Raw genomic sequence first — 240,336 nt, forward strand, 5'->3', positions numbered from 1 at the left:
CTGTTCTGATGGACCTTTGGCTTCTCCTGATCTTCTATATCCCACAGCCAGTATGGGATAAATATCTCTCAAGGATCAGAGACCAGGCTTGGCAGTGGGGCTGACACCTCTGCACCTTGAGCATTGAGCAAGGGGTGGATTGCTGCCCTGGCTGTGAGTCCTCTAGACACAGAGGTGGTCGCTTGAGTTGAGGAAGCCTTGTTGCCATTGCTTAGAGGTAAGAGTCTGGTGGTATTGGAGCATGGAACACACCTGTAGGAGATTGGATTCTTTTGTTCCCCTGGAGTAAATCACACTTCACAGGTGACTATAGCTGAGTCGCCATGTTTGGCTTCAGTCTCAAGACGAGCTGGATTTTCTCATGTAAGCTTTGGTTCATCCCCTAACCTCCCGTACCCACTTGCCTCACCCACCTGCACTCAGTGGGGGCTGCCCATGGCTGCCCCATCCACCGCTGTGTCCACAGGACTCACCATCAGTAGCTATCACCAAGCATTTGTTGAATGAATGACCAATGGCCCAAGTGACATTCCCACCTCAGCCCCCTGAGTAGCTGGGACTACAGGTACATGCCACCGCACCCAGCTTGAGGCACTCTAATATGGGGAATTTTCAGTTTTTGAAACTCTTAAAAATATGTTAATGGTTAAGAGCAATTGAGCCACGTTCATTAAGGACTAGTTGCTTTCCTTACTACTGGGCTGCATATTTAATCACTGAAATGTCTTCCAATCTGTATAATTATGCAAAGCAGTTCATTTTACACTGTCATCATATGTGAGCTGTTTGCTGAGATGAATTTTGTAACATTCTCGTCCTGCCATGTGACAGCTAAAGACAGTTTCCGTGGCTCATGAAGGGTAGTTTTGCTTTCTGCCATCCTGGCCCTTGCTTATGCTGGTTGTTCCCACTGGGTACTCGGGAATCACAGTGCCAGCTTCTGAATCATTGAGGCTTCTGTTGTTGTTTTTTTCCTTATAGAGACTTAAAGCCTGAGAATATTCTCCTTGATGATCGCGGTAAGTGGGCAAGCCTTTCCCATCTAACGGGTAGACTTTGTTAAGGGACTTGGATGCAGAAAGTGGACTTAATAATTAATAGAGAATGGAAACAACAACAAAGAAAAACTCTGTGGTATGTGTTCATTTTAAAAAGATAAAATACTGACAATTTGGTCATTTCCCAGTATTTAGGCAAGAAGCAAAGCTGGTCATAATTTTCAATTAATGATTGAGTTCAGAAGCTTTTTTTTTTTTTTTTTTGAGACAGAGTCTTGCTATGTCGCCCAGGCTGGAGTGTAGTGGTGTAATCATAGCTCACTGCAGCCTTGAACTGCTGGGAACAAGCAATCCTGCCACCTCAGCTTTCTGCAGAGCTGGGACTACAGGTGTGCGTCACCATGTTTTGTAGAGATAGGGGTCATGCTATGTTGTCCAGGCTGTTCTCCAACTACTGTCCTCAAGCAATCCTCCTGCCTTGCCTCCCAAAGCACTAGGATTATAGGCATGAGCCACTGTGCCCTGCCTAGAAGCATACTAAAGTAAACACAAAGTCAGAACATTTTCTCTCTCTTGTTTCTTGCTGTTGACCCACCTCTTGCTTTATTCCTTTTTTATTTCCATTCCCCTCCAAACTTTGTCATGCTGCCCCTGGTGCTGTCCTCTTGCCCCATAGCATGTGTCACAAAGCAGGGTGCAGATGGCTGCTTGGAGACCCTGTAGTAGTGGAGAGGAAGTGGCCCTTTTCAGCAGGCTCCTTGTCAGCAGCATGGGTGCGCACTCCATCTTGGTTCCTCTAAGAGACAGTCATACCAGAATGCAAGGATGGTTGGACTGCTGGGGTGCGTGCTTGTGCTCACACATAGCTCGCAAGCAGTGCTGGGAGAGAGCTTCTTTCAAGTGAGCTTTCTTGGCAAAGAAGGGTCTTACAGTCTAGTAGAGCGCATATGGCAGGGTCAAAGTGGCTCCTGCCAAGAAGAGGACAGGCGTCTAACACGGAGACTGAGGGCAGTCGCAGGGGACTTGGAATGCTAGTCTCCTTTTACACCTCTGCCAGATGCTTTCATGCTTATCTAATTCATGTATGACACTCCGCCCTGTGAGGAAGGAGGGTACTGGAATTCCAGCATCCCGGGGATGGCAGAGGTTTCAATGAGCCAAGATCGCGCCACTACACTCCAGCCTGGGTGATAGAATGAGACTCCATCTCAAAAAACAAACAAACAACAACAACAACAAAAACAAACAAAAAAACAGTAAAAGATTTCTTTGCAATTCTTTTAGTCATTAGCAAAAGTTCTTTGGTTCTTGGGTTGTTCACTCAAATTAATTTAAAGTCACTCAGAGGCTGGGCACAGACTCATGCCTGTAATCCCAGTATTTTGGGAGGCAAAGGAGGGTGGATCACCTGAGGTCAGGAGTTCAAGACCAGCCTGGCCAACATGGCGAAACCCTGTCTCTACTAAAAATACAAAAATTAGGCGGGCGTGGTAGTGCATGCCTGTGGTCCCAGCTACTTGAGGAGCTGAGGCAGGAGAAACGGTTGAACCTGAGAAGTAGAGGTTGCAGTGAGCTGAAATCATGCCATTGCATTCCAGCCTGGGTGACAGAGTGAGACTCTGTCTCAAAAAAAAAAAAAAAAAAGTAACTCAGTATCATTCCTTTCTATGTGGTTATACCACCAGCTGGATACACCATTAGGTTCGTTTTCTTAATTTTGCTTTCAGTTTTTAGCAATCTAATTTTTTAATGTTATAATTATGTAAAACATTTATGTGGTTCCAAAGATAAAACCACAAAATAGAATGTATTGAGAGATGTCTAGATTCCATCCCTCCATCCCTGACCACCCCCAAGTAATTATTTTAGCTCATATTTTATTCCTTCATTTACATATGGTATATGTATAGACATATACATATCCTATATAAACAAGTTCCCCACTTGTTTCTTAAATAAAGTAGTAGACCACACGCATTGTCCTCCACTTGGCTGTTTCACTGAATATGTGGCAAAGATGGCTCTGCAACACTCGTGAAGAACTTCCGCCGTCTGCTGTGCCTCCTGCAGGCGTACCTGCCCTGTTTGCACGGCCCTTGCTGGTGGGCGTGTCATCTCCACTCGTGCTGTTTCCGTTAGTGCCGCGATGGAGAGCACGTGTTACTTCCTAGTTTGTTGGATGTATCCTTGATGGTGGCCTAGAAGTGGGTGAATTCATATGCAATTTGCCAGATATTGCCAGATTCCCCTCCAGAGTGTTGTCCCATCTGCATTCCCACCAGCAGTGCCCAAGAGCACCTGTTTCCCCACAGCCTCGCCAGCAGACCGAGTTCTCGAACTCTGGAGCTTTTGTCAGTTTGTTAGCCGGGAATTGGTATTTCAATGTAGTTTTAAGTTGCATTTCTCAGTTTAAAAATCCATTTTTATAAGAAAAATAAGTCAATGATGCAAAAAAAAAAAATAAGTCACAACATGCTAGCACTCTACTTAAATGAAAAATACATGAAAGCTGGCCAGGCACAGTGTCACACACCTGTAATCCTAGCACTTTGGGAGGCCGGGGTGGGAGGATCGCTTGAGCCCAGGAGTTCAAGACCAGCCTGGGCAACATGACCAAACCCTGTCTCTACAAAATAAAAAAAAAAAGAAAAGAAAAGAAAATGAAATCTGGATTATTGAAAGAATGCATCTGTACGAGGGGAGGAAACTGAGACGTGATAGTAAATGGCAGAGCCAGGACTCAGACCCACTCCATCTGGCTACAGGATCTGTGCTCCTCACCCCTGTACTCTCCCACCTCCCAGGGTGGGCACGCAGCAAGGGCAGGGGGTGGTGTATTATGTGCATGCAGCCGAGTCAGAGGCCGGCTTTCCTCTCTAAAGCATCATGTAGACTGTTTTAAAATGACTACAGTGTCTTGTAGGGCATGTTGCATATTTTTAGTTTTTAGCAAACATTTATTGGTTGTTCATTCATTTTGCCAATAAATATTTATTGAGCACCTACTGTAGGCCTGGGTACTATATTAGAAGCTGAGGATAAGTGGTGGATAAGTTGAAGATAGTGTCCGCTTCCAGGGCTGGCTTATTTTTCTACACACTCAGCAGAATGTTTTCAATAATTTCTTACTTTCTTTATAGTTTTTTTGAGACAGGTTCTCACTCTTGCCCTGCAATAGTGTGATCATGACTCACCGCAGCCTCGCCCTTCCGGGCTCAAGCGATCCTCCTGCCTCAGCCTCCAGAGTAGATGGGACCATAGCCATGTGCCATCACACCCAGCCAATTTTTAAAAACATCTTTTTTTTTGTAGAGACAGGGTCTTGTCATGTTTCCCAGGCTGGTCTCAAACTCTGGGACCCAAGTAATCCTCCCACCTTGGCCTCCCAAAGTGCTGGAATTACAGATGTAAGCCACCATGTCTGGCCTAATTTGTTAGTTCCATAGGAATTCAACAAATATTTAAATCCTTCTATATACAAGGCATTAACACAATATAGTTTCCTAAGTACCTTAATTTTGTTTATTATTTCCCTGACTCTATTACCATTTGTTCTCAAGAGAAAAACTCCATGTCATTCATGCATAGCTGTCCCTGTATATAGTACTGGTACTCTGACAAAGTATTTATTTACTCTTCTGTAGTTGATATAATATTCATTATACTTTTATTGATGTATCTGGAAGTTGTATGACATAAAATAATAAATCCAGTGTTTCTGTCTTGTCAAGGGTTTGTCTATGATTAAAGAGCTTCCTAATGAATAGGCAAAAATCAAATTTTCCTGCTACTAGTGAAACTAAATGCACTGTATGGAATTTTACTAAACATGAAAAAGGTTAAATATCATTTTATATTTACTGTTCCAGAGTATGAAATACTATTTTTCCATCCATGGTTTCTGAGGGGCCTTTTTTCCCATTTTAATTGTTGTTGAAGTGTCACTACTGCCCCCATGACCTGTGTAATACCATATTTGAACACACAGGACACATCCGGATTTCAGACCTCGGTTTGGCCATGGAGATCCCAGAAGGGCAGATGGCTCAAGGAAGAGTTGGAACAGTCGGCTACATGGGTTCGTGAGAGGCTTTCAGCATCCTTATCCTTTCTCTCCGGGTGCCTGAGTGCCTCAGAACACAGAGAAAGCCACCCTGAGTGGACCAGGGCCTCAGTTTGGACACTAGTAGATGCCACAATGGTGTTTTGAATCTCTAACCTGTCAGAGTGTTGAGGCTGCTGGGGATCCTGTAGGCTGCCCTCACCTTCTTACAGATGAGGGGTGAGGCCCGAGAGGTTGTGAGTCCTGAGGTCACTCAGAAAAGTGAGGGCAGAATCGGGATGACACCGCAGGTCTCCTCACTCTGCCAATGTCCTCCCCGTGCACGATGGCCTCTCAGAGCCTCAGGAAATCGCCCCACTCTGGTTATTCCAAAGATCCAGGGGCAGTGCCAGCCAACCCCCAGGGGTGGCCTCTGAGGGTCTCGCAGAGTCCTGCAGGAAGACCCCCAAGGTCTTGTGGCTTTCTGCTCCTGCGTCTTCTGGGATTTTTCACTGACCTGGGATAGATGGCAAGACATGACACTTGGGGTGCTCTGGGCATGGCTCTGTGTGTCTGGAGACAGAACCCCTTCAGGAGGGGGAGCCTTCCCTAGACCGCCATGTCCCTTGTGAATGTGACTCTGTGGCAATTCAGCTCATCCTGGATGAATCATACAAATGTTTAAAAATATTAGTTTTATTGGGGTATAATTCATATGTCATAAAGTCCATCAGTTTGAAGTGTGTAATACAACAGATTTTAGTATTTTCACAGAGCCATGCAACCATGACCACCATCTAATTTCAGACCTTTTTTTTTTATTTTGAGACGGAGTCTCACTCTGTCGCCTAGGCTAGAGTGCAGTGGCACGATCTTGGCTCACTGCAACGTCCACCTCCCAGGCACGAGCGATTCTTCTGCCTCAGCTTCCTGAGTATCTGGGACTATAGGCGCCTGCCGCCACACCTGGCTAATTTTTGTATTTTTAGTAGAGACGGGTTTCACCATGTTGTCCAGGCTGGTCTCAAACTCTTGACCTCAGGTGACCTGCCTGCCTCGACCTCCCAAAATGCTGGGATTATAGGTGTGAGCCACTGGCGCAGCCTTAACATAATGTTTTTAAGGTTCGTCCATGTTGTCACACACGTTGAATGTATACTGTATTATTGGAAAATATAAGAAAATTTAAAATCAAAATTTAACTTAATTTCCATTTCCCGTATTTGTTATGTAGCACCTGAAGTTGTCAATAATGAAAAGTATACGTTTAGTCCCGATTGGTGGGGACTTGGCTGTGTAATCTATGAAATGATTCAGGGACATTCTCCATTCAAAAAATTCAAAGAAAAAGTCAAACGGGAGGAGATCGATCAAAGAATCAAGAATGATACTGAGGAGTATTCCGAGAAGTTTTCAGAGGATGCCAAATCTATCTGCAGGATGGTAGGTCAGGCTCTGTAGAGGCTGGGAAATGGCACTTCTCATTCTAGTTGTTTTCACTGGCAGATATAACAAGTGTTGGTCTGTCATCTTCAGCAAACCCTGGCCGCCCACCTCCCAGGCCCTGCCCCTGCCCCTGCCCCAGCGGCCCAGCAGGGAGGACATGCGTGCTCAGGAGGCTCACATCAACTGTCTCCTGGCCCAGCAGGTAGGACACGTGTGTTCAGGAGGCTCACGTCCACCTGTCTCCTGGCACAGCAGGTAGGACACGTGTGTTCAGGAGGCTCACGTCCACCTGTCTCCTGGCACAGCAGGTAGGACACGTGTGCTCAGGAGGCTCACGTCCACCTGTCTCCTGGCACAGCAGGGAAGACAGGCGTGCTCAGGAGGCTCACGTCCACCTGTCTCCTGGCCCAGCAGGGAGGACATGCGTGCTCAGGAGGCTCATGTCCACCTGTCTCCTGGCCCAGCAGGGAAGATATGCGTGCTCAGGAGGCTCACGTCCACCTGTCTCCTGGCCCAGCAGGCGGAACATGCGTGCTCAGGAGGCTCACGTCTGCCTGCCTCCTTCCCCATGCTCCTGCCACTGGGATTTCATCAGACAAAAAGGGCCAGCGAGAAAAGTTTCCAGACATGATCTGGAAATGACTTAATTGGGTTTCAATTAGAGCGACACAGAGTAAAATTCATGGTTTGATTTCTCAAACGATGCTATTGAAAGGGAAGAGTGATACCAAGGCTATTAATTCAGCTTTCAGAAAACAGCCGAGCCTTGTTTCATTGACCAGTTTTACATGAAGTTAGACATAAAACCAATCTTTCCTGTCATTTGAGATGGTAAGGGTTCAGCCACCTGCCAGTGATGGTAGTCCCAGAGACACTGACCTGAGGGCCTGCTGTGTACCTGGCTCTGGGCCTGCTGCTAGATGAACAATTCCCCTAATTGTGCCAAGGGCCTCTGAGGCTGACAGTGGCACCTGCGAGTCACAGCAAGGAGACAAGCCCTAAGCAGTGGAGACCTGGCCCCTGGTCCCAGAATGAGCAAGGGGCTGTCAGGGTCCATCTGCCTCTGGGACCGGTCTCCTCCTACCACCCCTCACTGCCCAGACGCTCTATCAGTGAGGGAAACTCTGTTACTTATTTCAAACCAGTATTTTTTGAGCACATTTTTTTTCATTTATTTTCATTCAACGAGGATTTATTGAGCATCTTGTACACTCCAGGCACTGTCCTAGGCATTGGGGGAAACAGCAGCAAGTAAAACAGAAGTCCCCGCCCCCCCCGCGAGAACTGACAGGAAACAGAACAAATGCATAGACATGTGAGCTGTGCGGAGGACCTGCACTCTGGAGGGCAGGGAACTGCCTGGAGCGGCGGCAGGCTCGGGGGAGAAAGGGAGGGAGCCTGCTGGGCAGAGCAGACCGCTGGCAAGAGCAGGAGGGGGTTACAGGGGGACAGGACAGAGAGCAGCAAGCCCAGGCCATGCAGAACCACCTGTCACCTGTCATTGTCATCATTGTCAAGCCTTAAGTGTTGCTTCCTCTGATGACCATGAAGCCATCGCAGGGCTCTGTGAAGAGTGATGTGATGGGACCAGGCTTGCCGGCCGCTGGGGGAAAATGAATGGACAGGAAGGAGGAAGGCCATTGGGGGCTTTGCAGCTGTTCAGGTGAGAGTAAAGGTGACGCAGACCTCGGTGGTGGCAGAGCAGGTGTGAGAAGTGATGGCAGATGACCACTGTCAGATTCAGGATGGATCCTGAAGGCAGGTGGTGGAGAAGACTTCAGGCTGACCCCAAGGTGGGCTGGAGGGAAGGGGGTACTCACTAGAGGCAAGTCCTTGCGGTGGGGAGGACAGCAGCCAGCGCACAGGAAGTGTGTGGACAGTTCCTCCAGCGACCGGAGAGGAGGCAGAGTCTGTGGCCAGCGCAGCACAGCTGGGGAGACGTGAGCGGGGCTGTGAACGGTCTCTTAACAGAGCTGCTTTTTCTCAGATGGTCAGCCCAGTGGGGAGCAAAGGTGGGAGGCAGGTGTGAGGAGAGGGGAGGCTTGAAGCCCTAGAAAGCAGGGTTTTCCTCAACAGCATCAAGAGCCATGTGGACCTGAAGGGAGGGGAGTGGCCGTGGTTGTGTGCTGGGCTCCTGCCACACCCGGATGGTGCAAGCTCAGAGCCAGCAGGGAGCTGCACTCGCCCAGCTCTGGTTTGGTCCAGCAGCTAGAGAAACGCTGGGGAGCTGGGCTACATGCAGAGGAGTGACTAGAGGACAGACCATGGGCTCGACGCTGGCTCCAGTGGACGAGGAAAGGGGCACAGGGAACAGCAGGTTCAACAGAGGATGGGCCCAGCACAGTCCAAGTTGGGAGTCCAGGCCCCTCCAGGCCAGAGTTAGAAAGACTAGAGGGATGCTCAGATAGGAAACTGCTTGGAGTGGAGCTGACGGAGGGAGCTCTTGCTGGCCAAGAGTCTGGAGTGTGACCGGGAGAGAGTGGCTGGGGGTCACTACGGGGATGGAGGATAAGGTCACTGGAGAAGAGAGGCCACAGGACCAAGCAGCCAGGCATAGGCCCCTGCCTGGGTGTCGGCATTCCTAGCAGCCGTGCCTGGGTAACTGATGTGGGCTGGCACTGGCTGGAGAGGAATTATTCTGATGTCCTTTTCATGTGGTTCCATATATGAAGCCATGGGCACTACAGGCTCGTCCCGGAGCCAAGGGTCACCCTGGAGTTCTCCCGGCTAGCTCACTCTGCTTAGAGGTGACTATTAGGTAATGGAGTCTTCTCACAACACTGACAGGGCTGCAAGAACGTATAAATATGTACTAGAAATGGAATCTGCCCCTAAGAGCTCACAGTTTAATGTTAGGCCTAAAACAAACAGAAATGACTGCAGTGAAAAAGCAGAACTGGCCGGGCGCGGTGGCTCACGCCTGGAATTCCAGCACTCTGGGAGGCCGAGGCAGGTGGATCACGAGGTCAGGAGATCGAGACCATCCTGGCTAACATGGTGAAACCCTGTCTCTACTAAAAATGAAAAAAAAAAAAAAAAAAAAAAAATTAGCCAGGCGTCATGGCAGGCCCCTGTAGTCCCAGCTACACGGGAGGCTGAGGCAGGAGAATGGCGTGAACCTGGGAGGTGGAGCTTGCAGTGAGCCGAGATTATGCCACTGCACTCCAGCCTGGGCGACAGAGCGAGACTCTGTCCAAAAAAAAAAAAAAAAATGTGTTCTATGGGTTAATGACATCACACAGCGATTGCTGGCAGCTGGACCTGAGCCCAGCTTTTGGACCAAGCCCCTCTCCTCTGCTCTGTGCTGCCTGGTCAGGCCATCTGTCTTAGTCCCTTCAGGCTGCTATGACAGAATCCCTTAGACTGAATAATGTATCAACAGCAGGAGTTTATTTTCTCAGTCAGGAGGCTGGAAGTCCTAGATCAAGATGCCTGCAGATTGGGTGTTGGTGAGGACTACTCTTTGCTTCAAAGATGGAGCCTTGGCTGGACATGCTGGCTCATACCTGTAATCTTAGCACTTTGGGAGGCTGAGGTGGGAGGATCAGTTGAGCCAAGGAGCTCGAGACCAGCCTGGTAACACAGTGAGACACTGTCTGTATTTAAAAAAAAAAAGAAAGAAAGAAAAAGAAAGATGGAGTCTTCTCACTGCACCTTCACAGGGCAGAGGACAAACCAGCTCCCTGGGGCCCCTTTTCTAATGGCACGAATCCCATTCAAGAGGGCAGAGCCTTCATGACCTCACCACCACCAAAAGGTCCCACCTGTCAATACTATTGCATTGGGCATGAAGTTTCAGCTTACAGATTTGCGGGGGACACACACATTCAGACCATCCTGGCCCTCAATGGGAGGGGAGTATGCTGGCAGCAAGCTCAACCATGGGGCTGTGGAGGCCCTGAGATGCAGAAATGGTGTTTGCATTACAGTTAATTTTCAGATATGTTTTATTTATGTATTTATTGTTGTTTCTTTGAGACGGAGTCTCAAGAAACAGATCTGGCCCAGGCTGGAGTGCAGTGGTGCGACCTCAGCTCACTGCAGCATCCGCCTCCCGGGTTCAAAGGATTCTCCTGCCTCAGCCTCTCGAGTTGCTGGGACTACAGGCACGTGCCACCACGCCTGGCTAATTTTTGTATTTTTAGTAGACTTGGGGTTTCACCATGTTGGTCAGGATGGTCTTGATCTCCTGACCTCATGATCCACCTGCCTCGGCCTCCCAAAGTGCTGGGATTACAGGCGTGAGCCACCGCACCCAGCCTTCAGATCTCTTTTAAATCAACAAAGCATGCAAAGAACAAATGCACTGAGCAACTGTTACTGAGTGCCTGCTCTGGCTAGACGCTGGGGTGTCACAGTGGGCAAGAGTCACACAGCCCCAGCTTCAGGAACCTTTGAGTCTAGCAGGACAGCCTGGCAATCACAGTACATTCAAATGCCTCATTCTCAGCATGAAATATTTGTCATCAAGGAGAGGTGGAGGATGCCCTCGGGCTGTAGCAAAAAAAGTTGGGGAGCCTAATTTAGTGCAGGGATGAGGGCTAGAAAGCTAAAACCTGAAGAATTGAGCAGGAGTCAGCGAGCCAAAGAGCTTTGTAGACACAGCCCTGGAGCAGGCACAGCCCAGCAAGGAGCTGAGAAGTGGGAGATAGAAGCACAGACCAGAATGCTTTCTGGTCTTTGGGACTTTGAGTTGGCCAGGGATCAGCATACTTTTCTGTAAGGCCAGATGGTAAATAGCGTTTAGACTTTGCAGGTCTCTATTACAGCTATTCAGCTCTGCCAATACAGTGCAAAATAAAGCCTTGTTTTGCTTGGTGCCGATAAAGCCTTGTTTACAAAACCAGGCAGCTGGTGCCTGTGGTGGCTGGACTGTGGTTTCCCAAGCCTGGGTCTAGGTCACATTTCAGGGGTTCAGGTCTTTCATGTGTTGCTTCTGAGCACAGCCCTGCTTTTTCTGATTGATAAGAATTGTGGAGGAAGGCTTATTTGACTTTGTGATGATTGTAAACATGCATGTAAGGAATACTTTCTAAAGAGATACTTTCTGGTCATTTTAAGAATACACTAGATGGGCGGATCACGAGGTCAGGAGATCGAGACCATCCTGGCGAACACGGTGAAACCCCGTCTCTACTAAAAATACAAAAACTAGCCGGGCGACGTGGCGGGCGCCTGTAGTCCCAGCTACTCGGGAGGCTGAGGCAGGAGAATGGCGTAAACCCGGGAGGCGGAGCTTGCAGTGAGCTGAGATCCGGCCACTGCACTCCAGCCTGGGCGATAGAGCGAGACTCCGCCTCAAAAAAAAAAAAAAAGAATACACTAGAATACCAAAGTATTAAGAATATATTTTTAGGCCAGGTGCGGTGGCTCAAGCCTGTAATCCCAGCACTTTGGGAGGCCAAGACGGGCGGATCACGAGGTCAGGAGATCGAGACCATCCTGGCTAACACGGTGAAACCCCGTCTCTACTAAAAAATACAAAAAAAACTAGCCGGGCGAGGTGGCGGGCGCCTGTAATCCCAGCTACCCGGGAGGCTGAGGCAGGAGAATGGCGTGAACCCGGGAGGCGGAGCTTGCAGTGAGCTGAGATCCGGCCACTGCACTCCAGCCCGGGCAACAGAGTGAGACTCCGTCTCAAAAAAAAAAAAAAAAAATATATATATATATATTTTTAGAACTCGGTTTGCTCAATGTTTGCCTCATCTGAGGTCTTTAGTATTTCTGAAATTCACAGCAGTTTCTGTTTCCTCTAAAAATCCCCGAATTTTTATGATTAATTTTTTAAATGTAAAGAATAACATAGCCAGCCCCTTATTTATTGATAGCTCAAAGGCAAAACCTCAGCCCCCTCCTCTGTGAAGCACCACATAATGTAATGAGTAAAGTCTGAGTTCCTGAGGTTTGGTGGATGCTTTGAAATGATTTGTTCGATGCACCTGCTTTCTGCCCTCCCGAGTCCTTTGGTTATTATTATGGAGGGAGTTCTGAGTTTTCATTTTTATCCAGAGGCTTAAGTGGATTCTATTTCCGCCTCTTGCAGTTACTCACCAAGAATCCAAGCAAGCGGCTGGGCTGCAGGGGCGAGGGAGCGGCTGGGGTGAAGCAGCACCCCGTGTTCAAGAACATCAACTTCAGGAGGCTGGAGGCAAACATGTTGGAGCCCCCTTTCTGTCCTGATGTAAGTGCATTGCCAGGACGAGCAGGGCCCCGGGAACAGTGATCCACACTGCACGGGTTTTCTCTTTCTTTTTTTAAAAATAGCGATGGGGGATCTCACTGTGTTGCCCAGCCTGGTCTTGCACCCCTGGCCTCAAGTGGTCCTTCACCTCGGCCTCCCAGAGTGCTGAGATTATAGGCGTGAGCCACTGTGTCCAGCTGCAACACAGTTTTTTGTTTTGTATTACAACAGATGCAGAATCACCAGGTACAGCCAGCATGTGGCTTTTGCTCATGGTGCCTATCCTACCTGGTTCTTCTTTTGTCACCCCAGTGTCCTCTGGCCACTCACTGGCCCCTCACAGACCTCAGCGGTGCTCTGGCTCCCTGCCTGGTGTCACTTTCAGCCTCAATGCTGGTGAAGCCCCCTAAGTAGCTGAGATCACAGGCACACGACACCCAGCTCATTTTTAATTTTTTCCTAGAGACGGGGGTCTCCCTATGTTGCCCAGGCTACTTTTGAACTCCTGGCCCCAACCGATCCCCCTGCCTTGACCTCCCAAAATGCTGGGATGACAGGCATGAGCCACCATGCCTGGCCACCCATGTCCCCTTTCTGGTCTCAGGGCTGGCTTTCTCTCTCGTTCCTGTGTTTCCCACGGCCGTGAGCCGCCCCTGCTTCCTTTGTCTGGAACGCGTATCCCCACCCTGCTTCTCATGAGGTCCTGGGACTGTGGCCTGGACCTATACTGAGGACCCTGAAGTGGTCACTGTACCTCCTTGTGAACGTGCTGTTGGGACACCTTCCTCTGGACTGTCCCCTAGGGGCAGGGCCTGCCAGTGGACTTCCAGCTCCCCACCCTGAGGGGATGAATGAGTGAAGAGCAGCTGCTCTTTTTTTTTTTTTTTTTTTTTTTGAGGCGGAGTCTCGCTCTGTTGCCCGGACAGGAGTGCAGTGGCCGGATCTCAGCTCACTGCAAGCTCCGCCTCCCGAGTTTACGCCATTCTCCTGCCTCAGCCTCCCGAGTAGCTGGGACTACAGGCGCCCGCCATCTCGCCCGGCTAGTTTTTGTATTTTTAGTAGAGACGGGGTTTCACCGTGTTAGCCAGGATGGTCTCGATCTCCTGACCTCGCGATCCGCCCGTCTCGGCCTCCCAAAGTGCTGGGATTACAGGCTTGAGCCACCGCACCCGGCCAAGAGCAGCTGCTCTAACAGCAGTGCTGACTGTGGCCTTTGGAGCGTCACTGCTTTACTGTAGTGCACAAGTCCTGGGTGAAAAGTGTTCTCAGAACTGTGGGTGCCTCTGGCATGAGCAGATGAGGGCCCCACAGCTGCCAACTTCCGTGCTGTTTGTTCCTTTGCCCTGAAAGTGCAAACAACGGTACTGGCGGCAGGTGGAGACCTGGGCCTTGGCACTCCCTCCTGCCTGCCTGACCCTTTGCCTCTGAGGACAGCAGTGCCAGGATAGGAGCTGCAGGCCTGGGCTCCTGTCCCAGAGGAGGGACCTGCCGACCCAGGGAGCTGAGCCTCTTGCAGCCTTGGAGACCACTCGATGGACCTGGAGGAGGGCGGGAAGTGGGAGCCGCTGCTGTTCCTCAGGTTTTCTCCAGGCGCTTTGCAGGGAGCGCACCTAGAGTTGGAGGCAGGTGCGAGAATTGTCACTAAGGGATCCCACTGCTGGTGGCCTCTATCCCTGCTCACACTTCCCCGGGTCTGTGCTGCATCTTCTAATATTTGCACTCCTTCCTGCCCTGCATCCCTGGCCTTTGTTTGCAATCCATTTTCCACTACAGAAAAGAGAAGGGCATGGCCCTCAGAAGGGGTGGGTGTGTGTATGTGTGTGTGAGAAAGAGAGAGAGAGGGAGAGAGCCAGAGCACCTGACACAGTACCCACAAGACTGGTGACACTAAAAGCTGGCGAACCACCTCCTGAGAGGACACTTTCTCTGATTTAGAAAATGCCTCAAGTGAGGGAGGGGCCTGGCAAAGAAATGGAGAGAGGAAGAATGGCGGTGTTTATGCGTCAGTTTGCTGGGCGTTTCGTTCCTGGGAACTGAGAGAGCTGAGAATTGCTGTAGTGACCTCAGAGGGTGCCTCTGTTCTTGCTGTACAGCCTCATGCCGTTTACTGTACGGATGTCCTGGATATCAAGCAGTTCTCGGCAGTGAAAGGGATCTACCTGGACACCGCAGATGAAGACTTCTACGCTCAGTTTGCTACAGGGTGTGTCTCCATCCCCTGGCAGAATGAGGTACTGCCCTTCCAGCACAGCAGCTTTACGTTAGTTCCAGCAATGACCCAGGAAAAGGGTGTGTGTGTGTGTGTGTGTGTGTATTTGGAAGATAAAATTATACAAGACGGCTGGGCGCAGTGGCTCACGCCTGTAATCCCAGCACTTTGGGAGGCTGAAGTGGGCGGATCACGAGGTCAGGAGATTGAGACCAGCCTGTCCAACAAAGTGAAACCCCGACTCTACTAAAAACACAAAAATTAGCCGGGCATAGTGGCAGGCACCTGTAGTCCCAGCTAGTCGGGATGCTGAGGCAGGAGAATTGCTTGAACCTGGGAGGCACAGGTTGCAGTAAACCAAGATTGCGCCACTGCACTCCAACTTGGGTGACAGAACGAGACTTTGTCTCAAAAAAAAAAAAAAGATTGTATAAGACTTTTGACCACAGGACTAGACCATGGGCAAGCTAAGAACCATATCAGCAGCTGTCCAGAAGCACAGTATGTCCCTGGTCCCAGTGATAGGAAGTGGACAGGAGGTAGCTATTTTGGGTCGATGGGCGCTTGCCTGCCACCCCTGAGCCCCCCTCCCTAAGCAGGGCTGACTGGCAGCCAGAGTTCCCATGGTAGTTCCCCACTTTGGGGGGTACACTGAGAGACAAGGGGAGAGGAGACCACGTTACTTATCCAAGAAGAGGTCAGGAGGCAGGGAAGGAGGAACCCAGGAAAGGGGCCCCACAGTGGGTGTGGGAGCTCTGAGGTGCCCCACACGGGACTGGGTAGGAGCTGCTCCGCACGGGGCTGGGCAGCAGTTGCTGGCGCTGGGAGACACCCACTGACCTGGAAGCTTCTCTGTGACTTCTCTGTCCTGCTCTTCTGTGCATGCAGATGATCGAATCTGGGTGTTTCAAAGACATCAACAAAAGTGAAAGGGAGAAAGCTTTGCCATTAGATCTAGACGAGAACATACATACCCCGGTTTCCAGACCAAACAGAGGCTGCTTCCATAGACTCTTCAGAAGAGGGGTAAAAACACCTAAAAACTAATAGATGTGTGTGTATGTGGAAAGAAAAGCATACTGACTACCAAGGTGAAAACATCATACTTTTTCTGTTTGCAATGGCTCCTACAAGCAGTTTTATACAGTTTGAGAGCCACGTGGTGCTAGGTAGAGGCCAGCCAGAACAATGAGAACATCCTCGCAATGAGGTTTGTTGCTGTTGTGTATTTGGGAGATAAAATTATATAAGACGGCTGGGCGCAGTGACTCACGCCTGTAATCCCAGCACTTTGGGAGGCTGAAGTGGGTGGATCATGAGGTCAGGAGTTCGAGACCAGCCTGGCCAACAAAGTGAAACCCCAACTCTACTAAAAATACAAAAATTAGCCAGGCATGGTGGCAGGCACCTGTAGTCCCAGCTAGTCAGGATGCTGAGGCAGAGAATCGCTTGAACCTGGGAGGCGGAGGTTGCAGTGAGCCGAGATTGCATTGTTCTGATCCAAAACAGGACTGCTTTCCAACGTTCACAAACAGGTTCCCATGTTGATAACAAAATATTTTACACTGGGCTCAGAAATTGGCATCCTGTGGAACCTTCGTCAGGTGGCACCCACGCATGCATCTCTCCCTGCTCTGGCTCTTAGACTCTCACCTCCTTTGCCTGCTGCATGGGGAAAGCGGATTCCTTTTTGAAAATGGCATCCTGGCCGGGCGCGGTGACTCACGCCTGTAATCCCAGCACTTTGGGAGGCTGAGGCAGGTGGATCACCTGAGGTCAGGAGTTTGAGACCAGCCTGGCCAACATGGCGAAACCCCATTTCTACTAAAAATACAAAAATTAGCCAGGCGTGGTGGGCGCCTGTGGTCCCAGCTACTTGGGAGGCTGAGGTAGGAGAATCGCGTGAACCTAGGAGGTGGAGGGTGCAGTGAGCCGAGGTCGTGCCACTGTTCTCCATCCTGGGGAACAGCGGAAGACTCCATCTCAAAAAAAGAGAAAAAGAAAGAAAAATGGAATCCTTTGGAGAGACCTTTTGTAGTAGCATTAAATGTAGACAAGCCTTTTTTCCATGCAGTGTCTCTCCTTGGATTTGTGGACCATCCTACTTTGCACCCTGTGTGTTCCCAGGGGGTTTATTCAGAGCTCTGCCACTAACATTCTAATCCATCTTTCTTTCAGTATGAAAAATAGGCTGGGCGCAGTGGCTCACACCTGTAATCCCAGCACTTTGGGAGGCAGAGGAGGGTGGATCACCTGAGGTCAGGAGTTCAAGACCAGCTTGGCCCACATGATGAAACCCCATCTCTACTAAAAATACAAAAATTAGCCGGGCATGGTGGCAGGTTCCTATAATCCCAGCTACTTGGGAGTCTGAGGCAGGAGAATTGCTTGAACCCGGGAGGTGGAGGTTGTAGTGATCTGAAATTGTGCCATTGCACTCCAGCCTGGGTGACAGAGCGAGACTGTGTCTCAAAAAAAAAAAAGAAAAAAATTAGCACCCCCCCCAAAAGTTTATAAATGGTTGTCTACACTTAAGGAAAGTGAAACCTTTGCATCAGCCGTGTGACTGAGGCCAGCGCTGTGTGTCGCAGGGCTGCTTGACCACGGTCCCCAGTGAGAAGGAAGTGGAACCCAAGCGATGCTGAGCATCCCCGTGCAGACCGCAGAGCAGACCCTGGCGCCAGGAAGGAGCAGGTGTTGGCGTCTCCTCCCAACTGGAATTGTAATAAATACATCGAAATAAAACGTGCCTCGGGAGCGTGCAGATCTTTTCACACTAACACCTGAGTTGTGTTTTCACTAAAGCTGGATGGAAGAAAAAGCCGCAAGTGTACCCCCTGAGGCCTCAGACACGCCCAGGTGTGGGCGCCTTGCGTGCTGGGGTGCGAGCTTTCCCTGCACCCAGGGAGAGGCCAGCCCGGGCTTGGGAATGGATGGCGAGTCCACCAGCCCTGCACTGCCCTGTGCCACCCCCAGACTTGGTCTCAATACTCAGCCAGGGATGTGGTGGTCCAGGAAGAGACTGGGCAGCCGGGCGTCCTTTCCCCAGGGCCTGGGTATCAGACAGCCGGAGCCCATTGGCATTTCCTGTATCTTTGGATGGCTATCCCGTTGCCTTGTGCCCCTCATTGAGATTCCTGAGGTTTGTGTGTTTGTGGCCAGTTTTTATTTTCTCCAAGCGTATCTATCTGCCCTTGAAAGGGGCTGCTGCCATGACCCTGCAGTCAGGGCCTGGCGGCCAGGGCCCCAGCGTGCGCCTGGCATGCGGTGACAGCCTCCACCGTGGGAGTCCGCATCAGAGGCTGGTGCTGTGTCAGGCATGAGCCCTCCTGGGCTTTAGTGGCGCTTAGGAATCTGGGAGCTTCCCGTGGAGGTTAAGGGTGCTGAAACTGCACAAGTGCTGAAACTGCGCAAGTTGGTAACTCACAGCAGTGCCTGGTGACTCTCCTCTTCAGCTGGAGTGCTAACCTGCCGGGGAGACGTGGCAGCCGAGCGCTAACCTCGGGGGGGAAGACGTGGCAACCGGAGCGCTAACCTGGGGGGGAGACGTGGCAGCCGAGCGCTAACGGGGGTGGGGGGAGACGTGGCAGCCAGAGCGCTAACCTGGGGGGGAGACGTGGCAGCCGAGCGCTAACCTGGGCGGGGGGAGACGTGGCAGCCGGAGCGCTAACGGGGGTGGGGGGAGACGTGGCAGCCGGAGCGCTAACCTGGGGGGGAGACGTGGCAACCGGAGCGCTAACCTGGGGGGGAGACGTGGCAGCCGCAGCGCTAACGGGGGGGGGAGACGTGGCAGCCGGAGCGCTAACGTGGCGGGGAGACGTGGCAGCCGCAGCGCTAACGGGGGTTGGGGGGGGAGACGTGGCAGCCGGAGCGCTAACCTGGGGGGGAGACGTGGCAGCCAGAGCGCTAACCTGGGGGGGAGACGTGGCAACCGAGCACTAACCTCGGGGGGGGGGAGACGTGGCAGCCGCAGCGCTAATGGCTGGGCGGGGGGGAGACGTGGCAGCCGGAGCGCTAACGAGGGGGGGGAGACGTGGCAGCCGGAGCGCTAACGGGGGGGGAGACGTGGCAGCCGGAGCGCTAACGGGGGGGGGGGGGAGACGTGGCAGTCGGAGCGCTACGGGGGGGAGACGTGGCAGCCGGAGCGCTAACGGGAGCGGGGGGAGAGACGTGGCAGCCGGAGCGCTAACCTGGGGGGGGAGACGTGGCTTTGTGTGCTTGGCGAACCCCCACGCCGGGGCGTAGCGGAAGCATGTGGACCAGCACCGAAGCCCCGCGGAGGCACCCGTGCGTGTGCGTGGGGAGGGCATAAAGATTTTCCGGGGGTGACGTTGGAGCCGGGCGGGGAGCGAGCAGGAGAGACAGGGAAGGCTGAGGCCCCAGAGCTGGCTCTGCTGAGGGCCCTGGCTGAGCGGGTGATGGTGACGGCCTGGAAGCTGCGCCCAGATCCTCGGAGAAGGTGCGGACCTCGGCCTTTCTCCTGGACCGTGCGTAGGGGGTTGGGCCGGCCGGGCTCTGGCTGGGGCTTCCGCAGAGCAGCGCAGCGTTTGACACAGTGAGGGCTGGTTCAGGGGAGCTGCCGGGGACCCCAGCCGGGAGCCTTCACCTTCGCCCCTGTCCTTTCTCCGCCGCCGTCATGGCTGCCTGGAGCCTGCAGCCGGGATCTTCGTGCTGCCTGCTGCGTGAGAAGCCAGGGGACAGGCCTTGGTGACTTTAAACCAAACAGTGACACCTCGGACAGCTGTGTGGCGGAGAGGAACCACGGTGCCTGAGGGACAGAGCGCTCCCTGGGCCGCCTTCACGCGAGCAGCAGGGGCGGCCACGCTTCCAGGGGTTTCACCTGCATCGGGGTGTCAGGAAAATCAGCTTCCGCACGTGCCCACCGCCGGCTCCAGCAGGGGCACTGAGGCCAGTCCTGGGAGGAAACACCAGCGAGGATGCCACCATGAGGTTGGGAGCCTTCTTGGTACCAGGGGAAGGGAAGGGGAAGTTATCTTGGGGACTTGGGGTCTTTATTCTTTGGGGGAATGGAAACAGCTTTGCTTTTCTTCTGATTGAGGCAAAACTCATTAAAGAGTAAGGCTTTTTGGAAGCGGTCACCGCGGCTGGGCTCTGGACCCCTCTCCTCTGTGCCTCACTGTCCTCAGCTGCAGAATGAAGACGGCAGGAGTTGATGCCCCCAGGATGCTGAGAGCAGGTTTCTGAGTCTGTAAAGCATGTGGCACAGTGTCAAATACATGGTCACCATTCAGTAACTATGCTAGTAATCATGGAAAAATAATACATGCTCATTGTAGAAAATACAGGAAAACCTGCAGAAAAAAAAATCACCGTTATTCCACCCCCACCCATTTCCACTCTGGGAGACGTCTTCCATCAGTGTAGACAAAGTCCACAGCAGATTGATAGTGTAGACGACTCTGCTGGGGCTGGGGACCTGGCTTCCTTGCCAGCCACAGGGCCTCTGTAAAGGCCTGCCTCGCGGGGTTGTCGAAGTTTAGGGACACCTGCCTGTCAGAGGCATTGGAACCAGAGCAACTCCATCTTGAATGGGGGCTGGGTAAAATGAGGCTGCGGCCTGCTGGGCCGCATTCCCAGGTTAGGCGTTCATAGTCACAGGATGAGATAGCAGGTCGGCACAAGATGCAGGTCCCAAAGAGCTTGCTGATAAAACAGACTGTTTGAAAGAAGCCAGGGCCCGGCGCTGTGGCTCATGCCTGTAATCCCTGCACTTTGGGAGGCTGAGGCGGGTGGATCACTTGAGGCCAGGAGTTCGAGACCACCCTGGCCAAAATAGTGAACCCCGTCTCTAAATACAAATATTAGCCAGGTGTGGTGACGGACACCTGTGGTCCCAGCTACTCGGGAGGCTGAGGCAGGAGAACCCGGGAGGCGGAGGCTGCAGTGAGCCGAGACCTGGGCAACAGAACAAGACATCGTCTCAAAAAAAATAATAAAATAAAGAAGTAAATAAAGAAGCCAGGAAACCCACCAAAACCAGGATGGCATGAGAGTGACCTCTGGTCATCCTCACAGCTCATTATATGCTAATTATAATGCATTAACATGCTAAAAGACACTCCCACCAGCACCATGACAGTTGACAGATGCAACTTTCAGATGTTGCCATCTGAAAGTTACCCTATATGTTCTAAAAAGGGGTGGAACCCTCAGTTCTGGGAATTGCCCACCCCTTGCCCAGAAATCTCATGAGTAATCCACCACTTGTTTAGCATATAATCAAGGAATAACCATAAAAATGGGCAGCCAGCAGCCCTCGGGGCTGCTCTGCCCATGGAGTAGCCATTCTTTATTCCTTTACTTTCCTAATAAACGTGCTTTCCCTTTATGGATTTGCCTCGAATTCTTTCTTGAGCGAGATCCAAGGACCCTTTTTTGGGTACTTGTCCGGTAGCATTCCCTCCATCTTGCCTGCACAGAGCACATGGCTGAGGAGGAAACCAGATGGGGAAGGACCAGCACTGCAGGGCCAGGGCCCGAGGGCATCCTTCATATCCTGGCTGGTGGCTAGGGAACTAATAAAGTCCTTTGTGTTTCTTGGTTTCTTTTTTTGGCTTACGTTAGTCTGAGTTAAATTTCCCCAGGCCCAAGTGAAAGCTTTGACTGAGAGAAATAGCAAAGCTAGGCCAGGATTTGTACACGGACGGACGGGTTGGTAACTTGTTCGATTAACATGTTGAACATCTCATTTTTCTCTTTCTGTTTATAAGGAAGCATATATGTATTGAAGAGAATTTTGAAATTAAGAAGAATAGTGCTCGCTTTGGCAGCATATATACTAAAACTGGAATGATACAGAGAAGATTAGTGTGGCCCCTGCACAAGGATGACGCACAAATCTGTGAAGTGTTCCATACAAAAATGTTTAAAAAAACAAAAAACACAAAAGTTCATCTTTAATATTAACTGCCGTGCAAAGGCAATCCCTATCAACATTTTGTTTGATATTTATATAACTAATACAGCAATTTATTTCTTTCCATGTCATTTGGCTGCTTGATTTTTAAATTTTTTTTGAGAGTCTTGCTCTGTTGCCTAGGCTGGAGTGCAGTGGCATGATCTCAGCTCACTACAACCTTCATTCAAGTGATTCTTGTGCCTCAGCCTCCTGAGTAGCTGGGATTGCAGGCACCACCACCACACCGCTAATTTTTTTTTTTTTTTTTTTTAGTAGAGATGGGGTTTCATCATGTTGACCAGGCTGGTCTCGAACTCCTGGCCTTAAGTAATCTGCCCATCTAAGCCTCCCAAAGGATTACAGGTGTGAGCCACTGTGCCTGGCCTGCTTAATCTTTCATTACTTATTTCAGTCATCCATGATACTGTGAAATTATATTGGGTTTTCATTCAGTCTTCTGGCATATATTTCCCCAAATCCTTGGAGTCTTCAAAGTGATGAATGTCTTTTCTGTATGGTAATGAGGTGGCTGGTGGCTCCTAGACAGTTTCAGGATAGGAGGGGTCACCAGAAAGAAGGCAGGATTAGAAGGTTGGGACTCAGCCCTACCCTTGACCTCGGGGAAGGGAGAGGGGCTGATGGTTAAGCTGATCACCAATGGTTAATGATTAAATCATGCCTATGTGATGAAGCCTCCATAAAAACCCAAGAGGACAGGGTTCAGAGAGCTTCTGAGTACCCTGGAGGTTCCTAGAGGGTAGCACACCTCCATTCTATGGGGGTAAAAGCTCCTGTGCTTGGGACCCTTCCAGAACTCTCCCTATGCATCTTCTCATCTGGCTGTTCATCTGTATCCTGTAAAATATGCCTTGTAAGAAACCAGTAAATGTGTTTCTCTGAGTTCTGTATGCTGATCTAGCAAATTAATTGAACCCAAGGAGGGGGCTGTGGGAGCCCCCAGTGTTTAGCAGGTCAGTCAGAATCACAGGCACAATAGCCAGGGGCTTGCAGTCGGCATTGGAAGTGGGGTTCAGTCTTGTGGGAACTGAGTCCTCGATTTGTGTGGTCAGACACTGTCTACAGGTAGATGCTGTCGGACTTGAATGGGAGGACACCCAGCTGGTGTCTGCTGCAGAACTGATTGCTTGCTTGTTGGTGGAGAGAAGTATTCTGTATTGATTCTTGAATGAGATTACAGGAAAAGGACACTGTGCTTTTCCCGTAGATCCTCAGGGCGGCTAAATATACATATTGAATAAGCTGTAGGAGGCGTTATGAATATTTTGAGAGGAGCAACACACCGGTGTGCAATTAGCTGCATGCCTCTTCATGGGTCACGTGTTCAAAAAATGTTGGGGTTAGCGTGATGGGAGGGTGGAGTTTCCCTCCCTCTGACGTCAAAAGGTTAAGCAGGGGACACAAGAACCCTCCCTGCATCTCCTCTGGAGACGGCCACAGTCACTCCAGGGTCTGTGGTATCTTAACAGGAAGGGAAGCATTGTCCAGCCGTGGCCTCAGACGATTGGCTAAAGGCGATAGAAGAATGACTTGTCTGTTTCTTGTTTTCTAGAGCTGGTTTCTGTTTATTCTTTAGGAAGGCATCCCGGTTAAAGGTTATTAAGAAAGGGGCATACTGAGGTGAGTCTGACCTCCTGTCCTGTCACGGCCAGGAGCTCAGTTTTTAAGGTTTCTCTGGGGTCTGCTAGACCAAGAAGGGGTCTGTTCAATTGGCAGGGGTTTTACGATTTTATTATGTATCTCAAGGTAAAAGTAAACATCACGTTATACATTTTTTTTTTATCAAATAAAGCACAATATGCACTCAAAACAGTGTTTGAACATTTTAAAGAATACATATTTTATACCTCTGTTAAATGAAAAACTTCAGCCAGATTACATTTAAATGAGTATAATTGAGCAATGAACGAGTCACGAATTGGGAAGCCCCCAGAATCACAGCAGATTCAGAGACTCCAGGGATGCCTCGTGGTCAGAACTAATTTATAGACAAAAAAAGGGAAGTGATGTACAGAAATCGGAGGTGAGGTACAGAAACAGCTGGTTGGTTACAACGTGGCATTTGCTTTATTTGGACACGGTTTGAACTCTCAGCAGTGAATGAATGACGTACGGCTGCTGGGATTGGCCAAGACTCAAGTACTGTTACAGGTGCAGACTCCTAAGTTAGGGTTTCAATGTTGTCTACCTATTAAGTTAGGTTGCAGTTCGTCCACATGGACTCAAATAGAGAAGTATGGAGTCCTTCTCAGGCCATATTTAATTTGCTTTAACAATTCCACCCTTTTGGTCATTTTCTCAATTTTGAGAGATTGACCAAGACTTTAGTCATTGATATCACTGTCACCATCGTAAAGGTACTTATTTGGTCTTGAAACCCTCTGAGAAACAGTAGAACAGTGAGTTTTGCAAAGGTAGGAACAAGGACTGAGGGTACCTCCTTATGCTGGAACGTCCTGTTTATAGGAGAATGTGTTAGGATCTACGTGTTTCCTTAAAGTCTTAGTTTGATTATGTCACATTTAGCATGAGTGACTCCATTTTTGTTTGGCTTAGTCTGTTGGGACCTAGTGCATAAGCTCAGTCCAAAACAATGGCCTCCCATAATTTTATTGTAATAAATTCACTCTTTTTGTCCAGGTTCTCACTTAGGTGAGTGTGGGCGGCAAGCCACCCAGGTGCCAAGGCAAGAGACCAACGACACAATCTGTTCCAGTGTAATTAAAAAATAGAGAGAGAATAAGAGTAGTTATACTAGAAATAGATTATAGATATGATTATATATGAATATTATTAATCATTACTTTGTAGCATTACTCTTTATTCCAATGTTATAATAATTTTTTTTTTTTTTTTTTTTTTTTTGAGGCGGAGTCTCGCTCTGTCGCCCGGACTGGAGTGCAGTGGCCGGATCTCAGCTCACTGCAAGCTCCGCCTCCTGGATTTACGCCATTCTCCTGCCTCAGCCTCCCGAGTAGCTGGGACTACAGGCGCCCGCCACGTCACCCGGCTAGTTTTTGTATTTTTAGTAGAGACGGGGTTTCACCGGGTTAGCCAGGATGGTCTCGATCTCCTGACCTCGTGATCCGCCCGTCTCGGCCTCCCAAAGTGCTGGGATTACAGGCTTGAGCCACCGCGCCCGGCCAATAATATTTTTTCTACAATTATAACCTAGGAAAAACCAGGCCATACAGAGGTAGGAGCTGGAGGGACACAGTGAGAAGGGATCAGAACACAAGTGTGAGCCCCCTGTCACACCCGGACAGGGCCACTAGAGGGCTCTCTGGTCTAGCGGTAACGCCAGTGCCTGGGAAGGCAACGGTTACTTAGCAGACCAGGAAAGGGAGTCTCCCTTTCCCCAGGGGAGTTAGAGAGACTCTGCTCCACCACCTCTTGTGTAGGGCCTGACATCAGTCAAGCCCGTCCGCAGCCATCCAGAGGCCTAAACGTCTCCCTGTGATGCTGTGCTTCAGCGGTCATGCTCCTGTTTCACTTTTATGTTCCGCTCTGCACACCCGGCTCCGCCTTCTAGCAGAAGTCTTGATCCATGATCTTAGCAAAAGCTGTTCACATCAAGGATGCCATGTTCTGGAGAGAGACTTCCTTGGTTAACTTTACCTTAAAGATTCCAATGGGCGTACAGTTCCAGGAGTATGAGTGGACCCTTCTCAGTTGTGAGATTATGAACCCAAATTTCAAGATCCCGAGGTTTTGTTGCAGTGTGGGTGGCAAGGACAGTCTTTCTCTGATGTTCTCAGAAGATCTAGTCTTCAAGTTCTAGATTGCAAAGGATTTGACTGTCCTCAGTGAACCATCCTGGTTAACACGGTGAAACCCCGTCTCTACTAAAAATACACACACACACAAAAATTAGCCAGGCATGGTGGTGGGCGCCTGTAGTCCCAGCTATTCGGGAGGCTGAGGCAGGAGAATGGTGTGAACCCGGAAGGTGAAGCTTGCAGTGAGCCAAGATCATGCCACTGCATTCCAACCTGGGTGACAGAACGAGATGCCATCTCAAAAAAAAAAAAAAAAAAAAAGAAAGCCAAGGAATAGAGAATGACCGACTACTCCATGGGCAGAGCAGCCCTGATGTGTGCTGGTTGGCTATTTTCATGGTTATTTCTTAATCATTCGCTAAACAAGAGAGTGGATTATTCATGAGTTTTCTGGCAAAGGGGTGGGCATTTCCCAGAACTGAGGGTTTCTCCCCTTTTTAGAACATATAGGGTAACTTCTAGGCAGGGCACAGAGGCTCACGCCTGTAATCCCAGCACTTTGGAAGGCTGAGGCGGGTGGATGACCTGCAGTCGGGAGTTTGAGACCAGCCTGACCAACATGAAGAAACCCCATCTCTACTACAAATAAATTAGCTGGGCCTGGTGGTGCATGTGCCTGTGGTCCCAGCTACTTGGGAGGCTGAGGCAGGAGAATTGCTTGAACCTGGGAGGCAGAGGTTGCGGTGAGCTGAGATCGCGCCACTGCACTCCAGCCTGGGCAACAAGAGTGAAACTCCATCTCAAAAAAAAAAGAACATATAGGATAACTTCTATACTTTGCCATGGCATCAGTAAACTGTCATGGGGCTTGTGGGAGTGCCTTTTAGCATGTTAATGCATTATAATTAGCTTATCATGAGCTGTGAGAACGACCAGAGTTCCCTATCATTGCCATCTAGGTTTTGGTGGGCTTTGGCTGGCTTCTTTACTGCGACCTGTTTTATCAGTAAGGTCTTTGTGACCTGTATCTTGTGCCAACCTCCTATCTCATCCTGTGACTAAGAATGCCTAGCCTCCTGGGAATGCGGCCCAGCATGCCTCAGCCTCATTTTTCCCCGCCCCCATTCAAGATGGAGTTGCTCTGGTTCCAATGCCTCTGACATATTAGCTGCATCATTTTACATTTCTTTTTCTTTTTTTATTTTCTGAGATGAGGTCTTGCTCTGTCACCCAGGCTGGAGTGCAGTGGTATGATCTTGGCTCACTGCAATCTCCACCTCCCAGGTTCCAGTGATTCTCTTGCCTCAGCCTCCCGAGTAGCTGGGACTACAGGCACCCACCCACACTGGGCTGATTTTTGTATTTTCAGTAGAGATGGGGTTGCCCCGTGTTGCCCAGGCTGGTCTCGAACTCCTGGACTTAAGCAATACACCCGCGTTGGCCTCCCAAAGTGTTGGGATTACAAGCATGAACCACCACACCCAGCTCATTTTACATTTCCACTTGTTAAATCCAACTGAAATCTGGCCTGAGAAAGCTTCTGTACTGCCATACTTCTGTCCTTGCAGATGAATCGTAACCTAGCATAGTAGGTAGGCAGACTGAAAATCTAACTTAGCAGTAGGCTTCTGTAACAACAGCTGTGTCTCAGCCAGTCCCTGCAGCCAGACCTCAACCACTCACAGGCAGCGAACTGTTCAAACCGTGTTCAGAGAAGGCGAATTCATCCGGCTGTTTCCGTACCTCACTTCTGCTTTCTGTGGCCACTTTCCCTTTTCTGTCCATACATTTGCTCTGACCACACAGCATCTCTGGAGTCTCCCTGAATCTACTGTGATTCTGGGACCTGCACGATTTGTGAATTGTTTTTTGTTTTGTTTTTTTGTTTTTCTTGATCAGCTAAACTCTGTTCAATTCAATTTGTCTGAAGTTTTTAACATACCAACAGTTCACCAAGGTTCCAATTTCTCCACTTCCTCATAAATAAGTTATTTTAATGGCTTTTCAGTATTGAAATATTTGGAAGCATTAATGTTTCTACCAGCTTTCTATTGTTGGACATTGAGGTTTTTTGTTTTTTTTTTTTTTGAGATAGAGTATTGCTCCATCGCCCAGGTTGGAGTGCAGTGGCCTGATCTCAGCTCACTGTAGCCTTCACCTCCCAGGTTCAGGCGATTCTCCTGCCTCAGCCTCCTGAGTAGCTGGGATTACAGGTGCATGCGCCACCACACCGGGCTAATTTTTTTTTTTAGTAGAGATGTTGGTCAGGCTGGTCTCAAACTCCTGACCTCAGGTGGTCCACCTGACTCGGCCTCCCAAAATGCTGGGATTACAGGCCTGAGCCACTGTGCCCGGCCTCATCTTCTTGATATTAATGTTGCTTTAACATCTTTGTCCCTGTGTCTTTTTTTTTTTTGAGACAGAGTCTCATTCATTCTGTCACCCAGGCTGGAGTTCAGTGGCACGATCTTGGCTCACTGCAACCTCTGCCTCCTGGATTCAAGTGATTCTCCTGCGTCAGCCTCCTGAGTAGCTGTGTTCCTGTGTCTTTCGAAGGTTATTTAATACTTCCTTAGAGTAATGCCCTGTGCGTACATGCTAAATGTGATGAAATGGTTAAATCTTTTGAAAGACATTGCCAAGTTACTCTTCAGAAAAGGAATATGAGGTCATAGCAATTTTAAGAAGTCCTCATTTCTGCATTTCCTTACTAATCTCAGTTGGTGTCTCTTCAGTCTTTCCTCTTTCCTTACACTTTTCTTAGGTTTTTACTGAATCATGAATCTACTGCATTTAAAAATTTTAAAGAATCTTTAGAAACAGGATCTCACTTTGTTGCCCAGGCTGGAGTGTGGTGGCATGATTATAGCTCCTCATACTCCTGGGCTCAAGTGATCCTCCCACCTGTGAACCCCCAAAATTTGAGAAAGGTCTCAGTTAATTTAGAAGTTTATTTTGCCAAGGTTGAGGGTGCACGCCCTCAACCCATGATGATATACGAGTTACAAAGAAATTATTTAGGCAGATACTGAGGGTAAGAAAGTCCTCGGTAAGGTTTTCTTTTCAATGAAAAGCAGCCCCTAAGCATTTTTTTTTTTTTTTCTAACAAAGAGCAGCCTGTAAAGTCAAGCTGCAGACACAGCCAGGCAAACTGGAAGCTTGCACAGGTGAATGCTGGCAGCTGTGCAAATAAGAAAAGGCTACCTGGGGCCAGGCAGGTCCAACACGGTGGCTGCATCCGGTGGCTCCATCTTCCCTTTCCTTGTCAACCATGTGCACAGTCAGGAGCAGGCAACATAGTTTCTGCTAAGTACAGACCAATTTGCATAATGAAAGACCAGGGTAGGGCGGCCAGCTTCTTTGCATGCTATGTAAACATCATGCGTGGTCCAACCAAACTTTGGGCCCTATGTAAATTAGACACTGCCTCCTCAAGCCTGTCTGTAAAATCCTGTCCACTCTGCCTCCGCTGGCTGAAAGACCCCTGGGGCACCCCTCTCTCTCTGTAGGAGAGAGCTATTCACTTTTCTCTTCCTTTTGCCTATTAAAACTCCACTCTTTTTTTTTTTTTTTTTTGAGACGGAGTCTCACTCTCGCCAGGCTGGAGTGCGGTAGCGCAATCTTGGCTCACTGCAAGCTCCGCCTCCTGGGTTCACGCCATTCTCCTGCCTCAGCCTCCTGGGTAGCTGGGATTACAGGCGCCCGCCACCACGCCCGGCTAATTTTTGGTATTTTTTTTAGTAGGGACGGAGTTTCACCATGTTAGCCAGGATGGTCTCGACTTCCTGACCTTGTGATCCGCCTGCCTTGGCCTCCCAAAGTGCTGGGATTACAGGTGTGAGCCACCGCGCCCAGCCTAAAGTGCCAGTCTTCACCTCGCTCCATGTGTATCTGTGTTCTTGATTTCCTTGGCATGAGGTGGCAATGAACCTTGGGTATTACCCCAGAACCTTGGGTATTATGCTGCTTCAGTGACACAGCCTCAGGAAATCCTGATGACATGTGCCCAAGGTGGTCGGGGCACAGCTTGGTTTTATACATTTTCGGGGGACATGAGACATCAATTCGTATATGTAAGAAGTACGTTGGTTCTGTCCAGAAAGGTAGGGACAACTTGAAGCAGGGAAGGGGCTTCCAGGTCAGGTAGACAAATGGTTGCATTATTTTGAATCTCTGATAAGCCTTTCCAAAGGAGGCAATCAGGATATGCAGCTATGGTGCATCATACTGGTGGCTCATGCCTGTAATCCTAGCACTTTGGGAGGCTGAGATAGGTGGATCACCTGAGGTCAGGAGTTCAAGAGCAGCCTGGCCAACATGGTGAAACCCTGTCTCTACTAAAAACACAAAAAATTAGCTGGGCGTGGTGGCGGGTGCCTGTAATCCCAGCTACTCAGGAGGCTGAGGCAGGAGAATTGCTTGAACCCGGGAGGAAGAGGTTGCAGTGAGTTGAGATGGTGCCATTGCACTCCAGCCTGGGCAACAAGAGTGAAATGCTGTCTCAGAAAAAAAAAAAAAAAAGCCAGGCATGGTGGCTCACACCTGTAATCCCAGCACTTTGGGAGGCCCAGGCAGGCGGATCACGAAGCCAGGAGATCAAGACCATCCTGGCTAACAGGGTGAAACCCCATCTCTACTAAAAAATACAAAAAATTAGCCCGGCGTGGTGGCGGGCGCCTGTAGTCCCAACTACTCGGGAGGCTGAGGCAGGAGAATGGCGTGAACCCGGGAGGCGGAGCTTGCAGTGAGCCAAGATCGCACCACTGTACTCCAGCCTAGGCGACAGAGCAAGACTCTGTCAAAAAAAAAAAAAAAAAAGAGAGAGAGAGAGAGAGAATATCCATGTATCTCCGTGAGCAGAGGGATGACTTTGAATGGAATGGGAGGCAGATTTGCCCTGCGCAGTTCCCAGCTTGAATTTTCCCCTTAGCGTCAGTGATTTGGGGAGCTCAAGGTATTTTCCTTTCACAAACGTCAGCCTCCCAAGTAGCTGGGGCCACACGTGTGTGCCACCACACATGGTTAATGTTTAATTTTTTATTTTTTTGTAGGAATAGGGTCTCCTATGTTGTCCAGGCTGGTCTAAAACTCCTGAGCTCAAATGGTCCTCCCACCTCAGCCTGCCGAAATGCTGGGATTACAGGCATGAGCCAGCATGCCCAGCCTAGTCTTCTACTTTCATAAATTGCCAATTCAAAGTTCCCTCTCCAAAACCTCATGGTTTTCCCTGTTCTCATCCCCTACACCCTCCCTTCCCCTGGAGCACTCACCTGGCCTTGGAGGCCTGGTGTGAACCTGGAGTTCGATTCTAGGCATAGCATGTGATGAGCGCCCCCAGGTCAAACACCTCCCCTCTGCGGCCTGTGCTTCACCATCAGGGAAGGGAGACAGTGAGAAAGGTCTCCCTTCGGCTCATTCTTTGAAGTCTCAAACTTCATTTCTCCTATGGGCTGATTCTGAATTCAGTCCCCGTCCAACATCCTGGCCCCTTTCTCTTCTGCTTGGCGTGTTGTTCATCATCACTGTGCCCTGCTGAGCATAAGCGCGGTTCTCTGGGCCTCTGCTTTATCATTAGAACAGACTCTTGCGGTTTCCCATGATGTTCCTTTCAGTTCTCACTTGGAAGATGAGCCGTGAGGAAATCCTGTGTTGTGTGGTATGTGGGCTGTGCTTCTGCTTGACTTGAGGGCCAAGCAGCATTGCAAGCCCTGATTTTAAATGAGAAAGAACATGTCTAACCTTCCTCTTCCAGTAAGGAAACAAGTGGGCTTTAGAGTTCTTGCTTAGGAAAGAACAGAGCTCTCCCACTGGGAGGAATGTCCCAGTCCAACCACTCCTTTTACTAAAGAGGTCTTCCTGACCCTCCGACCCAGGCCAGGGGCGGGGTCCTCCCTGGGGCTGGAGCCTTTAGTAGGGGATCCGAGACACGGCATAGCCTTCGTGACATTCATAGTCTCATTATACAATCCCTGTAAGGGTCAGTTGAAGTAAGTGCTACAAAGGAAGGGAGGTGCTCAGTGGGAGGACTCTCTTTTATGTATTATATTTCTTTCAGGGGGAAAGGTATGGATCAGGGATCAGCAGAGGTGTTTCTGTCCCAAGGGAAAGAAAGTCAGCATGGCTTGGGAGTTGGGAGCAGCAAGACTGTGGCTCGAGATATCTTAAGACTAGTGGAGTACACCTTGCATGTTAAAACCCTTCCTCAGGGCTGCCTGGTTCCTGTAGGATGACAGAGATGGCCTAGCTCTGCATACTGCACCCCTAGGGGCTCAGAACAGTGTACATGTCAGTCTATCTGTCGGTGGCAGAGCCAGCCTTGGAGCAGGGGTACAGGGAGATCTCTGCGCTGGCCAGGCATGCAGAACATTCTGTTCGGTCCCACCGGACAGAGGCCCCATCTAGATGAGACCAGGCTGGTGGGGCAGGACAAGGACTCCTGGGAGCTGAAATGGCCTGGCAGATGCTTAGTGAGAGAGGGCTTCTTGAGACAGCACCATTTCTGGGGAGAGAGTCACCTGGGAGGGGTGAGGCCATGCTCCGGCTTGGAGGTGAAGGGAGGGACCACTGCAAGAAAGAATTAGAGACATGCCAGCCCTTGCTGTGTTGCCCAGGCTGGTCATGAACTCTTGGCCTCAAGCAATCCTCCCACCTCAGCCTCCCAAAGCGCTGGGATTACAGACATGAGCCCCTATGCCGGCCAATAAAAGATGATTTTATGGAGGGGATGGTGGTGAAGGTAGGGTGGGTGGTATGAAATAATAAGAAATATATATTGGTGTGCACCCAGTTCCTGCCACAGAGCTCCTAAAATCCTGAGAATTTCCTGGGTGAGCATCTTTTGTTCTAATGAGGTGACTCTTGGTGGCTCCTGGATAGGAGCGCATCACCAGAAAGATCAAGCCAGAATTAGAAGCAGAAAGTGCTGGCTATAACACAGGAAAACTGTAACACAAATAATAAAGATGTTTGTTCTTTTTTTTTTGAGATGAAGTCTCACTCTGTTGTTCAGGCTGGAGTACAGTGATGCAATCTCAGCTCACTGCAACGTCTGCCTTCCAGGTTCAAGTGATTCTCCTGCCTCAGCCTCCCAAGTAGCTGGAACAACAGATGCACGCCATGACATCTGGCTAATTTTTGTATTTTTAGCAGAGATGGGGTTTCACCATATTAGCTAGGCTGGCCTTGAACTCCTGCCCTTGTGATCTGCCTGCCTCAAACCCCCAGAGTGCTGGGATTCAGGCATGAGCCACCACACCTGGCCAAAAGACATTGTTCTTAGCAGAATCAACTAACTAACCAAATAAAAAAAACTAACCTAATTAAGAAAATAAAAATACACAAAAATTAATTTCAAGGGGAGAAAAATCATGTAAAGAGAGAAAGATGATGAATACTTTGCAGAAATTTATGAAAATAAACATAAAACTTGGATGAAATGCATTTCTAGGAAAACATAATTTATCAAAACTAACCACAAGTAAAATAGAAGCCTAAATAGGCTATTTTCAAGAGAAGAAGTGGCCGGGTGCGGTGGCTCAAGCCTGTAATCCCAGCACTTTGGGAGGCCGAGACGAGTGGATCACAAGGTCAGCAGATCGAGACCATCCTGGCTAACACGGTGAAACCCCGTCTCTACTAAAAAATACAAAAAAAAAAAAAACTAGCCGGGCGAGATGGCGGGCGCCTGTAGTCCCAGCTACTCGGGAGGCTGAGGCAGGAGAATGGCGTGAACCCGGAAGGTGGAGCTTGCAGTGAGCTGAGATCCGGCCACTGCACTCCAGCCCGGGCGACAGAGTGAGACTCCGTCTCAAAAAAAAAAAAAAAAAAAAAGAGAAGAAGTAAAGTTGTCAAAGTGCTACCCTTCAAAAAAACACCAGGCTCAAACGATTTTACATGGGAATGTTAGCACACCTTAAAGAGCAAATAAAAGTTTGAATGAGCTTGAAATATTCCAGACTCTAGAAAAACAAAACTTCCCAATTCTTTTTATAAAGCAAGTATAAATTGATACCAAAATCTTACAAAGACCTTATACAAAACTTCATACCAATCTCTTTTATGAATATTAATTCATTAAAAAGCCTTAATAAAATATTACCAAACAGAACCCAACAACACATCAAAAATATCACATCGTAACATAGTGGGGTTTATTTCAGTAATGTATGGATGGTTCAATACAAGGAAATTCAGTAACACAATATAATAGATCATGTGAATAGACCCAAAGAAAAAGTAGATCATTTTCATAGATGCTGTAAAGGCATTTGACCAAATTCAACACCCACTTTTTATGCAGTCAATAAAATAAATTACTTACTCCTTCTTTAGCATGATAAAATATATTTGTCAGCCCAGAAGGCATCATTTTGCCCAATAAGGGCACACACTGGAGGGAATAATGTTAAAATTAGGAATAAGAGGATAACGTCTTTCTCTCTCTCCTCCCTCCCTCCCTCCCTTCCTTCTTTCCTTCTGAATTTCTTTTTTGAGACGGAGTCTTGCTCTGTTGCCAGGCTGGAGTGCAGTGGCACAATGTCGGCTCACTACCCCCTCTGCCTCCTAGGTTCAAGCGACTTTCCTGCCTCAGCCTCGTGAGTAGCTGGGACAACAGGCACGCACCACCATGCCTGGCTAATTGTTTTGTATTTTAGTAGAGATGAGGTTTCACCATGTTGGTCAGGCTGGTCTCGAACTCCCAACCTCAGGTGATCTGCCTGCCTCAGTCTCCCAAAGTGCTGGGATTACAGGCGTGAGCCACCGTGCCAGCCCAACTACTTTCAACATTATCCTTAGTAGTGATGCTTCTTGACTTACTATGGGGTTACCTCTAGATAAATCCATAGTAAGTTGAAAATATAAGTAAAAAATGCATTTAATACACCTAACCTACCAAACATCACAGCTGAGCCTAGCCTACCTTAGCTATGCTCAGACACTGACGTCAGCCTACAGTTGGCAAAATCATACAGCAGCACAGTCTACTGCAGAGCATCTGTTGTTTGCCCTTGTGACTGCGTGGCTGCCTGGGAGCTTCCCAGCTTCACAAGACAGTATTGTACAGCACGTCACTCGCCTGGGAAAAGATCAAAGTTGAAAATGTGAAGTATGGTTTCCATTGAATGTGTATTGCTTTTGCACCATCATCAAGTCAAAAAATTTTAGTTGTACCATCCTAAGTTGGGGATCATCTTTATTTTTAGGAGGAACTTCTATGTACATTGATGAGGGACTATAGAATCCGTTTCTATCGTCCTGATGAACATAATGAATAAAGCCAGACAAACATAAACATTAACAGAGTAAGCAGCTTTTGGGGCTGAAAGCCAGAAGAGGGTGAGAACGCAGAGAGAGGGGCCAAACACCAGGGTGGCTTCTGCTTTGGGGGTATTTGCTGATCTGGACAAGATACCTGGAAGGCTGAGCTAAGCCTTCTCTTTTTTTGAGATGGAGTCTCACTCTGTTGCCAGGCTGGAGTACAGTGGTGCGATCTTGGCTCTCTGCAACCTCTGCCTCCTTGGTTCAAGGGATTCTCCTGCCTCAGCCTCCCAAGTAGCTGGGATTACAGGCTCCCGCCACTATACCTGGCTAATTTTTGTAATTTTAGTAGGGACAGGGTCTCACCATGTTGCCCAGGATGGTCTCGATCTCTTGATGTCATGATCCGTCTGCCTCGGCGTCCCAAAATGCTAGGATTATAGGCACGAATCACTGTGCCCTATCTGAGCTAAGCCTCCAGAGCATAGGGGACTAAAAATGAAATCTAGCACATGCCAAGTTTGGGGTCGCAGGCAATTCACTTTCCACTTTGGGGTCCACTTTGGGGTCCACCCCACTCAAGAAGAAGGATGACTTGAAAGTAAACCAGCTCTGAAATATGGATGGTCCTCTGGTACCATACCAATCCCTTCATATCAACCACATCCAGTTCCTCAAAGCTGGAACTTGGATTAAGATGGCCTAGGACTTCTAGTGTCCCCAGGGGCCCGGCATTGCAAACACAAATCCTCTCTGGAAGAAGATATACCTTAAGCTTCATATTACTCTCTAATAAATTTCAAGTACAATGTCCAGTACACAAACGCAAATTACCAGGAACGTGATATGAGGCCCAATGGAGGGGAATTCGCAGAAACTTCAGGCACGAGAAGCATACTCTCAGAGGCCTAGAATCTATCTAGTGTCTAGATAACAGAGATATGAGATACAGACACTTAAACAGCGATGCTTCCCATGTTCAAAGAGGAAATTTGCAAAACTTGAAAGTGTTGGCAGGAAACCAGAAACTATAAAATGTGACAACAGCATACTTAAGAGTCAGTATAAATTACGGTCCTGAAAACTGGAGAATTCCAGAACTTAATGGTAAAGCAATGGTTTAACAGCAGAATAGAAACAGTCAGAGAGAACTAGGAAGTAAGTCAGATGACACTATCCAGAATAAAGCATTGAGAGGCAAAAGAATGGAAAATGCAGAAGAAAGGATATGAGATATATCCTTTTTAATATATGTGTATTAGAAGAGGATCTAATATACATTTATTTGGAGTACCAGGGAGAGAGAGAAGGAGAACAGAAGCCATGTTTCAAGGACAGTGACTGACAGGCTTCGAAACTGATGAAAGCCATCAGTGCGCAAATTCAAAGCCCAGTGAATTCCAAGGAGACAAAAAGAAATCCATACTGTTAAAGCAAGTCCAGATAATGACAAACACCATCAACAATACACAGGACTGGCATAAGATGCATTGAATGGGGACACTCAGAGGCAGAGGGTTTTCAGAAGGAGGCACCTCTCTCCCAAGTTCTCATCATTCCCAGGGCCAGGGACAGCCGGTCACACCATAGGGAGTTCACTAGCAGAGGGATCTGGCTTCTTGTCATTCTGGGTATTTGTAGGGAAATTGGAAGGAAACCGGGAGCGCCTAGCCAATCGCGTAGCAGTGGGAGATTCCGGGAGCGCCTAGCCAATCGCGTAGCAGTGGGAGATTTCAGGCTGTGGGGAATGTCTTTGCTGGTGAAAAGAACATCGTGACCTTAGGAATCTTTCACCAAGGGAGATCTGTGTTCCAGAACTTCAGGAACTGGTATCGGTAAGGCTTTGAGCCGTCCTACTGAGCCAGCCTGTTGCTAGGTTACCGAAGGGGACCTCCAGGGCCATCCGGCCAACAAGCAGATTTGTCTCTCCTTACACCCCCGGACATATCACTGCAAAACTACAGAAAACCAAAGACAGAGGAAATCTTAAAAGCAGCCAGATGAAAAAAAAGGCACATTAGTTTCAAAGCAGCAGCCATGAAATTGACAGCTGATGTCTCCACAACAAGAATGAAAAGTGGAAGACAGGCCTGGTGCGGTGGCTCACACCTGTAATCCCAGCACTTTGGGAGGCCAAGATGGGTGGATCACAAGGTCAGGAGATTGAGACCATCCTGGCTAACATGGTGAAACCCCGTGTCTACTAAAAATAAAAAAATTAGTCGGGCGTGGTGGCGGGCACCTATAGTCCCAGCTACTCGGGGAGGCTGAGGCGGGAGAATGGCGTGAACCTGGGAGGGGGAGGTTGCAGTGAGCCGAGATGGCACCACTGCACTCCAGCCTGGACAACAGAGTGAGACTCCATCTCAGGAAAAAAAAAAAAAAAGTGGTAGACAGCGACGAAGTTTCAAGCTCTTGAAAGAAAGCAACTGCCGCCTTTGATTCGATACCCACCAAAATCCATGAAGAAGGAAGGCAAAATAAAAACACTTTCTGATGGAATTGGAAAGATTTCTGCAATAGAAGACCCACTGTCAGAGGAATTCTAAAGGATGCTTTCCAGGCAGAAGATAATGACCCCAGAGTAAGGTCAGAGATTCAGGAAAGAAATGGAGAGTGATAAAAATGGAAAATACGGGGGCCAATTTAAACAAAAGCTGACTTCTCTACAACTGTTGTGTCTATATCTTTTGTGACATGTATGTGTGTGGTTTTCTTATTTTTATATTTTTTCGAGATGGACCCTCACTCTGTCGCCCACACTAGAGTGAAGTGGCACGATCTCGGTTCACTGCAACCTCTGCCCCTTGGGATCAAACAATTCTCCTGCCTCAGCCTTCTGAGTAGCTGAGATTACAGGTGCCTGCCACAATGCCTGGCTAATTCTTGTATTTTTAGTAGAGACGGGATTTCTCCATGTTGGCCAGGCTGGTCTTGAACACCTGACCTCAGGTGATCCACCTGCCTGGGCCTCCCAAAGTGCCAGGATTACAGGCGTGAGCCACTGTGCCTGGCGTGTGTGTGTCTTTACATGGAATTAAAACCCACGGCAATAATACCCTCCAAACTGGGAGAAACCAAAAATAGCATTTAAATGTTGTAAGCTCCCTGCATGATCAAGGAGAGAATAGATTTATATTAGATTTTGATACCTGGAGGATGAACGTTGTAATTTCTAGGGTGACCATGAAAAGAAGAGACAACAATGTATGACTTTTTTTTTTTTTTTGAGATGGAGTCTTACTCTGTCACCCAGGCTGGAGTGTTGTGGTGTGATCTTGGCTCACTGCAACCTCCGCCTCCTGGGTTCAGGCCATCCTCCCACCTAGGCCTTTGCTTTTGCTACTCCTGCCAACGCCAGGTGAGATTGGAAGTGGACCCTGGCTGAGCTCTCGTGGGAAGCAGCTGGTATTTGACTGAACCCTGGCGAGAAGCAGAGCTGGTTAAGCTGGGTCCAGATTCCTGACCCACAGAACTTTGTGACTATACGTATGGCTCTACGTGTAACTACATATAACTACATGACTAGAGTAGGTGGGATCACAGGCACCTGCCACCACACCTGGCTAAATGTTTTTTTAATGTTTAGTAGATATGGGGTTTCACCGTGTTGGCCAGGCTGGTCTTGAACTCCTGACCTCAGGTGATCTGCCTGCCTCTGCCTCTCAAAGAGCTGGGATTACAGGTGTGAGCCATCACGCCTGGTCAACAGTGATCACTTTCAAACTAACAGAGGTTCAAAAATAAAATCAAACTTAAATCAACCAAAACCCAGGTACAGAGTTGGTAGGATATCTAGAAAGACTGACCTCATGGATATCAATGATTACAGTTAATATTAATGAAGGAAATGTTCCAGTGAAAAAACAAGGGTTGTCAGACAAAGACCCCACATAAGAAGCTCCTTACTAGCGGTGCACCTAGAACCTAAGGAAACAGGAAAGATGAAGAAGGACGCGCCCCCTCCGCTGTCCTGCGCTTCAGCCATCGTATGAGACCAGAAAGGTTTCTGTCTGCAGCTGGGCCGGTGCGCTTTACCAGCTCCTGGCTTCCTTCTCTGGAAGGTTCTTGCCTGCTTTGCCCTCACACCCGCTCCTCTCTCAGCCCTCTCAGGGGTGGGGCTGGGGGCCACCAAGGAGCCCCCTCTGCTCTCCAGTTGCTCGGCTGCTCCTCCTTTACCCCCGGGGTCTGCGTCAGGGTTTCCTTCTTTTCCAGTCCCACCCCGCGTGCATCCCACCTGGTCTGGGGTTGGAGCTGCCCCCTCTTGCTGCCCCCTGCCCAGGCTGGTGTGCACCCCGTCTGGCTGCTTCAGCGCCTTCTCTCCTTGGCAGGACAGGCGCAGACATGTTACCAGGTGTTACCGAGTGTTATGCTTAGCTCCCCGCCCAGTGAGATTCTCTGTTGTCCAGGCTGGAGTGCAGTGGCCCGATCTCAGCTCACTGCAAGCTCTGCCTCCTGGGTTCACGCCATTCTCCTGCCTCAGCCTCCTAAGTAGCTGGGACTACAGGTGCCTGCCACCATGCCCAGTTAATTTTTTTTTTTTTTTTTTGTATTTTTAGTAGAGACGGGGGTTGCACCATGTTAGCCGGGATGGTCTCGATCTCCTGACCTCATGATCTGCCCGCCTCGGCCTCCCAAAGTGCTGGGATTACAGGCTTGAGTCACCGCGCCCAGCCCTGAGATTCTTTTATTTCACAATCTTCCCCCTGAGTAGTTCATGTTCATCGCTGAAAATTTGAAAAATATGGAAAAGCACAAAGATTAAGATATAAACTGCCCTCAATTCCACTGCCCAGAGAGAGTCACTGCTATGACTTGGTGACTAGGAACCTTATTTCTCTCTCTCTCTTTTTTTTTAAGATAGAGTCTCTCGATCTGTTGCCCAGGCTAGAGTGCAGTGGCTCAATCTCAGCTCACTGCAACCTCCACCTCCTGGGTTCAAGTGATTCTCCTGCCGCAGCCTCTTGAGTAGCTGGGATTACAGGCCCCTGCCACCATGCCTGGCTAATTTTTGTATTTTTAGTAGAGATGGGGTTTCACCTTGTTGGTCAGGTGGACTCGAACTCCTGACCTCAGGTGATCAGCCCACCTCGGCCTCCCAAAGTGCTTGGATTACAGGCGCGAGCCACTGCGCCTGGCCTTCATCTCTTTTCTATGTATGTGTATGCTGTTTTTTCTTTAGAAAGGGGAAGGTTATCAGGCTGTACATAGTGTGTAATTGGCTAACATGTTGTAAGCCTTTCCCTGTGTCCCAAGTGCTCATCTGGAACAGGATTCTAATGACTGCCTGTGGCTATGTCGGGATTCATTTAACTCAGCTCCTTCTGCCCAGCATCTACCTTTTTTCCATCTTTTGTCCTAAGTGTTGCTATAATAAATCATTGATCACACACGCCTGTTTGCATAGGATAAATTACGGGAAGCGTTTTCGCTGTTCAGGCACTGTGCCCATTTTTAGGCTTTGGAGACACCATGCCAGACTGCCCAGTGTTGATCTTTAATCACTCTTTTTAGATGATACCAAACTTTTCTGTGAACTTCAAAAACCTGTGTCTTGACAGTCCCTTTCAGTAAGTCTTTCACATTAGATTTCCTGTCAGGATGATAGTCAGTTCTAGGCAGATGATGATTTTTCAGCCGTGGCTGAAGGAGTTGTGATTTCCTGTGGCCATGTAAAGTCCTGATGACCCATCACCTCCCTGGACAGGTTGAAATAATTTGGTTTAGGAGCATAACAGAATGACCTGGAGTCACAGCAGCTCAGACAGAACAGAAGTGTATTTCTCTCAGATGAAAGAATTCCCGGCCAGGTTGGAATGACAGCTGCACACAGTCATCTGGGCCCCCTCCTTCCAGCTCTCATCACCCCAGGATGTGGTTTTATGCTTATGATCCAAAATGGCTGCTCGTGTCCCAGCCAACACATCCCATTCCAGGGAACAGGAAAAAGGTAGGTGCATCCCTTCATTTTGTGTACTTCCTTTCTAGAAATACTACTAATGACTTCTGCTTGCATCTCCTTGGCTAGCACTTATTTAGTTATATGGCCATAGCTAGCTGAAGGAAAGACAGGGACTGTCGTACACTAGCTAAGAGGCAAACTGCTCAGATAAAAAGGTCTTTAAAGAAGGCCGGAGTAACTGTTAGGGTGCAACTCTATTACTTATTGTTATGGGATGAACTGTGTCCGTCATTCAGGTTGAAGTCCTAACCCCCAGAACCTCAGAATGGGACTGTATTTGGAGACAGTTTCTTTAAGGAGGTAAGGAGGCTAAAATGAGATCATTAGGGTGGGCCATAATCCAATCTGACTGATGTCTTACAAGAAGAGATGAAGACACGGACATGCATGGAGGGACGGCCACGTGAGGACACCGGGAGAAGGCGGCTGTCTGCAAGTCAAGGACAGGGCTCAGGAGAGCTCAGGAGAAACCAACCTTGTCGACACCTTCATCTTGGACTTCTAGCCTCTAGACCATGAGAAGATATATTTCTGTTGTTTAAGCTGCCTGGTCCGTGGTACTTTGTTACGGCAGCCCAAGCAAATGAATACACTCATCTGCTGCTGGGACAAATGGCCTCAGCACGGTGGCTTGGCAGCACACGTCTAGTCATGTAGTTATATGTAGTTACACGTAGAGCCATATGTATAGTCACAAAGTTCTGTGGGTCAGGAATCTGGACCCAGCTTAACCAGCTCTGCTTCTCACCAGGGTTCAGTCAAATACCAGCTGCTTCCCACGAGAGCTCAGCCAGGGTCCACTTCCAATCTCACCTGGCGTTGGCAGGATCAAGTTCCTCGTGGCCTGCTCCACTGAGAGCCTCAGTTCTCACTGCCTGTTGGCCAGAAGCCGCCTTTCCGTCCTTGCCATGTGGGCCTCTCCAACATGGCAGCTGACTTCATCAGAGCGTCCATGCCAAGAAGGCAACAGCACCAGGGAGACTGAAGTCATACCTTTTTGTGATCTAGTCATGGAGTGACATTCCATCACCTTTGCCCTGTTACATTGGTTAGAAGCAGGCCACCAGGTACAGCCCGCACTCATGGGGAGGGGTCATACAAGGGTGTCAATACCACGAGGTGAGGGGTGCTTGGGCCATCTTACCCACTGAGGTAACTAACAGCCTTGAGGCCCAGTAGAGTGGACAAAGGCCCTTATTAACAGCAGAGAACTGGGAACTTTATTTATTTATTTATTTTTGAGACAGAGTCTCACTCTTGTTGCCCAGGCTGGAGTGCAATGGCATGATCTCTGCTCACTGCAACCTCCACCTCCCGGGTTCAAGCAATTCTCCTGCCTCAGCCTCCGGAGTAGCTGGGACTACAGGCACGCACCACTACACCGGGCTAATTTTTGTATTTTTAGTAGAGACAAGGTTTCGCCATGTTGGCCAGGCTGGTCTCGAACTCCTTACCTCTGGTGATCTGCCTGCCTTGGCCTCCCAAAGTGCTGGGATTACAGGCGTGAGCCACCACACCCAGCTGGAACTTAATTTTTTTAAAGACAGTGTTGCTCTATCGCCCAAGCTGGAGTGCAGTGGTGCAAACATAGCTCACTTGCAGCCACAAATTCCTGGCTTCAGGTGATCCTCCTACATCAGCCTCCCAAGAACTGGGAACTAAGGGCTATTTCTCTGCTGTCCTTCTCAAGAGAAGGGAGGGAGATAATGCTGGGTTTCACTTTGGGACAGGCTCTGAGACAAGGTGGAGGTGCTGCTTGTGGCCACAGAGCAGGGGACTCTGGGTTGCAGGTATGGCCTGGCTAGAGTAGGCTTTAGTGGGCTTCTCTCTGCCTGCACCACTCCTGGGCTGGGCGGTTGTCTCTGAGGTCAACCCTACTCCCTAATGGGCAGGCTGGACAGCTGCCCTCTCTGTTTGTCCCTCTACCACCCAAAAGGCGGGAGGCTCTGGAGACCAGGACCCTGCCTGCGCCGGCCTGTGTCCTAGGCGTAAGGGGGTGCCCCACAGACCTCTGCTGAGCTGCCGCTGAATGGCGCCCCTTGGGGGTCCTGCCGGAAGGTCAGAGTAGGGGTGCTTTCCCATACAGAAACGCCCCCAGGTCGGAACTCATTCCTGTGGGAGGCGTCTTGTGGCCATAGCTGCTTCTCGCTGTACTAATCACAGTGCCTCTGTGGGCAGCAGGCGCTGACCACCCGGGCCTGCCTCAGACCCTCACCTCCCTTCCGGGGCGCTGTGCTGGGACCGATGGGGGGTGCCAGGGCTGTGGGCCCCGCCCTGCAGGGGCCGCTCCAGCTGCCTGGGGGGTGGGGAGGGTCACACTTGGGGTCCTCAGGTCGCACCGACCACGCGCATTCTCTGCGCTCTGCGCAGGGGCTCACCCACCCGCTCCCCAGCAGGCTCCCCGCAGGGCTGTCCAGGTGAGCCCGGCTCTGGCCGCGGGCCAGTGTGGCCGGCGGGCAAGCCCCGAGGCCACCTCGGCTCAGAGCCCACGGCCGGCTCTAGCCCAGCTCCAGACGTCTGCGAGCGTTCCATTCCGCTAGGGCCCGCGCCCCGCGCCCCGCGCCCTGGCCCCGCTCCTCCCTCACCCCACCCCCTCTGCACCCCACCCCTCCCTGGCCCCGCCCTCCGCGCCCCATCTCTCACCTTCCCGCCCCGCCCCCTGCCGCCCCGCCCGTCATCGGTCAGCCCCCTCCCCTATCTGCCCCGCCTCTCATGGTCCCGCCTCGCTCCGCCCCTCAGCCGCCCCGCCCCTCAGCCTCCCTGCCTAATGTCCCCGCCCCCAGCCTCGCCCCGCTCCGCCCCAGCCTCGCCTCGCCGCTCAGGCGCTCTGCCTGCTCTGCCCCGCCCCCGCCTCGCCACGCCCCTCGTTACCATGTAGTCCCGCCCCGTCCCTTCCGCGTCCCGCCTCGCCCTGCCCCTTCACAGGTTCGCCCCACCCCATTACAGTCTCGCCACGCCCCGTCCCCTCTGCGTTGAGCCCCGCGCCTTCGCCCAGGAGGGGCGCTGCGCTGTCAGAGGCCTTGGTGGCTCTGTGAGGGAGAACACGCGGGCGCGGGGACGGGCTGGCTCCCTGGCCAGTCATTGGCAGAGTCCGCAGGCTAGGGCTGTCAATCATGCTGGCCGGCGTGGCCCCGCCTCCGCCGGCGCAGCGTTTTGAGACGCAAGGCGCCGCGGGGGCTGCCGGGACGGGTCCAAGATGGACGGCCGGTTCGGTTCCGCTTTTACCTGCGGCCCAGAGCCCCATTCATTGCCCCGGTGCTGAGCTGCGCTGCGAGTCGGCCCGAAGCCTCCGGGGACTGCCCAGCCGGGCGGGAGACCGCCATGGCGACCCTGGAAAAGCTGATGAAGGCCTTCGAGTCCCTCAAGTCCTTCCAGCAGCAGCAGCAGCAGCAGCAGCAGCAGCAACAGCCGCCGCCGCCGCCGCCGCCGCCGCCTCAGCTTCCTCAGCTTCCTCAGCCGCCGCAGGCACAGCCGATGCTGCCTCAGCCGCAGCCGCCCCCGCCGCCGCCCCCGCCGCCACCCGGCCCGGCTGTGGCTGAGGAGCCGCTGCACCGACCGTGAGTTTGGGCCCGCTGCAGCTCCCTGTCCCGGCGGGTCCCAGCCTACGGCGGGGATGGCGGAACCCTGCAGCCTGCGGGCCGGCGACACGAACCCCCGGCCTCGCAGCGACAGAGTGACCCAGCAACCCAGAGCCCATGAGGGACACCTGCCCCCTCCTGCGGCGAGACCTTCCCCCACTTCAGCCCCGGTCCTGCACTTGGGTCTTGTCCTCCCGCAAGGGGAGGCAGAGCCTCGTTGGGACCTGTCCTGAATTCACCGAGGGGAGTCACGGCCTCAGCCCTCTCGCCCTTCCCAGGATGCGAAGAGTTGGGGCGAAAACTTGTTTGTTTTTATTTGCGAGAAACTGGGGCGGGGGTTTAACCGTGTTGTGAAGAGAACTTGGAAGAGCCGAGATTTGTTCAGGGCCGCTTCCCTCATCTAGTCTGAGAGGGAGGAGGGCTGGGGGCGCGGGACACCTCGAGAGGAGGCGGGGTTTGGAGCTGGAGACATGTGGGGGCAGTGGATGACATAATGCTTTTAGGACGCCTCGGCGGGAGTGGCTGGGGTGGGGGGCGGGGAGTGAGGGCGCGCCCAATGGGAGATTTCTTTTCCAAGTGGCACTTAAAACAGCCTGAGATTTCAGGCTCTTCCTACATTCTCAGGGCGTCTCACGTAGTTCATGATCGCGGTGGTAGTAACACGATTTTAAGCACCACGTAAGAGACCTGCTCATCTAAGTGCAAGTTGGTGTGCAGGCATTTGAATGAGTTGTGGTTGCCAAATAAGTGGTGAACTTACGTGGTATTAATAAAATTATCTTAAATATTAGGAAGAGTTGATTGAAGTTTATTGCCTATTTGTGTTGGGAATAAAACTAACACGTTGCTGAGGGGGAGGTTAATTGCCGAGGGATGAATGAGGTATACATTTTACCAGTATTGCAGTCAGGCTTGCTAGAATATGGGGAGTCTGCAGACTCCGTGGACATCTCAGATATGCTAGTGAAAGGGTTTCTGTTTGCCTCATTGCTGACAGCTTGTTACTTTTTGGAAGCTAGAGGTCTCTGTTGCTTGTTCTTGGGGAGAATTTTTGAAACAGAAAAAGAGAGATCATTAAAACATATAGCGGAACCCCAGGACTTGGGAGTGTGTGCTGAGTGTTCAGCAGGAGTTAGGAAGTACTCTGCTGCAGTTCAGGCCTTCCTCTTACCTCTCAGTGTTCTATTTCCGATCTGGATGTGTATCAGATGGCATTTGATGAGAATCTCTCTATTAAGACTGATTAATTTTTAGTAATATTTCTTGTTCTTTGTTTCTGTTATGATCCTTGCCTTGTCTTGAAAGTTTAATTAGAAAAGGAGGATTTGGAGAGCAGTGTTAGCTTATTTGTTAGAATAAAATTTAGGAATAAATTCTTCTAAAGGATGCAAAAACTTTTTGGATATTTAGAGAAATTTTTAAACAATTTGGCTTATCTCTTCAGTAAGTAATTTCTCATCCTTCCAGAAATTTACTGTAGTGCCTTTCTAGGAGGTAGGTGTCATAGAAGTTCACACATTGCATGTATCTTGTGTAAACACTAAACTGGGCTCTTGATGGGAAGGAAGACCTTTCTGCTGGGCTGCTTCAGACACTTGATCATTCTGAAAATACGCCGTCTCTTTCCTATGCTGATTTGCTAGAACCTGCATTTGCTTATCTTCAAAATATGGGTATCAAGAAATTTCCTTTGCTGCCTTTACAAAGGAGATAGATTTTGTTTCATTACTTTATTTTAAGGTAATATATGATTACCTTATTTTAAAAATTTAATCAGGCCTGGCAAGGTGGCTCATGCCTTTAATCCAAGCACTTTAGAGGGGAGGCGTAGGCGGACGAATCACCTGAGGTCAGGAGTTCGAGACCGGTCTGGCTAACATGGTGAAACCCTATCTCTACTAAAAATACAAAAATTAGTTGGTCATGGTGGCACGTGCCTGTAATGCCAGCTACCTGGGAGGCTGAGGCAGGAAAATCGCTGGAACCCGGGAGGTAGAGGCTGCAGTGAGCTGAGACTGCGCCATTGCACTCCAGCCTGGGTGACAGAGCGAGACTCTGTCTCAAAAAAAAAATTATTATTTTTGCATAAGTAATACATTGACATGACACAAATTCCATAATTACAAAAGGGCAATAATTAAAATATCTTCCTTCCACCCCTTTCATCTGAGTAGCTAACTTTGTCCCCAAGAACAAGCACTATTACAGTTCCTCATGTATCCTGCCAGATATAATCTATGCATATTGTAAGATAGATTTAAAATGCTGTAAAAACAAAAGTAGTTTACAGTAATAATTTTTTTCTTTTCCTTTTTTTTTTTTGAGGCGGAGTTTCACTCTTGTTGCCCAGGCTGGAGTGCAATGGCACGATCTCGGCTCACCGCAACCTCCGCCTCCCAGATTCAAGCAATTCTCCTGCCTCAGCCTCCCTAGTAGCTGGGATTATAGGCATGTGCCACCAGGCCCAGCTAATTTTGTATTTTTAGTAGAGACGGAGTTTCTCCATGTTGGTCAGGCTGGTCTCGAACTCCCGACCTCAGGTGATCCACCTGCCTCGGCCTCCCAAAGTGCTGGGATTACAGGCGTGAGCCACTGCGCCCGGCCAATAATTTTTTTTTTCTTTTTCTTTTTTTTTTTTTTTGAGACGGAGTCTCGCTCTGTCACCCAGGCTGGAGTGCAGTGGCCGGATCTCAGCTCATTGCAAGCTCCGCCTCCTGGGTTTACGCCATTCTCCTGCCTCAGCCTCCCGAGTAGCTGGGACTGCAGGCGCCAGCCACCTTGCCCGGCTAGCTTTTTGTATTCTTTAGTAGAGACGGGGTTTCACCGTGTTAGCCAGGATGATCTCGAACTCCTGACCTCGTGATCCACCCGTCTCGGCCTCCCAAAGTGCTGGGATTACAGGCTTGAGCCACAGCGCCCGGCCATTTTTTTTTTCTTTATTTTTTTTGAGACGTAGTCTCACATTGTCACCCAGGCTGGAGTGTGGTGGTATGATCTTGGCTCACTGCAACCTCCACCTCCCAGGTTCAAACGATTCTCCTGCCTCAGCCTCCAAAGTAGCTGAGATTACAGGTGCCCACCACCATGTCCAGCTAATTTTTGTATTTTTAGTAGAGATGGAGTTTCACCATGTTGGCCAGGCTGGTCTTGAACTCCTGACCTCGTAATCTGTCCACCTCGGCCTCCCAAAGTGCTGGGATTACAGGTGTGAGCCACTGCCCCTGGCTAGAATAATAACTTTTAAAGGTTCTTAGCATTCTCTGAAATCAACTGCATTAGGTTTATTTATAGTTATTTTAAATAAAATGCATATTTGTCATATTTGTATGTATTTTGCTGTTGAGAAAGGAGGTATTCACTAATTTTGAGTAACAAACACTGCTCACAAAGTTTGGATTTTGGCATTTCTGTTCATGTGCTTCAGCCAAAAAATCCTCTTCTCAAAGTAAGATTGACTAAAGCAATTTAGAAAGTATCTGTTCTGTTTTTATGGCGCTTGCTCTTTTGTGTGGAACTATGGTGTCACGCCATGCAAGGGCCTCCGTCTAAGTATGAACTTATGTGCTCTGCTCAGCATACAGGATGTGGGAGTTCCGTGTGGGGCTGGCCGCAGTCTCAGCAAGTCTAGCATGCTTGGGAGGGTCCTCACAGTAATTAGGAGGCAATTGATACTTGCTTCTGGCACTTTCTTATTCTCCTTCAGATTCCTATCTAGTGTTTCCCTGACTTTATTCATTCATCAGTAAATATTTACTAAACATGTACTATGTACCTGGCACTGTTCTAGATGCAGGGCTCAGCAGTGAGCAGACAAAGCTGTGTCCTCATGAAGCTTTCATTCTAATGAAGGACATAGACAATAAGCAAGATAGATAAGTAAAATATACAGTATGTTAATAAGTGGAGGAACGTCAAAGCAGGGAAGGGGATAGGGAAATGTCAGGGTTAATCAAGTGTTAACTTATTTTTATTAAAAAAAATTTTTTTAAGGGCTTTCCAGCAAAACCCAGAAAGCCTGCTAGACAACTTCCAAAAAAGCTGTAGCACTAAGTGTTGACATTTTTATTTTATTTTATTTTATTTTATTTTGTTTTGTTTTGTTTTGTTTTGTTTTTTGAGGCAGGCTTGCTTTGTCAGCCAGGCTGCAGTGCACTGGTGTGATCTTGGCTCACTGCAACCTCTGCCTCTTGGGTTCAAGCGATTCTTATGCCTCAGCCTCCTGATTAGCTGGGATTATAGACATGCACCGTCACGCCTGGGTAATTTTTTTTTCCCCCCTGAGTCTTGCTCTGTCGCCCAGGCTGGGGTACAGTGGCACAATCTTGGCTCACTGCAAGCTCCGCCTCCCGGGTTCACGCCATTCTCCTGCCTCAGCCTCCCAAGTAGCTGGGACTACAGGTGCCCGCCACCACGCCCAGCTAATTTTTTGTATTTTTAGTAGAGATGGGGTTTCACTGTGTCAGCCAGGATGGTCTTGATCTCCTCACCTCGTGATCCACCCGCCTTGGCCTCCCAAAGTGCTGGGATTACAGGCATGAGCCACCACGCCCGGCCTGTAATTTTTGTGAGCCACCACGCCCGGCCTGTAATTTTTTTTTTTTGAGATGGAGCCTTGCTTTGTTGCTAGGCTGGACTGCGGTGGTGCGATCTCGGCACACTGCAACCTCTGCCTCCCGGGTTCAAGCGATTCTCCTGCCTCAGCTTCCCGAGTAGCTGGGACTACAGGCACGTGCCACCACGCTTGGCTAATTTTTGTATATTTAGTAGAAACGGGGTTTCACCATGTTGGCCAAGATGGTCTCGATCTCTTGACCTCGTGATCCACCTGCCTCGGCCTCCCAAAGTGCGGGGATTACAGGTGTGAGCCACTGCGCCTGGCCACGCCTGGGTAATTTTTGTGTTTTTAGTAGAGATGGGATTTCACCATGATGGCCAGACTGGTCTCGAACTCCCAGCCTCATGTGATCTGCCTGCCTAGGCCTCCCAAAGTGCTAGGATTACAGGCATGAGCCACCATGCCTGGCCAGTGTTGATATTTTAAATAGGGTGTTCAGGGAAGGTCCACTGAGGTGACAGCTGTTTTTTTGGGGGGAGTGGTGGGACAGGGTCTTGCTCTTTAACCCAGGCTGGAATGTAGCATCACAATCGTAGCTTACTGCAGCCTTGAACTCCTGGGCTCAAGTGATCCTCCCACCTTGACCTCACAACGTGTTGGGACTGTAGGTGTGAGTCACCATGCCTGGCCAGATGATAGCTTTGAGTAAAGACCTCAGGCGAGTTAAGAGTCTAGCGTAAAGGTGTATGGAGTAGGGGTATTCCAGATAGGGGGAACAGGTCCAAAGTCTTCCTGTTTGAGGAATAGCAAGGGTGCCGTTTTAGTTGGGTGAATTGAGTGAGGGGGACATTTGTAGTAAGAGGTAAAGTCCAAGAGGTCAAGGGAGTGCCATATCAGACCAATACTACTAGATGGAATAAAGATATTGGCATTTATGTGAGTGAGATGGGATGTCACTGGAGGATTAGAGCAGAGGAGTAGCATGATCTGAATTTCATTCTTAAGTGAACTCTGGCTGACAACAGAGTGAAGGGGAACATGGACAAAAGCAGAAACCAGTTAGGAAGCCACTGCAGAGCTCAGATAAGCATGGTGGGTTCTGTCAGGGTACCGGCTGTGGGCAGTGTGAGGAATGACTGGATTTTGAATGCAGAAGCAACTGTACTTGTTGAACTCTGCTAAGTATAACAATTTAGCAGTAGCTGGCGTTATCAGTTAGGTTTGTATTCAGCTGCAAGTAACAAAAAATCCTGCTGCAATAGCTTAAACTGGTAACAAGCAAGAGCTTATCAGAAGACAAAAATAAGTCTGTTTGGGGAAATTCAACAATAAGTTAAGGAATCCAGGCTTTTTCTTTTTTTTTTGAAACGGAGTTTCGCTCTTGTCACCTGGGCCGGAGTGCAATGATGCGATCTTGGCTCACTACAACCTCCGCCTCCTGGGTTCAAGTGATTCTTCTGCCTCAGCCTTCCGAGTATCTGGGATTACAGGCGCACACCACCATGCCCAGCTAATTTTTGTATTTTTAGTAGGGACGGGGTTTCATCATGTTGGCCAGGCTGGTCTCGAACTCCTGACCTTAGGTGATCAACCCGCCTCAGCCTGCCAAAGTGCTGGGATTACAGGTGTGAGCCACTGCACCCAGTCAGAACCCAGGCTCTTTCTTACACTTAGCTTGCAAACCCTTGTTCTCATTCTTTTCCCTTTGTATTTTTATTGTCGAATTGTAACAGTCCTTTGTATATTCTGGATACTGGATTCTTATCAGATAGATGATTTGTGAAAACATTCTCCCTTCCTTTGGATTGTCTTTTTACTTTCTTGATCGTGTCTTTTGAAGTGTGAAAGTTTTTAATTTTGATGAAATCTAGTTTATCTAGTTTGTCTTTGGTTGCTGTGCTTGAAGTGTCATATCTAAGAAATCATTGTCTAATCCAAAGTCAAAAAGGTTTACCCCTATGTTTTCTTCTAAGAATTTTAGAGTTTTACATTTAGATCTGATCCATTTTGAGTTAATTTTTTTTTTTTTTTTTTTTTTTTTTTTGAGACGGAGTCTCCCTCTGTCGCCCAGGCTGGAGTGCAGTGGCGCGATGTCGGCTCACGGCAAGCTCCGCCTCCAGGGTTCACGCCATTCTCCTGCCTCAGCCTCCCAAGTAGCTGGGACTACAGGCGCCCGCCACCTCGCCCGGCTAGTTTTTTTGTATTTTTTAGTAGAGACGGGGTTTCAACTTGTCTGCCAGGATGGTCTCGATCTCCTGATCTCGTGATCCGCCCGTCTCGGCCTCCCAAAGTGCTGGGATTACAGGCTTGAGGCCCCGCGCCCGGCCTGAGTTAATTTTTATATATGGTTCAGGTAGAAGTCCAACTTCATTCTTTTGCATGTGGTTATTCAGTTGTCCCAGCACTATTTGTTGAAGAGACTGTTCTTTCCCCATGGAATTGTCTTAGTATCCTTGTTGAAAATTCATTGTCCTTGATTGTATAGATTTATTTCTAGACTCTCAGTTCTACCTATTGGTCTTTATGTCGATCCTGTGCCAGTACCATACAGTCTTGATTACTGAAGTTTGTGTCAGAATTTACATTCATGAAATGTGAGTTCTCCAACTTTGTTCTTTTTCAAGATTGATTTGGCCATGCTGGGTCCCTTGCTTTTCCATACACATTGTAGGATCAGCTTGTCAGTTTCTACAAAGAAGCCAAGGAGGATTCTGAGAGGGATTGTGTTGAATCTGTAGATCAACTTGGGGAGTATTACCATCTTGACAGTATTGTCTTCCATCTATGAACATGGGCAAACTTTGTGTAAATGGTCAGATTTAGGTATTTCAGGCTGTGTGGGCACAACGTCTCTGTCACAGCTACTCAGCTCTGCCATTGTAGCATGAAATAGCCATAAGCAATATGTATGAGTGTCTGTGTTCCAATATAATTTTATTAATGACAAGGAAATTTGAATTTTGTATAATTTTCACCTGTCATGAAATATTATTTGATTTTTTTAGTCAGTCATTTAAAAATGTAAAAACATTTCTTAGCTTTTGAACTGGCCAAACATATGCAGTTATAATTTTCCCATTCCTGGGTTAAAATATGATAGGGACCACCTTTGGAAAGCATTTTTTTTTTAGATGGAGTTTCGCTCTTGTTGTCCAGGCTGGAGTGCAGTAGCGTGATCTCGGCTCACCACAACCTCTGCCTCCCAGGTTCAAGCGATTCTCCTGCCTCAGCCTCCCTCATAGCTGGGATTACAGGCATGTGCCACCATGCCCGGCTAATTTTGTATTTTTAGTAGAGATGGGATTTCACCAGGTTGGTCAGGCTGGTCTCGAACTCCTGACCTCAGGTGATCTGCCCGCCTCGACCTCCCAAAGTGCTGGGATTACAGGCGTGAGCCATTCTGCCCAGCCAGAAAGCATTTCTTTTTTGGCTGTTTTTTTGTTGTTTTTTTAAATTAACTAGTTTTGAAAATTATAGAAGTTACACATATACATTATAAAAACATCTCCAAGCAGCACAGAAGATGAAAAACAAAGCCCTTCTTGCAAGTCTGTCATCTTTGTCTAACTTTCTAAGAACAAAAGTATTTCTTGTGTCTTCTTCCCAGATTTTAATATGCATATACAAGCATTTAAATATGTCATTTTTTGTTTGCTTGACTGAGATCACATTACATACGTATTTTTTTACTTAACAATGTGTCAGGCCGGGCGCGGTGGCTCAAGCCTGTAATCCCAGCACTTTGGGAGGCCGAGACGGGCGGATCACGAGGTCAGGAGATCGAGACCATCCTGGCTAACACGGTGAAACCCCGTCTCTACTAAAAAATACAAAAAACTAGCCGGGCGAGGTGGCGGGCGCCTGTAGTCCCAGCTACTCGGGAGGTTGAGGCAGGAGAATGGCATGAACCTGGGAGGCGGAGCTTGCAGTGAGCTGAGATCCGGCCACTGCACTCCAGCCCCAGGCGACAGAGCAAGACTTTGTCTCAAAACAAAACAAAACAAAACAAAACAAACAAAAAAAACAACGTGTCATAGACATTGTTCCATAGCAGTGTCTGTAATTCTTATTAATTGCTATGTAATATAGTAGAATTTCTTTTTAACAGAGGACTTTTGGAGATGTAAAGGCAAAGGTCTCCCATTATTCTGGCTGTACAACGTTCTGGTGACATATTCTCTCTACCCTGAGAAGTCCCCATCCCCATCACCTCCATTTCCTGTAAATAAGTCAACCACTTGGTAAACTACCTTTGAATGGATCCACACTCAAAACATTTAGTCTTATTCAGACAACAAGGAGGAAAAATAAAATACCTTATAAAGCACTGTTTCATATGTATTAAATTGGATCAATTTGGGTGCTAGAACGTATATTAGAGACATAATATGTCCATAGGTCCTTGCTATCACGGTGAGGTCTCAGGGACAGCAGTTTGGTATCATCTGGGATCTCATAAGCAGACTCTCTCTGCCTGACTTAACAAATCAGAGTCTGCGTTTTAACAGGTTCAGTGAGTGACTTACATGCACATTGGAGTTTGGGAAGCTCCACTGTAGGTGCTTAGACCTTACCTTTGTTGTTGCTAATAACAATGCAAGCATTTGGGAGGAAGACCTGAGTTGCTCGTATGTGTCCAGGTGTAGCTGAGGTGGCCTTGCTTGTCTGCTGTAGGGCCATTGAGCATTTGTGTAGCTGTGATGAGTGAGCTGAGGTGAGCCTGTGGAGAGCTCCCAGCCATTGGTAGCGGGACTCGCTTAGATGAACTAGAAGGACCTGAGCATCCACTTTGGGGAAAAACAACCGAATGAAGGGAGAGGCAACATGCAGTTTTATTTAGGGTACGAAGGAGAGCTGTGGTTAGAAGGTGACATTTGAGTGGAAAGGGGGCAAGCCATGTGTGGAGCGGGAGAAGAGAGGTCCAGGCAGAGTTAACAGAAGGCAGAAATGCTTTCCATGTTTGAGAACTAGGAAGGATGCCAGTGGCTGAAGTAAGATGAAGGACAGAAATAGGGGATGAGAGGTTAGAGACGAGGGTCTTGTGCACCAAGATAAGCTTGTGTGGTCAAAACAAGTAGTCTAGTTTTTGCTTTTAAAAGATCACTTTAGGCCGGGCACGGTGGCTCAAGCCTGTAATCCTAGCACTTTGGGAGGCCGAGACGGGTGGATCATGAGGTCAGGAGATCGAGACCATCCTGGCTAACACGGTGAAACCGTGTCTCTACTAAAAAATACAAAAAACTAGCCGGGCGACGTGGCGGGCGCCTGTAGTCCCAGCTACTCGGGAGGCTGAGGCAGGAGAATGGCGTAAACCCAGGAGGCGGGGCTTGTAGTGAGCTGAGATCCGGCCACTGCACTCCAGCCTGGGCGGCAGAGCGAGACTCCGTCTCAAAAAAAAAAAAAAAAGATAACTTTGGCTGGGCGCAATGGTTCATGCCTGTAATACCAGTACTTTGAGAGGCTGTGGTGGGAGGATTGCCTGAAGCCAGGGGTCCAGCGTAGCCAACATAGCAGCACCTATAAGGTCTCTACAAAAAGCTTTTAAAAATTAGCTGGTGTAGTGGTGTGTGCCTGTAGTCCCAGCTACCCAGGAGGCTGAGGAGGCTGGAGGATTGCTGGTGAGGCTGCAGCGAGCAATGATTATGCCACTGCACTACAGCCTGGACATGAGCGTGAGACCCTGTCTCTAAATATATGTGTATATATAAAAGAAAAGATCACTTTGACAACACCACATGCTGGTGAGGATTTAGAAAAGCTAGGTCACTTATTGCTGGTGGGAATATAATATAGTACAGCCACTCTGGAAAACAGTTTGGCAGTTTCTCATAAAACTGAATGTACAATTAGTATACAACCCAGCAACTCCTGCAATCCTGGGCATTAAAATCCTAAAGAAATGAAACCTTCATGTTCACATACAAACCTGTACTCAAGTGTGCATAGCAGCTTTACCCGTAATATCTAAGAACTGGAATCAGCTCAGATGTCTACAGGTGAATGGTTAAACTACTCAGTAATAAAAAGGAATGATCTACTGATAGCATGCAACAGTGTAGATGAAGTTATGCTAATGAAAAAAGCCAATCCCAAAAGGTTACATATTGTATGATTCTATGTATATAACGTTTTTGCAATGACACAGTTTTAGGGATGGAGAATAGATTAGTGGTTGCCTGGGGTTAGAGATGGGGTTGTAGAGTAGGTTAGGGGTGGCAGAGGAGAGAAAAGAGAGGGAGGTGAGGTGAGTGTGGTTATAAAAGGACAACACAGGGGGATACTTGCAATAGAAATGCTTTGTCTTTTTTTTTTTTTTTGCCGACAGAGTCTTGCTCTGTTGCCCAGGCTGGAGTGCAGTAGCGTGATCTTGGCTCACTGCAATCTCTGCCTCCTGGATTCAAGCTATTCTCCCATCTCAGCCTTCTGAGTAGCTGGGACTACAGGTGCACACCACCATGCTTGGCTAATTTTATTTTATTTTATTTTTTTTTGAGACAGAGTCTCACTCTGTATCCCAGACTAGAGTACAGTGGCGCGATCTCGGCTCACTGCAGCCTCTGCCTCTGGGGTTCAAGCGATTCTCCTGCCTCAGCCTCCTGAGTAGCTGGGATTACAGGTGCACACCACCGTGCTCGGCTAATTTTTGTATTTTTAGTAGAGACGGGGTTTCACCATGTTGGCCAGGATGGTCTTGATCTCCTCACCTCATGATCCGCCCACCTCGGCCTCCCAGAGTGCTGGGATTACAGGGATTTTTGTGTTTTTCGTAGAGACAGGGTTTCATTATGATGGCCAGGTTGGTTTTGAACTCTGACCTCCTGTGATCTGCTGGCCTCAGCCTCCCAAAGTGTTGGGATTATAGACCTTGAACCACTACACTCAGCCAAGGAAAGAGATGCTTTGTCTTGACTGTGGTGGTGTATAGAAATTGTATAGAACTAAGGCTGGGCACGGTGGCTCACTCCTGTAATCCCAGCACTTTGGGAGGACGAGGCGGGTGGATCGTGAGTTCAGGAGATTGAGACCATCCTGGCTAACATGGTGAAACCCTGTCTCTGCTAAAAATACAAAAAATTGGCCGGGTGTGGTGGCTCACGCCTATATCCCAGCACTTTGGGAAGCTGAGGCGGGTGGATCACAAGGTCAGGAGATCGAGACCATCCTGGCTAACATGGTGAAACCCCGTCTCTACTAAAAATACAAAAGCAAAATTAGCCGGGTGTGGTGGCGGGCGCCTGTAGTCCCAGCTACTTGGGAGGCTGAGGCAGGAGAATGGCGTGAACCCGGGAGGCGGAGGTTGCAGTGAGCTGAGATTGCACCACTGCACTCCAGCCTAGGCGACAGAGTGAGACTCTGTCTCAAAGAAAAAAAAAAAAAAATTGTATAGAACTAAATACACAAATGAACAACAGTAAAACTTGAAAATCTAAGTAAGATCACTGTATCAGTGTCAATATTCTGGTTGTGATAATGTACTATATTAAATAGTTTTGCAAAGTGTTACCATTGGGGAAAACCGGATAAAGGGCACACTGGATCTCTGTTATTTCTTACAACTGCACGTGAACCAATAATTATCTTAAAAAAACTTCAATTCAAAAAAGTCTGCCCTGATCCAGTTGGGAGGCTACTGAAGTAATCAAAGCTAGACATGCTGGTGTCTTGTGACTGGTAGCAGTGGTGATGGTAAGTGGTCAGATTCTGGATCTCTTGGAGGAAGATCTGACAAGATTTGTAGATTCTTTAAAAAAAAAAAAATGAGATTAGACCGGGCATGGTGGCTCATGCTTGGGAGGCCGAGGAGGGCAGATCACGAGGTCAGGAGTTCGAGACCAGCCTGACCAACACGGTGAAATACCATCTCTACTAAAACTACAAAAATTAGCTGGCATGGTGGTGCGCACCTGTAAACCCAGCTACTCAGGAGGCTGAGGCAGGAGAATCGCTTGAACCTGGGAGGTGGAGGTTGTGCCACTGTACTTCAGCCTGGGTGACAGAGCAAGATTCCATCTCAAAAAAAAAAAAAAGAATTATAATTCACATACCATAAAGTTAACCATTTTTAGAATTAGTTCTTTGATAATTTATAAAATGTGATTATGGAATGCTGTAGTGTCCTTGAGTTTACATGCCCCTCCTTACACTTGTGTGCCTGTGCAGATGCCTTGATTACACAATTAGAGGAGGCTGACTGAGATTTGTTTAATTTTTTTTTTTTTTTTGAGGCAGAGTCTTGTTCTGTCCCCCAGGCTAGAGTGCAGTGGCGCAATCTTGGTGCACTGCAACCTCCGCCTCCTGGGTTCAAGCAATTCTTCTGCCTCAGCCTCCCGAGTGCCTGGGATAACAGGCGCCAGCCCCCACGCCCAGCTATTTTTTGTATTTTTAGTAGAGACAGGATTTCACCATGTTGACCGGGCTGGTCTCGAACACCTGACCTCAGATATCTGCCGCCCCAGCCTCCCAAAGTGTTGGGATTACAGGCGTGAGCCACACCTGGCCGTTTGTTTTAATTTTTAAGGTGAAGTTAAAGTGACTGCATTTACCAAAAGTGGTTGAGAAGCCAGGACTGTTCTTACCCTGTTTTTCCAGTTCTTGCTCAGAGCAAGGTGGTTTATTTTTCACTTAATTACCATACTTACTTTTCATTTAGAACAAGTCAGTTTGAGTTATCAGTTCATCATCTAACTAAATTCCATGGGGGGAGGAATTAGTTTTAGTTTCTTTTTTTTGAGACGGAGTTTCGCTCTGTCGCCCAGGCTGGAGTGCAGTGACCGGATCTCAGCTCACTGCAAGCTCCGCCTCCCGGGTTTACGCCATTCTCCTGCCTCAGCCTCCGGAGTAGCTGGGACTACAGGCGCCCGCCACCTCGCCCGGCTAGTTTTCTGTATTTTTTAGTAGAGACGGGGTTTCACCGTGTTAGCCAGGATGGCCTCGATCTCCTGACCTCGTGATCCGCCCGTCTCGGCCTCCCAGAGTGCTGGGATTACAGGCTTGAGCCACCGCGCCCGGCAGTTTTAGTTTCTTAAACTTGCAAGGTTGCTTATTGGACAAAGTGAGATAGCAAGGCAGTGTTTTTAAGTTAGATTTTTTATTTCTTTGGTAATATAATTTTCTCAAAAACTTAGTAGTCTTTTAGTTTAGTTGTTTTTGGTTGGTTCTATGTTTTGCATCACCCCTCTCTACTTTATTTTGATAGTGCCAATTGCGAAGACATCTGAAGCCACAGGTTTGGGTAGGAAGGAGGCACCTTTAGCCTGATCATCTTTGCCAGGCTGTTTATCTCCTTTTGCTTGGCTGAGAAGTCTTAATAGGAGGCTTATTCCCAGCTATTCGGGGATATAGAAGCGGTTAGCCATTGTTTATGTTTTACTGAGGTCTGTGTGGTATGTTGACTGCAGTCAGTTACCGATTTTGAGAATTGAAGGCAGCCTGGTATATAGAGTAGGTATTATATTGTGTTTCTTTGAATTGAATTTCCCATCTCTTGTAATCTTTGCCATCATCTTCTGTGAAAGAAAAAAAGTTTCTAGGCCGGGCGCGGTGGCTCAAGCCTGTAATCCCAGCACTTTGGGAGGCCGGAGACGGGCGGATCACGAGGTCAGGAGATCGAGACCATCTTGGCTAACATGGTGAAACCCTGTCTCTACTAAAAAAAAATACAAAAAACTAGCCGGGCGATGTGGCAGGAGCCTGTAGTCCCAGCTACTCGGGAGGCAGAGGCAGGAGAATGGCGTAAACCCGGGAGGCGGAGCTTGCAGTGAGCTGAGACCCGGCCACTGCACTCCAGCCTGGGCGGCAGAGCGAGACTCCGTCTCAAAAAAAAAAAAAAAAGAAAAAAAGAAAAAAAGTTTCTAATCAAACTATACCAATGGTTGTAAGATGCAGTTCGCCTTTAGTGATGCTAACACACGATCCAAACGTGAAATTGAGTATTGGTGAAATACAGAGGAGATTTAAAGCCGGAAGACCTGGGTTTAAATGCTGGCTCTATGACTTCAAATCTGTGTGTTCTTGGGCACGTCATGGTTGGCACTTCAATTTTTTCTCTCTTTAATGGGGGAAATGAGGCCAGTCATGGTGGCTCATACCTATGATCCCAGCACTTTGGGGGCCAAGATGGGAATATCGCTTGAGGCCAGGAGGTTGAGCAATTGGGCAACATAGTGAGGCCCCGTCTCTATAAAACATTTAAAAAAGATTAGCCAGGCCCAGTGGTGCATGCCTGTGGTCCCCACCACTCAGGAGGCTGAGATGGGAGGATCCTTTCAGCCCAGGAGTTTAAGGCTAAAGTGAGCCATGATTGTGCTACTGTACTCTAGCCTGGGCAGTAGAGCAAGATCCTGACTCTAAAAAAAAAATAGTAAAATGAACTGGATCCTTTCCTTACCCCTTATACGAAAATTAACTCAAGATGGATTAGAGACTTAAATGTTAGACCTAATACCATAAAAACCCTAGAAGAAAATCTAGGTAGTACCATTCAGGACATAGGCATGGGCAAGGACTTCATGTCTAAAACACCAAAAGCAACGGCAGCAAAAGCCAAAATTGACAAATGGGATCTAATTAAACTAAAGAGCTTTTGCACAGCAAAAGAAACTACCATCAGAGTGAACAGGCAACCTACAGAATGGGAGAAAATTTTTGCAACCTACTCATCTGACAAAGGGCTAATATCCAGAATCTACAAAGAACTCAAACAGATATACAAGAAAAAAACAAACAACCCCATCAAAAAGTGGGGAAAGGATATGAACAGACATTTCTCAAAAGAAGACATCCATACAGCCAACAGACACATGAAAAAATGCTCGTCATCACTCGCCATCAGAGAAATGCAAATCAAAACCACAATGAGATACCATCTCACACCAGTTAGAATGGCAATCATTAAGAAGTCAGGAAACAATAGATGTTGGAGAGGATGTGGAGAAATAGGAACACTTTTACACTGTTGGTGGGATTGTAAACTAGTTCAACCATTATGGAAAACAGTATGGCGATTCCTCAAGGATCTAGAACTAGATGTACCATATGACCCAGCCATCCCACTACTGGGTATATACCCAAAGGATTATAAATTACTCTACTACAAAGACACATGCACACGTATGTTTATTGCTGCACTATTCACAATAGCAAAGACTTGGAATCAACCCAAATGTCCATCTGTGACAGACTGGATTAAGAAAATGTGGCATATATACACCATGGAATACTATGCAGCCATCAAAAAGGATGAGTTTGCGTCCTTTGTAGGGACATGGATGCAGCTGGAAACCATCATTCTTAGCAAACTATCACAAGAAGAGAAAACCAAACACCGCATGTTCTCACTCATAGGTGGGAACTGAACAATGAGATCACTTGGACTCGGGAAGGGGAACATCACACACTGGGGCCTATCAGGGGGAGGGGGGAGGAGGGAGGGATTGCATTGGGGAGTTATACATGATATAAACGTTATGCACATGTACCCTAGAACTTAAAGTATAATAAAAAATAAAAAAATAAAAAAAAATAAAAAAAAAAAAAAAAAGTAAAATGAAATAAAATGGGGGAAATGAGCTGCTTTAGTTCATTTTTAAAAACATCATCTGTTTTTTCTGTGCACAGTGTAGCTTGAAAGCCATTGGTGAGCTCATGCACTGTGCTTCCCTGTCCAGATCCCCATTCTGCCCCCAGCATGGAGTATAACAGTTTATTAATAGTAGTCGAGAAACCCTCATTGAATGAATGAATGAGGTATAGAAGTAAGTGGAGTGGGTAATTGAACACATATTCATTTCCTTCTTCTTTTTTCTTATTTTTAGAAAGAAAGAACTTTCAGCTACCAAGAAAGACCGTGTGAATCATTGTCTGACAATATGTGAAAACATAGTGGCACAGTCTGTCAGGTAATTGCACTTTGAACTGTCTAGAGAAAAGAAGGACTTTGTATATTTTCAGTCTTAATGGGCTAGAATATTCTGTGTCCCAGTTATTTTAAATGGATTCAAAAATCCATGAAGAAGGACCCTTTTCCCATATTTCTGGCTATATACAAGGATATCCAGACACTAAAATGAATAATGTTCCCTTTTTGTAATCTTTTATGCAAAAATTAAAACTATTATGGTAATTGAACAACATGTTTATGTTTAGTTAACACCCTTAGCAACTATAGTTATTTTAAAATCCTCTGTGGTTTGATATTTTTGCATTTGTTGTAACAGTGGGAACAACACAAGGCAGTCCACTTTGTCTCTTTCATTTGCTTTTTTTGGCGGTTTGCTGTCCTATTGTACTGGTGCTCCTAGCAGTGGCTGGAGCCCACTCCTCTGTGCTTTGGGATTAGTGGGGTCATGGGGCATTGACTGGAGGTCAGCTTTCCTTGCTTGATCTTTCTCACTGGGGTGAACTGGCAGCACCTTCTCTTGTAGCTGCTTTGCTTTTGACTGTCTTTCTGACCGTTCTTCCTAGTAGCTGTAGATGGTAAATATATTTAGGCCTGTTTCCAGTGACTGAGTAGGAGACATATGCACCTATGATATCTGAATTCTGTTACCCAGATGGGCGTGTGTGAAATAGTTACCTTGCTTTACTTTCCCTTGGAATAAATAATTCATGTTATTTTCCTGGTAGAAGCTAGAAAAAGCTCTTTATAGTCAGTCAGAAAAAAATTTTTAGACAAATAATCTTGATTTTAGTACTGACAAAAATGTGTGGTGATTCTTTCTTTTAGTTTTTTTTGAGACAGAGTTTCACTCTTGTTGCCCAGGCTGGAGTGCAGTGGTGTGATCTCGGCTCACTGCAACTCCGCCTCCTGGGCTCAAGCGATTCTCCTGCCTTAGTGTCTCGAGTAGCTGGGGTTACAGGCATGTGCCACCACGCCCAGCTAGTTTTGTATTTTTAGTAGAGACAGGGTTTCTCCATGTTGGTCAGGCTGGTCTCAACCTCCCAACCTCAGGTGATCGGCCCGCCTCAGCTTCCCAAAGTGCTGGGATTACAGGCGTGAGCCATGGCACCTGGTGATTCATTTGTTTTTTTAAAACATTTCCTCTTGGCCATTGCTTTTCACTGTTTTCTTTTTATTGTGGTAAAACATATAACATTTACTATCTTAACCATTTTTAGGTGTACAGATCGGTATATATATTCGTAATGTTGTACAGCCGTCACTGCCATCTACTTCATAAGTTTTTCATCTCTCAAAACGGAATGTCTGTCTTCATTAAACTCCCGATCATCCATCCTTTCCTGTAGCCCCTTTCTACTCTCTGTCTGTATAAGTGTAACTGCTCTGGAGACCTCATACAAGTGGAATCCTACAGGATTTGTCTTTTTTTTTGGTGATCTGCTTATTTTTAATGCCTCTGTGCATTTGTATTATATACTTTCAAAGTGATTTCAGAAAACCTTTTCATTTTAGGTTAACTCATTGCTATTGTTTGTGAAATACTGTGTATGATTCTGTTCTATTTCTGTCTAATTTGTAGAAATATTGTGGGAAGAAAATGAAATAACAATTGAGCATATGTCCTGAAAATAAAAATATAAAAATTCTAAGTTAGCATGCTATTGTAGAATACAACACTATGATAAAAGTAGGAAAAAAAAAGTTTGAATTCTATGTCTGCTGCCTGTGTAAGCTGGGTGACTTTAGATAAGCTTTAACGTGTTTGAGCCTTACTGGCTCATGTTTGAAATGTAATCCCTCGTTACACAGTTCTTGTGGGATCAGACGATGCATGTGAAACACTGTGAAGAAGTAACTGCGATAGACGTGTTCATTAGCCACCTGAACGGGAAGCACATCCCATTGCGATGCCCATCATCCGAAGCTATATATTATCTTTACTTTTTTTGTTTTTTTGAGATGGAGTCTCACTCTGTCGCCCAGGCTGGAGTGCAGTGGTGCCATCTCGGCTCACTGCAATTTCTGCCTCCTGGGTTCATGCCATTCTCCTGCCTCAGCCTCCCAAGTAGCTGGGACTACAGGTGCCCACCACCACACCTGGCCAAATTTTTGTATTTTTAGTAGAGACAGGGTTTCACTGTGTTAGCCAGGATGGTCTCGGTCTCCTGACCTCGTGATCCGCCCACCTCAGCCTCCCAAAGTGCTGGGATTATAGGCATGAGACACTGTGCCCGGCCATCTTCACTTTTTTTGTGAAATGACTCTAAATGCTTGGCAAACATTTGGTGATTACTCATCTGATTTCCACCATCCAGGTCTCAGAGAATATAATTTCTCTCTGAAAGCTTATTGACCCAGGAAACAAGATCTCTTCCAATCTGAGTGCATCAGGCTTTATTCTTGTCATTTTGTCTTTTGAGCATTTTCAAATGGAATTCATGGAATGTTGGCTCATATTCACATATTAGCAAAGTACGTTGAGACATCTTAAGATTGATTTGTGGTTCTATTTGCCATATTAAATCAAAATAATAACTTAATGGTTTTCACATTAGTCTGTCTCTTGTTTTTATGGAGTAATGCTGAGAGTTCATTATGCTTCTTGTTCTACAGAAGAGCATGTTAAAAGGATTTTTTGGGATCACAGAGGTTATCCATGATTTCATAGGATACACTCTATACTTTGCAGGGATTTCAGGGTATATAGCCGAAGGTGATATTTTATATAAATGTTTTATGGAAACTTACTGATCATCGCTGTTTCCTGTTAACTCCCCTAAAATATAATTAAACCTTTGGAACTTTTTTATAGCTTTTGTGCTAGACTGATTTTTGTCTCCAATGAGGTTATATAAATGGCAGCTTCTGAGGTTTTCAATGTAGGAAGTCATTTAAAACCTCATGTAGGCCGGGCGCGGTGGCTCACACCTGTAATCCCAGCACTTTGGGAGGCCGAGGCGGGTGGATCACGAGGTCAGGAGATCGAGACCACCCTGGCTAACATGGTGAAACCCCGTCTCTACTAAAAATGCAAAAAATTAGCCGGGCATGGCGGCAGGCGCCTGTAGTCCCAGCTACTTGGGAGGCTGAGGCAGGAGAATGGCTTGAACCCAGGAGGTGTAGGTTGTGGTAAGCCTAGATGGCACCACTGCACTCCAGCCTGGGTGACAAGAGCAAAATTCTGTCTCAAAATAAAAGAAAAAAAGAAGAAATCAACGCTAATATGATGAGACGATATATGTGACATTAAAATAGTGATTGGACATTAGAACCGGTATAGAACAGAAAGAAGAGTATGTGTATCTGTGTGGATTTATGATGGGTGCAACATATTTGTATTAGTAGGGAAATGAGGGAAATGATGTATTTCTCTGACTTTGGGACAACATTATATCTCTACCTCATATTGCAAACAAGCATAAAATTCTGATTAATTACCTAAATGTGAAAAAATGAAATACTTTCTTCAAAAAATGTAATCTTAGTTTGAGGAAGGCTAACATTATACAGGAAAAAACTGTTTTAACTGGAATATAGTTCAATATGTCAAAATCCACCTTCAACAAAATTGAAAGTAAATTGAACTTGGGGAAAGTATTGACAGCATGTAGATCAAAGGTTAATAGCCTGTGTAAAGAGCAATTATAAATCATTAAGAAAAGACTGTCAACCCGTCGGCACTTTGTTCTCCGACTCCCAGCCTCCAGAACTGTGACGAGTAAGTGCCTGTTGTTTAAAACACCTAGTCTATATGTAGTATTTTGTTATAGCAACTCAAGCTGATTAGGACCCTAGTAATCAGTAGACTGAGACTAAAACAAAAATAAGAACCTTTTTTAGCTATCAAGTTGGCAAACATTAAGAATATGCAGATTTTTGTCAGAGGTGATACAACCTTCTAAGAAGGCAATTTGGGAAAACATAAAGCTTTAGATTATTATGTGACTGACCTAGGGCGCTTACCCTAGGGAAGTGTGTAATGATATTGGTGCAGTGCTGTTCATCCCATTAGAAAATTAAAAATAACCTTAATAGCTTACCACTAAAAGGGGGATTGAAAAATTAAGATACATTTATTTATTTATTTATTTATTGAGACAGGGTCTTGCACTGTTGCCTGGGCCAGAGTGCAACAGTGCGATCTCAGCTCACTGCAACCTCCGCCTCCTGGGTTCACATGATTCTCCTGCCTCAGCCTCCCGAGTAGTTGGGAATACAGGCTCACACCTCCACACCCAGCTAATTTTTTGTATTTTTAGGAGAGATGGGGTTTCACTGTGTTGACCAGACTGGTCTCGAACTCCTGACCTTGTGATCCATCACCCTCGGCCTCCCAAAGTGTCAGGATTAGAGGCGTGAGCCACTGCACCTGGCCAGATACATTTATACAAGAGAGTGTTAGTTAACATTCATAGATTTTTTTTTTCTTTTTTACTTCTTATTAAAAAAATTTTTTTTTAGAGACAGGGTCTTACACTGTCACCCAGGCTGAATGCGGTTGCACAATCATAGCCCACTGCAGCCTGAACCTCTGGGCGCAAGTGATCCTTCTGCCTCAGCCTTTTGAGTACCTGGGGGACTTTAGGCAGTGCTGCTATACCTGGCTAATTTTTAAATGTTTTATAGATGGGATCTTGCTATGTTGTCCAGGCTGATCTAGAATTCCTGGGCCCAAGTGATCCTCCCACCTTGGCCTCCCAAAGCACTGAGATTACAGGCATGAGCCACCACTTCTGATCAATAGATATTTATATTTGTGACTGGATTTATATTAACAATGTGTTAAAAAATTCAGTTAAAAAATAATGAAAGATTTTTGCTTCTAGCTAAGATAGAATAACAAGGACAGCATTTATCTTCTTGCCTTGAAATAGTTGAAAATGGATAAAATATATGTAACAGCGGTTTTCAAGTTATTGGGCATCAGGCAAAGAAGAGTAGTTATCACAGGAAAATTAATGTGGAGAGCCCTACAATTTCCTTACATCGCTGCCTGGCCATGGCAAGAGGAAAAACTGAGAGGAAACTGAGGCTGAGCCAGTGGTTTGCTGGGTTGAGGAGGCAGAGCTGGGAGTCCAGAGATGCAAGGTGGCTAGAGCCCGTATGGAAGAATGCCAGGGAAGAGAGCTGCAGAGGGAGCTCCGGAGAACTACACAGTACCCTCTTAGTACCCTCTCATGTGTGTAGCTGAGTATTGATGAGCACATGCTCGTGAGGAAATGACCCAGGGCTGCAGGTAGAACCACTTAAAAGGATTAGAAGGAACAACTGCTGAAACCCACACAGGACCAGGAAGAATTTGTAATCACACAAGTTGGAGTGGAAAACCTCAGCTCTCGTAGAGCAGCAGGTAGAGTACTCAGAAGGGTTTGCCTGCCTAGCCCCAGACTACGTTTCGTTACTCTGATCCCGCCTAATATTAAAAAGATTAAATTAATTGTTTGCAACAAAAATAATTTATTTCAGTGTTTATAACATGTAGAAGTGAATTGTATGACAATAGCATAAAGGCTGGAAGAGCAGAAATTGACATGTATTTGTGCTGGACAGAATAATGTTCCCCTCTTTTCCCAAAAGAATGAGTCCTAATCCCTGGAACCTGTAAATATTACTTTATAAGGAAAATGGTTTCGTGGTGTGATTAAATTCAGGATCTTGAGATGAGGGGGCTGTCTTGGATGATTTGGGTAGGCACTAAATGCAATCACATGTGTATGAAAAGGGGGCAGAGGGAGATTTTACATACACAGAGAAGGCCATGTGAAGATAGAACAGAAAGATTTGAAGGTGCTGGCCTTGAAAATTGGAGTGATGAAGCTATAAGTCAAGGAATGCAGTAGCCACCAAAGCTGGAAGAGGTAGGAGCAATTCTCCTTTAGAGCCTACTCCAGAGGGAACGTGGTGCTGCCAGTTCCTTAATTTCAGCTCAGTGATACTAATTTTGGACTCTGGTCTCTAAAACTGTGAAAGAATAAATTTTTTTTGTTTGTTTTAAGCCACACAGTTTGTGGTAATTTGTTACAGCAGCTGCAGGAAACTAATTTATGCTGCATGTGAAATGGCATAATATCATCAAGATAGATTGTGATAAAGGTACATAGTATAAACAATTAAGCAACAACTAAAAGCACAACAAGGAGTTATAGCTAATGAACCAAAAAAGGAGATTAGAATCATAAAAATAGTGAATCCCAAAGAAGCCAGAAATAGGGGAAGAGGCAAATAAAGGAAAGAAAGAGCTTGATGGTTGATTTAAACCTAGTTATGTCAAAAAGGACATTAAATGTAAAAGATATTTTTCAGATTGAATGGAAAAGTAAGACCCAGTATGTGCTGCTGCCTGCAAGAAACATATTCTAAATGTAAAGGCAAAAATAGCCTACAAGTAACAGAACAGAAAGAAGTTCACCGTGCTTAAAAGAATTAGATGCAAGCTAGACTGGTTCTGTTAATACCAGGCAAAGTAGATTTCAGAGCAAAGGCTACTGCCCAGGATGAGATGGTCGTTTCATAATAACGAAGGGGATTCATTCATCAGCCCCGCATAACAAGCTGAAATGTTTATGCACCTGACTACAGAGCTAAAAGACACGAAGCAAAGCCTGACGACTACGAGTAGACACAGACAAATCCACAGTGATAGCGATTTCAGTAGCCTCTCTCAATGATTTGTAGAACACGTAGCCATAATATCTGGATCTAGAACACTTGAACAGCACCGTCCCTATGCAACCTGATTGGCATTTACAGGACACTCCACCCGGCACCAGCAGAAGAGACACTCTCTCAAGTGCTCACAGAATGTCTGCCAAGATAGAGCAGATGCAGGGCCATAAAACAAGTCTCTAAATTAAACGCATTCAAATTATCCAGAGTGTGTTTTCTGACCTCAGTATCATTAAGTTGGAATGTATTATAGAAAGATAACCTGGAAAAGCCTCAGATATGTGGAAAAACTCATTTCTAAGTGACCCATGGGTCAAAAGTGATGTCAAAAGGGAAATTTGAAAGTCTTTTGGATTGCCTGATATGAAAACAACAGATTTCTATACTAGTGGGGTGCTGTTATAGTATAGTAAAGGGAAATTTCTAGCATTAAATGCCTGTTTTAGGAAAGAAAGATTTCAAATCAATGACCCAGCTTCTACCTTGGGAAACTTGAAAATGACAAGCAAATGGAATCCAGAGTTACCAGAAGGGCCAGGTACAGTGGCTCACGCCTACAGTTCTGCCACTTTGGGAGGCCGAGGCAGGCGGATTGTTTGAGACTGGCTGTTCAAGACCAGCCTGGGCAGCATAGGGAGACTCCATATCTACAAAAAACACAGAAAATTAGCCAGGTGTGGTGGCATGTGCCTGTAGTCCCAGCTAACCAGGAGTCTAAGGTGGGAGGATTGCCTGAGTCTGGGAGGTTGAGGCTGCAGTGAACTGTGATTGTGCCACTGCGCTCCACCCTGGGCAACAGAATGAGACCCTGTCTCAAAAACAAAAACAGTTACTAGAAGAGTGGACATCATAGAGATAAGAGCGGAAGTCAGTAAAATAAAAAACAAATACATAGAAAATCAATAAAACCAAAAGCTAGTTCATCAAGAACATCAATAAATTCATGAGACTGATAGGAAAAAAAGTGAAGTCACAAATTATCAATATCAGGAATGAGGGAGATGACAGTAGTATAGATTATATAGATATTAAAAGGACTATATGAGGCAGGTGTGGTGGCTCACGCCTGTAATCCCAGCACTTTGGGAGGCCGAGGTGGACAGATCACCTGAGGTCAGGAGTTTGAGACCAGCCTGCCCAACATGGTGACACTCCGTCTCTACTAAAAATATAAAAATTAGCTGGTCGTGGTGCCGTACGCCTGTAGTCCCAGCTACTTGGGAGGCTGAGGCAGGAGAATTGCTTGAACCTGAGAGGCAGAGGTTGCAGTGAGCTGAGATTGCGCCACTACACTCCAGCCTGGGTGACAGAGCGAGACTCCATCTCAAAAAATAATAATAATAAAAAGGAGTATATGGGAATATTATGAACAACTTTATGCCAATAAATTTGATAACTTATAGATGAAATAGATACGTTCCTTGGAAGACACACAAACTATTAAAGCTCTCTCAAGAAGAAATAAACTGATTAGCCCTATATCTATTTTATTAGATTTAAATGTAAAAATCAATATTTAGTTACTGGAAAACTTTTAAGTGTGGTTGGAAATGGTATATGAACTTTTTCAACTGAATTTTATGAAGGCTAATCACAGGTAAAGTTTTCTGATCAAAATTTAATGTCTGAATTGAGATGTGCTGTAAAAAATGTTGTTATGTATCTTCATCATTTCTTCACATTAATTACATGTTGAAATAATACTTTGGGTGTATTGGGTTAAATGAAATATTATGAAAATCTTGCCTGTTTTCTTTTTACTTTTGATGTGTCAGCTGGGAAATATAAAAGTGTAGCTTACATTCTGTTTCTGTTGACAGTACTGCTTTGGAGCACAGTGTTGGAATGATCTAGCTTTTCAAAGACCTTTCCTCAGTTCGTTATTCAGGGCTGTATTCCACATAGATAAGGTCTGAAATATTGCTAAGTGGCACATTTTGTTTTATGCTTTTGTAAGTTTGTTGATCATTACTGATGTGGACCTTTGGTGCCTCTTAGGCTCATGGCTATCTTCCAACCATTGTTTGCAATTTTTACCTAGAGATAAAGAGACAAGGAGATTTGGTTTCAGAGTAAGTTAGATTGAGATCATGAAAGAGCAATCTCATTTTGATGCTTCAAAAATAGCACATCCCCTGTATTACTGGGATTTGCTATTCTTGGGCTTACTTCAAGAACATCCTTGTGTTACTGGTTTGGATGCTTCCAAATGCTGTGAAGTCAGTTTCATGGACGTGGCTCATCAGTTTAGCTCTCTCTTGGCTTTGTTCAGACAGTTGGAGCATGATGGCCTAAACAGCTTCTTTCAATTAAACATTTACAAATAGTTTACGAATAGTAAACTCCAGGTTTTGTGACTCTTTGATAGTTTATCTAGCACAACAAAAACACAATGTGACCATGATCATCTGGCATCTTTTGGCCCATACTGAAAGCAAAATTAAAAAGGGGCAAGAGAGATATACAGCTGAACTGATTTTCAAGGTTTTAAGAATATCGTAGGTTAAGAGTAAAAGTAAACTTTTGACAGAGAGCAGCGGGTTTTCTGGGATTGAAGTATCTGAAGTTTTCAAACGAAAATTTAAAAAGAGAAAATGAGAATTGCCTTACAAGTACAATCTCTTCTTTTTTAAAAAAATAAACTTTATTTTGGAATACTTTTAGATTTATAGAAAAAAATTAGGGAAGAGAGTTTTCATATACCCTACATCCAGTTACTCCAGTTATTATGTTAATTTAGTGTGAGACATTTTCATGTTTAATGAATCAATATCGATGTGCTGTTAACTAAAGTGCAGACTTTATTCAGATTTTCTTAATTTCTATGTAATGTCCCTTTTCTGTTCCAGAATTCCATGCAGGACACCGGATACCTCATTACATTTCATTGTCATGTCACCTTAGGCTCCTCTTGACAGTTTCTCTTCTTTTTTGCTTAGAAATTCTCCAGAATTTCAGAAACTTCTGGGCATCGCTATGGAACTTTTTCTGCTGTGCAGTGATGACGCAGAGTCGGATGTCAGAATGGTGGCTGACGAATGCCTCAACAAAGTTATCAAAGTAAGAACCGTGTGGATGGTGTTCTCCTCAGAAATATCATTGTTGTAGGCTAAGAGAAGAAGCCATCGTTGAGTGTTCTTCTGTTTTGAGCCCCTGAGGATGTCTGCACTTTTTTCCTTTCTGGTGTGTGGTTTGGAGGTGCTCTGGTATCTGCCCGCATTTCTTGCCACACCTGCCTGGTCAGAAGGAACTGTGTTGACCCTTGTGCCTGCATGGTGCCTAGGTCAATGAAGGGAACCGATGGTGACCACTGGATGCTCCTGGGAAAATGTCACTACAGGTACCAGAGAAGCCAGAGCTATGCCCACATTTCTATGAGTCTCAGTTTTCTTAACTATAAAATGGGATCAAAGTTTTTGTGGCATGTGTATGAGTGTGTGTCTGTGTGAGGATTCAATGCACTAATTGCCACTACCGGATCCTCAAAGTGGTAAGAAGTATTCTTATTAATCATGACATCCTTACACTCTTATGCAGCCAGATTGATGGGTGTGGCACTGCTTCTCTTTTTCCATCACATGGATTCCATGCTATCCTTTTGCCCAGGGAATCTTTCCTTTGTGGCTAGCACTTTGTTGTTTGGCTAATCACACTTTCTGTGGTCAGGACGCTGGCTTCTCTGGAGTCTTAGGATTCTAGCTCCCTCTCTTGTCCCTAGAGTGGTCACTGTCTTCTCTCTCTGCTTGCAATTCCTGCTTTGCTCGCATCTCACTCATGCGGTGACCCGTATCAGTTTCACCTTGTTCTCCGTGCCTGCTGGTCGTTGGCACCACTTGCCTGCGGATGGCATCCCATAGCGTATTTAGGGCCTGCTTCCAGTTAAGCTTGCTTTTCTACAGGCCTAAATATCCTTCCTTGCTTCTGTTATTCCCACTGGCAGGACCAGGGCCGTCTTTTTTGGATGAGACAGGGTCTTGCTCAGTCATCCAGGCTGGAGCGCAGTGGCTGATCACGGCTCACTGCAGCCTTGAGCTACTGGGCTCAAGCTATCATCCTGGCTTGGCCTCTTGAGTAGCTGGGACTACAGGCGTGCACCACCATGCCCAGCTAATTTTAAAAATTATTTGTAGGTATGGGATCTCGCCAGGTTGCCCAGGCTGGTCTTGAACACCTGGGCTCAAGTAATCCTCCCTCCTTGGTTTCACAAAGTGCTGGGATCACAGGTGTGAGCCACTGTGCCTGGCCCTTGATGTTTCAGTTCTTGATATTTGGTCCTCAGAGTCAGAAAATCTAAAAAGAGGACTATCCCAGGTTGCCTTGGTTCACGGCAAATGGGACGTTAAGAGGGCAGAGAAAACAATTTGACCAGAAACTCTTCTAATGTTGGCCATTTAACGTGTCAGTATTGTTCTTTTTTAAACCTCCTTCATCTTTTCCTAGGGATTGCTGGACACAGTGGCTTGGTGTGTCTGAGGGCTGTAGGCCATGGCCCTGGGTTGTGGTTTTAGGCCTCAGGTGCTCTTCCTGGTTGTCTCCTTTCTTCTTTCCCATTTCCTCTTCTTTGTTTCCAGCCATTTCTCCCTTCTGCTTAAGTTTGGTGCAGCAGGGTTTGGCTGCTCTCAGATTCCTGCTTCCTCAGTTGACGCAGTTGCCAGGCCCAGTGGGCTGGCAGTGGGATCAGGATCTGGCTAGGTTTGCTCTCACTGTGGCAGAGGAGGGGCAGGCGTGGGAGAGCACGTGTGACCCCAGGCCAGGTGTAGGGAGCACAGGCATGGTCACTTAGTCTTCAGGTCCTAGACTTTGTCTTCTCATGAGTGTGGCTGTGTGTGTATGGTGAGAACCAGGTTCTACTTAGCCCAAGAAAATGCAGAGAAATGCACTGGGTATCTGACATAGCCTGGCAGCACGCCTCCCTCAAGTAGGTTCGTCTCAGGCGGTGAAGCATGTATGTCCAGCAAGAACTTCATATGTGGCATAAAGTCTCCGTTCTGTGAGGCACTGACAAATCACCACCGTCAGGAGGCCGAAGTAATTTCTGTCTAGGGAGGCAGGGAAGGCTTCCTGGAGACAATAGTCAATAGGTGAAAGGGTAGATTGGAGACCTTCTTAATCATCGCTGCCTCTTGGTTCGAGGGGTGCCAGGAAGCTGTGGAGGCTGAGAGGAGGGGGAACCCATCTTATGCTGCCAGAGAGTGGGACACCCTGAGGGTCAGGTCAAGGGGTTGTACCTTGTTGGGTGGAGAATTAGGGGCTCTTGAAGACTTTTGATGTGGTTGGGGGAGTGTATCATGTAGGAAGAGTGACCTGGTAAGGACGTGGGATTGAGGAGGACAGAGGTGGGAGGGAGTCCAGGTGGGAGTGAGTAGGCCCAGCAGGAGTGCGGGGCCTCGAGCCAGGATGGTGGCAGGGCTGTGAGGAGAGGCAGTCACCTGTGTGTCTGCAGAAGCAGGGGCAAGAGGGAAGAGGCCAGGGGCGCGCTGCCATCACCCAGCGAATGGCGTAGATTGTGAGAGCCCATTCCCTGCTCTTAGGAGGGGCCGAGTTTTAGTTTTCTCTTATAAAGTAAGCTTGGTATTTGTTTACAAAACATTTGTAAAGCTAAATCAAGGTTTGATAAGGCTTCTAGTTTTATTTAAGAAGTAGTGTTTAAATAAATGTCCCATTCGCTTTGCTCATTTAAGGACTTTCAGGACAAATTCAACAACAGGATCAGGATTTAAACATTTCTGAGATGTTGTTACCCCTCAGAATTTCCCAGAATGTGATCTGGTTTTGCTTTTCAAGCTTGCTGACCCAGTAGGTTAACCCACAAGTTTTACTAAGATACACCTCAGTCCATTTATATCGACTGTCCATACCACGATCAAAGAGATCATCGACTGATGTTTGGCACAGCTTCCTCCCTCTTGGGTGGGCAAGCATTTGGAAGAGAAGGCTCCCATGGGTGAGAGTGGGGCACCAAAGTCTTCCCCGTCCTGTCCCCTAGCTTGAGAAACCCTTTCCTAATGTGGACTTTGTGCCGTTAGCATCGTTACTGGCTTGAAGTTGACCATGTGGACATAATTTCTGGTTTAGCCTCACAAGTGAGCAAGGAGGGTTGAGAGATGTGCTGTGAGGAACATGGGGCCCCAGCTGGCCGTGGGCTCTGGGTCAGGGGGACAGGGGACCATGGGCATACCTGACGGTGAGGAGGGGCCACACCTGCAGAAGGCATGCGGGACTCGGCCTCGAGAGTGTTCTGGGCCAGAGTGCGGGTCTGTGGTTTTCTAAGTATACCCACAGTGCCTGGGACCCTGCAGATGTCCAGGGCACCGTCTGAGCCTGTGTCATCCAACAGAATGTTCTGCTAGTGAAGATTGAAGATTTACTCCAGGGGCTTTAGGATTTATATACAAAAATAAAAATTATATACATATACTTTTTTTTTTTTTTTGAGATAGAGTTTTGCTCTTGTTGCCCAGGCTGGAGTGCAATGGTGTGATCTTGGCTCACCACAACCTCCGCCTCCCGGGTTCAAGCAGTTCTCCTGTTTCAGCCTCTTGAGTAGCTAGGATTACGGGCACCCACCACCACGCCCGATAATTTTTGTATTTTTTGGTAGAGACGGGGTTTTTCCATGTTGGTCAGGCTGGTCTCAAACTCCTAACCTCAGGTGATCTGCCCGCCTCAGCCTTCCAAAGTGCTGGGATTACAGGCATGAGCCACCCCGCCAGCCAGGATTTATTATATTTGAACCATCTCCCATTTTAATTTTGATGTTATGTAGTATTTGATGGTAGTGAACGTTACATTGTTTTTCTTTCCGTTTTTCTGTTTAAGTGAATGACCTGTATCTAGTTTATTCAGTAACTTCCTGCATCTATTTGCTTCTTTCTTTCGTAATGAATATGTTCTTAATTTAGTTGCTATTATGTTTTGCTTTGCCCCAAAATTGAAATCTTAGTTTCCTTCTAGCTCATTTTAGAACTGGTGCTGGGATGTGTCTTCCATAAATAAATCTCTTGTGTTTTGTTGTAGGCTCTGATGGATTCTAATCTTCCAAGGTTGCAGCTCGAGCTCTATAAAGAAATTAAAAAGGTGGGCCCTGCTTTTCTTTTTTTAAAAATGTCTTAAATGTTAAATTTTTATAGGTATACATATTTTGTAGGTACATGTAAGTGTATATATTTGTGAGGTATATGAGATATTTTGATACAGGTATATGATACATAATCACATCATGGAAAGTTGACTATCCATCCCCTCAAGCATTTATCCTTTGTGTTACAAACACTCCACTTACACTCTTTTACTTATTTTATTTTATTTTATTTTAATTTTCAGATAGAGTCTTGCTTTTTCATCCAGGCTGGAGGGCAGTGGCATGATCTTGGCTCACTGCAGCCTCCGCCTCCCAAGTTCAAGCAAACTTTGGGCTGGTCTGAAACTCCTGACCTCAGGTGATCCACCCACCTCGGCCTCCCAAAGTGCTGGGATTACGGGTGTGAGCCACCGCACCGGGCCTGATTGTACATTTTAAAATAACTAAAATAGTCAGGGCACGGTGGCTCATGCCTGTAATCCCAGCATTTTGGGAGGCTGAGGCTGGCGATCACCTGAGATCAGGAGTTCGAGACCAGCCTGGCCAATATGGAGAAACCCCGTCTCTACTAAAAATACAAAAATTAGCTGGTCGTGGTGGCGGGCGCCTGTAATCCCAGCTACTCGGGAGGCTGAGGTGGGAGAATCACTTGAACCTGGGTGGTGGAGGTTGCATTGAGCTGTGATCACGCCACTGCACTCCAGCCTGGGCAACAAAGTGAGACTTCATCTCAAAAAAAAAAAAGTGAAATAAAATCAGTCCGGGTGTGGTGGCTCGCACCTGTAGTCCCAGCACTTTAGGAAGCTGAGGCAGGTGGATTGCTTGAGACCAGGAGTTTGAGACCAGCATGGGCAACATGGCAAAACGCTGTCTGTACAGAAATGAGCTAGGTGCGGTGGTGCACAACTATAGTCCCAGTTACTTGGGAGGTGGAGGTGGGAGGATAAATGGAGCCTGGAAGGTTGAATCTACAGTGAGCTGAGATTATGCCACTGCCCTTCAGCCTGGGCGAGCAAGTGAGACCCTGTCTCAAAAAAAAAAAAATTATTGACTATATCTTATTGTCTATAATCCCTCCTCTGTGCTATCGAATACCAGGTCTTGGGCCCTTATTTCCATCACTGAACAAACTTCACTCTGTTGAGCAGCATGTGTGGAATTTCATCTTTATTCAATAATTAACAGCTAGGAGGAAATGCTGTTTGCTAGACTCTTGCTTTACTTTTCTCAAAAGGTTACTTTTTATTAGATGAGATGGGAATTAAAAATGGTAACTAACTTTATGTCTTTATAATTAAAGCCCGCTAGATCTTAAAGTAGTTACCAGATGTTTTATGCATTTAAATGGCCTTTTCTCTAAAAATAGAAAGTAACAATGAAAGAAAATGCTTCGTTTCTATGCAACCCTCTTGGTGACTAGTGTGTGTGACTCTTAATGCGACACTCATTGCACCCCCTCAGAATGGTGCCCCTCGGAGTTTGCGTGCTGCCCTGTGGAGGTTTGCCGAGCTGGCTCACCTGGTTCGGCCTCAGAAATGCAGGTAAGTTGTACATTCTGGACGTTGATTTTTGTTGGGGGCCAGCTGCTACTGATCCTTTATGTCTCAGCTCAGATGTCATTTCAGAAATCTGCTCTGCCCCTCCACATGGCAGTCGGCCTCGCCCTGTTTATGTTCCGTCGTAGCACTAATCCGTGTCAGAAAGTGTTGCGTACAGTCTGTCTGTGTGCTTGTTCATTTTCTATCCCCCTCCCCCAAGAGACTTACGGGATGTGTGCCCCAGGACAGCAGGGGGCTTACTGCCTTACGCTCTGTTGCAGCCTAAACAGCAGTAACAGTGTCTGCACATAGTACTTGCTTAAATGATTCTTGCCAAATTGTTGAAGGTTGAGGTACCAGTTTCATTATTGCTGACTGTAGGAGTTATAGCAAAATATCCATTTGTCTATTACGTGAGTTAAAAATATGGTTGTTTCACTGTGAATAGTTTTGTCTAGTCAAAACAATTGTGTCTTAACGGATTGAGAAACAAAAGTAGGACTACTTTTCATCAGCTCCCTCCTCCTTAACCTGCAATACAAGCTGATGCTGATGTCCCATAGACCCTCAGCTCCATCCTGAGTCACTGGGAACGTGGTCTAAACCCTCACTATTAGGATGAACTGAGTTTCAGTAAGAATCTTATATGGGTCGGGTGTAGTGGCTCATACCTGTAACCCCAGCACTTCAGGAGGCCAAGGCAGGTGAATGGCTTGATCCAGACTAGGCAATATGGTGAAACCCCACCTCTACAAAAAATACAAAAATTAGCCGGGCATGGTGGTGCATGCCTGTAGTCACAGCTACTCGAGAGGCTGAGGTAGGAGGATCACTTGAGCCTGGGAGGTGGAGGTTGTGTTGGGCCAAGATCACATCACTGCGCTCCAGCCTGGGCAACAGAGTGAGACCTGTCTCAAAAAAACAAAAAACAAAAAAAAGCTTATATGGGTGCAGAGGTATAATCACTAAGGAAATTTCTTTTTGTGTAGTCTTTTTTCTTTTACTGTCATTTCAAAAAATGTGTTATATTTCTGAAGTAACACATCCAGGTTCTCCACATAGCAGCCAAAGTGACCTTAAAGAATATAATTGGGTCTTGTCATTCCCTTATTTAAACTCTTGTGCCCGTTTTTCTTCCTCCTGATGGTTTGTTTGTTTTGTTTATTCCCCTCAGTTCTCAGCAAAACAGTCATTTCCTTAGGGAGGTTTCCCTAGCCTCCCTGTCTTTCCCTGTCCCAGGAGCCTGGTGGTGTGGTCACTGCCCTCTGAGGCCCTGCTTGTTGCCAGGCTCTGCCACTAGAGGGCAGGGCTGCACCACTCCTGGCACCTCGCACCTGGCCTGCCCTGTCACTGTGTTTGTTGGGTGAATTCTTGTGATCTGTGACTCACTGCTCTGTGTCCTACACATTGTGCTTTTCTTCTCCCCTCATGACACCATTTATAATTCTCCTTTTTCAGGAAAGCTTTATTTCCATTAAAAAGTTTTTGTTTTTAAAATGGTATTTTCTTACACTATTATTTTCTAATTAAAAATGAGTATTTTGGCAGGGCGTGGTGGCTCACGCCTGTAATCCCAGCACTTTGGGAGGCTGAGATGGGCGGGTCACGAGGTCAGGAGATCAAGACCATCCTAGGTAACACAGTGAAACCCCGTCTCTACTAAAAATACAAAAAAAAATTAGCCGGGCGAGGTGGCGGTGCCTGTAGTCCCAGTTACTCGGGAGGCTGAGGCAGGAGAATGGCATGAACCTGGGAGGCGGAGCTTGCAGTGAGCCGAGATCGCGTCACTGCACTCCAGCCTGGGCGACAGAGCGAGACTCCTTCTCAAAAAAAAATTAAAAAAATAAATAAATAAAAAGTTGAAAAAATGAGTATTTTAAAAAGTATTATGATTTACTGCAAATAATTTTTAAACCCAGCCTTTTAGATCCTCGGTGATCATAAGAGAAATGAAGGATTATCCCGACACTTGAGCTTCATTCACATTTCATTCTCCCGTTCTTTCAGCTGAGCTTTGCCCATCCCCATTAGGGACCGTTTGGCATATGAAACTGGCTTTTCCCTAACAGGGAACGAATTGCTTCTATTTCTCCTGAAGGAGAACTGGAGGAATGACTTGCGTTCTTTTGCATACACAGGCCTTACCTGGTGAACCTTCTGCCGTGCCTAAGTCGAACAAGCAAGAGACCCGAGGAATCAGTCCAGGAGACCTTGGCTGCAGCTGTTCCCAAAATTATGGCTTCTTTCGGCAATTTTGCAAATGACAATGAAATTAAGGTACGATTGTTGCCTCAGATCACAAACATGCGGGTGACGCTGTGAGTGAGTCTGTGGACGGTTGAGGCTTCTGAACAGGGAGTCATGTGGGAGTGCTTCTTAGAGTATGTTGTATGTCGTAATGTAGACTACCATCATTTGTGTTATTTTTGAGGCACCTAAAGACTTCTTTCCACTTCTGATTTCTTACTGTGGGGTGAAGAGTTGAATTGGGAGATGGTTTATAGATGCACGTTCAGAAGGCATATTTCCAGAGCAGATTGGTTTTCGGTGTACTAGAGTGACTGTACTAGCTGTGGAAAGATGGCTGTGCCAGGACTGCAGGTAGGAGAAAGCTCACTGACGAGGCCTTGTGGGTCTGAACGTCCTGCAGCTATCAGGGCCTGTTGGCTCCCTGTTGTGCATTCCAACAAACCACCTTCAAACTCACTTTAGTGTTTGTTTATAATGTCCAGAAATAGTGACCCTGTCACACGCTCTACAGATTACGGGGTTCCTAGTCTCTTCCTTTTTGGTGGGTCAGTCCTGGGTTTGAGCCCAAGTGGCCCTCTTGGAAGGTGATGATTCACAGTGGGTAGAGTGGAATCAGATGGACTTGGATTAGAATTCTGTCCGCTTTACTGGTTCTTTTCCTCTAGGCAAACTACCCAACAGCTCTAAGCCATTTCCTTCATATTCTGAAAAATAAGCCTTAATGGGACCCATATCGGGCAATTCTGAGAGTGAAATAAATGAATATGTGTTAGAGTGTAGCATAGTCGCCCACAGGAAGGGCTCAGATGTTAGCTGCTACTGCTCTTATTAGCTGAATGACTTGGAATAAACTGTTAGCTGCTCTCATGTTTTTTCTCTCAGCTTTGAAGTTTTCTTGTTAATACTAAGGAGATATTCAAACTAGTCATGGGATTTTGGAATGACGAAGGGCGATCATGAATCTAAAGAATTTAGCGTGGTAATTCATCATGCTCAGTAAATGGTAGCTGCTGCTTGCTGTTATTTTTATTACCATCTCTTTGGAATGGGAGTAGGTCTCCTTTGTGGTCAGAGGCTGTGAGAGCTCCACAGCGCCAGTCTGCCCGTCCGTACACTGGGCTCTGATGAAGGCAGTTCCCTCTGTGATATCTCTGGCTGTCAGAGCTCAGATGATAGATGGTATTTTTGTACTCTTAGTTCTCATCATTTTCATGATTTCGATCACCATTTGAGTATGATGATGCTAACACTTTGTTGAACATAGAGTCCATTAATTACTTCCTTCCTGAACCTTAGGTATTTAAAAAAATCTATTCTGCTACCTCTCTGCTTTATTCAGATTTGTTATCAAGAGCCTGGTACAGTAGCTTGTGCCTGTAATTGTAGCTACATGGGAGGCTAAGGTAGGATTGCTTGAGGCCAGGAGTTTGAGACCAGCCTGGGTAACATAGTGAGACTCTATCGCTAAAACATGAAAAAAGTTAGCTGGGCATGATGGCATGTGCTTGTGGTCCTAGCTACTCAGGAGACTGAGGCAGGAGGATTGCTTGAGCCCAGGAGTTGGAGTTCGAGGCTATACTGAGCTGTGATTGTGCCACCACACTCCAGGATGGGTGGCAAAACAAGATGCCATTTCTTAAAAACAAAACAAAACAAAACAAAGGTATTATCAGTGAAATTCAATAGTACCAACAGGATTATAAACAAAGATAGTAGTTCCCTTCCTACTTTTTCTCTTAATCCTTATGTCTTAGAGGCAAACATAACTCTTAGTGTTTCTTCCAATATTTACTTCCACATTTCTTTCTTTCTTTCTTTCTTTTTTGAGATGGAGTTTTGCTCTTGTTGCCCAGGCTGGAGTGCAATGACGTGATCTTGGCTCACCACAACCTCCGCCTTCCGGATTCAAGCGATTCTCCTGCCTCAACCTCCTGAGTAGCTGGGATTACAGGCGTGCACTACCACGCTCGGCTAATTTGTATTTTTAGTAGAGATGGGGTTTCTCCAGATTGGTCAGGCTGCTCTCGAACTCCTGACCTCAGGTGATCCGCCCACCTCAGCCTCCCAAAGTGCTGGGATACAGGCATGAGCCACTGCACCTGGCAACTTCCACATTTCTAAATAACATGCTTCCGCTATTTTTGTTTTTTTTTTTTTCAATTTTAGACATTTTTACTTTCACACTATAGGTGTGTCTTTTGGAACACATGTGCAGGTTTCCATCATACACAGCTAGAGGTGGAGTTGTTGGGTGATAGGGTGTGTGCATGTCAGCTGCAGCAGAAACTGCCAAATAGCTTTCCTGAGTGCTTGTACCAGCTCACCCTTTGGCGCTGTGTACGGGGACTCCAGGAGCTCTGGTCCTCGCTAGCACTTGGAATTGCTGATGCTTTTACTTTTAGCCTTCCTGATGGGTATTTTCTGGAATCACATTATGATTTTAATTTCCATTCCTTAAAGTACCCTTGGCTCTGAAGTTTAATGATTAATACATCTCTTCCTTTTTGAAGTACTCTTAAAGGTATGTTGTGCATGTGTTGAGAACTGGAGCTATCTAGTCTAAAATACAGTGTGTACCTCCTCCCTGTTTGAAGAGTTGTGGCATGGCCTGGGGGCCTCCTGTTAGCTGCCTTGGAGAAGGGATTCTTGGGATTGTAGAGATTAGACCTGAGGAGGCCCCTTGGAGCTCTCAGACTAAATTTTATTCTTTATTATTCCAAACTATTTAAGCTCACTGTGTGCCGACTCATCATAATAATGAGTAGCTCTCATTATGCTTGTATATTTGGACCAATAGAATGATTTTTTTTTTTTTTTTTTGAGACACAGTCTTGCTCTGTCACCTAGGCTAGAGTGCAGTGGCACAATCTTGGCTCACTGCAGCCTCTGCCTCCGAGGTTCAAGCGATTCTTGTGCCTCAGCTTCTCAAGTAGCTGGGACTGCAGGTGTGTACCACCATGCCTGGCTAATGTTTGTATTTTTAGTAGAGACGGGGTTTCACCATGTTGGCCAGGTTGGTCTTGAACTCCTGACCTCAAGTGATCTACCCGCTTAAGCCTCCCAAAGTGCTGGGATTACAGGCGTGAGCCGCTGCACCTGGCCGAAGTAGTTTTTTAAGATGTGAATATCTTTTCTTGCAGCTAAAAAAATTTGTCAGAGATAATTCTACTTTATTCTCCAGGTGGTTTTTCAGGGAGAAATTGGAGGCAGTAAGCCACTGGGGGAGTCCTGTGGCTCGGTGGGTCGGGGGGAGGTGTGGCTGGGGTGGGGAGAAGTCCTGTGGCCGGGTTGGGGGAAGTCCTGTGGCTGGGGTGGGGGGAAGTCCTGTGGCTGGGGTGGGGGAGTCCTGTGGCTGGGGTGGGGGGAAGTCCTGTGGCTGGGGTGGGGGGAAGTCCTGTGGCTGGGGTGGGGGGAAGTCCTGTGGCTGGGGTGGGGGGAAGTCCTGTGGCTGGGGTGGGGGAGTCCTGTGGCTGGGGTGGGGAGAAGTCCTGTGGCTGGAGTGGGGAGAAGTCCTGTGTCTGGGGTGGGGGGAAGTCCTGTGGCTGGGGTGGGGGAGTCCTGTGGCTGGGGTGGGGGAGTCCTGTGGCTGGGGTGGGGGGAAGTCCTGTGGCTGGAGTAGGGAGAAGTCCTGTGGCTGGGGTGGGGAGAAGTCCTGTGGCTGGGGTGGGGGAGTCCTGTGGCTGGGGTGGGGGAGTCCTGTGGCTGGGGTGGGGGAGTCCTGTGGCTCGGTGGGTGGAGGGGGGAGCTGTGGCTGGGGTGGGGAGAAGTCCTGTGGCTGGGGTGGGGGAGTCCTGTGGCTGGCATCTCATCATGTGCCTAACAGTGTCCAGAGGTCTCGTAAATTCCCTGGGAGTCGATAAGCCTCTGAGAAACAGAGGATGCTAACCACGCTGTGGCAGAGAAACTTGTTATAAATCAGATGTCCGTTACTAGTTTACTGCTTGTTTGCCTAGACATAGCTCCGACAGGGTCCCCGACTCATAGTGATTGCTCAGTGCATGCTGAACAATGATTGGAATCAAGTCATGGCTCAGAGCATAGTTTTGAATAATGGGAAATGGATGTTCCTAAGTAACATAGTCACCAAGATACTGTGACTAGATGGGTCACCCCTTTTCAGTTTTAGGATATTTTTATCAAGATTATCATTAGAATTATAGCAGTTTCTCCTTTGGATTGTCCTAGAGGCCCAGTGAGAAAGTATTCCCTAATTTCTCAGGAGAACAGTTGTGGGTAGCGTGCTGTCATGTCCAGTTCAATTGCAGATGTTTCCGGTTGAAGACGTTCCAGTCCTGAGAACTTTGTGACATTAGCAGGACTTTTACAAGCCATCTCTTAGGGTGGGGCATTACTGTAGTTGGCTGGTACTCTTTTCTCCTTAACTTTGTCATTTGTTGATTTTTTTTTTAATTGTCCCCAAATACTGTGGGCAGAGTGTATCTAGAATTGAGGCCTCCACCCCTGCAGAGAGGACACGGATGCTGAGCAGTCCCCTGAGTGAAGATTATAAAGAAGCAAATAGAGTGCACGTGTCTGTGAACTGCTCTTGAGTGTCCCAAATTCGGGCTACTTCAGTTCAGCTATAGGAAAAGCCTCAAACTGTATATACTTTGCAAGAATTGGAAACTTCTAATTCAAGTTAAGTTTTATGGAATGCATGGTAAGCTTCATAGAAGCTTCATCTTTTATCTGCTTGGACTTTTGCTTCTATAGGTTTTGTTAAAGGCCTTCATAGCAAACCTGAAGTCAAGCTCCCCCACCATTCGGCGGACAGCTGCTGGATCAGCAGTGAGCATCTGCCAGCACTCAAGAAGGACACAGTATTTCTATAGCTGGCTACTAAATGTGCTCTTAGGTAAGGTGGAGGCATACAAGTGGAAGGGTCTCCAGCATGTACTCATGATAGACCTTTGAAATAATTAAAATCAGATGATCCCTCAGCTTCTAGACCAGGCTATTTGGCACTGGTTGACTGAATGTGAACTGCATTGGGGCTGCTGTGAGCACGCATGGGTCTCTGTGACCCTGCAGATGCAGCCATGCCCAGGGACACCTAGCTGGGCAGTGGGTGTGGGCTGGTGTGAGCCCTGCCTGCCACCCAGGGCCTAGTCCTCCATCTGTGCCAGCCCTGACTACGGTGAGTCTGTGAGGCTTGGGACTGTGCCTCAGGTCCCTGTGGGTTCTCTATAGTCAGTTGACAGTTTCTCCTATTGTTTGGGTAACTGTGGAAATGAACACTGGCAAATGCTGAAGTGAGCATTGGACTCGTGATATGAAATAACGACCTGACTTTCAAAGGCAGTGAGGCTCACTGGAAAGGACCCTGCTAAGCCAAGGATATGGGTGTGTAGCCACTCCCAGTGGGCCTCATGCTGTACTCGTTCACGGTCATGTTTGTGCCATATTGATCTCTCAGGGTCTCTTCTTTTTTAACAAATTAAGCGGGGAATCTGCAAACAGTGAGTTGGATGTTAAGATATCTTGCTGCTGCCCCCGCAGGCTTACTGGTTCCTGTCGAGGAGGAACACTCCACCCTACTGATTCTTGGCGTGCTGCTCACCCTGAGGTATTTGGTGCCCTTGCTGCAGCAGCAGGTCAAGGATACAAGCCTGAAAGGCAGCTTCGGAGTGACACGGAAAGAAATGGAGGTCTCTCCTTCTGCAGAGCAGCTTGTCCAGGTAGGAGCACAGGGTTTACTCTAGGCCCTGCATGTGAACAACTGACATTCGAAGAACTGATTACTTTGGAAGACAAGCGGCAGAACCAAGGGTTAGAGGTATGGACTCTGGAGCTGTGCTGCTCGGTTCCAGCCCTAGGTGCTGACCTCTAGCTGCCTTCCCTCTGTATGTCATTGTCACTGTGAGTCAGATGCAGGTGATGCCTCTTCAGGTGCCGCTCTGTTTCTAAAACCAGAGGTCACTATATGTGTTCATCCACCCAGTAAATACTGATTGAGCACCCACTGTGTGCTCGGCTCTGGGGTAGGTGCTGGGGATCCCGTGGTGAGTATTTCTGCTGCAGCCTCTGCCCCGTGGAGCCTGTGGCTGGGTGCACTGGTCGAGGCAGGGTGGTATGCCCCCTCAGGGAGGTGGGGACGTGGTCCTTTGGGGTGTCAGAACAAAATGTTGGAACTTCTCTTTCCGATGCAGAGAAACCCTGCAGTAATTCTAAAGTACTGTGATTGGCAGTTGACTTCAGTTCTTTGTAGCATGCTTACTCAGGTTACTTTCACTAACTGTGTAACAATGCAGCCTCATTTTAAGCAATTGGATTTTTTGAACTTTACCTAAAATGTTAGGTCAGGGCTTTTATTGTGCTTAATATGTGCCATTTAGCTAAATTTTGTAGGATAAAAAATTGTAAGTGACTTAAAATGATTCTTGCATAGAATCATGAATTGAAGATAATGCTAATAATTTAAGCACTGAGTTAGGTAGTGTTTGTGAAGTGCTTAGAATGCTTCCTGGCACATGTGAAGGCCGTGTAAGTGCTGCTTATTGATAAGCAGCTGAGCAAGAGTGAACTCTAAGAAAGTATTAGGACTGAGAGTTCTATTCCAACCAGCTGCCCTTTGGTTATTTTACAGAATAAAAGCAGAGTCTCATGGGATATGACATTTAATTATATTTCCTTCACAAAAAACACTGCTGAATATTTTGTTGAGTAAAAAGGGTGTAGCCATGGTAATAATACATTTAAAATATAGTTTATTTCATCTTTACCTTACCTGTTTTTTTTTTTTTTTTAAGCTGGCTTTATATTGAGAATTCCATACATGCAAAAGTATCAAGTCATGACCAGTTATATTTCATTTATAATCCTACTTCTCCCTTTTTTAAAATTATTTGGAAGCAAACCGAAATCATCCTCTTACTTCATCTATAAGTATTTCAGTATCTCTATAGATGAGGACTCTTTTTTATTTTTAAAACTTAATGATGGTCAGGCGCAGTGGCTCATGCCTGTAGTCCCAGAACTTTGGGAGGCCAAGGCGGGCAGATCACTTGAGCCTAGGAGTTTGAGACCAGCCTGGGAAACATGGTGAAACCCCATGTCTTTAAAAAAAAAAAAAAAAAACAAAATCAGCCAAGTGTGGTGTGCATGCCTGTAGTCCCAGCTACTTGGGAGGCTGAGACGGGAGGATCACATGAGCCTGGAAGGTTGAGGCTGTAGTGAGCCATGATTGTACCACTGCACTCCAGCCTGGTTGATGGAACAAGATTCTGTCTCAAAAAAACAAAACGAAACTCCAAAACAATGTCACAAAACAGTGCCATTGTTAGACCTGAAAATATTAAACATTTCCTACATCAATACCCACTAACTCGTTGTCAATTTTTCTCTCTACTCTTTTGGAATCAGCATATAAATAAAATCGGTTGATAAGGATTGTACATCTCTTTGATCAACTGGTTCCCCTCCATCCGAATTTGTTTTCCCCTTAGAGTTCATTTATTGAGAAACCAGATTGTTTGTCTTCTAAGTTTGAAAGCAGTGCTGTTGCTAACAGAATTTAGGAGGCGACAGATGAGGTGAAGGAAATGTGGGTGCTGATTTCCTTGTTACATTGAGAGGAACCAGGAGATTCTTTGTTCAAAATAGATGGCTTAAGAAGTCAAGGTATAAGCTGATTACCTAGAGCAGGTACCCACAAATGTTTTGTGTAAAGGGCCAGATAGTAAATATTTTCAGTCTTGCAGGCCATTCCAAGTCTGTGGCAACTAGTCCCCACTACCTTTGTAGCACGAAAGCAGCCACAGGCAGCCCATAAATGTGGCTGTGTTCCAGTGAAACTAGATGTACAAAAGCAGGTGCGGGCCAGACCTGACCTGTGCACTGTAGTTTGATGACCTGGGATTCAGGGGTATAGAAGTTACCATCAGAGGAGCTGAAAGTGAGACTTTTTACTTTATACTCTTCTACACTGTCTGATTTTTAAAAAAAGAAACATATGTATTTTATAATACTGAAGATAGGGTTGGCAAATAGCAAATAAAAATACAGGATGCCAGTGAAGTTAGAACTTCAGATAAATTATGAGTAATTGTATGATGTAAGTATATTCCAAATCACGTGGGACATACTTACACTACAAAATTATTTGTTGTTTTGTATCTTTACAATTTAAATTTAACTGGGTGCCCTTGTATTTTATCTGGCAACTCTAATGAAAGGGAAAAAGAATAAATTCATTATGTTCATATAATGTGATGTAGCAGGGGTCCCCAGCCCCCACGCTGCGGAGCGGTACTGGTCCATGGCCTGTTAGGAGCCGGGCTGCCCAGCAGGAGGTGAGCAGCAGGTGAGATGGCATTCCCACCTGAGCTCCGCCTCCCGTCAGGTCAGTGGCAGCATTAGATTCTCATAGTGCAAACCCTATTGTGAACAGCACATGTAAGGGATCTAGGTTGTGTGCTCCTTATGAGAGTCTACTGCCTGATGATCTGAGGTAGAACAGTCTCATCTTGAAACCACCCCCTGGCCCTGTGGAAAAATTGTCTCCCATGAAACCAGTCTCTGGTGCCAGAAAGGTTGGGGAGCACTGTGATATAGTACTGAAAGTGCTGATAAATATGGCATATTGCCTTTTTTTTTTTTTTTTTGAGGTGGAGTCTTACTCTGTCACCCAGGCTGGAGTGCAGTGGCCGGATCTCAGCTCACTGCAAGCTCCGCCTCCCAGGTTTACGCCATTCTTCTGCCTCAGCCTCCCAAGTAGCTGGGACTACAGGCGCCCGCCACCTCGCCTGGCTAGTTTTTTATATTTTTTTAGTAGAGATGGGGTTTCACCGTGTTCACCAGGCTGGTCTTGATCTCCTGACCTCGTGATCCGCCCGTCTTGGCCTCCCAAAGTGCTGGGATTACAGGCGTGAGCCACCGCGCCCGGCCTGGCATACTGCCTTTAAAATGTCTGGTAGCTCTTTCTCAGTGGCACTCATAATAGTGTTTTTTGATTTTTAAATGTGTGTCAAGCTAACTCTTCCCTCAGTGTATGTTGGACTTTATTTTCCCTTTCCTAGTCACCAGTTTTGGGAAATAGAGATCTTCATTCTCATGCTGCTTCTCTAGTGGAAGTGCTCCATTTATTTTTAAGGAATGAATATAACAATGAAAAAATCATGGAAGGTAATGATCACATTGGTAAAAGTGATAGGGAAATATTTAGGGGGAGAAATTAAGGTGTAAACTTTGCCAACGAAGTCCTGTTAAAAAAAAAAAAAAAGTGAAGCTTAGGATGCATTTTATAAACTCTGACCAGAACACCTGTGTTTCTCTGTTTCTAGGTTTATGAACTGACGTTACATCATACACAGCACCAAGACCACAATGTTGTGACCGGAGCCCTGGAGCTGTTGCAGCAGCTCTTCAGAACGCCTCCCCCCGAGCTTCTGCAAGCCCTGACCACAGTGGGGGGCATTGGGCAGCTCACCGCTGCTAAGGAGGAGTCTGGTGGCCGAAGCCGTAGTGGGAGTATTGTGGAACTTATAGGCAAGTTATTAGTAAGGTCTCCTCTTACAATTAACTTTTCAGTGATTCTAGTTACCCTCTATTGATGATGGGCCTGCCCTGTGCTAAGCAGTCTGCATTGCATCTTCCTTGCCAAAACTTATAATACAGATTTCATCTTTATTTTATAAATAGGGGAGTTGGACTGGGTGTGGTGGCTCACGCCTGAAATTTCAGCACTTTGGAAGGATCACTTCAGCCCAGGAGTTTGAGACAGCCTGACCAAGTGAGACCCTGTCTCTCCAAAAAAAAAAAAAAAAAAAAAAAAAAACCAAAAACTGGGCATGGCGGCACATGCCTATAGTCCCAGCTGCTTTGGAGGCTGAGGTGGTAGGATTGCTTAAGCCCAAAATGTTGAGGCTGCAGTGAGTTGTGATGGCAGCTGCACTGCAGCCTGGTGACAGAACAAGATGCTGTCTCAACAAAATTTAAAAATCAGAGAATTACAGTTTAGAAGGTTAGGTGGCAAAATGAGGCCACACATTTAAAGCCCCTCCTCCTGATTCTTTCTCTACCTTGACTGCCTCCTGTGGCGTTTCAGTTGCTGAGAAATGAAAACAGTAGGGAAAATAGTTCTAGGATCCTTGTGTTAATTTGCCAGAAATGGCAACTGTAAGTCGTCAGAGGGATCTGAGAGTTCCTTCCTGGCCCGACTTTAGAAAATCCCTCTGTCCCCAGCTCTGTGTCTGCCTCCACTGCCCAGTCGGCTCCTCTCCCTGTGCTTGGGGCTGGGCCCTGTCCCACCATGCAGTGCTGCCCTGGAGCAGTGAGCTTAGTGGGTCCTTTCTGGCATGAGAGCTGCCTTTGGGAGCTGGAGTGGGTGGGAATCTCTGAATCCCAGCCTCTGCCACTGGGTCTGGTGCCTAGCAGGCTATGGATAAGCTTTTGCCGACTCTGGCCTCTCCTAGGCCACTGCAGCGTGGTCGGTGTAGTGCACTGCGCGTGCAGCGTGGCCTTTACTCACAGCATCCACATTAGAGAGAACCTGACTGAAGTCTCGTTGCTGCCTCGTGTGAGCATAAATATTTGCCAGAACCGTGAGCAGGAAATATTAATCTGCCTTGTTTCCTGTCCTTTACACTGAAGAATCTTTTTCTGTATGGAATGCACGCCTTACAAATAGTGAGTGGAAATACTCATCGCTCATGAAAAGTTATACTTGTTAGTCTACCAAATAATCTGAGATTTCTAATACTTTTAATTTGGCTTTTAAAATGCAATTTATCTTAGCTTTATTGACTTCTTAGATCATATCTTTAGAACTATATATTTGAATGTTAATGTAATTTTCATATTGAAATTAAAATGTTGAACTGCGATGTTAAGTGCTTCCTGTGGAAATACGTTCACATTTTCTCTAGTTTTAAAGTTGAATCAAGCTGTTTGAAGATTTTCACGTTTCTTCTAGATTTTATCAGCTTGTTACTTTATCTGTCACTTTCTGTGATTGACAGCTGGAGGGGGTTCCTCATGCAGCCCTGTCCTTTCAAGAAAACAAAAAGGTGATTATTTCAGAAATCAGTCTTGTGTTGAATCTTACTGATTTCCTTGTATTTCTGTAATGTAATGTATCTTGTATTTCTTGTAATACTGTATTGGACTGTATGTATGTATATATCTTCTCAGTGGAGTGATTATATGTGTGAATGTTGCTGGAATCTGATAACCAGGCCTGAATAGTTTTATAGGGTGGCTTTTAACAATTACTTTCGTATCAGAATTGCTTTGTCATAAATTTTGAATGCATCATAAATTTCTAATGTTCAGGGTCAGCAGACTTTTTCTGTAAAGGGACAGAGTGTAAACATCTTAGCTTTATGGGCCATATGGTCTCTTTTACAACCATTCAGCTCTGCCCTGTGGCAGGAATGCAGTTGTAGACAATACACGAGCTACTGGCCAGCTATGTTCCAGTAGAACTTTACTTACAGAAACAGGCAGGCTGTTGTTTGCCCATACCTGCCTTAGGGAATGTGTTGTTATAGTTTATGAAGTTAACTTATCTTCCCAGTGAATTTTGTTTAGTATTAGTCAGGAATATTATTAAGTAGCTTCTTTTCCAGCCTGGGCAACGTCATGAGACCCGGTCTCTACCAAAACAAGACCAAACAAAAAAACAGCCAGGCATGGTGGCATGTGCCTGTAGCCTCAGCTGCTGCTCAGGAGGCTGAGGCAAGAGGATTGTTTGAGCCCAGGAGTTTGAGGTCACAGTGATCTGTGATCACGCCACTGCACTCCAGCCTGGGCAACAGAATGAGACCTCGTGTCGTTAAAAAAAAACAAAAAAAAAGTTTCCTTTGTTGGGCTATTTTAATTTGGACCTGGTTATCATTTTTCAGCCATATCTAACTTTGTGCATATCAGAATGTTCTGATAAAGCTTAACTTTTATTAAAGTGTTTCTGATAGTTTTGGTGCATATTATCTTTTGCAATGCCAGTTATTTTCTTTTCCAGTGGGGATTTGCATAGGAAAACAATTGCTGTCACTTTCTATTTTGAAATCTTAAAAGACTGATCCTGTTTTGTGTCATGATTTGAGTGTTTAATTGAGAGCCTAATGCCTAATATTATTTGCAGTATTGAATGGGATCTTAACAGGAATAACATTCTAGCCTTCATTGAATTAAGTAAACATTTCTTGAAAGAACTTGGAATCTATAATATTTGGGTCATCACATTATGAGATACTTAATCAAGTTTGAGATTTTAGTGAAACATTGTTGAAAAGCCAAAAGGAGTCTAGGAAAAATTAATCTCTATATTCTTGAATTAGGAGAGATTTTCGGACTTAGTCAGTTACACTGACACTTCTTTGTTTCTTAGTCACTCTTTCCAGTGGCAGTGAAAAAGAAAGTGGCTGGTTCACATTGTTGAGATTAGTTTATCCTCTTCTGGCTAGGACATGGGATATATCCTGTCTCTTTTAAGCCTTTTTGGTATTTTTTCCCCCATTTAGAGCTGTGTCTTCAAACTGTTTTGCTATAGCTGGAAAATCCTTTTTTTAAGTGAAATCTGCCCAAATTTTTTTTTTTTTTTTTTTTTTTTTTTTTGAGATAGAGTCTCGCTCTGTCACCCAAGCTGGAGTGCAGTGGCCGGATCTCAGCTCACTGCAAGCTCCGCCTCCCGGGTTGATGCCATTCTCCTGCCTCAGCCTCCCGAGTAGCTGGGACTACAGGCGCCCACCACCTCGCCTGGCTAGTTTTTTGTATTTTTTAATAGAGACGGGGTTTCACCGTGTTAGCCAGGATGGTCTCAATCTCCTGACCTCGTGATCCGCCTGTCTCGGCCTCCCAAAGTGCTGGGATTACAGGCTTGAGCCACCGCGCCCGACCAATCTGCCCAAATTTTAAGACAGATGAAAGTAGAGTTGTGTTGGATATAGGATTAGGGTGCAAGTGGCAGGGGTGTCCTGGAGCCTCTCTTCTGAGGGCAGCCTAGTGCTTGTGCCTTTGAGGAAATTACCCTGGGGATGGCTCTGTGGAACATATTTGCAAACCACTGATTTGGAAGATAGAGATGGCTTTTGTTAAGATCTGAATTCACCTTTTTGGCATTTAATTTGATTTCTCAAGGTGAAGAACTTAGTTTGTAATAAAGTTTCTTATTATTTAGTAGATAGGCCAAGTTGCTGTGTTAATTTAACCTAGATTTTGGGTTTCCTTTGCTATTTTTTTTCATCATTGTAAGTTTGTGGAAGTTATACTTCTGACTTATTCTTTGAAGAACAGAAATTAGAAATTTCCAATAATTATTTTGATAGTGTCATTTAATGACATTAATATGTAATGTAGCCGCAAAGATTTAATGAGTTCAGTTAAATCATATTAAGACTGTTGGTTTCATTTGTTCTCATTAATGTAATTCTGAAGATGAACAATAAAATATATTTTTAGAACTTTCAAGTGAAATATTATTTCATCCTTCCAGATCATATAATGCTTGAGTTCTGATTGTTAATCATAAAGTCAAGAAAATTAAAAGATAATAAAATGAAAGTGACTTTTAGGTATTAGAGTTTTATGTGTAAATTCTGGTGTGTCATTGGAGCTATGATATGAATATTTCAAAGGCCAATAGCATTGGGTCTTTACAGTTAAAACTTACTTTTTTTTTTTTTTTTTTGAGACGGAGTCTGGCTCTGTCACCCAGGCTGGAGTGCAGTGGCGGATCTCAGCTCACTGCAAGCTCCGCCTCCCGGGTTGATGCCATTCTCCTGCCTCAGCCTCCCGAGTAGCTGGGACTACAGGCGCCCACCACCTCGCCTGGCTAGTTTTTTGTATTTTTTAATAGAGACGGGGTTTCACCGTGTTAGCCAGGATGGTCTCAATCTCCTGACCTCGTGATCCGCCTGTCTCGGCCTCCCAAAGTGCTGGGATTACAGGCTTGAGCCACCGCGCCCGACCAATCTGCCCAAATTTTAAGACAGATGAAAGTAGAGTTGTGTTGGATATAGGATTAGGGTGCAAGTGGCAGGGGTGTCCTGGAGCCTCTCTTCTGAGGGCAGCCTAGTGCTTGTGCCTTTGAGGAAATTACCCTGGGGATGGCTCTGTGGAACATATTTGCAAACCACTGATTTGGAAGATAGAGATGGCTTTTGTTAAGATCTGAATTCACCTTTTTGGCATTTAATTTGATTTCTCAAGGTGAAGAACTTAGTTTGTAATAAAGTTTCTTATTATTTAGTAGATAGGCCAAGTTGCTGTGTTAATTTAACCTAGATTTTGGGTTTCCTTTGCTATTTTTTTTCATCATTGTAAGTTTGTGGAAGTTATACTTCTGACTTATTCTTTGAAGAACAGAAATTAGAAATTTCCAATAATTATTTTGATAGTGTCATTTAATGACATTAATATGTAATGTAGCCGCAAAGATTTAATGAGTTCAGTTAAATCATATTAAGACTGTTGGTTTCATTTGTTCTCATTAATGTAATTCTGAAGATGAACAATAAAATATATTTTTAGAACTTTCAAGTGAAATATTATTTCATCCTTCCAGATCATATAATGCTTGAGTTCTGATTGTTAATCATAAAGTCAAGAAAATTAAAAGATAATAAAATGAAAGTGACTTTTAGGTATTAGAGTTTTATGTGTAAATTCTGGTGTGTCATTGGAGCTATGATATGAATATTTCAAAGGCCAATAGCATTGGGTCTTTACAGTTAAAACTTACTTTTTTTTTTTTTTTTTTGAGACGGAGTCTGGCTCTGTCACCCAGGCTGGAGTGCAGTGGCCGGATCTCAGCTCACTGCCAGCTCCGCCTCCTGGGTTTACGCCATTCTCCTGCCTCAGCCTCCCGAGTAGCTGGGATTACAGGCGCCTGCCACCACGCCCGGCTAGTTTTTTGTATTTTTTTGGTAGAGACGGGGTTTCACCGTGTTAGCCTGGATGGTCTCGATCTCCTGACCTAGTGATCCGCCTGTCTCGGCCTCCCAAAGTGCTGCGATTACAGGCTTGAGCCACCGCGCCCGGCCAAAACTTACTATTTTTAAGTTTAAGTAGTACTATAGATTATTTAATAATCGAAGTCAATAAATATTAATTATTAAAATGTTTTGTGGTATACTTTGAGAATCATTGCTTTTAACTTTTTCCATATAGGTTTATTAACTTTAATAGCATTCTAAACATAGCATCTCTACATTCTTTGTGTTTAATACTATAGAGGTATAAAAATACTTATATATGATGATAAACCATATTAGAGTAAATTAAATATTCTTATGAGTTTCATTTTAGAGTGCATTTACTTAATTTTGAAATCCTTATTTTTAGCAAACTAAAGGAATGTTGGTCCATTCTTTACTAGGCAAAGTGCTCTTAGGAGAAGAAGAAGCCTTGGAGGATGACTCTGAATCGAGATCGGATGTCAGCAGCTCTGCCTTTGCAGGTAGTTCTCACTAGTTAGCCACTGCTGTGGACCTTCACTCTCTGCCATCCACCCCTTGCCCTTCCTGCCCGTCCACCTGCACCTGGTGGACAGCACAACTGGGGGCAGCAGGAGACCCAGGTTGCTTAAATGGGGGATATTTGGGCTTCTTTCATAATACTCTGAAGCTTGTGTGTCTGTGGTGTTTGCATCATATATTTGCTGTTTTCTGTGGTTTAGACTGTTTTAAAATTTAGGTTTATGCTCCTTAAGCAGAGGGCTTTGTGAGTAGGGGATGGTATGTCGAAACATCTCATGAGTTGGATGGGTTATGCTGGGGGTTGGAAATGGGATGAAAAATTGCCTATGGATAGTTTAACTTGAAAGAATCTGCCTTTGTTTACAGATAGTTATCTTTTTTTTTTTTTTTTTTTTGAGATAGAGTCTCACTCTGTCACCCAGTGCAGATACCCAATGTCACTGGAGTGGAGTGGTGTGCTCTTGGCGCACTGCAACCTCCGCCTTCTGGGTTCCAGCCGTTCTCCTGCCTCAGCCTCCCAAGTAGCTGGGACTACAGGTGCCCGTCACCACGCCTGGCTAATTTTTGTATTTTTTGTAGAAACGAAGTTTTACCATATTGACCAGGCTGCTCTTGAACTCCTGCCTTCAAGTGATCCGCCTGCCTCAGCCTCCCACAGTACTGGGATTACAGGCGTGAGCCACTGTGCCTGGCCAGTTACAGATAGTTATCTAATGAAATTCTCTGTGTACTTTATAAATGATGAGGATTAACTTAAGGTACTAATAACTGGATTATATGAGGGTGGTTTTGGTTGTATAATCCTATCTAAAAGAATATTTTAGCTGGAACTGAAAGTAACACTTAAATATTTAGGGAGGAAAATCTGAATAATTCTAGTAGTAATTATTTATTTACAAAATAAAAATAGATTTTATTTTTGATTACACAAATTAAACAACAATAAAACATCACAGCGATCTAGACTAGTAAAAGCTCACACGCTTACCAACCCCAACTGCCCAGGAGTGACCACTGCCAACAGCTTCGTGTTGACCTTTTTGCCATGATTTCTATATAGTCTTTTTTGTTTTTAAATGGTAATTTAAAAAGTCAACTAGGAAAATGTGTTAGAAGTTTATCTTCCAGGAGAATAGGACTGGAGTGGAGATCTTGAACATGGCTTGGAAGAAGGCAAGCCCACCCCAGAGAGATGAGTTTACGGTTGTTTCTGACCACTGCTTGCTTAGAGGATGTGCATGTCTGTGACCGCCTAGTTTTGTGCCCCTGACTAGGCTGCCCCTTAATTACGAATGTCTTTATGAATTGCCCTAGCCAGGGCTTGGAGTCGTTGGTTAAGAACTTGAACTTCAGTTTTTGCAGTGAAACACCGTTTGAGAATATTACCTTCTGATAAGCCTTATTTTATTAACAGGGGTACTGTAGTGAGAGGCAGTGTGAGTGGTACTTGAAGGATGCACTGCTGTCCTGATTTCACTGTCTTCAGGATGCTATGCAGTTAAAACATTTGATGACAGTGGAACTTTTTGTTGTTTTGCAAGCCTTTGATTCCATATTGAATGTTTTCTCTCTCCATTTGACAAATGAGTGTTTCTCTGTCTGCAGCCTCAGTGAAGGATGATATCAGTGGAGAGCTGGCTACTTCTTCAGGGGTTTCTACTCCAGGGTCAGCAGGTCACGACATCATCACAGAGCAGCCACGGTCACAGCACACGCTGCAGGCGGACTCAGTGGATCTGGCCAGCTGTGACTTGACAAGCTCTGCCACTGATGGGGATGAGGAGGATATCTTGAGCCACAGCTCCAGCCAGGTCAGCGCCGTCCCATCTGACCCTGCCATGGACCTGAATGATGGGACCCAGGCCTCCTCGCCCATCAGCGACAGTTCCCAGACCACCACCGAAGGGCCTGATTCAGCTGTCACCCCTTCAGACAGTTCTGAAATTGTAAGTGGGCAGAAGGGCCTGCCATCTTTTATTTTTTATTTGAGACAGAGTCTCACTCTATAGTGCAGTGGAGGCCGGGCACAGTGGCTCATGCCTGTAATCTCAGCACTTTGGGAGGCTGAGGTGTGCGGATCACTTGAGGTCAGGTGTTCGAGATCAGCCTGGCCAGCATGGTGAAACCCCGTCTCTACTAAAAATACAAAAATTAGCTGGGTGTGGTGGCACGTGCCTGTAAGCCCAGCCATTAGGGAGGCTGAGGCAGGAGAATTGCTTGAGCCCAGGAGGCGGAGGTTGCAGTGAGCCGAGATCGTGACACTGCTCTGGGTGACAGAGCGAGACTCCGTTTCAAAAAAATAAAAATAAAAAAATAAAGTGCAGTAGCACGTTCCCAGCTCACTGCAACTTCTGCCTCCCAGGCTCGAGCGATTCTCCCGCCTTAGCCTCCTGAGTAGCTGGGTATTACGGGTGGGCACCATCACACCCAGCTAATTTTTGTATTTTTAGTAGAGACGGGGTTTCACCATGTTGGCCAGGCTGGTCTCAAACTCCTGACCTCAAGTGATCCACCCATCTCGGCCTCCTAAAGTATTGGGATTACATTTGTGAGCTACCATGCCCGACCCTACTGTCTGCCATCTTTTGAGCTCTTCCCTGGAGACCCAGACCTGAACCCTCCTGCTTGTTCTCTTCTTGTCTAATACCCCTAATGACAGCACAGCTTAGATCACTAATGGAGAGCTTGACCTCTTCCGATACCTTCACTGAAGGGAACAGCTTAGTGTCTTTTCTGTTGAACACTGAGGTAAAAAATTGGAATAGTTGATTATATGAACTCTGCTAAAATTGAGTGCATTTTACATTTTTTAAGGCCTTTTTGGGCCCTGGTTAAATAATTATTTTTAAAAATCCTTAAGGAGCCTATTATAAACAGATCTGTGGTCTTAATGAAATGTGATTAATACTGTGCATTATTTTAAGAACTTTTGGCTTTTCAAAAAACTTTTACAACATTTCCCATTTTATAGCAGCATAGGTGTAAGGACCTCTCATCTCTGAGTTAGTGGACAAGAAACCCTCATGGATAGTCTAATAACGTTTGGTACAAGTCTGTGTTGTTTTATACTCCATTTTATTTTCAGTTGTAAAAACTGTGGTTAAATATGTGTAACATAAAATCTACCTTCTTAACCATTTTTTTTTTTTTTTTTTTTTTTGAGATGGAGTCTCGCTCTGTCGCCCAGGCTGGAGTGCAGTGGCCTGATCTCAGCTCACTGCAAGCTCTGCCTCCCAGGTTCACGCCATTCTCCTGCCTCAGCCTCCCGAGTAGCTGGGACTACAGGCGCCCGCCACCTCGCCCGGCTAGTTTTTTGTATTTTTTAGTAGAGACGAGGTTTCACCGTGTTAGCCAGGATGGTCTCGATCTCCTGACCTCGTGATCCACCCGTCTTGGCCTCCCAAAGTGCTGGGATTACAGGCTTGAGCCACCGCGCCCGGCCCTTCTTAACCATTTTTTACGTATACAGCTAATGTCATGGAATCATCGCTACCACCCATCTGTGTAACCTTTTGATCATGTGACACTGAAGCTCTGTGCCCATTGAACTCTGTATTCTTCCTTCCCCACCAACTCCCTGGCAACCACCATTCTTCTTTCTGTCTTCTGAATTTGACTACTTTAGGTTCTCATATACTTTAGGAGTCACACAGTATTTGTTTTACTTAGCATAATGTCCGCAAAGCTCATGCATGTTGTAGCCTGTGTTAGAACTTCCTAATGTTTTAGGCCAAATGCTATTCCATTGTATAGATAGGCCACATTTTGCTTTTCCATTTCTCTGTCCATGGACACTTGTATTGCTTTCATGCTTTAGCTATGGTGAATCATGCTGTTATGAACATGCGTGTACAGATATCTCCTGGAGACTGCTTTCCATTTTTTTGGCTAAATACCCAGAAATGGAGTTGCTTTTACATTCTGATTTTAATTTAAAACATTTATATCATTGAGTGTTTTACTTAATAGTATAATAGTTAGCAAACTTAATAAAATAATATTTTGGTAATAATTTGCTGGTAGTTTTAGAGTCCATTGCTCAGTTTTTTAGGTAAATTACACAGGACATTTCAAGTGGACATGGAACAACTTGTGATGTGGAATCATGCCCCAAGTTGAGCCCATATAGCTAGACATATGAAATACCATGCCCTAAATTGAGTAGATTTAGTCTTTGCAATTTAGGAGATAACCTGTTATATTGTTAGGTTTTTGTCTAAAACTTTGTCCTCGTATTTCCAACTTGCTGTAAAATTTGTTTGTGAAGACAAATATTTTTGTATGGGTTTTTTCTTTTTTATATTAAAAAGAAATGTCCACATTGGAATTTTTTTGGAGTTTTTAGAGCTAATAGAACTTTTCATAATGTAGTGGGAATGAGTGATCAGTAAGCTCTTAGCAGTTTCCATGCACACATTTCTGCGCATTGAAATAAATGACAGATGAGTACATTTGTGTTCTGTGTGTAAAATGTGCTCTTTCCTCGTTGCATTTCCATGTTGGAGGGCTTGTCTCTTGGTGATCACACTTCAAAATTCTCACAGCCCCCCCTTGAACCCTTTAGGTGTTAGACGGTACCGACAACCAGTATTTGGGCCTGCAGATTGGACAGCCCCAGGATGAAGATGAGGAAGCCACAGGTGTTCTTCCTGATGCAGCCTCGGAGGCCTTCAGGAACTCTTCCATGGGTATGTGGACCACAGGGGACGCGCTACAAAGTGGTCTTGTATTCAGCCCTGGACATCTTAAGTATATCTTTGCTATCAAGAAGAAATCCTTTGATATTGTTTTCTGAGTTCTGAATAGCTGATGAAAATGACCAATTGAGGAATAATCATGCTTTTTCTTGATCTAAATCTTATGCTTTTGAGTTATCTTAGCATAAATGTATAATTGTATTTTAAGTGGAAATTTGTCACTTAATCTCAATTTCTCTGTTTTTAAAGCCCTTCAACAAGCACATTTATTGAAAAACATGAGTCACAGCAGGCAGCCTTCTGACAGCAGTGTTGATAAATTTGTGTTGAGAGATGAAGCTACTGAACCGGGTGATCAAGAAAACAAGGTGAGGGACATAGGCTTGAGACAACTTGGTGTTTCTGAGCTTGTGTGAGGATTTAAAATCGCCCTGGCTACTGTCTACTTTATTGCTTTCCCGTCCCTGGGCTTTTAAATTTCCCCTTCAAATACCAGCTCTTCCCAGGCCTGTTGTTTTCCGCCTTCCCAGGTGCTACCCACAGCATTAAGAATTGCCTGCGTTCTGCCTCCTTTGAGAGTGTGCCCCAGAGCAATCTGTTCTGTACTGAATGTTTCCTTGTCTGATTTCTGGAACCATTCATTTGATGGCTGCGTATGGCCTTGCACGGTTTCATGTTTTGGTTCTATTGAACTGTTTTAAAAGTCTCTGTTTATATTATCTTTTTTTTTTTTTTTTTTTTGTTGAGACGGAGTCTCGCTCTGTCGCCCAGGCTGGAGTGCAGTGGCCGGATCTCAGCTCACTGCAAGCTCCGCCTCCCTGGCTTATGCCATTCTCCTGCCTCAGCCTCCCGAGTAGCTGGGACTACAGGCGCCCGCCACCTCGCCCGGCTAGTTTTTTATATTTTTAGTAGAGACGGAGTTTCACCGGGTTAGCCAGGATGGTCTCGATCTCCTGACCTCGTGATCCGCCCGTCTGGGCCTCCCAAAGTGCTGGGATTACAGGCTTGAGCCACCGCGCCCGGCCTATATTATCTTTTTACATGTAAATGTAACTGTCTTCAATTTTAATTCCTCAAGGGCAAGGAATAGCCTTTCACAGTTTCTCCCAGCAATCAGAATTACAGCCTTTGGCATCTCCCTGTCTACCAGGCCCACTTCCTCTTAGCTTTGAGCTTCCCCAGGCTGTTGCCTTTCCCTGAGTAGCTTCTGCTTGTCCTGTAGAAGACCACTCATGCTTTGCTTCCAGAGCAGCCTTTCCTGAATGCCTAGTGTCAGGTGCCTTCTTACTGTGCCCACCCTCCCTGCATGCTGCATTTATCCCCTGCCACAGCCCCGTGACCCTGTGTCCTGCTTCCTCTGACTTGTCGGTTTCTGCTTGGCCATGGTCTCTGTGAGGTCAGGTGTGCACATGAGCACAGACCAGGGCATCTCTTTATCCCCAGCACCCAGTGTAAGTGCTGCTCTAGGACTATTTGTTGAATGAACTAATGCATGAATGTATTGGTTGAGTATGAGACAAACAAGTGTCATTGTGTCTTTTCTAGCCTTGTCGCATCAAAGGTGACATCGGACAGTCCAGTGATGATGATTCTCCACCTCTTGTCCATTGTGTCCGCCTTTTGTCTGCTTCGTTTTTGCTAACAGGGGGAAAAAATGGTGAGTACAAAAGGGGACGTGCAGAGTTGAAGGAAATAACTAGGTTTCAGAGTTCAACTTGGTGCCCGTCTATGTACTGTGTGCAGCAGGGGCAGTAGAATCTGAGGATGAGTTTGGTTTTCACTAGCCAAGGGGAAGGGAGGAAATGATGGGAACAGGTAGGTTATTGGGTCTGGTTTTGTTCATTTGAAAACAATCTGTTGTTTGAGGCTGAAGGTGGCTTGGGTGATGTCTTTGCAGTGCTGGTTCCGGACAGGGATGTGAGGGTCAGCGTGAAGGCCCTGGCCCTCAGCTGTGTGGGAGCAGCTGTGGCCCTCCACCCGGAATCTTTCTTCAGCAAACTCTATAAAGTTCCTCTTGACACCACGGAATACCCTGGTATGTTAAAAGTTCACATCTTATTTTCTCAGATTTAATCATTATTGTAAAAACGATTTCAGTATTGACTGTTTTAGTTTTAGAGCGGTGATTTGAGTTTATTTGGGATATTTGACCCGCGTTGTAGCTCTTCAGAAAACACATGAATAGTGAAGTTCTTTGTTTCATGGTTTCTCTTTAGATGAAACCCATAGAGGAAAAAAATAGAAACCTCAGCACGTAAGAGCCAACTTATATATGCGTCGGGTTTCAACCTAAAGCACAAATTGTGCATGGTGACGGTGGCGCTGAGTCACACTCAGCCAGGCCAGGCATTCACACTCGGGGTGAGTGGGAACCAGGACTGGCTGAGGCAGCAGTGGACCCGTGTCTCCACCCTGCCCATGCTTATTATGGCACCTTCTCGCTCTCTCTTCTTCTTTGGGTGAGAGGGTACACTTGTGTTTTTGAATTTATATGAGGTAAGGTTTATATATAGGGTTTTTTCTAATCTTTTTTTAAGTGGAATCTGGAATTTTAATCAGATTTACTATCTGACAACCTAGAATTACAATCCAGAAAGTTTGTGGTATTAAGGGCATATTGGCAATATGATAATCTGTAATCCTTAAATCCTGAAACTTTTTTTTTTTTTTTAATCACTTAGGGTTATTATAGTGAAGTCATTTCTGAATTTGGATCTTCTCTTCACACCTCTTTTTCTCTTTCCTGAGAATTAAGCTTTTGTTTTGAGTTAGAAAGTTGATAGTAGGAAATTGTTCCATGACTGGGCAATTTATCTCCACAGAGGAACAATATGTCTCAGATATCTTGAACTACATCGATCATGGAGACCCACAGGTTCGAGGAGCCACTGCCATTCTCTGTGGGACCCTCATCTGCTCCATCCTCAGCAGGTCCCGCTTCCACGTGGGAGATTGGATGGGCGCCATTAGAACCCTGACAGGTAATAGCCAGTTTTTCAGCTGTGTTTTTTCTAGATATCCTTACTAAGGTTTAAGTGTACATGATGATGTTTGTCTCTTGTTCTTCTGGTTAGGAAATACATTTTCTTTGGCGGATTGCATTCCTTTGCTGCGGAAAACACTGAAGGATGAGTCTTCTGTTACTTGCAAGCTGGCTTGTACAGCTGTGAGGGTGAGCATAATCTTCTGTGGAACCATTTCTTCACTTAGTATACATTTTATCATTGCTACAGTTAAAATTGGAGCTTAATAGGAAGTATTTCCATACACTCTAAAGCTGTAACCAGTAATATCCACCATGTATCCATCTCTCAGCTTTAGAAAGAAAACATTGCCAGTAAAGTTAATGCTTCATAAACTTCAGTGTAAGTTTTAATTTTCAGAATATTTGTTTGAAATAGACCTCTTCCTAAAGGATATATTTAGAAATAACCTATCATTACATGGAAAGTCTGTTGAATATGCTGGGCACGGTGACTCACGCCTGTAAACTGAGCACTTTGGGAGGCCAAGGTGGAAGGATTGCTTGAGCCCTGGAGTTCAAGACTATGGGCAACATGGTTGATCCTGTCTCTACAGAAAATTAAAAAGAAAAAAAAAATTAGCTGGGCGTGGTGGTGCATACCTGTAGTGTCAGCTACTCGGGAGGCTGAGGTGGGGGGATTACTTGAGTCCCGGAGATTAAGGCTGCAGTGAGGCGTGGCTGCATCACTGCCCTCTAGCCTGGGCAACAGAGTGAGACTGTCTCAAAAATAATAGTAATAATAATCAGTTGAATTAAAAAAAAAACCAAAAACCACTGTGTTAGGCCCATAGTGTAGTAAGAGTTAAAGTGAGCCTTAGGGATTATTTACCCCACCTCTGTGTTTATATGAAGTGGAATAGCCCCAATTCTTTAAGTGATAGCGTGTTGAACCTTTCCATACCAGCTGGCTTGTAAGTCACAACTGGCCAGTCAACAAGAGTCAAAATTAACTAGTAAAAATTAAAGCAAAAAACTTAGAATTGTCAAATTTGTGCGATACCTCCCCCTTTTAAAATGTCATGCCTGACAGTAATTTTTCCCTAGTTTCCAGGTTTTGTTTCAGTCAGTTGTGTCTGTCTTGAGCAGAAGGAAGCGTGCTAACAGCTCAGTCTTGTGGCTAGCTGGGGGTCTATGTGTCAGCCATGCATGTGATGGTGCCCCTGGGTGCCTGAGGCTGCCGGGGAGGGTTACAGCAGTAGGGGCCTATTCTGTTCTCCCATGCCTTGGAGTACATAGTGATATAGTGGGGTGGTCCTTGGTGTAGGTCCCTTGTTCTTACCCTGGGTCTGCGATTTATTTAGAAGCGGTGTTGGGGCTGTGCGGCAGGCCCCTTTGTAACTGATCAATGTTTGTGAAGTTGCCGTTTGAGAGTTGAAACCATGACATAAGCAGAAATGGAAGAAAAAAAGAACCAGTTATGTGAAAGGGACACATTCACTTTAAAGCTTGTATTTACAGAGATAAAATATATACCATCAATGTTCTTGAGAGGTGTGGGAAAAGTGCAACATCCTGGTTGCAGTTAAACCCAGAACATCGTGTGTTGAAGACTGACAGTTCTCAAACTGTCAAGACGCGGGTACTGAGTGGGACTAACCTGCTGCCCTCTTACCTCGGACCTTGTGTTCCAGCATTGTGTCATGAGTCTCTGCAGCAGCAGCTACAGTGAGTTAGGACTGCAGCTGATCATCGACGTGCTGACTCTGAGGAACAGTTCCTATTGGCTGGTGAGGACAGAGCTTCTGGAAACCCTTGCGGAGATCGACTTCAGGTAAGTGAGTCATGTCCATTAGATTTCATGAACTAAGCTCAATTGAAAGTCCTGGGGTCACTTGCTTTAAGGAATGATGCTATCAAGTACCCTGACCATCAGAAATCTGAGTAGTTTAGGTAGATGACAGTGATTTTCTCCTCCCAGTGGCTTTTTGCTGAACCTTGCTCTATGCGTGTATTTTATTTTATTTTATTATTTATTTAGAGACATGATCTTGCTCTGTTGCCCAGGCTTGGATGCAGTAGCACAGTCATAGCTCACTGCAGCTTTGAACTCCAGGACTTGAGTGGTCCTCCTGCCTCAGCCTCCTGGTTAGCTAGGACAATAGGTGTGTGCCATCACACTGGCTAATATTTTATTTTTTGTAGAAATGTGGTCTTGTTATATTGCCCAGGCTGGTCTCAAACTCCTGGGCTCGATTGATCCTCCAATCTTGGCCTCTCAAAGTGCTGGGATTACAGGCATGAGCAGCTGTGCCTGGCCTAGAATTTTAAAAGATAAATAGAAGAGTAGTTTTTTTTTTTGGATAGTCCTAGTCATTTAAGTGTTCTGGATAGTAGGAATAAAAGAGCTTAGAATTTTTCATCTTTGTCTTAAACTTTTTAAAAAATGTAGCTTATGTTAATTCTGCTTGTTTAAAAAGAATATACTCATCATTATACTGAACCTAGGCAAGACAACTGGTTTATATTTTGTTGCAATTAAAAAATGTGAGCTGTGGTTGCAGTGAGCCGAGATCGTGGCCATTGCACTTCAGCCTGGCGACAGAGCGAAACTTCGTCTCAAAAAAAAAAACAAAAAAAAAAACGTTGAGCTGTGTTGGAACTTTCATTTTCTGAGAGTAAAGTTTTGGCAGGAGAAGTTTTCTGTCAGTACTTTATTTTAGAAGGGAAATTTTTATAATTCAGGTGTTTTTCCCCCCCCCCACCCACCTTTTATAGAGCCCTTGTGGGTTATTTAATCCTTAAAATGTTTATAAATCTGGGACTGTTCTTGGCTCCACCCACAGATAGGTTCGCTGAGCATGCGTGAGTGGGCAGCAAGATAGCAGGTTATGGAGGGCCCAGCTCGCCCCTTCTGTGTGGTTTGAGCCAATTCTGTACGGGACTTACAGAGTCTTTTGAAATAGTATTTATTTTGAAGAAAAAGAAAAACAGTTTACTGAGTACTGTCTTCTTGAGTCTGGAGTTGTGAGAGGAATGCCACCTCTATTTATTTAAAGCCATCAGCCTTTTCTGTTGTCTTGAGTAAGTGCTGCCCAAGGGCTTTCCAGGGCCCCTGACTGAGCCTGCTCTGAAGCAAGCTGGCGGTTAGTGTTTACTGAGTAACTAAATGATTTATTGTTAAATGTGCTCTTTTGTTAGGCTGGTGAGCTTTTTGGAGGCAAAAGCAGAAAACTTACACAGAGGGGCTCATCATTATACAGGGGTAAGCGGCTTATTTTTGTGAGATGCTGTTTTACCTTCAAGGAGGTGAAAGTGAGGCTTTCCTTGTGGAATTTCTCTAAATGCATTCGTCATGTTTTAGATCTGTTTATTTCACAGTTTATATCATGAAAGTTATAATTGTGTCATATGGATTTAAGTCTAGCAATGTTGAGTTCTTTCTCACTAGCTTTCCAAAATATGTTACCTAAAATTTAGTCAAATACAAGATTGTGTTTATTTTTATTATCCTTCTCTCTAAAGCTTTTAAAACTGCAAGAACGAGTGCTCAATAATGTTGTCATCCATTTGCTTGGGGATGAAGACCCCAGAGTGCGACATGTTGCTGCAGCATCATTAATTAGGTATTTACCAGTATTTTATCTCTTTTACTTTTTTGGTTGAAGTACTAAAAGGTATGAGAATGGAAAGAGAGGGAAGAATTCCAAGGATGTAGAGCAGTATTCCTGAATCTGAGCTCATTTCAGCTATTCTGTTCTTAAACTATCAAGAAAAAAAAATCCAAAAAAGTATAAAATTATAATTAAAAAAACAAAATACTAACCATCCATTGTAAAAAGTAATGCATTTTCATTGTAAAAATTTTGGACTATAGAGAATGGCACTAAGAAGAAAAAAAACCACCTTCAATTCTGCTACCACCTGGAAGTAATCACTGTTAATATTTTGCTATATACTTTTTATGAGTTTCTTATTCAAAATGGGGTCAAAATTACATGCAATTGTGTAACCTGACAATTTTCACTTAATATTTTATTAGCATTTTTCTGTTATCTTATGAAACAGTAATTTTAGTGATGGGTCATTGTTTTACTATGTGGTTGTGATAAAATTTTACATAAATTTTTTTTTGGCAGTTAACTATTGTACATAATGTTTGTGTACGATTTTCTTTTTCCGAGAATTCCTGGAAGTTGAGTTAGCAGCCCAGGCTTTGAATTTTGTTTTTTTGTTTTTTCTTTTTTTTTGAGAGAAAGTCTTGCTCATTTGCCCAAGCGCTATCTCGGCTCACTGCAACCTCCGCCTCCCGGGTTCAAGCTATTCTCCTGCCTCAGCCTTCCGAGTAGCTGGGATTACAGGTGGACGCCACCACACCCAGCTAATTTTTGTATTTTTAGTAGAGACAGGGTTTCACCATATTGGCCAGGCTGGTCTCAAACTCCTGACCCCATGATCCACCTGCCTCAGCCTCCCAAAGTGCTGGGATTACAGGTGTGAACCCCCGTGCCTGGCCAGGCTTTGAATTTAAAACAAATTTTCTAATAGCTTTATGGCAGTATAATTTACATTTCTTGAAACCTACTCATTTTGAGTGTATTGTAAACTTCAATTTTATCACATTTCTATCACCCCAAAGGTCCTTGGGCCCATTGCAGTAACCTCCGGTTCCCGCCCCCACTCCTAGGCAGCCACTGATCTATTTCTGTCCCTTAAGATTTGTGTTTTTGTCAGGCACGGTGGCTCATGCCTGTACTCCCAGCACTTTGGGAGGCCAAGGTGGGTGGATCTCTTGAGGTCAGGAGTTCAAGACCAGCCTGGCCAACATGGTGAAACCCTGTCTGTACTAAAAATACAAAAATTAATCGGGTGTGGTGGCATGCACCTGTAATCCCAGCTACTTGGGAGGTTGAGGCAGGAGAATCACTTGAACCTGGGAGGCGAAGTTTGCAGTGAGCAGAGATCGTGCCACTGCATTCCAGCCTGGGCAGCAGAGAGAGACTCTGTCTGAAAACAAAGATTTGTATTTTCTGGACATTTTATAGAACTGGGGTCATAATATAAATGGACTTTTGCATTTGGCTTCTTTTACTTAATTTTGAGATTGGCTCTTGTTATAGTATGTATCGGTAGTTTGTTCATTTTTATTGGTGAGAGTATTATATGAATACCATATTTTATCTATCCATCAGATGGATATTATTGAGTTCATGTTTTGGCCAATTTATGAATGATGGTACTGTGAACATTTGTCTACAAGATTTTGTATAGGCATGTTTTCATTTCTCTTGAGTAGATAACCTAGAAGTGGATTTTTAAATAATTTTTGGTACTTACTGTAAAACTGCTCTTCAGAAACATACCATCGTTCGTCCTTCCTTTCTTGTCTTTCTTGTCTTTCTTGTCTGTCTCTTTCTTTCTTTCTTCCTTTCTTTCTTTCTCTCTCTCTCTCTCTCTTCTTTCTTTCTTTCTTTCTTTTTTTCTTTCTTTCTCTTTCTCTCTTTCTACATATACACATTTAAAACAATTTTAATAGTTTTTGGGGTACAAGTGGTTTTTGGTTACATGGCTGAATTTTGGTTGCATGGTGAAGTCTGAGATTTTAGTACACTTGTCACCCGAGTAGTGTATCTTGTACCCAATATGTAGTTTTCTGTCCCTCGCCTTCCTCCCAGCCTCCCGACTTGTGAGTCTCCAATGTCTATTATACCACTCTGGATGCCCTTGCATACTCACAGCTCAGCTCCCACTTCTGAGAACATACAGCAGAAACATACCAAAGTATACTCCCACTACCAGAATGTGATTGTGCCTTATTCTTCTCACCAATACAAATATTTCAAAAAAAGTTAAATATATGTCAGTTGTTTGGGCAGAAGTTGATACTTCTCTTTAGTTTTTATTTTTTTTTTTGAGATAAGGTCTTACTCTGTGATGCCCAGGCTGGAGTGTGGTGGTGCCATCTCAGCTTAGTACAATCTCTGCCTCCCAAGTTCAAGTGATTCTCCCACCTCAGCCTCCCAAGAAGCTGGAATTACAGGGGAGAGCCACCACTGCCAGCTAAGTTTTGTATTTTTTGGTAGAGATGGGGTTTCACCATGTTGGCCAGACTGATCTCAAACTCCTGACCTCAAGTAATCCACCTGCCTCGGCCTCCCAAAGTGCTGGGATCACAGGCGTGAGCTACCTACCACACCTGGCTGATATTTCTTTTTAAAATAACTTACCTTCTTTTGAAAGTAATACATGTTAAATGAACAAAATTTAAGGAAAATATAAAAAAGGAGATAATCTTTGTAATCAAACTACTGAAAGAAAACCAAAATTACATTTTGGTGCATATTCTTTTTTGTTTTCATCATTGTAATTTGCATTTCTTTGATTACTTGTGAGACACACTTTTCATTTACTTAAAGGTTTGTATGACTTGCCTATTCAGAAATTTTTCAGCTTTACCATTTTCTGCAAATGATAGCAACTTCTTTTTGTTTGTTTGTTTGTGGTGACAGAGTCTCACTCTGTCACCCAGGCTGGAGTGCAGTGGTGGAATCTTGGCTCATTGCAACTATTGCCTCCTGGGTTCAAGCGATTTTCCTGCCTCAGCCCCCTAAGTAGCTGGGATTACAGGAATGTGCCACCATGCCTGGCCAATTTTTGTATCTTTAGTAGAGATGGGGTTTTGCCATGTTGGCCAGGCTGGTCTTGAACTCTTGGTCTCAAGCGGTTCCCCTGTCTCGGCCTCCCAAAGTGCTGGGATTACAGGCGTGAGCCACCCTACCCAGCCAATAGTTACTTCTTATATTCTAGAAAAAATTGTACTCATGATCAAGTCTCCATGAGGAAAAAGACTTTAATTAAAGATATTGGGGTTTGCAGACCAATATGATAAAATAGTTGATTGTTTCTGAAAGTATTACTGAGTAATGATGGCAGATATAAGCCCTTTTGTTTTTGTAGGAAAATGTTACCCATGTTCTGCATTTGAATTCAGTTTAGATTTGTTAGGAATCTCAGCTTAAGCTTTGCCATCTGGGAGTGTTTGGGACAATTTTGCAGACAGAATTGCAAAAGTGCCTAAGGGATGCAACTGGCACTCAGACCTGCTCTGTGCTTAGTACTCTGTGGACAGATGTTCAGCACTTGTTGATGTTGATCAAAAGGTTTAGAAAAAGAACTTTCAAAGTTAGTTTTTAATTAAAGCATTTAATAGTATGGATAAAAAGGGACTTAATTTAATGACAGACAAAAGAAAATACAGCACCCGGCGGGGCGCGGGGGCTCATGCCTGTAATCCCAGCACTTTGGGAGGCTGAGGCAGGTGGATCATGAAGTCAGGAGTTCAAGAGTTCAAGACCAGCCTGGCCAAGGTGGTGAAACCCCGTCTCTACTAAAACTACAAAAATTAGCCAGGCGCGTTGGCAGGCACCTGTAATCCCGCTACTTAGGAGGCTGAGACAGGAGAATCACTTGAACCTGGATGGCAGAGGTTGCAGTGAGGCAAGATTGTGCCACTGCACTCCAGCCTGGGCAACAGAGTGAGAGTCTGTCTCAAAAAAAGAAAAAAGAAAGTACAGCACCCAGTTATGTCAGAGTGGGTGCATCAGAGAGTGACCCTGAGATTGGAGATGATGCTGTCATGTGCTTGAAGAATGCCACCTGAGAAAGGGGGCGAGAAGTGATGTCTGCTGGTAACCAGAGGTGTTGGCTTAGCCACCTGCAGGGAGGGTGGTCTATCACAGGTGAGTTTCATCTACTTTCTTAAGCAAATTAACCTTACTTTTGTATTAGGCTTGTCCCAAAGCTGTTTTATAAATGTGACCAAGGACAAGCTGATCCAGTAGTGGCCGTGGCAAGAGATCAAAGCAGTGTTTACCTGAAACTTCTCATGCATGAGACGCAGCCTCCATCTCATTTCTCCGTCAGCACAATAACCAGGTATGCTGAGCCGGTGGCGTCCTCACATTGTCAGGAAAATGCCCTTTCCTGATGCCTTTCTTTAGGCTTTAATTGAAAACATTTTATTTTCTAGAAAAAAGCTTTAGGTCAGGATGTTTGAGTGTAGGTCAGTCCTTTGACAGGATATTGTCATTCTGAGGATTGACCACACCACCTCTGTATTTAAGCCCTGCCACAGTCACACAGCTGTGACACCATAAATCTTTTAATTGTTGATTACATTTCATGTGCTGACAGTTGTATTTTTGTGTGTGACACGTATTATCTGTTAAAAAATTTTCACTTTCGTTATGTTACCTTTAAAGAGGATTGTATTCTATCATGCCTGTTGATTTGTAGGTGAACGGGCTATTAAAGTCAGTATTATTTAGGGCTATCCACTAGTTCCGTGATTTGCAATGACTCTCATTCACATTTGTTGTGGAGCTTTTGAATATAGCGTCAAATGGCCACATATATCCCATGCTTAACTGATTCTTAGGTGAGTAGGACAGAGTGCTTTATTGAAGCTATGATCTTCAGAATTCTAGCTTGCAAAGGAGATTGCAGAAGGATAAGACTTGCGCTTTTCAATTTCGTCTTTTAAATGTTATTTTAAAAATTGGCTTTATATGATACTCTTTTTCTGCTGAGTAACAGTGTTTTACAGAACTTGAACTAGATGACTTCTAAGCTTAAATGATCACTTGATGCTTTTTTTCTGAATTAGGAACTCAGCTTATCACATTTCAAAGTCATAATTCCTGAATAAATAACATCTTTTTTTCATGTAAAGACTGCTTTAAAAAACACATGGAAGGTCGGGCGTGGTGGCTCACACTTGTAATCCTAGCACTTTGGGAGGCCCAGGCGGGCAGGTCGCCTGAGTTCAAGAGTTCAAGACCACCCTGGGCAACATGGCAAAACCTGCCTCTACTAAAATACAAAAAATTATTCAGGCGTGGTGGTGGGCACCTGTAATCCCAGCTACTTGGGAAGCTGAGGGATGAGAATCACTTGAGCCCTGGAGGCAGCGGTTGCAGTGAGCCGAGATGGTGCCATTGCACTCCAGCTTGGGCTACAGAGTGAGACTGTATCTCAAAAAAAAAAAAAAAAGCCACAAAACAACAACAACAAAGACACATGGAAACATTTTCTTTGGCCCCCTTAATATTTCCCCTTCAGATAATTCCTTTGTTTAAACTCAGAACTGGCATTTTCTCTCTTTGAAAAGATTCAGGATAAATACTCCTTCAAGATAAGTAGAAACGGTGAAAGAGTATTTGATTATCAGGAATTTGATAGGCTTAGAATAAATTGTTGCTTCTTAATGTCATTTCAGAAGATGAATATTTATTAATAGATGCCAACTGAGATATCATTAAAATTGGTGACTACTACTTTGAAAAGTTTCCCAGTTCCAAACTTCAGCAGGCCTCTTCACAACTCAACAGTGCTTAATTGGGACTTGCGTGACAGATACGATTCCCAATTGTGTAGCAGAGTGTGTTGCTTAGCTACCTAATCTGTTAGCATTCACATGTTAACTTAAAATCATAATCTCCTTAGTTTTGTTGAGTGTCTCAGTGGACGAGACACTGTGAGGGATTCAAAATCAGATTGGCTTTATTCAAACCGTTGGGGTATTATAATTTATTTTATCTTTTGCCTTTTTTCCATGTGTTCTAAAGGAATTAGAGTTTGAATATAACTATAATGGGGGATAGAAATTTACATGTACCGTGAAGGGAATGCAGAAAAGTGCCATGGGAGCTCAGAAGTGGAGAAAGGAATTTCTTTTTTCTTGGAAGCAGGAGTAACTTCATGAAGCTTTTATTTCAACTTAAAGAGATAGTAGGCAATGCTGTAAGGGGAGTGTGGCTGCAGCGAAAGTGTTCGGGGCGGACTGAGAAGAAGGGAGGGAATAAATTCAGCCATTGTTATGGCGTAATGATCAAAATTTATTTTCAGGCCCTCTTTCACTTAAAAGTTGAGACTGCTTAACTTCTTTTAATCTTTAATCTTAAACCATTAAATGCCATTTGATCTTTAAAAATATATGTTTTAATAGTATATTTTAAGTCTCTGTATTTTCTTATTAGAATATATAGAGGCTATAACCTACTACCAAGCATAACAGATGTCACTATGGAAAATAACCTTTCAAGAGTTATTGCAGCAGTTTCTCATGAACTGATCACATCAACCACGAGAGCACTCACTGTAAGTCTCTTTCTTGATTGGTCTTAATGAAATTATAATAATTTTTTGTAACTTGTATGGCCAGTTAGTTGTATGGTCATCTTATGGTGAGGTGCTTGTATTAGAGCTCTTACTTATCTATGGGGCTTGCTAAGAAATTGTGTTTCTGTAAAAAGAATCTTAGCTTACTCCAGGAATGTAAATAACTATTTTTTTCTGATTATTAAAGTAATACATGCCGAAAGTAAAAAAATTCAGCCAATTTAGGAAGACATAAAAATGAAAATAAGCCAGGCGTGGTGGCTCATGCCTGTAATCCCAACACTTTGGGAAGCCGAGGTGGGGGCTCACTTGATGTCAGGAGTTCGAGACCAGCCTGGCCAACATGGTGAAACCCCATCTCTACTAAAAATACAAAAATTAGCTGGGCGTGGTGGCGGGCGCCTGTAATCCCAGCTCCTCGGGAGGCTGAGGCAGGAGAATCGCTTGAACCTGGGAGGTGGAGGTTGCAGTGAGCCAAGATGGAGCCACTGTACTCCAGCCTGTGCAACAGAGCGAGACTTTGTCTCCAAAAAAAAAAAAAGAGAGAGAGAGAAAGAAAACTACTGTCACCTGCATTGGTAATGTATCAGAAGTTTAAAATGTCTCAATTATAATTACCTCAGTGACCTGGTAATATATACTAAGCGAAAAATATTTGTGATTTACATTTTTTATTTATTTTTAGTTTTTGAGACAGAATTTTGCTTTTGTTGCCCAGGCTAGAGTGCAATGGCACAATCTCAGCTCACCACAACCTCCGCCTCCTGGGTTCAAGCGATTCTCCTGCCTCAGCCTCCCGAGTAGCTGGGATTACAGGCATGTGCCACCACACCCGGCTAATTTTGTATTTTTAGTAGAGATGGGGTTTCTCTGTGTTGGTCAGGCTGGTCTCAAACTCCTGACCTTAGGTGATCTACCCGCCTTGGTCACCCAAAGTGCTGGGATTACAGGCGTGAGCCACCATGCCCGTCCTTACATTTTTATAATAATAATTTATGTTGCTGACATTAGAAAAGAACCATAATATCCAAGAATTCAAAAACAATTAAATTATGTACATATGCTAGTGTATAGTGTGATGCTTTGGAGAATTTTTAACAATATGGAGATATATAATCTGAATTGTGATATTGAGTGAAAAAAGGTAGAATACAAACCTGGTAGGGGGTATAGTCGGATTTCAGTTAAGAAAAATAGTATTTACATATATATTCCTCACATTGGCAGATAATCACCAAAATAAATTTTGGGATTGTGGATGATTTTTGTCTTCTTTATATTTTTCAGGTATTCTCAAATTTTCTAAAATGAGCAAGTATAACTTTTGTCATCAGAAAAAATAATATACGAAAGTAATGTTAATTTGTTGGTGACCAGGTTAAACCTTTTTGTTTTTAATATTATTTTTTGAGATAGAGTCTCGTTCTGTTGCCCAGGCTGGAATGCAGTGGCGTGATCTTGGCTCACTGCAGCCTCTGCTTCCCAGGTTCAAATGATTCTCCAGTCCCAGCCTCCTGAGTGGCTGGAATTATAGATGTGCGGCACCACACCTGGCTAATTTTTGTATTTTTAGTAGAGGTGGGGTTTCACCAGGTTGGTCAGGCTGGTCTCGAACTCCTGACCTCGTGATCCACCCTCCTCGGCCTCCCAAAGTGCTGGGATTACAGGTGTGAGCCGCTGCACCCAGCCAAACGTTTTTATTTTATCTGACAAAAGAAATACTTGCATGTTATAGAAAACTGAATATTGTTTGGGCTGTCTGCAGTATGGTCTTCTCTTGATTTGTTCAAAATATTGTAAACTTTGATTTGTTCAAAATATTGTAAACTTTGCTTTTTTTTTGTTCTTCCCTTGATTTGTTCAAAATATTGTAAACTTTGCTTATTTATTTTTATTGTGGCTGACATGTGTCAGACACTGTTGTAGGCTTGGAATGTAAAAACAGGATTCCTGCCCTTACGGTCTCTGCAGGCTGGTCAGGGAGATAATGTGATCAGCTGGAGCTCAGCTCCTAAGATTGTGCAGGGGCAGTTGAGAGGCGGAAGGGTGGGACAGCATTCCAGGGTGTGGGCAGCACAGGAGCCTGTCTTCACTGGGCTATAATTGCCATTCCGATAACATGTATTTGAGTTGTCTAAAGTAGGAAGTTGTACCATGGTGGGACAGATATCCCGTGGTTATCATGCACAGATCTCAGTTCTCGTTGTTTGTACTTTTTATAAAGAGTAAAAGGAGATATAATTCAATAAACCTTGGTGGTGTTTAGGTGTGATTTTATTGTTTCTTTGTTCTATAGTTTGGATGCTGTGAAGCTTTGTGTCTTCTTTCCACTGCCTTCCCAGTTTGCATTTGGAGTTTAGGTTGGCACTGTGGGTATGTATTTTCCTCAGTATATATTAATAGTTGTCTACAACAGTATAATATAAATGTAGTTAGTAGGATGCCCTTTTTCTTTCTTTTTAAGTCTTTTATCAGTTTGGCTTTTGGAAAAATATCTGGTGGAATACTTGTTTCTGCTGTATTAGTTGTGTGAGACTAGTGACAGGAACTGTGGGAACTGAATGCCAAATGTTCTTAGGCATTTTTGGGAATTTGAAGGTGTGATCTTCAAGTTCATTTAGGGGAATTTTCATATGCTGGCAAAAGACTTTTCTCATTAGCTTGATTCTTTCCAGAATTATTTGCTGCGTATTAGAAGTTTAGGAACCTTTTTTCACTTAAATGTGACCTAACATATGAAATGGTGATGATTTAGGAACTACTGTACTTACATTAATAGCTTTTACTTAAAAATGATTTTCCCCCAGTAGATGACCCTACTCGCATCTGGGAAATAATTTCAAGTCTTCTCCAGCATTCAGGAATAAGCTTTCATTCTGTGTATCAATTACTGAGCATGATTTTGGTGACTCACATCACATTTGAGAAGTAAACCTGTAGATTTCTTGTGTGTGTCAGCGAATGACCAACTGACATTTGCTTAAAGTGGATTACATTCTCTGCTCTAGAATGATTGCTTTCCCGCCTTCCTCATATATAGACTGAGCAACTATGGTTTCTAGTCGTAGGTCCAGCAGTAGACTTGACTTCTGAGCAACTTTGGCACTGGAGTAAAATGTATTAATTTAAGGAAAGCTAAAAATTCATTCAAGTAAACATACAGTTCTAATACTTTTTAAAATTTAAAATATAGATAGATTTAAGTGCTAAAAAAGAAAATATGGGTAGACACCATAATCCTCATTTCTGTATCTGTTCACAAGGGGTTGATATTTATGAGTTCTGTTCTCCATACCCATTCTGTATTCTCTTAATCCTCAGTCAGCACCTCAGGTGGTTGGGATTCAGTTCTTGGTAGTTTGACTTATACTATCTTTTCTAGGGGATTGAGCCCTGGGTAGTCCTCCTTATATGAGATTGCAATTTGTCTTCCAGTAACTTTTACTACAAGATATGGGGTATTAAAGGATACCATTGGGGAACCAAGATAATATTAATATCAGGAAAACTAACCACATCAGACCTGCCCCATTGGGTATCAAGTACACTATTTTTCCATAGTAATAAAGAGCTCACCCCAGCCAATTCTCTTTTATTTTGGGCTTGTTTATTCAATGGCATTAAGATGCCCAAATGTCTGGGTAGCTATCTCATCTCCAGTTCAGCAGAACCCTAGTGGAAGCATTCCTTCATTGGACACTTAGGCCCCAGTACTTTTATTCAGACCTACTACCTGATTTCATTTCTCAAATGATTTTTATGGAGCTTTGATTTATAGGAAAGTTGTTAGTTGATTAACAGTAAAACAGTTTCTGAGCTGGTATAAAACATATTGTGACACGCTTTTCTCTTGGAATTGCAAGAGAAAGGAAGACTGTTGTTTGCTTGAAATTTTTCTGTAATTTGACCTTGCAAATGTCTGCTTCCAGAGTGCCTCCCCTGAGTGCCTCAGATGAGTCTAGGAAGAGCTGTACCGTTGGGATGGCCACAATGATTCTGACCCTGCTCTCGTCGGCTTGGTTCCCATTGGATCTCTCAGCCCATCAAGATGCTTTGATTTTGGCCGGAAACTTGCTTGCAGGTACTGGTACTGAGTTGAAGCAGGGACTCCGAGGCTTGGATTTTGATTTCCTTAGGGGGAGTGGGGGTGGTGAGCATATGAGGGGAAAATACTGAAAGGTCGTTGCCAGTGATGGCTTGTCCCTTTAGTCAAATTTCAGATGTTACCTATATGCATAAACACATGCAGTTGGCACCTGTTCTGTGCTGAGTAATTTAAAGTGGCCTCTTCCCAGTATAGCCCCTCAGTTAACTACAAATAAACTCATTTTGAATTTCATCTCAGTGGGCACCATATGCCAGTACTGCCTCAGGCACTGGGATGGTAAGGAAGGATAAAGTATGGACTCCATTCTCAAGTTGGTTTTAGATTAGAGGAGATACATGTAAACAAAAGTGCAGTGGTCACAGAGAGTGGCCATGATCACTCTCCTTGGGCAGATTTATGGGCTCACACGAAAGGGCACAACAGGGAGAGGGTGCAGCACCTTGGCGATGATAACGGAGGATGTGGCCAGCAAGGAAGACGGAGTCCATTGAAATTGATTTTGGGAGAAGTACCAATCTCCACGAAAGAATCGGGACCTGTGTTCTTTGCTTTAGGAGGCTATAGGAGAGTTTCGTGAAAGGGACTAAAAGATGAGTATTTTAATAAGATCATTCAGCCAACTTGAATATGGGCTGGAAGAGAAGGTAGAAAGACTCAGGAGATTAATGTTGACGCTAAGGCAAGAGATGGGGAGTCTAAACCAAGATAATGGCTTTGGGATTGTAGGGAAGACACTGATCGTAAGAGAATGAAGGAGGCAGAATTGCCAGGCCTGGGTCACCAACTGAACTTCGGTTGTGAAGACCAAGAAACCTGGGATGACTTCACATCCTGGGCAGGTGTGTGGTGGTGACAGTCATGGAAATTGGGAACACAGATTTGTGGGGAAGACATCAGTTTCAGTTTGAGTTTGGCTTATCAGTTGAATATCAGGCACAGATGTCTGGCCAACTCTCAACATAGATTAGGGTCTTAAATGACTTCAGTTCCTGAAGCAATTTGTCCTTCCCATGCTATTGGGCTAGAGAGGTAATGTCTGTGCTCATATCACAGCCAGTGCTCCTAAATCTCTGAGAAGTTCATGGGCCTCTGAAGAAGAAGCCAACCCAGCAGCCACCAAACAAGAGGAGGTCTGGCCAGCCCTGGGGGACCGGGCCTTGGTGCCCATGGTGGAGCAGCTCTTCTCCCACCTGCTGAAGGTGATCAACATTTGTGCACATGTCCTGGACGACGTGGCTCCTGGACCTGCAATAAAGGTAATGTCCCACTCAGGTGCTGGATTAATATAGCATTAATGACTGTGGATTTCCAGACTATCTTTATTTAGTAATCTGTCCCTTCTTTATTCTCTTTTGCTTTAAATGAACAAAATTGCTCAGATTGTGACACTAAATTTAACATCAAAATGTGACCATGTGGCCGGGTGCAGTGGCTCATGCCTGTTATTCCAGTACTTTGGGAGACTGAGGTGGGCAGATCACTTGAGGCCAAGAGTTCAAGACCAGCCTGGCCAACATCACAAAACCCCATCTCTACTAAAAATACAAAAAAATTAGTTGGGCGTGGTGGCACATGCCTGTAGTCCCAGCTACTTGGGAGGCTGAGGCAAGAGAATTGCTTGAACCTGAGAGGTGGAGTTTGTAGTGAACCTTGATCGTGCCACTGCATTCCAGCCTGGATGACAGAGTCAGGCCCTGTCTCAAAAGAAAAAAAAAATGTGACCATGTGTTTTACAGTTCCTTTGGTATCATCAATCACTATTACCCCTAAGAGGGAATTAGGACCTAGCTTTAGTTTTAGGTTTCCATCATTAGCCAAGAAAGCTCAGAATTGGTTTTCCTGGCTAAGTACCTCATTGCTGTCTCCTTAAATCTTAGTTAATGGCTACTGTCCTGGCTAGCATAGTTATAGAGCCTTTCCATGGTTGTAGAATGTTCTGCCAATCTCAGGGACAGTTTTGCTTTTCTGTGAAGCAATAAAATCAACTTCAAAACAAATGTTAACTGTTTGCACAATGGATTTAAGTTAGACCAGTTCACATACTTTTTTTTTTTTTTGAGCTGGAGTTTCACTCTTGTTGCCTAGGCTGGAGTGCAATGGTGCGATCTCAGGTCACTGCAACTTCTGCCTCCTGGGTTCAAACGATTCTCCTGCCTCAGCCTCTAGAGTAGCTGGGATTACAGGCATGCACCACCACACCCAGCTAATTTCTTTGTATTTTTAGTAGAGACGGGGTTTCACCATGTTGGTCAGGCTGGTCTCAAACTCCTGACCTCAAGTGACCTACCTGCCTCGGCCTCCCAAAACGTTGGGATTACGGGCGTGAGCCACCATGCCCAGCCTAAGATAGACCAGTTCTCTTACTGTTACATCTGTTTACTGTCTCTTTGCTGTGTCTTCTACCTTTAAAAATCTCCCCACTAACTTCCCATTCTCCTTTAGCTGCCATCAGTCACTTCCCTTCTCTGCAAACATCTCTGGAGAGTCTCAGCCTCAGCCCACAGAGCTTCCCACTGCTCTGAGGTGGACCTTGTTTGCAAGACTTCTTGGCCCTCTTGGCCTGGACCCTGTCTCCTACTTCAGCCATCCTTCCTTAACCATTGCTAGTGGTTTTTGTTGCCACCCTCCATAGCAGCATTTCCCTTCCAGATCATGTCTTTACATCTCTGGGCACTGCTCTGGTCCTGCCTGCCTTTCCCTTTCTGTACCCTGCAGGCCGCTGCCCCCATCTTGAGTGTCCTCTTCACTTGGCTTTCAGAGGGCCTCCTGGGTGTTCCCCAACCCACTTACCACTCCCCAGTCACTGGGTTCAGTCCTTCCTGCCCACCAGCACGTGCTTTCTAGGCTCTGTCCTAGGCCGTCTTCTCTCTTTGTAGTCTCTGGGCCAGTGCTGTCCTAGAGAGTGGCAGAATTTTCTGGAACCGTGGAAATGCTCCATAGCTATGCCAGCCAAGACAGTAGTCACTAGCCACATATAGCTGTGGAGCCCTTGAAATGCAGCTAGTGTGACTGAAGAACCGAACCCCTGATTCGGTGTAATTTTCATTAAATTTAAATTTATATAACCCTATGTAGGTAGTGGCTCCAGTATTGGGCAGGGCAGCCCGAGAGTCAGGGCTGTTCTCCTGTCTTTGGTGTCTAAGATGAGGGACCTGAGAGGACTTACCTCTGGAGCTGCAGTTCAGTGTAGCCAGCTGCCCCGTGACACTTACGTTTGGCTGATTTGTGGATATGTCAGACACGATGTGATAAGCTGAGCTTTCTGTCCTCCTCCCCACGTCTGCCCCTGCCCCTCCCCCATTTCCCCCACTTTGTATCTAATCAAGCTAGAAGCAGGTCACCACAACTCTTCATTTCCACTCACCAAGCCTTTTGTTTCCCCTACTAAATATTTTGCAAAAAGAGTGTACATTTGTATTCACATACATGTATATGCACATATCCATGCATATATGCCGGCGTCCCCAACCTCTGTTAAAAACCGGGCTGCACAGGAAGAGGTGAGCAAGCATAACCACCTGAGCTCTGCCTCCTCTCAGACCAGTGGTGGCATTAGATTCTCATAGGAGCGTGTATGAGTTCGTTCTCACACTGCTATAAAGACATACCTGAGACATATAAATAAAAGAGGTTTAATTGGCTCACAGTTCTGCGGGCTGTACAGGCTTCTGTTTCTGGAGAGTCCTCAGGAAACTTGCAATCATGGCCGAAGGTGAAGGGGAAGTAGGAACATCTTCACATGGCCCGCAGGAAAAAGAGAGAGAGAGAGAGAGAGAGAGAGGAGAGAGAGAAGAGAGAGAGATAGGTTAAGAGGGAGAGAGGAGGGAGAAAGGAGAGCACCTGTAGGGGGAGTTGCTACCAAGGGAGCACTCGGGGGATGATACTAAACCGTTAGTAACCACCCCCATGATCCAGTCACCTCCCACCAGGCCCCACCTCCGACATTGGGGATTACAATTCAACTTGAGATTTGGGTGGGGACACAGAGCCAAACCATATCAGAGCATGAACCCTATTGTGAACTGCACATTTGAGGGGTCTAGGTTGCATGCTCCTTATGAGAATCTAATGCCTGATGATGATTTGAGGTGGAACAGTTTCATCCCAAAACCATCCCCCTCAACCCCGGATTGTGGAAAAATTGTCTTCCACAGAACCGGTCCCTGGTGCCAAAAAGGTTGGGGACCTCTGCACATATGCATACACCTGTACATGGACACATAATACATGTACATACGCATCCTTTATGTTCTCTGCCACGCTTTTGGTCCAGACTGATGTACTGTCTCGTTTGGACAACTGCACTAGCCTTTTGTTTTGGAAACGGCATTTTTTTTTAAATTTAATTTTATTTTTTTGAGATAGGATGTCACTCTGTTGCCCAGGCTGGAGTGCAGTGTCATGATCGTAGCTTGCTGTGGCCTTGATCTCCCAGGCTCAAGTGATCCTTCTGTCTCAGCCTCCTCAGTAGTTGGGACTACAGGTGTGCACCACCATGCCCAGCTAGTTTTTTGATTTTTTTTGCTTTTTTGTTTTTTGAGACAGAGTCTCACACTGTCGCCTGGACTGGCACAATCTTGGCTCACTGCAACAACCTCTGCCTCCCAGGTTCAAGTGATTCTCCTGTCTCAGCCTCCCAAGTAGTTGGGATTACAGGCGCCTGCCCCCACACCCAGCTAACTTTTTGTATTTTTAGGAGAGACGGGGTTTCACCATGTTGGCCAGTCTGGTCTCGAACTCCTGACTTCATGATTCGCCTGCCTCAGCTTCCCAAAGTGCTGGGATTACAGGCATGAGCCTCTGCTCCAAGCCAGGAAACAGCATTCTTGAGATAATTCATATAATTCACCCATTTAAAGTATATAATTCATTCTCTTTAGTATGTCCACAGAGTTGTGCAGCCATCACCAGAATCAGTTTTAGAACCCACAAAGGAACTCTGTACCCTTTACCCAAAACCTCCCATGCCCCCAGTTGCAGGCTGCCACTGACCTACCTTCTGTCTCTGTGACTCTGCATCTTCTGGACATTACTGTGGATGGGCTCATACAGTCAGTGAGCTTGTGACTGGTGCCTTCTACCAAGCAGGGTTTTCAGTGCAGTAGCCTTTCTTTCTTTCTTTTTTTTTTTAAATTGAGACAGAGCCTCTGCCTCCCAGGTTCAAGTGATTCTCCTGCCTCAGCCTCCCAAGTAGCTGGGACTACAGGCCCATGCCGCCATGCCTGGTTAATTTTTTTTTTTGTATTTTTAGTAGAGATGGGGTTTCACCATGTTAGCCAGGATGGACTTGATCTCCTGACCTCATGATCCGCCCACCTCGGCCTGCCAAAATGCTGGAATTACAGGCGTGAGCCACCACGCCTGGCTAACCTCTCATGTACTGTCTGCAGTTCTTCCCTGATGCCTTCCAGTCCATGCACCCGATTGTAGCCCCTCATCCTATTATGGTTTAAGGTGACTGTCTTAGTCAGCATGGGTTGCTATAACAAAATACCATAGCCTGGGTGGCTTCAACAACAGAATTTACTTCTCACAGTTCTGGAGGTTAGGAAGTTCAAGATCTAGGACTTTCACCTTGCCCTCATGTGGTGAGGGGGTGAGGGAGCTCTCTGGTGCCTCTTATATGTGGACGCTAATCTCATGAGGGTCTGCCCTCATGCCCCAGTCACCTCTCAAAGGCTCCACCTCCTAATACCATCACCCTGGTAATTAAGTTTCAGTGTATGAATTTGGGGGACTATAGACATTGAAACCATAACAAGCACTTTTCTAAAAGATCAGGGAGTGAGTAAGTACCAGAGCTAGGACCTCAATTCCACCTCTCGGTCATCTTGCCTTCACTCTGCTCCATGATGGCTGCCTCCTAGAGTGATGGGAGCCTCGATGTTTTATATTCTCTCATGTGTTGTGTACTGGAGAGAGTTCAGGCTTTATGAATACATCTGGATTTGTTGACTTCTAGCTTTGCTGGTAACCAGCTGTGACCTTGAGTAAGTTAACTTCATCTCTGAGCCTGTTTCCTCTTTTTGAAAAGGGAGTTTAAAATGCTGTTTTGGGTTGGGCATGGTGGCTCATGCCTGTAATTCCAGCACTTTGGGAGGCTGAGGCTGAGATGGGAGGATCACTTGAGCTTGGAGTTCGAGACCAGCCTGTGCATCATAGTGTGAGATCCTGTCTCCTCAAGAAATTAAAAAATTAGGCCGGGCGTGGTGGCTCAAGCCTGTAATCCCAGCACTTTGGGAGGCCGAGGCGGGCGGATCACAAGGTCAGGAGATCGAGACCATCCTGGCTAACACGGTGAAACCCCATCTCTACTAAAAAATACAAAAAAAACTAGCCAGGCGAGGTGGCGGGCGCCTGTAGTCCCAGCTACTCAGGAGGCTGAGGCAGGAGAATGGCGTGAACCCAGGAGGCGGAGCTTGCAGTGAGCTGAGATCCGGCCACTGCACTCCAGCTTGGGCGACAGAGCAAGACTCTGTCTCAAAAAAAAAAAAAGAAAAGAAATTAAAAAATTAACTGGGTGAGGTGGCGTGTGCCTGTGGGCCCATCTATTCTGGAGGCTGAGGTGGGAGAATTGCTTGAGCCTGGGAGGTTGAGGCTGCAGTGAACTATGATTGGGCCCCATCCCGGCTGGCGAGTGAGACCCTGTCTCAAAAAAAAAAGAAAAAAAAAATGCTGCTTTGCACCCCTTTCATGTCATGGTGTCACGGCTAACATAGAATGCCCTGGTTGTTTGCTGTTGGAGGGCGTGGGCCTCGGGGCTCCCTGAGGACTCCTTCCATCTTCAACTCGTTCTCTGTGCACCTGTTAGCAAGCTGTGGGCCAGTTCCTGCCATGTACCATTGTGTGGGTAAAAGTAAATAAAATGTGTACAGTGTCTGAACTGTACATATAGGGGTCCAAGAACAAAATGAATGACATGGGTTAGCTCTTTCTAATAAATGGCAAAACCAAATATTCTAATTTTCAGTTTTGTTATACTTCCATCACATGCTTTTGTTTTTTGTTTTTGTTTTTCTATTTTAGGCAGCCTTGCCTTCTCTAACAAATCCCCCTTCTCTAAGTCCCATCCGACGAAAGGGGAAGGAGAAAGAACCAGGAGAACAAGCATCTGTACCGTTGAGTCCCAAGAAAGGCAGTGAGGCCAGTGCAGGTAGGAAACAGTGTGGGGAAGGGAGGGACAGGAGTGCAGCATCTGTCATGTAGCAACATAGGATTTAAGTAACTTGATGTTTTAGAGAAATATAATACACATCAGTAAAGTGAGAGAAGGTTTCTCCAGGTGCGGTTCAAGATATTAGAAACTAATGACTAATATACACAGACCACCTTTTGGTCTGAAGCATCTCTAAGTGCCACCTGCTGACATGCAGACCTTGCAGCCTCCAGGCTTCCAGCCCCCGCACGGAGCCTCGCTCTCCTGTGCTTCCCTGGTTGCAGGTGAGGGCTGGAGAGGCCTCCTGATTTTCAGTAAGGAAAGTGGTATAGATGCTTAGGAATAGATATAGTGGGTGAAAAAATTGATTCTGATATGTCAGAAATTCTGATTGGAAATGGAATATTTACATTTGGAAGAGCTAAAGGAGAGAGAAAGTAGCGATAAAGTCATCTGAGTTGGAGGGGCTTAAACCATTCACAAGTTTGGAGGACCTTTTTTTACACATGAAAAGGTCAGAGCAGAAGGGGCTAGGATTTAGTTGTGACTGCAGTTTTTCGAATTCCCATCCATACTGCTCTTGGAGGGCAGTGGCAGGGGCAGGAGAGGAGCCTGGCAAAGCATGAAGTGACTGCTGCTGCCTCTGCTATCTGGGTCGCCCGGCTGCCTGTCTGTACAGTCTCCCTCCAAAACCCATTCTCACGCTGTCTCTTGGTGCCCAGGGGCCAGTGATGGTTCTCCCATTTGTTTTGTGTATATAGCATTTATATCAAGGCTATTTATTTATTTAGAGACAGAGTCTTGCTCTGTCGCCCAGGCTGGAGTGCAGTGGCGCAATCTCGGCTCATTGCAAGCTCTGCCTCCCAGGTTCAAGCAATTCTCTTGCCTCAGCCTCCCAAGTAGCTGGGACTACAGGTGTGCACCACTACACCTGGCTAATTTTTTGTATTTTTTTTTTTTTTAGTAGAGACAGGGTTTCACCATGTTGGCCAGGATGGTCTTGATCTCCTGACCTTGTGATCTATCCACCTCAGCCTCTCAAAGTGCTGTAATTACAGGCATGAGCCACTGCACCTGGCCTATTTATTTATTTTTAATTGACAAAATTGTATATATCTATAGTATACAACATGATGTTTGAAATATGTATACATTGGCCAGATGCGGTGGCTCACACCTGTAATCCCAGCACTTTGGGAGGGCGAGGTGGGCAGATCACGAGGTCAGGAGTTTGAGACCAACCTGGCCAGCATGGTGAAACCCCGTCTCTACTAAAAATACCAAAAAAAAAAAAAAAAAAAAAAAGTGAGCTGGGCATGGTGGCGTGCGCCAGTAGTCCCAGCTACTTGGGAGGCTGAACCAAGAGAATTGCTTGAACCCAGCAGGTGGAGGTTTCATTGAGCTAAGTTCATGCCATTGCACTCCAGCCTGGGTGACACAGGGAGGAGACTCTGTCTCAAAAAAAAAAAAAAAAAGAAATACATATGCATTGTGGAATGGCTAATTAACCTATGCATCACCTCACATACCATTGTTTTGTGGTGAGAACACTTAAATCTACTCTTTCAGTGATTTTTCTGCATATGGTACATTGGTAGTAACTGCAGTCATCATGCTATACAGTAGATCTCTTGAACTCATTCCTCCTGTCTATAAATGAAACTTTGTATCCTTGACCAACACATTAAAGGTTTTTTTTCTTGAGACAGAGTCTTGCTTCTTCACCCAGCCTGGAGTGCAATGGCATGATCTCATCTCACTGCAACCTTTGCCTCCCAGGTTCAAGCGATTCTCCTGCCTCAGCCTCTCAAGTAACTGGGATTACAGGCACGTGCTACCACACCCGGCTAATTTTTGTATTTTTAGTAGAGATGGAGTTTCACCATATTGGCCAGGCTGGTCTTGAACTCCTGACCTCAAGTGATCCACCTGCCTTGGCCTCCCAAAGTGCTGGGATTACAGGTGTGAGTCACTGCACCTGGCCTAAAGCGTTTTAAAAGATGCTCTTTTCTAAGGTTGGACTGTAATACGGGAGGAAGATTTACCTGTTGAAAAACCTCAGCCTTTACAAGTTTAAAATTATCAGTATATGACTGTCATCTTTCTGATGAATTAAATAAACTAAGGACTCCAAGTCAAAAGTCTTCAAATTGCAGTAGAATAGTTGTATATAGTGCTTGGCACTTTAATATTTAGTATCAGTTTAATGATAATGTTTGTGCCTTTACTGTCTTTAAAACATTTTTACATCATCCTTGTTTGATGACTTGGTGTGCTCATGAAGTTGTTGGCCACTAGGGAATCTTAGGCTTGGAGAGGTTCTGGAATTGGCCATTGGTCCTTGAATTAGCCGCTCCTATGATTCTCTAACTGATTTCTCAAAAAGCAAACAGGCAACCACAGCAAAACAGCTGTGCACACCGCTCTTCTTATTTTGTTATTGTTTTAGTACTTAGGCTGTACTTAAGTTTGTTAGTCAGTTTCTCATTACTTCTAGTTAATCAAAAGGTCAGAGTTAATATTTGAGTATTTTCGTACTAGAATGCTTTAAAAAAAGTCATTATTTCCAGTAATCTCTTTAAAACTTGGCAAGTTATTTTGATCTAAAAGTTTATCTTTTGTGTGCACATTTTGAAAGCTTCTAGACAATCTGATACCTCGGGTCCTGTTACAACAAGTAAATCCTCATCACTGGGGAGTTTCTATCATCTTCCTTCATACCTCAAACTGCATGATGTCCTGAAAGCTACGCACGCTAACTACAAGGTATGGGCCTCTGCATGTTTTGAAAATATATATGCCCACATACTTATGTCTAATGGATTGTTGATGTTTTTCTTATGATTTGTAGAATGTATAAGCCCTTTGAGATAAGAGTTACAATTCGTTTTTTCAAGTTTGTCTATCTTTCAGCTTTGTTTATGATAGCTTCTATCATACAGGTGTTTTGGATTTTCATATTGTTTATAGTCACAGCTAAGATTGATTACAGTGAGAGAGCTAGAATGTGCAGCCAGGTTATGGGGGAAGTGACCTCGGTGGAGTCTGGAGGGATCTGTGTACAGGCTTCTTTCCCTCCCGTGAGGCTCACACAAAAATACAGCGACATGCTGGTCCTGCAGGTACCCTCTGCCTAACATGAGCCACAATTCCAGACTCTCAGAAGAAAAGCAGGCGTTCAGCATAAACCACGTGTTTCAAATAGTCTGGGCCTGGTGAGCCACTTGTTATCAGCTAGGGAAAGTTTTTATGTCAGCGTAAGGAACTGTTGACCAGATAACTCCAAGAGCCAGCCTTTCTGTCTAGCGATGTTTTAGTTTTCTAGTTCATTTTTGTTTTTTAACTTTAAAATTTTCTATTCATCTGTAATTTGTTAGATATGAAGTATGCATCTAATTTAATTTTTGTTTTTGGTTGTCCCCAATGCTATTTACAGAAGAATTTTTCTGCACTAATTGGCTTGAGTTACTTACATTCTCATAGTTCTCTAGTTTCGTTTATCATTTTGTTACATCAATCTATCTGCCTGCTCATCTATTAGAAGCATCCTTTTTTTCCTTTTTTAGACAGTCTCGCTCTGTCCCCAGGCTGGAGTGCGGTGGTGCAACCATGCCTCACTGCAGTCTCAACCTCCAGGGCTCAAAGTGATCCTCCCACCTCACTCCTGGGTACCTGAGACTACAGGCATGTGCCACCATAGCCAGCTACTTTTTACATTTTTTGTAGAGACAGGGTCTCCCTAAGTTGCCTGGGCTGGTCTCAAGTTCCTGGCTTAAGTAATCCTTCCTCCTTGGCCTCCCAAAGTGCTGGGATTACAGGCGTGAGCAACTGCACCCGGCTAGAAGTATACTTCTTAATTATTATAGCTTCATGGCATTTATGAGGGGATCAGTTCTCCTGTTCTTTAGAATTTTCTGGATATTCTTCTTTGTTGATGTTGGGATGTGAACAATAGAATCAACTTACACCTGTAGATTAATTTAGGGAGAACTTATACCTCAGATGTTAAGTCACCCTGTCCAGAATGTGGGATGCTTTCCTATTTGTTCAAAACTTTTTAAATTACCTCAGAAGCACATGAAATTTAAAGGATTTAAAAAATACTTTAAAGATTATTTCACGGCCGGGCGCGGTGGCTCAAGCCTGTAATCCCAGCACTTTGGGAGGCCGAGACGGGCGGATCACGAGGTCAGGAGATCGAGACCATCCTGGCTAACACCGTGAAACCCCGTCTCTACTAAAAAAATACAAAAAATTAGCCGGGCGAGATGGCGGGCGCCTGTAGTCCCAGCTACTCGGGAGGCTGAGGCGAGAGAATGGTGTAAACCCGGGAGGCGGAGCTTGCAGTGAGCTGAGATCCGGCCACTGCACTCCAGCCTGGGCGACAGAGCGAGACTCCGTCTCAACAAAAAAAAAAAAAAAAAAAAAAAAAGATTATTTCACATAGCTCTTGCACATTTCTTGATAAATGAATCCTCAGATATTCCTCTGTTTTTGTTACTAATAGATACTTCTCATGGTTTTTTTTTTTCCCCCCTGAAAATCATTTGTCAAACTTATGTGGCTTCTTTTCTGAAGGATGTTTGGTAATTTTGGAAGATATAAAAGTCTTCATATTTTACAAGGTTTGGAGTCTTTTTTTTTTTTTTTTGTTCATTTGTTTCATTAATTGCATCTTTTTATTGACTCAGTCTGGTCAAGAAAAATACTTTTAACAGTTTGTATTAAAAAGTAGGTGCCACTATAAAATTCTAAGCTTTTGCTGAAAACCGTGACCTTTGATTGTTCATACTGGTAATTTATTTCTCATTTTTATGTTGCAATTACAACATTTAAAGCAGTAGACTAAGATCTAATAATTTAGAAGCACCAGAGGCATTTTTGGGGCAGGATGACAAGCCTTTAATGACTGTCTTAGACAGTAAAAAGCCACTGCAGTTGCTGTATGAATATTCATTTAAGAAGCATTCATTGGTAGGAAAGAAGTTGTAAATCTTTAAGCTGCGTGGTTCTCACGTCAGCTCCCAAAGCAGAAGACGGCATGTTGAAAAATACGCCATAGAGAATATACTTCTTTTCCACCTGTTTTTAGCTCATATCACCTTGAATTTCGGGGCACCTTTCTATGCTCCTAGTGCTTGCTGTCTGTTTATTATTTTCCTTCTTGAATACCCTGAACTCCAGCATGTTCTGCTGTAATTCTGGCCTCCCTGGCATCTTGGACACCTGTTTCCTTTGCTCTGTCATCCCTGCGGTCAGCTCCTGCTGCGCAGCTTCTCAGCTGAACTGTTTGGAGTGGCTGGCATGTCTTGCTGGATCTTTGAGTATCGCCTCTGGTTTCCTTGGTTCCTTCTGCTGAGTTGCTCAGCGTCTCCACTCCCCATTTCTTGTGTGGCCCTTCCTGCTCTCCTCTGACTCCTTTTGTCTTCCCTGGTTTCTTGCTTTGGTCTTCAGTCTCCGCAGAACTTTTGCCACTCTTCTGAAAACCCGGAGGCTTTTTCATCTTAATTCTCATTTCGTGACCTCTTTTCCCTTATTTGAGAGCTAGATCTTCCCATGGTGAGCTTCTCTTTCCAAAATTCCATGCCTTCTTTTCCCTCCCACTTACCTGTTGTCCAGGAGAGGTCAGATTGCTGTGCGCATTGGAGGAGAACCCTTTCTTCCCTGGGCTCTTCATTTCACATGACATCACCACATCACCTCATCCCTTGGACCCTCAGTGGTGGCACTGCTGGATTTTTCTTTCCTTTGGCTGGCCTTAGGGCACACCCAGGTTGACCCTAGCTTAGTCATGGTATTTAGATCCACTCACATTTTCAGTTTCTGTGTCTGTCTCTTGCCTGCTTCTGACTTTGCCCAGAGAAAGCTTCTCTTTCACAAGGGTTCTTAGATTTACGTTCACTGAGCACCTTCTTTTCTGAGGCAGTGTTTTTGCCAATATTTATTTTCCTAGTCATTCTCGCCTTACCTTTCTTGTTATACATGATGTCTTTGGTCCTGACCCATTCTCTGAGTCTGTAAAATAGAATTGCTGTATAATTTAATTACATGAAATCCTTTAGAATCTTAATACATCTTACACCAGGTGTAATATTTTATTATATCCAAATTGAACAACCCTATGTGAATTTGACAGTGATTTCTCCTAGGGATCCTAATGTATAAGGAATAGGACTTTGTATTTTCTGTTTTTTGATATACCACATACCAGATACTGATTATGATGGACATTTAACCCTTTTTTTCTCATTATGAAAGAAAGTTCGGAATTACATCTTTCAGTAGTGCCAGTGTAACCTGAAAGATGCCTTTGAAAGAGTAGTTTTTGTGTAGCTATCTGAAAGGAATTTCTTTCCAAGATATTTTCCCAGTGCTGACAACAAACACGCAGACGTACCCTACAAGGTCAATGTACAGCACCGCACAGTGGAGGCATCTGCCGCAGCCGTTCATGTTTGTATCTTTGGTTGTACTTTACGAGATCTTGACAGGGCCAGTAACCGTGTGTTCTCTCCTTCACCTTCTCAAGGTCACCTTGGATCTTCAGAACAGCACGGAAAAATTTGGAGGGTTTCTCCGCTCAGCCTTGGACGTTCTCTCTCAGATTCTAGAGCTGGCCACACTGCAGGACATTGGGAAGGTTTGTGTCTTGTTTTTGACGTGCGTCCTCTGGGCTGAGTTCGTCTAGGATGGAGTCCGGTTCTCCAGGGTGCCTCAGGGAGACTCCTCCCTGCGCCACGGACTTGCATCACAGGACCCAAGTCTGACTCTGCCTTAGCCATGAAGTTTGGGGGGAAGGTTCTATTTGTATTCTATTTTTGTCTGTTATCACATATTAGCTTAGACCCAGTTTAGTTTAGAAAATTAGTGGGTTTAAAAATGTGCTTATAGAGTCCTTTATTTCTTAATTTGACCTTTTCAAGTGGAAAGGGGCAAAACAGACAGATGAGGGGGTGGGGCGGGAGGTGTGACTTGCTCTTTTGTGCCTGAGGAAGTAACAGAGCTGGGGTTAACAGTTATATTCTTTAGTTTTGTGTCCAGGAATTTCCCCTGCCGCACCCCTAGTTGATAGCGAAAATGTTCAAAACTATAGGAAAGTTAGAATGCTGTGGTAAACACTCTATTATGTACGCACAACCCAGCTTCTGCAGTTGTTTGCGTTTGGCTAGGTTTCCTTTCTATGTATATAGCCATCTCTCCATTTACCAGTACATCTTACTTTATAATGCATTTTAAAAGAAGTGACAGATGCCTCCCCCCACCAAATGTGTGTCTTCACGTGAAATACAGTATGTCTAATGCACTTCATTTGTTCTTATGTCTTTGAATCTTTTTATCTGGACATGCACACAAGGGTACCTAGTTTTAATCGTTACATATGTTAGTGCTTCTTCTCTGTTATTCCTCATGTTTTTCCCATATATCTATTTAGTGTGCGCAGCTGTCATTTTTAATGGCTATTAGTGTCCTGCTGTGTTGATACTCCAGTGTTCCCTCAGAGTAAAACTTGTTGAGACTTCAGTAATGTCACCTGCTCGGTGAGACTTTCCTGGCCATCCTTTCAAAACTTGCTTCTCTCTGTACTCTCTTTTCCTTTTCAGTTTTCTCTTTGACCCATAGCATCATCTAACAGTCAACCTTTAAATAAATAAATAAATAAATAAAGACTTGAGAGAAATGTCCAAATACATGGAGTCAGTTTGGGAATGAGAAATGAGGATTATAATCTGGGATGCATGGCATGTCCGGCTGCCAGTGCCTCTGGTGAAGGAGGGGTTAGGGGAAGCTCTTATTATCAGAAAGGGAGAGAATCATATAAGCTCCCTAGAAGCAGAGTTCTTTGGCTCCAGAGGCTGAAAGCCAGAGTTGTCGTCATTCACTGGTGGAATTGTAGGTGCCGGGCAGGTGTTGAGTTGAGAGTATTTTAACTGAATTGCTGCAGTCCTCCAGAATGGCTAGTGATAAATCTGGTCATAGAAACATGTATTCACGTGGAACACGCAAGCCATGCACAGCAGATGTGTAAAGGATGTATGGGAAGGATTTCTTCTAGGGTTGTTGGAAAGTCTTTGGAAACAGCTCTAACCTGGGGCACATAAGCATGAACCCCATCTCCCTTTGTGCCTTCCTAGTTCAATTTTGTCTGGGTCTGACAAAGTGATTTTATCCCTGTATCTGCAACTTTCACAAAACATACTATTTATTTTACTTCCTTGTCTTCAGTGCCTATAGCAGTGCCTGGAAGATTGTGGAATTTAGTGAACATTTGTTGAATGAATAGATGTTCTTGTTAAAAATGAGTTTTAGTGTCTCATTTATCTTACATCCACACTGTGGTGGAGCCATATTAGCCCATTTGACACCATAACTGGAAGCTGAAAGATGTGACATTCTCGGGGCCAGATAAGTCAGTGGCAGAGCCTGAGTTAAGTCTCAAAGATTTTCTTTCTTTTTCTTTTTTGGTGGCTAACTTTGGTTTTATTTTTATTTATTTATTTATTTTTATTATACTTTAAGTTCTGGGTTACATGTGCAGAACATGCAGTTTTGTTATATAGGTATACATGTGCCATGATGGTTTGCTGCGCCCATCAACCTGTCACCTACATTAGGTATTTCTCCCTAGGGATAATGTTATCCCTTCCCTAGTCCCCTCACCCCCGACGGGCCCCGGTATGTGATGTTCCCCTCCCTGTGTCCATGTGCTCTCATTGTTCAGCTCCCACTTGTGAGTGACAACATGCAGTGTTTGGTTTTCTGATCTTGTGATAGTTTGCTGAGAGTGATGGTTTCCGGCTTCATCCATGTCCCTGCAAAGGACATGAACTCATCCTTTTTTATGGCTGTATAGTATTCCATGGTGTATATGTGCCACATTTTCTTAATCCAGTCTATCATTGATGGACATTTGGGTTGGTTCCAAGTCTTTGCTGTTGTGACTAGTGCCACAATAAACATACGTGTGCATTTGTCTTTATCGTAGAATGATTTATAATCCTTTGGGCATATGCCCAGTAATGCGATTGCTGGGTCAAATGGTATTTCTAGTTTCTAGATCTTTGAGGAATTGCCACACTATCTTCCACAGTGGTTGAACTAATTTACACTCCCACCAACAGTATAAAAATGTTCCTATTTTTCCACAACCAGCATCTGTTGTTTCATTAATTTTTAATGATCGCCATTCTAACTGGTGTAAGATGGTATCTCATTGTGATTTTGATTTGCATTTCTGTAATGAACAGTGATGATGAGTATTTATTCATATGTCTGTTGACTGCATAAGTGTCTTCTTTTGAGAAGTGTCTGTTCATATCCTTTGTCCATTTTTAGATGGGGTTGTTTGCTTTTTTTTTTTTTTTTGAGAGGGAGTCTCGCTCTGTCGCCCAGGCTGGAGTGCAGTGGCCGGATCTCAGCTCACTGCAAGCTCCGCCTTCCGGGTTTACGCCATTCTCTCGCCTCAGCCTCCCGAGTAGCTGGGACTACAGGCGCCCGCCATCTCGCCCGGCTAATTTTTTGTATTTTTTTAGTAGAGACGGGGTTTCACCGTGTTAGCCAGGATGGTCTCGATCTCCTGACCTCGTGATCCACCCATCTCGGCCTCCCAAAGTGCTGGGATTACAGGCTTGAGCCACCGCGCCCGGCCTGTTTGCTTTTTTTTTGTAAATTTGTTTAAGTTCTTTGTAGATTCTGGATATTAGCCCATTGTCAGATGGATAGATTGCAAAAATTTTCTCCCATTCTGTGAGTTGCCTGTTCACTCTGATGATAGTTTCTTTTGCTGTGCAGAAGCTCTTTAGTTTAATTGATCCCATTTGTCAATTTTGGCTTTTGTTGCCATTGCTTTTGGTGTTTTAGACATTAGGTCTTTGCCCATGCCTATGTCCTGAATGTTATTGCCCAGGTTTTCTTCTAGGATTTTTATGGTCCTAGGTCTTAAGTTTAAGTCTTTGATCCATCTTGAGTTGATTTTTGTATAAGGTGTAAGGAAGGGGTCCAGTTTCAGTTTTCAGCATGTGGCTAGCCAGTTTTCCCAACACTATTTATTAAATAGGGAATCTTTTCCCCATTGCTTATGTGTGTCAGGTTTGTCAAAGATCAGATTCTGGTAGATGTGTGGTGTTATTTCTGAGGCCTCTGTTCTGTTCCATTGATCTCTATATCTGTTTTGGTAACATACTGTTTTGGTTACTGTAGCCTTGTAGTATAGTTTGAAGTCAGGTAGCGTGATGCCTCCCACTTTGTTCTTCTTGCCCAGGATTGTCTTGGCTATGCAGGCTCTTTTTTGGTTCCATATGAAGTTTAAAGTAGTTTTTTTCCGATTCTGTGAAGAAAGTCAGTGGTAGCTTGATGGGGATAGCATTGAATCTGTAAATTACTTTGGGTAGTAAGGCCATTTTCACAATATTGATTCTTCCTATCCATGAACATGGAATGTTTTTCCATTTGTTTGTGTCCTCTCTTATTTCCTTGAGCAGTGGTTTGTAGTTCTCCTTGAAGAGGTCCTTCATATCTCTTATAAGTTGTATTCCCAGGTATTTTATTCTCTTAGTAAAGCAGTTGTGAATGGGAGTTCACTCATGATTTGGCACAATCTTGGCCCACTGCAACCTTTGCCTCCTGGATTCAAGCGATTCTCCTGCCTCAGCCTCCAGAGCAGCTGGGATTACAGGCACCCACCACCACGCCTGGCTAATTTTTTGTATTTTTAGTGGAAATGGGGTTTCACCACATTGGCCGGGCTAGTCTCGAACTCCTGACCTCGTGATCCACCTACCTCAGCCTCCCAGAGTGCTGGGATTACAGGCTTCAGCAACTGCACCCAGCTGGATTTTCAGATCTCCCTCTCTTTGCCCTAAACCACTGTGCTTAATAAGAAGTCTTTAGTGGCCAGCAGTCTCCATGTGTAACATATTGTAGCAAAGTGGAAAATATTACATGTTTTAAATTTGAATGTGAGATATACTGAAATAAAAATCATCTAAATGAGATTCTTTAAATAATAAGATTTTCTTTTTTGTATGTGGGTTTTTTTTAACATTATTATTATGACTGTCATATATAGAAATGTCTGTTTTTCAACGACAGTCAGTGAATGTATGAAATGCTGCCTTATCCAAATAATTAAAGTAAATGATTAACAAGTCACAATTTAGTGAAGATTGATGTTAGTTGATCTTTATATTCCTGAATTAGCCACATGGTTGTGTGCGTGTGTATATGTTAAAGGTACATAGAGATAATAAGCTCATCTCTGAAAATTTTTACATTTGGCATAAAAATAACTGGATTATTAAGCATCTTATTCTCTGGCCTGTGTCTTTACAGTTAAAGGTAGATTTACTCACCTCTCCTTTTTTGTTTTTCTAAGTTCATCTTTTTTGCTGTTTCATGACGGAGGCCCATTTTACCTTTCTCGTATATCCTTTTGTTTGCACTTTGGAAGCCTCGCCTGCTTAATTGTTGAGTTTTTATCTGTGGTCTTTTAGAGGAGGATGTGTAGGGTAGAAGCTTTCACAGGTTCTTCTTTGCACTTGGCCCTTGACTGTTTTGAGGAATCTCCCTCACTGACTCACAGCATAGCAAGGTTTGAGATCTCTTCTGCCACACAGCAGTTCTGAGGCAGCTGGAAAGATATGCAGATGCTCGGATTGTCAGGCCAGCCTTGAGATATACAAACTACTGAGCCTTATCTGTGACCTTGCTTAGGTGAAGGCATCAGAGTCCCTGCACCGACATGTGTAGGCCTCTGGATGTGTGCGGGGCTGGGTGTTGGGGTCTGAGCACAAGTGTAGCTGGAGAGGTGAGCTTGATGTGGTGTCGGGTATGAGCAAGTTTTCTTCAGACTTCTGTGAGTTTACCTCGTTCCAGGATTTAAAGGCACAGAGACCTTAGAATTAAAATAGAATCATTTTCTTTTTCTAAATAGCAACACTAGGAATAAAAAATAATAATTCCACATTCTTTACAGGTAATGTTTTGTTTTTCTTGTCTTCTAATCCTTATTTATTCCATACTTATTTTTATATGTATTTGAAATGTATTATGTGTTGGAGTTTCCTTTTTGCATTGTATTATACACGGTTTTTCATGTAACTCCTTAGTGTTCCATTTTATATGTTTTGTCTGGTTTATTTTAAGACTTTATCAGCAAATCGGGAAACTGTCTCTACAAAAACAAAAACAAAAATAGTTGGCCGCAGTGGCATGCGTCTGTGGTCCCAGCTACTCGGGGCTGAGGTGGGAGGATTGCCTGAGCCCGGGAGGTTGAGGCTGCAGACAACCATGGTCGTGTCACTGCACTCCAGCGTGGGTGACAGACTTTATACTGTCTGTTTGGGGTGATTTGGTAATGATATGCCCTGATATAGTTTTTTTATATCTTGTGTTTCTTGTGTCTGGGTTTATTGAGCTTGGGTCTGTGGCTTCATAGTATTTTTAAAGTTTGGAAAATTTTAGGGCATTATTTCTCCGAAGATTTTTTTCTGCCCTGTTCCCCTCCTTTGTTTCCTCTCTTAAAGGGGCTGTGATTTCCTGAGTGATTGCTTAGTGTTGTCCCATAGCTTATTGATGCTCTTTTCAGTGTTTTATGTGTTTTCTGTTTTGTATAGTTTCTATTACTGTGTTTGCAAGTTCTCTAATCTTTTCTTCTACGGTGTCTAATGTGTTGTTTATCTGTTAATCTGTTGTTAATCCTGTCCAGCGTTTTTTTTTTTTTTTTTTTTTAAACAGTCTCACTCTGTTGCCCATGCTGGAGTTTAGTGGTGCGATCTCGGCTCACTGCAACCTCCACCTCCCAGGCTCAAGCGATTGTTCTGCCTCAGCCTCCCAAGTAGCTGGGACTACAGGCACGTGCCACCACACCTAGCTAATTTTTGTATTTTTATTAGAGATGGGGTTTCACCATGTTGGCCAGACTGGCCTTGAACTCCTGATCTCAGGTGATTCGTCCGCCTCAGCCTCCCAAAGTGCTGGGATTATAGGCATGAGCTACCTTGTCTGGCCCCTGTTCAGTGTATATCACTAATTGTGTTTTTATCTCTATAAGTTTGATTTAGGTCTTTTAAAAATTTCTCCCTGTGTCTCTACTTAGCTTTGTGAACACAGTTGTAATAACTGTTTTAATGTCTTTCTCTGCTAGTTCTAAGATCTTCTAATAACTTCCCAGTTCTCGGTGTTTTTGATTGGTCGATTGATACTCCTTGTTGTGGATTGTGCTTTCCTGCCTCTTTGCATGGCTGCCAATTTTTGGTTGGATGCCCAATCTTGTGAATTTTACTTTGCTGGATGCTAGACATTTTTGTGTTCCCATATATCTTCTTGAGTTTTGCTCTGAGGTTAGTTGAGTTACATGTAGATGGTTTACTCTTTTGGGTCTTGCTTTATATTGAGTACTCTACCTAATGAACCAGAAAGTTCGGGTTTTCCAATCTGCCTGCTGAGAACAGTGACTGTTTCTAGCCGTGTGTGAGCGCCGAGCGCCGCTCCCTCTGATCCTTTCCGATGCTTCCCTCTGTGGCCTCAGGGAGTTTTCTCACATACACAGTTCTGCTGAATACTCGAGGGGGACTTTCCCCAGATCTCCAAGACTCTCCCTATCTTGTTCTCTCTTCTCTGGTGCTCTGTCCTATAAACTGTGGCTGTCTTGGTCTCCTTATATTCTCAGCACCTCTTCAATTCAGAGGGTTGTCTGTGCCTCCTCCTTATGCCACAGCCTAGGAACTCTCTCAAAGCAATGAGGTGGGGCAGCTGTGGGGCTCACTTTGTCTCTCGTCTCCCAGGGATCACTGTCCTTCATGGCTGATGTCCAGTGTCTTGAGGACTCTGGGTTTTGTCTGTTTTGTTTTTTGGTTGGCTTTGTTTATTTCAGCCAGAAGGGTAAACCCAGTCCCTCACTCTCATTGTGCTCAGTACTGGAAGTCTCGCTCTGTTATTTTGGATATTAGTATTTGTAGCAGAGCCCTGGTTCCCTGGTACTTGGGGAGCTCTTGAAAGGCCAGAAACAGCATGCTTTCTCACCTTTTCCAGGGCTTCCGTTTCTGGTGCACACAAAGCATTCCATACATATTTGTTAAAGTTCTTTGTTAGCCAAATAGTGATTCACAGGCTCTATTTGTAATTTTTTCAGTAAGCATGTATTAGATATCTGCTGGGAGCTAGTAAAAACAAAAAGTGACGTGACAAATTTAGTTCTGACAAGAACAACCTTAAACATTTAGAATATAATTTGAGTAAATCAGAATTTTAAAAATGTGTGGCCCTTGAATATTTGAAACCAACAAGAATCTATTGCTTATTAGTAGAGGATATTTTGTCAAACAAGTGGAGAGAGAGGCATTTTCAGTCTAACTGATATTGGCTTTTAGCAGCTGATGGAAACCGGTTCATGATTAGCCAGGCAGTGGTGAAACAGGCTGTGCATTCTGAATGCCTAGATTGGTGGCACTCTTTGAGTTAGCATCTTCTTCTTTCTTCCTTTTTTTGAGATGGACTTTCACTCTTGTTGCCTAGGTAACAACTCCAGGGCAATGGTGCCATCTCGGCTCACTGCAACCTCTGCCTCCCTGGTTCAAGCGATTCTCCTGCCTCAGCCTCCCAAGTAGCTGGGATTACAGGTGTGCACCACCACGCCTGACTAATTTTGTATTTTTAGTAGAGATGGGGTTTCACTATATTGGTCAGGCTGGTCTTGAACTTCTGACTTCAAGTGATCCACTTGCCTCGACCTCCCAAAATGCTGGGATTACAGGCGTGAACCACCACTCCCAGCCCCTTCTTGATTCTTGTAAAGGACATTGGGTGCTGTATATCTTGTTATAGATGTTGATAAAAATGCTTGTGAGAATAGTAACGTTAAGGTAGTTATTTGGTCATTTTTGCATATCACTATAAGATAATTCTAGGACTGATTTGTGGTAAATCACACATTGCTGTATCATAGTTGTGTTCACTGAACATGTTCAGGGGCTCTACAGATGCAGGGCTCTTAGCTGCTTTGCACACTTCTGAATTCCTGCCCTGAGAACAGGACTGGATACCTAGTAGACAATAGGTATTTGATAACAGTTTAATGAATCAATGAGTGAATGAACAGATACGTAGATATATGAAAGAATGGTTGTAATGTATATAACTTGGATTTCAAGACTTACTGACTCTGTTCAAATAAGAAATGGAAAACTTTCCTCTGATCTTCCTCCACTATTTATACTATTTAAATGGAAGTTATCTTGTACCTTTGATTTCTGTCTAGGATTCGTACAATAATGGGTCATCTCTGAGTCACTTACCGTCTCACTGTTCTTTCCACAGTGTGTTGAGGAGATCCTAGGATACCTGAAATCCTGCTTTAGTCGAGAACCAATGATGGCAACTGTTTGTGTTCAACAAGTAAGAGCTTCATTCTTTTCCTATTCTGTTAAGACTTTCAGGTATGACGACAAAATGCTGCTGCTCCTTAAGAAGCAGGTGCTGGTGGCGTAATCAGCTGGGAGGATTGTGGGGGTCCAGCATAGCACTTTTTGGCTCATTCCACGATTGAGCCAAGAGGCCAACCTTCCCATCATTCCCCAGGAGGACGAGGTCTGTCACTGTGGAGAGCACAGGACATCAGAAGCTCCCCTGCAACCTCACTGGTTAACTTCCAGTCCCTCGGGGTTTTTGTTTAGCATGCTCAATCTCATTTAGAATCGCAAGGAAACCCAAAACTCTTATTTAAGCACTTCATACAATATCTCGCCGAGGTAATAATAGTGATTCACAGGAAGAATTTCACATTGTGAATCTTTGCTAACGTATCCAGTTATTTACAGATGGATTTGATATTTGTGTGGCAGATTCTTAAAGTGTTGTTCATGCCACGTTGTTTGTGCTTCAATTTTTTCACCTTAGTTGTTGAAGACTCTCTTTGGGACAAACTTGGCCTCCCAGTTTGACGGCTTCTCTTCCAACCCCAGCAAGTCACAAGGCCGAGCACAGCGCCTTGGCTCCTCCAGTGTGAGGCCAGGCTTGTACCACTACTGCTTCATGGCCCCGTACACCCACTTCACCCAGGCCCTCGCTGACGCCAGCCTGAGGAACATGGTGCAGGCGGAGCAGGAGCACGACACCTCGGGGTAACAGTTGTGGCAAGAATGCTGTCGGTGGTGGAAGCACAAAAGAGCAAGCAGGAAATACTTTGTAAAAGAATAAAAACGAAAAATGTTAGCCAACATCTTCTAATAGTCTGCTGTATTCAAAGAACTCTAGGAAATATGGTTGATGCAAAGATGATTTAAGGCATAGCCCGGCCTTTCAAGAAGTGTGTGGCCAGTGAGTGAGATGGGCTTGGGACTTACACATCTCAGAGGTGGGGGTAGAGGAGGAGGAACACTGAGTGGGCTGAGAAGCAGCCAGCTTTCATTGCCAAAGTGTGTCAGCAAACCAGAATGCAGTTCATAATGTCCCCACCCGTTCAAAGCACAGGCCCTGTAGAGTGGTGTGGCATGTGTTGGTGGCACTTTTCAGGCCTGTAACAAGGATGAAAGAACAGCTTCATTGCAGCACAGTAGTGCTGGTATTCAGAGGTGTGAAGGTCATAGAAGCGTCTTGGATATATTACCTTGTGTTTTATCAACTTTATAACTAGAAATCTCTTTTTACTTAAATTTATGTTTGTGTCTTTAATGCCTGGAATACACGACTTCTTAAATTGCCATAAGTATCAACAGGTATTTGAGTTACTAATCTGTATAGTAGCAATAATAGAATTCCTTGTTTTTCCTTTTATGAATGTAACGATTAAATAGCTACAATTGAAACACTAGAGTCAGGAGGCAAGGAAAATACCCATGTTCCAGGCTGTGTGTTAGTGATGTGCTTACTGTATATTCCAGTTTCAGGAGGAAGTCTGTTTCAATGCTCTCTGTAACCATTGGGGTATTAATAAGCATGTGAGTGTATGCACGTTTGGGTTAATTTCATATATGTTTCTTAGAAAGGATATCATTGATGTAAATATTTTCAAGGCTTGGCCTCCAAAAAAATCATGTGATTTCTTCTAAATTACTGATCTTTTAAATGACCTTCACCTTTCTCTCAAGTCTCACTTAAGACTGGGCTGAGTAGTCAGTTTCCTGTAGCAGTAAAAAGCTCAGACTTGAGTAGCCTTCTACAGGTGACGAGACTTGATGGCTGTCAGGCAGCTGTAAACTCTAAATAGAGTCATTATCTCGAGAGGGTGACACTGCCACACTGAGTGGCCTTTCCAGTTGTTTCTCAGTCTGACGTGTTCTGATCATGTGAATGTGAAATTGGTTTGAACAGGAGTATATCTGAGTGCAGAGGAGATTATTTAAAGATATTCTCATTGTCTGCTTCCCTTCTATTCCCATTTGGCAGATGGTTTGATGTCCTCCAGAAAGTGTCCACCCAGTTGAAGACAAACCTCACAAGTGTCACAAAGAGCCGTGCAGATAAGGTAAATGGTGCCGTTTGTGGCACGTGAACTCAGGCGTGTCAGTGCTAGAGATGAAACTGGAGCTGAGACTTTCCAGGTATTTTGCTGGAAGCTTTTGGTTGAAGGCTCACTTATGGATTCTTTCTTTTTTTTTTTTATAGAATGCTATTCATAATCACATTCGTTTGTTTGAACCTCTTGTTATAAAAGCTTTAAAACAGTACACGACAACAACATCTGTGCAGTTACAGAAGCAGGTTTTAGATTTGCTGGCGCAGCTGGTTCAGTTACGGGTTAATTACTGTCTTCTGGATTCAGATCAGGTTTGTCGCTTTTAATCGTTCATCCATCATACCTGTTCCTAATTTAGTACAAATTAACCTAAAAGACACTGAAATCTACTTTAAAGAAATGTGAACTGTGTTTCCCCACCCCCCATCAATTGCTGCTGCTTATGTTTTTCACGCACTTAGCTAGTACAAGGCCTGGGGCATAGCCAGCCTCAGCAAGTCAGCATCCTTGCCCCAGCTCCCTGGACTCAAGGTTAACCTGGGGTTGGCTGTTAGGGATTTCCAAAGGTTTGTTCCATCCACTCGCCTCTCCTCCAAAATAAGTTTGAATTTAAATTGTGAGATATAATTAAGATTTATTGCCGGGCGCGGTGGCTCAAGCCTGTAATCCCAGCACTTTGGGAGGCCGAGATGGGCGGATCACGAGGTCAGGAGAGCGAGACCATCCTGGCTAACCTGGTGAAACCCCGTCTCTACTAAAAAACACAAAAAACTAGCCGGGCGTGGTGGCGGGTGCCTGTAGTCCCAGCTACTCGGGAGGCTCAGGCAGGAGAATGGCGTAAACCCGGGAGGTGCAGCTTGCAGTGAGCTGAGATCTGGCCACTGCACTCCAGCCTGGGTGACAGAGCGAGACTCTGTCTCAAAAAAAAAAAAAAAATAATAATAATAATAATAAGATTTATTGTTTGGGGAATATTTTTGCAAAATCTAGAGAGTTAGTTTAAATGGATTATCAATTATTAGTATAATTGATCATCTGCAGTTTCAGGCTATCTAACAAGTTAGCTTACCTCTTTAAAAAGGAATGGAATTTAGCTGGACAGTAACTGAGACCCACACTCCTGGAGTCCACGTGGGGGCTGTGTGGCTCTGCACAAGCATTTGCACTCTTCCCCTCTTGGCTGCATTGCCTTCCTCCTGCAATTGCTGTGGGCACCAGATTCTGGCTAGTCATGTCCCTTCATGATGCACAGTTTCCTCAAGATTCGTGCCAGTTAAATCACTGCCTTTTCATCGTCAAAATTTAACTGTCATTTTTGAGCCATGATCTTGGGCTACTTCCTTATGTGGGGTAGGAATATTTTTGAGATAGAAATATTACACTTCTCTGTTTCCTTCTAGACATAAATCTGTTAATCCTGTCAGTACTGTTACTCATCTGAAAGGGTCTGTTTCCCTAGGAGAACTGAGGGCACGCGGTCAACACTGATTTCCCACCATGGGTATTGGGGTGGGGTCTGCTTTTTTTTTGTTTTGTCTTTTTGTTTTTGAGACGGAGTCTTGCTCTGTCACGCAGGCTGGAGTGCAGTGGTGCCATCTTGGCTCACTGCAACCTCCACCTCCCGGGTTCACGCCATTCTTCTGCCTCAGCCTCCCAAGTGGCTGGGACTACAGGCACCCACCACTTCACTTGGCTTATTTTTTGTAGAGAACGGGTTTCACCATGTTAGCCAGGATGGTCTCTATCTCCTGACCTCATGATCCACCTGCCTCGGCCTCCCAAAGTGCTAGGATTACAGGCGTGAGCCACCGTGCCGGGCCTGGGGTCTGCTTTTAATGAAAGAGGCGTCAAGGGATGGGCTTTGCCTTGGCCTGATGCTTTGAACCTTCGTTCACAAAACCTATCTGAAGAAAATCCGTCTCAATGGGCCATTGCTCTCCTCAGGAAACATGCATTGGGAACTTCTTTTCGTTTCCTTTGACACTAGGAGGCTGCCAGGGGAGAAGCGCTGGTCTATGGCTATGGGCAAGCAGGGGCTGAGAGGAACAGGCTCTCAGTGGGGCGGGGTACCCCAAGGGAAGCCAGAACCCTGATTTGTTCCATTCTAGTGAGAACAAAGACTGCAGTCTACCTTTTCTTCAGAATTTCCCAGTTCTAACTGGGCATGGTGGCACACCTCTGTAGTCCCAGTTACTGAGGAGGCTGAGGCGGGAGGATCACTTGAGTCCAGGAGTTTGAGTCCAGCCTGCACAACATGGCAAGGCCTGTCTCTAAAATAATAGTAATAATCATAATTTCTAGTTCTGGCCGGGCACAGTGGCTCATGCCTGTAATCCCAGCACTTTGAGAGGCCGAGGCAGGTAAATCATTTGAGCTCAGGAGTTTGAGAACAGCCTGGCCAACATGATGAAACCCCATCTTTACTAAAAGTACAAAAATATTAGCTGGGTGTGGTGGCAGGTGCCTGTAATCCCAGTTACTTGGGAGGCTGAGGCAGGAGAATCACTTGAACCCGGGAGACAGAGGTTGCAGTCAGCTGAGATTGTGCCACTGTCCTCCAGCCTGGGCGAGACAGAGCGAGACTGTGTCTCAAAATAATAATAACAACCTGTGGTTCTGACTCATCATGGGTAGGAACTGATTTTCTCATGTGGTAGTTACAGACTGTGGTCTCCTTGGGCCTGTCTTTAGTAGGGAAAAAAGGCAACTCCCCACTCTAACATAAAATAAGTGGACTTGAATGTTTTATCAAATTCTTTCTTTAGTCGTTCTACTGGAGCTTTTTCTTCAATGTGGAATACTCTTTGTTGCTTTATTATATTTGTCTGCAATCTCCATGTGATACTTCCATGTTGAGGGAGGACAGCCTCGAGGCTCCCCCGTTCTGCCCGCGGCCCTGCAGGCATGTGGAATTCATCTTTGGCCTGTGCTTTCTTCTGGGTCCCGGTGCCCCTGCCCGCGAGGCTCATGTCGAGCTTCCCCTTTGTGGTGGTGTGAGGTCATTCCTGCTGTGAGCGCTCTGGTTTCATGTTTGTTCCGATTGCCTTTCATCAACCGATCCCCTTTCTCCCAGTTCTTAAGATTTAATACAGTGACAGTTTTATGAACAAGAATAGAACTAGAACAGACAAGCCATTGAACTCTGTGCTGATAATGATTTACCGAGCACCTGCTGTATGTTTGCATTCCGCGCAGAGGCTCTGAGAAAGCCGGGCCATGTGCTCCATGCTTCATCAGTGGAAGCTCCTCCTCAGGTTGGGAAGGCTGACAGCTGCGTGGCATACCAGTGTGACACAAAGCTGGCTCCCGTGCAGTCCCTGCGTGTTGCCTCTCAGATGGTGGGAGGAAGAAGGTCGACTCCTTTGGGGATCTTATTACCAAACCAGTTTCAGGGAATCTGCTACCCTGTCTGCCATTGATGGGAACAGATGAGTCCCCAAGGTGTACTTTTGGGTATTGTCTGATGTCTCTTGGAATTTGTTATTTGTTTTTCCAATGAGGTTTCACCTCAGTGTATAGTAAAGTTGTTGAGGGGATTCCTGGATGTGTTCTACAGTTATCTAGGCTGATTTCAGAATAGAGTTGTGCTTATAGTCAAAAATTTATCAGCTGTCAAGAAATTTATTTAAAATTTATGCAGATAAGCAGGAGGAAAAGAAACCTGGTTTTTACATTTTAATCCTATTATTGATGTAAAATTTTACTTTCCTTCTCGTAGGTGTTTATTGGCTTTGTATTGAAACAGTTCGAATACATTGAGGTGGGCCAGTTCAGGTAATAGCATTTTGTTATTTTAGATTTTTTTCTCCTTCTTGTGTACTTACATGTAATTTAGGTTATTAAGATGAATGTTTAAACTACTGTTAGGCATTTTTGCTGTTTTCTTTAAATGGAAATCTGATTAACATGCTGTGCATTTTTGCTTCTCTTAAAAATTAATGTATATCTCAAGACTTGTTTGGAAGTAGTTATATATCTGAAAATTCCATATGTTGTCAGTTTTCATTGCACATTTCAAAGCATTTAATTATGTTGACAGATGGCGAAATGAAATCTCATGGTGGAGCACTAGTTTTTAAATCTTCTTAGAGAAATCAGTTTTTATATAAGGTTGTCTTTAGTAATTATTATGCACTTGTATTCTCTGCAGCTTTTTCTTGCTAGATGTTGAGGTTTTAATACTTCTTGCTAGTCCATTACAGGTTTATAATTATTGAAAGTTAAAATTCTTCAGTACCTGAAATACGTAATAAATACTGTAGTTAGGAAAACTTAGTGCAGAAGGAAAGTGTTCCCAGATTCCCTGGGGTCTGGAAATATAGTGTTTGTTCTAATCACGTGACACCTTCACTGTGTTTTGGGGCAAGTTACTTTTTCTCTTTTGAGTTTCAGTTTCTACAAGAGCAAAGGGGCAGAGGAGAGCTAGGAAGATTGTAGCTGCTGTGCCTTTGTGCCGTCAGGTGCCTTCTACCTGCTCCCTCCGAACCTCTACACCTGTCCCAGCTCTGCACAAGGGCACAAATGGGATGCACTGTAGCAGGGATGGGGTTAGAGTAGATCACTGACACCTGTTAGCTTAACGTGCCCTGATGAATTATTTTATGTTGCTTATATTGATATGTATCTTGATTTTAAAAGAAAGGTCTAAATGGATGTTTTTGTTTCTAGGGAATCAGAGGCAATCATTCCAAACATCTTTTTCTTCTTGGTATTACTATCTTATGAACGCTATCATTCAAAACAGATCATTGGAATTCCTAAAATCATTCAGCTCTGTGATGGCATCATGGCCAGTGGAAGGAAGGCTGTGACACACGGTAATGGGACATATCTTTCACTGTCGTCTTCGGTGTCACGATGTGCTTGGCAGTGTTCGTTTTCATATACCCACTTTCAACTTTGTCAGTGGCGGCTGTGTGCTTCTCAGGCTCTGCATATGTGTCTGTGTGTCTGTGTATGTGAATGTACTGGTTAGAGACGTTTCAAAACAGAAGAGAGCATATTCTTTACTCTCAGCAATTTGTAATCTTCTCAGGGAAAAAAAATTCAAGAAACAGTAAGATAGCCTAAGGTACAGATAGATTCTGAATATAAAGTTCCTGTTCATTCACACGAAACACTAAAAGTTCTTCACCTGATCTTAGCCAAAAGGCCGAGAAGCGATGAATCACTAAAAATTCTTCAGTCGAATTTGTCGTGAATTAAATTTTGATCTCTCGTCCAGGTGGTATTGGAGATACAGTTTGACTTGGGTTCAGGGCTTTCTGTTCTGCCTGATGATTTTGCTGGAGCTTAAATAAAGACAGGACTCCAGGAGACTGCCAGCTGTGCAAGCCCCCAGCCTGTGGAAGGAGCTAGCCTGGTTTTATGAATGAGCTGTCAATCTTTCTTTGAGCTTTTTGAACTGGTCTTCTAGCATTGCCCTATTGACCCCTCCCTGACTCCTTTGCTGGAATCCGTAGGCCTTTGAACTTTGACAGGGACACATCCTAAGACCCTTGCAAACCCCTAGATGTGAGAATGGCACTACTACATAGAGTCTTTTCCACTCAGCGTGTATGCAGAAGAGCGTCAACCATGCTGTGTGGCGAGGCAGGGCCTTGGCTGACCTCTCAGTCAAGGCCTTCGCTTTACATAGCTAAGCCAGTTAGTCTGTGCCATGGCTTCACAAAGGCTTCAGATTCACACTGCCAAAGTATAGATTATTAAAGGCATAGGTGTTTGGTTTCCCGGACTTGGAGGGTCTTTGGACAGAAAATCAGTAGGCAGCCAAACCCAGTACTTTGCACTGGGAAGCTTGGTCATCTGTGAGAGGGTCAGAGAGGATATCCATGCGTGCGCGCCACCAAAGGGTCAGTGAGTCTCAGGGCTCTGTGTGCATGTCTCAGGGCTGGAGAGAGTGTGTCACTGAGAGGTCAGAGTGTTTGTCTGTGCGTGTGTGTCAAAGAGGGTTGCAATGTGCCCTTCACTGAGGGGTCAGAGGGTGCCTCGCGTGTGTGTGTATGTGTGTGCGTGTCATTGGGGGTCAGTGAGTGTTCTTGTGTGTGCATGTCACTGAGGGGTCAGAGTGTGCCTCTGTGTGTGTGCTTGTCTGTGTGCGTGTCACTGAGGGGTCAGTGTTCCTGTGTGCGCATGACATTGAGGGTCAGAGTGTACCTGTGTGCCAATGAAAGGCATTTCTTATTTTTTTTTGTATGTGGTCATAGTAGACCAATTAATTTATTTTGACTCCTGTTTTAGACCAAATAAGACCTGGGGGAAAGTCCCTTCTCTGTCTAATGAGAGAGTGAGTTTACTTACAAAAGCATAATAATCCAGTGGCTTTGACTAAATGTATTATGTGGAAGTTTTTATTGTCTTTTCAGAGAATCAAATAGATTATTCTCAAGACCAGGAATGTTGCTGTTTTGGTTATTTGGAAAGTTTTATCATTTTCAAATTGACTTTTGAATTTGAGTCACCTTTTTTCAGAAGTGGTGTTAAATTACAGGAGCCCTAGGTTTTTTTTCTTTTTTTAGAAGCCATCACAAAATGATCAGTGTTCAGAGGAAAAGCTTTGATCTTCCACAATGGTATAATGATTGATAACCTTAATTCATCTCTTACCATAAACCAAGTATGTGTAAGGGTTTTCTTTATTTCTTGATATCATTTTGTAGATGTTGAGAGCAGTTTTCCAAATGTAATTTCAATGAAATGCTTGATGAGGGTACCCTTTTGTCCCCACAGCCATACCGGCTCTGCAGCCCATAGTCCATGACCTCTTTGTATTAAGAGGAACAAACAAAGCTGATGCAGGAAAAGAGCTTGAAACCCAAAAAGAAGTGGTGGTATCAATGTTACTGAGACTCATCCAGTACCATCAGGTAAGAGGAATGTGTGTTGGAACTGTCGTGGATTCTTTATTGACCCTTACAGATGGAAGGAAGTGCCATGTGGTAACACTCACTGTTAACCGTGTTACTTTGAACCAGGTTTGAGCTTTCTGAGGCCTGGGGAGATGCTGGGGCAGCGGCGGGTGCAGGGGAAGGTGGGGACGGGGGACAGGCGCGGTGGCAGGAGGTGTCGTTGGTGTTTATCTTTCCTTTTTTTTTGAGATGGAGTCTCACTCCGTCGCCCAGGCTGGAGTGCGGTGGCATGATCTTGGCTCACTATAAGCTCCACCTCCCAGGTTTAAGCGATTCTCCTGCCTCCACCTCCCGAGTAGCTGGGATTACAGGCACACACCACCATGCCCAACTAATTTTTTTTTTTTTGTATTTTTAGTAGAGATGGGGTTTCACCATGATGGCCAAGCTGGTTTCGAACTCCTGACCTCAAGTGATCCGCCTGCCTTGGCCTCCCAAAGTGCTAGGATTACAGGCGTGAGCCACCGCACCCGGCCTGGTGTTTATCTTTAAAGTGGGTACAGCCACAGGGGTTCACCTGACCCCTGGTCTGAGAGTCACGAGATCGTTCAAGATAGTGAGGCCTTCTTTTCCAAAACGAGGACCAAAACTCATTTGACAGTGTTGGTCAAAATGGTAGAAACCTAAAATGATAGAAATCTCAACTCTGAAATCAAAACTTTATTTGCATATTTATTTACCACTGTTTTGACATAGGGCTAAGGTCTTTTTCTTTGAGCTAGTTTCTGGTTTTGTTTTCTTAAGGTGGCATAAGAACTCAAAGACATTTTGAGGAAAACCGAGTGCAGAAATCTCTCTTTTTAATGACTTCTCTTTTCTTTCAGCTTGTACTGTTGTGTAGCCCTCGCTTATTTTGTCAATTCTTTTTGGCTGTTTGTCTTTGAATCTCTATGAAGCCATAGCTTTTCTCATAAGAAGCAGCACTTTCTTTGTTCATTCATATTTTAATTAACCCCTGTAGTATTTAATTAAATACTTAATGCCTAATTAAATCACATAATTGCAGTGCAAAAGTACATGTATCATAAGGAGGTCTGAAAATGAGCAACTGGCAAGCAGGTGGTGGCAGGCAGAGCTGGCTGGGTGGGTGGGTGTCCTGGGGAGGAGCTCATCAGCTGCATGTTCAGTGAGCTCTGGATATCTCTGTGTAGAAATGATCACTAATAAACTTGTGCTCAACCGTGTATACTTCCGGAAAGTAGATGCTGTTCAGTAGACTGCCTCTGCAGAGAACACAGAACTGAAGTGAATGTCCACAAAGGCGGTGAGCCGCCTGCAGAATAGTTTAGTCAAGGCTGTGTTTGAATTTTGCCAAAGATTAGTAGACATTTGATTTTCATGTTGTGCCTTTTCTCTGATTGTGAAATATTATAAATTCTGTCCAAATAACAATGATGGCAAGTCCTCCTGAGCAAAGTGTGCAGCTTGCATGTGTCCTAGAGGAACTTGTGTTTCGTTCTGATTCCCCTGCATTTCTCATGTCATAGAGTGGGGATTGCATCAGTGTCCCCCTGTCCTCGCTGGGATCACATCTGTTTGGATCCTAGAGTCTTCCAGCTGAGCTGGGACAAGTGTGACAGATGGACACATGGGGGTGGAAAGGCGCCTCTTGGCAGCAGACTTTCTAATTGTGCACACTCTTATAGGTGTTGGAGATGTTCATTCTTGTCCTGCAGCAGTGCCACAAGGAGAATGAAGACAAGTGGAAGCGACTGTCTCGACAGATAGCTGACATCATCCTCCCAATGTTAGCCAAACAGCAGGTTTGTCCCCGCAGCCTTAGCTCGTTGTTGCATAGTGATGGTAGCTTAAGGCCCTTGTAAAAGGTGGGTGGCTGGAATCAGCTCTTCCTTCAATCCTAATCTGTGCTTTGATAGCAGTTCTCCATGCTAGTCATGGGGCAACTGACTTCATTTCTTCTCATAATGCCATCTCAGGTTGGTATTGCCCACCTACTTTACGGGGGAACTCATAACTCAGAGAGGTTATGGAGGTGATCAGGCAGCACACAGCTTTAGAGTGCTGGAGTGAGGGCGGGCCAAGTCTGACTCTAAAGCCCGAACCCTTACCTCCTATACTGCCTCCTGTGTTCTGGTCAACGCAGTGTTTTACTTGGTGGTTACATTTTTGTTTTTGTTACCTTACTACTTGTAATTTAGCAGTTTTCCTTTCCTTTCCTTTCCCTTCCTTTCCTTTCCTTTTTCCTTTCCTTTCCTTTTTCCTTCTTCCTTTCCTTTCTGACAGGGTCTCGCTCTGTCACTCAGGCTAGAGTGCAGTCATGTAATCTCACTGCAACTTCCGCCTCCCAGGTTCAAGCAATTCTCCCACCTCAGTCTCCCGAGTAGCAAGGACCGCAGGTGTGCACCACTACGCCTGGCTAGTTTTTTGTATTTTTAGCAGAGGTGAGGTCTTGCTGTGTTGCCCAGGCTGGTTTTAGACTCCTGGGTGCAAGTGATCCACCAACCTTGGCCTCCCAAAGTGCTGGCATTACAGGTGTGAGCCACCTCGCCTGGCCTGTTCATCACTAATCAGAATTTCTATGATCAAATGACATGAAACATTGTTTTCACAAATGCAGTGGAAGGAAATGGCCTGGCAGTACCAATTTTGGAAGCAACATGCCCCCAGTCAGGCATAGGACACTGTGCCGCCAGTGTAGCAGCATCTCTGTATCTCACAGAGAAGGGTGGTGGGTCCTCCTCAAGGCAGCTCTGCCAGAAAATCTCATGAGCTGCCTGGCATGGCTTGAGGTTGCCTTTTAAATGGACTCAGCAAATACATGTTTGTTCATCTTGATTATACACAATAAACAACTACTCTGTGTAGTACAAGTAGTCCATGGTTTTTTGCTTTGATTTAAACCAGAGGCATGTGATATTGATGGTTACTGCCTTCATGACTGCACCCCCATCCTGATTCCATAATGGAATGTTATCCTGAGACCAGTTAGACAATGGAACAGGGATCTTGGCTTCTGGTGAGACTGACAGCAGGTTTAGTGTGGTCAGGGTCTCCCTGCCTACAGATGGTGTTAGAATGGTGTTCTGGAAGCTTTATTCCATTATCTTCTGTGCATAATCTGAGTAGAGTGGAGATTGAAGCCTGAATGCATAGTAAATATCTGACTTAATTTCTGCCGCAGTGGAAATTGTGTGATAAAACATTTATGAAATACGTAGCACAGCCCCGGCCAGGTAGCTCAGCACAGGTGCATGTTGCATTCAGAAGTAGTGCTAGATACTATCCCGTTACTGGCAGTACATACATCAGTGATCAAAGCAGATTCAAGAAAGACCCCCTGCCTTCTTGGAGTGAAGATTTTGTTGGGATGGGGGTGAGGGGACAGACAATAGAAAAACCAGTGAGTGAAGTTTCTACCATGGCGGCTGGTCAGGAACGCTATACAGAAGAATCCAGGAGGGAAGAGAGTTAGGTGGTTTCGGTGGTGGAGTGGCATTGTTCAGTTGGTGATGAGAAAAGTTGTGGTGATCTGGTGACATCTGAGTGAATTTGCAGAAAGGAAGGATACAAGCCTAGAATATACCTGGGGGAGGAGCATTCCAAGCAAAGCAAACAGCTGCAAAGGCCCTGGGGGGAGCATGCTGTTAGGGTACAAACAATGGGGGTGGAGGAGTGGGGCAGCCATGGGGAGGGAAGGGAGCGAGGCCTGGTGGGGTGAGGCCAGCATGGAGGAGCCTTGAGAGGGTTTGCCCTGATGTGGTGTTTAGCAGGATCATTCTTACTCCTGAGTTGAGAATAGTCTTGAGGGGGAGGTGAGGGCAGAGCAGGCCACCCGAATGAGGCCCAGTGGTGAAGTGGAATGGCCCAAGTGGGCGTCCCTTGGCAGCGTGAAAACAGAAACAGCAAGGTTTGCTGTTGACTTAGATGTGGAATGTGAGAGAGATCAGGGTACTGGGGGTGATTTCAGGGTGAGGACAGGGTGGCTGTGGACGAGGTAAGGCAGACATTGGGGGCAGCAGGAGGTCAGAGATTGTCTGGATGTAGCAGTTGAGACCCCATAGGTGCCTAATGAGGCGAGGCCAGCATCAGGTGTATGAGCCCAGAGTTGTCGAGAGACTGTGGGGCAGGGGGTCAGCATCTGAGATGTCCACTCACAGTGGACGCAGCCTGGCTGGAGAGGAGGAGGAACTTGAATACTGAGCCTGCTGAGTCCCAGTTCCAAGGTCAGGGAGGTGAGGGGAGCCAGTGCTGGGCAGGGGGAGTAGGCAGGTGTGGGGTTCCTAAAGCCAAGATTTTTTTTGAAGGCATTTTGTGCAGGAGGGTGACATCTGCTGTGAGCACCCTGGGAACTTGGCACAGGTTTGGCAGCACCGAGAGCACTGATGAGTGCTTTTGGAGGAGCAAAGGGAGCCAAACCCTAATGGGAGTGTGTTCCTGAAAGGACAGGAGAGAGACTTGGAAAAAGGTTTTACTTGAAGAAGGAACAGAGAAATAAGGCGGTAGCCAGAGGAGGAGAGGAGTCAGCAGGGGGTTAAGTTGGCAGAAATGAGGGCCTGTTTACACCCTGAGGACAGAAGGAAACAGGGAGGATCGGTTCCTGACACAGGAGAAACAAATCTCTGTCATGGTGTTCACAGACACGGGTTAGGATTGGCTGCACGGATGGCAGAGCACTGTGGGTTCTCCCAGAGTTGCTGGGGGGAGGCAGAGTCGGTGGGCACAGGTGAGGGTCCAGGATGCAGGAATCCTGGAGCTCAGAAGGTCCATTGTTCCCTTCTTGTAAGATGTGGCCAGTGTTGTGAGCTTCACAGCTGTGCCTTGAAAAACACCACATCTCTTTGCAGAATTGTTTGCTATGTGTATACACACTCAGTAGAAACAAATATTGGAAACAGTCAGTGCCCACCATCAATAAGGAATCGTTGAACACACTGTGGTATAAGCTTAGACTATTTTAGCTTGGGTTATTTTGCATGATTAAAAATGTTCTGGCCAGGTGCGGTGGCTCATGCCTGTAATCACAGCGCTTTGAGAGGCCAAGACAGGCAGATTGCTTGAGCTCAGGAGTTTGAGACCAGCCTGGGCAACATGGTGAAACCCTGTCTCTACTAGAAATACAAAAACTAGCTGGGTGTGGTGGTGTGCGCCTGTAGTCCCAGCGAACTCAGGAGGCTGAAGTAGGAGGACCACTTGAGCCCATGAGTGTGTCATTGCACTCCTGGGGGACAGAGTGAGACTCTGTTAGAAAGAGAGAGAGGAGAGAGAGGGAGAGGGAGAAGGGAAGGAGGGAGGAAGGAAGGAAGGGAAGGAAGGGAAGGAAGGAAGGGAATGAAAGAAATGGAAGGATGGAAGGGGAGGGAGGAAGGAAGTTCAGCCAGTTGCCTTGGGAGTTCTCCATTGCACTGTTAAGTGAGAAAAGCAAAGATGTTTATGGTTTTTCAAAAACAACTGAAACAAAACCTGTGTGTGTGAGTGGGCAAGGATATGGCTATAGGAACATGGGGGAGATGAAGAAAGGGATATACGCGACTTAGCATTTGTTACAACTGTTGGAGGAGGAATGGAGTGTGGAAAAAGAAAAAAAAGGAAAAGAGTGTGCATACCATCCCTTGTATGTATTTACAAAGGGACGCTTGGAAGACTGGTCCCCAAAATGTTGGTAATGATTTATCAGGGTGCTGCAGTTCTAGCTGATTTTTTTTCACACTTTTGTATATTTGAGTCTTTTACAGAAAGCATTTATTATTTATGTAATAAAAATCTAAATGAAAATATTTCCGTTATGGGAAAAATATAGCCGATACAGTGTTATTCTAAAAATGTTTGCTTGGTTCACCACTGAACTTAAAATGCTTTTAAATGAGGGAACGTGATGATGAGATGATTATGACAATTTGCCCTGGAGTTACATAGCTGATGTATAGGAAGCTGACGTTTCTTTTGGCTTATGTAGAAATGTTTGTGTTGTCTAATTTCACAGATGCACATTGACTCTCATGAAGCCCTTGGAGTGTTAAATACATTATTTGAGATTTTGGCCCCTTCCTCCCTCCGTCCGGTGGACATGCTTTTACGGAGTATGTTCGTCACTCCAAACACAATGGTGAGTCTCTCGCCTGACTCAGCAGATGAATCTAGGGGGCCTGTTCAAGCACTGATTACGGGACCACCCCCAGAATATCTGAGTCAGTCAGTTTGGGTGGAGCTTGAGAGTTTGCTTTTTTTCTTTTTTGCGCGGGGCAGGGGATGGAGTCTCACTGTGTTGCCCAGGCTGGAGTGCAGTGGTGTGGTCTTGGCTCACTGCAAGCTCCACCTCCAGGGTTCACACCATTCTCCTGCCTCAGCCTCCCAAGTAGCTGGGAGTACAGGTGCCCGCCACCATGCCCGACTAATTTTTTGTATTTTTAGTAGAGACGAGGTTTCACCATGTTAACCAGGATAGTCTTGATCTCCTGACCTCGTGATCCGCCCACCTTGGCCTCCCAAAGTGCTGGGATTACAGGTGTGAGCCACCGCACCCGGCCTGTTTTTTTTTTTTTTGGAGACGGAGTCTTGCTCTGTTGCCCAGGCTGGAGTATAGTGGTGCGATCTCGGCTCACGGCAACCTCCGCCTCCCGGGTTCAAGCGATTCTTCTGCCTCAGCCTCCTGAGTAGCTGGGACTACAGGCGCGTGCCACTGTGCCTGGCTAATTTTTTGTAGAGACAGGGTTTCACCGTGTTAGCCAGGATGGTCTCAATCTCCTGACCTTGTGATCCGCCCGCCTCAGCCTCCCAAAGTTTACAGGTGGATTACAGGTGGCTCCCACACCGAGCCAAGAGTTTGCATTTTTAACAAATTCCCAGGTGATACTAATGCTGCTTTTCTGGGACCACACTTTGAGACTCAGTGATAGAGAGATTTATTGGTGGGATAGTAAAATAAGAGTAATTTTTTTTCCCACAAAATTGGCAATTGGGGGAAATTTAATCTTCCTTTTTTCTTTAGCTATGACTTATGTATTCTGTTTATTTTAGGCATCTGTGAGCACGGTTCAGCTGTGGATATCAGGAATTCTGGCCATTTTGAGGGTTCTGATTTCCCAGTCGACTGAAGATATTGTTCTTTCTCGTATTCAGGAGCTCTCTTTTTCTCCATATTTAATCTCCTGTCCAGTAATTAATAGGCTAAGAGATGGGGACAGTAATTCAGTGCTAGAAGAACACAGTGAAGGGAAACAAATAAAGAACTTGCCAGAAGAAACATTTTCAAGGTATGCTGTCTACCTGAGCCTAGAACTAACCCATGCCTTTTGGGAAGTCACTTGGTGTTTCATGACCAGTTAAGTCTGGAATGACACCTGGTCTTGCTTCAGTTCTCAGCTGGGTAAAGAAGTCTGTATCAGTGTAATTTTCTAATCCGTCCTGCCTTATCTGTGGCTCTTGTTTCATACCTCTCTTGAGGTTCTGTCATGTTCTGTCTCTTGTCCTCAGTAGAGATGCTACAGCAGTGGCTTGCTCAGGTAGGGCAGGGCAGTGGGGTGGCTATCCTGGGGGCAGGCAGTAGGCGTGCATTGCCATCAGGGAAGTTGAAACCCAAGAGAAGCCACAGAAAGTGAATCTTATATTCTCACCATGTGCCAGCAGTTTTACACGCTGTCAGTAATAAAATACTTCTCCCTGCAAGGCAGACTGCCTCCAGTAAATACCTGTAGTATCAAATCCTGTCTTCCCTCATAAATTGTTTGGAAGCTCCCTCAGCACGGTGATCAGGCACTCATAAATGCTTGCTGCTTAGATGGGTCCCTCTCCACCTCTGCTGGATTCTGTGTGTTCACTGAGTTAGAGCTGCTGCTGTAAATGTGCTGCTTCTGGCTGAGTGGCTGTGACTTCATGCAGCCGTCATTTGGTTTGTCGTCAGTGAAGATGCCCTGTGTTGTCGATGGAGATAAGCCCAGTAACCCTGCTGGGCACCTTTTTGTTTGCAGGTTCAGCAGGCAGCCCGTGGTTTTTCCCTCTGTTGCATTGAAGCAACTGGCTAAAACTGATGGTACATTAAATTCCTGTGACAGATGATCAGCTTGTATTTGTGTAATGGTGTACAGTTTACAAAGCTTAAAAAAATACTACCTGCCATTTCATCCTCAGCGAGGAAGGTGATACACACAGAGAAAAAGTGACTGTATCCAAGGCGATGGTGTTACGCATTTCACTTTAACGGTTTAATGTACTTTGCTTCTATTTTTTCTTTATATTTACCACATATATTTTCATATATACTTGGCATAAGTGCTTTATGGTAGTCACCTAATTCACTGTCACCCTTTTTGTTTCTTGGAAGGTTTCTATTACAACTGGTGGGTATTCTTTTAGAAGACATTGTTACAAAACAGCTGAAGGTGGAAATGAGTGAGCAGCAACATACTTTCTATTGCCAAGAACTAGGCACTCTGCTAATGTGTCTGATCCACATCTTCAAGTCTGGTAGGTGAATCACATTAGTCTTTCTTGAGTATCTCGTTCCCCATTCGGCACTGTACACTCTCAGAGTGCAGGAGCTATGCTGCCCGGTAGAAACTCTGCCTTGCCCAGCGGGCCAGTTGAAAATGTTTGTTGCTGTAAGAGTCAGCCTGATCCCTATGAGCCAGCAGTTCTACTCTTGAGTATATACCCAGAAGAATGGAAAGCAGGGTGGTGAAAAGATGTTTGCGTGCCAGCGCTCAGAGCGGCATTACTCACAACAGCTAAAATGTGGAAGCCACTCAAGTGTCCATCGATGGATGAATGGATAAGCCAAATCTGGTGTGTCCTTAGAGTGGAATATTATTGAACCTTAACAAAAGGACAGTCTGACACATGCTGCAACATGGTGACACCTAAGGACGTGATGCTAAATTAAATAAGCCAGTCACAAAAGGACAAATACTATGTGATTCCTCTTATATGAGGGACCTAGAGTACTTAATTCATAGATACAGAAAGTACAGTGGTGGTTGCCAGGGGCTGCAGGGGAGGGGGAGTTATTTTTACAAGATGAAAAGAGTTATTCTAGAAATGAATGGTGGTGATGGTTGTATAACAGTATGAATGTATTTAATGCTACTGAACTGTACAGTTAAAAATAGTTAAGATGAGTCAGGAGTAATGGCTCATGCCTGTAATCCAAGCACTTTGAGAGACCAAGGCAGGAGGATTGCTTGAGCCAAGGAGTTTGAGACCAGCCTCGGCAACATGGCAAGACCCCATCTGTACAAACAGACTAGCAGGGATAGTGGTGTGCCTGTGGTCCCAGCTACTCAGGAGACTGAGGCTGGTGGATCGCTTGAGCTCAGGAGGTCAAGGCTCTAGTGAGGTATGTTCATGCTTCTGCACTCCAGCCTCGACTATAGAGTAAGACCCTGCCTCAAAAAAACAAAACAAGACAAGACCCAAAAATGGTTAAGATGGGCCAATCACAATGGCTTACGCCTATAATCCCAACACTTCAGGGGGTCAAGGTGGAAGGATCTCTTGAAGCCAGGAGCTTGAAACCAGCCTGAGCAAGATAGCGAGACCCCTACTCTACAAAGAAAATAAAAAACTAGCTAGATATGGTAGGCACATGCCTGTAGTCCCAGCTACTTGGGAGGCCGAGGTGGGATGATCGCTTGAGCTTGAGACCAGCCTGGAAAACATAGCAAGAGACCCCATCTCCACAAAAATAAAAAAAATAAAAAAATTAGCCAGGGGTAGTGACATGAGCCTGAGCCCAGGAGGTGAAGCGGTAGTGAGCCACGATCGTGCCACTGCACTCCAACTTGGGCGAGAGATCGAGACCATGTCTCTAAAGAAAGAAAATGACAAGGACAGTGAACCCAAGAAAGTCATAAGACGCCAGCTGTGCAGCAAGCATAGAAAGCAACCCGTCCAAATTCGGACAGTGTGTTTTCCAAGAAGAATGATCATTTGTCATGAGAATGCTTTGCTTTAAATAAATGAGTAAATAGCTAGAAGACTAGTTCTAGGGGATAGGCACATCTTTCTTCTCTCAACAAGAAAAAAGAAAGGCGGCCGGGCGCGGTGGCTCAAGCCTGTAATCCCAGCACTTTGGGAGGCCGAGACGGGTGGATCACGAGGTCAGGAGATCGAGACCATCCTGGCTAACACGGTGAAACCCCGTCTCTACTAAAAATACAAAAACTAGCTGGGTGAGGTGGTGGGCGCCTGTAGTCCCAGCTACTCGGGAGGCTGAGGCAGGAGAATGGTGTAAACCCGGGAGGCGGAGCTTGCAGTGAGCTGAGATCCGGCCACTGCACTCCAGTCCAGGAGACAGAGCGAGACTCCGCCTCAAAAAAAAAAAAAGAAAAAAGAAAGGCAATTCTAATCTCTAGGAAAAGCAAATAGCATTAAGTCATGGTCCAAATATGAGGCAAACCAAAATATGGCTTGATTTTTCAGCAGTTCATCTGTTGGAAGCCCTTGATATTGAAAAGGTTCTCCTTTAAGCAGCTTAGCGGTCATGATCAAAGACCCATAGAAAGAGATGCCATCCTTTTAGGATCCTTGGCTTTCTTGGGAACTGTATTCACATAGTCATAATGTAAGTATTGCTTGAGCTTTCATTTTTGGAATCAATATGTGACTGAAACACTGAAGACTTACTGACTTAATTATGGTTTCAGAACAGAATGAAAATGTCTTCAGTTCTGAGGAATATAAAAGGAAAACTAACCAAGTTAATTTGGCAAGTAGATGGTAGAGATAGGGGTGGGAATGGAAGGGGCACTAAAATCCTTACCTAGCATTGTTGGAGTTACATGATTACATCATCTGAAGTTGACAGACCAAAATATAGAGGCTTCAAAGGTATCCAGATAGAGCTAAACATATAACTCAGGTTGTTAGGAGGTAGTATAAATGAGCCAAATCTCCTCTTTATTACCGTAGAGTTAATGGGTAATGTCTAAAGTTGTCTGAAGTCTGTAAATCATGACAAATTATGATGTGGTGATTGTATTCAACAGTCTTTCAGTTGCAGGGATAAAACCCCAATTTAAACTAGAGTAAGAGAAAGAATTTGTTGGTTTGAGCTCCTGGAAGGTGCAGGCAAGGGTAGTTGGTAGGACTGCATCTAGTGTTATAATTCTGTGGTCTGCATTGTATATTTATGCATCTCAGCTCTGCTTTCTTCTCTTAATTTGTATAATTTTAAAATTTTGTTTTAAAGATAGGGTCTCACTTTGTCATCTATGCTGAAGTGCAGTGGTGTGAAGTGCAGTGTGAGGCTCACTCTAGCCTCGAACTCCTGGGCTCTAGAGTTCTTCCTGCCTCAGCCTTCTGAGTAGCTGAGACAATAGGCATGCACCACCATGGCTGGATAGGTTTTAAAATTTTTTTGTAGAAACAGAGGTCTTGTTATGTTGCCTAGGCTGGTCTTTAACTCCTAGCTTCAGGCGATCCTCCTGCCTCGGCTTCCCAAAATGCTGAGGTTATAGGTGTGAGCCACCGCGCCCAGTCTCATCTCTGCTTCCTGTCTCAGCCCCTCAAGTAGGCATGTGATTGGCCTTGCATGAGCCATATGGGTGACCATAAACCCCTGAATGCTCTGGTCCACCTGGGCCAAATGGGATACTGGACAGCATTCCATTGATGAGGAGGTGGGGCTAGTCTCCAGGAGTAAGGGAGAGGAGCGCATGCAGTAACTGAGGGTCTGCTGCACGGGATAGCAGCGCATCAGTTAGAATTTTGGAGGTAACTACCAGAACTGAAAACAGAAATGATAACAAGTAGTTGCCTTAAAAAGGGATGGGCAGGGTGCTTTTGTGATCAGAAGCTCCTTTCTCTCATTGATTTTTGTACACATTTTGCGGACATACCCTTAGAGTAAAGATAATTAGCATTTTCAGCCTTGGTCCATTTGAGGAGTGGCCCGTCTCCCTGCTAGCAGGCTCTGGGTCTGCTAGGTTCAGTTGAGCATCCTGGCTTTTGCCTGCATGGAACTTACAGTCAGTGAGTCAGTATCACAAGTCTTAATATTTCCTATGAAGGAAAACAATAGTGCAGTGACAGACAAAATGGGTGGGCAGGCAGAGGCAGGATTTCTGAGGGGGAGAAGTAGCTAGCTTTTTGCAGAGAAGTGTTCCGGCACCCGAGAGAGCAGCTGAGAGTGCAGGCAGGCAGGAGGCGAGTGGGGCCTGGCCGCACAGCGCCACAGAGTCCCAGAGAAAGGGGCCTCTTCATGGCCACTGCATTCAGCTGCTGTCACCCTCCACACAGGCCATGACCAAAATTTAATTTTGATAATGGACTCTAGTTTTTGAGCTTACTTGCTATTATTGAAAGAATTTTCTTGTTTCTTTTTAAAGATCTTCAGATTATGCTTCATTGACCACTGTAATAAGTTTAAAGTTGAGAAAATGTGCCTTGTTAATGAATGATAGGTCAATTTAAATATGTTGGTCATTTTAATATTTTGCCACCAGTTGGTTTGAATCTGATGCCAGGAGGAGACAGCCTCATTTCTTTTTGAGACGGAGTCTCGCTCTGTCACCCGGGCTGGAGTGCAGGGGCCGGATCGCAGCTCACTGCCAGCTCCGCCTCCCGGGTTCACGCCATTCTCCTGCCTCAGCCTCCCGAGTAGCTGGGACTACAGGTACCTGCCACCTCGCCCGGCTAGTTTTTTGTATTTTTTTAGTAGAGACGGGGTTTCACCGTGTTCGCCAGGATGGTCTCGATCTCCTGACCTCGTGATCCGCCCATCTCGGCCTCCCAAAGTGCTGGGATTACAGGCTTGAGCCGCCGCGCCCGGCCGAGACAGCCTCATTTCTAAGGACTAGTCTTGCCTTCGTGGGATAAGGGTGGTATGTTCTGTGTCCTTCTACATGTCTGAGCGATCTCTACAGCTCAAAGGTGTTCACTGTCTTATTGTGCTGATTTCCTCTTCTTCCATCTCAAAATTGAGGCAAAATACTTTTACTATTGAAGTGTTGTCCAATAGAACTTCCAGCAGAGACGGGATGTCTGCACTGTCTAATTTAGTTGCTTTTAGCCACGTGTGGTGTTCCGTACCTGAAATGTGGCTGGTCTGATTGGGTAGCTTAATTTATAATTTTATTTAATTTTAATTAAGTTTAAACAGCTCTGTGTGGATAGTAGCTCCTGTATGAAACTGCAGGTCGGTTGAGAAGTATCTTTACTGGAGAGAGTGGAGGGCTTGGAGGGGGCACGTGGGTTACCTGCTGCTATCTTTGACCTTATTTAATTGGCCCAACATTTGCAAGTAAGTTGTCTGTGCGTGTATATATAAATGTCTGTTTCTGTCTTCTTGTTTCGTTTGACTGCATTTGTTTGAAAGACACTAGGTGGCAGAATTACTATATTTGGTTGGTTTCAAGATAAGAGTTGAAGTAATCCATCTTGTGTTTTTATATCAGTAAGGTGTGTTTAACATGTAAAATTGGTAATTTGTATTCACGTACTGCTTAAACAAAGGCTATGAATTCCACCCTTACACTGAAAATGGAGACCTTTGAATTTGTCCATTTCAGGCATTACTTCTTAAACAATGCCTTGTTCAGAAACTAGTCAGAATGGCACCCTTGACTTTTAGTTTCCTGCTTTTCCTTTTGTTGGGGGAGGAGGGTATTTAGCCCAAAGCTGTTTGCCTATTTCAGATTCCATCTAGGAGAAGCAGAATAGCCAAGAAAGATACGTGTCCTCCTGTTTACATTTGGGGTAACCAGCATCCTTCTCTTTTGGTCCAAGATAGTCGGGTTTAGAAACAGATGATGGTACCAGAGGCCCAGGGGGTGGAAGCATCAGCTTTGTTTGTTGTCCATGTGGCTGGTTTAGAGCTGTCTGGCTTTGTAGCCTCAACATGGCTGTCCAGCTTTGCTCACTGTGATTTTCAAGGACACATTTTGTGCCCTTCCCTGCCTGCCATCCAGACCATACTCAGTCAGGGTGGCAGGAGCTGCTGCCCCTTCCTCCCTGAGTCCTGGTCGTGGGTGGTGGAGATGTACCATGACCCTCATGGAGGCATGCTCACCCTTCCTCTGTGGCAGAGGGGATGGCTGCACGACAGCTCTTTCCCTGACCTTCCCAAAGCGTCCGTGGTTCCACTTTATGGGGCAAAGCAGGAATACTGGAAGAGAGAGAAGTGGTCCTTTCTGTAGTAATAAAGTTGGCATTGATTCAAGTTCACCCTTGGGGAAAGGACGGGGCTACTAACAATTATCATGCTGGAAGCAATGGAATTTTCTCATGGGTATGTGGTAGGTTTAATTTTAAGTATCCCAGTTAATTCTTAGAACAGCTCTGTGAAGTATTTCCCCCTTTCTGCTTGAGTTCTAAAAGATCCTATGCCAAAACCAAGAATGAAAACCCAAGCATTCTTTCTTGCCCATCGATCTTTCTCTCATTGGGCCACTTCTTGGGTTGATAGTGGTGAATGTAGCCGCTGGCAATTGCAGAATACCCACCATGGGCCCCAGTCACTGTGTGGCGTGGATTAGAGGTGGTTCTCTCCATGTCATAGCCGAACAAGCCCAGCCCAGAGAGGTTTCTGCCCTAGGAGCTATTGATGGTGGAATTGGGATGCGATCCCACATCCTGCCTGTTTTGAAACAGCATTGTTTATTTCCAGTTCCTGCTTCCATTGTTCCTTTTAGTATTTCTTTGTTTAGCTCACAACATCAGGACTTGGGGAGCTGCTGCGTGCAGCTGTAGCTGTTTCTCTGGGTGCAGCCCCCTCCACCTTCCTGCCCCCCTCCTTTCTTGCACTGCCATCGTGGTCTCTGGGCACTTGGTCCCTTTCTCTTCCCCCAAGTCCCTTTGGCTCCCCTGTGCCACCCTTGTGATCCCCAGGCTCTGCCTTCTTTCTGTCTCAAACTGCTGCTCATCACTACCCGGGACCCTAGGAAGGGAGGTTCCTCCGAGAAGCATCTTCTAATCTCAGCCATGCTCTCAATGCCGCTGTTGGCTTTGTTAACTAATGGTAGCTGCTGTAACAAATACACCAACATTTACGTGGCTTCATACCAGAGAAGGTTGTTTCTTGGTTTTATGACAATGTGTTGAGGGTGTTCCTGGTTCACGGATGGTTTTCCTCCGTGTGGGAATTCAGGGACCCAGGCTCCTTTCCTTCTTTTGGTTCTCTTCTCTGGGCCTCCACATTCTCTGTGTCTAGTTGGGGACAAGGAGAGGGAAAGTAGAGAAGAAGGCTCTGTGGCCTTGGACAAGTGACATGCATGCCTTTGCTGGTGTTCTCTGCTGGTGGTGGGTCACAGCCCCACCCTGTACGAGGGGACTGGGAGACGTCGTCCTGCTGCCTCCCAGCAGCAGGCAGCACTGTGGTCTCTGATGTGTTTTCTATGAGGATAAGAACAGGCAATTCCAGGATGAGTAAAGTCAGGGAAACCCTTGGAAGGAGGGGACCAGGCGGGTGTCACCATGGGATTAGTGGTGGCTTCAGAATGAGCCACCAAGAGTGCAGTGCCTTCTAAAGTTTTTGCTATTCTGATATGCCCACACCATGCCCAGCAGGGGTCTGTCTTGCTCTCTGCAGAGAGAGTGATGAATCCTTCTCATGAACCTCTGTCCAGTTCTTCCTCCCTCCACCTGGAAGGGACCCTGGGTGCCTTGTAACATCCCGGCAGAACAGGGGACCTTCTGTCCTGTCCCCAAGCTCAGCCTCATCCTCCTGCCAGCTTCCCAACCCCTCTTATGTCTGCTTCCTCACGCCACATCCTTCTGGATTTTCTGGAATTGAATTTTGCCTTTGATGCTTATTTAAAAATATCCATTGCAGGCCAGGTGTGGTGGCTCACACCTGTAATCCTGTGCACTTTGGGAAGCCAAGGCGGGCAGATTGCTTGAGCCCAGGAGTTTGAGATTAGCCTGAGCAACATGATGAAATCCTGTTTATAGAGAATACAAACAGGGCATGGTGGCGCACACTTATACTCCCAGCTAGACAGGAGGATTGACTGAGCCCTGGAGGCCAAAGCTGCAGTGGGCTGTGATCATGCCACTGTACTACAGTCTGGGCAACAGAGTGAGACCCTGTCTTAAAAAAAAAAAAAAAATCCATTGCATACTTCACCATAGTGAAACATGCGTCTTATCTTTCCTTTCCGGCCTGTAGCTGCTCTTTTGCACTTATAGCCACACTAAGTCAACCTTAAATTAAAAGCAAACCAGCACTTCCTGTGCTCTCCTGCTTCCTTCATGAGGGGTCTCTCCCTCTGTGTACACTCCATTCTCATTGCCCGTGGAGGTTGGTTTCCCTCTTGGTTCTCAAGCCATGGCAGCCTGCCTCTTACCATCTTTACTGAAAAGTCCTCTGCAGAGGCTGCCTGTGTTCTTTCTTTCTCGGTCCCTCTCATCCTGGGCCCCCCAGCTTGATTCTGTGGGGCTGCCCTCTCCTCACTCAGTAGCTTGCAGGGTTTTCTCTGTCCAGCCACTTCATTGGTTGTGTTCCCCGAGTTGCTGTCCGTAGTCTCTCGTCACTGTTTTCTCTGTGTCTCTGCCTCTCTCCTCCGCCTTGGTGGGTCCCTCCCCTTTGTGACCCTGGCTGTTGCTCTTGTGGACAACTTTCTCTTGCTGGTCCGCGTAGTCTTGGCATCCAGCTTCTCGATGTGGGACTTGTCCTGCCAATACCTCAGACTTGCGCTGAAAATTGAACTGGCACCACTGTCACTCTCCAGGACCTGTTTTTGTTAATTAGGTCATTAGGGATGTTCAAAATCCCAGCATCATTGTCCATTCCTCCTCTCGCCAGCCCAGGGACCCTGACCTTACCTCCTCCTCTCCATTTACCGGGCGGTGGCCCTCAGAATCCGTCTCATCTTCCACCCGGACTTCCCTGTAGACTCCCCGCTGCCGCCCAGGGGCTGAGCACTTCCTCTGTGCCTCATGCAGTGCTGAGCCCTTTACCTGGGTTCTCCTGTTTGCTCCTTATTGCAACCCTGCAGACAGATACTGCTCTTAATTCCATCTTAAACCTGAGGAAGCTGAGGCCCCAGGTAAGGTGCATCCAAGGTCACTCAGGTAGCAAACTGTAGAGCCACGATCCGAACCAGGCAGTCTGATTCCGAGCCTGTGTTGACACTCAGCCACCTAGAACACAGCTCGGATTGTGGGTTTCTATTACGTGTTCAAAACCCCCACCTCCCGGGTCTGTCCCTGCACGTGCTCTGTGGCCTGGCTGCATCCTCTTGAAGGCAGCGCATGCGTCTTCACTCGAGGGGCCCGTGCAGGAAACAGGGCCGCACAGAAGGGCGAGGTCAGTGCAGAATGGGCTGGAGGGGCGATGCTGAGTGTGAGGCAAGTGTAGAGAAATCCCAGGACACCTGGAGGAACCGGAGACAGGGCATTAGAACTCGTCGCTGTGACCTGGTCTGTATTCTGAGTGTGCTGCTGCTTTTAGCTCGCTTCCTTAGTCTCAGGTTGTAGTTTAAGGCATTGTGGAGCCCTAAAAAGCTTCTACTCTGTTTTTGCCTGTTTCGGGACCTTTTCACTTTGGGGATGTGTTGAATTTTTTTTTTTGTTTTTTAATTTTTTGAGATGGAGTCTTGCTCCATTGCCTAAGCTGGAGTGCAGTGGCACAGTCTTGGCCCACTGCAGCCCCTGCCTCCTGGCTTCAAGCGATTCTTGTGCCTCTGCCTCCCAAGTACCTGGGATTACAGGCACCCGCCACCACGCCTGGCCAATTTTTATATTTTTAGTGGAGACAGGGTTTTGCTGTGTTGGCCAAGCTGGTCTCGAACTCCTGACCTCAAGTGATCCACCCACCTCAGCCTCCCAAAGTACTGGGATTATAGGCATGCGCCACCATGCCCGGCCTGAAATTTAATCAGAAATAAAATTTTGACCCCAACAATGATGCTAGGAGGCCCAGATCTGGGGGAGAGGGCGACCTTGGCCAGATAGGCCTTTCTCTGTTTCCTAAGTCTTGCTGCCTCTCCCTGCTGTGCTTTGCAGCCTGTGCATGTCCCTGTGCCTTTGATCTTGTTTATCCAAAGGAGAGGATAGAATGAAGTCATGATTCCTGGAGCCCTGAGAAGGATGCTGTGGAGAAACTTGCAGGTAGAATCTAACTGAGTGTGTGGCTGCGGTGCCAGCATTGTGTGTGGGGAGGCTGACCGCTTGGCCTGCCCAGGCCCAGGATGTTCCATGGCTGGGCACAGAGGCCACTTGGCTGTCAGGTGTCAGGAGCCTGCAGAGAGCACACAGCCTGGATTGCAGGGGGCTGCCCATGTTCTTTCAGCACCTGTCCTGCTTGCTCACCTGGCCTCTTACAGCATTTCTATCCCTCAGTTCTTAGCAAGCCCAGGAGCTGTTCAGTTTGGCAGGTGCCGAGTGCTGTTCCTGCCTGTATAGCTGTGGCTCAGTCCTGTGGGGGGCCCCGCTGTGGCCCAAGTGCAGTGATTCGAGGTGCCGAGTGTTCCCTGACTCCTTCTTTAGGAGCTGTGTTCAGACTTTCACAGCTCTTGGCTTGGAGCTTCTGGAGGGCTTGGCATTGCCAACCAGTGCAGGGGTGGACAGTGGGAGACGAGGAATGCTAGCTTTCTTGACCAATCCATTAAATAAATGGGATATTGGCCAGGCACAGTGGCTCACGCCTGAATCCCAGCACTTTGGGAGGCTGAGGCGGGTGGATCACGACGTCAGGAGTTCGAGACCAACCTGGCCAACATGGTGAAACCCCCTCTATTCTAAAAATACAAAAATTAGCTGGGCATGGTGGCAGACGCCTGTAATCCTAGCTACTTGGGAGACTGAGGCAGGAGAATAGGTTGAAACCAGAAGGCGGAGGTTGCAGTGAGCCAAGATTATGCCACTGTACTCCCACCTGGGTAACAAGAGTGAAACTCCATCTCAAAAAAAAAAAAAAAAGCAGAATGTCTGTTTCTGCTTAGAAAAATCAGAATTTTCTAAATGCCAGGTGCTGTGAATATGTAAGTGTGGGAAACAACTCAGCCTGTTTCATTTTTATGTAAAATCTCCACGTAGCCATGTGGCACTGGACCGAGATGAAAGCAAAGACATTTCTCCTTCTTAACTTTGTTTCTAGGAATGTTCCGGAGAATCACAGCAGCTGCCACCAGACTGTTCCGCAGTGATGGCTGTGGCGGCAGTTTCTACACCCTGGACAGCTTGAATTTGCGGGCTCGTTCCATGATCACCACCCACCCGGCCCTGGTGCTGCTCTGGTGTCAGATCCTGCTGCTTGTCAACCACACCGACTACCGCTGGTGGGCAGAAGTGCAGCAGACCCCGAAGTAGGTTCATAATGCCCACAGCCCAGGGCGCTGGCCCAGCACTCTGTCCTGAGACTCCCAGTAACCTGAGATTGGGCCACCGTTAAAGCATTTTCATTTTCCATTTTTTGTGAGGGCTTGTAAAATTTCTGCTGCATATTAATATTCCTTTCATGGACAGCATATTGTAGAGACAAACATGCAGTCCAGCTAAAGGCATTCAGAATAGCAATTGCTTTCTAAATGTGATTTTCTTTGGCAAGTTCTTTGACACCATTCCATTTTGTGGGATATGCTTGTCATGCTGTGTGGCTCCTACTAAGTTCTAGTCCTTCAGTTGGTTCCATAGCCAGACATGTTGCAATGTCTTAACTTCGTTATACATTAAATGTGGTTCTGGTTATTCTTAGATAATGAAGTAATGATTTAGCAAATTTCAAAACTTCTTGGAAATATTATTTGACCATTCAAAAAGACTTACTGAGTCTCTCATTATGGGTGGCCCTCTTTTTGTAAAAGGTTTTCAGGCTTAAGCTCCATTTCTAGGTGCTCCAGCACTCCGTTATTTGTATACATATGGAAATAAAAGCTGTGACACCCCCGCCCTAGCTGAATCCTCAGCACAGTGTTTCTGGAAGGCTCAAGATCCCACGCTGGGGAAGAGAAGTTCCAGAGAGAAAAGAGGGCAGGTGCTGCCGTGCCTCTCTGCTCAGTATGGATACCGGGCCATGTGCGGCCAGGGCTCGCAGTAGGGCCAGTTCATGGCACTCAGCTGGAAAGTCCACTATTGGCGGGCATTCTTAACCATCTACTCTGTGCCCTATGTAGTGGGGTGTGGCATCCAAGTATTTGAAATACTTGGAGGATGTCTTAGGCCTGCTATGATGACTGAGCACTGTGGGAGCAGGAGACAGAAAGTCAGTGTCTCCTAGTTCTGTGCTGCTTTAACATGCAGAGAAATCAGCCGCGGATGCAGCAGATCACTCCTTTTCTGACAGGCCTGCTCACTCTGATGTTATATCAGAAAGCTCTGAATCTGGGAATTGTGTTCCCTGAATTGGAATAACAGAAATGCTTAGATGATCAGTGTTTAAAAGAAATAAACCAAAGGTAAATTTAGTTTGGAATTCAGCAAGCATCTTCATTCAGCCCTCTGAGGGCAAACTACAGCTTTTCATAAATGTAGGTAAATTCTGTGACTATTTCTTGACCCCCTCTGACCCAGTTTTCCTTTATAACCTTCTGTATTGTTCCATTATCCTGAAATCACATTAATAGATTAGGCTGGGTGTGGTGGCTCATGCCTATAATCCCAGCACCTTGGGAGGCCAAGGTGAGAGGATCACCTGAGGCCAGGACTTCGAGACCAGCCCAGCCTGGCCAACATGGTGAAACCCTGTCTCTACTGAAAATAACAAAAATTTGCCAAGCATGGTGACAGGTGCCTGTAGTCCCAGCTACCCAGAAGGCTGAGGCAGGAGAATCGCTGGAACCCAGGAGGCAAAGGTTGCAGTGAGCTGAGATCACGCCACTGCACTCTAGGCTGGGTGACAGAGTGAGACTCCATCTCAAAAAAAAAAAAAAAAAAAAATTTAATGGATCAATGGATTTTTAACCTAGTAGTTAAATTCAAAAAATATCGTTCTTTAATGGTAATGTAAAGGTAAAATTAAGAGAAGATAATATGTAACAAGCATTTTAGTATGTGAGTGTCTAAGGTCTCCCTGTGGTGGAAGGAAAAAATAAATCCCCATTAAGTGTCCAAGATACCCATAGAGAGCAGAGCTGTTCCGGTTTAAACCGCTGCTCTTAGGACTGTGTTTTTCCAGCTATGGATGGTGGGGGATGAGTATCTTTTTATTTCCATGAGATGAGAAAAATGAATTACTAGAAGTATGAAACACAAAACACAGCTGCTGTTTTTTTATCCGGACTCAGCAGCTATAAAATTGCTCTATCCAGTTGCAGAAGTTCCTGCTGCTTACCCTTGATGCCCCTCGGTTAGTGTGCATCTCCTTTCAGGCTGGCTCCCAGATGGGAGCTGGCTCCAGGCGACACTGGCTGCTCTGCTCCAGGAGGTCCTTGTGTGGGCCCTGCCCTGGCCTAGCCCCTCTCTTACGGACTCTGTCACCATGGGTTTGATTCACTCAATCTGTCTTACCTTTTGGTGAGCTGTTAGAGTCCTGCCTATACTTCAGCACTTGTGGGTGTGTTGTGGTATACATGACATGTTGGTCACTTCCCAGCTTGTCTTGTTCTGAGTCACCCTGGATTTGGTACGTTCATTCGCCACTAGTAGCTGGCGGTATATGGCCTGAGATTTGGGGGACTTGTGCTGCTACAAATTGGGACTGAATTTGAGTTGATACTGGCCCTTCTTTATGTCTACTGCTAATATTTGAATTGCAAATGCTGCCTCTTCTCTTTCAGAGGCTCATTACCCTATAGCTGTATTCTTGCAAAGTACATAATTACAGCTTGAGTGTAAGTCATGCTGGGCTGGCAGGACAGCCGACTGAGAAAGGGCAAGTTTCCTGTTAGTTTTCACATTGGCACATCATTTACAATACAGTAAAATGTACTTTTGTATCGATTGTAGTCAGTAACAGCCCCTCCCCCAACCGCATCAAGATATAGAGCAGTGCTGTCACTTCAGATAGTTCCCTCTTCCTCTGCCGTGTCCCACCCTCCCCAGGTCTAACCACCAGTCCGTGCTCTCTTCAGCCCATTGCAGAAGGTCGTAGAAATAGAATCTATAGGCTGGGTGTGGTGGCTCATGCCTGTAATCCCAGTGCTTTGAGAGGCTGAAGTGGGAGGATCACTTGAGGCCAGGAGTTCGAGACTAGCCTGGGCTACCTAGCAAGACCCCATCTCCAGAAAAAAAAAGTTTGAAAATTACAAGCATGTCCCTGTAGTTCCAGCTGCTTGGGAAGCTGAGGCGGGAGGATCGCTTGAGCTCTGGAGTTTGAGGTTACAGTAAGCTATGATCGTGCCACTGTGCTCCAGCCTGGGTGACACAGTAAGACCTTGTCTTTGGGAAAAAAATTAAGAAAGAGATGGAACCATGCAGTGTGCAGCCTTTTGAGTCTGGCCCCTTTCAGTGAGCGGTGTGTAAAGTTCCGTCACGCGTTGCACACGCGTTGGTGGCTGGCTTCTTGTGACTGCTGAGCATTATATGGCTGGGCTGTAGTTTGCTTTCACTTCACCAGTTGGGAAACAGAGAAAAGGCAGTTTTTAAAAAGTTTAAATCTGTAGAATTTTGGTTTTTACCGGTTCTCTTCTAAATCCTGAGGGATTACAGGAAAAGTTGTTGTATTTCAGAATATTCTTAGCTTGATATGACCTCTCTCCCCGTTAAGGCCCTTTGCTGCAATGGGAAGGACGTCGTCCTCGGTCAGACCCTGAAGGTCAGAGGGGCACTTTAAGAGTGTGTCAACATTTTAACTGTATGGACTAGAGCCAAGAGTCTCAAGGTTTATAATTCCCACCTATTGAAAAAGAAAAAAAAATAAATAAAGTGAGCCGAAGTCAATGTAAAGTGAAATAACCGGTGTTAGTGGGGAAGAAGTGTTTTTAAACAGAATTTCCATAACGTATACCCTGAACGTGTTTAGAGTGGTGATGTTTCATTGGGAAATGAACAGTAAAACGTGAAAGCAGGGAGATTTTCTTTCTGGCAGTTGGCAACTTTCATGGCAGATGGGGAATTTGAAAAGCAATTGCTCAATTATCAAACATAGCCAGTGTGAGTTCTGAAATAAAGGTGCTGATTGAATGTGCAGCTTTATGGTGGATTTTGTCATTCAGGCAAGCATTTTAATTTTCTGCCTGTTAAATTCTGTTTTCTTTAGTTTTTCATATGTGGTTTATTGTAGCTTGGGAATAGATAACTGAGAGTATATCTTACACATACAACATTCTGATATGGCAATATTTAAACCAACTTGTCTGTTTTAGAACTAGAATTAAACATAATCATCTTCGGTATTTTGCAAATAAGCTCACTGCCATCCAGAAACATTGTCAATGCATCTGTTGCTCCTTCTAGAAGACACAGTCTGTCCAGCACAAAGTTACTTAGTCCCCAGATGTCTGGAGAAGAAGAGGATTCTGACTTGGCAGCCAAACTTGGAATGTGCAATAGAGAAATAGTACGAAGAGGGGCTCTCATTCTCTTCTGTGATTATGTTGTAAGTTTGAAATGCCTGAAAACGGGGTTGAGGGAGGTGGGGACTGGGAGAACATTCTGAGTAGATGACACTTGCCTGGACCCTCTGGAACCCAGACTGCCCAGTGTCCTGCCAGCTCCATCAAAACTAAATCTGGAATGAATGTTTATTTCTGCTCTGACATATAATTGGAGACCGGGCCTGGCCTTCCAGTCACTGGATTCTAAGCTGGACTGTGAGAGTTTATGCAGCTGACTCATTTATCAAATGCCCAGCTATTGGCTTCATGCCTACATGATGCTGGGCATATTTGTTAATTTGAGGGAAGCAATGGAATAATAATAACTAATGATTTAAAAAACAAGATAAGTGCATTGACTGTAGTGGAGTTCTGATTTTAAATTTTTAAAAAAATTAATACCAGGAGCAGTGGCTTATGCCTAAATTCCAGCAACTCGAGAGGCTGAGGTGGAAAGATCACTTGAGCCCAGGAGTTTGAGACAAGCCTGGGCTATGGTGTGAGACCCCCATCTCTAAAAAAAATAAAAAATGAAAAATTATCCAAGTGTGGTGGCTCGTGCCTGCAATCACAGCTTCTTGAGAAGCTGAGGCCGGAGGGTGGCTAGAGCGTGGGAGTTCGAGACCAACCTGGCAACATAGAGAAACCCTGCCCCTACCGAAAGAAAGAAAGAAAAATTAGCCTGGCATGGTGGTGCGTGCCTGTGGTCCCAGCTACCTGAGAGACTGAGAAGGGAGGATTGCTTGAGCCCAGAAGTTTGAGGCTGCGGTGAGCTGTGACTGTGTCACTGCACTTTAGCCTGGGTGACAAGGCGAGACCCCTGCTCTAAAAAAAAATTTTTTTAAGTTAATTTGTAGAAAAGGTGTTAGATGTTCATTGCCATATTTTAGGATGGATTCCTGTTTAAATGCCATTCTCTTAAAAAAAAAAACAAACTTGTAGGAGTTTTTAACCGTAAAATTAGCATCACATGTTACCATGGAGAATTTACAAAAAACAAACAGAGGAAAATAAAACCTCTGTAATCATACTAACTCAGAGATAACTTGCTGTTAGATTTTGGTGTAGATCTAATACTTTTTCTGTATTTATATTAAAAATACTTAAAACATATACATTTCTTTGTTACAAACATGGTATCTTATAGATAGTGCTGTCACATAGCAAAACAGTGTTAAATATTCTGAATCAGAAAAGGAAGCCGACTCTCCAACTGAAAGAGGTATTATCCTAGAGACTTTTTCTGGTGATGGCAATTTGTTAATACTCACTTTTTGCTTTAAATTCTCTATTGAAATAGTTTTTCTGTTCTACTTTTAAGGATAATATAATTGTATCATGCTGTTTTTCACAGAACTGTAAGAAAAAAAGATATTAATTTTATAAGTTAATAGAGGTTGAGCATCCCAAATCCAAAAATCTGAAATCCCAAATGCTCCAAATTCTGAAGCTTTTTGAATGCTGACATTATGTTCAAAGGAAATGTCCATTGGAAGATTTCAGATTTTTGGATTTAGGGAGCTCAACAAATAAGTATAATGCACATATTCCAAAACCTGAAAAAAATCCTAAATTCAGAATACTTCTGATCCCAACATTTCAGATAAGGGTTATTCAACCTGTACTGTCAGATGATCCCAAATGAAAAATATTAATCGTTAACCAAATGTCAAGGAATTGATCACATTTTACAGTTTCTGCCTGGGATTATGAATCAAGATGAAAAGGCTCTGCGTGTTTAAAAATATATATATTTTTATTTTGTTATAAATCTTAAATTTATCTACACTTAAGATTTATTTGATATGTGGGATCCATTCATATGTTGGATTCAACAATTCTGTCAAAACTGTGGCAGTGATAGAGGATTCTTTTTTTCCCACTGAACTGTCACAAAATTGAAAAAGAGTAATTGGAGAATACCACTGGCTTGGCCAGCTCGAAGCCTGGGAGGGGCAGGCAGTGCTGTGGATGGGAGCGTCCCAGCACCACACTGCCCCTCCTACCCACGGATCTCTGAGGCCTGCCTTTGTCCGTTGACCCTGGGCCATTTGTTAGTGTCTCTGAGAGCTGGACTGCTGTACCCTACTTCCCCAGGGGGGCCTGACTTCACACAGCCTCTGCTGCAGTGCGTGGTTGGAGGTGACGGCCTTGGTAAATCCAGTTTCCTGCCTCCTCAATTATTTGTGCTCATATACTGTATGTTTTTTAGTGAGATTTATATTTGAGATGTGTTTTCTCCTTCTTACCCTTTCTGGCCTTTCTCTGGATTAATACCTGGTCTCTTCTCGTGTACTTGAAAGTGAATCTCTGATCATATTTTTCCTTAGTGTCAGAACCTCCATGACTCCGAGCACTTAACGTGGCTCATTGTAAATCACATTCAAGATCTGATCAGCCTTTCCCACGAGCCTCCAGTACAGGACTTCATCAGTGCTGTTCATCGGAACTCTGCTGCCAGCGGCCTCTTCATCCAGGCAATTCAGTCTCGTTGTGAAAACCTTTCAGCTGTACGTCTTCATCCTGCCAACTATTGCCCGTTGCAGTTTTCTCTGCCTTAAAAATGGAGTATTGAAATGTTTAACTTTAATTTCTGATTGGCAAAATAGTCATCTTTTGTTCTTTTCCTTCTCGCTGTTAGCCAACCACTCTGAAGAAAACTCTTCAGTGCTTGGAAGGGATCCATCTCAGCCAGTCGGGAGCTGTGCTCACGTTGTATGTGGACAGGCTTCTGTGCACCCCTTTCCGTGTGCTGGCTCGCATGGTCGACATCCTTGCTTGTCGCCGGGTAGAAATGCTTCTGGCTGCAAATTTACAGGTATTGGGAAAAGAAACCCTGCTATTGGTTTACATTGAAAATTTAGCAGGCCAAGCAAAACAGGTGGCTGCCTTTTTCCTCCATAGGTATGGTCTTGACATGGTCACCGATAGAAACATGGAAATATCTGCAAACTTGCCATTCCTCGTGTGTCTGATCTGTTTCTTGTATTTTTTTCTAGTCTGTCCTTACTAGGATGAACTGTACACATCAGTTTATCCTTTTTAAATGAGCATGAGGTTATTTTGGGTTGTTCGGTGTCACAAACACACTAATGTGTTTTTGTCTATTAGAGCAGCATGGCCCAGTTGCCGATGGAAGAACTCAACAGAATCCAGGAATACCTTCAGAGCAGCGGGCTCGCTCAGAGGTAATGCTGGAAACACAGGTCGTCCTTGTGTTAGGATAACCCAGGATATAAAGGATATAGATTTGTGCAGGAATAAATTCACAGGACAAGAAATTGATGTGCGTTATAGGTGGGTTGACTGCAGAAGTGCCATAATAGAAAGCTTCCTACTTTTAGAACAACCAGATCTCACTTTATGTGGAGTAAAGCACAAGCAGCAGGATCACGTCTGTGGCATGAGTGGAGGGAGTTTGCACTCCTGCTGGCTGTTTGAGAGGTGGCATTTAGAATGCCTGTATTCACTGTCCTGTGCTGAGTGCGAAAATAGGTTATCCGCTTTATCTTAGCAAAATCAAAGCATGTCATCTAATTGCTAAATAAGAGTTGGCAAATCTGAAAGACATGACTGAACCCTTGGCATGCAGGACTTACATCTGCATCCCGTTGCCATTTTATCTCTTCAAAGCATTGAATCACTTAGTTGTGTTTGCAAAGTCTTTGAGAAGCCTTTATCAGAAATCCTTGCATCTCCTATGTGAGTGTATTTCCATAACGGCAAAATAAGTTAAACTTTTACCTTTTTTCTTCCCTTGGTGGGTGAAAGGGAAAGAGAGACAGCAGAGAAGGAGAATATGATTATCATGCTGTGTCCTTTGAGCTGAAATTGCAAAAAAGGAAAAACACACACACAAAAATTATTATGTGTTGATTTCAGTCTTAAGAATACCTTGTTGATGGTGTTTTTAAATGGGATTGGGCACAATGAGGTGGACAGTTTGGGATGATTTTTCAGTCTGTAGGGCCAAGCTGTTTTGTAATTTGCATTATAAAGTTGTCACTCTGATAGCAGATGGTGGCAGATAAACTATTATTACTTTTTGACCCCAGACTTCATCTTCAGTCCAGATGAGGGAGATTAAAAGATTATAAATATCTAGTGCCAGATGAGGTGATTTTATTTTGAAATGACCATAAATTCCTATCAGTTGTCTTACTGGGATATTTGATAGCGGAGTTTGTGCATTTGAGTCTTAGATGATCTGTTTTACATTTATTAAGATAGCCTTTATTAGCTTTTATCCATGTATGGACTGTTGCAATGTTTGAGTATAAATGAAATTTCTGGACAGTATTAATGGAGTACAAACTGTGATACTTAGAAGTAAACTAGGGCTTGCGTTTGTATCATGACCTGTTTGAGTGTTGATGAGAAAATAGCTGTGAAGAAAAAGTTTTAAACAAGTTTCATTTTCCTTTAAAAAGCCACTAATAGTGCATCCTTAGAGTGTCTATTTCTAGAATCCTAGTGTGCAGAGTTTAGACTAAGACTAAAAAAAAAAATTGCACTGTAATTTCATTTTTATTTGTATTTTAGACACCAAAGGCTCTATTCCCTGCTGGATAGGTTCCGTCTCTCTACCATGCAAGACTCACTTAGTCCCTCTCCTCCAGTCTCTTCCCACCCGCTGGACGGGGATGGGCACGTGTCACTGGAAACAGTGAGTCCAGACAAAGTAAGTGTCCAGCGTGTCTGCATGCGAGGCACAGGGCACTGAGTGCCTCTGTCACCCGTGGCAGATACAGAGAGTGCAGAGGAGGCGTGGTGGACCCAAGGAGTGCTGGCGCTCGGCTCGGCTCAGTGAAGCTGTGGTTAGAGACCTCGGGGGCCATCAAGGTCCGAGGGAGCAAAGCAGTGCTGATGTGGGACCCTTTCGGTAGGAGTGCGGGATGAGTCGTTAGTGGGTGAATCAAGGGAAAGTCAGTTGTGGCCTGCAGGCCCCTGACTGCACAGGCCTTCAAGCACGTGTCAATGCATTTAGCTTCCCTCCATCGCCTCATACCTTCTGGCCACCTGTGAGTTGCACCGCCATGGCCAGCCATTCTGGTATGTTGTCAGCACCTCTACTGCTCATACCTCACAGTTAGGGACCACTTGGGGCCTTGGTAGAGCCTTGGTACTCTACTTTCCTGGAGAGAGTTCAGCTTATGAATATGAATTTAGATTTCAAAAACCAGCAGCCCAAGTATAAGAAAGCGAAGGTTCAGTCCTGCCTTCTTAGGCTCTATTTGCTAAGCATCTGCCCTGCCCTGCCCTGGTTGCTGGGAAGAGATGAGCAAAGCAGACAGCCCAGGAGAGGATGGCAAAGGGGCCGCTAACCCTTAGTAGTTTAGCTATATTTGGAAGGACTATTAGAAGTTCACCAGGTGAAGGGGGAGGCCGTGAGAGTACCCAGGCAGGTAACAGAGGTCCCAAGGGGAAGACCTGTGGTGTGGTGAGCTGTAGCCACAGCATGCCGGCCGGCAGTCTTCTCGGTTAGCCCTGTGGTGTGGTGAGCTGTAGCCACAGCATGCCGGCCGGCGGCCCTCTCGGTTAGCCTAGTGCAGTGTTCCTAAGCACTGGCCTAGGCCTGTAGCTCCAGGGATGTGAAGTCCCCTTGAACGCCACCCATCATGTTCCCCTTATTCATCTTTTTCTTCCCAGGACTGGTACATTCATCTTGTCAAATCCCAGTGTTGGACCAGGTCAGATTTTGCACTGCTGGAAGGTGCAGAGCTGGTGAATCGGATTCCTGCTGAAGATATGAGTGCCTTCATGATGAACTCGGTACGGGGGGAGCAGCGGAGGCAAGGAATCCTCAGCTTTTCTTGTGACTTCCAAGTGGGATTTGTCTCCTCATGTGACTCACTTGTTGACAACACATGTTGGGGACTCCACTCTGGATGGGGACGGGATGACGGAGAGACTCCACTCTGAATGGGGCTGGGAAGTGGGGAGGACTCCATTTCAGGGGGCCGGGACATGGGGGATATGCTGATCGAGATTGTTTCAGCCACATTAGAATCCAAGGAGGCAAGTCGATTTCACTCAACCTTTCATGCATTTAAAGAAAATGGGCCGGGCGCAGTGGCTCAAGCCTGTTATCCCAGCACTTTGGGAGGCCGAGACGGGCGGATCACGAGGTCAGGAGATCGAGACCATCCTGGCGAACACGGTGAAACCCCGTCTCTACTAAAAAATACAAAAAACTAGCCAGGCGAGGTGGCGGGCGCCTGTAGTCCCAGCTACTCGGGAGGCTGAGGCGGGAGAATGGCGTAAACCCGGGAGGCGGAGCTTGCAGTGAGCTGAGATCCGGCCACTGCACTCCAGCCTGGGCAACAGAGCGAGACTCCATCTCAAAAAAAAAAAAAAGAAAATGGAGGTGGTCTTAGATTACAGTCATTTTACTTGTTTGTTCTTGTGGCAGTGAGGAAGGGTATCGGATTGGTGTCTGTCTTAATTCAGGATCTTTGAGAAGATGGAGAGCCCTCCCTCAGGGATTAGGAGAGACTCGAGATGGAAATGAAGATTTTACTACCTACAGGTCCTGGCGGGTACATGGCATGCCTAGAGGCCCCTCACACACAGAGGTTGGGGGCACGTGAGGGAATGAAGTGTGGCCCTGGGCACTTTTATTGGCATCTAGGGTGGGGGACCTGAGCGGCAGGGAGCAGGGTAGAAACCGGATGGCAGTGGAGTTGGAAGCAGACAGCTGTGAAATGTGAAGCAAGTTGATGGGAGCTCTCTCTCATGAGGACGTCTTGTTTTGAAATCCAGCTGGCCCCAAGGCTGGGTGTATGGTTTGGGATGAGAACTATCTGACCTCCACGGGAGGCACAAACACGGGCTGTTATCATCTAAGCTCCATGGCCAAGACAGAATGGAAGTCAGGGTTGCATATTCGCCGTAGACTTCGACACAGTGTCGTCGTGTGTGACTTCAATAACTTGTTTCTGGTGTTCTGGAGGTTGATCTCGAGTCGCAAAAGAGACCCTTGAATGCAGTGAGATTTCCTCTACCCACACCTCTGTTAGATGTAGTGAGGCTCTTCACCCCCCAACCCCAGATGTCAGAGGGCAACCTGCGCAGAGCTATCCCAGGAGACCGTGCAAAGCCTTGCTGTCCCTGGCCTTCACCCGTGGGCAGATCCTGTGAGCAGTCGGGGGGCCACCTCTTTGGTGTGGTACAGCCATGGCCCAAGCAGGGCTTCCTCTCGGACCTCCTAGGACGGGAGAAACCTCCTGGTGCTTTAGCCCTGCGCTGATACGCAGCAGATGGGAGGGAAGTGAGCACCCGGGAGGACAAATGCATGTAGAGGCTGGGGGTGGAGGCAGGTGTTCATGAAAAGAGACCTTGCGGGGAGGGCAACACAACGGTGTGTTCTGATGTACTGAAGAGCTCAACTGAAAAGAACAGGAGAATTCACCCAAAATCCGTTTGCTAAAATTGTTTATCTTTTTTTTTTTTTTGAGACGAAGTCTCGCTCTTGTCCCCCATGCTGGAGTGCAATGGTGCGATCTCGGCTCACTGCAACCTCCGCCTCCTGGGTTTAAACAGTTCTCCTGCCTCAGCCTCCCGAGTACAGGCATGCGCCCACCACGCCCGGCTAAGTTTTGTATTTTTAGTACAGATGGGGTTTCACCATGTTGGCCAAGCTGGTCTCAAACTCCTGACCTCAGGTGATCCACCTGCCTCGGCCTCCCAAAGTGCTGGGATTACAGGCCTGAGCCACTGCGCCCGGCCTAAAATTGTTTATCTTAAGATTCATGCAGTGAAAACTAACTTATTGAGTGATAAATTTGCTTAGTGATCTGTTTATTAGGTTTTCCAAATTTGCTAACTGGGCTTTGAACAGCTGTAAAAGTTCTGACTGTAAAAGAAAGCTTCAACTTTTGGCATTCATGATGCTTTTCTGAATATTAAACTAAGATAGATGTTTTACCTGAAGAATTGGCCCCCAATCTTATAAATGGCTAAACAAAAAAGGTTGCTAAAACATAATCCAAATTGTCATAGGAAATACCAGTTTTCCAACCACAATTTTGTCATTCATATGGCTACTTTTACTTATTTCAGCTGCATTTGAACATCTTTTTCAAAATTCAGGGATAGTTGGTGTATCACTGAGGTCTTGGATGACACTTTAGCTTTGATTTTCTGTTTTTGTGAGTTAAAATTGTCATACCAAAATTTTTACTTCAAGCAAATGCAAGAGCATAAAACATTAAAATATTACTTAAAGTACCGAGAGAACAGAAATATATTTTACTAAGCATATGTTGAATGAAATTGTTCAAATATTTGTAACAGGCATAGAGTAGAATTTTCTTAAAAACATTTTTGATGGTATACCAATCTGTGTTTTCTCAGAAACATTTGCCTTATTCTTTTTTCTGTTGTGTTTTTCTTACCTGATTGAAAGCTCATAATCTGTTGTTATTGTTTGTTTAACCTTTAATGCTCTGATTTCAGGAGTTCAACCTAAGCCTGCTAGCTCCATGCTTAAGCCTAGGGATGAGTGAAATTTCTGGTGGCCAGAAGAGTCCGCTTTTTGAAGCAGCCCGTGAGGTGACTCTGGCCCGCGTGAGCGACACCGTGCAGCAGCTCCCTGCTGTCCATCACGTCTTCCAGTCTGACCTGCCTGCAGAGCTGGCGGCCTACTGGAGCAAGTTGAATGATCTATTTGGTAATTAAAATTTATCTTATTTTTAAAAAGCATTCCAGGGCCAGTATAGTACTTTGCACCAAGTAAATATACAATAAAGGCAGTGGATCTAATACACCGAAAGCATTTACAGAGGTAGCTAAAGAGCAGCACTGGTGTCCTCAACTCAGAATTTCTTCCTGTGTGTTTGCCACTTTGCCATTCATTGACATGGTCATGGACATAGGGCTCTAAGCCCTTGAGGAAGGCTGGGCCAGACCTCAGGGGAGATGCAGCCCCAAACTACATGCAGTCATGTGGACGGATGTGTAGATGTGCCATTGAGGAACAATGTCTTGTGCTTTCATCAGATTCTCAAAGAATTGCTTGACTGCCTTTCGAAGGTGTTGCATCTGTGCTCACGTTTGCACCCACCCACGAGGGCCTTCTGTTTCAGGGGATGCTGCACTGTATCAGTCCCTGACCACTCTGGCCCGGGCCCTGGCACAGTACCTGGTGGCGGTCTCCAAACTGCCCAGTCACTTGCACCTTCCTCCTGAGAAAGAGAAGGACACCCTGAAATTCGTGGTGGCAACCCTTGAGGTAAGAGGCAGCTCAGGAGCTCAGTGTTGCTGTGGGGAGGGGACACGGGGCTGACTGGAGAGGGTAAAGCAGTTTTATTTGAAAAGCAAGAGCTCTGACCAATCCAGTCACTCTTCCGTCTCAGCCTGGCAGTAAGTCTTGTCACCGTCAAGTTATTGTAGCCATCCTTCACCCTTGCCTCACCACTCCTCACGGTGGCCTGTGAGGTCAGCCAGGTCCCCTTCTCATCTGCACCTCTAATGTCACGTGGATCGTAATTTTAGTGACTTGAAAAATAATCATCTGGAGGCACTTTGTGTCTTAAGTTGGCCTGGACATGTCAGCCAAGGAATACTTGGTTTGTGTTGATGCTTGTAATTAGCCCCCAAAACGTGTACACATTCTGGATGCATTAAAGTCAGGCCTGTATCCTTAAAGGGCCATCGCTGTGCTGCCTGCCCTCATCAGGGACACACTTTGCAGACCCTCAGAGGCTCCGCCTCCACCTCACACCAAAGAAAGGGAGGAGTCCAAAGGGCATCGGTGCCGTTACTCACAAAATGATGAATACACCCTTATTCTGAACCATGTGGAGTCAGATGGTTTGTGATCCCTGTCCTTTAGGTTTCAGCTTAGTGGGGAAGTGGGAAAGTCAGTGTGTGATCACAGCACAGGGTGATTGCTGCCGATTATATTATGTGCCTGCTGTGTGCAGGACAAAATACTTTACACGCATCTTATTTGACTCTCACAACTCCCTGTGAGATAGGCTCAGTTACTCCCATTTGACAGGTGAGGAAAGCGAGGCCTAGAGAATTTCAGTGACTTGCCCAGGTCCACTGAGCTAGGAAGTAGCCATTCTGGCGTTTGAACTCAAGGCCTGCTATCCCTAGAACCCACGCTCTCAAATTCAACCTCTGAGGCTATGACAGAGGCAAGCCCCAGTGCTGTGGGAGCCCCAGGGAAGAACCTCTGGCCTGGTGGCCACATAGCCCAGGAGAGATTTCTACAGGAGCCCACAGCGCTGAAGGAGAGAGAGGCATCAGAGTAAGGGGGCATTCTGGCAGAGAAGGGACTGGCACCTTGGGGAATAGCTGGGTCAGGACTGAATGTAATGGAGTCAGGTCAGAGCTGTCCTTCTGGAAGGGCAAGGGCATCTGGACCCGCTTCCTCTCAATGCTTTGGACGATTCCACCACAACTGATTCACACGGCCTCCCCAAATGAACGTACACGAGTGGGCATTCTGTGATTTGGTATTTCCCTTTAGGCCCTGTCCTGGCATTTGATCCATGAGCAGATTCCGCTGAGTCTGGATCTCCAGGCAGGGCTGGACTGCTGCTGCCTGGCCCTGCAGCTGCCTGGCCTCTGGAGCGTGGTCTCCTCCGCAGAGTTTGTGACCCACGCCTGCTCCCTCATCCACTGTGTGCACTTCATCCTGGAGGCCGGTGAGTCCCCGTCCATGAACAATGGGTTCCTATCCTAGTTCCTGTCTAGTTCACCATGTTTATATTGTGTGCTGCCTGTTTGCCAGGTACTAAGCTAGGAATTGGGGATGGAGAGGTAGATAAACTATGCATTAGGAAGGGCTGGGCCCCATCTCTTACTCTCCAGTATATTGGAGTCTACACTGGAAGTTTCCTTGAATTTGCTTTTTTAGTCATTTGATTTAGATTTTGGAATTTCAGCTTTCCTCAAAATTACTTCTAAATTTTATGTCTCTGTGATCTTTCGTCTTAGCTGACTGTTTTATGCATTTAGTCTTATATGATCGTAAGGTTAGTAAGATTACATTCAGAAGATTGTTTTCTGTTCAAATGCTTGTTTCTATACTGCACTGTAATATTAACATACTGTAAAATAAAAGTGGCTTATTCTTTTCAAGGAACAGTGTCCTCAACAAGAGTTATTAGCCACAATTTTTAAAAAATTGGACGTCATGGTTTACATGTTAGAGGGCGTTTTGAAGCTTTGTATTTTCAAATTAAACATTATAGAGTGATGTTTTGATGTTTCATAATTGTTTTCATCAGTGCATTTGTAGCCAGCTTGAAAACAAAGATCCAGGGATTCATACTTAAAAACCAGACTTCTTGGGGGTTATAGAGATGATTTTGGTAGTAATGAATGTTGAGCCGTCTGATAATAACCTCGGGGTGAGAGATGGCCAACAGGAGACAGTCGAGGGACTTAGAAATCTGAATGAAGTCTGAAGTACAAATCTTCAGACATATACCACTAACCAAGAGATTGTTACCTCAGTCTAATATTGTCTGTCTGTCTAAAATTGGTTCTAAGAAATGTAGGCTCGTCTGTCTATCCCTTTGAACTTTTGGGAGGCTGCACAAATGTAAAATTTTGAGTGAAAAGCACTGATGGAAGTCTGTGGAAATTCTTCTGCTTGTTCTGTTGTAATTTTAGTTGCAGTGCAGCCTGGAGAGCAGCTTCTTAGTCCAGAAAGAAGGACAAATACCCCAAAAGCCATCAGAGAGGAGGAGGAGGAGGAGGAAGTAGATCCAAACACACAGAGTAAGTCTCGACCCATGCTTCCTTACATATGGTTCCTCCCAGACTTAAAAGTCATTCACAAAGACGTGCACTATGGTGAGTGTGCACTCCTGGAAGTGCACCGTAGCTCGGCTGTGTCCTGCTGCTTCTCCCTCGCCATTGGGAGGCTTTAGTCCATTGCTTTGCCACACTCTTTTGTTTCACCTTATCCCTATGCATGCGGCTGTGTCAGACCCTACAGACCAGCTGGGATGCCTCTGGGGAAGCCCTCCCCTCCCTCCAGCACGTTCCACATGCAGTTACTCTGAGCACTTTCCACATGCAGTTACTCTGAGCACTTTCCACACGCAGTTACTCTGAGCACTTTCCACACACAGTTACTCTGAGCACTTTCTACACACAGTTACTCTGAGCTCCTTGAGGGCGGGGAACGGGTTTGTCTTCTTTGTGTTCTCAGAAATTAATACTTGGCCCCTGGTCAGCAAGCAACAACCTTTCGTTGAGTGGTAATGAATAAATAAATGTTTCCCACATGAGTATTCAGTAACCTCAGTGTCAGGTTCAGCCATCTGTTTTGGTGGATATTTAAAAGAAAATTCCGCTTTTCTTACAGAAAAAAATAAATAAATAAGTAAATCTAAATCCCAGTGATTTAAGCCAGTTATAGACTTAGACATATACTACGGCTTTTCATGCCCTTTCCTCCCAATTCTAGAGTAGATATTTTACTAGGAAAATGGTGGCAATGCCTGTTGAGAGGAAAATTTTTTGGCCAAGTGTCTTTTGTTCTTGCCAGGGCCCCTAGGCTGCTGGGGCTACTTCAGTTTCTTTAGCCCAGTGTCTGGAGGGAATGCTTCCTGTAGCCTGTCCCACAGAGATGGGGGTGCCTCACCTGGGGCCTGTCCACGCACTTTACACAGCACCCTTACTGGAAGCATCAGGCATCTTTTCCATGTTCCATGGCTCAGGAAACACACCTTTTTAACCATGAGTGCGCCAGTGCTTTTGGGCTTTTTCTCCCAGCTTTTGTGCAATCCTAGTTACGGACGGAGTTTTCTTGTCTTTAGTCTTCTGCTTAGTACTTTTTTCTTCTGGTTCCCAGTTCGAGGTTTTGTAATTAGAGAATGACCCAGAAGCAGTGGCATTTTCATACACAGCCAAGGTCTTCTCTGAATTTTTATCTCGAACCTCCGTGGGTCCTTCGGGCTTCAGTTTGTGATTTCATTATTTCTTGTTGCTGCCTAAGGAATATGAAAACACTCAACTCCCTACTCTGCGTCTTCCAGCTGAGTGGCACCTCAGGCTGTTGGTCCTGTGCTTCTGGGGCGAGGATAAGAATAGTGCCAACTGTGTGGATTGAGATAGATCAGTTAGTCCATCCATGTCAAGCACCTGGAACGGATGACAGTCTTGTTGTGAATCCTCAACAGATGCACCATGACTTTTAGTTAGATTTCCATTGCTTTGAAACTGTGGAGACATCTCGGGGCTTTGAGCCAGAGCAGCGGGCCCTGACGCGGGTTCTGTTTGGGTGAAGATGATTGTGCTTATCCCCGTGGCCCTCTGTAGGCCGGAGTGGGAAGCTTGCTTGATTTTAATCACCTCGATAGGATCTTACTTCTTAAAGGTCATCCCATAAATAACGAGCCAACTCATTAGCCTGGGGCTTAATTGCTTAAGTCCAACGAGAAGTCATTCTCTATCCTAGGAAGTTGCCCAAACTGTAGAATCTCGTGGCGTGTGGGTAGTAGCCACTTACTACACCTTCACTGACTCAACAAATCATATTTTAATAGATACGATATTGGCTGGGCGCGGTGGCTCAAGCCTGTAATCCCAGCACTTTGGGAGGCCGAGACAGGCGGATCACAAGGTCAGGAGATCGAGACCATCCTGGCTAACACAGTGAAACCCCGTCTCTACTAAAAAAATACAAAAAACTAGCCGGGCGAGGTGGCGAGCGCCTATAGTCCCAGCTACTCGGGAGGCTGAGGCAGGAGAATGGCGTGAACCCGAAAGGCGGAGCTCACAGTGAGCTGAGATCCGGCCACTGCACTCCAGTTTGGGCGACAGAGCGAGACTCCGTCTCAAAAAAAAAAAAAAAAAAAATAGATACGATAGTCTAGACTGGAGACAGCATGCTGTGGCTCTTCCCAGGGGTGTGACATGTTCCTCTGTGTCTGCCTTGGGAGTTTCCATTTCCATCAGAACCGTGCCCCAAGCCCCTCAAACACTCTGATCTAGGAACGCCAGTGAAGCAAGGATGACAGCGTGGCCCTTTGATACCAGCTGAGGGACAGACACAGGTCCTGGGAGACCAGAGAAAGACAAGGAGCAGAGGAAGTGTCCTAGAGGGTGGGCCAGAGGGCTGGGAACCAAGGCCAGAGCTCAGGTTCAGGACCATTCCAGCAATCCCAGCAGAAAATGGGGAGGATTGTATGGTATAGGCGGATATGAAGGAGGTAGAATCTGCAGGCTTTCAGTGGCCATCTCAGTCTAGGTGATTCCACAATTACAGCTTGAGCAGCTGGTTGTCGGCCATGCTTCTTACACTGGGCATGTAGAATGTGTTTTTTAAAAAGTCCTCTCTTAACCATTGCTTGTTTAGATCCGAAGTATATCACCACAGCCTGTGAGATGGTGGCAGAAATGGTGGAGTCTCTGCAGTCGGTGTTGGCTTTGGGTCATAAAAGGAATAGCGGCGTGCCGGCATTTCTCACGTCAGTGCTCAGGAACATCGTCGTCAGCCTGGCCCGCCTGCCCCTTGTCAACAGCTACACACGTGTGCCCCCACTGGTGAGTCTGGTCGTTCCGTGCAGAAGATCAAGTACGGTGAAACGCATGGGTAAGCCCTGGGCTGGGCCACCTGAGAGGGCAGGACAGAGTCCCCGCGGCCCAGAGGCTGCCAGCTGTGTTTCTGGTGCCTGCTGTGGTTCTGGTGCCAGCTGTGGTTCTGGTGCCAGGCTGCTTTCCTCAGGCACCATGTGTGGAGGTCGCTAGTAGAAATACTGGGTTTTCTAAAATGAACTGAGGCCCCACATCCTTAAGAGATTAGTGTTAGACTTGATTCTAGAGCAACTAGACCACTTTGCTTACTGGCAGACCAGAAACCACACTCCCTCGAGTAAGATTTTCCTTTGGAAATAATTCGTGTTTTTCTACACAATTTTGCTGTTGTCTTCAGAATCGGTTTAAAGTAGGTGTTATTGCCGGGCGCAGTAACTTATGCCTGTAATCCCAGCACTTTGGGTAGCCAAGGCGGGCAGATCACTTGAGGTCAGGAGTTCGAGACCAGCCTGGCCAACATGATGAAACCCCGTCTCTACTAAAAATTAGCCAGGTGTGGTGGTGTGTACCTGTAATCCCAGCTACTCAGGAGACTGAGACAGGAGAATGGCTTGAACCCAGGAGGCGGAGGTTGCAGTGAGCCGGGATCACGCCACTGCACTCCAGCCTGGGCAACAGAGTAAGACACTGTCTCAAAAAAAAAAAAAAAAAAAAAGTAGGTGTTATTGATCGGGATGCTTGTTTCAGATAACATGAAGAGCTTAGCTTGAGGAGAGTGAGGTTGATGGAAGGGGACTGGCTTCTGCTCAGTGAAATGGCATCATTCCCCACCAGCCTGCTGAAGTAAGATGATGGGACCTGTTCCTTAGGGACTGCAGCATCCTCAGGCAAGAAAGAAAGGCCGACCCGGCAGGGTGTGAGCCAGCAGGTATAGGTCAGTGACAATGGAGCTGGGTCCCAGGGAAGAGGCTTGTGGCTGCCTGAGAAGGGTGTGTGCCTGCCTGTGTGTGCATGCACGTGTGTGTGTGTGTATGCTGGAGAGTCTGGGGAGGCTTGCTCCAAGGACACAGTATTGTTTGATTCTGAGAGCTGAGGAGGGTTCTGCCGCAGGGGATGAAGGTATTCAGATGGAGAGCTCATTCCGAAGAAGAGGCCAGGGCCTGGCGGTGCTGGCAGCAGTTGCAGAACAGGGAGTTGTAAGCTTTCCTGGGAAGAGCAGCAGGAGTGCTGGAGAAGCCGGCCACCCTTGCTGCATGGGGGTTGCTCTCGGCTCCACTCTTGGTGCACAGCAAGTCACTGTGGGTTCGTTAGCGTCTGGTTCTGAAACAGTAACTGCTCCTTTGGAGGGGCTCGGGGACACCATGTAGGAGGGCACAGTCTAGAGGTCATGCCGTCTGGAACACACTTGAGGATATGCCAGGACGGACTGCATGCTGTAGATAAAATTCCTCTAGCAAGCTCTTAACCGGCATTGAGGAGTTCCCTGAGTGCGGTCGTCTGGAAGGCAGCTGTGAAAGGCACTGCAGTCTCCCGCTGGGCAGGTACCAGAGAGGAGCACAGCGGAGCATAACTGATTTAAAGAGAGGGCTTTCCTGTGGTGAGGTGAGAGATTAGCTGGTCATTATCATAGAACCCCTCTGCCTGTGTGCAGATGGGCTATGGGAATCCTGGGGTTCCGTTGGGTCCTCTGTCACCTCACTGAAGGCATGTCAGCTGAGCTGGCCAGACCTTCAGCTGATCCTGCCACTTGAACAGCATCAAGCCTGCCTCTGGATTCTTCTGTGCATGGTGCTTGTCTAATCACCTCATGCACAGAGAACTGTACTTCAGAGTTTACAGAAATAAGCTGTATGGTTCATTTTCATGCCTGCTTGCCAACAAACATATCTGAGCTGAACTTCACTGAACGCCTGCCTTTATTCTAACACGCCATCTGCTGTTTGTGGGCGAGGGGTGCTGTCTAACTCCTGCCTGCCTCTCCCAGCGCTCCCTGAGTGGGGTGTGCCAGCAGCCTCAGGGTGAGGACAGGAAGTGGGAGGGCAGAGCAGATTTGGAAGGGCCACTTGATGGGGAAGGAAGTCCCAGGAAGCAGTTGGAGCTGTTTTCTGGGGGAGAAGGTGCCAGCTCGGGGACAGTGTTGTAGTGAGGAGGGAGCCCGGTGGAGAGAAGTGGGGCTTCCTGCTTCCTCACAGTGTGTCTGTCCTAACTCAACTCGGGTGATGTCACTTCCTTTTCATCTTCTCAGGTGTGGAAGCTTGGATGGTTACCCAAACCGGGAGGGGATTTTGGCACAGCATTCCCTGAGATCCCCGTGGAGTTCCTCCAGGAAAAGGAAGTCTTTAAGGAGTTCATCTACCGCATCAACACACTAGGTACTCTTGGGGCCTCTCCTTCAGGTCACCATCATCGGGCATCTACTGGGAGGAAATCCAGAGCCCCAGTACTGGGATCTTCTCATTTGACTCCAGAAAAGATTTAAGCATGATAATAATACAAACCTGTGTGAATACATTTTGCAGTGTCGGCAAAACTCCTTTTATACTGAGAAAATAGATCCCAGTTCCTGTGTTTTGTGGCTTGAATCCCAGCTTTTTATATTCTGGGCTTGTTTGAAGTCAGGAAAAGTTCATGTGTAATGGACAACGTGAGGCCAAATTCTGCCTTAGATTTTGCATTTAGGCTCAACCGTGGCAGCACTTGTCTCGGAGTGTGTTCTCGTGTTCACCAGTCTGATCCTGTTGTATCTCACTGGTGCGTTTTCTCATATGGGAACAAGCTGACGGGAGCAGATGGAGTCAAGTCTATTAGCACTCGCCTTCCTCAGAGCCTAGAGGCAGCATGGGGAGAAAGCAGGCTTGGGGCTCAGACGGTCCTGGTCTGCTTCCAGCCCTCCTTAGCTGAGCAGCACAGAACAAGTCCTTCTAACCTCTAGAGACCCTCAGTTTTTGTCATATGTAAAATGGGGGTCATGTCTATTTCATAGAATTGTTGCAGATTTAGAAATTACATTTCTTTCTTTCTTTTTTTTGAGACGGAGTTTCGGCTTTGTCGCCCAGGCTGGAGAGCAGTGGTGCGATCTTGGCTCACTCCAAACTCCACCTCCCGAGTTCACGCCATTCTCCTGCCTCAGCCTCCCGAGTAGCTGAGACTACAGGCGCCCGCTACCACGCCTGGCTAATTTTTTGTATTTTTAGTAGAGACGGGGTTTCACCGTGTTAGCCAGGATGGTCTCGATCTCCTGACCTCGTGATCCGCCCGTCTCGGCCTCCCAAAGTGCTGGGATTGTAGGCGTTAACCACCACTCCTGGCCTAGAAATTACATTTCTAAACAAGTGTTACCCCTTATTTCTAAATAAGTGTCTAAATGAATAAGTCACCACTTTTGCCCCTATTTGATGGCAAGAGGTGTGATCTTGTGGTGGGATTGTAATCAGTCAGTCCTCAGTGACTGTGCCCTGCTGTGGTGGTTCCTGGAAAGTTCCTGTCTTGTCCTAGAAAGTCTGGCAGGGGCACCCTGACTCCACTGTCCAGTCTTCTCCCCAGGCCCTTCGGGCTTCTGCAAATTTGAGGCTTGTTTTCATTCCAGAAGGTTCTGGCAGCAGACACCTTGCGTCTACTTTCCCCTTTAGTTAATTAGATAATTCAATGTCCAAAGGGAACCCTGAGCAGGAACCTCAAGCCAGCTGTCTCACGGAGCTCCTCCTCTTCCTCACTGTGAAGATTGGTCTCCCCCTTGCCTAACACGAACTCCTTTGCTTACTTGGGTGCCCTCGCTCTTGAACTCCCCGGCAGACGTGCGTGACCCAAGACTGTGCTGCAGTCCTTGCTTTTTTGTTCATGCTCATCTTCCTCTTGGTTCATTGTTTTCCCTGTAATGTAAATTGTTTTATTTGTCTGTATCTGTGTCTGAATCAGTCCTGCACGCTCTCCTTCTCTCTGTCTCTTGTTCTTTCTTTACCCAGTTTAATCACAGGGACCCCGATGTCTATTTCTCTAGTTCTCCTGTCCTAAGCACCCCATCCTGTCTTTCTGGCCTTATCACAAGTGGCGTGTCTGCCTCAGACATCATGATGGGGGCATGAAGCACAGCTGTCAGAAGCAACTGTTCGTTAGGCACACGCGAATACAGCTCATCAATAGGAATGGAGGGTCTATCAGATGTGCTTTCACTGAGTCCCTGTTCCTACCTCGATACACTCTTTTTTATCTATTCTTCTAAACAGGTCAGAGGAACCATTGCTTTGACTTTTAAATTTTTAGCAGCTTTATTGAGGTAGAATTCACGTACTACAGATTTCACCCACTCTAATCGGACAGTTTGGTGGCCTTTAGTTTTATCCACAGAGTTGTGCAGCTAGCTGTACAGTTTCAGGGCTGGACTCCAGGGAATATTTTAGCCCATCTCGTGAGTGGGGCAGACGTGGCCCTGGCCTTGCGCGAGGTCACCTGCATGGGTGTCCCTGCCCTGTCCCTATGTCTGCACCACTGGGGGTTGAGCAGGCTGCCAGGGCCGACCTGGGCCTGTGCCACCTGCCTCTCACGTGCCTCGGACAGTGCAGCCGGTGTCTGTACTTCGGTTTCCTTGGTGATGAAATGGAGGGGATAGTGTTCCTGTGTCATAGACCTATGTGAGGTTTAAGGGACTTCCTGCCTTTGGCGTGGGGCCTGCTCCAGGGGCCGTGCTGTGTCGGCGTAGCTGTCAGCTTTCCGCTACAGGCTTGAGAAGGCTTGACAGTGTCTCGTGTAACATTTATATTTCTAGGCTGGACCAGTCGTACTCAGTTTGAAGAAACTTGGGCCACCCTCCTTGGTGTCCTGGTGACGCAGCCCCTCGTGATGGAGCAAGAGGAGAGCCCGCCAGAAGTAAGGCCACGCCCCATGCTGGTCGGCACATGGACACTTATGGCCACTTGCAGGCCTTTGCTGGTGAACAAAATAAGGCAGCAGACTGTTTTCTTTTTTTTCTCCTACCTTATTTTTGAAAGAGTAGCCAGATGGTGTCTTGACTGATATTCCAGAGCAGGGACAAAGCCCACTGAGGTTTGGGGGCTGCGATGACCAGTGGCTGGAATGCATTTGATTACGGTGCATTCCATGTTAAGGATCAATAAGATTGTGCCCTTTCTGGAAAGTATCTTTTAGTTTTATTTATCGGTATTCAGAGGAGTGTAGGTTGAATTAAAATGAAAAGGCACTTTATAAAGGCCGTGAGTAGTACATGGTTTCATTTTTCTTTTTTCTTTTTTTTTTTTTTTTTTTTGAGACGGAGTCTCGCTCTGCCCCCAGGCTGGAGTGCAGTGGTGCGATCTCGGCTCACTGCAAGCTCCGCCTCCTGGGTTCACGCCATTCTCCTGCCTCAGCCTCCCCAGTAGCTGGGACTACAGGTGCCTGCCGCTATGCCCGGCTAATTTTTTTGTATTTTTAGGAGAGATGGGGTTTCACTGTGTTGGCCAGGATGGTCTCGATCTCCTGACCTCGTGATCCGCCCACCTCGGCCTCCCAAAGTGCTGGGATTACAGGCGTGAGCCACCGCGCCCGGCATGGTTTCATTTTTCTAATGTCTTGCAGAGATTTTATTAGGCTTCTCGAAGTGTTCACGTACATTACATTAATGTGATACTAAGAGTAACTGTGCTCTGGCACAGCGAAGCCAGCAGAATGGGAAGTTGTGGAATGCAGGCCCTTGATTCTGATAGAAGGTGTGGTATGAACTCGAAGAAACGACAGTTTGGAGGGTAGACATATGTCACAATTCATCAAGATTGTCTTTAAATTCATCCATAGAAGCTAAGAGGTTGTCATAAGCAAAGCCTCTGAAATGTATGAGGGAATTCAAGGGTAATTTATCAAAAAATAATTCATGTTTGGAGTTTTGTGCCCAAAGGAGTCCTTGATTTGAAAAATGGGCATTTGCCCATCAGATTGTTTCAGGGCCCGTATGTGCAGAGGCCGTGCCTCGTGCCCCGTGAGCTCAGCCTGACAGAAGTCCCTTGGTGGCACTTAGGGCTCCTCTTCCTCCCTTTGAGGCAGGGTGGACTCTGGGTTCTGCATTCAGAGCTGGCTGTGGGTGTCTTGCTGTTCTTGTTGACCTGTGGGCTATTCTTCCAGGAAGACACAGAGAGGACACAGATCAACGTCCTGGCCGTGCAGGCCATCACCTCACTGGTGCTCAGTGCAATGACCGTGCCTGTGGCCGGCAACCCAGCTGTGAGCTGCTTGGAGCAGCAGCCCCGGAACAAGCCTCTGAAAGCTCTGGACACGAGGTTTGCTTGAATTCCCACGTGTCTCCAGGACATAATGGGTGCTGGGGACAGTGGGGTCCCCGCTGAAGCATCCAGCAGCTTCGCCCAGGCTGTTTTCCTTTGTTGCTAGAATTGAAAACACTGTCCATGTGGCCTGTGCAGGAGGTGCAGACCCAAAGGTGGCCTCTTCGCCATTGAGGAGCTGGAAACGCGACGGGAACTGACATGGGGTTATTGAGCATTTAGGGGTAAACATGAGCAGAGCAAGAATGAGCGGGCAAGTAGTAGAACACCCACCTAAGGGCTCATGGACAGGCGCTCACTTAGGAAGTGAGTTTCATTTGGTATTACACCAGGTTCCTTTAGGCAAAGCGGAGGGAACATTCTGGCGTTTTTCACTTGTAACATTTTGAAGGAAACAAAACACTCTTTACCTTTTTTCTGAAATGTAGGTTTGGGAGGAAGCTGAGCATTATCAGAGGGATTGTAGAGCAAGAGATTCAAGCAATGGTTTCAAAGAGAGAGAACATCGCCACCCATCATTTATACCAGGCGTGGGATCCTGTCCCTTCTCTGTCCCCGGCTACTACAGGTACCTGAGGGAAAGGGTGGGGGGTGGCTGTACTTGGGCTGGGATGAGAAAAGACTGGCGTGCTCACCACACCAGTTATGCAGGAAGACCTGAGTGTGGTTTCGTTGGAGGCTGTGGTGCTAAATATGCTGCCCCATTCATAAGCAGGAGTCTTATTCAGGCCCAGGGAGGAAATAAAATCTGGAAATCAGTTAGAAGCATTATCTCCTGCCAGTCAATTCTCACGGGCTGTAAGAACAGCAGGATTTAAAAGTTGAATGAGTTGCTTATGTTAAGAACTCAACCGAGTTCATCTACACAAGCTGAATCTCCAGCTTTTCCTAAGAAACCAGGTGTGGCAGTGGCTGCAGGGCGGGGCACAGCTGGGCCTGAGCACCCCGCTCCCTGCACCTCTCCCCTCCCTGGGCCCTGTCTGTCGGTGCCCACTCTCCCACCAAGCCTTCCAGTTGTGTGCCTGCCCTATCACAGGCATCAGAGTTTGTCACCTGGTTTACAAGAAGGGAGTTGTGTGGGGATCTGGGGATGCACGTTTTTCACCGAACAGTATTTTAGCATAGAGGTTTGTGGTTCCCTGGTTATTTAGGAGTTTAAGCACCTTGAAGGCTTTAATTGCAGAAAGTTCTATGTGAACATGCAATGTGTTACATGCAGTGTCTGTGACCCTCAGATGTTTATCAGGGCATTGAAATAAACTGAGCACTTGGAGGGCCATGGATCCAGCCTTCAAGGAGCTCATAGGTCAGGAGGACCCAGGAGCAATGACCTGTCGTAGACAGCAGAAAAGAGGGGCACAGAGGTGGGTTGGGGGCGTGCACAGGCAGCTCCTGGAGCTCCAAGGAGAGCAAGTGCTTCCAGGGAATGGGATGTGGAGGCTCCTTGGGAGGAGGCGAGTTGGTGCTGGGGTCTGGCAGAGGGTTAGCTGGGGACATTCGGCTGGAGGCTGTTGTCTGGGAATTGGGGGGATGCGCAGCAGAAAGACAGGAGGAGGGTTTGGCCTGGGGCGTGGGAGATGTGAGAGGTCGAGTGGGGGCATTATCCTGCTCTCGCTCCTGGCTGTATCTGCTCAGCCTGGGCACGGAGGTGGGGTTCTGGAAAGCACTGTTCACAGATGCTTATCTGGGTCCTCCAGAGAGCTTGCCTGTCTGGACTGTCAGCTCACCTGCAACTGCTGACTCCTAAGCTTTTGCAGCTCAACCCACAACCAGTTCCCACTCACAGAGATGGGAGCTGAGGGGTGACAGGTGAATGCTACAGTCTTATATGTCATAGAGAAAAAGCGACAGAGTCCCGCTTGCCCACTGGCCCTGCCAGCTTAATGGGTTATAAAGTGACAAATCCCCAAGACCCGCAGGTCTCTGCACAACCTGGACCCTCCTGCCAGTGGCGAGGGCAGGTGGCTCAGGCCTGTGTGCCTGTGTGGGCAGGAGCTGGGCTGGCACGAGGTGGGCCTGCGGCCCTGTGCCCCTGTGCAGATCAGGACTCAGGGTGCTGGTGTTCGCAGGTGCCCTCATCAGCCACGAGAAGCTGCTGCTGCAGATCAACCCCGAGCGGGAGCTGGGCAGCGTGAGCTACAAACTCGGCCAGGTCAGTCTCGCACCTCACCAGGCCTCTGCCTGTTTCTGTGCTCAACTCACCCAGGAGAAAAGCTCAGTGCACTTTTTAAGTGAAAGGAAGTTTTACTTTTTTAAAAAAAAAAATCTTTAACGTTCATTGTTTTTGTCCTTTTTATTCCTAGGTCCCACAAGCAGAGGAAATATTACTTTTGTTTTTATTTATGTTCTTTATTCTAGAAAGTAGTTAAGAGACCTCACATGTAGTGATAGAGATGTATATAAGAGACAGTGAGAGGGCCTGAGTTGGACTTAAGCAAGGACTGTGAGACACCAAAAGGGGTGAGGAGAGAGTGGAGTTAGCTGAGATGCTCAGGAGGAAGTAGATGCCATGAAGGGCTCTGTTGTGGGGGGCTGCAGGCTTGGCCCTGAGTGTCCCTGTGGCCAGTTGTTGGGGGGGCCCCAGTGTGCAGGCAGACAGCTCGGCCACTTCCTGGCAGGTCACGTTGGTCTGTGCTTCTGTTTCCTCCTCAGGTAAGTGAAGGGATTTAAGGGTCCGGGCGTGGTGGCTCACACCTGTAATCTATAACATTTTAGGAGGCTGAGGCCAGAGGCTCACCTGAGCTCAGGCGGTTGAGGCTGCAGTGAGCCATGATTGCACCACTGCACTCCAGCCTGGGCAACAGACCAATACTCTGTCACTTAGAAAAGGTGTAAACAGAAACATAGGGCCATTTACATAGGCTGGCCCATGGCAGGAGCCCCACGGGTGCATGCTCAGGGGAGGGCCTGCTTTGCCGGCTGGCGTGCACCTGTCCCTCCACCCTGTGCTGCGTCTTTCGCTCACTGCGTTCCTGGTTTGGTGAAACCAGTTGTGCAGGACAGTTCTCTCGGTAGCTTTTGTTTCAGTGGAAATGGGTCAGAATGTGGTGTGTAGAAGCACTTATGAGCTCTGAGAGTTTCCTCTTCTGAGTTCCTGGCCTGCAGCCTTCACAGCAGAAACCCCATGATGTCACATGCCTGTTTCTATTCCCTGCTCTGTGCCCTGTACTGTCCTGTTCTGTGCCTGCTGGTTTCAGTGACAGGAGGCAGGGAGCTGCTGGACCAGCCTGTATTTTTCTAGACATAGTTGGAAAAAGAAGTCACACTCTTCGGTCCTCTCACCTTTGACAGATGTTTCCACCTCAAGCTAAGTGGACGTGGCCAATAGGACGCACTGTGCTTTTCCTGGAAGTGTTTCTGAAGGGCAGGTTGAGCGTGAGAGGCCTGGAGCTCACTGGGTGCCTGTGGCCTTGTCCTGGGCCCGGGGACACTGGTCTGTGCCTGAGATACTCCCTATTCCCCCCGCCCCACTGCATTTGCCCACATCCTTCGATGTTTGCCCTGTGTCCAACGCCTGCAAACCAACTGTCATGGGATTGTACTGGGGCTGAAGTGTAGTGCCACCCCTGCCCTGTCTGGGACGTTCAGCCCCAGATGCCACTGGACTGAGCCACTGCTTGCTTTTAGGAAAGGGGGGTGGGAGTTATGGGTCTGGGCATGGGGAGCACAGGGGCTGCTCCTTGGCCTGAGAGTTGTTCATACAGACTCCCCGCCCACTCCCTGCGGGGGTGCTGGGTCTCAGAGGGGAAATGGCCCTTGGTGCCAAGAACGTGAGTTGGGCCTAGTGCCAGTGATGATGGAGAACAGCTTTTTATGGGCACACAGCCCACAGCACTGTGCCAAGTGCTCGAGGCTTCCAGAGAACCAGGCAGAAAGGAGGACAGTCGAGGTGTGCTGACGGCTGTGTGATCTGGAGCACGGGTCACAGAGGCACGGGGAAGCTCTGGCCTGGGGTTTACCACAATGACTGCCAGTGAGGGAGATTGGAAAAGAAATCTCACGTATTGGTTCTGTGTTTTGGGGACTGCATTCAGATGTCACTTAGGAGTGAAAGTGTCCCTTCGTAGAGCCTCTTTCTGTGTCACCCTCCTCAGCTGCTCCTGGGGTTGACTGACTCCTGATTCAGGCCTTTAGCGTGTGCTGGACCTTCCCAGCAGCAGTCCAGCCCCCAACCCACCCTCTCTGTGGACTCCCTTGCCTGTAACCTGGGGTGTCTGAACGACCCTTGCAAAGGGGCAGATTGTTCGACGGTAGGCATGTACTGAGTCCCAGGGGCTGCACCCGCCCACCAGGAGCCTGGCACTGTGGCTGCAGCGCTGAGCAGCACCCTGTTTCTGTGGCAGGTGTCCATACACTCCGTGTGGCTGGGGAACAGCATCACACCCCTGAGGGAGGAGGAATGGGACGAGGAGGAGGAGGAGGAGGCCGACGCCCCTGCACCTTCATCACCACCCACATCTCCAGTCAACTCCAGGTTTTCCAATGGCCTTTTTCTTTTCTACAGAAATTTGAAATTTCTTATCAGTTATTTGATTTGTTTGAGGTGCTTCTTGAAATGAGCCTCTCATCTTCTGTACCCAGAAAATACCCATCTTGCATATTCTACAGGAAACACCGGGCTGGAGTTGACATCCATTCCTGTTCGCAGTTTTTACTTGAGTTGTACAGCCGCTGGATCCTGCCATCCAACTCAGCCAGGAGAACCCCAGCCATCCTGATCAGTGAGGTGGTTCGATCCGTAAGTGAGCCTTCCCATTCCCCTCACACCGGCACATGCCACATGCACCACACGCACCACACACACGCTGCACACATACACGCACCACACCGCACGCACCACATGCACCACACACACGTCACATCACACATACCCCACATGCACGCAACACACACACACGCCACATGCACACGTACCCCAAATGCACGCATCACACACTCCACATGCACACATACCCCACATGCACACACACGCCACATGCACACGTGCCCCACATGCACACAACACACACACGTCACATGCACACAACACACACACGCCACATGCACATGTACCCCACATGCACACAACACACACCACATGCACACGTACCCCACATGCACACACACGCCACACACAGATACACCACACACGCACATACACCACATGCACCACACGCACCACACACAATGCCACACTTGCCACATGCACACACACACACGCCACATGCACACGTGCCCCACATGCACACACACGCCACATGCACACGTGCCCCACATGCACACACACGTACATACCACACACATGCCACACCACACGCACCACACACAATGCCACACTTGCCACATGCACACACACACACACACACGCCACATGCACACGTACCCCACATGCACACAACACACACCACATATGCCGCACACACGGCACACACATGCCACACGCACCATACACATGCCACATGCACCACACACACGTCACATGCACACACACGCCACATGCACCACACGCACCACACACATGCCACACGCACCATACACATGCCACATGCACCACACATATGCGTCACACACCACACGCATCACATACATGCACATGCACACACACCCCACACCACACACACGCCACACACAGATACACCACACACGCACATACACCACATGTACACACCATACACAGACCATACATGCACCATGTGTACTACGCACACACACAACACACACACACGCCACATGCACATGTACCCCACATGCACACAACACACACCACATGCACACGTACCCCACATGCACACACACACACACGCCACATGCACACGTACCCCACATGCACACAACACACACACGCCACATGCACCACATACACTGCACACACGCCACACGTGCACACACACATACACCACATGCACCACACACAGCACACGTCACACCACACACACCCCACACAGCCCATACACCACATTCATGCAACACACACACCACATATGCCGCACACACGGCACACACATGCCACACCACACGCACCACACACAATGCCACACTTGCCACATGCACACACACGTACATACCACACACATGCCACACGCACCATACACATGCCACATGCACCACACATATGCGTCACACACCACACGCATCACATACATGCACATGCACACACACCCCACACCACACACACGCCACACACAGATACACCACACACGCACATACACCACATGTACACACCATACACAGACCATACATGCACCATGTGTACTACGCACACACACAAACACACACACACGTACACCACACACAGACGCACACATGCGTCCTGCACAGTAATGTCTCTTAGGTGTAAGAACACGACTTGCCAGTAGCGGCATTCTGGATGCGTTGCCTGGATTCTAACAGTGCTACTCTCCCCTTGCTTTCCTGGTGTTCCACATCTCCAGCTTCTGGTGGTCTCAGACTTGTTCACTGAGCGCAACCAGTTTGAGCTGATGTATGTGACACTGACAGAACTGCGAAGGGTGCACCCTTCAGAAGACGAGATCCTCGCTCAGTACCTGGTGCCCGCCACCTGCAAGGCAGCTGCCGTCCTTGGGATGGTAAGTGACAGGTGGCACAGAGGTTCCTGTGCTGAAGCCACGTGGGCCCATCTGCCTTGGGACCTGGTGTTAGCCAGAGGTGCCGGGTGCGGCTGCCTCCTTCCAAGAGTTGACCCGACCCGGACTCCACAGCCCACGTGAGCTGCAGTGCTTCTCAGCTGGAGGGGGTTCAGCGATGGTCAGTGCCATCCACAGGCCACCGTGATGTGGGTTGTGGTGGCCAAGCCATGGTTTGGGGTCCCGTGTCCCTGGGCTTGTGACATCATTGTAGTAGCTCATCCCCACAGAACCCTGGTGTGTGGTGGCACTGAAGCAGCTTAGATGGTGGAAACGCGACTGGCTTCCCCGTGCCCTGCCCTGAGGCCTGACTGCCTCACTCCCCCTCAGTTATGTTCCAGGTCCCCCAAACTGCCTGGCTGTACAGCTTCTCTCCTGGGGGCCATTTTGTCACAGTGACCCTGCGTTTCCAGTCCCAAGTCTGGGTGCTATAGTGTCTTCTTAGCATGGTGGTTGTCTTAGTCCATTTCGGCTGCTACTACAAGGTACCTTAGACTGGGTAGTTTATAAACAGTGGAAATTCACTTCTCACAGTTCTGGGGGCTGGAAGTTCATGGTCAAGGTGCCAACAGATTTGGTGTTTGGTGAGGGCTGCTCTCTGCTTCATAGATGGCATCTTCTCGCTGGGTCCTCACGGTGGAAGGAGTGAACAAGCTCCCTCAGGCCTTTTAGACAGGGCCCCAATCCACAAGGGCTCACCCCTCCTGACTTCATCACCTCCTAAGGCCCCACCTTCTAGTACTGTGGCACTGCAAATTAGTTGTCAGTGTAGGAGTTTCGGGGGGGATACAAACATTCAGGCCATCCCAAGGGTCAAGTGTTCATCCTCTTGAGTTCCTCCTTATCCTGCTTCTGGTTTATCAGGATTCAGCCAGTGCAGCATGGTACCTGTATTCTGTGGGCACATCACCACATGGTATTTGCCAAGCATCCATCAGCTGTACACATGAAATCGTTACCTGTGGGCCCCGACATCTGGCGAAGCCTATTCAAGGATGTCAGAACTGTCAGAGCTGGCGCCTCTGGGTCTTTGTCTTGTGGCATTACCTAGTAATCCATTTTATGATAGCAGTAGAAATGCGTGTCTTCAACAAACACCCGAGTGGCTGCCGTGTGCCAGCCGTCTGGAGCCCTTGGTGAGAATGGCATGGCAGTGCCCATCAGGGCCTGCTTACCCCTTGCTCTGGACGGGCTCCTGTCTGTCAGTCACAATGCTGTCGTGACAGTGATGATGTTTTTTGCCGTCACTCCAGCCACTGACATTTGCGGAGCTCTTCCTCCTGCACCCCACCTGACAAAGGCACCCTAGGCGGCCAGTGTCAGAGGTTAGCTGGCTTGTCTGGGTCACACAAAATGCGGCAGAGGTGGGACTGAGCCCATGTCCGTGACCTGGAGCCTGACTTCCTGCGAGTCTTGACTACTCTTGCCTGGACTCTGTCCTCCCCGAGCCCAAACGCCAGTCGTCTTCCCTTGTGGGTGGCCTTCAGCCTGGTGCCATGCTGGTGACCCGGCAGCCGTCCAGGGAGTGGAAACAATGAGCGCGTGGGCTCCCTGTGTGGGCGTCTGTCTTCACTGCGAGCACCCTCTGGGTGTTGCCCACATGATGTCAAAGCGACTCTCGGAAGGGGTCCTTCTCCTTTGTGGGGAGTCTCAGCTGCTGGGCTAACTTGAATTGTAATGTGGTTTTGTGCTCAGGCCCAGAGCTCCTTAGGCAAGTGTTGTGCCATCAGTAATCAAATGAGAAATAATCATTTTGAAAAGCAGATCCTAAGGCAGGATGGTCATGGGCACTAATTCCCAGCTCTGTGCATCTTTCTTGAAGATGGTGATCCTCTGTGAAGGTTTTCAGCATGTCATGCTTGGTACCAACGTATCCAGAGCATGTCGTTTTGAGGTATTTGCCTCCTGTTATGAAATCTGTGCCACCTGAGAGCAGGTCCTGATGTGGGACTTTCAGAGGTGGGACCAGGGGCCGTGGGAGCGCAGTCCTTAGGGAGGTGCTGCGTGGCGTTGTGTGTATGAGGGGATAGCACAGGGTGAGGTCGGAGCCCAAGAAGGAAGTGATCCACAAAGAACAACCTCTTTCGGTCCTCATTCCTGGGATGGGTGGGAGCGGCTTCTGTGTCTTCCGGTCATTTCCCCTGCGGAGAAGCTCCTGCCACTGCCGAGAACCTCATCTTGTTCCACAACAAGAAGAGGCTGCCTGGCCGTCCAGCACTCCATGGGAATTCTGTGTCCCCATAGTCTTGGGCTGAAGGAGGGCGACATTCCTTAGTGACTTCTGCAGGGGTCTCCTCACTGTTAAAGAGCAGATTGAAAGTGAAGAATGTGGGCTAAGTGTTTAGGTCGATATTCAACCCCATTAGGTTTTGGATACTAAGTGAAATTGAGGCCATTTTGGTTGAAGTTGGCATAAACTACTATCAGGGATCCCCAAGACTACCCCCAGGCTTTTCTAGAAGGACTGTCAGCTAAGATGTATTACAGTGAAAGCACACAGAACACAATCAGCAAACCAAATCAGCAAGGGCAGAGGCCCATGGGGCGGTGTCCCGAGGAAACCAGGCCCGAGCTTCCAGTATCCTCTCCCGGTGGGGCGTGCAGGACGCACTGAGCTCCCCCTAGAGTGAGCCGTCACAGTGTGTGAGGTGTCGTCACCAGGGAAGCCCACTAGAGACTCGGTGCCAGGGTTTTGACTGTGGGCTGTACACGTGGGCACCTTCTGCCTGCTTCATGCCCAAACTCTGGACTCCCAGAGGGAAGGCAGGTTCTCAGCACAAACCCTGTTGCCCACACAAGCAGCTGAGCACAGGGAGCCCCTCCTCAGTGAGGACGGTGGGTACCGTCCCGACACCAGCCAGGGGCCAGCCTGGCACTCAGGCCTCTCCGGATGGTCTCGGGCCTGCTGTGTAGTCTCTTCTGCACACAAGCATGAGGGCAGCGCACCGTCCCCGCCCCTCCTTGGCTGTGGGGAGGAGCCACCGGGGCGTGAGCTCTGGTGGCATTCAGTAGCTTTTGTCTGTGTGTGTCTAGGACAAGGTCGTGGCGGAGCCTGTCAGCCGCCTGCTGGAGAGCACGCTCAGGAGCAGCCACCTGCCCAGCAGGGTCGGAGCCCTGCACGGCATCCTCTATGTGCTGGAGTGCGACCTGCTGGACGACACTGCCAAGCAGCTCATCCCAGTCATCAGCGACTATCTCCTCTCCAACCTGAAAGGGATCGCCCAGTGAGTGGGAGCCTGGCTGGGGCTAGGACGGGGGTCTCAGAATGAGCTGTGAAGGAAGCAGCATCATGCTCTCTGGCCAAATGGCAGGGAGGTGTCAGTGGGAACCCAGGTGGGCGCCATGGCTGAGGTCGGTGAGACGCAAGGGCACAAATGCGTCCTAGAGGCTTCCTCGGGCACCCCCTGCGAGCTGGAGCTCCCGCCTCTGCTGCTGTCTCGTGTGGCGCTTAGCACATTTCCCCATGTGCCCATTCCTGACTCTGCTCGCGAGGCCAGCGGTTCTCATTCTCTGCTCCCAGAACGCTCTTTTCATTACCCAGGCCAGCCTCCTCTCTGCACCTTCCCTGCCCTGGCCCAGCACCTCCCTCTTGTTTCCACTGTGATTCCTACCTCACTTTATCTTAAAGCTGCTGGGCGGCAGGTTCTGCACAGATGTGTCCTTGACAAAGCACGGCTGGTGCCACAACCCCTTAGCGAGCAAGTCAAGCTCTTCACAACGATGTCTTGTGAGTGCGGAGGGCTCTGTGACACCCTGGTCTCACCTCCGCTCTCCCGAAGTCGCAGAGGCTTTAGCAGAGATGGGCCCAGCCTCTCTGAGTCACAGGCTTTAGAGCTGTCTGTAGAGGGAGGGTAGAATTTCATCAGCCACCCACATGGGGGGGTTGAGGGCAAGAATTAGGAGCAAAGATGGGAAGGGGGCTGGGAAGAATGGCCAGTGATCCCCTTTGACAAGTGGGCAGGAGATGGGGGCCGGGTCCAAGTTGAGTGGAAGACTTGGAGGGAGATGGGAAGATCTCTGCAGGCACAGTTCAGACAGGAGGGAGGTGTGAGCCAGGGCACGGGCCGGGGGCTGTCTGGCAGGATTTGGAACATGCTGGAGCAGGGACAGCGGCTCATCAGGGGCCGTTGCCCTCATCCAGGCCAGAGTGGCACAAGCCACTCTGTGGCGAGGCCCTTCTCATCTGTCATCCTTGCTGGGCAGTGGGTGCTGTGCTAGCAGGACACAGGACAGGCGGACAGCTGGCAACTGTCTCTGCATCCCTGGAGCCTGGCATAGGGCAAGGCACACAGGGGACACAGGCCTGCAAATCAGGCACATGTGTTGGTGCAGTGAGGTGATTTTGGGGGGCAGCCCCACAACAGGCGCCAGGCACAGGCCGAAGCCCTGGCTGTGCTGGCGTGTTGGGCTGTCTATGGCTCTTGCTGTGGGCATGGAGGACTCAGGGAAGGAGAGTTGAGGTGGCCCAGGAGTTGCGTTTGGGATGCAGAGAGCTTGTGGCATCCAGGTAGAAATGGTGCGTGGGGCTGGCCTCAGTGCCATGGGCACGGGCTGTGTCACATGCCTCCAAGGTGGAGGTCGGACCACGTGGTGATGGATGTAAGCATCACTGGGCACGTTTCTGTGGGTGGAGGGGCGCATCGTATTTGCTCCTCTGTTCACAGTGGGCACTCATTCAGTCCCTGGCTACCAGGTCCTCATTGTGCCATGGGGAAGGCAGGTGCTGTCGGGGGATCACACAAGGCAGCATGTCATGGTGGAATGTGCCACGAAGGAAAAGCACAGGACACTCAGGAAGTAGAGGGGACCGGCCTGGGATATGGGAATCCAGGGCCTCTTTGAGGGACAGAGAGAGGAAGTCTGTGGTGGCCAGTATGGAGGTGGCCACAGGGGAGGCTGGGCCAGGCCGAGAGGGCAGGGCATGGGGGAGGTAGACCGGCTCAGCTACCCAGGGAGGGGTTGAGCAGAGGCTGAAGGGTCAGGCCAGGTTGCAGGGGCCTGGGGAGCCACACAGGGTAGGTGCTCCCGGGGGCCAGCCTGGCCCGCAGCTCTTCACTCCCGCGTGGGGCTGGGCATGCTGCGAAGCCCTCTCTACGTTGGATGGGGGCGGCTGAGCCTGGCTGCTGTCGTCTCCCGTTTTCAGCTGCGTGAACATTCACAGCCAGCAGCACGTACTGGTCATGTGTGCCACTGCGTTTTACCTGATTGAGAACTATCCTCTGGACGTGGGGCCGGAATTTTCAGCATCCATAATACAGGTGAGTGGGCCCTGGCTGGCTTCCTCTGCACACGGGGAGTGGCCTTCCCTTCTCTTTTCCTTGTGGGATCATACCCGTGGGCCAGTTTTGACTTGGTGGGGAGGAGGCGTGAACACCTGAGACCACGCAGCGATTCTTTGACGCAGAAACCTTTCTCCCTGTGCAGATGTGTGGGGTGATGCTGTCCGGAAGTGAGGAGTCCACCCCCTCTGTCATTTACCACTGTGCCCTCAGAGGCCTGGAGCGCCTCCTGCTCTCTGAGCAGCTCTCCCGCCTGGATGCAGAATCCCTGGTCAAGCTGAGTGTGGACAGAGTGAACGTGCACAGCCCGCACCGGGCCATGGCGGCTCTGGGCTTAATGCTCACCTGCATGTACACAGGTGAGCGTGTACACGGTGCCCGCAAGGCCAGCCCAAGTCCTGTTCAAAGGAGACCGGAGCATGCTCACTCCAGGGACCTAGACTAGGCGTCCTCTGATTGGACACTTTTGGTGTTGCCCCAAGCCGGCCCCATCACCTTGCCAGAGAGGCTGGAGCCCCCAGGGCTGGAGTACTGGTGAGGGTTGACCGCCCCTCTGGTCACTCATCCATGTGGCCGAGCTGTGCGGGGTCCTGGGCTAGCGAGGGGCCCACACCACCTGCTCTCAGATCTTCTCCACGGATTCGCTGGACTCTGCGTACAAAGCACTGTCTGCAGAGCCTGTTGGGTTGTATAGATGTGACTTCGTACTGAACACTTTTGTTACAGGAAAGGAGAAAGTCAGTCCGGGTAGAACTTCAGACCCTAACCCTGCAGCCCCGGACAGCGAGTCGGTGATTGTTGCTATGGAGCGGGTGTCTGTCCTGTTTGATAGGTAAGAAACGAGGCCCCACCCCCAGCCACTAGCTTCCCTAGAACTTTGGCCTGAAGCTGAGCGTTTGTGTGTGTCGGCTGATCCCCTGGCGCTGTTGCTGGAGTCCCGCCAGTGATTCCCGACCACAGCCTGACCGTGCGCTGCCTTGGCTCAGGGTTCCGCTGGCGAGCTGGTGGTCCTTGGACCCCAGCGCTCAGGTGTCGTGTTGACCAGTTCCAAGGCTGTCCCAGCATCTGCCCATCTCTCCTGAGGGCTCAGGCACCGCACCTGGCAGGGTGGGGCGTGGCAGGGGGCAGGAATGACCAGTCTCTGGGAGGGTGCGGCAGAAGCCTGCGCAGTGATGAGGAGGTGGCTCTGCCTGGCTGCCTGTCGTGAGAGGGGAGCCCACGGGGCCGTGGGAGGGGGTCTGTGGTGCCCGTGAGCAGGGTGAGGGGCAGCAGCAGGAGGATGAAGGTGAAACCCACACATGCATCTTTGAGACCCCTGTGGTCAGTGGCTTCTCCTCCCTACCCCTCCACCCCACTGCCGTGCGTGAATTTGTGTTGAGAATTGGCTTCGCTCACCTGCTCTGGAAGTGGGTTAGGAGCTTCGTAGGGCTTTTTCTCAAGGACAGGGCTCTCTGATTTGCTCTCCGGCCTCAGTCCTGACGACATGGCAGATCTGGGACGTTGTTGCATTGCCTTGCCTGTGCCATCCAATCAGGGTGTCTGGTGGGGAGCCATTTGGCTTTTCTCAAGAGCATACTCAGGTGGACTTTGCTCTACTCTTTGACCAGATGAGGTGTTCTGAACAGCTGAGCCTGTGCTGGTCTGTTTTCATGTTGATTTTTTTTTTTTTTTTTTTGAGACGGAGTTTTGCCCTTGTCACCCAGGCTGGAGTGCAGTGGCGCGATCTCGGCTCACTGCAACCTCCGCCTCCCGGGTTCAAGCGATTCTCGTGCCTCAGCCTCCCGAGTAGCTGGGATTACAGGCACGTGCCACCACGCCCAGCTAATTTTTGTGTTTTTAGTAGAAACAGGGCTTCACCGTGTTGGCTGGACTGGTCTCGAACTCCTGAACTCAAGTGATCCACCCTCCTTAGCCTCCCAAAGTGCTGGGATTGCAGGCGTGAGCCACCGTGCCTGGCCCCCATGTCGATTTTAAAAGGCACCTCTGCATGATTCTTCAGTTCCCACATGCTCACTGAGCACCACCACAGCTGGCAGACGGGCACAGGGAGGCGCCACGACCAGTCCTGGCCTTCAAGGGGCTTGGGGTCTAGTGGACCCGGTGCTAGGTGGCGAGTGCTCCAGAGAGCGTGGTGCACGTCTTCCGCTCTAGCGCCCTCCAGACGCCGCAGGGAGGCACCTTGGAGCTGGCCACAGATCTCCCTCCGTGGAGCACTGTCTTCAGGGCAGCCGCCATGCCACTGCTGGGCGAGGGTCTGCGGGCGGGTAGAGCCAGGAGCACCTGTGAGAAAGTGCACTGCCATTTCTTGGCTGCTTCCTGTGCGTCTCAGGTACGCACAGCCGGCATGTGTGCACTGATGAGACAGGAGCATGATGGCTGCTTTTCAGCACTGGAAAGGATACTGCTCAGGGGGCGTGTTTCGGGATCTGGTTAGGGAAGAAGCAGCGAGAGCACAGATGGGGCCCTGTTCGGTAACAAGAAAAAAGTCCCGGTTGACAACAGTGCTACAAAGTGTTAGAACACATAGAAATGTTTATGGAGCATTGGGATGTGGAAAGCAGCAAACACGTAATGAGAACGGGTTCGTTAGGATTTTTAAAAATCTCTTTTGTAACGTCCTTCCCGCTGCACCATTTCTGCATATTTTTTCATGTAGCTTTCAGACTCTTCTTAGGATTTCTGGTCCCTGCAGGGCGTGGGAGCCCAGACAGAGCCTATGCCTAGCAGCCTGTCTTCACGAGCTGGACAGAGGAAGAGCTGGGGTTTTGCCTTTTTCGTCTCAAATTTCATACTCCAGTTGCTTAGGCTCTGACTTTCCCCACTTGGAAAGTCCCTCACGGCCAAGGGTACCTCCCAGCCCTGATTTCACATCAGCATTTTCCCCAGAATTAGAGCCAAGGCCCTCCGCGGGCAGGTGGGGCAGCTGTGGGAGCTGGTGCCAGGCTCTGACCTGTGTCCCTCCTCCCAGGATCAGGAAGGGCTTTCCTTGTGAAGCCAGAGTGGTGGCGAGGATCCTGCCCCAGTTTCTAGACGACTTCTTCCCACCCCAGGACATCATGAACAAAGTCATCGGAGAGTTTCTGTCCAACCAGCAGCCATACCCCCAGTTCATGGCCACCGTGGTGTATAAGGTGAGTTGCCTGTGGGATGGGGTTGGAGTGGGGAAGCCTGGAGGTGGAGTCGCTCCCGACTTCCCAGCAGATTCGCCAGCAGAACCCAGCTCCTCCCCTTTAAAGCAGCAATGCCTCTGGCCCCCACGCCACCCCCACCACCCAGGCACAGCAGGTGCTTCCCGCACCCCCAGCCCTGACACTCAGGCGCCCGCTTGCTCCTTGCAGGTGTTTCAGACTCTGCACAGCACCGGGCAGTCATCCATGGTCCGGGACTGGGTCATGCTGTCCCTCTCCAACTTCACGCAGAGGACCCCAGTCGCCATGGCCACATGGAGCCTCTCCTGCTTCTTCGTCAGCGCGTCCACCAGCCCATGGGTTGCGGCCACGTATCCTCTCTGGGTCCCTGGTGCTGGCCCTGTTTCCCTCGTCAACACCGAGGCTCGTGTTTCATGATAAAGTTTTGAAACCTAACCTTTGCAAAAACCCCACAGATGCCAAGGTGACAGGCCCTCAGCCCCAGGGAAGTAAAATGCTGACAGGGATACAGAAAGGAGCACATCCAGACATTTGCTGACCAGGGCCTCTCAGAGGGGCCCGTGTATGGCAGAAGGGTCGAAGCTGCTAAGGGGCCCGTCTGTGGAGGGCCTGGGTGAGGGAAGCGAGGGCAGGCGGCGGTCTCTGCAGACCTCCCGCCCACTCGCAGGCTCTGTGTGGCTGGGTTTCTCCTGACACTGCTTCTCATTAGCTTTGGTCATTGTGCCTCGATCACCCTCTCGGGGAAAGGCTTAAGTAAAGATCCAGTTCCCACCCCCAGATGCTGGCTGCCAGGAGTTTCCCTTTCCACAGCCCTCCCCCAAGACAGACCACAAGAGCCTCCAAGCAGCGCGGTTGTCCTGGTGCTGACAGCACAGCCTCGCTCAGTGTGCCTGGCGTGGCTCTGCCCTCGCTGTACTGGAGCAGGGCTTGTGGGGGCCAGCAGGACAGCAGGAGCACCGGCCACCAGCGCTGCACAGGAGCCAGGCCAGGTGAGTGCTGCCGAGTGGGTGCCTGCCTGCAGGCCTCCTCCTTCCTTGGCCAGCTCTGCCCAGCTCACTTCTGCCCTGCTGGCCTTCCAGCAGGGTGTCCAGCTAGCCAAGGGTTGCAGGAATGAAGGTGGAGGCGCTGCTGCAGCTGGAGCCATCCAGGTGGCCCTTCCGGGGCTCTGCTGGCTCTCCAGGCTCCCTGGGCCCCTTCGTAGGCTGTTTCAGGAGAGGAGCTCCCAGGTGAGGACAGGGACGCAGCATTCCCCTCATTTGCCGGCCTTTTTCCTTAACGCCTGCACCAGCCTCCCACATGTCATCAGCAGGATGGGAAAGCTGGAGCAGGTGGACGTGAACCTTTTCTGCCTGGTTGCCACAGACTTTTACAGACACCAGATAGAGGAGGAGCTCGACCGCAGGGCCTTCCAGTCTGTGTTTGAGGTGGTTGCAGCTCCAGGAAGCCCATATCACCGGCTGCTGACTTGTTTACGGAATGTCCACAAGGTCACCACCTGCTGAGCGCCATGGTGGGAGAGACTGTGAGGCGGCAGCTGGGGCTGGAGCCTCCAGAAATCTGCGCCCTGTGCCCTGCCTCCACCGAGCCAGCTTGGTCCCTGTGGGCTTCCGCACATGCCGCGGGCGGCCAGGCAACGTGCGTGTCTCTGCCATATGGCAGAAGTGCTCTTTGTGGTACAGTGGCCAGGCAAGGAGTATCTGCAGTCCCGGTGGGGCTGAGCCGGAGGCCTTCCAGAGAGCAGGAGCAGCTGTGCTGCACGCCATGTGGGTGACCAGGTCCTTTCTCCTGATACTCACCTGTTGGTTGTTGCCAGGCTGCAGCTGCTCTTGCATCTGGGCTGGAAGTCCTCCCTCCTGCAGGCTGGCTGTTGGCCCCTCTGCTGTCCTGCAGTAGAAGGTGCCATGAGCAGGCTTTGGGAACACTGGCCTGTGTCTTCCTGGTGGGATGTGCATGCCACGCCCTGTGTCTGTATGCACAGATGCCATGGCATGTGCTGGGCCAGTGGCTGGGGGTGCTAGACACCCAGCACCATTCTCCCTTCTCTCTTTTCTTCTCAGGATTTAAAATTTAATTATATCAGTAAAGAGATTAATTTTAACGTAACTCTTTCTATGCCCGTGTAAAGTATATGAATTGCAAGGCCTGTGCTGCATGCGACAGTGTCCGGGGAGGTGGGCAGGGCCCCTGGCCACGCTCCCTCTCCTGTAGCCACTGGCATAGCCCTCCTGAGCACCCGCTGACATTTCCGTTGTACATGTTCCTGTTTATGCATTCACAAGGTGACTGGGATGTAGAGAGGCGTTAGTGTGCAGGTGGCCACAGCAGGACTGAGGACAGGCCCCCACTGTCCTAGGGGCATGCTCGCCTGCAGCCCCTCCTCCTCGGGCACAGACAACTGTCGTTCTCCACCCACGTTAGGGACCGCAGCCTCCCTGTCACTCAGCGGAGAAGGCCAGCCCTCCCTGGCGGTGAGCAGCCTCCGCTGTGTCCAGAGACCTGGGCCTCCCACTCCTGTTCCTTGCTAGCCCTGGGGTGGTGTCTGCCCAGGAGCTGGCTGGCCGGTGTTGGGATCTGCCGCTCCATGGATGCATGCCCCAAGAGTGTCACTGAGCTGTGTTTTGTCTGAGCCTCTCTTGGTCAACAGCAAAGCTTGGCGTCTTGGCACTGTTAGTGACAGAGCCTGGCATCCCTTCTGCCCCCGCTCCAGCTGACATCTCGCACGGGGACCCCTTTTAGTCAGGAGAGTGCAGATCTGTGCTCCTTGGAGACTGCCCCACTGCCCTGTCAGAGCCACTGCTCCTAGCCCCAGGCCAGGTCCCTGGACCAGCCTCCTGTTTGCAGGCCCAGAGGAGCCAAGTCATTAGAATGGAAGTGGATTCTGGATGGCCGGCTGCTGCTGACAAAGGAGCTGGATTTGGGAGCTCTGCGATGGGGCGGGAGCTCTGCGATGGGGCAGGGGCTCTGCTTCCTCAGCCCTAGAGGCGAGCCAGGCAAGGCTGGCGACTGCCATGTGGCTTGGTTTGGTCATGCCCGTTGATGTTTCGGGTACGGAATGTGGGAAGGGGAGGAAATGCTTCTCCAGGGTCTGTGCAGGTGCTGCCTTGAGACCCCCAAGCTTCCACCTGTCCCTCTCCTACGTGGCAGCTGAGGAGCAGCTGAGATGTGGACTTGTGTGCTGCCCACAGACATGAGGGGGCGCTGAAAGGGAGCCCCTGCTCAAAGGGAGCCCCTCCTCTGAGCAGCCTTTGACAGGCCTGTATGAGGCTTTTCCCACCAGCTCCCAACAGAGGCCTCCCCCAGCCAGGACCACCTCGTCCTCGTGGCAGGGCAGCAGGAGCGGTAGAAAGGGCTCTGATGTTTGAGGAGGCCCTTAAGGGAAGCTACTGAGTTTTAACAAGAAAACCACCATCCTTCCGTATTGGTTGGGGGCTCCTGTTTCTCATCCTAGCTTTTTCCTGGAAAGCCTGCTAGAAGGTTTGGGGATGAGGGGAAAGTTCTCAGAACCGTTGCTGCTCCCCACCCACCTCCCCTGCAGGTTATGTCAACAGCTCTGAGACAGAAGTATCACAGGCCAGATGTTGTTCCTGGCTAGATGTTTACATTTGTAAGAAATAACACTGTGAATGTAAAATGGAGCCATTCCCCCTTGGAATGCATATCGCTGGGCTCAACACAGAGTTTGTCTTTCTTTTGTTTACGATGTGATCTAAAACAGTCCTTAGCAAGGGGCTCAGAACACCCCGCTCTGGCAGGGGGTATCCCCCACTCCCAAAGGCCTGCCTGTGTGCTCCAGAGATGAATATGAGCTCATTAGTAAAATGACTTTACCCATGCGTAAGTCAAGTATACGTGCATGTGCATACGGACACATCTACAATTTTATACACACACGTCTCAAGACAGAGATGCATGGCCTCTAAGAGTGCCCGGGTCAGTTCTTCCTGGAAGTTGACTTTCCTTAGACCTGCCAGGTCAAGTTAGCCGTGTGACGGACATCCAGGCGCAGGGCTTGGTCAGAGTAGGGCTCATTCATTGCTCACTAGGATCCCACCGGAGAAAACGGCCTCCATATCAACTCTGCCGAAGGGAGGAGGACTTGATCGTGTTCCTAAAAACCTGTGGCAAGCACCAATCATCGTATCCGAATTTTGTTGGAAATGTGATTAATTTGGTTGTCAAGTTTTGGGGGTGAGCTGTGGGGAGATTGCTTTTGTTTTCCTGCTGGTAATATCAGGAAAGATTTTAATGAAACCAGGGTAGAATTGCTTGGCAATGCACTGAAGCGTGTCTCTTTCCCAGAATGTGCCTCCCTTCCGCTGCGGGCCCAGCTGAGTCTATGTAGGTGATGTTTCCAGCTGCCAAGTGCTCTTTGTTACTGTCCACCCTTATTTCTGCCAGCACATGTGTCCTTTCAGGAGGAAAATGTGAGGCTGACACCCCTCCAGACACCCAGAATGTAGCATCTGAGAAGGCCCTGTGCCCTAAAGGACACCCCTCGCCCCCACCTTCATGGAGGGGTCATTTCAGAGCCCTCGGAGCCAATGAACAGCTCGTCCTCTTGGAGCTGAGATGAGCCCCGCACGGAGCTCGGGACGGATAGTGAACAGCAATAACTTGGTCTGTGGCTGCCTGGCAGGTGGACGTTCCTCCCCGTGAGGGGCGGAGTGAGGTTAGTTCTGTGTGTCTGGGGGGTGGAGTCAGCCTGCTCTTGCTACCTGTGAGCATCCTTCCCAGCAGACATCCTCACCGGGCTTTGTCCCTCCCCTGCTTCCTCCCTCTGTGGGGAGGACCCAGGACCACCGCTGCTGGCCAGGGTAGGCTTGGAGCTGTGCTCCAGAGGGGCCACCTGTGGGAGCGAGAAGAAGGAAGATCTTGAGAGCTGCCGAGGCACCCTGGAGAGCTCAGGATGGTCCAGACGAGAAGAGGACACTCGCTCGCCAGGCCTGGGCCTCCTGGGAAGGAGGGAGCCGCTCAGAGCGCCGCATGACAACTGAAGGCAACCTGGAAGGTTCAGGGGCCGCTCTTCCCCCGTGTGCCTGTCACGCTCTGGTGCAGTCAAAGGGACGCCTTCCCCTCAGTTTTTTCCAAGAGCAGAGTCTCCCGCTGCACTCTGGGTGGTGATTGCCAGCCTTGGAGGATCGTGGCCAACGTGGACCTGCCTACGGAGGGTGGGCTCTGACCCAAGTGGGGCCTCCTTGTCCAGGTCTCATTGCTTTGCGCTGTGGTCAGAGGGACTGTCAGCTGAGCTTGAGCTCCCCTGGAGCCAGCAGGGCTGTGATGGGCGAGTCCCGGAGCCCCACCCAGACCTGACTGCTTCTGAGAGCAAAGGGAAGGACTGACGAGAGATGTATATTTAATTTTTTTAACTGCTGCAAACATTGTACATCCAAATTAAAGGAAAAACATTGAAACCATCAGTTGTTGCTGTGTGAGGCTTGTTTGCTTCATGAGAACCTAGACCTTGCTGAGCTGGAGTCTTAGGAAACAGTCTCCTAAGTACTTCTCCAGCGGGGGCAGAAACTGTCCCACCAGCTAACATCTGACATTGCGGAGGGTTCCCCAGGCAGCTGCCAGCAAGGACAAGCCCTGTGTTTCCTGTAGCCAGGGATGAGGAAGTGGCCCCAGGGCGTGGGCCTGGCTGGGTGCTGCTGCAAGGGCCTTCCCAAACCACAGTACAGGTGGTCTTCCTGCACTGCCGATGGGAGCTGTGGGAGCTACTGGATCCTTCATGGTCAAGTGACATCATAAGCTTATAGGACACACACAAGCCTCAGGACTTGGCCCATGGCACTGGAGCAGGTCATCAGGCCCAGCACAGATGAGAGCTGTGTTCTCACAGGGCCCACCACCCTGCCACCTCCTTGGCCTTTGACACCTGTGTCCCTGACCCAGCTGCTCCCAGGCACCCCCCAAAGCAGCTGGCACGTCCCACCTCTGGTGTGGTCTGGGCTGCTGTGTGTCCACAGGGCCTGCCCGGTCTGTTCTACCTTGTTTCTCCTGTCTGAACCAGCGCCTACTCCAAGAAGCCTCTGCTCAGCCCAGCGGGGATGCTTCTAAGCTCCGGCCCAGCCTCTCGGAAGCCTTGGTGGCCAGTGGTGTAGTCATCGTGGGATGCAGAACAAAAACCTGCAAGAACAAAAACTCTGTGGCTTCCTCTGGTGCAGGGTATTTAGTCAGTGTTTGCTGAGGTCCTGTCTGGTTCTGGCGAATTGGCAGGGGTTGTCCACCCATTCTGTCCCGGCTCTGCTGTCCATGCCAGGAGAGACGGGGGCCTGTTGGCCGAGGGGGCAGCTCCTGCTGCCTGCTGTCCTTAGGCACGTGCAGGGACCCCCTTTCTCTGAGCAGGATGGGGATCAGTCTGCCAGAGGGATGTGGTGGACAGGCCCAGCCAGGTAAAAATTTCCCCCAGTTGCTCAAAGCATTTGGGGCGGGGCATGCCACTTGAGCTCCCTAAGCCTGTCTCATAGGTGACACTGCTCCAGGGCCCCCCAGTGGCCTCTCCCTTCAGAGCTACCTAAGTTCTGGTCACTTCAGAGAAATGGAGCACCCCCTTCTCCCTGGTCCAGGTGTGGACAGCCAGACCCTTGGCACACCTAGCACACGTGTCATGGCTGGTAATTTCAGAAAGAGAAGGGGCCGGGGTCCAGTGGGAAGCAGTGGCGAACCCCTCATGCGTGGGCTTTGTGATCCCTCCCCCTGCCACGGCAGAGCTGCCCTCAGCACAGCCTTCCTCTTCCTCGTCGGGGAGCACACCCTGTCCCCTTGCCGGGGCTGTGCTCTGTGCCTTCGGTGGTGTTTGGTTTTGGCTGCTACTGGCTTTGTTCCAAAGAGGATCTGGAAGTCGCTTCCCCTGTGTGGCGCGTGGAGCACTGTAAGTCAGATGAGGGAAGTAGCCGGGGGAGGTGAGTACCAGGCGGGGCCGCCACAGAAGGGACTGGGTGGGGGGGCCTTGCCTCCACGTGATGTTGACACGGCCAGCCGAGGACAGAGGAAGCCCCGTTCCCGGGGGTGTGGGGTGCACCCCTCAGGGAAGCCTGCAGTGGGGCCTGCGGAAAGGCACTCTCTGCGAGCCCACGAGTCTGCTCTATGAGCACCGTGACAGTGCCCGTGGGCAGAGGTGGGTCCGGCCTCGTGTCGTCACCAGGACCTCTTTTGGGAAACCATGTGGGCATCCCTTGCGGGTCCCCCAGGTTCTGCAGTCCCAGCAGCCTGGCTGCCTGTTGGGCAAGTGGCTTGAGCCACCCAGAGGGCCCAGCCCTGTTGGCAGCCACGTCCTCTGGAGGCCCTGCCGGTGGGGCTGGCTCTCTCTACCCCACACCAGGCCTCCAAGTATACTGGGCGGGGGTGTCTGGGCCCTGGGTGGGCCCCGTGGACCTGTGAGGTCAGGGTCGGGGCATCCCTGGAGGCAGAGGGCTTAAAATTGCGGGTCTGGGTTCCCCTTGTGTGCACAGGCCCCCTCCCCTCCGTGCTTCATCAGGCAGCTGGCCCCAAAACTGCTCAGAAGGGCTGGTCCTGAGGTGGATCCTGGCCCCTGTACCCTCCAGACAGCCCACCTGCCCAACCTTCCACCCTGCCCCAGTGGCAGCAGTGTTGGCCACATCCTTCCCCTCCTGGCCCCAATTGCTCTGGGGAAGTCCAGGCTCCTGAGCCTGTCCAGGGGCCCCCATGGTTTGGGCCCAGGACTCCATGTGGTTCTCTGCCTTCACCCAAGCTCTGAACTCCTCGGCTGCCAAATCCCCACCCATCTGCACAGGCTGTGCTCACCACTGCTGCTCCTGAAAGATGCCCCTCGGTGGGACGCCCACCTCCTCTCTGGGCTTCTGTGTTTAGGAGCCCTGCTGCCCCCTCCCTTGGTCAGTCCCCGTGTCCTACTGGCCTGTCAGGCGGGGCAGAAAAGCCACCCAGAAATGCTGAGCGGGATGAGAGTCTGGTTGGGCCCAGCCTCATTATTTAGAAGGAATAGAGGCCTAGGTGGCATGCTCCTAGCCTGAGCACAGCAGGGCCCTGCCTGCGTCCCCAGTCTCCACCAGGGACAGCTCCTGCCGAGGCCTGACCTGCCCCTTCTCCCTCAGGGGCCACTGGTTGCCCAGCCCCTGGCCCTAGGAGACCCCGCAGCGACCAAGGGTCCCAGCAGGCCATGCAGCTGTGCCAAGGTACAAGCCCTTCCCCAATAGGGGACAGATGCAGGGACCCTCCCAGGCAGGGGCAGCTGGGTGCCTGGTGCTGCCATCTGCTGCCTGGCCAGTCTTGTCCTCACATTGGAGGTCAATGTGAGGACTCTGACTCAGGAAAGGCCGCAGAGCTTGCCCTGTCCAGGATCTCCCATGTGCACTGAGCCCAGGAAGAGAGGGTTGGAGTTGAGCCTTTTACCCTGGAAATGCTGCCTGGAGGATGGTGTGAGTGTGGGGTGGCACCCTGCCAGGCAGGGCTCTGTCTCCCTGTGCCCACTGGAACTCGAGCAGGCAGGGGTATAGGTGCTTCCTCTAGAGCCGTCAGGTGGGGCCCCCAGCAGTGGTGGTGGTGCCCACTGGCCAGCAGCTCCCCCTTCAGCCAGGACAGTAGGCCTGACGCTATCTCCAGCAGCTCCAAGTGGATTTGTGGAAGGGGGTGGGGGGCAGGGTTCTGGGAGGGCTGTGCCCCCTTAGCCAGCACCATGCTGGGTGAGATAGTCAGATCCTGTTGCCCCTGTTGCAGAGGTGAGGAAACAGGCTAGCGGGGAGGACATGACTAAGGTCCATGCTGAGTCGCTAGAGCTGCACCCAGAACCCACTGCTGGGACCCCATGACTTTCTGCGTACCCCTTGTGCCGGGAGGTGCCAAGAGATGCTGGGAGCCAGCCCCACCTCTGCCCTTGGAGTCATGGCTACGGAAAGGACATTCGGACAGGCCTCCGACCTCACTGGAAAGGGCCGAACCCTGTTCCTGAGCCGTCGGGGCTTCCCAGAGGAGGTGGGCCTTCTAGTCACTCCTTCATCCGCAGGCACTCCACAGAGCTCTGCGCCAGCCCCCAGCACCGAGGGCTGAACTGAGCAGAGGGGGTCTTGTGGGCCCCTCCCATGCCCCGTGCCAGGCAGTAGGGATGATGTCTCCAGAGCCCAAATGGAAGGGGCTGGACTAGTCTCACGGGGCTGATAGTAGAGCCAGGCCTGGACCAGGAACCCGCTGTAGGGGTGCAGAGACCCCTCTGAGTCCCTCACACATCCCTGGGGCCCTCCCCATACACTTTCCTATCCTGACTGCGGGCAAGAGGGAGCCCCAGGTCACCCTCCCCATGCTGGGCACCCACAGTGGGGCCAGGCACCCCCGCCACGCCCCTGCCCTGTCCTTCCTCTGAGAACCTTAGTTCTACCTCCAGGGTGCCTCAGGGGACAGCAGGGGCAGTGGGCAGAGGCTGAGATGCCTCCCCACTCCAGGCTCAACTGCCCTTCCTGCGGCAGCCCACACCTGAGGGTCTCCTGCAGTTGGTCAGGCCTGAGGAGGGCAGGGGGGTGCCCGCTGTCCCTCTGCTGACCACCGTGGCGTTGAGCCTGGGTGCCACGTTCAGCACGGCCCATCCTGCACAGGTGCCGTGGGCTCCACAGAGCCCTGCCTGGCTGGCGTGTGCCACGTTTTGGATGCTGATGCCTTTGGGAGGGCACTTCTCTGAGCAGAACCCCCAGGCCACACGCTCCGATTCCGCTGCACCTGGGGCTCTCGGCAGGCTGTGGTCCCCCAGAAGCCTGGGGGCATCTCAGTCCCTCAGGGCCCGCTCCGCAGCCTGGGCCTCGAGCCCATCTCCACATGCCGTGCTGAATCTGGCTGCCCATCAGCCCCCTGCGTACCCAGGCTGCGCCCTGCCATGCCCATGGCTCTTCCCAGGAGTGCCCTGTGGCCCCCCCCGGCTTGCCGGGCTGATTCCCTCCTGTGTCTCAAACAGAGCTCACCTTTGCCGTCCCTGCTATCCTCGCCAGCTGGTGCCAGAGGCCTGTGTCTGTGTACCCTGTGACTGCACCTCTGGGCAGGGCCTGGCTCTGACCAACCTGGGCTTCCAGGGTCCACAGACCTGAGGCCCAGGGCGCCTGGGTGCTGGAGCAAGAGAAGCAGAAGGAGCAAAGGGTGGGGATGCGGGGTTCTTGTGAGGGCCCAGCCCTAGGACCCCAGGACCAGGAGACCCGGGGTCCCAGGGCCCAGCCCCAGTTCAGCCTGGCAGAGGCCTTCTGAGGGAGCTTAAGGTCCCACAGCCCAGGACTCCTGCCAGGGCCAGTGGCCAGCACTGGGGGACTCAGCCTCCTTGTCTCCTGTCCTTTCTGTTTCTCCCACCTTTTGCCCCTTTTCTCCTTGCCTGGTCCCACCCGAGTCTCCCTCTTGGCCTGCGTGAGCCGGGACGGCACTGAACTGGGGGCCTATCGCCTGGGCGGCGGTGGGAGGCAGGGCCGGGAGCCGGGCCGCTGGGTTTGGGCCTGGCCCGCTCGCTGCAATATTGATGGCCCGTCAGTGCGGCCCTGATTCCTGGGCTTTCAGTTAAAAGGTTTCTGTTGTTGTAGCTTATGCAGTTGCTCTGTTGCTATGGAAACGTGACATCAAAATGACGTTTCCCGTTTAAAAGCTTTTAACTAAATTCCTGCCTGTCAGATGTAGGCCCCATTTTGAGCGTGGAGCTGCCTTCGAGCGAGCGTGAGCAGCGCCTCCCGCCCATGGTGCGTGGGGCCGGGCCGGGGGCCTCGCTGAGCCGCTCTCTCACCCCCCAGGCGCCTGGAGCATGGCGGCGGCCGAGGGGCCCGGCTACCTGGTGTCTCCCCAGGCGGAGAAGCACCGGCGGGCCCGCAACTGGACCGACGCCGAGATGCGCGGCCTCATGCTGGTCTGGGAGGAGTTCTTCGACGAGCTCAAGCAGACCAAGCGCAACGCCAAGGTGTACGAGAAGATGGCCAGCAAGCTCTTCGAGATGACCGGCGAGCGCAGGCTGGGCGAGGAGATCAAGATCAAGATCACCAACATGACCTTCCAGTACAGGTGGGTGGGCGCGCACGCCATGTGGGCCCCCCAGGACAGGCGGCACCCGGCGTGGAGGCCGCTCCTGGCTCTCTCGGAGCTCTGACTCAGGAGAATGTGTGGGTCCTCTGGCCAGGTATGGTCAGAATCCCACGGGGTGAGACGGGCCCCACGGAAACCGTGTGTGCAGCCTTCCATGGGGGAAGTGGGGAAACTGAGGCCCAGCAAGGGCAGGAAAGCGGTCTAAGAACTGAGGGGTAGCAGGGGTGGGGCTGGTACTGGGCAGAGGCCAGGATGGCTCCCAGGACGTATGGGCGGTCTAGGCACTGTCCCTCGGAGGCAGCATCACTCATGGTGGTGCTCACTGACCTCACACCCTCCTCTCCCATAGGGAGGCGGCAGCTGCCAGTGCCCTCCCCGCCACCAGGCTCCCAAGCTGAGCAGGGGTTTCAGGGGCCTACTGTGCCACTGGGGAATTGAGACTGCAAGTGAGAAGGAGGCTCAGTGCTCTGCGACTTGGACCATCCACTGAGCCTCTGCCATGAGCCTGTGAGCCCCACTGGGGCTGGCCCTAGGATTAGGGTGGGGTGTTCCCAGAAATCACCAGGTGAGGCGCAGGACCGGCCAGCGCGTGGGCAGGGCTTACTGTGCGAAGAAGAAAGAGATGGAGCCCTGTCCTGGCCCAGGACTCCCAGCGTGGGGGGTCCCGGCCTGGCCCCACCTCTGCTCCCGCCACACGGCAGGTGGGCCCTTCCTGCCCCAGCAACCTGCAGGGAAGGCCGGAGGGGACCACCCAGCCACGGAGGCACTGGCACCTAGGAGGGGACAGCTGTGGTCCCACACACCCAGCATCTGAAAGTGCGTGGGTCCCCAGCCCATTAGGATGGGGTCACGGGTGGGCGGGGGTCATGGTGGGATGAAGGTGTCAGGCACAGGTGGGGTCACAGGTACAGTGAGGGTCTTACAGGGTGTGAAGGTCATGGGTGTGTGGTGAAGGTCACAGGTGTGGGGTGATGGTTTTGGGTGTGGGGAGGGTCTTGCACAGAGCGAGGCTGACAGCAAGAGCTGGAAGCCGCAGGGGGAGAATGGCGGCCGAGAGCACCCGGCCCTGTGGGCGGCCTGGACCGGGCTGGGCCTGGGGCTACCGGAGAGCCTGCCAGCTTCCAGGATGGGAGGGGCTGCCCTGGGGGCGCCTCACACAGCTGCTCCACCTCTGGGTCAGGCAGGTGAGGCTGGGAGCACCTGAGCCACTTGTGGGAGAGGCAACCCCCACTGCCCCCCGCAGGCGAGGAGCCAGCCTCCAGCACAGCAGAAGGGGAGCCCCAGTCCCCGGCCCTGGTGGGAGCAGGGAAGAGACCCAGCAAGGCCCTGGACAGACCGCCAGGCTGTGGGGTCTCCGCTTTCAGTTGTGTTGATTTGATTTTTTCTGAGCCTTGAAGGAGGGCTCCGGTGCCTGGCCCTGCCCAAAGGCCCCTAGCCAGGCCCCAAAGCTGGGACCTAGGGTGCTGAGCATGACGGATGTTGGGTTTGAGCGGCTGGCTTGCGACGTGAGGGCTAGGTGTGAGCCTGGGTGTCTTCAGAGGCTCAGTGGACGCAGGCAGCTGCCCACAGTCCCACGGTTCCCGTGGCCCCACTGTTCCCGTGGCCTCCTAGCCCTGCTCAGGCACCTGGTGAGGAAGGGACACAGAGGGCGGTGGGAGGTGGCCGCGACTGGTCCAGCAGGCTCCCCTCTGACTCAGGAATTCACGGGCACCGCCTCCCCGGCTGGCTCTGGTTGGTATCTGGCCAGGTTATTCATTATTTATGCTGAAAGCCTCTTCAGAGTCCCAGGGGAGGGTTTCTGTCTCCATTCCTGGAGGCCGGGAGATGAGGGTGCAGCAGAGTGGGGGCCTCCACTCCAGACCCTGCAGTCTGGCGGGGCAAGGGCTGCGTCGGTGCACAGCACGTCACGGTTGCTGAAGCCCCTCAGAGCTGCCACAGTCAGCCTTCGTTCACTGAGGGGGAAGCTGAGGCCCAGAGCCTGAGAGGACTTGCCCAAGGCCGCACAATCCTTAGCAGAGGGAGCTGTGGCTGGGTGACTCTATCTTTGTCCTTTTTCTTTATACCCCCCAGCCTCCCCATAGCAGAGGCTTTTCTCATTTTTTTTTCTTTTTTTTACAAGAGCTCTTTATATATTAAGGCTGTTGGGCTGAAGAAGCCTGAGAGGGTAGCTGGTTCTGTGGAGCGTAGTTTGTTGGAGTACAGTTGGGGGCCTCCTGTACTTAGAATAGGCCTTTTCTTGTTTCTCCAAAGAGTGGGCTGGCTCAAGTAGGGCAGAGAGAAGCCTGGGGCAGAGGTTCGGGATGGGCACCCAGTGCCCGGCCCCACACACTCTGTGCTGGTGTCTTCACAGCCACGTGCCACCTTGGACAGCAGCCCCTCCTCACCATCTGGCTGTGTCTGTTTGCTGGGGGCACCTCATTCAGAAGCCAGCTCATTGTTTCCAGGGACCAATAGCTACATCCTGGCAGGTAACAAGAGTAGGAGAGAGGAGATGCCCACTCCGAGCACAGGGTGGGTTTGGAGCCCGGCCTCAGGGCACTCTGTCCAAAGGCAGAGTAGGGGCTGGGCTCTGGGCCTTAGGAGGTACTGGGTCTGATGAGGCAGAAACCCCTGCCTCACCCCCACCTTGTGGCTTCTTTCCTGGCCTGGCCAGAGCTGTCTGGCCACCCTGGGGCCCTGTCTCCCCTGTCTTGACCTCCCAGAGGCCCAGGGGAGGCCTGGGGACTTAGCCTCTCAGAGGGCAGGACCTGACTGTGGGAGTAGGTGGGCACAGGGGGTGCCAGTGGTAATGAGGCGTCAGGCAGTGTGGGAAGGGGCCCATCCGGCCCACCCCAGGGCCTCTGGGCAGGTTGCAGGTTGTAGTGCTGGATCTAGGCTCCTGCCCAGACTGTAGGTTCAACCAAGAATGGCGTGGGAGCCCAGCCTGCTGTTTGCTTTATTAAATCTGCCCTGCATCTGGGGGAGGAGCTTACTTCGATCATCCCCATGTCATTGATCTAAAAACAGAGGCTCAGAGAGGTGAATGAACCTGCCCAAGGTCACACAGCGAAGTGTGGAGATGAGATACTGACTCAGGGCTGTGGACACTGAGGCCTGTGCTCTAACGCCAGTGGCTGTCGCTCCCTGAGGCATTCTCTCCCGAACAGCACAGTTATTCTATTACAAAATATTATCACTATATTTATATATCTTGTAATACCTTATTATTACAACAAGACCTTATTACTCTACCTTTCAAAATGACTTATTTAAAAAGCAGTATTTGCTCATTGCAGAGAGTCTAGAAACTACAGAAAAGTGACGGAAAAGCAATAGGACCAGCCCCAAAGTCCCAGCATGCACAGATAACCTTAGTCATACTGGGACGCGTGCTTCCTTTTTAACATCTGAGCCCGTTGAGGTCCTGAAGCCTGGCTTCTTTCTAAGTCCAATGTCATCTTGACCCTGGAGCCTGGCCGATTTTGCTGGGGAGGCCCTTGCTGGCTGAGAGCGGCTCCGGCCTGTGCCGGTGTGGTGCGCCCCTCTGCTGAGGCTGGGCAGGACAGGGGCTGGGCCAGCTCTGTTTCTCACCCTTGGCTCTTGTGTCTCTCGTTTCAGGAAATTAAAATGCATGACAGATAGCGAGTCCGCCCCGCCCGACTGGCCCTATTACCTAGCCATTGATGGGATTCTGGCCAAGGTCCCCGAGTCCTGTGATGGCAAACTGCCGGACAGCCAGCCGCCGGGGCCCTCCACATCCCAGACCGAGGCGTCCCTGTCGCCGCCCGCTAAGTCCACCCCTCTGTACTTCCCGTATAACCAGTGCTCCTACGAAGGCCGCTTTGAGGACGATCGCTCCGACAGCTCCTCCAGCTTACTGTCCCTTAAGTTCAGGTAGTGTGTCTGCTTGTCCTTCCCCTGCCCTGGAGTGTCTCAGCCCCCACCATTTAGAGAAAGGGACTGGGAGCCGCGAGGGCGGCGGCGGTCGCAGTGGTTGCAGAGGCCGTGGCTGTGGGCAGCGCCTCCAGGGACAGGCGGCCTCAGACCAGGGAGGGCTTTAGTGTCCACAGGCAGACCGAGTTCGTCTCCCAGCTCCATCACTTTTGAGCTGCATGGAAAGTTCCTTGACTTCTCTGGCCTCAGTCTCCCTCCTATAAAATGGGGATAAATCAGTACCTTTCTCAGAGGGTGCCTGGGAGCATCGTGGGAGGGAAGACACAGCACAGGGCCCAGCACACAGAGGGAGACCAAGCCCCAGACCCAAGAATGCACCCCCGGCCTCCCTCACCCCACACAGACCCCGCCCTCACAGGCCAGCGGCCCCTCAGCACTGGGGAGGGTATCAGGCTGCGCCTCATCACGTGTTGCCGTGGGGATGGCCCATCCCCTCTGCCGTCCATCCCACACTTCAGATCAGGCCTGTGCCGGCCGCGTGACTATGCCTGCGAGATATTCACAAGGCAGCGAGGAGCCAGGCAGCACGTAGGACAGACACCTGCGGGGTGGGCCTGGGGAGCCCAGAGAAGATGCTTTGGAGGAGGGGACATTGGGGTGGGCTTTCAAGGTAAAATAGAAGTTGGCCATTTGGAGGCAAGAACAGGAAGATTGTGGATTTGAGTCACAGCTTCTCCCCTGCCCTGGTCTTCAAGTCTTTCCGTCAGGAGGTGGGGTGAGGAAGGCATCTCCGAGGAGGGACCCCCAAGCTGGCACCTCCTGTGCCGGGGGCTGCTGCTTGACTCAGGATTTCTCATTGAAGACCTGAGACAAAAACGCTTTTGCTGGCAGCTAGAAGGAACCAGCAGGAGGTCTGAGATTTATGGCTGTTGTTCCTGTGGACTGAGCCCAGTTCCCGGACTCAGCTGCCTGGGGCCTTGCACAGGGCTGGGACGTGGAGGCTGCCCTCCCTGATCAGGAGCAAAGCGCTGCACTCCTGCCCCTGGGGTTGGCTGCACGCTCCCAGCTCTCAGCAGAGTGTGGGCCAGGGGTGAGCAGGCACTGGAGCAGGGCCTTGGGGTTTGTGGGTTTTGGCAGCTCCCTGCCCTTCAGGGAGGTCTGCTGAGACCACGGGTGGCCCTTACCCCAGCAGCAGAGCGCTCAGGAGGTGCCCACAGGGCTGGACTGCCTTTACCTGCCACCTCTACCAGAGCTCCAAGGGCCTGGGGAGAGAGCCCAGGCCTCTTGTGGGCCCCACACCCTCTAGGTGCCTGTCCTCCTGCCTCTCTACCAAGGTGTGCTGGCCCCATTTCTAGGCCACCGGGAGATAAAAGGGAAAAGGGGCTCACATCTCAGGCCCTTCCTTCTGGGACCTCAGTTTCCCCATCTGCCTAAGGCCAGGTGGGGCTGGTGGTCTCTGGCTTCCCTACAGGTGTCCTGAGTACTCCACACTACCCAGCACCCCCCACCCCTGCCTTCTTCTCTCCCTGGGTGTGGCCTTTCCACCCCTGGGCGTGAACTGGGGCTGAGCCCCCACCTACCCAGCTCGGTGGGTGAGGGGTGCTCCCTGGCAGGATGTGCCCCTCTGCAGCCCAGAACATCCCGCCCTTTCCACACCGAAGGGGTGTGGATTGTCCTGGACCCTGGTCCTTGGGGTCGTCTGCTAGTTGCAAAGGATGGCAATGCCTGTGGCCTTTCTTTCTCTTCATTTTCTTTTTCTTTTTCTTTTTTTTTGAGACAGAGTCTCATTCTTGTGCAGAGTACAGTGGCACGATCTTGACTCATTGCAACCTCCACCTCCCAGGTTCAAGTGATTCTCCTGCCTCAGCCTCCTGAGTAGCTGGGATTACAGGCGCCTGCCACAACGCCTGGCTAATTTTTGTATTTTTAGCAGAGATGGGGTTTCACCATGTTGGCCAGGCTGGTCTTGAACTCCTGACCTCAGGTGATCCACCTGCCTCAGACTCCCAAAGTGCTGGGATTACAGGTGTGAGCTGCCGTGCCTGGCCACCCCTGTTACTTTCTTACTGTCAAAGGGGGCGGGTTTTGGCCCCTCCTTTGCACATGGAATATGAGACCCCGAGTAAGTGACCTGACTCCCTGGGGCCTCAGTGTCCCCATTTGCCTTGTAGGATAATTGGGAGGGTCCAGTGAGGCCCCCGGTGTGCCCAGGCTCTGTGGCCAGCACGTTCACAGCTGGCGCTGTCCTTCCAGGTCAGAGGAGCGACCGGTGAAGAAGCGCAAGGTGCAGAGCTGCCACCTGCAGAAGAAGCAGCTGCGGTTGCTGGAGGCCATGGTGGAGGAGCAGCGCAGGCTGAGCCGTGCCGTGGAGGAGACCTGCCGCGAGGTGCGCCGCGTGCTGGACCAGCAGCACATCCTGCAGGTGCAGAGCCTGCAGCTGCAGGAACGCATGATGAGTCTGCTGGAGAGGATCATCACCAAGTCCAGCGTCTAGGCCAGCAGGTGGCGGCGGCGGGGCCAGGCGGTTGGTGGTGCTGCTTGGGCCACCCAGGGCAGGTCACTCAGGCCAGGCGGGCAAGGGGGCCGCCCCGTGAGAGGAGACCACCTTCCACCTGGCCTCTGGCGGGATGTCCCTTCTGAGGGGTGTTTTGAGGAACCCCCAGGCCCTGGACACCGTGAGGCTCTAGTGTCCAGCATGAACGCCCTTCCTCAGACACAGGCCAGGGCCTCCGGGGGTCACTCTGAGTAAGAACATCCTAGAGCCACTCTCCAGTGTCATTACTATCAATAATACTTGACATGGCTTTGATATTAAATGTATACTTTTTCATTCTTGCCTGGACCGCACGGTTTGCTGTTGCTGACTTGGTGAGGATGCCCTGATTGATGGATCCCAAAAATGAAAGCAGATGGAAATGGGTCGGGGCAGGCTGGAGCTGGGGGGAAAGCTCTGCCCTGAAGGGAACCTGTGTCCTCCCTCACCAGGACCTCTGCGTCTGTCCTTACATGGCCACCCACGCCTGATGAAAACCCCAGGGAGCCTTCCGGGAGGCTTTTATTCAGCTCTGTTTGGAGCATCAGGTGTTTCTACTGCCTCCTTAGCAATGACCCTAATAAAAGTCGTAACACCTGCTCGCATGCACGGCCCTGTTGGATGTTCTGGGTTCTGGAGATGTCATGGTAGATGACACAAAGGCCCTGGCCTCTTGGAGCTTATGCTCCCATGCAGGGAAGACCAATGGGTCAGTAGAGAAATGCTTGCAGGTTGTGGTAAGTGCTGGAAGGGAGGGGTTGGCGTGAGGACACGAAACCAGACTTACATGGAGCTGGGAACAGTGGCCACACAAGGAATCGCCAGTGTGAAGGCCCAGAGGCAGAGGATGCTGGAGCAAGCCTCAGGAGCAGCTAGGAGGCTGGTCGCCAGCAGCCAGGCCACGGAGGCCGGTGCAGCCCGTGGGGAGGAGTGTTCGTGTTTTTCAAGCTTAGTGGGAGTGTTTTGGCTAGTGCAGCTCTGGGTCTGACATCCGCGGGGGACAGGGGGGCGGTGGAGCAGCCACAGCTGCAACCTCACCTCACTGCCGGCCCTTCCACCAGTTGCAAACTCTTTCCAGAAGCTCCAGCTTTCCAAAAGTTGAATTCTCTATAAGCCTCCTTGGCCAGGACTTGGGCATTTCTTGCCCTGGCTGCAAAGAAGGCTGGGGCCAGGTGTGTTTGAGTCACCTCCTGGAATTAGGCAAGTTGCCGCCCAAATAGAAGGTTCTTGGCAGGTGGGTCAGCAGGTGGACAGCATGGTTTGACTCAGGGTTCAGAAAATCTCCCTCTGGCTGCCAGGTGAGCAGGTCATGGAGACAGCTGCGGAGACAGGTGAGGAGGCAGGCGTGGAGGCAGGCGTCCTGCCAGGCAGGGCTGTGGTCATCCTGTGACAGGCAGCAGCAGCTCCTCCAACCCTCTAGGGGGCCTGAAAGTCAGCCAGGCAAGGGAGTAGCTTGGGCTCCACTGGGCGTGGGAGCAGCCTGTGGACCATGGTGGTGTGGAGGATGCCCTAGGCCTGCCTGTGTGAAGGAGAGGCCGGCGTGCTCTGTGGCGCCCAGAGGGGAGCTGGGCAAGAAGGATTCACTTTGCTCTGAGGGTCCTGGAGCTCCCACACTCCTCAGTGATCTCCCCAGAGCTTGTGTGACGAGGACTCGGCCCACGTTGCTGTGGGATGAGAGGCAGAGTGTCGTGAGGGTTTAATGAGCAGCGGCAGTGGTGGGAGGAGGGAGCAGCAGCCAGCACTGCAGTGCCAGTTTCCAGATGCCAGGTGACGCCACTGACCCTGTGGTTGGGAAGAGATGCACAGAGCCGGCCTTTGCAAGCCAGTGTGGCTGCCACAGCGCCTGCCAAGAAGCAGAAGGAAGGGTGGCCCCAGGGCAGAGGATGCGGGCACATCTAGTGATGCGGGCCTGAGTTTTGGAAGCTTTTGCTCTGGCCAGTTTCCAGCTCAGGGACCCACCCACCTCATAGTCAAGACACTGCCCAAGAAATCATTTGCTTAACAAACACACTGGGCTCCCACTGGGCACCTGTGCCACCCTAGATGCTGGGGACCCAGCCATGACACAGGCACCTGCCCCCAGCTGCTGACCACTGAGGCTGGCTAGCAGCTCCCACGGGGCCAGTGTGGGGTTCCCGAGCCTCTTAACAGGGAGCCAGCCCCAAGCCCTCGAGAGGGAAGGGTGCCCGTGGCCCTGGCAGGAAGGTTAGGCTGGATGCTCCCGCAAGACGTAGCAGATGGAGGTTCTAAGTGATGTAGCGACTTCTTCGCCTTGAAATCGCTCTAGAGTCAGCCATGATGCACTGGGACTGCAGTAGCTGCCAGGCATCTGGGAAGGCACCACGAGGTGCTGCTGTGCTTGGGTTAGAAGTGGTTTTGGTCTGTTTTCTTCTCGCCCTCTCTAATCAGAGTCGGTGATTCATGCCCCTTTCCACCACCTTAGAGAACTCCTCCAGGCTGCAGCAGCAGCATCTCAGGTCAGCAGAACTCAGCTGTGGAATCTCCTGGGGTTGGTGCCGTTCATCAGCAGCGTGTCCTTGACAACCTTCTGATTTCTTCCTTAGTTGTTGGTTCATTAAGGAGGAGAACAATGCTGCTGTTAGCCATTGCTAAAATATTTGATAAGATTCAGCAAAGCAGCGTGTTAACACCGAAAACCAAAACCAGGAGCCAGGCAGATGTGCCTGCTTTTCGCCTGTACTATTCCATGTTGTTTTGACGTTTTTAGCTGATGCATTAAGATAAATAAACAAAAGAAGCAGGAGGAGAGATGAAGAAAGTAGAGGTACCTTTGTTTTCACATCTCATTTTTGTATACCCGGAAAGCCAAATGTACAAAAGACTGGGAGCTCTTTAAACCGGCTGAAACTTGTTGAAAATGAGAATGAAGGAATGTCCCATTCAGAGTTGGAGTGAATTTAACCCAGAAGGAACAGGACCCATACGGAAGAGAACGATGCAGTCTTATTGAGCTGGAGAAACTCAGCACTCTCCCGAAAGCTCCAAAGTCAATGTCATCATTTTATTAATGTCATTCCAACCACACTCTCAATAATGCCGCTTTTTGGTTTTGAAGCGGACACGATGATGTTTACATTCATATGAAGAAAGAACAAGGCTGAAAGTCCAAGGCCAGTCAGCATGAGAAGACCGCTCGGCCTCCCTCGGAGTCGCGGAGTTGGAACCGCAGACTGAGATCATGTGGCTGCTGGAGGCCAGGATGAACGTCGGGAAATGGAGACTCCTGCGATGCTGGTGGGACGTGGTATAGCCACTTCCAGGGACAATTTGTGTCCCCTCCTAAAGCTGAAGAAGCACGTTTCCTTCCCTGGGCAGTGCCACTCCTAGACAGGTCACCCTGCAGTAGCTGTCCTCAAACTGAGGACCCCTCAACACTCTTAAAAATCATTAAAAGTGGGCCAGGCGCGGTGGCTCACACCTGTAATCCCAGCGCTTTGGGAGGCCGAGACAGGTGGATCACGAGGTCAGGAGATGGGGACCATGCTGGCTAATACGGTGAAACCCCGTCTCTACTAAAAATACAAAACTTAGCCGGGCGTGGTGGTGGGCGCCTGTAGTCCCAGCTACTTGGGAGGCTGAGGCAGGAGAATGGTGCGAACCTGGGAGGCGGAGATTGCAGTGAGCCGAGATTGCACCACTGCACTCCAGCCTGGGCAACAGAGCGAGACTCCGTCTCAAAAAAAAAAAAAAATCATTAAAAGTACCAAAGAACTTTTGCTTATGTGAGTTCTAATGACCAATATTAATACACATTAGAATACCTTATTAGAAATTAAACCTGAGACCTTTGGAAAACATGTATTCATTTCAAAATAGCAATAAACCCACAACATATTAACATAAATAACAATTGTATGAAAAACGTATTTTCCAAAACAAAAAGTTTTTGGGAGAAGTGTGGCGTAGTTTTACATTTTTGTAAATCTCTGGCTTAAGAGAAGCCCACTGGCCTCTCATCAGGCTCCAGTCTGTCCGCTGTAGGGGTGTTTTGGTTGTGAAGTATTGGGGTGAGTGGAGAATCTAAGTCTTACCCAGATGTGTATTTGAAAAGAAAAGGAACATTTTAATAACCTTTGCAAATAATTGGGATATTCTTCCTTGATCCTCTTCCAACACTGGACAGGTGGTGTTTTTTTTTTTTTTTTTTTTTTTTTGAGATGGAGTCTTGCTCTGTGGCCCAGGCTGGAGTGCAGTGGTGTGATCTCGGCTCACTGCAAGCTCCGCCTCCCGGGTTCACGCCATTCTCCTGCCTCAGCCTCCCGAGTAGCTGGGACCACAGGTGCCCGCCACCACGCTCGGCTAATTTTTTGCATTTTTATTAGAGACGGGGTTTCACTGTGTTAGCCAGGATGGTCTCGATCTCCTGACCTTGTGATCCGCCCGCCTCGGCCTCCCAAAGTGCTGGGATTCCAGGCGTGAGCCACCGCGCCTGGCCCACAGGTGGTGGTTTTGTACTGGCTGGCTGTGTGTGGAATCTGCAACCCTATCAGTGAACTTCCATTTCATTTCAGGAGAATCCGTGGGTCTGTCTTGTGCTTCATGGACTCTGTCCATCACGCTTCTGTGACCTCACACACTGGGCCTTTGGTTCACTAAGTTATGCGGAGATTCCAAATGCTGACACAGCTCCTCAATAGGTATTTTAAAATCACTTTTGGTGATATCACCAATCTTAGAAAAGTCTTTAAGCTGGAAAGGTGATGAGCTCATGGTGGTGGATACAGAATTTCAGAATTCTGATTTTTGCATGAAAGCTTGAATTTTATCATCGGTAACAAATGCTGTCAGCTATTTTCTTTGAATCAGACAGGCTCACAGGCTCACTTTGTTCATTTTCAAAACAAAAAAAAGTCTGTCAGGACACCCAAGGCCGAACAACCAGAGTTTTTGTACATCCTTTTTTTGAGTAAAAAGTGTGCTCCGTACATGTGTTCCAGATCCAGATGGCAGCGCAGCTGCATTTCCCCAGTGTGTCTGTGGGGCAGGTGCGCCTTCCGATTGCTCAGGCAGAACGTTGAAAAGACGTGGACTCTGGGGTCAAGACCTCACACACGCGACCATTTTCACTCCATCAAGGACATTTGGAAGTGACCGGCGTTTTGCACTGCAGCTGTGCGGTGCGGAAACCCCTCAGGGCTGCACCAGGGCTGGGGCCTGCCTGCATTCCTGCTCGGGTCTCGCCACATCAGTGCTCACGTCAGCTCGGTGAAGACCCTGTGAAGACCCCGTGATCATCAGACTATGATGAAAGCAGCTGCAGCCTCAGGGACCCTTGGAGACCCACAGGCCGAGACCTGAGAGCCACTGTCTGAGTGCTGGAGCATGCGTGCACACAGCTAACCTGAGCGAGCCTCATCTGTCCTTGCCTGGTACCCGGAGCTGGCTCCCTGGCGATCGGTGGACACACGGGTGCCATCACAGTCCCTCCATGCCACTGGGTGGTGTCATCACAGCACGTGGGAACCGTGCCCCCAAGAGGACCTGGAGGGACCCCCTGCTGCCTTGTAGGCACTGGGGATAGAGTCAGGTGGAAAGCAGATGCAAATCTGTGTCTTTACAGGGTTTCGAGTTGAGGGTGGGGCTAGATCAACAGTAAACACGAGAGTATCCAGTATAAGAGACGTGCTTTCCAGGGAAAGAGGGCTGTAGGGGGATCGGAGCCATGGGGAGAGAGAGAAGGCCTCCCCACAATGTCACGTGAGCAGATGGAGTGGGAGGGGCGCCCCTCACCTGAGCGCTGGGAGCTGCACTGTCTAGGCGGGAGCCGGCTCTGAGGGCGAGGTGGGCCTGGACAGGAGCACCAGGTTTTCTGCTGGGCCAAGAGAGTCCCGGAGCAGGGAGGGTCAGGCATAGTGTGCAGCCCGGGAGGTGGGTGAGAGGTGCTCAGGAGGCATCCTGGCCTGGGGGAGGATACAGTGGTCGGACTGGCACAGGCCTTGGCTGTTGCCTGGGGTGGGGAAACACCGGAACCTGTGTGCTGGCTTTGCGCGCATGGTCATCTCCATCGCATCAGAACATGCGAGAGGCTGCGAGGCGGAGCGTGTGGGGGAAGGTGCTGCCTGCGGTTTCAGCCCAAGTTCATCTCAGCTGGGCCCGGTAGGAGAGGGCGCCCTACCCCTAGAACACAAGCATCTTACACTAGAAGAAGCCAGTTGGAAGCCCCTGCGACCGCCCTGCCTTCCAAAATAGAAGCCGAGAACGGACACATCTGGGGTGGTGCGGCCAGCCACGCTGTGCGCACTGTGCGCGTGTGGATTCCCGGCACATCTGTGGCTTGTTGCAGGGACCACCGTAGGCTCCCCTCCGCTCAGGGAAGTGGGACCCCTGCACAGCCCCTGCCCAGCACGCAGCGGTCCGCCTGGCGCCTTTCGCTGCCCTCTGTTTATCTCTGCCTTGCCAGGCACGAGCTCAGCTTCACTGCTTTCCGTCAAGGCTAATCCGCTCTCCTGCTCTGCACCACCACGTCCAGACCTCAAATGCCTCATCCCCAGCGAATGTCTTATTTACCCCCAGAGGACTAGGGGGTAAAGTTACCCCCTGGAAGACCTAGAGGACAGGAGGGAGCAGGTCCAGGTCCACTGGGTAGCGTGGTAAAACCCACACGTGCCTCAGGTCTGCCCTCCCCAGTGGGGCCAAGTGCCCACACCTTGCACTCCCTCAGAAAGGGTGTGGCATCTGGGGAACGCCTTCGGGGCTGGAGCCACACGTAGGCCGCATTTGGATGTTTTCCCTGATCCTTTTTCCAGGCAGCCCACAGGCTACAGCTGAGGGTGCGCCCGGGGTGAGAGAAGAAGCTGCCGGCCACTGGGCTGCCCTTGCGGCGTGAGCCGTGCGCTCTTGCTGCCGGGCGTGCTGGGCGGAGGGATGTCTGGGGTCTTGGACAGTTCTTCCCAGGAGGTCACGGAGGAGGCCCTGTGGCTGTGGAACTAAGCCACACCAGCATTGGGAAGTTCTCCTTTGTAAACAGTTTTTAGGGTGTGCCCCCTCAGCCTGAGTCCGACCTCACAGAGACTCCGCCAGCTGCTGCTCGCTCTGATGACCCCCTTCGGCTCATGCCAGCCCGCCTGGTCTGCTGCTAAGAACCAGCGCTGGCACAGTGTGCATCTCTCCCCTGCCCAGCCTTTTCTTGCACAAGTACGTGCTGCTGTGAACCTTGCCATTTTCGCCAATATCCCTGCATTAAAAAGGTTTGCTTCTTGTTAGTGCTGGCGGAATGCCCTCCTCCTCTTGACCGGGAGAATCGGATTCCAGTGTGTGGAGGCTCCGCCGACTCATGGCCCCTTACTGATGGGATTGTTCCAGGCTTTCTGTGCAATAAACTGTGGCGCAGCGGATGTCTCGATGTGTACCTGTGTACACCAGCAAGGTTTGAAGAATGAGACAAAACACTCATTAACTCTAGGGGAAACGAAAGGCCGTAAGGAAAGGGAAAGTCATGCTACACATGGCTCGCACGTGAGGTCGGGTTGAGATGTACTTTCTTCCACACAGATATCCTGTTGTTACAGCGCCGTTTGTAGAAGAGGGTGTCCTGTCGCTATGGAATGGCTTTGGACTCTTTCTTGAAGATGAATGGCCTGTGGATGTTTCGGCCCGCTCTGGAGTCTGCATTCTGTCGGTGGATAATGATGTCTGTCCTCACGTCAGTGCACACTGTCCTGATTACTGTATGTCTTGAAACCTGGTCTAATAAATCTTTCAACTGTATTGTTCTTTTTAGAAAGTGGATATTTTTTAAGTCTTTAGCATGTCCTCATATTCTTTTTTGTTGTGGTAAAATACACTCAATATACAATTTACCGTTTTAATTATTTTATGTATTTATTTTATTTTGTTTTATTTTTGAGACGGAGTTTCACTCTTGTTGCCCAGGCTGGAGTGCAAAGGCAAGATCTTGGCTCACTGCAACCTCCGCCCCCTGGGTTCAAGCGATTCTCCTGCCTCAGCCTCCGGAGTAGCTGGGATTACAGGTGTGCGCCACCACACCTGGCTAATTTCTGTATTTTTAGTAGAGACAGGGTTTCACTGTGTTAGCCAGGCTGGTCTTGAACTCGTGGCCTCAAGTGATCTGCCTGCCTTGGCCTCCTAAAGTGCTGGGATTACAGGCGTGAGCCACCACACCCAGCCCATTTTAATGATTTAGAAGAGAACAGTTCAGTGGCATCCAGTACATTCACATCATTTGCATCCATCACCACCATCCCTCCACAGAATTCTCCTCATCTTGTCACATGGAAACTCTGTCCCCCTTAAACACAAAGTCCCATTGTCTCCCCACCTCCCCAGCCTCGGGCACCCATCGTTCTTCTGTCTCTGTGCATTTGACTACTCTAGGGACCTCATATAAGTGGAATCACACAACATTTGTCCTTTTGCGCTGCTTATTTCACTCAGCATAATATCCCACCCATGAGATCACATGTCAGAGTTTCCTTCCTTCTCAAGGCTGAGTAATGTTCCACTGTCTTCCACCACGTTTTGTTTATCCGTTCTTTTTTTCTTTTCTTTTCTTTTTTTTCTGAGACAAGGTTTCACTCTGTTACCCAGACTGAAGTGCAGTGGCACAATCACAGCTCACTGCAGCCTCAACCTCCTGGCTCAGGTGGTCCTCCCACCTTGGCCTCCTCAGTAGCTGAGACTACAGGGTCTCGCCACTGCATTCAGTTAATTTTTGTATTTTTTGTAGAGAAGGGGTTTCGCCATGTTGCCCAGGCTTGTCTGGAACTCTTGGGCTCAAGTGATCTGCCCACTTTAGCCTCCCGAAGTGCTGGGATCACAGGTATGAGCCACCGTGCCTGGCCTTCATTCATGTTTTGAAGCACACTCGGGTTGCCGCGCCTTTGAGCTAATGTACATAGTGCTGTTGTGAACGTGGGCTGTGCGCGAATGTCTCTTAGAGACCCTGCGTCCAGTGCTTGTGGGAATACCCAGAAGTGGAATTACTGGGTCGTGTGGTAAATCTACATTTAACTTCTTGACGAATCAGCAGCAAATATTTTTGTACTATTCCTACATACAGAATTTCTGGATCAAAGGAGGATGCATTTAGATTTTTAATAGATGTTGTCAAAATGCCTCCTCAAGATGCTATTTAAATAATTTAAGATCCTAAAAATGACAAAAATGTCCTCATTCATGTTATGAACCAACCAAAGCCTTAATATCAAAACCCGATTTTTTAAACGTACAAAACAGCCCAGACATGGTGGCTCACACCTGAAATCCAAGCACTTTGGGAGACCGAGGTAGAGAATCGCTTGAGCCCAGGAGTTTGAGACCAGCCTGGGCAACATAGCAAGACCCGTCTCTACAAAACATGCAAAAAGCTAGCCAGGCGTGGTGGCACGTGCCTGTAGTCCCAGCTACTCTGGAGGCTGAGGTGGGAGGATCACGAGAGCTTGGGATGTCAGGGCTGTGGTGAGCTTAGATTGTGTCCCTGCACTGCAGCCTAGGTGACAGAGCAAGACATTTTCTCAAAAAAAACAAAACAAAACCAAAAACAGAAAAGGAGATTTGCCGTGTTCTTGTGTGGGAGGATAAGAAGGAAATGCCCAGCTCCTGAGGCAGGATGTAAACGTAACTCCAAGTAGAGCCTGGCACATCTGAACAGTGGGAGCTGAGTGATGAGAGTGCAGGGACATAGACAGGGACAGAGGAGAGCAGCACACGCCAGGGCTGTCGGAGGAGAGGCTGGGAGGGGAGAGGATCCGAAAAACAAGTAGTGGGTCCTTGGCTTGACTTAAAAGGCTGAACCTAGGCCGGGCACGGTGGCTCAAGCCTGTAATCCCAGCACTTTGGGAGGCCGAGACGGGCGGATCACGAGGTCAGGAGATCGAGACCATCCTGGCTAACACGGTGAAACCTCGTCTCTACTAAAACAATACAAAAAACTAGCCGGGCGAGGTGGCGGGCGCCTGTAGTCCCAGCTACTTGGGAGGCTGAGGCAGGAAAATGGCGTGAACCCAGGAGGCGGAGCTTGCAGTGAGCTGAGATCCGGCCACTGCACTCCAGCTTGGGCGACAGAGTGAGACTCCGTCTCAAAAAAAAAGGCTGAACCTAAAAAGAAAAGTAGGATAAAATGACTTTAAGCTTCTTGTGGAAGAAAATAAAGGAAAAGAGGGACAGCAGCCCCAGGGCCAGTTCACTAGGGAGAGAAACTTGTGTCAGCCCCCAGCACTCTAAGCCACGTGGCGCTGCCACAGAACAAACAGTGTGGGGCACGCACGGCCACACAGGGACAGCCCAGCTCGCCACGAGGGTCACCCTCATGTCTAGCGGTGCGTAGGTGTGCTGGTGCAAAAAATAAGGACCTGTATAACCTCGTACATGGCTTTCCATATGGGCTCTTTATTCGAAGTTGGTGTCAGGTGGATTAAAGACTCATGTAAAAAATGGAGATCTTGGCCAGGCACGGTGGCTCATGCCTGCAATCCCAGCACTTCGGGAGGCTGAGGTGGACGGATCACCTGAGGTCAGGAGTTCAAGACCAGCCTGGCCAACATGGTGAAGCCCCACTCTACTAAAAATACAAAAATTAGCTGGGTGTGGTAGTGCACACCTGTAATCCCAGCTACTTGGGAGACTGAGACAGGAGAATCACTTGAACCCAGGAGGCAGAGTTTGCAGTGAGCCGAGATCCCGCCGCTGCACTCCAGCCTGGGTGACAAGAGTGAGACTCCATCTCGGGGAAAAAAAAAAAAGGTGAGTCAGCTACCATGGGTGGTAACAGCACTTGAGCAGCACACAGGCTGGACAATGGTTATCTGTGGGCCAGCGTTTGAATGGGGCTGGAGGTGTGCAGCTCCAGTGTCCTGGGAGGAGGGGCCTCCATCCCCACCCAAGAGCCAGACGGTGCCTCACCTTCCAGGGCACCCCTTCCTCAACACCCCTTGCCCAGCCCTCCTTCCAGGGCCCTCTGCTCTTCCTTCTCGAAGCAGTTGCTGCCTCTGAGTGTCCAAGGCCAATTTCTGACACTACATTCTGGAGTGTTCCACTGACACCGTCTGCCACTATCCACACTTCCCAGAATCCCCACCCTGTGTGCTTCTAGGGCAGACAGATGGGGTGAGAGGTGAGGCAGCAGGATTTGGGAGGCGGGAGGTCAGGGCCATGGTTGGCGAGAGGCCACTGATGGTCAGGAGCAGCAGGACGGGGACACAGGCATCCGGCAGGTGCCGGTTTGTTGGCTCCTCCTGCTGTGTGCAGCCTCCTTCCCGCTGGGCCCTGCTGACCAGCCCTGACCTCAGGCCACCCCGTCAGTGCACAGCGCACAGAGGCCGGCAGCCAGGGCAGCCAGCCGCAGGGGTCCAGTGATCTCATCTAGGAGCCTGCGGGGTCCCATGAAACAAGATACCTAAGGAAGTTCCTGCCAAATCTGGCAAACTGCCTTAAAGGGGCAGGCAGGTAGGCTTTTCCCTTCCATATTGCTTCTTGCACAAACAGACGAGGTGGAGGAGATGTCTGGCTCTCCAGTGGCCTTCTAGGCCCTGAGCAGTCCTGAGGGTGAGGGCCACCTCCAGAGGTGGCTGACCCGGGCCTGAGGGCACTGTGGGCTGTCACCTGGGCCTGGCTGCTTCTGTGGGAGAGAGAAATAAAATTCTCAACCATGCCAGTGTTATTTCCACATTGGCAGCCAAATGCAATTTTTAAGAGGGAATTTAGTGCCCAAAAGGGGAGGGAGTGTTGAAAACCACAGGTTCAACGCCTACAGCACGGCATTGGCTCCATGAGGCTGCTGAACGGGGTGTGGAGAGAGGTAAGGTTCCACCCGCTGCAGGCTGGAAAGCTGATGTGGTGGGAAACATGTGGTCACACTGTCACCTGGGCCTCCTGCGCCAGCAGACCACCCACAGGCCGGGAGGGCAGCATGAGGAGAAAGGCCGGAAAAACCTTCAGAACGTGGTGCCACTGTCAGCGAAATTCCACAAGGAGACGGCCTCGGAGCAGAGCCAACATGCCCGGGCGGCAGGAGCTGCTCTGGGCTGGGGAGCGCTCTCTGCCTGTGGCCTGCCATGAAAGCCGGTGTGATTTCGAGCTCTGCAGGGCTGTCCCCAGGCTGCCGGAGGGTCCAGTCCTAGGCACACACCATTGTCACTTCACCAGGCTCCGTGCGGCCCCAGCTCTGGGGACTCTCCAGTCCCCAGACTCTGTAGACACAGAGTCAAATCTGACCCTATCCTGCCTTCAAGCCAGTGTAGATCAGGCCTGGGTGCACTGGGCCTGTGGGGGAGGGGCCGTGGGTTGGCCCCCAAGGAGGGGAAGATGGGGGCAGCAGGCAGGGGTGGCGTTGTGGAGAGCCATGAGGAGGGCAGGGGAGCCTGGGAGCGCTGGTTGTAGATCCTGGCTGCAGGGGCGAGTAAGAGGAGGGCCTCAAGGAGGGGAGGGTGGGGCTCACGTCCTAGTCAGACCTAGACTGGCTCTGACCCCACACCCAGGGATGCAAGGTGGTGGGGTGAGGTCAGGACTCCCCGCGGCAGGGCCGCCCAGGGGGACGCAGGGTCCCAGGCTGTGGCCCACGTACCCCATGCCCCATGCCTGCACAGGGTCTCCAAGTCAGGAGGAAGGAGACCAGCAGTGGAGCCAGGCACTGGGCCATGCTGGCTCCGCCCTGCCACGCAGAGTTGTTAGGGGCTGGCTCTGTCCTATGGCTCGGGGTCCAGGGTCTGGGGCTCTGTCCTCTGTGAGCACAGAGGACCCTAACCCTAACCCTAAGGGAAGTGGTGGAGGGGAAGCGCAGGGGCAGCGGGTTCCTCCTGCTCCTCCTCCTGCAGGCGCCTCCCGTCCACCCCACAGAGGGCTTCTGCCAGCTTCTAGAACTTTCCCCACAGTACTGCACTGACCACGTGTTCCTTAGTCCCCAGCAGGGTTAGATTCCTGACTTATTCCCTTGTTTAATCCTCAGTTTAGGGTGGAGTGGGGGGGTCTGGAGCGCGGCCTCCCCCGACAGCCCACCTGCTCCCTGCCGGCCCCCTGGCGCAGAGGCCCTAGTCACGCTGGGATTCAACCACGGGCCTGACCCCCCACCTCCCTCATTTTCCAAAACGCCTTTGTCCTTTCTTGTTCAAAGAACTTTCAAGAGACTTTCCAAGTTTTGTTCGGGAACAGTGTGGCTCCCCAGGGTGCCAGCTGGCATCTTGTGCAATTATCATTAAATTACAGGGACAATTTTAATTTCACAATAATTAGAAATATCAACTGCCGCTCAGCCTTCGAAACTAATGGAATTTTAATGGGCAGCTGCTTAGGTTACAGCTAAGAATAGCAACGTTCCACCGAGCGGCTGCAGCCAGGGCCCTGAGTGGGCGCCCGCCTCCATGTGGGAGCCGTGCCCAGGGAGCAGGGGCACCTGGTGGGGGCCGTGAAAGGCAGGCCCTGCGTGAACCCTCCATAGCTGTCCTGTAAGGGAGAAAATGGGACTGTCTTGGTCAGGTGGAGGAGACCTGTGTCCTGGACTTTAGACCCCAAGGTCAGCGCATTCCCCCTGCAATGCAGCCCCAGGTCCTCCTGTCCCACAGCCACAGCCTCAGGGCTTGGAGCTGAGCCTGCGACCTCAGATGGTGCCCTCTGGGGAGCCCACCTACTCTGGGCCTGGGCAGCCTGGGCTGACCAAGACCTTCCCCTCTGAGCAAATCTGCAAGCCTGGGGAGCTCCAGGCCCTCAGAAGGAAGACGCCCTCACTCCTTCCTCTTGTTCTTAAAATTACAGGGCCCGGAAACAGTCCAAGGCCTGGAAACAGTCATTCCCCGTGTTGTGTCCAGTTTTCCAGTCATGGGAAGCAGGGACTGGGGAGAGGTGAGAGCTTGTGACTCCATGCTGGTGGAAAGTGGTACTAATGATGTGTTTCAACTGGGCAGGTTTTGCTTTTGATAAGATCAAAATTAGCTAATTATTTTATGGCTAAAATGTTTTACGTCCTGAGAAAGCTTCACCAATGCCATGGAGATATTTTCCCGTATTGTATTCTAGAGGCTGTGGTTGCATCTGGGTCTCTGTCCGTCTCAATTGCTTTGTGGGAAGTGAAATGGATATCAGAGACCTTTTTTTCCATGTGATTCTCCTGTTATTCCAGAACTGTTTGTTAGAAAGCCTGCCCTTTCCCTGTCGCGTGTGTCTGCTGCCTTTGTCAAAAAGCAATTCATAGAACAGGAGTGGGTCTATTATTATTATTATTATTATTATTGAGATGGCGTTTCGTTCTCATCGCCCAGGCTGGAGTGCAATGGGGCGATCTCGGCTCACCGCAACCTCTGCCTCCCAGATTCAGCAATTCTCCTGCCTCAACCTCCTGATTAGCTGTGATTACAGGCATTCACCACCACGCCCAGCTAATTTTTTTTTTTTATTTTTAGTAGAGATGGGGTTTTGCTGTGTTGGCCAGGCTGGTCTTGAACTCCTGACCTCAGGTGAACCGCCCACCTCGCCTCCCAAAGTGTTGGGATTACAGGCGTAAGCTACCACACCTGGGTCTATTTTGAGACACCATTTGATCCTGTTGGTCTGCGTGTCTGCATTGTCTTGCTTACTGTGACTTTATAGAAAGTCCTCAGGTCACCTATTGTAAGTCTTCCAAACTTCTTTTCCAAAATTGTTTTTGCTAATCCATATATTTTGCCATTCTGTATACATTTTAAATCAACTTATTGATTTCAATCAACTTATTGATCCCCAAAGGAGCCTGCTGAAAGTTGTATTGAGATGGAATTGAATTCATAGTCCCACTTGATAAGAACTGACGTGTTGGCCGGGCGCGGTGGCTCAAGCCTGTAATCCCAGCACTTTGGGAGGCCGAGACGGGCGGATCACAAGGTCAGGAGATCGAGACCATCCTGGCTAACACGGTGAAACCCCGTCTCTACTAAAAAGTACAAAAAACTAGCCGGGCGAGGTGGCGGGCGCCTGTAGTCCCAGCTACTCGGGAGGCTGAGGCAGGAGAATGGCGTGAACCCGGGAGGCGGAGCTTGCAGTGAGCTGAGATCCGGCCACTGCACTCCAGCCTGGGCGACAGAGCGAGACTCCGTCTCAAAAAAAAAAAAAAAAAAAAGAACTGACGTGTTAAAAATATTGAGTCTTACAATTTGTGAACATGGTGTATCTCACCATTTGGAGCTAATACATCCTTTATTACATTATTTATCAGTATATTGATTTTCTAATTTTTTGCTAGTATCTAGAAATACAGTTGATTTTTGTATCTGTAGCCTGCAACCCTGCTCAACTCACTTATTCATCCTAACAGCTTTTTCTTTTGTGATTCTTTTTTTTTTTTTTTTTTTGAGACGGAGTCTCGCTCTGCCGCCCAGGCTGGAGTGCAGTGGCCGGCTCTCAGCTCACTGCAAGCTCCGCCTCCCGGGTTCACGCCATTCTCCTGTCTCAGCCTCCCGAGTAGCTGGGACTACAGGCGCCCGCCTCGTCGCCCGGCTAGTTTTTTGTATTTTTTAGTAGAAACGGGGTTTCACCATGTTAGCCAGGATGGTCTCGATCTCCTGACCTTGTGATCCGCCCGTCTCGGCCTCCCAAAGTGCTGGGATTACAGGCTTGAGCCACCGCGCCCAGCCTCTTTTGTGATTCTTTAGGACTTTCCATGTTTACAATAACATCTTCTTGATGACAAGCTTTTATCTGTATGTGAATAAGGACAAGTTTCTTATCTCTATGTCTTTTATTTCTTTTTCTTGCCTTATTTTCTGGCTATGAGCTCCAGTATACAATGTTGAAAATAAGTTCTGAGAGCAGCACCATTGCCTTAGTCCTGATCTTTGAAAGAAAGTATTCAGTTGTTCACCAATGAGTATGACATTACCTGTAGGTCTTCCTTCTTTCCTTCCTTCCTTCCTTCTTTCTTTCCTTCCTTCCTTCCTTCTTTCCTTCCTTCCTTCTTTCCTTCCTTCCTTCCTTCTTTCTTTCCTTCCTTCCTTCTTTCTTTCCTTCCTTCCTTCCTTCCTTCTTTCTTTCCTTCCTTCCTTCCTTCTTTCTTTCCTTCCTTCCTTCTTTCCTTCCTTCTTTCCTTCCTTCCTTCCTTCTTTCTTTCCTTCCTTCCTTCTTTCTTTCCTTCCTTCCTTCCTTCCTTCCTTCCTTCCTTCCTTCCTTCCTTCTTTCCTTCCTTCCTTCTTTCCTCCTTCCTTCTTCTTTCTTTCCTTCCTTCCTTCTTCCTTCCTTCTTCCTTCCTTCCTTCCTTCCTTCTTTCTTTCCTTCCTTCCTTCCTTCCTTCCTTGAGATGGAGTCTTCCTCTGTCTCTCAGGCTGGAGTGTAGTGGCGCAATCTCGGCTCACTGCAAACCTCCCCCTCCCAGGTGCAAGCGATTCTCATGCCTCAGCCCCCCAACTAGCTAGAATTACAGGCGCCCACCACCATGCCTGACTGATTTTTGTGTTTTTAGTAGAGACGGGGTTTCACCATGTTGGCCAGGCTGTTCTCAAACTCCTAACCTCAAATGATCCACCTGTCTTGGCCTCCCAAAGTGTTGGAATTACAGGCGTGAGCCACTGCACCTAGCCAGCTGTAGGTTTTTCATAGAT

General features: G+C 47.9%; 3 protein-coding genes and 2 non-coding genes across 23 annotated transcripts in view; 4 read left to right on the forward strand and 1 right to left on the reverse strand.

Moving 5' to 3' along the window:
- GRK4 (G protein-coupled receptor kinase 4) overlaps positions 1-17,760 on the forward strand; it is a 72,631-nt gene extending 54,871 nt beyond the window's left edge. For 8 of the 18 annotated variants that reach the window (XM_033213551.1, XM_033213557.1, XM_033213558.1 and 5 more), the window contains 7 exons: positions 982-1,019; positions 4,987-5,076; positions 6,275-6,483; positions 12,530-12,667; positions 14,761-14,898; positions 15,765-15,902; positions 17,468-17,666. In XM_033213551.1, coding sequence (XP_033069442.1) covers positions 982-1,019; positions 4,987-5,076; positions 6,275-6,483; positions 12,530-12,667; positions 14,761-14,898; positions 15,765-15,902; positions 17,468-17,521 — 805 coding nt within the window. In that variant the 3' untranslated portion in view covers positions 17,522-17,666. Of the gene's footprint in view, positions 1-981; positions 1,020-4,986; positions 5,077-6,274; positions 6,484-6,546; positions 6,689-12,529; positions 12,668-14,760; positions 14,899-15,764; positions 15,903-17,412 lie in introns of all 18 variants that reach the window. The other 10 variants (XM_033213543.1, XM_033213542.1, XM_033213548.1 and 7 more) reach the window with 6 other exon arrangements.
- A 3,891-nt stretch (positions 17,761-21,651) lies between these two features.
- Positions 21,652-21,758, forward strand: LOC117086440. Its single transcript, XR_004438353.1, has one exon. It is a non-coding gene; the product is annotated as a U6 spliceosomal RNA (small nuclear RNA).
- A 22,157-nt stretch (positions 21,759-43,915) lies between these two features.
- On the forward strand, positions 43,916-210,647 carry HTT (huntingtin). Of its 2 annotated transcripts, XM_033213566.1 has the most exons (67): positions 43,916-44,309; positions 60,699-60,782; positions 70,390-70,510; positions 74,468-74,527; positions 75,993-76,072; positions 78,208-78,346; positions 83,033-83,174; positions 83,819-83,997; positions 87,601-87,805; positions 89,278-89,325; positions 93,636-93,716; positions 95,341-95,681; positions 98,300-98,423; positions 98,682-98,800; positions 99,978-100,089; positions 100,330-100,467; positions 101,255-101,413; positions 101,507-101,604; positions 103,089-103,228; positions 104,596-104,659; positions 104,920-105,020; positions 109,183-109,329; positions 111,432-111,552; positions 113,870-113,946; positions 115,503-115,654; positions 116,735-116,937; positions 122,708-122,834; positions 125,476-125,603; positions 129,367-129,477; positions 138,150-138,227; positions 138,729-138,952; positions 140,217-140,295; positions 140,436-140,597; positions 144,005-144,060; positions 144,955-145,103; positions 147,016-147,152; positions 148,841-148,957; positions 153,136-153,258; positions 154,170-154,405; positions 155,473-155,615; positions 166,186-166,393; positions 170,421-170,562; positions 172,891-173,070; positions 173,202-173,378; positions 173,672-173,748; positions 175,103-175,241; positions 176,210-176,332; positions 179,018-179,231; positions 179,647-179,792; positions 181,041-181,218; positions 182,192-182,299; positions 184,887-185,074; positions 187,311-187,437; positions 189,828-189,928; positions 191,174-191,328; positions 191,760-191,899; positions 193,401-193,483; positions 195,675-195,805; positions 195,940-196,069; positions 197,742-197,897; positions 200,988-201,178; positions 203,098-203,212; positions 203,379-203,592; positions 203,960-204,065; positions 206,202-206,364; positions 206,572-206,732; positions 207,671-210,647. In XM_033213566.1, exons 1-67 carry the CDS (start codon positions 44,074-44,076, stop codon positions 207,882-207,884), a joined length of 9,408 nt encoding a protein of 3,135 aa, XP_033069457.1. In that variant the 5' UTR covers positions 43,916-44,073; the 3' UTR covers positions 207,885-210,647. The 2 variants fall into 2 exon arrangements, with proteins under 2 accessions (XP_033069457.1, XP_033069458.1); XM_033213567.1 differs by lacking the exon at positions 89,278-89,325.
- On the reverse strand, positions 48,318-48,379 carry LOC117086490. The gene has a single exon (XR_004438392.1). It is a non-coding gene; the product is annotated as a U7 small nuclear RNA (small nuclear RNA).
- Positions 210,648-212,195: 1,548 nt separating the features above from the next.
- On the forward strand, positions 212,196-224,410 carry MSANTD1 (Myb/SANT DNA binding domain containing 1). Its single transcript, XM_033213568.1, has 6 exons — positions 212,196-212,547; positions 212,850-213,284; positions 214,455-214,535; positions 217,110-217,374; positions 220,993-221,268; positions 223,522-224,410. Exons 2-6 carry the CDS (start codon positions 212,921-212,923, stop codon positions 223,760-223,762), a joined length of 1,227 nt encoding a protein of 408 aa, XP_033069459.1. The 5' UTR covers positions 212,196-212,547; positions 212,850-212,920; the 3' UTR covers positions 223,763-224,410.
- The last annotated feature ends 15,926 nt before the right edge of the window (positions 224,411-240,336 follow it).

Source organism: Trachypithecus francoisi, unplaced genomic scaffold (genome assembly GCF_009764315.1).
Source record: "Trachypithecus francoisi isolate TF-2019V2 unplaced genomic scaffold, Tfra_2.0 Lachesis_group1, whole genome shotgun sequence".
Classification (NCBI taxonomy): Eukaryota; Metazoa; Chordata; class Mammalia; order Primates; family Cercopithecidae; genus Trachypithecus; species Trachypithecus francoisi.

Bases quoted from the DNA above. Each gene is read 5' to 3' on its own strand.
- HTT (XM_033213566.1), top strand. From the start codon at position 44,074: ATGGCGACCCTGGAAAAGCTGATGAAGGCCTTCGAGTCCCTCAAGTCC. The intron at 140,296-140,435 runs GTAAATGGTGCC...TTTTTTTTATAG, and splicing joins CAAAGAGCCGTGCAGATAAG to AATGCTATTCATAATCACAT. The intron at 166,394-170,420 runs GTAGGTTCATAA...TGCTCCTTCTAG, and splicing joins GAAGTGCAGCAGACCCCGAA to AAGACACAGTCTGTCCAGCA.
- MSANTD1 (XM_033213568.1), top strand. From the start codon at position 212,921: ATGGAGCACCCCCTTCTCCCTGGTCCAGGTGTGGACAGCCAGACCCTT. The intron at 213,285-214,454 runs GTGAGTACCAGG...CTTCTCCCTCAG, and splicing joins GAGGGAAGTAGCCGGGGGAG to GGGCCACTGGTTGCCCAGCC. The intron at 217,375-220,992 runs GTGGGTGGGCGC...CTCTCGTTTCAG, and splicing joins AACATGACCTTCCAGTACAG to GAAATTAAAATGCATGACAG.